At 40.2% G+C, this 288,358-nt stretch overlaps 1 protein-coding gene across 10 annotated transcripts; it reads right to left on the bottom strand.

Moving 5' to 3' along the window:
- Positions 1 to 95,937: 95,937 nt before the first annotated feature.
- On the bottom strand, positions 95,938 to 252,887 carry CCSER2 (coiled-coil serine rich protein 2). Of its 10 annotated transcripts, XM_070470955.1 has the most exons (12): positions 238,149 to 238,167; positions 213,960 to 215,415; positions 212,642 to 212,838; positions 188,892 to 188,982; positions 177,092 to 177,254; positions 163,142 to 163,337; positions 145,163 to 145,246; positions 139,146 to 139,232; positions 127,456 to 127,545; positions 108,947 to 109,031; positions 102,841 to 102,880; positions 97,851 to 98,007 (listed from the first exon to the last, which is right to left on the bottom strand). In XM_070470955.1, exons 2-12 carry the CDS (start codon positions 215,374 to 215,376, stop codon positions 97,944 to 97,946), a joined length of 2,514 nt encoding a protein of 837 aa, XP_070327056.1. In that variant the 5' UTR covers positions 215,377 to 215,415; positions 238,149 to 238,167; the 3' UTR covers positions 97,851 to 97,943. The 10 variants fall into 10 exon arrangements, with proteins under 10 accessions (XP_020749113.2, XP_070327055.1, XP_020749119.2 ...); XM_070470956.1 differs by lacking the exon at positions 102,841 to 102,880 and having other exon boundaries at positions 97,821 to 98,007; XM_020893454.2 differs by lacking the exons at positions 102,841 to 102,880; positions 108,947 to 109,031; positions 238,149 to 238,167 and adding an exon at positions 252,655 to 252,887 and having other exon boundaries at positions 95,938 to 98,007.
- Between the last annotated feature and the right edge of the window lie 35,471 nt (positions 252,888 to 288,358).

The following is a 288,358-nucleotide window of genomic DNA, read 5'->3' as shown; positions in this document are numbered from 1 at the left end:
CAAATATAAATCATCAAAACTGACCCAAGACAAAAGGAGAAATTGGAAAGTTTCACACACAGAGAAAAACTATATATCAATTGCAAATATAAATGCAATTATCTGTGAAATTGAATCCACTCAAATAAATATACAACATAACTCGTCCATGAATTCAAGGGTTGTTTAATACTTGCAAATCCATTAAAATACTATGGTACATCAATAAGTCATAAAAAGAAAAACTACACTATACCTGGACAGAAGCAGAAAAAAAATGTATGATTAAATAAAGATCTCATTTATATGGTGGGAAAATACACTGAGAAAAATTAAAAATTAAAGCTTATTTCTTTAATGTGACAAAAATTATATCTGCTAAGCTAAGAACAGATATATTTCTTCATGATTCAACTGAGAGGCATTCTCATCAAATTCAGGAGCAGGAAAAGAATTCCTGCCATGACCACCATTATTTTGTCACTGTCTGGGAATCTAATCTGTACGATAAGAGAAACCAAAAAATTAGAAAATGAAGTAGCACAGATAAAGATATATACATAATATATATATTGCATATAAGCATACATAGGAATATATAAAATTCATTCTTTTGAAAGATCAGCAAGAACCTATTAGAACCAGTAAGAGAGCTCATTAAGTAATTACAATATAAATATGCATAAACCATTAGGTTTTTACACAACCAGGAAAAGAACTGATCAATTAATGTGGAAAAAATCCCTCATAATAGTAACAACCAATGTAAAACACTTAATATTCAATTTACCAAATAGGAAGAAAATTACTATTTTCTGTAAAAATTTAAAAAGCTTAAATAACAAATATATCATAAATATACATTAAAAATTAAACAATTTTTTTCATTTTAATGGAATTCTAATCAAAATTATAATAAAGTTTACATGGCACTCACTAAAATAAATATATTTTGTCATAATAATAAAGAAAAGCATCTATTCTGTTAAAGAAGTGTACTATATATTTCCAGCCACATAAATGTGGCACTGATGAAGAATTAAAACACCTTAATGAGGGGAAAAATTTGACCAACTCACATAAAGTATTTATATGTACTGCTGATATGACAACAGAGGCATTTGAAACCAATGCATAACAGGAGTTTTATTTAATAAATAGTAACTCTAACACTGAAATCGTGTCCAAGCCCCTGTGACTCTGTCCTTTGAAGTCCAAGCCCCTGTGAGCCTGTCCTTTTGCTTTAGTCTCCTAGGCCTCCCATGTCTCAAAAGATTCACTCAAACAAAATAAAGATGTGTTACATATACACAATATGTTACTCAGCCACTGAAAAGAATGAAATAATGCCTTTGCAGCAACGTGGATGGACCTAGAGACTGTCATACTGAGTGAAGACAGTCGGACAGAGAAAGTGAAATATGCTATCACTTATATGTGCAATCTAAAAGAAAATGATTCCAAAGGACTTATTTACAAAACAGAAACAGACTCACAGTTTAGAGCACAAACATGGTTACTGGAGGGGATTGGGGGGAAGGAGGGGAAAGGGACGGTTAGGAAGTTTGGGGCGGACATGGACACACCGCTATATTTAAAATAGATAACCAACAAGGTCCTGCCGTAGAGCACAGGGAACTCTGCTCAGGATCAGTTTTATGCAACAACCTAAACGGGAACAGAATTTGAAAAAGAACTGATACATGTATAGGTACAACTGAATCACCTTGCTGTACACCTCAAACTAACAACACTGCCAACAAACTAGACTCCAAGATAAAATAAAAAGTTACTTCTTTTAAAAAAAAACAGTTAATGATTAGGGAATGTGAAGATATAAAGAATAACTATTGAGCCCAGAAACTACTAGCAATTTAGACTCTAAATTCGCCATCGAGCAGGATCACTGAACTCACAGTTCTCCAAAAGATATAAATAAAGGCCTGACACGCATTCCTAAGCTGCTTTTACAGGAAGCAGGCTCCCACCAGATGAAAACTGCTGGCCGCAAGGACACAGACCGTAGACTGGTTGAAACCAGAAGGTTGGTGACACCTAAGAGCTCACCTTGATGCCAACCAATCCAAGAACTGTGCACTAGCTGATTATGCACCCTGCAGCCCCCTCCCTCAAACTGTCTTTAACCACAGCCCCCCCAAAAGCCACTGGGGAGCTTGGGTCTTTTGAGCATGAACGGCCAATCTCCTTGCCTGGTGCCCTGCAATAAACGCTGTACTTTTCTTCACCACAAGCTGGTGTCAGTAGATTGGCTTTACTGCCCACAGCTGAGCAGATCCAAGTTCGGTTCAGTAACAAGACAATTGTTTAAGCATTTAAAAACAATAAATTAGATCCCTACTTCCTACCACACACAAAAATGATTTCTGACCAGTTAACAAGCTTAATCTAAGAAACTAAACCTGGACATGGAAGCAACCTAGATGCCCATCAGCAGACGAATGGATAAGAAAGCTGTAGTACATATACACAATGGAATATTACTCAGCCATTAAAAAGAATACATTTGAATCAATTCTAATGAGATGGATAAGACTGGAGCCCATTATAAAGAGTGAAGTAAGCCAGAAAGATAAACACCATTACAGTATACTAACACATATATATGGAATTTAGAAAGATGGTAATGATAACCCTATATGCAAGACAGAAAAAGAGACACAGATGTATAGAACAGACTTTTGGACTCTATGGGAAAAGGTGAGGGTGGGATGATCTGAGAGAACAGCATCAAAACATGTATATTATCAAGTATGAAACAGATCGCCAGTCCATGTTGGATGCATGAGACAAGTGCTCGGGGCTGGTACACTGGGATGACCCACAGGGATGGGATGGGTAGGGAGGTGGGAGGGGGGTTCGGGATGGGGAACACATGTAAATCCATGGCTGATTCATGTCAATGTATGGCAAAAACCACTACAATATTGTCAAGTAATTAGCCTCCAACTAATAAAAATAATTGGGAAGAAAAAAAAAAAGAAACTAAACTATTGAAGAAAATAGCTATCTAAACTCAGAAGTAGGAAGATCTTTGTAATCATATGAGCAAATGAAGTCTGACTGATTTTACTGCATTTTAATAAACTAAACAGATTTTTAAACTTCTGAACATTGAAAAAAAAAAAACCCATAAGCAAAATTAAAAGACTACTGACAAAATAGGAAAAATATGGATAACCTATACACCAGATCAAGGGTTAATACATTTCATATATAATAGAGACAGTGCTTCTACAGCTTAGCAAATACTGCAATAAACAAATGGGCAAAGGGCATAAATGAACCAATTTATAAAATAAGAAAATCAATAGAAAATAAACACTAGATAAAATAGTCAATCTCATGTGAAATCAGAGAAATGGAACATAACACAATAATGAGATGACATGATTCCCACAGCAAATAGGCAAATGTTGCTTTGTTTTTTGCTTTCCTTTGTGTTGTTTGGTACCTAAGCTGCTGCTGCTAAGCTGCTAAGTCACTTCAGTTGAGTCCGACTCTGTGCGACCCCACAGACGGCGGCCCACCAGGCTCCCCCGTCCCTGGGATTCTCCAGGCAAGAACACTGGACTGGGTTGCCATTTCCTTTTCCAGCGCATGAAAGTGAAAAGTGAAAGTGAAGTTGCTCAGTCGTGTCCGACTCTTAGCGACCCCATGGACTGCAGCCCACCAGGCTCCTTTATCCATGTGATTTTCCAGGCAAGAGCACTGGAGTGGGGTGCCATTGCCTCCTTCAGGTACCCAAGCTAGCAAGGTGCATTAAAACAGCCATCTGTCTCTGATGAGAATGTATACTGGTGCTGCAGTTCTGGAGGGCCATTTGGAATCACAGATCCAGAGCCTTAAATTAGCTCATGCTATTTAGGAACTAATTCTAAGGAAATAATTAGAGATGCACACAGAGATATTTATACGATGATGTTCCTCCCAGTGATATGTATCATTCACAATAATTAGCAGCAACCTAAATATCCAACAATAGGGGACTAGAGCAATAAGGAATAGGTAAATTATCTGGGATACATTTATATACTGAAAAAAGATATTAAAATCATGCATGAAAGATTATTTAATAAGGAATTTTTCATGATATAATTTTAACTAAGCAAAGCCAACCCATGCATGCAGTATGATTACCCTATTGATTTATGAAAGAGAGAGATTTAGAAAATAAGCCATAATTTTAATTGTGATAGTAATTCTTTTTTTCTGCATTTCTAGTTTTTACAATGAACATCTATTACATTTATAAATCAGAAAGAAAATAATAAATCTTCAAAATTTACTCATTCAACATTTTTTTTTTAAAGCACAGGGTTCTCCAAGGTTAGCATCTTAGCAATTCTCCTAAATAATCCATTGTCCCTTCAGATAGATTGAAGTCATTTGTCTGGAATTTTGAAAGCTGACAGCAGCCATTTCAGACCTTCCAGAACTCTTTCTCTCAGATATAATAGAAAGCGATCATCATGTAAAATAATGGCAGAAAGAAAGTATACTCTGGGAGTTTTGAATCACATTTTGAAAGAAAGTATGTAACAAATAGAGTCAAGTGACAGAAAGAAAAAAACACCAATAAGAAATTTCCCAACACCACACTGCCAATAGGCACATCATATTGTCTTTAAAACTGTCTGGCAGAATATAACACTGCAAAGAGAAACAGATAAACCAGCACAAGCATCCATTGGTTCCCAGATCCCAGAGCTGTGCTGCCCTCCTTCAGTCTGAGAAAGCTGCCAAGAGACAGGGCCATGTGGTATGGGGAGCTGCTCCATTTATCCAGCTTGATTTTTTTCAATTTATTTATTTATTTTAATTAGAGGAAAATTACAATATTTTGATGGCTTTTGCCATATATCAACATGAATTGGCCACAGGTGTACATGTGTCACCCCCATCCTGGACCACACCCCCCCCCCCACCTCCCTCCCCACCCTATCCCTCTGGGTTTTCTCAGAGCACTGGCTTAAGCAATTAGTGCTCGGAGCAACAGAGCCCCTCTTATCAAGAAACTGTTTATCCGAAATCCTCAAGGTTGAACAGCCTTGAGCCCAACATAGAGACTTGAAGGAGGAGGAGGTAAGGCTGAGTAAGGGGAAGGTGAAGAGGTGAGCAAGGCCAAGTCCATGACAGATGAAGGGAGGCTAAGCCAGGAAGAGAGTAAAAGGGCCAAAGGTCAGGCCCACCCAAGGGTTCTGGCTGTGAGGGGCAGGAGCTGTGCTGGCTGCATTTTCTCATTAAAGTCTCTCAATGAAAATAAATAAATAAAGTCTCTCAATGGTTCTGAGCAGTCAAGAGATGAGAGTTGAAGGAATTTACTCAAAGTCACAAAGCAGGGATTGGTGAGAGGACTTGAACACAAACTTGTTTGGCTGCAAAGCCCCTGATTATTTCACTGCACTCCTGCCGCTCAGCGGTGCACAGGGAGCCCAGCAGTGAGAAGGCATTCTGACATCCTCCCTTTCTAGGCTCACGGAACAGCAGTCTCACCTTCTCTCACCCTTTTTATCCTCCTTTGTTTTCTTTGCTTTACTTCAAGCTTATCATTCCTTCCATACCTGTTCCCCTCCTTGTCTGAATGGCTACTCCCTTAGCATTTTCTCTCCACAATCCATTCTTTTTCCAGGCTTGCATCCTCCTCCCACGCAGTTGAATCTGACCCTCCACGGTCTAAGTCCCTTTCCCTGACCTTTCCCTCTGCCTTCCACGTACCCCAACAACATTCTGAATTGTCAGTGTGTAGAAGCTCTCATAATGCAGAACACTTTCAAGAAAAAAGCAGAAAGACCAAAACTCACTCCATAGAATCAACTACATATGCATTTTACTATAATGAAGCAGATTGATACATGAATATAGCTATAGAGATGGAGACCATCCAAAAAAAGAAGAGGCACTAAGATCAAATAAATTTAGGAAACAGAACATACTCTATCTCCTCTTCACCACACATAAAAGCCTTAGGCTTGGAAAAGTCCTCCAGTTAAAGGACCGTTTTTTAACTCAAATTTCTTTGAACACAGATGCCTTTTATGTAGGACACTTCTAAATGTTTCATAAAATATGAGTAATATGGTAATAAACAAAAGAATACAATTTGAGAAAGGCTGATATTTACTGTACATAATGGTAAATATAAACAGTAGTATGCCAGGCAACAGGCCTCCTCTGATCAGGCACTCAGATTCCCTTTATTTGGTTGTCTGGTCTGCCTCTCACCTTCCCCACCCACCTCAGGGCTGCCCCGGCCCCCAGTTCATGAATGGGCAGGGCAGTTTGGACTCTGCAGACAAGGGCCCAAGTCTGAGAGGGACAAGCAGGCCAACTCCTCTGAGCATCAGATTGCAGGCTGTCAAATCAGCAGCATATTATCTGAATACCTGGCACGCCCTGCCTATCGAAATATCCTCTCCTATACACAAACACACTCGCCATCTCCTCTTTCTCCTAATGGATACTGAATTGGTCTCTCTTATCACATGGCATTAGTGGTAAAGAACCTGCCTGCCAGTGCAGGAGACATAAGAGATGTGGGTTCAATCCCTGGGTCAGGAAGATCCCCTGAAGGAGCAAATGGCAGCCTACTCCAATATTCTTGCCTGGAGAATCCCATGGACAGAGGAGCCTGGCGGGCTGTAGTTCAAAGGGCTGCAAAGAGTCGAGCAGGACTGAAGCGACTTAACACACATGTTCCCCATCCCCTCACTGATCTACACTGAACTGGTCTCTTGTCTCTATCAGGGTCGATAGATATACTCATTGAAGTCTTCAAAGTCTGTGTCTAAAATTGCTTCAAGTTCAGCCTTGCAAGCACTAACTTCAGCAAGTGTAAGTCTATTCCTTGAGCTATTTCCATTTTCCATTTGTTAGTGACAGATGCCTGCAATTACTGGAACTTCAGGAACAACACTTCCTTCCAAACCACCCTGCAAATATCAGCGGCAGAACACCTTCTCTTGGCTGCTACACTGGGATGGAGGATTAGGGTGGTTGACAGTCCTCTACCTTGGATGTTAGAACTGCTTCCAAGCTAAATTTTCCTGAAAATGTCTTCCTTTCATGGGATTTTTCCGCACTCAATGACTGTGTCCCCTCTCCCACTCTCAAGTCCTTCTCCCCTCCAATTTGTTTTAAAGCTGTGCCTCCTGCCTTACGGGTTTGCTGTGTCATCCTTTGAGGCCAGGTGTCCTGGCACACCTGCCCCAGCTCACAACAGGCTGAGGCAGCAGTCGGTTAGCTTGCAAAGTGCAGCAACCCAGATCCAAAGAGTCGCCCTTTGATCTTGGAGGATAGAACACCGTAAGTAATTACCCAGACAGTTGAGCACTTGGAAATACAATCACATTTTCTTGTTACTCATTAGAACAACCGAGAGCACATCGGACTCTGCGCTCCTCAAGTCCTGGCATTTTCATTCCTGCATAAATAGCATCCCTAAGCTCAACATATGCTAGTCTTGCTCAGAAATGGGAAAATACCATTTCCCAACAATAGACTGGTGCTTGAATACTGTGGTCAGAAAGAAAGCTCAAGGAGGCATTCCAGGAATCTACCCAAATGAGCCCCTGGGACTTTGCCCTCCAGCCTGGGCCTCCAGAGTCAGCAGTTTACTGAAAAACAGAATTGAAAACAACTCACCCTTGAGAGCTGGGTTGGAGTGATGGAGGAGCATGGGCCTGGGAGACAGAGACTTGGATGAAAATGTCTGCCCCACTATCTATTGACTGTGGGATCCTAAACAAGCCTGGCCCTGGGCAGGAATGGATTTGAAGATGTCTGGGCCTCTTTTCTCCTTCTGGAATCATTCACAGGTTAGCCAATACATTCAACTACCATTTTTGGAAGTGCCTCCAAGATCATTATGATGGGTGAAATTCTTATAAAAGTGTGGCTTAACCTCTGAGTGCCCCACTAAGACCCCAGGAGCAGCATGGAACAGCAGAAATGGTGTCCTCTTGTGGAATGCTAACTCAACCTCCCTTTGTATTCCTTCCGGGACAACTTCCATTCTTCAGGCTGGGAGAACCAGGTCTGGATGGGAGCTTGGCCCACCTCTAGCTGGGCTCTGCACAGAGAAATGAGGCTCCCTCTGACAACAAAGGAACCCTGAGGAGCAGCTTGTGAATTATTTTTTTCAAGCCTCAACATCATTCCAATCCATTCCTTTCTCCTCACACTATTGTCCAGTCTGGAGACTCATCACTTCTCCTCTGAACTCACAGATAATTCCTAACACCAGCCTCACTCCTTGCCAAGCACCAGCCCTCAGCTGCGAAGGTCAGTTTTCAAAAGTAGGAACTCACTCAAGCTAACACCGAGGTGCAACCTCATCAGCTTCCACAGATATGAATGCAATCTTCCTTTCCAAGACCCACCCACATTGGCCCCCTTATGTCTTTTCTTGCTGTAGACCATAATCCACATTCTACCAACAGCAAAAAGGGTAAATTAGAAAACAGAAATTTGGTCATGTCATTTCCCAGCTTAAACACCATCACACTCAGAATTCAGAGCAGGGGCTGTGAATACCCTCCAATCCTACTGCTCATGGCACTCAGGCCCCAACATGAGCAGTTCCATTGCGGGACTTGCCAACCTCATCCCAATCTCTGCCCTTGTCACCCTCCCAAGCCGGAAGCCACTTCTCCAGATCCTGTGCAGCTGATTTCCCTTCTCTGCACTGTTACTCCTCCAAAGGACTTCCTTCATCTTTCAGGTTGGAACACCCAGGAATCAACACATTTATTCTATTTCTCCTTCCAACGTCAGCTGCACAAGAACAGAAACTCGGCTGTCTTGTTGTGATCACCCCTCTGTTCCTGACTCTGAGACTAGTACTTGGCACTTTCAATAAAGTTTTACTGAGTAAGTGGATGGAAGGAGGTGGACTGTGTCACTTCCTTGATTAAAACCAGCCAGTAACTTGCACTAGGATGCAATCTTCACTCCTTCCATGGCAGGCAAAGCCCTGCATCAGCCCTGGCTGTGTCACCACCTCATCCCCAGCCTCTGCCTAGTTCCAGCCTTTGGGTACTTAGAAAAACCAATGTCAAGCTTGGAAATAAGACAAAAAGACTTCTCATACCTCTCAGTGTCACTCTGGCACACAGCCTAGCAAGCCCACCAAAGGATCTCCTGATGTTCTAAGGAAAAGTAATTTTGACTTATTATTTCCCATTGATTAAAACTCAGACTCTGTGAAAGTAGATGTTAATTTCAGAAAATTGATAAGTCACCAAAAAAATTAGTAGAAATCTAAACAAATTTTGTCCAACAGAAAACCATCAACAGTTATGGTTTTAACTGCCGTGTGGAATATTAACCAGTTAGGTAGCTAACCAAACAATTATATTTCAGCATTCTTTCTTTCATTGACAATATGCTTCAAGCTATCATACTATCCTTTAGACCAGTTTTACCGTTCTTATGGATCCCTCTTTAATGTGTTAAGTGAATCTCTGATGCATGACCATGGTATGTTTGGAGTATTGAGGGATATTGTGTTTTGACATTAGATTAGTGACATACAACTATTCCATGTCCTTAAAATTCTGCTGTAATTGCTCCTTTTGCTGTCACAAACATCCTTTCTCAGTCCTGCCCTCTAAACCCATTTTCCTCCAAGTTATCCCCTATGAATCCAGGTAATTCAAATATCAATTTCTTAAGCCTTTCCTGACACAACCAGCATACATACAAACACACAGCTCAGTTCAGTCGCTCAGTCCTGTCCAACTCTGCGACCCCAGGGACTGCAGCACACCAGGCTCGTCTGTCCATCACCAACTCCCAGAGCTTGCTCAAACTCATGTCCATTGAGTCAGTGATGCCATCCAACAATCTCATTCTCTGTCATCCCCTTCTCCTCCTGCCTTCAATCTTCCCAGCATCAGGGTCTTTTCCAATGAGTCAGTTCTTCACATCACATGGCCAAAGTATTGGAGCTTCAGCATTAGTCCTTCAATGACTATTCAGGACTGATTTCCTTTAGGATTGACTGGTTGGATCTCCTTGTAGTCCAAGGGACTCTCAAGAGTCTTCTCCAACACCACAGTTCAAAAGAATCAAATCTTTGGTGCTCAGCTTACCTTATGGTCCAACTCTCACATCCATATATGACTACTGGAAAAATCATAGCTTTGACTAGACAGAACTTTGTCGGTAAAGTAACGTCTCTGCTTTCTAATATGCTGTCTAGGTTGGTCATAGCTTTTCTTCCAAGAAACAAGAATCTTTTAATTTCATGGCTGCAGTCACCATCTGCAATGATTTTGGAGCCCAAGAATATAAAGTCTGTCACTGTTTCCCTTGTTTCCCCATCTATTTGTCATGAAGTGATGGGACCAGATGGCATGATCTTAGTTTTTTGAATGTTGAGTTTTAAGCCAACTTATTCACTCTCCTCTCTCACTTTCATCAAGAGGCTCTTTAGTTCCTCTTCCCTTTCTAGCATAGGATGGTGTCATCTGTATATCCAAGGCTATTGATATTTCTCCCAGCAATCTTGATTCCAGCTTGTGTTTCATCCAGTCTGGCATTTCATATAATGTATTCTCCATATAAGTTAAATAAGCAGGGTGACAATATATAGCCTTGATATACTCCTTTCCAATTTGGAACCAGTCTGTTGGTCCATGTCCAGTTCTAACTGTTGCTTCTTGACCTGCATACACATTTCTCAGGAGGAGGTCAGGTGGTCTGGTATTCCCACCTCTTGAAGAATTTTCCACAGTTTGTTGTGATCCACACAATCAAAAGTTTTAGTGTAGTCAATGAGGCAGGAGTAGATGTTTTCCTGGAACTCTCTTGCCTTTTCTAGGATCCAATGGATGCTGGCAATTTGAACTCTGGTTCCTCTACCTTTTCTAAATCCAGCTTGAATATCTGAAAGTTCATGGTTCACGTACTGTTGAAGCCTAGCTTGGAGAATTTTGAGCATTACTTTGCTAGCATGTGAGATGAGTGTAATTGTGTGGTAATTTAAACATTCTTTGGCATTGCCTTTCTTTGGGATTGGAATGAAAACTGACATTTTCCAGTCCTGTGGGCACTGCTGAGTTTTCCACATTTGCTGGCATACTGAGTGCAGCACTTTAACAGCATCATCTTTTAGGATTTGAAATAGTTCAGCTGGAATTCCATCACCTCCATTAGCTTTGTAGCGATGCTTCCTAAGGCCCACTTGACTTTGCACTCCAGGATGTTTGACTCTATGTGAGTGATTATACCATTAACATCTTTTTTGTATAGTTCTTCTGTATATTCTTGCCACCTCTTAATATCTTCTGCTAAGATTCATAACATTTTTGTCCTTTATTGTGTCCATCTTCTCATGAAATGTTCCCTTGGTATCTCTAATTTTCCTGAAGATATCTCTAGTCTTTCCCATTCTATTTTTTCCTTTTATTTCTTTGCATTTATCACTTAAGAAGGCTTTCTCTTCTCTCCTGGCTATTCTTTGGAACTCTGCATTCAAATAGATATATCTTTCCTTTTCTTCTTTGCCTTTCACTTCTCTTCTTTTCTCAGCTATTTGTAAGGCATCCTCAGACAATCATTTTGCCTTTTTGCATTTCTTCTTCTTGGGGATGATCTTAATCACCATTTCCTATACAATGTTTCAAGCCTCCATCCATAGTTCTTCAGGCACTCTATCAGATCTAATCCCTTGAATCTATTTGTCATGTCCACTGTATAATCATAAGGGATTTGATTTAGCTCATACCTGAATGGTCTAGTGGTTTTCCCTACTTTCTTCAATTTAAGTATGAATTTTGTAACAAGAGGTTCATGATCTGAGCACAGTCAGATCCTGGTCTTGCTTTTGCTGACTGTATAGAGCTTCTCCCGGAGAAGGTAATGGCACCCCACTCCAGTACTCCTGCCTGGAAAATCCCATGGGTGGAGAAGCCTGGTAGGCTGCAGTCCTTGGGGTCACTAAGAGTTGAACATGACTGAGTGACTTCACTTTCACTTTTCACTTTCATGCACTGGAGAAGGAAATGGCAACCCAGTCCAGTGTTCTTGTCTGGAGAATCCCAGGGACGGGGGAGCCTGGTGGGCTGCCATCTATGGGGTCACACAGAGTCGGACACAACTGAAGTGACTTAGCAGCATAACTTCTCCATCTTCAGCTGCAAAGAATATAATCAATCTGATTTCACCAATCTGGTGATGTCCACGTATAGGGTCATTTCTTACGCTGTTGGAAGAAGATGTTTGCTATGACCAGTGTGTTCTCTCGGCAAAACTCTGTTAATCTTTGCCCTGCTTCATTTTGTACTCCAAGGCCAAACACACACACACACACACACACACACACACACACACATCCTTTCCTGAAATTCATAGCTTTTTCTCAGAAAAAAAGAGAATAATGATGGAGTAAGGTAGGTCCACCAGGCTGTGCAAAAGCTTAGCATCAGTGTCTATCACCTGTGAGGGGAGTAACCCAGTTCCTCCTGGGCCATCTGCCAGAAACAGAAATACTTCTGAAAAATCTCCACTCCTCAGAGTCTGAGTATATACTCCAAGTGGTGGATCAGGTGGGGACTTCTCTTCCACAGAGGTGATCAGCTCATACTACTCAGTACAGTAATACAGCCTTAAGCTGGATTCCCCAGGTTCAAGACAGGTTCAAATCTTTCTAGCTCTGTGATCTCAAACAACTTACTACAGCTCCCTGAGTCACATTTTCCCCCTCTATGGAATGGAAGTCATAGTAATAGCATTCTTGTGTCCTCCTAGGCTACTATAAGAATCAAACAGTATACTGAAACTCCAGTGCTTGAAAAATAGGAATGAAAATAATAGTAAACCTACCTACCCTCATTCTGTTTTAAGAATCAAATGGGTAGGTATAGCTAGAGTTCTTAGCAGAGGGAGGTGGCATGTGAGGACACGTCAGTGCTTCTATGCTACTATGGTTCTTACTCTAGATGAGCTTCTTTGGCTCTTCCTCACCAAGTCGGTCTACACAGATGATACCTGAGGTACTGGGAATATAACTGAGTAGGTGAATAGGGGCTACCACAGCAGTAGTGGAGATAAGACCACCTGTTCCCATTTAAAATATATTGTATTCTTCCTTCTGACTTAACTTCACAAACTCTCGGTTCATCCACCTCACTACAGTTGACCCAAATTCATCCCTTTTATTGCTGAGTAATATTCCATTGTATATATGTACTACATCTTCCATACCCATTCTTCTGTTGATGGGCATCTAGGTTGCTTCCATGTCCTGCCTATTGCAAATAGTGCTACAGTGGGGTACATGTGCCTTTTTGAATTGTGGTTTTCTCAGGGTATATGCCCAGTAGTGGGACTGCTGGGTCATGTGGTAGTTTTAGCATACACTCTCATACATAAAACAGAGAGCTAGTGTGAAGCTGCTATATAACACAGGAGTCCAGCCCAGCACTCTATGATGACCTAGAGGGGTGGATGGGGTGGGGTGGGAGGTTCCAGAGGGAAGAGATATAAATATAATTATGGCTGATTAAGTGTTGTTGTAGGACAGAAACCAACATAATACTGTAAAGCAATTGTTCTCCAAATAAAAAATAAATTAAAAAAAGAAAAAATAGTAAAACACACTGTAAACAACTGGGAATCCTGAGCACCCCATGCAGGATCTGGTACAAAAGGTACCCAATAAACGTTGTGTCTTCCCTCAGCCATTCCTGCTCTACCTGTTCCTACTTTCAGCCTTCATCTTAAGGGCAAGGAAAACATGCTTTCAATGCTTGTGTAGGACACTGACTCAGGGGTCAAGGGCTGTTTCTGATCATTATTCATCTTTTCATTACTGTCATATATTTTATTGATCTTGCATTGAAATTTTTTTCCAACATTTTAAAATGAGACTCCTGCTTCAGCAGATTCCAGATCCTAACACCTAGTGAATGATAAACAACTGTGTGGGTTTCTTTTTCTTCTTAATTTTAATTTTAAAAATCAATAAGTAGTGTGTGATGCCTCTAGAAGATATTAAACAACACAATCAACTTGGATTTCATCCTAAGAAACATGTATGCAGGACAAGAAGCAACAGTTAGAACCAGATATGGAACAATGGACTGGTTCAAAATCGGGAAAGGAGTACATTAAGGCTGTACATTGTCACCCCGCTTATTTAACTTACATGCAGAATACATCATGCACAATGCCACGCAGGATGAATCACAGGCTGGAATCAAGACTGGAGAAATATCAATAAGCTCAGATATGCAGATGATACCACTCTAATGGCAGAAAGTAAAGAAGAACTAAAGAGCCTCTTGATGAAGGTGAGAGAGTGAAAAGCTGGCTTAAAGCTCAACATTCAAAAAAACAAAAATCATGGCATCTGATCCCATCACTTCATGGCAAATAGATGGGGGAAAAGTGGAAACAGTGACAGATCTTATTTTCTCAGCTCCAAAATTACTGCAGACAGTGACCATAACCATGAAATTAAAAGATGCTTTCTCCTTGGAAGAAAAACTATGATAAATCTAGATGGTGTATTAAGAAGAAGAGCCATCACTTTGCCAACAAAGCTCTGTACAGTCAAAACTATGTTTTTTTCAGTAGTCATGTATGGATATGAGAGTTGGACCAGAAAGAAGGCTGAGCGCTGAAGAATTGATGCTTTTGAACTGTGGTGCTGGCAAAGACTCTTGAGAGTCCCTTGGACAATAAGGAGATCGATTCAGTCATTCCTAAAGGAGATCAGATCTGAATATTCATTGGAAGGACAGATGCTGAAGCTGAGGTCCAATACTTTGGCCACCTGATGAGAAAAGATGACTCATTGGAAAAGACCCTAATGCTGGGAAAGACTGGGGACAGGAGGAGAAGGGGATGACAGAGGATAAGAAGGTTGGATGGCATTATCAAATCAATGGACACGAGTTTGAGCAAGCTCCCGGAGATAGTGAAGGACAGGGAAGCCTGGTGTGCTGCAGTCAATGGGGTTACAAAGAGTCAGACACAACTTAGCAACTGAACAACAATGAAGATAACAATATTTTCAACAGTGTCTGCACAAAATCACAGGATTTGTGAGATCTTGAGATGTTGGGCTTTCAGGAAACTTCTCTTTAGGATCCAGAACAGTAGTGGAAGTGCTCACGGACAGCACTCAGACCAGCAAAATTTTTACATGAAGCATAAATTCAATGTAAATGAACAGATTTACTGGAAATGACTTTTTTCCCCATTCAAAATAAAAATAGCTTTTGAATAAGCTTTGGAATAATCCTAACTTTACCCACAATTTAATGAATAGCAGAACATCGATTAGAACACAATGTTGCTTTGGATCACTGAAATATTTATATCTAGGCCATGTGAGAAGAAGCAAGGTGAGTCACTCACAGTGGAAATAGTAGAGGCCAAAGGCAGAAGCCACATCCTTGAAGAGCAGGTATCTGAAGGGGAAGGGGCAGAGGGGAGGGGGAAAGGAAATGAAAAGTTAGAAACTTGGAGGAGCATGCTTCTCACCCAAGCGTTCAAGCCATTAGGTCACAGCAACAGAATGGAGCCAGCCCTCCTTGCTTCCTGCCCAGCACCCTTCCCATTTTCCACTTCAGAGGCAAAACCTCAGAAGCTCCATCATCTGCTACCAGCAAGGATGCTATTCCAGGCAATCCCCTTGGGCTGACTGACTTGGTCTGCCACTGAAGGTCACGGCCGAGGACAGTGGTCCCCCGAGTTCCCTCTGAAAGATGAATTGTTTCTGTAGGTTCAGGAGATCTGTGACCACCAATGAATTCAGTGAGTGCCTAGTCTGCTGGTGTTGGATCTGAAGATGAAGAGTTTACACATGCACTCAGATATTGTTTAAACCCGCCTTTGCTCAACTCACTGAATGACTCTTTCTGATCCTCTAGCACTCTCAGCTGTATACATAGCAGGATAGTAAGTGGCTTTCCTCTACTATTCCAACCCTGCTAACCCATCTCCCACGTCGAAGGCAGCCTGAGACCACTTGCTAGCTTGCCCCATTCAGGCCTTCCCCGTGATGGAGTTCCACCCTCGTCCTGCAGCTCACTTTCCGTCAGATCAGGCCTGTGGCTCAGGGGGAGGATTTGTCTGACCCTGTCAGTTCCTGTGAGCTCCCAGCTCTGCCAGCACCAGGCAGGCATGGAAGTCACGGCCTGGCCATTCATTGGTTGCTGAGACAACACTGACATCTTGTGGTCTGGAATTCTGCCTCTCCCAAGAATCACACGACAAAGCTGCCCCCAGGCTTCACAAGAAGATTTTCCCAACAAGTAGAAGTGAGGGTGGGGACCCTGCATGCAGGGGGCTCCCAGTCCAACAGGACACCCACGTAACCAACAACGTATATACACTGGGTGATTGACCTGCCACACATCCAGGTTACAACACAGTCAGCAAATAATCAGTGTGCAACACCGTGGGCGGCTCCAGAACCAGGTGATAGTAACAAGCATGCAGGAAATGACAATCCAGTGAGCAAAGTACCAATTAAGGTAGGCATGCTGTCTGTGGGAGCCCAGAGGAGGGAGGGGCAGACAGTCTGAGGATGAGGCAAGACTTTGGGAGCAACACTGGTTCAAAATCTCCAAGAATATGTTGGAGCCGTTAAGGAAGCAAACTGAGGAATGAGCAAGTTAGGATGACTGATTTCTCAGAATAAACTCAATTTAGAGATGGGGTACTAAACTAGGAAGATACGTTAAAAGTGTGGAGGGGCAGGCACGTGGTTTATTTGGGGAAAGGCAAGTAGGGGACGGAGATAAGGAAAGGATGGAAGACAAGTCTGGAGAGAGAACATTTCAAATGCCAGAATGAAGAGCTCAAACTGTATTTGAGTGCTGAGAATCACATAACTAAGTTGTATTTAAGAAGAAATAATCCAGCATGGAAGGAATAGAAGACAATTCTGGATGAAGAAAGCCTCAAATGCCAGAATAAAGAATTTAAACTGTATTCAATCACTGAGAATCACATAACATAGCTGTATTTAAAAAGAAATAAGCCGGCAAAGATAAAGCACAAACTATAGGTATAGAAAACACCTGGAAAGATAATTCACCATAATGTCAGCAATGATTCTCTCTAGGCAGATGACATGTGCTACTTGTGCATTTTTCCTTTCTTTTTTACAGATCTAATTTTTCTGTTTTAATGAATTTTTACTACCTTTGTGATGAAAGAAAAAACAATGCAAGTTACTATATGAAGCATATGAATAACAGGATTTGGGAACTGCTAACTGGCTCACTCTGTGATGGGCGGTCTCATCCTGAGAAGGGGGTAGGAAAGGGGACCGTGTAAGATTCAGGATCAGAGACCAGCATCTGTCACACTGGAGGATCCTTGGGAACCTACCCACAGTTGCACTTCAGACAAGGGAGACGAGGTCTGCTGAAGGACAGGCTTGCACAAGGACACACAGTCCTCTCATAGTTCAGGATTCGAGCTCAGCTCCTGCTTTCCACTCAGGATCCCTTCCCCTTCCCCTGCTGCTTACCACCTCCCATAACCTGTGTGGCCAGAAGCTCACCACACGCAGTAAGGACTCCCAGCTCTACAAGGCTCCAAAAGTAGTGCCAAGTTCTATTGGTGGGTCTGCCTTTCCACAGGCCAAGGTCAAATTCCCTCCATCACAGTAAGACATACTGTAAAGTTCAACTGGAAAAAGGAAACCACAGAATATCAGGATTTTCATAGGATTGCACTCAACAGGTCTCAAAAATTCAGTGCCAGGACCCATGGAAGTCCCTTTCAGTGGGTTTGTGAAGTCAAAACTATTTTCACAGTACAGTAACTTTAAGGTAGAATTTGGCTTCCATATTCCTGTTCTTGCCTGAGCATACAGAGGACTATTCCAGAGTTAACCTGACATGTGATGTTACAGCAGACTGGATGGAGCTCCTAAAGTGGTTGTTGAATGATGAAAAGACAAATACCAACTTTATTCTACTGAATCTATTCAACTGGCTGCAAAGGCAGAGATGAGAACCCAGCTGTCTCCTGTCAAGGAGACATTAAGTTGCAAAATATAAAACAATGCCACTCTTTTCATTATTTATTCTAATTTTTGAATTAGAAAATAGAGTTATTTTTAATCGTTAGGTTTACAGTTTGTTGTGTTACTCTAATGAGCTCATAAATACATTTCAAATTTATCTTTTCTAATTTATAATATCACAAATATTGACTGATATAAGGCATGTAAATAAAAAGTCCTTAGAATCTCCACTAATTTTTAGGAGTGTAAAGAGGTCCTATGACAGAAAAAATTTCGGAACCTCTAACCGGACTTTCCAGCTTATCACCCTGTACTGCTCCCTGCCCTGACACCAGTCCTTGTCCCTGTCCCCTAGTTAGAACAGATGGTCCTCCTCTCTCATCCCGTATGTTCTCAGACAGACACCTAGCATATTCTACCAGATGCATTTCTCTCTCTCTCTCTTTTTCTCTTCTCTCTCCTCCTTCACCCCAGCTCTGCTCTTGGCCCCAGGCAGGGCTGAGTTGACACTGTTCTGGGCACAGAGTGGCTTTCTCCCTTCTCTCCTGCTTTCCTGCCACTTCCTGCAGCCCTGGAGCCTGTATCCTGAAAGCTATCATGTACCCTGTCTTCCTTCCTTCCAAGTCCTTCTAAAACAACCCGTGACTGATTCATATTGATGTATGGTGAAAACCACCACAATATTGCAAAGTAATTAGCCTCCAATTAAAATTAATTAATTAATTAAAAAAAAAGTAAAACAGCCATTCTCCCCAGAGACTGGCACTCAAACCTCTGTAAGGGGGTAACAGACTGAGGAACCTGATGAGTGAAGCCATCATTTGATGGCCTCTTCATCATTTGAAGCCTCTTCATCATTCAGCCATCATTTCAAGAGCCCCAGCTCCACATCAGACACTGATGTGTGATGTGTGTAGGATCCAAAGACGAGAAAGAAATGTCCCTCAGCCTGCCCACCGTTTCCAGGGAAATGAAGATGAGCTAGCAGTTCTGTCTAGGAAAACTGGGCAATGTTTCAGAGAAGATGTGACATTTGACATGAGTTATACACAGTGAAGGAGGTGCATATGGGGTGAAAAACTGAAGATGTTTTCCTGGTGAGAGAAGAGTCCTTTCGCCATCACACAAATGTGAAAATGCACAGCATGCTTAGGGAGTTAAACAGATCAATGTGGACAGACTACTATGTGCATATGTGTGTATGAGTGTATGTGTGTGAGTGTGTGTGCTGTGTGCATGTCTGTGAGCATGTGTGTATGGCTCTGTGTGCATGTGCACACATATGCCTGAGTGCTTGCATGCATGTGCTACTGTGAGTGTGTGCCTTGTATGCACGTGTCTGCACGTGTCCAGATGTCTGTTGTGTGTAAACATGGTGATGACGAGGCACGAGCGTCTCTTGGGAGAGAGAGGAAGAAGTAGTGGGAAAGGGAATTGGGCTAGATGCCTTACACACATTCTCTAATTTAGCCCTCACCACAATCTAGCAACATGGCTTTCATGGTACCCATTCTACAGAAAGGATTAGTGAACTGTTCAAGGGCAAATCAGTAACTGGTGATGAAACTGTAACTCAGGCCAAACCTCTAACCAGCTCCAATCACAAGGACCTGAAACTTGGGTACTGGAGTCTGGAAGCCCAGCTCTTCCACGTGCCCACCTCTCAAGTGGTATCTCACTGAACCCCTGAATGCCTGACATTCTGCTGATAAAACCTCAGGGGACCACACTTATCTCCCAGAGAGTTCCTCCAGCCTGCACAGGGCAACTCTGCACCTCAGCCACTGGGGCAGAAGCGAGTACTTTTTTACAAAGCTTTTCTTGCAATTTAGAGAGCCAACAGGACAACACAAACCAGAATTTCAGTCTTTTAGGACAGCCTGTCTGTAAATGAAGCAGGAGGTCAAGATTTGAGGAAGTTGGGAAGGAGTCCCATCACATGCTCTCTGCTGGACTGGGTCACCGAGCGCTCGGTTTAGCTACACACAGAACTGTCCTGGTGCCACCGGGCTCACTGACCTGGGCTCTCCTGGTCTGCCTCCTGTTAAACCACTTACTGAGCAGTGGTGACTTGGACTCAGTGCACCCCTGCATCTAATTCAGCAAAGTGAAAAAGGGGGTCTCCTCCTTCTATCAGATATTAGGGTGTTTCCTATGCTAGACACTACAATCTCTCACTTAAATATGCATGTTTTCTACAGGCTATACTATGTTTTCTGTATCATTTCATATAAAGTAAAACTGTACATCACATATTACATATTTCATCCACATTTACTATATATTTACACAGAAATATTTTATATATTTAATACATATTTAATATATTTAATAAATACATCTTTATTTATATACCTGGTAATATAAGTAATAAAATGAAATATTTTCTATGTTTAATACAAAAATATTACATGTTATTCATCCCATGTGGCTTATTACCTGTTTTATTTTTAGTACCATCACTTGAATCAGTTACTTACCACCCCATTTTCAGACAAGAAATCTGAAGCCCATCAGGCTTAGATAAATTGTCTAAAGTCCTGTTATTACGAAGTGACAAACAGAATGCAAACTTACATTTTCCTGAAACTAGAATCATGCCCTTTTTCTCTGTGTCAGCTCTTTGGATGGGTCTCGTGTTCAGTCACAACCAGGATGTGAGCAGAGGCAGGCTGGACCCCAAGGCCTCGCCTCCAGGCATCCTCTGCTCTGCTCTGCACCAAGCCTGACTCAGCTGGGCCCAGCCACTGCCACCCCTTCACAGCCCGAGGGTGGTAGCAGCCCTATGGACATACTTTTAAAATCCTGGCCTGAAATCGGTCCACAAAGCATGGCTCATCCAGAAATATGATATTACAGAGACCTTGAAAGCAAGTTTACAAAGTATTTTTATGGCTATGGAAATAAATGGTCATATGTAAAATTAAAAATAAAAAATAACAATAGATACATTGATATTCATAGGAAGAGATCAACAATGCAAAAAAAAACCAGTCATAGAGGAAAAGACAAACAGGGAAGTCACCTACTGCTGACAGTGGTTATTTCTGGATGATGGCCTTATGGGTGCCTGTTTCTTCTTCTTTTGACTTTTCTATATTTTGCAATCTTTCACAATAGACACACGTCGCTTTACAATGGGGTGAGGGGGCAACATTTAAAACCTGACTTGCCTTGATAACTGTGTGAGCCCCTTCCCCCTGTGCACTTCAAAGGGCCCAGGTCTGGGCCACGGTTCCCCATCTGCAGAGCCTGCCCTGCCGAGCCTCTCAGCAGGAGCTCCGCGCTTGGGAAAACACTGCAGCCCTGCGTGGGCCTCTGGTTTGATGTCTCTGCCCTCCCTCCTGTCCTCCCTTCTCGCTTCACCTGAATTTCCCTGGAGAAGGCACAGACTGCAGCCTGAATCCAATCTTCCCTCCCAGCCAGCTCAGTTCCTCAGCCGCCGCCGAACCAGACACCAAGCTTAACTGCCTGGCAAAACGAGCCTGCCCTGCGACAGACCTCATCCCTGGGGGGCTCAGAGAATGCCCTTCCTAGCCCCGTTATTGGCAAGGACCCAACCCTCTCAGAGAAGATGACCAGAAAGGCACTCAAGAACTCAGAGTGTAAAATGGACTGTGCCCGCCCCTCCCTCTTTGTGCATTGCTGTCACCCAGGATCACATATGGGACACTAGCAACTCACTTCTTCCCTCCACAAGTATTTAATCAGCGCTTCCCAGGTGGCTCTGTGATAAAGAATCCGACTGCTAATGCAGGAGATACAGGAGATGCGGGTTTGACCCCTGGATAGGGCAGATCCCGTAGAGAAGGAAACGGCAATCCACTCCAGTATTCCTGCCTGGAGAATTCCATGGACAGAAAAGCCTCGTGGGCTACAGTCCATGGGCTGCCAGAAAGTTGGACATGACTGAGCAACCATCACTTTCACTTTCCTATAGGCGAAGCTGAGCAGCCCCTGCCTGGAGGAGGTCAAGTTCCACTTGACCTGCCCCCCAGTGGACAGGCTTGTGACAACAAGCTGCATGAATGGAGGGATCCACACCACGTCCACGGAGCAGCAGTGGGAAGAGTAGACCCTGCATCTGGGAAAGGCTGGTCAGGAGCAGCTGCATCTGAGCCATATTCCTGAAAGATAAGGAGTGACTGGACAAAAGAGACATAGGTCAGCGTTGTGTGTGATGAAAACAGCATGAGCAAAAGAAGCAGACACAAAATCAGAGCATGTTTAAGATCACTGAAGGGAAATAAAATGGTTATGGGAGCCAAAAAGGCACCAACCCTGTCTGCAGGGCTCAGGAGGTAGACGTCCCTCCTTTTGGCCAGCAGAGCCAGCCGGGTCCGAGTAGAGGGGCTGGGACAGCAGCAGTGCAGGAGAGAAAAATGGAGGGCAGATCAGCCGCCGGGGGTTGCAGTCGATACTCGGCTTGCCCAGCTCCCTAGCACTGTAATGGAAATCTACCACAGAGCAAATGTTTGTTCTGCCCTGGTCCAGTAATAAGCAGTGACATAAACGGGGCACATTTTAGACCCTTTCACAGTCCCAGCCCTGTGGGAGAAATTGCCTGCAGCCGGCCAGGGAGGCCCACACCTGGTAACCAGAGAAGTGTGTTAGTCGCTCAATCGTCTTTGCAACCTCATGGACCGTAGCCCACCAAGCTCCTCTGTCGATGGAATTCTCCAGGCAAGAATACTGGAGTGAGTGGCCAGTCCCTTCTTCAGGGAATCTTCCCAACCCAGGGACTGAACCTGGGTCTCCTGCATTGCAGGTGGATTCTTTACCATCTGAGCCACCAGGGAAGCCCAGGGAACTGGAGAAGATTAATCCCATCTTCTTGGAGGCCCTGGTCTATGATTATGAACCTGAAAGAAGCTGGTGGTGGTCCCGTTTGTCATGGGATAGAGCATAGAGGGAGCTATTCTGCAAGAAAGGAGGCAAACAATACAGGAGAAACAGAGGAGAGAGGTCACAATGGAAAGCTGTCTGGGCCCTGCACTGCCTAATCTCCGGTCCCATTTCTGGACCCAACTTTAGCCCCAGCCTTCCTTTGCATTCCATGGAGTTGGAAGGAGAGTGATTTTTTTTTTTTTTGGTTAAGGTTGAAAGTTGAAACTCTATTACTTGTAACCCAGAAGTCCTAATAAAGCTTTATGCAAAAGCTTGAGCAGTGTAGTGGAGTTGAAGAGAACAAGAGTTATTTGGGAACTCCTTAGACAATGAAGTCAACCAGACAGGAAACTGGGTGCTTTGTCAATGAGCCAAGTTCAATTACTGACAGCTGGCCTCTTTTGCATACCCTCCAAAGGCATCCATGGGCTTCAAAAAGAGAAGGCATTGGCTCTTACTATCTAGGAACCACCCATCCACAAGCAGATGCCTGGACAGCTCAGGCAGGACAAGCAAGGCATCTTGGCATAAGAAGATGGAAGGTCCTGGTCATCCAGTGAGAACTCTGGGCCCTACAGCCACTTAGAGGATGGTTGAGTAACTAGCACGGTCAAACCTCTCCAGATTGAGTTTTCTGATAAATGGGATCACCACCTTTGTGGGGAAGCAAGTTGCCTGTAGCCAGTTAATGAGACTTCAGGCACCACTGCAGCCAGGAACAGAGAAAAGATGGTAGAAGTCCAGGGTACGATGGAGCTGTATGGCTGGTCTAGTTTTGTTTTGGTTTTTTCTAATATTTATTTACTTATTTGGCTGCACCAAGTCTTAGTAGTGGCATGAGGGATCTTTTAGTTGCAGTGGCATGCAAACTCTTAGTTGCAGCATGTGGGATCCAGTTCCCTGACCAGGGATCGAACCCAGGCCTCCTGCACTGGGAGCATGGACTCTTAGCCACTGGACCACCAGGGAAATCCCCCCTCCTATTTTTTTAAATGTCACTCAGAAGTCAATGATCCCTTCAATCAGGAACCTCTGTACTCACACTTCATCTGCCAAGTTTAGTAGCTTCATCTTGAAGCTTGGGAAGTTTTCCATCTGAAAAACAAAAAACAAAAAAAAACCTTACCCAAATTTTTCATCTGATACAGATTTCCAGATTTCAGTGCAGCAGCATATTGGTTGGCCTCATTTAAGAGAACAGGAAGAGGGCTCCGCCAAGCTTCAGCCTGGCACAATTTAGCACAGGCATCTTCTGGAAACAGGCTCCGTGCTAAATTAAAGGTGTAGCTTTCTCAGGTGGATGGAGTTCAGCCAACTCTGACCTAAACCAGGTATGATGGGTAAATAGGGAGAATTTGTGCAGCCTGGGGGGCACTGGGAAAAGCCCAATTCTTCTGTGAAAAGCTTGGCCATCACCCCAAGTCCCTCCATCCCCTGGGTTTCTGAAGAAGCAGTTTCCATTTCAGCCAAGACAAAGACCTACCTCCACTCACAGGATCAGACCATAGGGTTGTAGTAGAATTTCTCCTTTTATTAACTTCCCTAAGGTTCAGTAAATAGTTAAGCATAAATGTTCTTCTTCCCTAAGGTAAAAAGGTCTTGCTTCCACTCTTGCAGAACAGAAGAGAAAAAAACTTCATTTTTTTCCTCTCTCTGATTGCAGGTAGAATAAACTATGAGGCCAGTTATCCTGGTTTGTACAGAAATCCCTTCCCTGCCTGGGCCCCCAAACCCTTTTCTACTGAATGCCCTGAAGCTGTTTCACTGAAGCAGCCTCAAAGCTCAGAGCAGACATGACATGTGGACCCCACTGGAGGGGCCCACACAGCTGCCAAGACTGCAGGCAGGAAGGAGGTGCTGTTGGTTCGATGAAGGTGGCCTCCGCGACCCATCAAAGTGTCCATCTTGTCTCCTCCATGAGGTGTGCGAAGCCCCTCAGGGTGGCTGTCAGCTGCAAACACACAGGTTCTTTTTATCTCCTCTGATGAAGTTGCTCTCCTCTGTGCCTTCACTGAATGTTTACTGGACACTTAGTAAGTACCAGATGCCCTCATCATTCCAACATTTATGACACTGTTTCTTTCTCCACTCCAAAGCAGATGATACCACTGTAATGGCAGAAAGTGAAGAGGAACTAAAGATCCTCTTGATGAAGGTTAAAGAGGAGAGTGAAAAAGCTGGCTTAAAACTCAACATTCAAAAAACAAAAATCATGGCATCCGGTCCCATCATGTCATGGCAAATAGATGGGGGAAAAGTGGAAACAAGTGGCAGATTTTATTTTCTTGGCTCCAAAATCACTGCAGATGGTGACTGCAGCCATGAAATTAAAAGACGCTTGCTCCTTGGAAGAAAAGCTATGACAAACCTAGACAGTGTATTATAAAGCAGAGACATCACTTTGCCAACAAAGGTCTGTCTACTCAAAGCTATGGTTTTTCCAGTAATCATATACAGATTTGAGAGTTGGACCATAAAGCAAAGCTGAGCGCTGAAGAATTGATGCTTTTGAACTGTGGTGTTGGAGAAGACGCTTGAGAATCCCTTGAACTGCAAGGAGATCAAACCAGTCAATCCTAAAGGAAATCAACCTTGAATATTCATTGGAAGGACTGACACTGAAGCTTAAGCTCCATACTTTGGCCACCAGATGTGAAGAGCCAACTCATCGGAAAAGACCCTATGCTGGGAAAGATTGAGGGCAGGACGAGAAGGGGGCAAAAGAGGATGAAATGGTCAGATGGCATCACCGACTCAGTGGACATGAGTTTGAGCAAACGCATAGAGAAGATGAAGGTTAGGGAAGTCTGGCGGGCTGCAGCCCATGGGGTTACAAAGAGTCAGACATGACTCAGCAACTGAACAATGACAACCACTCCAAAGCAGCCAAGAGTTTTCAGGACTCCAGCCTCTTTGCCCCTCAAACACCTCCAGTGAAGAACGCCACACTAAGACCATGATGAATATCCTGTCCAGTTTGTCCAGGGGCAGCCAAATGGTCAGCTTTGTGGGGTCAGGCACAACCAGCCAAGAAAGAGACACTGGGGACTATAGCTGCACCTTGAGATGGACTCAGAGAAGGTGCCTGCTGGAAGCCCAGCTTCCTCACCAGCACCAGGGCTGGCCCTTCTAGAAGCTCAGGGGACCCCAAGAAGAAGTACTGCAGCCCCTCCCCTCTCCAGGTGCCACAGCCTCTCCCTGGCCTACTGCAGGCCCCGGCTCGACACCTGGGAGCCTACACCTGAAGGGCAGACCCAGCCTGCCAGGGACAGGGCGACCAACACACTTAGACTGCTTGTCACCTCCACGGGGTCCCCTCTATCTCCTTGTCTCCTCCGTGGGACACAGGTGGGCGACCAAGCCCTCTCAAGTGATGCGGGAGCAAACAACCCCACGGAGCAAGGAACTCACCACAAGAACACAAGGCCTGGGGCGGTCGGCCACTGCGAGTCAGGCTGAGGGAGAAGCTGAGCAGGTGATGATGAGGCTGGCTTCACCAGGGCCCCCGGGGATGCAGATTCTAGGTGGGCCGATTTCACGGAGCCTCTTCAAACCAATTTTTAAAACTTATTCAACATGGTAGAATAAGAAAGCAAAACAAATTTTCTGTTAAGACAAATCATATGCTTCGTTCTCTTCCGAAGAAAAGATTACTTGTATCTACAGAACATTGCATAACATTTTAACAAATTTGAGATTGTCTCTCTGGATTCTCAATTTTTCTGCACCTTTCTCAAAAGCATTAGTTACACTCGCAGGAGATGAAGATAACTCACAAGAAAACAGTTATAAAATCTGGTTGAAGATATATTTAAAGGTTGTTTTTCTCTGGCATTTACCTCAGCAAAATATTTTGTTGGCTGCCGTCCTCGTTCTTGACTTGGATGTTTATTTGTTTGTGGGGCTGTGCAATTTTCTGAAAAGACACCTTCTTGAATTTAAAAATTAGAGAAAAAATAACTGCCTTCTTCCTGGGAGTCATGCATCCTTAGGTCTCAGGATTTCAGGCAACACTGACTGCCAGCTTCAGGCAGCTGTTTGATCCTTGGTCTCAGGCTTAGGAGTGTTGGTCCATGGTTGCTACATTCGGTTTATTTATGTACATGTCACAAAATTTACACTAGAGACAGATCAGCTCTGGAAGGCCAAGGGATAAGGAGAGAGAAATATTCTGGTGTGTGTGTGTAAAGTCTAAACTGTGTGTAGTATATTGTGTTTGTGAGTTTGTGTGTGCTCACTCAGTCATGTCCAACTCTTTGCGACCCCATGGACTGTAGCATGCCAGGTTCCTCTGTCCATGGAATCTTCTCGGTAAGAATACTGTTAGGAAATTGTTATAATACAATGTTGAGAGGCTGGGGAGGGCATTTTCACCTGCAGAGGATGAGGAAGATAGGGTGACAGTACTTTATATGAAAGCCCCTGAGTCCTCAGCCCCTGCTCCATGGGCTCCACCACCAACCTCTCAGCTCCTGGTCCTCAGAGGCCCTCTCTGCAAGCTCAGCTGTCTAGCAGGTATAGTTTTCTCCCTTCCAGCCCTGTTATTCCACAGCCAACATGGTAACTGGACTCTGGCAAGATGATCCTATATTTTGAAATTGTGTCCGTGATCTTGGCATTAAAATGTTATTCTTTATGTTAAGTGATGAAGATTAACACCTAGGTTTTTTTTAATGCTAACATTTGCTAAGATAAATGGTTGGAATGGTATCTAAAATCCTTTTTGGAAATTGAACTGGCCCGTGAAAACCAGATCTGGGGATACCTAATACAAGGGAGTATGTGGACTCGAATTTCTACAGGTACAGCCGGGAACCCCAGGCTCACTGTCCACTGGCTGATAGCTTATTCACTTCCAGGGGAGACCTTAGTTTCCACATCCTTCAAAGCACAAAACTTAATGAGATCTTGATTAGAAAAAAAAAAAACACCAGACTCCCCCCCCCAAAAAAAATCTGGGTAACGATTGGAGACATTCTGTGCATAGACTGAGTTTTAAACGATGTTGGGATATTATTAACTTCCTCAGGTGTAAAAGTAGTATAGTGGTTCCATGGGAGAACTTACTTACTTTCAGGAGATACATGCTGAAGTATTTAGAGGTAAAGTTTTATGATGCCTGCAATCTTCTGTGAGATGGTTCAGAGGGGAGAAAAAAATGAAACAAGAAGCAAACTCTGCAAAACGTTAACAATTGTTGAATCCAGCTGAGATGTATAGGTGTTCACTATACTATTCTCTTAAATTCCCTATACTTTACAGGTTAGCATAATAAAAAGTTATGGGGAAAGGCTTTAAATAAACACCCCATTTGCTGATTTGGGGCAGATTAAATAAAACAATATATCAGAGAAATTCCTGTCTGAGAACAGGAAATAGAAGGGCAAACCTGGGACCCAGCCAGTCACTATTCTCAGGTGTCCCATCTTTCTTCCACGAAAACAAGAAGGCATCAGAAGAAGGCCTTGGTGAAATCTTGCCCAGGAGATTCATCTCCCTTTAGGATATTCTTAATTTTCAACCCCATCAGTAAGCTCACAAATATGCTTCTGGGATCCCAAGGTATTTAAACTTTATGTATGTTTGGGGCTGTTCACATAGCCAAAAAGTCCAAGAAATAACAAAGAGTTTCTAAATCAATTAGAGATAGAGAGCAAGAGAAGGGGGAAGAAGAGGAGGAAATGGGGAGGAAGGAGAGAAAAGCCCCTGAGCAGGTCCCTGGTCATGGGTCATTGGAAGATTTTCTGAAGCCCAGATAATCAGACCAGAAGCAGAATAAAAAATGTCCATTCCCTTAGCTTCACTACGAGCGTTGTTTATTGCTAATCCTTCTTGTTAATGATCTTAAGTCACAGCATATATTTCTACCTTTATGAAAGCCTATACATCCTCTTTCAGAATGACCTATTTATGGTCCTTGACCATTCGTGAGCTGAATGTATGCCCAGGTCTGGAATCAACACCTGACCTCCAGATGACCGCTGGTGGAGGTGAGGGTATACCCCGGGCCTGGGGGAGATCTGAGGGTTCAAGGAGGGGAACCAGGACGACTGCTCAGGCAGGAGGCAAAGACAGTACATTTCTTGCCATCTGATGCTCTGGTCCTTCCCCAAATAGGAATGTTCTGATCTTAAACCCAACTTGCAAATCTGAGTAGAGGATCAAGGGAAGATAGAGTCCTAGAGGACTTATGACACCTGCTACGGTCAGGAAGTCCCTGAAAGGGCTCCTCTGTACCTGAGAGGAGAGGGAAGGTAAGCCCAATGGTGGGCCCCTGCAGCAGTCTCTGACGAAAGACCAGGAAGCGAGCATGAGGACCAAACAGCCTTGGTCAGAGCCCCTGACAATAGTCCATGACTCCCCTCTAGACAGATGCTAAGTTTCTCATTCTTAGTCTAAGACCTCAGCCAAGAACCACTCCAAAGGGACCTGCCAGTGGAATTAGAGAGTAAAACTTTCCACTGAGATGGTGGAAATATGGTCCCTGGATCCTGACTCTTCCATGAACTCTGAGAGGGGTCTGAGAGCCCATCTCATTTCCTTTATATTCTTGGCTCTTCCCAAATGGAGCCATCAATGCCACTGCGGGCAGAGCCCACCCCCAGCGCTAACCTGAGGACTTTAGGAGCAGGGGTTGCCAAGTCAGAGCTGGCTCCTCCTAACTCCCCCTCCACCCCTTGTTGGTTTGGTCCAGGTTCTCCCTGCAGAGAAGCCTCCTTTTCCTTTTCACATTCTCCCGTTTCCCTGGTCCCGCCCGGCTTTCAGTTCCATGTTTAAGTCACTCCTAGCCCAGCACAGATTCCATGTTTAAGTCACTTCTAGCCCAGCACAGATTCCATGTTTAAGTCACTCCTAGCCCAGCACAGATTCCATGTTTAAGTCACTCCTAGCCCAGCACAGATTCCATGTTTAAGTCACTCCTAGCCCAGCACAGATTCCACGCTGAGAAGCAACAAAGGGCAGGGAGGGTCTCCGGCAGACAGTCAGAGGGTCTCTAAAGCCCCATCCCACAGGGAACTCAATTCCAGAGATTGTGGCTGTCACCCTTCACTTCTAATCTGTCCTTTCACTTCTCTGCAATGTCACATTCAATATTCTGTCTCCACTTGAATGGTCATCTTCATGACTCTGGGATTGGCTCTCTCTTCTGAACCATCACTATGGTTTGCCAGTCCTTTGCTCACATGTTCACTGAATAAGCAGGCATTGAGCTGAGACTGCAGGCCAGGCCCTGCACCAGGGACTAGGGAACATTGCTTCTCCTGCCACTGCAAACCAAGGAGCAAGTGATGCCAGGTGGATCGCCTCAAAAATCACCACAAACTTGTCACTGTCCTACTCAAGATCTCTAGACCATCCCCTTTATCTCATGAAATACCTAGTGTTAGTCACTCAGTCATGTCCAACTCATTGTGAACCCATGGACTGTAACCCACTAGGCTCCTCTGTCCAAGGAAATTTTCCAGGTTGGAGTGGGTTGCCATTTACTTCTCCAGTACCCAAGGTTACTAAGAAAGAAACTAACCAGTGTTAGTATATCCTTTCTTAGTCCCCCTCTCCAGGAACACAAGCCCAGCCATGTTCCTGAGACTCTGATCTGTCTTTACCTTCCCCTCTCTCTACTGTTGAGATAGCTTAAGAGTTTTGTGTGAGTGTAAGGGTGCATGTGTGTGCATGCGAGTTTATACGTGTACATGTTTGTGGGATGTGTAGGTATGTTTGGGTGTGTATGGTTTAGGTCCTTCAAAGAGAATTAATATTTAGTTGGTCCTATAAAAGAAGAGGATAAAAGTGAGAGTTTTTTAAGACAGAAACAGAAGCAGGCAACGAGGATACAGAAATAAGAATCCCAGAGCTGTCTTAAGGAGCTGGATAATCAGCAGGACCACCATGCAAAAGATGGAAGTGGGTCCTCTCTCAAATTTTTTCTAACACCAGATGTACCTGAGATTCCTTGATGAAACCCTGGAGGAGGGAATGAAGCCTCATTATAATTGCTACCAGGTCTCCTGCCAGCAGACAGGCAGGGGGTCTCTGAGCAAATTAAATCTGATTTAGAGAAATAAAGGAACATGGCATGTCACACCTTCTGTTGCTGTGGACTGACTGTCAGGATAGGTCAGAACTCCCTGGCTGAATACTTGCAGCTCTCCATGATCAGATCTCAACCTGCATTTCTAGTCTAACCCACCCCTCCACTGCCTAACATCTATCACATACCATCTTTAAACATACCTTGTGCTTTCTCCCACTTTTGCCTTTACAAATTCATTTCCTCGGCAAGGAATGCACTTCATCCCTCTGCCATCTGTTGAAATTCTTCCCAGTTTCAAACTCATGGGGTACCTATTTTAAGGCACACAACTGGATTTTATCTCCAGACTGACATGCTCTCTCCCTTGTTTGTACCCCCATCTATGCTTGTTGCTACCCCTGTGACATTTATCACAGTCTGTCTCAGTAAAGAGAACTGCACGCTTGCCCCCACTTCCCTACCAGGTTGAAAACTCCTTAATGAAAGTATTAGCATGAATTTTATTCTATATGAACTTTCAGCGCCTAGGGCAGTGTCCGGTACAGCACAGATTCAGAGTAAATCTTTGTTCAATGCATTAACAAATGATTCCGTGAGTGAACAGACAAGTAGAAGTTGGGTGACATGGATGGATGGGGTGGTCCAATAATCCTATATATAAAGCAAAATCAGAGCTTAGCTTTGCATGGCCCTAACTTAGTGTCCAAAAAGACCTCTCCATGCAAGTGTGAAGCTCAGGATTGGGAAGACCTTACCTATGATGATGGGGTGGGGACAGGAGAGTACTGAACAGATACTTCTGCTCTTTGAGTTTGAGAAGACATGGGTTTGACTTCATTTCTCAGTTCCTATGTAGATGGGTCTCTGACTTTTCACCCAGGAAGGCTGGGTGGAAATCAAACCTTCCTACAAGAGACACAAATAAGAGTTGGGGACCCAGGAAGCAACCCTGGCAGGCCTTTAGCCACTGTCCTGCGCCCAGAGGAAAGGGAGCCTGGAAAATAAGTCACAATCTAAGTGGCTTTGTGTGGAATGTGGTATTTCTGCACAGCCTGCACTGTGATACCAACAAATCCATTGAGTCTCTAGCAAGGAAAGGCAGCAGGGAAACTTACCAGATTTCACCTTGGAAATACCAGAAAACCCCTAGAACTCGGTATCCCCTGAGCTCATAGCACTATTGCTTTACTGAAAAAACATATCAAGAGCCATATTGTCATGTGTCATACGGTTCTAGTCACCTTCAGTAGGTGGGGGGAGAGGACGAAGGAAGATAACCGAGTCAGAAAGAGGAGGTTAAGAGAAGACATGGAAGAAGAAGTAACGGACAGAAGAAAGTATGGCCTCAGAGCAAGAAACAGAGAGTGAACTCAGACCCACCTGGCACGTTTAGGGATGGAAGGATGAGATCAATGATGCCTTCAACTGACTCTGCCAGAGCAAGGTGAGTATGCTTTGGGTGGGTCAGAGGTGGGAACTATTTTATTCAATGAATGTATTGTTTCTATTCAATAATTCAGGTGGTAATCGAGATCAGGAAGAAACTCACATCTGCTGAACGTGCACCTGTGCTGTGCCACTGACTTGCTGAATTCTCAGGGCCTTGTGAAGTACCAGCATTCCTATTTAAACACCAGGAAGTGGAACTTGATGAGGCCAGCTGATTGACCCAAGGTCACCCGCCAGTAAGCAGCAGTGTCAGAATCCATCTTCATTCTATTCCACCCCAAACACACACTGACAGACCAGTGCCACCTCCACAGCTCATGATGTCCTAACCCACAAAGTAGATCTGATGTGTACTACCTATCTCCTTTAAGACTCGAACCTTGTAGAGTTTTGTATTAAAAATAAGAATTCTATCTTGAGACTATTAAATGATACCACATTCAGGGAATAGAAGTACAGGTCCAAGGATCCTGCCGACCCAGATGATGACAGCAGAAAACAGGAAGCAGAATGTCACTTTGTTATTGGTGGTGCCAAGAGCCCACAGAGTAGAGATCTAACAAATCAAGTCCCAACATTTGGCTTAAGAATGAGCCCAAGACAGTCCTTCAAATCTCTTCTACGTCAGAAAACAAACCTTGTCCGCTTATTATCATCTGTTCACCACGTGCAGCTATGATCAGGATCCTCCAGCAGGAGTGAGTGATCTTACAGAAGGTAGCGTGAAAATGCCACAGGGGACTTCCCCGCTCCATGTATAATCGCACGGCCACCAGAGAATAGCAAGCCTGCCCCCTAGCAACCAGGAAAGGTCAGTGTCTTTCTTTTTCCTCCCTCAAAGAAAACCTAAGAAGACTGTAAGCAGAGAGAAAGGCTTGGCGCATGGGAAGGTGAACAGTGTGTTTTCAATCCTATTTTAATATTCAGCTATTTTAATAGCATGAAGGACTTCCCAGGTGGCGCTAGTGGTAAAGAACCTGCCTGCCAGTGCAGGAGACATAGAGATGTCGGTTCAATCCCTGGATCGGGAAGATCCTCTGAAGAAGGTCATGGCAACCCACTCCAGTATTCTTGCATGGAGAATCCCATGGACGGAGGAGCCTGGAGGGCCAGGTGCATGGGGTCACAAAGAGTTGGTCATGACTGAAGCGACTAAGTACACAATTGCATGAAAAGTGGACCCAAAGACTCGTGGCACATTTGCGAATGGTGATGATACCCAGAGAGTCAACAAAGGATGGTCTGTGTAGGAAAAAACTAGCAATGTGAAACAAACAGTGTGTCTGTTCAGGGACTGAAAGGGATTCATCCTATTCATCCTACCCCTGAGAGAGGAATAAGTTCACCTCCCTTTGCTGAAAACAGAGGGGAAAAGGTAAACCAACGCAGCTAACCTAGTACCATCATGAGGCATACTCACTAGCGTAACCAGAAGCATGAGCCTTCCTGCTCCCAGGACAGAGCTTCCTTGTATAGTTAGAGCCAGTAGGTAGGACAAGCAGGTTCAGAACACCCAGTAGGATAAACCACAGACAGGAAGTGCCCAAGAGTTTTCAATATCTCGGGTCCAGTGAACGCCTTCCCCCTTATCCTCGAATCAAACTTTTTACATATATATGGAGTCATTAGATTCTCCAAGTGTTCCTCTCAAACTGAAAACCATTTCCTCTCACTCATGTGATAGCCAGAAAATTAACCCAGCCTCTGCTGTTGTGGATATTGTGAGAAAAAGCAAAAGATTATGTCGGTATGATCACACGTTTAGAAAGACACCTGTAATGGGTGTTGGGAAGCAAGTTAAATCCCAGGTGAAAACTTGGGATATTCAGCATAAGAGGAGACATGGATGTCAAATTGATATGGTTAAGTAAAAATTCAACAATCCTCATTTAGAACTGGAAGTAGCAATATGATTTCATGATGTAATTTACTTAAAAATAAATATACGTTTCCTAGCTATGCTTAATGAGAAGGTCTAGAAACAATAACCAACCCAATAGCAATGAGCATCCTTAGCATTCAGATGGTAGTCTCCAAATCCAACGAAAGGGAAGCAGTGTTCCAAGGAGAAGTGTGCATTCTGGATCAGGACATGAACAAGATGAGACTGTTACACCTCATTAAACTAGAAAGTGAGAAAGTGATCAGTCACATCCACAGGACTCAGAGCCAGTTTGCACAGACTGGGGATCTTCCAACAAAGAAGGGACAATTTGGGCATCAGCAAGGCTAAGAGCTACAATGGATTGACACATGTTTGATATGTTTCAACCAATGAGTTCCATAATAATGCTCACAAAGAGAAAAATCTACACTGGACACATTTGGATAATGTTCTGAAATCAGCTCACTGTTTTGAAACCTTATAAGGGGAAGAATTAAGGCTATTTCTCTTTGCCATACACCTAGATTTCTGGGTATTCCAACAGCCAATGAAGTGAGGTTTTTCTTTGTAGATGATTTTCCAGTTTATAAATTTTAAAAAAAAGATTAAAAAATAGGATGACACTGTGTTGCTCCTTCTAATGAATTAATGGTCCTAAGGTACAATCATCACGGCTGCTAATCATGAAAATAAACAACCAGACACTCCATGACTCCTAACGGAAGTCATACCACCACCTAGGAAGCAGTCTTGCCGACAAACATCTCCTGAATCTGGGCACGCTTCTAGATCTATTTGTAGGCAATACAAGAGACAAGGAACAATGTCATCGCTTGTGAGGATGCTATCAACCAAACTGACTGTGGAAACTTTATAGGAAAGACAACAACAGAATTGAGAGGCTTAAAAGAAATTAGCTAATCTCAAGATGTGGACCTTATCTGGATCCTGATTCAAATAAACTAATTAAAAGTCACATTTGTTAATACAAGGGCATTTAAACATTGACTGGATATTGGTGTTGAAAGTATTATTATTAAATTATTAGACGTAATGGTTATGTTTGGGTTATTTTCTAACATCCATATTACTTGTCAGGGAGTTGCTTCAAAAGTATTCAGAAAGAGGGACTTCCCTGATTGTCCTGGGGATAAGACTCCATGCTCCCAATGCAAGGGGCCCAGGTTCAATCCCTGGTAGCAGAACTAGATTCCACATGCTGCAACTAAGGGTTTGCAAGCCACAACTAAGACCTGGTGCAGCCAAATAAATAAATACTTTTTTTTTTTAAAAAGAGTATTCAGAAAAAGAAACAAGGTTGACCATGGTTGATAACTGAAAAGCTAAGTGATGAATACACAGAGAATATGAATTTCTCTTATCCATTTTTGTGTAATTATTAAAGTGGTCAAACACAAAAGGTTTAAAAAATAAAAAGACAGTGTCTTCCACTTTTTCATGCCTGTCTTCCTTACTGTATTGTTGACCTAGATCTACTTTTCTGATTCAGCTGAATCAGTACATTCTAATTCTACTCCTAAGACACGGATCATACCCAAAATATTTCTAAACACAAACATCTGATAAGATCAATTCCCCAATCATATTACCTAACCTAAAAATGTCATACTTAATTTTCTTAAAGTTGTTTTTTGATTAGCATCTTTTATCATCCACTTCCCAACTCCTGTTGCAGGTGTCTTTTCAAACATATGATCATTTCATAAAAGGAACCAATTGCTGAATGGCTCCCTGACTCATTTCCTGTCAATATCCCCCAATCTAGAAGTACTACAACTGGAAGGTTACCAGTGCTTCACTAAATAACAGTGATGGACAATCACCAGTCAGGAACAGGAGGAGGAGCTGGTGGTGGTACTTTGCCTTCCAGTTGACCTACCTCTATACTCTGTTTTCTGGGCAGACTATTTCATCTCTTTTTCCCCCTCATAGGCTTTCCTGGTAGCTCAGGCTGTAAAGAATCTGCCTGCAATGCAGGAGTCCACAGTTCGATTCCTGGGTCAGGAAGATCCGCTGGAGAAGGGATAGGCTACCCACTCCAGTATTCTTGGGCTTCCTGGGTGGTTCAGCTGGTAAAAAAATCCGCCTGCAATGTGGGAGACCTGGGTTTGATCCCTGGGTTGGGAAGATCCCCTGGAGAAAGGAACAGCTACCCATTCCAGTATTCTGGCCTGGAGAATTCCACGGACTGTCCATGGGGTCACAAAGAGTCAGACACAACTAAGCAACTTTCACTTTTACCCCTTCATAGCATCTTCATGGAGAATAAGATAATGCATGTAAGTATTAAAAAGAGGTCCAGACATAGAAAAAAGTGCCCTAAATTGGCAAGATTTCTTCCCACCAGAAGCTGAAGCCCCAATACTTTGGCCACCTGATGCAAAGAACTGACTCACTGGAAAAAGACCCTGATGCTGGGAAAGATGGAAGGCAGGAGGAAAAGGGAATGACAGAGGATGAGATGGTTGGATGGAATCACCAGGAGTTGGTGATGGACAGGAAATCCTGGTGTGCTGCAGTCTGTGCGGTTGCAAAGAGTCAGACACGACTGAGTGACTGAACTGAACTTCCCACTGAAAACAAAGGCCAGCAAAGACCTCAGTGGGAACCCCAGTGGCAGTAAAGAGGAGGCACCCAAGAAGTCAAGGGAGCCCAGAGACAATGTTCAAAGCACAGGTACAATGACTAGGGTGATAAAAGAAGAAAACTACTTAGGATATGGTCAAGTTGGGACAATGAGAAATCTTCAGTTCAGTTCAGTTCAGTCGCTCAGTCGTGTCCGACTCTTTGCGACCCCATGAATCGCAGCACACCAAGCCTTCCTGTCCATCACAAACTCCCAGAGTTTACTCAAACTCATGTCCATCAAGTCGGTGATGCCATCCAGCCATCTCATCCTCTGTTGTCCCCTTCTCCTCCTGCCCCCAATCCCTCCCAGTATCAGGGTCTTTTCCAATGAGTCAACTCTTTGCATGAGGTGGCCAAAGTATTGGAGTTTTAGCTTCAGCATCAGTCCTTCCAATGAACACCCAGGACTGATCTCCTTCAGGATGGACTGGGTGGATCTCCTTGCAGTCCAAGAGACTCTCAAGAGTCTTCTCCAACACCACAGTTCAAAAGCATCAATTCTTTGGTGCTCAGCTTTCTTTATAGTCCAACTCTCACATCCATACATGACCAATGGAAAAACCAAAGCCTTGACTAGACGGACCTTTGTTGGCAAAGTAATCTCTGCTTTTTAATATGCTATCTAGGTTGGTCATAACTTTCCTTCCAAGGAGAAAGTGTCTTTTAATTTCATGGCTGCAATCACCATCTGCAGTGATTTTGGAGCCCAAAAAAATAAAGTCTGACACGTTTCCACTGTTTCCCCATCTACTTGCCATGAAATGATGGGATCCAATGCTATGATCTTAGTTTTCTGAATGTTGAGCTTTAAGCCAACTTTTTCACTCTCCTCTTTCACTTTCATCAAGAGGCTTTTTAGTTCCTCTTCACTTTCTGCCGTAAGGGTGGTGTCATCTGCATATCTGAGGTTATTGATATTTCTCCCGGCAATTTTGATTCCAGCTTGTGCTTCTTCCAGCCCAGCGTTTCTCATGATGTACTCTGCAAATAAGTTAAATAAGCAGGGTGACAATATACAGCCTTGATGTACTCCTTTTCCTATTTGGAACCAGTCTGAGAAATCTTAGTAACCCACAAAGTAGGTCACCACGTCCCAGGAGATGGGGAGACCACAGTGAGATGGTGACCCCATGGGGAATATAGGGCCGCTGTTCATTCCTGACCTGCTGTCTCCAGACACCTGCCCCGCACCTTGTACCTGGCCTCCTGGCACCCACCCCCTGCAGCTCAGCACCCAGACAGCTCAGCCTCCCTAGTGTGTGGCTCATCCTTTGAGCTTCCTCCCCGTGTCACTTGCAAACTCCAACTGACATTTTTTCCTGGCACAACCTCTTTGTACGTAATAACCTTATCCATTGGTTTCAGGCAAGACAAAAAAAAAAAAAGCTTAGATAAATTTCACAGATCCATGAAATCAGATTCTGAGGATCAAAAGCTATAGGCATGCCCCATCCGCACCAAGCAGGCATCCTTGCCACCCAGTCCAGATGGCTTCCTCCTCTGCAGGAGCCCCTACCCTGCCCTGGGACATATTTACATGCACTGGCACCTAAGTTTCTAGACAAGAGAGAAAAGTAGAGATGAAGAAATGAAGGCTGACTTGATTCCTCTCTAACTAACTCTGCAGGGACAAAGTGACGGCAAACAGGGAAGTATGAAGTCTTGCTGAGGTGACAATTGCTCCGAGCTTAAATTCAAGGAGCAGGGCTGGTGCAAGCAGGCAGACAGGTGCAAGCAGGCAGACAGGAGCAGCAAAGCCCCTGCGCTCTGAGGGTCTGTTCATGGACGGTCTACAGGGTGGGAAGTAAAGGCGGGAGCCAGACCCCAAGGGTCTTTGAGCCTTAATAAGGCAGAAAGTGTCAGAAATGCCATGGGATTTCTGGCTCTGGGGAAAAGAGAGAATGAATGCGGTTCATCAGTCAGAGGGAGGACCCAGAGTATCAGGACTGAGAGGGGTCATCTTGGAAGTCAGTCTGTCACCTTTCCCCAGGCTCCTTCCCCTCCCCCTTTGAGTAGGAGCCCTCCTGCTCCTCCCACTTCTCACCACAGATACAAAGACCCAGAGAATTGTGATTTGTAGGGTCCTGAAACTAGTTGCAAAAAAGAACCTGTCTGCCAATGCAAGAGACTTGGGTTCAGTTCCTGGGTTGGGAAGATCCCCCGGAGGAGGACATGGCAACCCACTCCAGTATTCTTGCCTGGAGAATTCCATGGACAGAGGAGCCTGGCGGGCTATAGTCCATGGGGTCACAAAGGTTCAGACATGACTGCCGTGACTGAGCAGGCACGCACACCACACAAATGCCGAAGCAGCCCTGCGATGAGGTCTCAGAGCCAACCCAGTATGTTCCAGGCAGCATCACACAAACAATGAACCCACTTAATAACCATTCACTCAGAACTGTATCCAAGAGTGCCAGGCTCCTCTTTTCTAGGTAGAAACCAAATCTAGCTGATTTATTTTAAGTGAGAGTTACACAAGTCATCACCAAGTATGGATTTCAGCTTTAAGAATTAATGAAAGGAAAAAATTGAGAATGTGCCCAAACCACAATCCAAATGAAGTTTTGTCCTTGAACAATCGTAATTTAGGATTGTCATCTGTGGGCCTGATAATGAAAAGGAGACTTTATCCAACCCTTTCTCCAAATAATAAAAATTGATTTTTGACCAAGGCCCATCTATTGTTCCAAATCATTAACTCCAGAGAATAAATCATTTTCTGATGCAGTAAAACTGGTTTCTAGGGGTTTGATGTTTCAGGCGGCTGGTAATGCAGAACTGAGAGCCTCTTTCAGCAGGAAGCCGCTCCAGGGAGGACAAAGCAGCCTCCCTTTTCTGATTCTATGGGCTTCCTTTCAGGCATTTGAATTCCAACTAGTCCTGGGTGCTTTCAAAAAACAATCCCATTTTAGCCTTCTCTTCCGGAAGTCTGAATTCCAGCCTTTTCTTCAGCAATGCCCTCTGTCCATCTGTAGTCTGGGCCGCATCAGCAGCCACTGACCCAGGGGGCCCTGGTGGAGCTAGTCTGACTTGGAGAGCAGAGCAGAAGAAAGTGGGGTGTCCCCCGTGGCTGAGGTCCATGGCGCTCATTCAGAATCTGAATGAGCCGTAAGCAAACTTCATTATTATCAGTAAGAAGTCAGAATTGTAAGACATTCCAGAAAAAATACATTCTTCTCCCTCAAGAGTGAGCACACGATGATATTCTTCTGATTTTTATTTTGGATGACAAAGGTGTCTCGTCCCAGCAGGGGGAGAGGAGACTAGCACATTTCAAAGGATCAGCAAGTGACAGTTGCAGTTCCAGAACTAGCTGTACATCTGGCTTCCCTCAGAAGCCCAAGCTCCTCCTCCTCTCTCAGCCCCCTCTCCTGCCCATTGCCCAACAAGTCAAGGAGTAAGGCGTGGGGGGCTGTGTTCCTCAGGCCCCAGGCAGGATTCTCCCCAAACCCTCCATCCTCATCACCACCAGGGAATGGAACACCCCTACATCTCATTCTCCTCTTACCCACCCAAAGAGCACCCTTCTCCCGGGAGCCCCCGTTTCCTACTCCCTAGACCTCTGAGTCTCATAGTGCAGCCTTAGTGTTAGATGTGACACAGAAAAAGTGTAGTATCATAAGGGAAGTCACCAGGGATTTAACAAGTATTACCCTCTTTTCATTTAAATGGTTTTGACTCATGCTCTTGTACTTATAATGATTCTTAAGCAGTACAGTTCAGTTCAGTTCAGTTGCTCAGTCATGTCTGACTCTTTGCAACTCCATGGACTGCAGCACGCCAGGCCTCCCTGTCCATCACCAACTCCCAGAGTTTACTCAACCTCATGTCCATTGAGTTGGTGATGCCATCCAACCATCTCATCCTCTGTTGTACCCTTCTCCTCCCGCCTTCAATCTTTCCCAGCATCAGGGTCTTTTCAAATGAGTCAGTTCTTCCCATCAGGTGGCCAAAGTATTGGAGTTTCAGCTTCAGCATCAGTCCTTCTAGTAATATTCAGGACTGATTTCCTTTAGGATGGACTGGTTGGATCTCCTTGCAGTCCAAGGGACTCTCAAGAGTCTTCAGCACCACAGTTCAAAAGCATCAGTTCTTCGGCACTCAGCTTTCTTTATAGTCCAACTCTTACATCCATACAGGACTACTGGAAAAACCATATCTTTGACTAGATGGACCTTTGTTGGCAAAGTAATGTCTCTGCTTTCTAATATGCTGTATAGGTTGGTCATAACTTTTCTTTCAAGGAGCAAGCATCTTTTAATTTCATGGCTGCAGTCACCATCTGCAGTGATTTTAGAGCCCCCAAAAGGAAAGTCTGCCACTGTTTTCACTGTTTCCCCATCTATTTGCCATGAAGTTATGGGACCGGATGCCATGATCTTAGTTTTCTGAATGTTGAGCTTTAAGCCATCTTTTTCACTCTCCTCTTTCACCTTCATCAATAGGCTCTTTAGTTCCTTTTTGCTTTCTGCCATAAGGGTGGTGTCATCTGCATATCTGAGGTTATTGATATTTCTCCTGGCAATCTTGATTCCAGCTTGTGCTTCACCCAGCCCAGCGTTTCTCATGATGTACTCTGCATATAAGTTAAATAAGCAGGATGACAATATACAGCCTTGACGTACTCCTTTCCTGATTTGGAACCAGTTTGTTGTTCCATGTCCAGTTCTAACTGTTGCTTCCTGACCTGCATACAGATTTCTCAAGAGGCAAGTCAAGTGGTCTGGTATTCCCATCTCTCGAAAAATTTTCCACAGTTTATTGTGATCCACACAGTCAAAGGCTTTGACATAGTCAATAAAGCAGAAGTAGATGTTTTTCCTGGAACTCTCTTGCTTTTTTGATGATCCAACAAAATGTTGGCAGTTTGATCTCTGGTTCCTCTGCCTTTTCTAAATCCAGCTTGAACATCTGAAAGTTCATGTCCAAGGGCAGAGAAGCCCCAGGAAGATGGTAGGCACTGGAGCGGCAGCTACACGGTGCTTGAGCGACTGTGAGGAAATACCCCACATCCAAGAACAAAGGAGAAGCCCCAGCAAGATGGTAGAAGGGTAGGAAATCACATTTAGAATCAAACCCCATACCCACCAGAAACGCTCAAAGGGCTCAAACAAACCTTGTGTGCACCAGGACCCAGCGACCCGACAGAGACTGAGACAGAAATGTGTTTGAGTGTAGCCTGGGGAGGTAAGTGTCAGCAGTGGCCTGCTGCAGGGGCAGGAGCTCTGGGTGCAGCATACCTGGGTGTGGCATAAGCCCTCTTGGAGGAGGTCGCCATTTCCCACCAGAACTTACATAGACCCGCCAGAACTTACACAGGACTGGAAAACAAACTCTTAGGCACAAACAGAACCTTGTGTGCACCAGGACACAGGAGAAAGGAGTAGTGACCCCACAAGGGACTGACCCAGACTTGCCCAGGAGTGTCCAGGAGTCTCCAGCAGAGGCATGGGTCGGCAGTGGCCTGCTACAGGGCTGGGGGCACTGAGTGTAGCAATGTGTGCATGGGACCTTTTGAAGGAGGTCGCCATTATCTTCATTACCTCCACCACAGTTTGGCCTCAGGTCAAACAACAGGGAGGGAACACAGCCCCACCCATCAACAGAAAATTGGATTAAAGATTTACTGAACATGGCCCCACCCATCAGAACAAGCTCCAATTTCCTGTCAGTCTCTCCCATCAGGAAGCTTCCATAAGTCTCTTACCCTTCTCCACCAGAGGGCAGATAGACTGAAAACCACAATCATAGGAAACTAACCAATCTGGTAACATGAACCACTTGTAGTTAGTTAGAATGACTTGAGTTAGCCTTGTCTAACTCAACAAAACTATGAGCCATGCCATGTAGGGTCACCCAAGATGGGTCATGGTGGAACGTTCTGACAAAACATGGTCCACTGGAGAAGGGAATGGCAAACCACCTGAGTATTTTTGCCTTGAGAACCCCATGAACAGTATGAAAAGGCAAAAAGATAGGACACTGAAATATGAACTCCCCAAGTCAGAAGGTGCCCAATATGCTATGGGAGATCAGTGGAGAAGTAACTCCAGAAAGAATGAAGAGACAGAGCCAAAGCAAAAACAACACCCAGTTGTGGATGTGACTGGCGATGGAAGAAAGTCCAATGCTCTAAAGAGCAATATTGCATAGGAATCTGGAATGTTACGTCCATGAATCAAGGCAAATTAGAAGTGGTCAAACAGGAGATGGCAAGAGTGAACTTTGACATTTTAGGAAGCAGTGAACTAAAATGGACCTTAATGGGTGAATTTAACTCAGATGACCATTATATCTACTACTGTGGGCAAGAATCCCTTAGAAGAAATGGAGTAGCCCTCATAGTCAAAAAAGAGTCCCAAATGCAGTACTTGGATGCAATCTCAAAAACGACAGAATGATCTCTGTTCATTTCCAAGGCAAACCACTCAATATCACGGTAATCCAAGTCTATGCCCTGACCAGTAATGCTGAAGAAGCTGAAGCTGAATGGTTCTATGAAAACTTACAAGACCTTCTAGAATTAACATCCAAAAAAGATGTCCTTTTCACTGTAGGGGACTGAAATGCAAAAGTAGGAAGTCAAGAAACATCTGGAGTAACAGGCAAATTTGGCCTTGGAGTACAGAATGAAGCAGGGCAAAGCCTAATAGAGTTTTGCCAAGAGAATGCACTGGTCATAGCAAACACCCTCTTCCAACAACACAAGAGAAGACTCTACACATGGACATCACCAGATGGTCAACACCAAAATCAAACTGATTACATTCTTTGCAGCCAAAGATGGAGAAGCTCTGTACAGTCAGTAAAAACAAAACCAAGAGCTGACTGTGGCATGGACCATGAACTCTTTATTGCCAAATTCAGACTGAAATTGAATAAAGTAGGGAAAACCACTAGACCATTCAGGTATGAACTAAATCAAATCCCTTACGATTATACAGTGGAAGTGACAAATAGATTCAAGAAAGAAGATCTGACAGACAGAGTGCCTGAAGAACTATGGACAGAGGTTCATGACATTGTACAGGAGACAGGGATCAAGACCATCCCCAAAGAAAAGAAATGCAAAAAGGCCAAATGGCTGTTCAAGGAGGCCTTACAAATAACTGTGAATAAAGAAGTGAAGCAAAAGGCAACAGAGAAAAGGAAAGATATACCCATTTGAATGCAGAGTTCCAAAGAATAACAAAGAGAGATAAGAAAGCCTTCCTCAGTGATCAGTGCAAAGAAATAGAGGAAAACAATAGAATGGGAAAGTCTAGAGATCTCTTCAAGAAAATGAGAGATACCAAGGAAACATTTCATACAAAGATGGGCACAATAAAGGATAGAAATGGTGTGGACCTAACAGAAGCAGAAGATATTAAGAAGAGGTGGCAAGAATACACAGAAGAACTATACAAAAAACATCTTCATGACCCAGATAATCACGATGGTGTGGTCACCAACCTAGAGCCAGACATCATGGAATGCGAAGGCAAGTGGGCCTTAGGAAGCATCACTACGAACAAAGCTAGTGGAGGTGATGGAATTCCAGTTGAGCTAGTTCAAATCCTAAAAGCTGATGCTGTGAAAGTGCTGCACTCATTTTGCCAGCAAATTTGGAAAACTCAACAGTGGTCACAGTACTGGAAAAGGTCAGTTTTCATTCCAGTCCCAGAGAAAGGCAATGCCAAAAAATGCTCAAACTATTGCACAATTGCACTCATTTCACACGCTAGTAAAGTAATGCTCAAAATTCTCCAAGTCAGGCTTCAACAGTATGTGAAGGAGTACAGGACTGGACAAGAAGTTCCTGCTTGGATATTTTTCAAGAACAGCTCTTGGGGCTCAGCCTTCTGAAAATACAAGGACTGTAGGAGAGGAGGTGTAGTAAGAGGAGTGGAAGGAGGGGCTTGACCTTTGATCCCATCTGTCCAGCGACCTCCAGGGCAGAAGGGTCCCTAAATGTGGAAAGGGGGGCCTCCGGGTGGGTCTGCTGCCTGTGACTCTTTGCAGGTGAGGAGAAAGTCAGAGGACTTGGCCCCCTGAGGATGACTGCACCTTGACATGTGTGCCTCTTTCCACTTCCTGCACCCTAACCCCTACAGGGCAGGAACTATCCTGGATGTCAGGTGCCAGATGGAGACTGACACCCTGCCCACCTGCCCAGTCCCTCTTGTCTAGCTTAGACCTTGTTCCTCATAAGCCAAGTCACTCTTTGTCAAAGACTTTGCAGAGATCACAGCCCCTTCCCTTTAGGGCTGGGAGGAAACCACATCCAAGTCAATTCAGGCTTGTACCACCCACAGCGAGAACCAGCTCTTCAGAGGCTGTCATTAGAAAGCTCACGCCTTCCATCTCCTGGATCAGGACTCTCTCCTGCTGCCAGCCTCAACTAACTGTCCAAGCCCCTCGCTCCACCCCCAGCTCTAGGACCTCCCATGGTCATGCCATCCCCAGTCACTGAGGTCCCAGCCAGCTCACATTATCAAGATGCAATGTTCCTGATTAATCCTGAGTGTGTGCTGAGTCACTTCAGTCACGTCCAACTCTCTGTGACCCTGTGGACTATAACCCGCCAGGCTCCTCTGTCCATGGGAATTCTCCAGGCAAGAATACTGGAGCGGGTTGCCATGCCCCTCTCCAGGGGATCTTCCCGACCCAGGGATCATACCCAGGTCTCTTGTGTCTCCTGCATTGACAGGAGGGTTCTTTACCACTGGCGCCACCCGGAAAGCCCATGCTGCTGCTGCTGCTAAGTCGCTTCAGTCGTGTCCGACTGCGCGATCCCATAGACGGCAGCCCACCAGGCTCTGCCATCCCGGGGATTCTCCAGGCAAGAACACTGGAGTGGGCTGCCATTTCCTTCAATGCATGAAAGTGAAAAGTGAAAGTGAGGTCACTCAGTCGTGTCCAATTCTTAGCGACCCCATGGACTGCAGCCTACCAGACTCCTCTGTCCATGGGATTTTCCAGGCAAGAGTACTGCAGTGGAGTGCCATTGCCTTCTCCACAAGAAGCCCATAGATCCATACAAATATCACTCCCCAACAGAACTAAAAGGACACCACCAAGAGAGTCTTGCCTCCACGCAGAGAGTCACTCTGGCCTCAGCTTTCTGTGGGTTGAGAACCCAAGAAGCAGGCCTAGAACTTTCTCCAGGATCCTGAGTTCCCTCAGCACTGCTGCCTACCCTCGGTCCTCAGTCTCCCCCTGCAGAGGCTCTGCTACTACTCTTGGTAGAGTAGGTAGAATCCACTTCTGCAAAACCCAGAGGCTTTCCCTGGGGGAGGGGAGAGGAGGGGTGCTGAGTGAGCAGGGCTGCCTGTCAAAAGCAGCAGCTGCTCCCTGGTTTGGGGTCTCAAGGAGGGAGCATCGACTGTGGAAACTCCGGGCTCCTGCACATTTGCTCCCTGGAGGCAAACAGAGTCTTCAGCTGACCTCTCTACAAACACATCTCCTCATCTCCATCTGGGATTGAGAGTCTTTGATAGAGTTTAATATCTGGACTCGAAAATGCGTTACCATTTATAAAGTCATCTTTAATAATTTCATACCATAATCTTCAAAATTTAATAAGCCCTCCAGAGATAATTAATAAAAGTGTGACCTAACTTAAAAAGTAAAATGTAGAGCTATAATATTTTCAATTATTAAAAGGCAGCTCCCAGGGGTCCTGTCCTGTGATCTTTTCCCACCTTTCAGGGAACCTTCACTTTTTCTCAGCAGTGCCTTCAGCAGGAGGGAAGTGGGACAAGAGATTCAGACCAGTCAAAGAGTTAAATTCTCACCTTTGAGCTCAATTCCAAGAGCTGGGTGCTTAAAAGAGAACTGATTTCCCTTTGAATTTCAAAGGATGCATTTGATTTGGAAGATGTGGAACCAGAGCTCTGTGAATGCAGCCTGGAGTTAAAGTCCCAGAGTGGAGGAGGTGAATGTGGAGAAGGAAACAGGATAGGATAAAGAACCATCTCCCTGCTGAGACAGGCCTGGAGGTCATCAAGAGGACTTGGAAGTGGTGACACCAAATATGGGACATTACCTGTGTGCCTTTGAAGGGACTGAGAGAGCTGAGTTACCTGGAGGGGAACCTGAAAGCAGAGGACAGAAGGCTTCCCTGCTTTGCGCTGAAATTCTGAAACAGTATCACCCAGGTGCTTTACAGCATCCTGGGACCCCTGGAAAATAGAGCTGGTGGCACAGCATGGTTAGTAACATATTTGTCAAGATTCTTGGTTTAAAACAAAGAAACCAATTCTGGCTAAATAATCAGAGGAGACATTTATCGGCAGGGTAACAGAGCATCCAAGAATGGACAGAAGGAACATGGGACATGAGGCCTCAGTTGGGCGGTCAGCTGGGCGATCTCTGGCCTTTGGCCTCTGCCCATGCAGATGCCATGGCCAAGTGTCTAAAGCTGGTCAACTCATGCTCTCCACTAGCTGCACAAAGCTGGCCCATGTCCTTCTACAGATGATTCCATCATTCTCACACGGCTAATTCTCTGAGACTCACCACCAGTCAGGCCCACCCTTGTTCCCAGCCTGCTCCTCACTCACTGGGAGGACCATGCCCCACCCCACAGTGACCTCTGGCCGGCACATTGTCTCAGAGTCCCTGCCCAATGTCTGCATCCCTCTCCAAAAGAAATGAAAGGTTAGTCACTCAGTCGTGTCCAACTCTTTGCGACCCCATGAACTGTAGCCCACCAGGCTCCTCTATCCATGGGATTCTCCAGGCAAGAATACTGGAGTGGGGTGCCATTCCCTCTTCTAGAGGATTTTCCCGACCCAGGGATTGCACCCAGGTCTCCCATATTGCAGACAGTTTCTTTACCACCTGAGTCACCAGGGAATCATTGTAGATTTTCTCCTGACTCTGCAAGAACTGAGAGAGACTAGGGGGAGGGAAGGGACACAGACAGATGCTCGCTCAGGTCCTCAATGGCTCCAGAAAATATTTCTCATTTTGGGTCCCCCAAAATATTTCCTATCTGGGGGAATCCCAAGATAAAAAGGAAATAGCTTTACCTCTAAAGCCATGCAGTAGAAGAGAAGGGAAGTGGGTCCTCCTTCTCCCCACCTGCCAGCCCACAGGGTGGACATGTGACCTGAGTATGGCCAATCAGGTGCTACCACCGGACCTTGGTTCCTGCATGATGCAGGACCTCACGATCAGGTAGCTGGTTTCCATGGTGGCAGAGGTGGGATAAAGTCCAGCAGTCTGGGAGCAACAATGCCCATGGCCAAGGTGAATAGGGCTCAGTTGTCAGCTGTCTGTCTCGTGGCACCCTGCCTTCCCTGAAGCTGAGACGGCACAGGAATGCCCACTGAGAACTTACTTCTCCCCAGAAGTGAGGACAGGGCGAAGAGAAAGGGTCAGTTCTGAATTTGGCTGAATATGTAACCAAATGTACAATGTCTTAAACCAGAAGAAACTGCATTACCAAGATTAAAGTTGGTTGGTTGATACATAGTGAGAGGGATGGTCCTGCCTGCAATGAAAATGAAGCCTCATAAGCATGTTCAGTTCAGTGATACAAACAATGAGATTGTTGTATGTCTGATGTAGATAGTGAGGTTAAAATTAAGCGTAAAGAGCCTCCAAGCAGGGATCTAGAAAGAAGTCATTGCGCATCTGCGCACAGTGCATGGCCATGAGTGGGTTCAAGAGGAAGGAACTCAGCGGTGGCCGGGGAGTGGCCCCCAGGCCTGAAGCCGTCCCTTACTGCTGATGGGAAACAGTCTCCCCTGAGGACTTGTGGCCTGGAGCTGGAAAACACCTTTCTCTTTTCTTGAGATTTCTTGTCTTTTACAACACCCCTGGAGTCTTCCCTTTTGCTCAGAATTCCACTGTCTTCCTTGCCATTTATGATGTTGCCTTTGGACCACTCTCCTTAGCACCACCCCATTGCTGTCCCCACCACCAACCCAGGGGCCAGGCATCTGCCCTGACATGTGGGCCCAGCCTGCTGGAGAGGTGGTCAGCAAGGGGACACCATCTCAGAGGAGTGATGGAGAAAAAAAAAACGGAGGTGATGAAGGAAAGATCACAGGATAATGACAGGAGCCCCCATATAGCTAGGATGGTCAGCTTTGACTCAGGAAAGAGTATGGGCACCTGGAAGTAGGGGAAAAGAGGACCAAATGGCCTCCTAAGACCCTTGCCAGACTCCCCATTCACCAGCAGACAGGAAATAAGGGAGGTGGGGCTGTGAATCAGATCCCCCTCTACCTAAGAGGTACATTTCTTAATGTTCAATAGAAGTGTGGCCCAAAAAGAAAGACAACTGGGCTATCTAGCTAGAACTCAGGGGTGGAGATGATTTCAGTAGCTCTTAAATGATGTTCCCAAACCCCCAGATGGACAGCACATGTCTGAGGACAAGGAGAGAGAGCAGGCCAACAGCTCTCCTCACTCACAACCACACCCGACAGCCAGTTCCTCACTCCAAGGCAGACACCAACAGCTGAAGATGACAAGTCCCTCTAACCAGCTCCCAAGAGCCCATCCCTGCCCTTCCATTATAAAGGAGCAAAACCACCTGTTGAGGGATAGCCTCCCCATTGCCTGAGAATTAGCAGTCAGGCTTCCCACTAAAAAATGTCCTAGGAACTTCCTTGGCAGTCCAGTGGTTAAGACTCCATGCTCCCAATGCAGGGGGTACAGGTTCAGTGCCCGCTGGTTGGGGAACTAAAATCCCGCATGCCAGAAGGCAAGGCAAAAAACAAAAACAAAAAAACCATGTCCAACATTCCAAGGAGGTGAGTTCAAATCAAGGTTGAGGTTGAAGGTGTAAATTGGGATTAAATTTAAATATCCAATAGAGACCTGAAAGTTACAGAATCTCATCAAGATGCTATCAAGGATGCAAAAGAGATTCAGCAGGGTGCGGATAAGAGAAACGGCTGGGAAAAAATAAAACTGCTCATGCTTACACTACTCTGGGCTGATCATCCTCAACCAGCCAATGATGGGGCAGCCTCATCTCAGTCACCCTAAAGCTCCAGAGAGGCTGGTAGAGACAACGTGCTCCCATGTCCTCATTTTCTTAAGGAACTGAAACCATATACCTCTGGCCTGTCTTTTCCCATCTTGTGTAATGAGCAGGAGCTGGCAAGAGGTGAGAAGAGGAAGAAAAGGCACATCGTGTTCAGCTTCGTGCTTCCCATACATTGTCTCCCCGAGCCAGGCAACCCAGTCAACAGAGAGCAAAACTGAGTCTCTTGGAAGTGAAGCAATGAGCCCAAGTGTTCTTAACTTTACACCAAGTGTGTATGACACAAGTCATACTCTTTCCTCTATGTGACAAAGGTATGAGATAACACGGCGTGCGTGCATGCTAAGTCACATCAGTCCTGTCCGACTCTTTGCGACCCTATGAACTGCAGCCCATCAGGCTCCTCTGTCCATTGGATTCTCCAGGCAAGAATACTGAAGTGAGTTGCCATGTCCTCCCCCAGGGGATCTTCCTGACCCAGGAACCGAAGCCATGTCCCTGCGTCTGCTGCATTGCAGGTGGATTCTTTACCACTGAGCCACCTGGGAAGCCCATGAAAAGACACTGTCCTTGTCTAAAAACAAATCATTCTCATCTTTCTCTTATTTCCCCAAATCCACACCACTCTGCACAGGTCTCTTCCCCCTTCCCCCTCCCCTAAGACCTGGCTTTGTCATCATCAGCAATGCATTTCCTGATATTTTCCTGGATGCTGAGAATCACCCCAAACATCCCTGAGTCTGAGCCCTCTTCCCCAGCCCTCATGAGAAAGTGGCCATGAAGATAGATCTTTTTATGAACTACAATCCTGACCTCACTGGATGGTGCCTTTCTCGCTTGAAAATATGCCAACTAAGAGGCTAAGTTTTTTCTCTATAAAATGCCACTCTGTTTTTACAGGTTCAAGTCCCCACACTTGGTCAAGCAGCCTAGAAACGGGATTCCAGACGGAATTTCTGCCAGAATTACTCGGCCAGACTTAGATCATTTCCCTCCCTAAGCTGCCTCCCGTCCAGCCTGCCAGGGCTCAGTTGACCAAGGAGTGGGGTTCCTTCACTCATTCATCCCCTTAGTCATCCATAGGACCGGTCTTGGCTGAGCACTGGAAGAGGTGGTGAGCTCCAGAGCTCAGGTAGGAGAGATGCTGACGAGAGTTAAGGGAACAGCCCAGGGGGGCCACGAGGAGGTCCTGGGGCACAGCAAGAGGAGTCCAAACTCAAATTAGGAGGCCAGGAAGGGCCTGAGGAGGAGACACATTGACTGAGATTTGCTGGACTGACGTCTGCTGGCTCAGAAGCAGTCTGTTCTGCCTGAGACTTGAGAGGTGGTGGGGGTGAAGCATGCACTGGGGTGGACTGGGTCCAAATTCAAACATGATTTCTCCTGCTTCTGGAAAAGATGGAGTAACAGGGACTGGATTTCCCCTCCTTTGAAACAGCAACAACAAACACATTAGATGTATAAGATAATGGTTTTCAAGACCCTGGATATCTGGCCATGAAGAATGGTGACCCAGGAGAGATGGGAAACAGACATAGTGAACTTCCTGCCTTGAGAGAGCTTCAAGGGAGGAAGCGGGGTGGGGTCCATGCAGGACCCTGGCTCTGTGAGGTGAGGAGACAGCAATAAGAGTCCAGAGGCACCAAGGTGATCAGAGTCCCCAGGACAGAGTGGGGAACAGGACAGAGGGGCACAGGGAGGAAATGTAGAGATGTGCAGCCCATCCCCACGAGTACTCAGCAAGGGGTGTGTGTGTGTGTGTGTGTGTGTGTGTGTGTGTGTGTAAACCACTGGAAGCTTGCATGGGAGGCACCTTCAATTTATTATAAGGATGAGCATTCAGCAGGGCCAGAAATAGCACCCATTCCCACAGGCCAGACTGAAAATCCAAAATCATGAAATGTGGGTCCCAGTCACAAGAGCCTCTGACTTCAGCCCCAGGTGTAAAACCCTCATGAGCCCCTCAGACAAGGACCTACCTGTCGGTGCCCTGGGGTGTTTCTGGGTGGGTGGGTGTCACACTCCCGTCTTCACTGTCCCTGTCCATGCTGCTTCTCCCGGGTGGCCGTGGGCTCATGGCCATGAAGCGGACCTCACGCATCATGGCTGAAGCTGAAGCTCCTGTTGCCACCCCAGTGCAGCCCTGTGATGCTTTCATTTCATTTCTAATCACTGCACTCAGTGTAGTGTCTGGACACGCCAGCTTTGGGTGTTCTCTTCCCCAGTCAGGGAGGACCAGTGTCTTTTCTTACAGCTCTTTCATTTAACTTGGTTTGAGATCATTGGATACCTCCTCTCCTTAGTAACTTGGAGAACTTTCTGGGGACTAGCCAGGAAGCAATAGATGCAATTCTGATTGGCCACACTCAAGACTGTTGATCCACACTGTCCCTATATCGAGTTCCTGAGCAGTGGAGACTGCTGTCAAGGTGACCCTCTTCCCCAGAGGGCACATTCCCCAAAAGGCCATCAGGAGGGGGAGAGGGTGAGGAGAAGGGAGAGGAGGACGAGGAGGAGACGTGTAGGATGATGTGTCAGGTCCCGCCCACTTCAGAAGGAGACTGCAGCAGTCCAGCCGCCTATGTGGGTGGCCTGGAAGACCATGGACAAGAGCAAGCCTTGCAACTGCCAAGGCTTTCAGAGGTACAACTATTTTGAGTTTGCCTGAAAGGAAACATGAAAATGCACAAAAGTCCAGTTCACCAAGTCTTCAGAAACCACCAGCCATTTCTACTCATCCTGCAGCTCTACCCTCAAATTTCCATTAATTTTTTTCCCCCAATTGAAGCCAAGGAGAGTGTTCTGGCCATTGTCACTGAAGAACAAGCTCACAGACAATGGCTTAAAGTACCTCCTGTTACATGGAACACTTAAAGGACATAAAACATTAACTGTAGGAAATGAAACGAGGAAAGTGTGCACAGAGGGGAGGGAGAGAAATAACTAACCATTACTGAATACTTTCTCTCCGGACCTCTCACTATCTAAATAGATGCATCGAGTGTAGCTTACACAGTCCTGCAGATCTCAGTGGTCATTCATAAGATGGTTCTGCAGGTACTGGTGTGTCTGGCTTTGGTCTCCGACGCCAAGCACTGCCAGTCCCCCAGTTACGCATGCATTCCCCTGGTTACCCTTCTCTGCTCCTCCAGCTTGCTAACTGCAGCCCCAGGAGTTTTGCTGGGCAGCTCCTAAGGGACTCCTCACACTTCTCTTCCCAAGGACACTTCTCTCTATTCAGTGTGCTCTGCCCAAAGTCATGGCTCGGGCACTTCATCTACGTGCCTGGGTTTACTTTATCACAGCTCTAATACTTCATTTTCATTTCTTCCAGAGTTTCTCAAAATTCTTACTAGCAAGAAAAGGAGTTTTTTTACCTTTTGAACTTATTAAGCCCCTGGATAAGCAAACATTCTCAAAATATCTATTATTATTTGATTAAACTCTTAGAAACATAGCATTGATACACTATTCAATTTTTTTAAGTAGAAGAAATTTCTTAGCAACTAATAACTTAGTTTCAATTACTGTTGACATAATCACAGGCTACCTCTACCTCATATCTTTAAGTGTGTGTGTGCACATACATATATTATGACATTTGCAGTTGTTCAGTCGCTCAATCCTGTCAGACTCTTTGCGACCACGTGGACTGCAGCACACCAGGCTTCCCTGTCCTTCACCATCTCTCAGAGCTTGCTCAAACTCATACACATTGAGTTGGTGATGTCATCCAACCAATTCATCCTCTGTCGCCCCCTTCTCCTCCTGCCTTCAATCTTTCCCAGCCTCGGGGTCTTTTCCAATAAGTCAGCTCTTCACATCAGGGGCCCAAAGTATTGGAGTTTCAGCTTCAGTCCTGCCAATTCAGGGTTGATTTCCTTTAGGATGGACTGGTTTGATATCCTTGCAGAAGACTCTCAAGAGTCTTCTCTAGCACCACAGTTCAAACGCATCAATTCTTTGGCTCTCAGCCTTCTTTCTGGTTCAGCTATCACATCCATACATGACTACTGGAAAAACCATAGCTTTGACTAGATGGACCTTTGTCGGCAAAGTAATGTCTCTGCTTTTAATATGCTATCTAGGTTTGTCATAGCTTTTCTTCCAAGGAAAGTGTCTTTTAATTTCATGGCTGCAATCACCATCTGCAGTGATTTTTGGAGCCCAAGAAAATAAAGTCTGTCATTGTTTCCATTGTTTCCCCATCTATTTGCCATGAAGTGATGGGACTAGATGCCATGATTTTATTTTTTCAAATGTTGAGTTTTAAGCCAGATATATTATGGCACATATCAGCTTAATTGAGATATAATCCACATTGCATAATATTAGTCCCTTTAAAGTATACTATTCACTGGGTTTTAGTATATACACAGAGCTGTGCAACCATTACTACTAATACTAGAATACTTTCATTACCCCCAAAAAGAAACCCAGCACTCATTAGCAGTCACTCCTCCTCAAGTTCAAGTAAACACTAACCTATGTTTCTCTCTCAATGGATTTGCCTATTCTGAATACTCATGCAAATGTAATCGTACAATATATGATCTTTGGTGGTGGTTTAGTCACTAAGTCTGACTCTTGTGACCCCACGGGCTGTAGCCCGCCAGGCTCCTCTGTCCATGGGATTTTCCAGGCAAGATACTGGAGTGGATTGCCATTTCCTTCTCCAGGGGATTTTCCCAACCCAGGAATTGAACCCAGGTCTCCTGCATTGCAGGCAGATTCTTTACCAAATGAGCTATGAGGGAAACCATATGATATTTAGTGACCATATTCTGTAGCTTAGAATAGTGTTTTCAAAGTCCATCTATCAATAGTTGTAGCATGTATCCATATTTCATTCTTTTTTATTGTGAATAATTATTCCATTTTAATGGCTATACTACATCTTGTTTACCCATTTACTAATTGATGAACATTAATTGTTTTTGGATATTATGCATAAGGCTGTTGTGAGCATTCATGCACACGGTTTTGTGCAGACACATTTTCATTTCTTTTAGTATATACAGTTGGCTCTCCATATCCATGGGTTCTTTATCTGTGAACCCATGGATCCAGAAAAAAAAAAAAACTGTTTAGCTCCAGAAAGTTTCTAAGAGCAAAACATGAATTTGCAGTGCACCAACACACAACAGAGCAACTTTCACTCTCAACAACTATTTAAATGACATTTATATCATATTAGGTATTACAAGTAATCCAGAGATGATGAAAAGTATACAGGAAGATGTGCATAGGTAATATGCAAATACTACACAGTTTTATAAAAACAACTTGAATGTCCAAGGAGTTTGGTATCAGCAGGGTTCTGGAACTGATCCCTCATGAACACAGAGGGACAACTGTACATAGGACAATTATATATAGGAACTTGTGGGATCATATGGTATCTTCATGTTTAATTTCTTGAGAAGCTTTCAGTGTTTTCCAAAGTGACTTACCATTTTACATTCTCACCAGCAGTATATGAGGGTTCCAAATTTCTCCATATCCTCACGAATATTTGTTATTACTGGTCCTCTTGATTACAGCCATCCCAATAAGCATGAAGCAGCATTTCGTTTTTGATATGTATTTTCACAACTATTAATGATACTGAGTATTTTTCATGTGCTTATTGATCATCTGTATATTTTCTTTGGAGAAATATCTATTAAAATATTTTGCCCATTTTTAATTGGGTAGTCTTTTAATTATTATTTTTTTGGCACATAAAAATTTATTACTATCACACTTTCACCATCAAAACTTATGATCTTGGAAAAAAAACTTATGGTCTTGGATTTTCCTTTCTGCCTTTGTACAAAGCTAAAAGACAGACCCTGGCTACTTTGACAATCTTAAAGCAGACTCCAGGAATGTCACCAACAGAATGATCTTTTACCAAATCTAGCAATTGAAACTTCACATTTTCCTCAATAAAATTCACACCACCATCACTGGGTACAAGCGCTGTGGTATTTTTGCCATTCTTGATTAGCTGAACCGTGACACACTACCTGATGGCAGAATTTGGTTGTTTGGCTCCAAACTCCACATTTTTGAGTGCAGTTCCTTTTACGTGAGAAGTGACTCCAAAAGGGTTGGCCTTCATGACTTTGCCCAGATGGGCTTTCTTGTACTGTTTATCATGTTTCTGGTCTTATCGGTGACTACAGGTGACCAAGACACCTGTCCAAACTGCTAGACTGTCTTTGAATTATTAAGTTGTACAAGAGCTTCCCACATGGCGCTGGTGGTAAAGAATAAGCATGCCAATGCAGGAGATGTAAGAGATGCCAGTTCTATCCTTGGGTGGGGAAGATCCACTGGAGGAGGGCATGGCAACCCACTCCAGTATTCTTGCCTGGAGAATCCCACGGACAGAGGAGCCTGGGGCTACAGTCCATAGGGTTGCAGAGTCGGACACAACTAAAGCAACTTAGCACACACACATACATGATTACTTTTATATTCTGAATACAAGTCCCTTGTCAGATATATGATTTGCATGTGCTTTCTCCTATTCTGTGAACTGCCATTTCACTTTCTCGATAATGTGCTCTGAAACCTAACAGTTTTTAATTTTGATGAAGTCCAATTTATCTGTTTTTCTTTTGTTGCTTGTGCCCTATATCTAATAAATCACTGCCTGACCCAAGTTCAGGTAGATTTACCCCTATGTTTTCATCTAAGAGTTGTGAAATTTCTTTTACATTTAGGTCTGTGATCTAATTTAATATGTATATGGTGTGAGGTAGGAGGTTCAACTTCATTCTTTTACATATGGATATCTAGTTCTCCCAGAAATATTTATTGAAAAGACTATTCTTGCCCCCATTGAATCATTAAAAAAAAATACCTCCCTTAGAGAGTTCTTAAATGGAATCAATGATATAATTTGTTTTGTCAGGTATAAAGCAGGCACTTGAAAAATGTTAGCTCACATTTTTAGTTGCCAGGCTCTGTGATGAAAATACATAAATAATAAACAAGATGACCTAGTAGAAAAGACAGAAATGGACACGGATAAATTGCAAAACATAACATGATCCATGACAGAGGTTTATAGGTGAAAGCTCCTATAGGAACATTGGAAACTAGATCTTGGGAAAGTCAAGGAAGATATCACAGAAAGACATTCCATCTGGAGAGGTCATGCTATGCAAAGTCACAGAGCCATGGAATAACAGCAGTGTTTTAGGAAAAGGAGAGATGTACAGTGTGGTTCCAGTTTTAGATTTAAAGAGAAGGACAGTGAAAGATGATGAAGGGGGAAGTAAAGGGCAGTATATGGAGGGTCTTGTGACAAATTAGAATGTAACTCTGTTTGCAATGAATAGCCTTCAAGAGAGAACCATGATCAGTGTTGTATTTGAGGAAGACAGCTTGGAACTCTGTCAGCCATGTGAAAGGTCTATGGAGGAGAACTTAGTATAGGGAAGGGGAAGGAAGAATGGAAGTGCTTCCATGTTTGGGTGAGTAGTCTACTAAGGTGGAAGAGAAATTCTGGGAAGTGGCATCTAAGTCCTCACTCTCTCTTCCTCCAGAATCCTCAGCCACTAGGGCTCCAAGTGAGATGCTATTCTTTTGCATAGATCCCTGTTATCCTTGGGGAGAAACGCAATAGCGAAAAATTATTTATTGAGCACCTTCTACATCTTAAGTACTCACTCTTGAAGGTTTCACTTGGCTTGTAAGGAGAAGAATCCAGCTGAGCTAACCCTGGCAAAATGGAGAATCAATGCAAAAATTCAGGTGAAGCTCACAGAATTAAAGAGGAGAAGATGCACCCTGGACAGAGTACCAATATTATAAACTTCGACAATTAAATTAATGAAAGGATAGAAAATCACCACTAGAACACCACAGTAACAACTACTTACAAGCAAGACCCACTGATGCATGCTAAGAATTAGTGGGCCAGTTTTTTAGGAGAAATAAAGATATTTTCCCAGCCTCAAAGAATCTCGACCAAACATTGCTTTGGTGATTTTAGCATATGTCCAGAAATTCTTTGGTACTCCTCTCTCTTGGGTGTGGGCTGGATATACTGAGTCAATTCAAAGAACAGACTACGAAGGAGGGGGGGGAGATAACTTTACAGTAGAAAAAACTGACAGACATCACCTTAATCAAGCAGTCAAGGTTAAACCACCAGTAATAAGTTGTGTTGATGTCATGTGTCCCTGACGTGATATGACAGAAAGGGCACTGCCTCCTTCATTCTCTTTTATTCATAACCCCAGACCATTCATGAGAAAATATCAGACAAACCCAAGTTCAGGAACATTCTATAAAATACTTGACCAGGGACTTCCCTGGTGGTCCAGTGGTTAAGAATCTGCCCTTCAATGCAAGGGAAGTGGATTCAAATGCTGGTCAGAGAACTAAGATCCCACAGGCCTCTGTGCAACTAAAGCCCATGCACCACAACTACTAAAACCTGCATGCCACAGCTAGAAAGAAGCCTGTGCACCCCAATGGAGAGCCCACATGCTGCAACTAAGACACGACACAGCCAGCTAATTTTTTTAAAGCTACCATTAAAGTACTTGACCACTACTGTTTAAAAGTGTCTCCAAAGAAGACATATATTTCTCCAAAGAAGACATACAGATGGCTAATAAACACATGAAAAGATGCTCAGCATCACTCATTATTGGCGAAATACAGACCAAAACCAAAATGAGGTATCATCTCACGCTGGTCGGAGTGGCCGTCATCAAAGGGTCTGCAAATGATAAATGCTGGGGAAGGTGTGAAGAGGGAGCCCTCTTGCACTATTGGAATAGCCACTATAGAGAACAGTGTGGAAATTCCTTAAAAAACTGGGAATAGAACTACCATGTGACCCAGCAATCCCCACTGCTGAGCATACACCCCAAGGGAACCAGAATTGAAAGAAACATTTGTACGCCAATGCTCACTGACGCACTGTTTACAATGGCTAGGACATGGGGGTAACCTGGATGTCCATTGGCAGATGAATGGTTAAGGAAGCTGTGGTACAATATGCACAATGGAATATTACTCGGCTATGAAAGGAATGCATCTGAGTCAGTTCTAATGAGGTGGATGAAACTGGAGCCTATTATATAGAGTGAAGTCAGAAAGAGAAACCCAAATACTGTATATTAATGCATACAGATGGAATTTAGAAAGACAATAACAACGATCCTACACACAGGGCAGCAAAAAGAGACACAGATGTAAAGAACAGGCTTTTGGACTCTGCGGGAGAAGGAGAGGGTGGGATGATATGAGTGAATAGCTTTGAAACACGTATATCACCATACGTAAAATAGATGACCGGTGCAAGTTCAATGCATGGAGCAAGGCACCCAAAGCCAGTGCTCATGACAACCCAGAGGGACAGGGCGGGGAGGGAGGTGGGAGGCGGGGTTCAGTATGAGGGGACACAGGTATACCCGTGGCTGATTCATGTTGAAGTATAGCAAAAACCATCACAATATTATAAAGTAATTATCTTCCAATTAAAATAAGTTAATCAATTTTTAAAAAGTGTCAAGGTCATGTAAATCAAGGAAAGACTGAAAATAGTCACAAATCAGAGGAGACTAAGGCGACAGGACAACCAAGTGCAAAGTGATCTCTTGTACTGGATCCCAGAATAGGAAAAGGACATCAGTGGAAAAACTGGGGAAATCCAAATGAAGTCTGGACATTAGGTAATAGAGTGCCCAACCATCCTGGTTTGTCAGGACTGAAGGAGTCTCTTAGGCTTTAAAATCAGGATAGCCCTAGTTTGTCTGGAACTGGAGGCTTTCTGGTGCAGGAGGCTTTCAGTGTTAAAACCAGGCAAGTCTCAGAAAAATCTGGATGATTGGGTTACCAAGTTCATTTCTTACTTTTGACTTAAGTGTATCCTGGAGATATAAATGGTGACATTAGTGGTAGCTGATGAAGGGGATACAAGAACACTCTGTACCACTCTTCCAGCTCTTTTGTAAATCTAAAATTATTTCCAAGTAAAAAGGTTAAAATAAAACAAAAAGAGTGGGGAGAAGGGGCTTCCCTGGCAGTCCAGCAGTTAAGACTCGGGCTTCCAATGCAGGAGGCACAGGTTTGACCCCTGATTGGGGAACTAATATCCCACTAGACAAGAGATGCAGCCAAAAAAAAAAGAAAAATTTTTTTAAATAGTGGAGAGGAGGCAGGCGGTAAAAGGAAGTATAAGTATCCTAATAGCCTGTGATGTCATGACAAAAAAAGTTGATGAATACAGTCAAGGCTCAGGAGGGAGTCAGAGATGGAAAAGTCTGGAACTAGATTTCCCCGTCCGTCCACGGATGAGTCCCCTTCCTCTCTCAGCCCTTCATCTCCTAGCAGCCCAACCTCAGCTTTCTCCCCACTACTCTTCCGTAGTGCTTCAGCACTACAGAAGCAGAGTCTCTGAGTTACCACTGCAAATTCCATGATGAACAAATCTGGGTCTTGTGTACACCACTGACGCACTCAGTTACAGGCAGGGGTAGAGGGGACACAGCCCACCACCCCTCTATCAACACATGTGAGAAGGTGGGCAACAGGCAAGCAAAGGGGTCCCCAGATCACTGGTGCTTCTGGTGGTGTGAAGTGAAAAAAATCCAAATAATACTGAAGAATAAATAATATCACTGAGCACCTTAGTGTTGCCTCTAGACAAATAAACAAAGTTGTTTTGTTTAAAAAAGAAATAATGTGCATATTCACTCTGGATCTAGCAAAGACCAAAGGCTGTCACGGTCCCTGCCGGGGTCACAGAGAGACAGGCTCACTGCTACCCTTCTCCTCGCCAGCCTGAGACACCCTTCTCTCTGCTCCCAGTTGGCATGAGAGGGGTAGCCTGCTCCTTCCTTTTTTTATTCTCCTTGCGACTTCTCTCCAAGTCTTTTCTTGTGATATAAATTCTGTCCCTTGTCTCACTTGGGTTTGCCCCTTTGAATCTTAAAAGCCCATTTGGGGAAACAAATAGTTGAAATTTGACTATTTCTTGCTCTTTTTATTCCTATTTATCTTATCCATCCTGAAGACCACATGTGGGTCTTACCTGACCAGAGGTGAGGATCAGGACATGTGTACAAAGAAATGCCAGGAAGAAGCAGTAAGAGCATAAGTTATTATTGTACACATCCAATGTGTACCTGCAAAACAGTGTAATTTTGAGAATAACCTGCAATAGTCCTATCAGTTTTAAGTGTGTTTAGAGGTGGCTCCATCTTGGAGAGAAAAAAATATATCATGTAACCCCAAATTACTTGTCTCAAAAGATATAAGACCTTTGCCTCTTTTCCTTAATTTTATTCTTTTCTTTCACAACCAAACTCACCATCAACTGTTTCAAGTCCAGTGAGTATCTGATTCAGGCAAGAGATTTATTATTTTCAGCACATCTAACGATTTCCATCTTGGATTCTATTGTTTTAAATTTATGAAACCTACACTTCTTATCTGCACTTTCATTTTTTCCCATCTTCCCCTCATTTTTATAAAAGAGGGACAAAACTGTGAAGTAGCTACATAAAGGTACACTGCTGTGTAGACACAAAGGTATGCTGTAGCCAAAACTGGACTGGTGGCCAGGAGGCAGTGCCCCCAGCACCAGCTGAAAGGGCCATTTGTCAGCTGATGGGCGATCGCGTAAGTTCAACAATGCAAGCCTTCATCCCTTTCTTAAATGCTGTATTAGAAATGTTTAAATGTTTAGTTAAAAGTTACATGTGCTCACTGTAAAAAGATGAACAATAGAGTTGTATGAAGAAAAAGTTAACTTACTCCCCCACCTCCAATGCCATTTCTGGAGATAATCAATGTTAACCGCTCTGTGTATATCTTTACACATATTTCTCTACACAAATAGAAATATATAAAAACATACGCAGGCAAACGTTACTTTATGCTTTGTTGTATTATTTTGCATCTCAATGGATTCACATTATGAGCATTATCTTGCAACCTATTTATTCAATAGTACACAAGAGACCACCTTATAGACTTCTGCATAGAGATCTAGTTAATATTACTTTATGCATAATAGTTCATATCATGAATTTATCAAAATTTATTTAACCACTACCCAAGATGAAACTTCAGATTAGTTCCAGCTTTTTGACACCAAATTTTCTTTTACATTACAGAAAAAAATTGGCCTATTATTTCTGTAAAAGAAAGATGGCTGAAATTGGATTTATTTACTAAATCAAGAAATTTGTGTGTTGGGGCTTTCCTGAGGGTCCAGTGGTTAAGAACCCACCTTGCAATGCAAGGGCTGGCGGTTCCATCCCTGGTCCTGGAAGATTTCACATGCCTAGGGGCAATTAAGCCCGTAGGCCATAACTACTAAGCCCAGCCTCTAGAGGCCATGCTCTGCAACAAGAAAAGCTACTGCAATGAGAGGACCATGCACCGCAACTGGAGAGAAGTCCCCACTCTTTGCAACTAGAGAAAGCTCTTGAGCAACAACAAAGATCCAACACAGTCAAAAATAATTTGAAAAATACATAAATATATATAAGAAAATCAGGAGGGACTATGGGTTACAGGTAAAGAGTGTGTGCTTGGCTGCTCAGTCATTTCTGACTCATTGTGACCCCATGGACTGTAGCCTGCCAGGCCCCTCTGTCCATGGGATTCTCCAGGCAAGAATACTGGAGTGGGTTGCCATGCCCTTCTCCAGGGGATCTTCCTGACCCAGGGATCGAACCCAGGTCTCCTGCATTACATGCTGATTCTTTACCATCTGAGCCACCAGGGAAGGCCATAGGTAAAGAGGGAAGATCTTTAAAAATAGAAAATGTGTATGTTATTTATATTATTAGATATCACCATATTACTTTCCCCAAAGTTACAGAAATTCAACTCCTACCAGCAATGTTTAAAAGTACTTATTTCTCACTATTAGGGTGTATTATCAATTGCTTTAACATTTGCCAATCTGATGAGTGAAGAATGGTATCTTGTTTCTGTTTGCATTTACCTGCTTCATTAGTAAGATTAAGCATCTCTCCAAATGTTAATTGGCTAATTCTGTGAATAATCTCTTCATATTCTCTGCCTATTTTCCTGTTGAGTTATTTGTCTTTTTCTTACTGTATTAGTTTTCTGTTGCTGCCATAACAAATTACCACAAACTTCGTAGCTTAAAAAACACAAACTTATCTTCCAGTTATAAAGGTCAGAAGTGAGAAACGGGTCTCACTGAGCTAAAATCAAGTTGTTGGCTAGATTATGTTCCTACCTAGAAGTTCTAGGGGAGAATTTGTTTCTTTTCTTCCTTCACCTTCTAGAGGCAACCCACATTTCTTGGCTTACGGCCACTTCACCCATCTTGGAAACCAACAGTAACTATCTAAGTCCTCATGCTGTCATCTTTCTGGTTCCCTGCAACCAGGACAGATTCTTTGCTTTTAATGATGCACTGGATTGAGCCCTCCTAGATGGTCCAGGCATAGCTTTCCACCTCAAGGTCCATTAAAGATGTCTGCAAAGTCCTTCTGTCACATAAAACAAACTTTTTTTATGTTTGAATAGGTTTGAGGGATTAGGTGTGGATATCTTTTTATGGGCCATGATTCTTCCTACTAAAAAGGTATGGAAGTAATTTTGTTGAAAAGGATTTTTGCCCATTGTCAGCACAAATGTTGCACACATTCTTTAATCCTACTATTTGTTTATGTTGTTTATGAGTCTGCTCTCTTCAGACTTGGAAATAACTTTATGCTTCATCCAACCTATGGTTTTGTAATTACTGTGAGGTAAGCAAGAGTCTCCTTCAGTGTTCTCAATCAAAGGATAAACAGCTTGAGAACAAGAATCACACTCTCACCAGATTTCTCATGATAAAGTTAAGATGACTGGGTTGGACCCTGAGAATGGGGTCATTTGGGTAGACTTGGATGAAACCAAAACCCTCAAATTCCCAGATCCTTCTGAGTCATCCTTTGCCGAGAGAAGTCTCCCCTCTCTCCTCAGTGATGACCACATAGTTCTGCCTTGACTAAAGGATCCTGACGACCTGGCATCAAGAGGATTAATTGCAAAAGGAGACTCAGTCTTCTTAAGATCCACACCCCTACCACCACTACTCCTTCTTGCCTGAAGACCCACTTCCAGGATAAGATCACAGCATAACTCAGGGGTATGAGCCCAAATATGGCACAAAAATGGAGCTCTGCGGGCTTCAAGCTCATAATTACTAAGGGAGAGATTATTCTACCAGAGACACTAGGAGTTGAGATTCCCACACGGCAACTTTGAGCTCCACATGCCATTAAACCAGTAAGCAACAAGGGGGCCTAACTACACAGACTGGGTTACATGATCCTGATTATTAAGAGGAAATAAAACTGCTGCTTCCCACTGGAGACAAGGAGGGGAATGCCTGAAATACTGGTATGATATATTCAAAGTGCTAACCGACAGCTAAGTGTTACACCAGCAAAAGAATTTTTTATGTCCTTAAAAATAAAGACAAAGTACAGACATTTTTTCACGAAAGATACCTGCATTACATGAAACACTACAGTTCTTTAAGCAGAAGAGAAATAATTCTAAATGGAAGCATGGTCTTCCAGGAAAAAACAAAAAGAATTAGAAAGGGCATACACACAGACAGACTGAAAGATAGATAGATCTAAATGACTATATGAAACTACAATAATAATGATATGCACGGTTTAAAATTTTACACAATTAAGATACAGGAGGTAAGCAATATAAAAGGCAAGAAATACATCAAGTTAAAGTATCTTAAACTCTTTGAATTACTGAGATGTGAAAGATAATTTATTAGAGCTTAAAAAAATCAAGGACACTTACTGTAACGTCTAAGGTAACCATTTAAAAAACAGTAAAGGAATATAAAAGCCATCAAACTAATAGAGAAGGGAATGAAAACTACTTGATGAATCTATAAGCAAGCAAGAAAACACAGGGAAAGAAACACAGAACTGCCAGAATCAATAGAAAAAAAAAATCAGGATGACAGATTTAAACCCAAACGTATCAAGAAATACATTAAAAATAAGTACGTTAAATATTCCAATTAAAAGGTAAAAGTTATCATGGGGATTAAAAATCAATTACTATGTGCTTCTTATAAGAGGCACACCCTAAATATATGGATATAGAAAGGATGAAAGTAAAAAACTAGAAAAGGTACCAAGTAAACAGTATCAGAAAGCTGACAGCTATAGTAATATCAGACAAAATAAACTTTAGGGACAACACATTACAAATGAGAATGTGGGATATTTCATAATGATAAAAGAGTGAACAATCAGTAAAATTGGAAAAAAATTTAAAATTATATGTACCTAATGGCATAGATTCAAAATTCATAACACAGGAATTGACAAATCTAAAAGGGAAAAAAGTAAATGAATCCACAATTTTAGCGTGAAAATTTTTCATATACATCTCTTTATATCTGAAAAGGTAAGTAGACAAAACTCCAGATAGAGTATTTAAACTTATTTAAGACATTTTAGCTAATTGACATAGATACAACACTCTATCTCAAACTGCAACATATACAATTATTTTCAAAGGGCACACAGAAAATTTACCAGTACCAACCATATATTGTCCATAAACCAAATATCAAAACATGTAAAGAGATTAAATTTTCACAGAGTATAACCTTTGACTATAATGGAAGTAAACTAGAAATGAGTAACAAAGTAACTAGAAATTTCTCAAATATTTAGAAATTAAGCCATATACTTCTAAATAGTACATAGTGAAAGAAAAAATTCCAATGGAAATTAGAAAATATTTGGAGCTGAATGGCAGTGATTCGTGGCATGTCAAAATGTATGGAATTCAGTTAAAACTATAAACAGAAGAAAATGTTTACCATTAAATGTACTCATGAGACAGGATGAAATGCCAAAAGACAAGGATCTAAACATCCATCTTAAGTCAGCAAAAGAGCAGCAAATCAAGCTTAAAGTCAAAGAAGATAATAAAGAACAGAAATTAATAAAAGGGAAAACAAACGGAGAACAGAGGAAAATCAAGAGAGCCAAAGTTCTAAAGTAAAGTTTGCTCCTTGAAAGATTTAATAAAATTTATAAATCCCTAGGAAGACTAAATCTGGGGTGGAGGGGTACAAGAATCAATATCAAGAATGAAAAGACTGATATGACTTCATATCTGCCAGGCATGAAAAAGAAATATGAAAATAATGAGCAACCTTTAGCCAATATATTTAAATATTTAGATGAAAAGGATAAATATCTAAGAAAATATTCCCAAAATAGGAAATATAAAGTGTTCTATGGCATTTTAAAGAAATTAAATCCATAATGAAAAATATTTCCTCAAACAAAACTTCAGGCCCAGACAGCTGCACTGGTGAATTCTTCAAAATATTTAAAGAAATAATGTCAGACACACCTAAACTCTTCCAGAAACACCAAAAAGAAAATGCTTCCCTATGTGTTCTATGTAGCAAGCACAGCTTTTGATTCCAAAATCTGACAGTGATTACAAGAAAAGAAAATCACAAGTTAATCTCTGTTATAAACACAGAATCAAAAATCATAGAAATTTAGTGACTTAAAAATAATAACACACCACAATGAAGATGTGTTTGTTCTGCTGACAGGAATTTTCTACTAGAGAATCAATGAATTTAATTTACTACATAAACAACAGCAGAAAACAAACTCACTTTAATAAAGACAAATCATTTGATAAATTCAACACTCACTCATGATTTTTTTTAAATCTTAGCAAATTGGGACTAAAATGAAATTTTCTTAATCTATTAATTTATAGGTACAAAAAAATCCACAAACAACATTACATGTAACCAGGAAATTCTAAACACTTTTCCCCTGAAGTTGGAAATGAGACAAGAATCCTTGTTGTCACAGCATGTATTCAACATTATGCTAGAGATACTACAGTACAATTAAGCCATAATCAAAAATGAAATATTTAAAATTTGGAAAAGAAAATATAAAGGACATAAATTAAAATATAGACTGCATTAAAGACAGTGTGAGAGAAAATACACAAAAATCTATAGACAAACTGCTAGGATTAATATATTTAGCAAAGTCACTGGTATAAAATCAACCCACAAAAAGTAATTGTAGCTTTACAGTCCAATGAACAAGTAGAAAACAAAACTTTAAAATACTCCAATTATAGTATGGTAAGAAAAATAAATAAACATCAGAATAAATTTAACAAAGAAGGTACAATAATTCTAGTTTCTGCACAAAACTACAAAATACTGTGAGAAATTGAAGATCACCTAAACAAAAGGAGGGATACACCCCATCATGAACTCCTATCAAAATTCCAGCATGCTTTTCTTATTCAGCTTGGAGTTGGCAAGACAATTTTAAAATTTATATAGAAATACGGAGGGCCGAGAAAAATGAAGAATCTCTTGAAGCCAGATGGAATAATAGGAGCTACTCATTATAAAGATTTAGAAAGCCAAAATAATTAAGGCAGTAATTAAACAATGAAACAGAATATGAGTCCAGAAACAGTCAATCCAATGACTCCCTGGTTTACAACAAAGGTAACTTTATATAGCAGAGGGAAAAACAATGGCCTTTTAATCATCCTGGCATTGGGTTAATTTGATAAACAGAGATGGAGGAAGAACAAGATGGCAGTAGGTTGATGTGGAGTACATCTCTCTCCATGGATACATCAGTAATTTGATAAACATTTGGAAAAAAAGTGGAATCTGGACCTCTATGTCATCAACAAAAATTAAACATGGATTGTACATATAAATAAAAACACAAAGCAATAAAACTTATAGAAGATAATATGGGAAAATTTCTTCATTATCTTGGAATAAAGAATCATGTTTAAACAGGACCCAAAAGACACCAACTTTAAACGAAGCAATTCCTAGGTTGAACCTGATTAAAATTGAGAATTCTTGGAATTGTCTGCTGATCCTGTATTTGGCACTCCCACTGCTGGGAGTGGAGGGTTGAGGGGGCCTAGGTTCAATCCCTCCTCAGGAACTAAGATCCCACAACCTACCTGTGGCTTAGCCAAAAAAGAAACACAAAAACAAAACAAACAAATGAAAACCCTCTTATTTCCAAAAGATACTATTCAAGGCTTCCCTGGTGGCTCAGAGGTTAAAGCATCTGTCCGCAATGTGGGAGACCTGGGTTCGATCCCTGGGTTGGGAAGATCCCCTGGAGAAGGAAATGGCAACCCACTCCAGTATTCTTGGCTGGAGAATCCCATGGATGGAGGAGCCTGGTGGGCTACAGTCCACGGGTTTCAAAGAGTCAGACACGACTGAGCAACTTCACTTTCACTTTCACTATTCAAAGAATCAAAAACAAGTCAGAGGCTGCAAGAACTTCTGCAATATACATACGTAAGTAACAAAAGACCTGAATCCAGAATATACAAAGATTTACTACAAGCAAACAAAAATAAGACACTGCAATAGAAAAATAGGAAACTCTTGAGCAGGCACAAAAAAGTGTAGAAAAATGCCCCACAGATATATGAAAATGTACTCAATTCCAATAGTCATCACAAAATTGTACACTAAAACCACAATGAGGACTTCCCTGGTGGTACAGTGGATAAGAATCCACCTGCCACTGCAGAGGATAAGGGTTCAATCCCTAGCCTGGGAAGATTCCACTTGCTGTGGAGCAGCTAAGCCCGTGCACCACAACAACAAACCCAAGCCCTAGAGCCCGCAAGCTGCAACTGCTGAGTCCACGTGCTGCAGCTACTGAAGCCCGTACGCCAAGAGTCTGTGTTCTGCAACAAGAGCAACCACCGCAATGGGAAGCCCAGGCACTGCAAGGAAGAGTAGCCCCCACTTGCCGCACCTAGAGAAAGTCCTCATACAACCACAGAGACTCAGCACAACCAAAAATAAATAAATGAAATTTAAAAATAAAACCACAATGAAACATGATTTCACACCCACCAGAATGGCTAAACTTAAAAGAATGAGTAATAACAAGAACTGTCAAATATAGCAATCGGAACCTCATACTTGTTTAAATAAATTATGATTCAACAGCTCTACACAATGGAATAACACTCAGTTTTTTAAAAAGAATGATGTATATATATATATATATATGTATATATAGAAAGAATTTCAATTCATGTACTTAAATGAAAAGAGTAAAAAGAATAGTACATTATCTTATACGTATTTTTAAAATAAAGGATATACCATGCATATATATTTACATATAATTACATAGGAGCCTTCCCCGGTGGCTCAGCAGTAAAGAGGCCACCTACAATGCAGGAGTCAAGGACACGCGGGTTCAGTCCTTGGGTTGGGAAGATCCCCTGGAGAAGGAAATGGCAACTCATTCTAGTATTCTTGCCTGGAGAATCCTATGGACAGAGGATTCTGGCAAGCTACAGTCCATAGGGTTGTAAAGAGTCATACACTAGTGAAGCAACTTACACTCTGATAATTATATAAACTTTTTTGAGTCAAGGGCATAGATCTGCACCCAGACAGAGCTAGTTGTAAAGACACTCCCTGACTCTTGTTAGCTCTGTGATCTTATGTACAAGTGCTTAGCATGGTTCTAGGACATAGTAAATGCTCAATATATTCAGGGGCTTCCCTGGTAGCTCAGACGGTAAAGAATCTGCCTGCAATGCAGGAGACTTGGGTTCAATCCCTGGGTCAGGAAGATCCCCTGGAGAAGGGAATGGCAACCCACTCCAGTATTCTTGCCTGGAAAATCCCATGGACAGAGGAGCCTGGTGGGTCACAATCCATAGGGTTGCAAAGAGTCAGGCATGACTGAGAACATATTCAGCTAATATTATTTCTTTTTACTGTTATGAGCACATGATAGTTTGTTTTGTTGTTTTTTTTTTTTTTTTAGTTGATAAGTTAGCCTACATTCAGGGAACCCAGGGACCCCACCTTAACCCGGTGGTCAGGGGTTGTCCCCAGGCCCCTGCCAATTCTGTTTTGCTCCTCATAGAAGGCCCGGGGCTGTGGAGGGCACCTCCCCAGAGCCCTGCCTATTGCCTTGGGCCCAGGTCAATTCTGAGCTTCTGCCTGTCCCATTCTTAGCAGTGTCTGGGTCTGGCATCCTTCTAAGCATGCCCCAGAACTAAGAACCACTACTGGCTTAATTATCAATCCTACTGCTCCAGAGGCACAGGTTGCTTGACCTGCTCCCTGTCCCAGTTCCCCTGTCCCATCCCCAGCTGAGATGCATATGTGGACCAGAGGCCACCATCAGCCTCTTGTTCTCTATGGATGGATGACTGGCCTCTCTCAGTTGGCCATTCTCACTGATTCACTGAAAATCAGTTTGCCAAAGCCAATCTGTAAGTGATTTAGTCATAAATATTTGAGAATGCATTTTTGTTACTATTTCATCATAGCTTGCTTGCAGCCATTGAACCACAGAGCAGCCTAAGTCAGCTATGTGTACGGTTTCAATACTCAAAGGCAGAGCACTTTTTAAATGGAAGGTATTTAACTGGAAGCAGAGGAGCTTTCCCTTTAATTCCAGTTCCTAGCTTCTTTATTTTTAAGGATCTTTGTCTAACCCTTGGCTTTGCCTCTGAGTCTTTTCCACATGTGCCTCTGGTTCTGACCACAAAACATCTACAGATACCACTCCTAAACGGGGTGGAAGGTTTGACAGTTTTCAGTGAACTGGTCATTCAGTGATTTAATGATTCAGCAAACTTATTTTCAGCAAATTAACTTCTAGTGAATTGGCTTTTGGCAAATTAGCCATTCAATAAATTAGCTTTCATCAAATTGACCTAGTTCCATCGGCAAGCTAAGTTCCCAAGTGATATTTTAGAATAAAATGCCAACTGGTAGCAAAGAATGATTCACATTTTTTTTTATTACAAGAGAACTAGGACTCACTAACACTTAATCAGTCTGCAGGCCCATGTGCAAGTACACACACACACACATGCACACGAAAATATGCTCTTTAGAAAAGCATGCCATGCAGTTGCCACATACAGCAGCCAGAGTTTATCTGAACCAATCCAGCAGTCCTCAAGAGACAGGAGGTAAAGAGGATGGAATAAGGCCATTTGGCATGCTGCCATCCATTTAAAAAAGGATTGTGGAAGCCTGAATACACTCAAGAGTTGGTTACTGAATAAGAGAATCAAGTTCAATGGCTTCACCCTAGACGACTGGGTCTGATGACTACAACAGCCAATGTACACTGAACACTTGAGAGCACAGGCTTCATCTTAAGTCATTCCATCAACTCTAGAAGATAAGCATTGTCAATTATTCCTGCAACACAGAGGAGAAAACCAAAGAACAGAGAGGGGGAGTAACTGGCTCAGTGTCACATAGCTAATGAGTGGCAGAACCAGCATTTAAACCAAGCCACTGTTTCTCTGGTGGTTGTCAACCTGGGTCTCAGCTAAGATGGAGCACTGGAATGATGGCTATCAGGCCACAGTGCAACCCAATGGAACAAAGCCACAGCCCAGGAGTAGGAACTAGAGACCAGAAGGGAAAGTGAGGAGAGAGAAAAAGAGGAACTAGATTGTATTGAGCTCCTTCTCTGTGCTAGAAATTTGGCTGACACTTTTCTGCCAGTGGTGTTGATACTGAGGCAATGTCCCCATGTCAGTGAGAAGGAAAATGAGGTCCAGATAAGTCAACTACACTTGCCCAGGGCTCATAGCTTTGAAGAGGTGGATGCAGGTTTAGCATTCAAATTGGTATGACTGTAAAGAAATTGGACTCACACTGGGGCGAACAGGCTGAGAAGGAAAGACAGAAAATGGGAAGATGATCTGCATGTGAGGCAGGCAAAGCCTGGTTCCATCAGGAGAACCATCTCTTTTCCCAGAGGCAACATTTGAAGAAAACTCAAGACTAGGATGCAATCACTTGACACTTGGAAGTGTTTCTGAATGAAGGGAAGGGCGCCCCAAAGGCAGCCTCTGCCTCCTGGAAGCCGCCAGGCACTTGCAACCCTTAGATAAGGCCCCTCCCAGCCGTCAAACAGAGCCATTTAATTTGGCAGAGCAAACACTGCTTATCAGTCAGAATGCTTATCAAATGTCAATTAGCACTCTGCCGTAATTGACATCTAATTAACATACCATCGCCTGTTGTTGGATGCCAATTAAGTGCCTAAACAATCCTTCCTATTTTATTCTACCAACAAGACAGTAATTGTACACTTTTCAGTTCAGTAACTTTGGAGTTAATTTTATTGTGAGCCTTTTAGAAGATGGAAACCCAGAGAGGACTCTTTGGCAGATATTTAATTGATATGCTGCTTTGATATGGCTAAAGTCTATCTGATGCTCACCACCTTCCCTGGAAAATCAAATCATTCCTTTCTGTAAAGGTCGAACTCCACTGGAGGACACGTGTGACAGGAAGGAGCTGGGGGCAGGCGAGGAGCGAAGAGGGACAGCTCAGGTGGGCTCGGCGCCCCTCCCTCCCTGCCCAGCCCACGCGTCCCAGGAAGAAGCTCGCAAACTGCCTGAGACCCCGCGGGACAGCGGCTCAGGAGCAGCCAGGAGAGCAGATGTGTGCAAGGCTGAGTCCCAGGCCCTGCGCACAGAGCACGGACTACGCCCTCTTCCCAGTTCAGTCTGGAGAGGGACCTTGGCCCTCCGCCATCCGCACCCCACAGAACAGTACACTGGCTACGTGAGAATCTGAGAACAGATTCTGAATCTGTGCAGCAGCGAGAGAGCTGAGGGGAGCCCACCTGGCCTGTGAGAGGAAGTGGGGCAGGGGCAGTCCTGAGCTCTGAGAGACAAGGCCTCAGTCGGGGCCACTGGAAGACGTGCCAGAAATTCCAGTGCCTTTCAGCTGGAAAGTCACCTTTCTAACTCAGCTCTACAGGCCAAGGGCGTGCTCTGTCAGACACCACAGGAGTGGGAGGGAAACGGACATGACCGCTACAGGTAATCCCAGGTCACTGCCAGTCAAGGAAAAACCCTGGCAAAGCCTGAGTGACATGAAGAAGAGACTTGGAGGGAGTGGATGGCCGGGTGGCCTGGTTTCCTGTCTGAAATGAGGCAAGGACACAGGAAATCATGCAAGTACCTGAGTGTGTGCTCAGTCGTGTCCGACTCTTCGCAACCCCATAGACTGTAGCCCACCAGGCTCCTCTGTCCATGGGATTTTCCAGGCAAGAATACTGGAAGGGGTTGCCATTTCCTACTCCAGGGGATCTCTCCAACCCAGGGATCAAACCTGCATCTCCTGAGTCTGTTGCACTGGCAGACAGATTCTTTTACCACTGAGCCACCTGGGAAGGCCCAGGCAGCCACTCACTGGACACTCCCACTCCCTGTCCACGTGGGCATTGGGGCCCTCCTGGTAGATGCTATCACCCTTCTCACCTTTACCCAAATAGTCTAATAGGCAGCTAGGTCTGAGGACCATGGACCTATGTTGGTGGTTTCCAGTTTTAACAGTAGAATCACCTGGGGAGCTTAAAGAAAAAAAAAATCCTGGCTTCTGGAGCCTACTCAGAGGATCTGCTCATACACAGCTTCTCTGGTAAGGGAGGGTGCCCCACCAGTCACTGCCAGTGAAGCTGCAGGTAGGGACTTGCTATATAAATGAGCCAAAGATGGCCTCTGTGTACTGGTCTCCATGGGGCTTTATTTCTTCACTGCAGACTGAGATCCTTGAGCTCAAAGGCTTGCCATTGCTAAATTCAAGTTCTTACACATTCACTTATTTTTAATATAGTCCAAACAAGCACCTTTTTAGCCATTTAGAGAATGCCTGCTTTGCAAACCACCACCTCACCCAGCAGCTGCTACCTATTGATAAGATGGGGCTTTGCAGTCATAAGCCCCCAAGCTGCTAAGGCCCACGCTGCTGAGAGACCTCAAATACATAAGCCAGCCCCCTCGATTCCCTTCTCTCCTGGAGATGTCCCTTGCCCTCCTTCCCTCTGAGCAGCAACCCTGAGCTGCCAGGCCTTCTATCCAGGCTCCTGCTACGACTCCTTTCCCCCACCTGCAACCCTGACCAAGTGTCACCCAACAAAGTCTGCTGTGTGTTGCTGCCTCTCATGGTCATATCTTTTACTGACATTAGCACCTCAAATCCTCACAGTCCTACAGGACGGCAACCTCCTGAGCAGAAAGGACAAGAGTGGACCCAAGGACCCACATCCAGCAAGAGCAGTGGCCTCTCATGACAGGACAAGGAAGTGGGGCTGGGCAAGACCCCTCTGTTGAGAGGGCTTAGAGGTAAGGCACAAGACAGCTTGGTCCAACGGAAACTGGAAATGCACTCTAGAAAACTTCCCCCAGCACCTGGATCTTAATTTTGTGCGTGGTGTGAAGCCAAGATCTAACTCTTCTGGTTTTTTAAATATTCTAGCAGAGGCTGCAACACCATCGATTAGACAATCATCTTTCCACTGTTTTGATATGCCAGTTTTATTATGACCAAAATTCCAATATTACTTGAATACATTTCTGCATTTTAATATTGTCCATTAATATATCCATTTCTGGGCCAGTACCATATCCTTTCAATTACTGTCCCTTTATGATAGGTTTTATTATAGCAAGGAAATTTAATTTGTGGAAATTTTTCATCTCAGGATTTTTCTTGGCTATTTTATGTTCATGATTTCAGATGAACTTTAAGAATAATTTGATTAAGTGTTTAAAAAATAAAATAAGATCCTGATGATATTTTAATTGAACTGGAATTCTGTGTATAGACAAACTCGGGGAGAGCTGCCATCTTTGAAGTGTTGGGTGTTCTGATCTTTTCATTCATTTATTGAAAAAACTCATTAGTGCAGCCTCCTATGTGCTAGGTGTATTGAAGGTGCTGGCATGCTGTCGGCCATGACCCCTGTCCTCTCAAAGATTATTCTGAACTTTATTTAAAGAATCACTTAGGCATAGATGAGAACTGAACTGTGGCCACAGAGTGGCTGCAAGTGGATTTGCGAATAAAGACATGGTGAGGACTCGAGACTCCAGTGCCCACTTCTCCCAGTGAGTGCTGGAGCCCAGGACCGTCCTCCACTGTCTCTGCAAAGCCCCCAGGGGCTGCCCTCCCTCGAGTGTGTGTCCAAGTGGAGACAGCCTGGGAGCCTGGTGAATGACTCAGTACAGGAGGAATTGGAAATAAAAAGTCTAGACACAAGTCCTGAAGGTCGTTGCTAACAGGCTCATCTTGAGAAGAGGACTGAGAGCTGTGGCTCACTTCTTACTGCCCCCAAGGAGCTTAGCGAGGCCTCAGAGGAACTGTTTTCAACAGAGTCAGGAAGACTCGGAGACCCTTTGCTCTGCAGAAGGTGGAGTTGAGAAGGGTCACCAGGCTCGGCAGTCCCCCTGACTCCTACCCCTGGCCTTCAGGCAGCTGTGATGTCCTCATTTCTCATGGGTGAGCCGATCACTCCTGCTAAGACCCTTCCCCAGCTTCTCCTCCCCACCTCACTCCTCAGGAGGCTTTCTTTAAAGCACAGCCTTGGACCCTTGGCTCACATCCTGTCTCAGGGCCTCAACATCCATCCTCCTGCACTGCCTGCCATCACCTCCTTTCTGTTCACTCTGATTCTAGCCCCCAGCACCTCGCTTCCCAGCAGACCCATCTCCTCCATCCTGTACAGTCATACAGTCAGGCCAGCTTCCCTGGTTCCCACAGTTCACCTCTTCCATTCTCTCTTTCCGGCAAACATTCACCAGGGGCAGCCAGGGGAGGGATGCAGGGACTCACTGATGGATAAGACACGATGTGTCCAGCAGAAAAAGGAGTCCACTCCAGGAGGCAGAGCGACAAGCAAGCCACTAGAAAAATCAACAACTCAAAACAATCATATGAAAAGATGTTCAGCCTCATCAGTCGTGGGGCAAGGCAAATGAAACAAATCTTTATTTTCTTCTGGTCCGAATAACATGTAAAAGCCTCGCAATAGTCAGTGTCGGGGAGGTCTGAGATCAGCCCAGGGCTGAAATCCCTCAGAGGCAGGTAAGCAGGTACACCTGGTGAGAACACCCTGGTGAGAACTCAGGCAAAGTTTATCAAAGGCAAGGATGCATGGACTCTACACGCGCATGAACCAACAATTCCACCACTGGGTTATCTGCTGATACCTTCCTGCGTGCGATCTCAGGAGACACGCACAAGAACCTTCCCTGTGGTACATTTAGAACATTGAAACAGCAAAAACAAGGCCACTCACTGGGAGGAGAAAAAGGATAAACAAACTACAGTTTATTCTTAAAATCAAAAGCCCTCCATTGTGGTACAAATGAGCCAAACATATTTACACAAATCAACATGAATGATTCTCAGGAGTGTAGTGTTGAATAGAGATTCATTCCAATTCCAGGAGCTTAGGAGCGAGGGGAAAGGGAATGGGAATTGGGGCTTTGGTGATATTTTTTAATATTTATTTCTTCAAAGAGAAATCTAAAACAAATGTGGCAAGCTGTTGTTATCTATGAAATCTGGGTTGTGAATACATATTTGTTGTTTTCTGTAGTTTTCCAATGTTTGAAATGTTTCATAATAAAAAATTTAAAAGAATAGTTCATAGCACAGTCCTAAAGGAACTTCCAGGCTTCTGGGGACATGAGACAAGGAGACAGCTGTTAAAACTGATAAAGAAAAAGCAGACACAGAGAGCCTGAGCACAGACAGACAAACGTCTGGGAGAACATGGGGAGACATCATAGAACAGACAATGTGACCTGGGTCCTGAGGGATACACAGGAGTTTTCTAGCTGCAGGCAGGGGGGGCTGGGCACCTCACGGAGATGCATCTGCAAAACACAAGCATGATGTTTTGGGGTCCTGGATTGGTCCGAGGAGGCTGGAAGGAAGGGGCAGAGGCCAAAGAAGGAAAGGCTTTATTGCCACACTAAGGACTCTGGCCTCATCCTGGCATGGATGTGGCATACTCAGGTTTTGTGTTCCACAAAAAGGTCTCAGACCATAACGATTTGGTAGGGAAAAAAGAAAAATGGGGACTCAAAATAAAGCAGCAGCAATGCAGGCAGAAAGAGGGGATGGGCCTAACAGTTACATGGAAGATGCTCCCACACATGTGAGACCCAGGCTGATTTGCCTTCCTAAAACGCCCTGGTGGGCTCCGGACTGGACCCTGCTTCACCCAACCTGTTCCCTTATCAGCACTGTTGGGGAGCATGAAATCCCCAGACACAGACAAGGACTCACAGAGGACCATCATTTGGGGACCATGGGATTCAGGTGGAGTCCATGGCCCAGGCCTGACCAGAGTACCGCATTTTAATTGGCACAGGGCAGGGGGGTGGGGGTGGGGCTTCAGGGATGGGCACAGGGGCCAATCAGAGTCAGAGGTAGGCAATGACATGCTCCTAGCTGCCCTAGAAAAGGGTTCTTCCTCTTTCCCCAGAGCCTGCCAGGATGTGACTGCACTGCTAGGGGTAGGGGCCTGACCACAATGGGAAGCCTGAGATAAGACCCACCATGGAAGAGACTGGAGCACAAAGCAGGAAAAAAGAAACAGCACTCTTATGGCTCCCTTTAAGCCCAAACCAAGCCACATCTGAACCCCTTCTGCTTAAGCCAGTTTGTATCTAGTTTCTCATTACCCACTTGAGTCAATCCCATGGCTTCATCCCCAGCCCAGCTTGGAGTCAGTTGCCCTGTCTTCAATGTCAGGTTTCTTCCTTGGCCCCTGAGACCATGGTCTGTCTCCTCCTAGGCCTGATGGTGCCCAGCTTGACCACCTGAGGTTTGTATCCCATAGAATCTACGGGGTCATCCCCCAACCCCCTGCACTAAAGGGTCAAATGTCTGGTGTGAGAAGACCAGAGTAATTGTTGGAAAGACAATCAGGAGGGGGCTCAAAGGGCCACAAACACCCTCTTCTCCAGGAAACACACAAGGCACACAGCACTTGCTCATCCTCCTCATTGAAATAGGGCCTTCCACCTCGGCCGCATTAGCAGACATATTTAACATCACCCCTTTCAATCTGTGACAGCCATTTCTGCATTCTCTTCCCATCGCCATTAACATAGAAATAGCTCTATAATGACACCAAGTCTTACCGAGCATCCTTTCCGTTTATCTCATTATAAATGAAACTATCTAGTTATTTGGGTAAACTAGAAACAGAAACGTTTTGTGTCAGATGTCACGGGGCAATTGCTTCTCATTATTTCATCATATTGAAAGGAGTTGGAGCGATTGCTAAAAATCTGCTTTGATTTTTGAGTTTTAGAAGCAACATTTCAGAAAAGAAGCTTGGATATCAAAGCCAGTGGGTCCTATGAGACCCCTGCATTTTCTGACAAGTCCCTGGTATTTTCTTTCTTTGCACAAAACAATGTCCAGAGAAGACGTGGTGGTGAAGGATGAAAAGGGGCTGGAGCTAGGGAAGGGGTCCAGAGCTGGCCAGAAACTCCCCCAGTAACCCACCACGTCCAAGTGGGTAGCAAGCGAGGAAGGGCAGCCCACAGTGATGGCTAAAGGCCAGCTGTTAATGCCTAGCGGGAAGCCCCCAGAGGTTTCTACCTACCCTATCAAACCAGAGGGTAAACCCTGGAGAACCTGCCTCAATGAGATGCAGCCTACAAGCTGGTGGCTGGCTACTATGGACACCTGTGCAGGGTGCTCAGGGCTCCATCTGCAGTGCTTTTGGGGTCTGGGGAAGGATTCCTCTTTTTGGTATGGAAACTCGAGGCAAATCAGGATCTTCAGACCATGATGCTGTACTTAAACTACAGGAGGACCAGGAAATCTGTAATGCTTGCAAACAACTGACTTCACTGGTGGCAGTACCTGTGGTGGCAGCGGAATGGAGATAGGACCCTGCCTCCACCCAACAGGAAAAAGGAAACAAAATTGGGATCTACCCACAAGCATCAACAGCTCCTTAAGAAGAAGGCTTACGGGACTGGGAGACGACTAACGCTGAGGCTGGGGGTCAAGCCGACTTGTTTATAGTCAAGGAGGCATTCCATCCAGGGTGACACTGGGTGGGAACCTGGCCCCTCACTTGGACAGGTGTGCAGGTCATTTGCCTGAGCTCCACAGGAGAGCATGTCCTCTTCCCCCGCCAAACACACACACATCACACACACCATACATACTCACACACACTACACAATGCAAAAAAGCAAAATGGCTGTCTGAGGAGGCCTTACAAATAGCTGTGAAAAGAAGAGAAGTGAAAAGCAAAGGAGAAAAGGAAAGATATTCCCATTTGAATGCAGAGCTCCAAAGAACAGCAAGGAGAGATAAGAAAGCCTTCCTCAGTGATCAGTGCAAAGAAATAGAGGAAAACATTAGAATGGGAAAGACTAGAGATCTCTTCAAGAAAATTAGAGATACCAAGGGAACATTTCATGCAAAGATGGGCACAATGAAGGACAAAAATGGTATGGACCTAAAAGAAGCAGAAGATATTAAGAAGAGGTGGCAAGAATACACAGAAGAACTGTATAAAAAAGAACTGTGCAACCCAGATAATCACGATGGTGTGATCACTCACCTAGAGTCAGACGTCCTGGAATGTGAAGTCAAGTGGGCCTCAGGAAGCATCACTATGAACAAAGTTAGTGGAGGTGATGGAATTCCAGTTGAGCTATTTCAAATCCTAAAAGATGATGCTGTGAAAGTGCTGCACTCAATATATCAGCAAATTTGGAAAGCTCAGTAGTGGCCACAGGACTGGAAAGGTCAGTTTTCATTCCAATCCCAAAGAAAGGCAATGCCAAAGAATGCTCAAACTATCTCACCATTGCACTCATCTCACACGCTAGTACAGTAATGCTCAAAATTCTCCAAGCCAGGCTTCAGTAATACCTGAACCGTGAACTTCCAGGTGTTCAAGCTGGTTTTAGAAAAGGCAGAGGAACTAGAGATCAAATTGCCAACATTTGCTGGATCATTGAAAAAGCAAGAGAGTTCCAGAAAAACATCTATTTCTGCTTTATTGACTATGCCAAAGCCTTTGACTGTGTGGATCACAACAAACTGTGGAAAATTCTTCAAGAGGTGGGAATACCAGACCACCTGACCTGCCTCTTGAGAAACCTGTATGCAGGTCAGGAAGCAACAGTTAGAACTGGACATGCAACAACAGACTGGTTCCAAATAGGAAAAGGAGTACATCAAGGCTATATATTGTCACCCTGCTTATTTAACTTATATGCAGAGTACATCATGAGAAACACTGGGCTGGATGAAGCACAAGCTGGAATCAAGATTGCCGGGGGAAATATCAATAACCTCAGATATGCAGATGACACCACCCTTATGGCAGAAAGTGAAAGAGCCTCTTGATGAAAGTAAAAGAGGAGAGTATAAAGTTGGCTTAAAGCTCAACATTCAGAAAACTAAGATCATGGCATCTGGTCCCATCACTTCATGGCAAATAGATGGGGAAACAGTGGAAACAGTGGCTGATTTTATTTTTCTGGACTCCAAAATCACTGCAGATGGTGACTGCAGCCATGAAATTAAAAGACGCTTACTCCTTGGAAGAAAAGTTATGGCCAACCTAGACAGCATATTAAAAAGCAGAGACATTACTTTGTCAACAAAGGTCCGTCTAGTCAAGGCCATGGTTTTTCCAGTGGTCATGTATGGATGTGAGAGTTAGACTATAAAGAAAGCTGAGCACTGAAGAATTGATGCTTTTGAACTGTGGTGTTGGAGAAGACTCTTGAGAGTCCCTTGGACTGCAAGGAGATCCAACCAGTTCATCCTAAAGGAGATCAGTCCTGGGTGTTCATTGGAAGGACTGATGCTGAAGTTGAAACTCCAATACTTTGGCCAACTGATGCGAAGAGCTGACTCACTGGAAAAGACCCTGATGCTGGGAAAGATTGAGGGCAGGAGGAGACGGGGATGACAGAGGATGAGATGGTTGGATGGCATCACCGACACAATGGACAAGGGTTTGGGTGGACTCTGGGAGTTGGTGATGGACAGGGATGCCTGGCATGCTGTGGTTCATGGGGTCGCAAATAGTCGGACATGACTGAGCGACTGAATTAAACTGAACTGAAACCATACACACCACACATACATACTATAGATACCTAACACACAGCACACACATCACATATACACCACTCATACACCTACCACACACACATTCTCACCGCACACACGTACCATACACATACACTATATATACCTCACACATATCACACACACACCACATATGCACACCATACACACTATATGTATACCACACATATACACACATCACATACACATACCACACACATACACATATTACACACATACTACATACATACCCCATGCAACACACACAAATCTGCCTCCCCCCCCAAGAAACCAACAGCAGTCTGGCTTGTACAGTCTTCAAAATCTTAGTGTCACCACGAAGTCACGGTGCAGTGATAAAGAATCCACCTGCCAATGCGGTGGATACAAGAGACTCAGGTTTGATCTCCTGGAGAAGGAAATGGCAACCCATTCCAGTATTCTTGCCTGGAAAGTACCACAGACAGAGGAGCATCACAGGCTACAGTCCACGGGGTCCCAAAGAGTCAGACACGACTGCACATGCAGGCACTACTGTGAAGTTGTTTATATCGTGGAATCGGGCTGTAACTCTGACCCCACAATAGCAGTAACTGTTCAGCTTTGCCGGACAGCCACCACAAACCCTCAGCGGTGTGTGACAGTCTGCAGTGCTTGTGCGTGTGGCCCATGAAGACACTGGTGGAGGCTGGGCTCACAGGACAGCTCTGCTTCAGCCGTGATCTCCCCACTGTGAGTTGGCACCTGTTCTACACGTGCTCATCCGAAGGCCAGCATGAAAGGGCAGCAGATACAAGAGGAACGATTCTCGTGTTTCATCTTCAGAGGGCAGGAGACAAACGTAATCTGCCAAGCACATGACGAAGCCTCTGCTAACCTCACGTCTGCTAACATTCCACTGGCCAAAGTTATATAGCCAAGGCCAAAGTCAGGGACCAGGAAGAACACTCCACACAGCATGAGGCCCGGTGAGGGTGGATGTAGGATCCTATTACCAATATTTCAATCTACCTCGAGAGCCTTCTCAGGGGTATTAGGGGTGAGATCCTCAGATTTCTAAGCAGTCAATTGGCAACTAGTTTCTTTCACAAGAACACAGGAGTTTAAAATTGAGGATAATGGAGAAAATCAAGTCTTTAACTGGGATACCTGTTGCAGGACTTGAACTCAAGAACTCAGAGTCAAGGGAATGTTATCACCATGGGTCATGGCCATGGGGTTGGAAGGTGGCATGGACAGTTCAGGTTGTAAATTAAGATGAGGGGGACAACAGACAACTCCATAACCAGCCCTGGGACCCTGTATACATACATACCCTCCTGGCTCAAACTAAAGGAAAAAAGGGGACTCAACTGGGTCTAGCTGCCCCAGAGGTGAGCTGTGGATTGTGTGGGTGTCTGTGTGCAGTGGAGGAGGGGAAGGGCAGAGCTGAGTCTAGACTTGGGAAGCATGGAAAAGCCTATTGAGTCAGGCAGAGGTAAGGGAAGGAATGTAAGGGGTTCATCTGGACCTGCCAGATCCACCTAAACTGACTGCAGACATTACTCAGGCTGCAACTTAAACCCCCAGGGATAAACCTAAGCCTGGAGCTGAGGAAAAGACCATCCCCAGGCAACCCCTCACAGATGGGCAAGGGATGGGTCCCAGATCTGTTGCTGTTTTAGACCATGTGAATTTTAACTGGCTGAATTGCTGGTGTCCCCTGAAAATTTAATGTTTGTACGTGTGCGTGTGCATGTGTGTATGCTTAATCATGCCCGACTCTTTTGCGAGCACATGGACTGCAGCCCGAGAGACTTCTCTGTCCACGGAATTTTCCAGGCTAGAAACAGGAGTGGGTTGCCATGCCCTGCTCCAGGGGATCTTCCCAAGCCAGGGAACCAACCCCTGTCTCCTGCATTGGAAGGTGCCTTCTTTACCACTAGCGCCATCTAGGAAGTCTCAAAATTTCATATACTGAATTCCTAATCCCCAATGTGATGGTATTCAGAATAGGGCCTCTGGGAGGTGACTAAGCCGTGCAGGTGGAACCCGTGTGAATGGGATTAATGCCCTTAAAGCAGAGACCCCGGAGAGCTCCCCCACCCCTTCTGCCAAGTGAGGTTATAGTGAAAAGACAGAATTCAAATTAGGAAGTCAAAGAACTCGACTATGCTGGCACCTTCATCCCAGACTTTCAGCCTCCAAAACCGTGAGAAATCAACTTCCGTTGTTTACACGCGTGTTCTGTTGTAGCAGCCCAAATAGACAAAGACAATCACCCTGTGTTAACCCCCCTCCTCCAAAAAGAAAAACATGACTGAACCGCCCTCAGAGGGAGGAAGGATGATCATCCTTGGGCTCTTCTATTTCTTCCCCCATGTTTTGCTCACTTTCTCTCTTCTATACCACCCTGCTCTCCCCCAGAGTCTGTGATGGCCAGGGACTGTGGCCGAGAGGGCACCCGCGGGGGCTCCCTCTGCGCTCAGCCTGCTTGTGACACTGGTAGTTTCTTGCTCGAGTTCTCTCTAATCTGCTCCCCTCCATGCAGCCCTGTAGGGATGGGAAAAACCTGGACCTGGAGCCAGGCGAGTCTGGGTTTGACCATAATCTGCTCGCTCCGCTTGGCAGGTGACACAGGCAACAACAATCACAGTACTGACCTCACTGGGCCGCTGAGAATTAGGTGCATGTGGCGGAGCACCAGGAAGGCGTAATTTAATGTTGCTGGTGTCCTGAGTTTGGGTTTGTTACATGAGAGACGATGGCTAGCAGTTTGGGTTTTCACTAGTTGAAACATCAGACAGTGGAGGAGAAGGTCTTTGTTTCAGACCCAGTCCAAAGCCTTGGGGACACCCCTCCAGAATACCTGTGTACCCCTCCTCAGGACCCAGGCAGTGGGAGAGGCCCCATGGTTGGGATGAAGGGACGGCAAAGTGGAGACGGTGGTGGGACCAGTGACAGCAGGGGGCACAGGGCCCGCCTGACCCTGGTTGGACTCCCTGGACCCCTCAGGTGAGGTGGAGGAGGACAGAAGGTGCCCTGAGACCCCAATGCCCCTCTATCCAGCTTTCCCCAACAAAGTCACCCCCAGACCCTGGAGGGAAAAAAAAGAGGGGACAAGCTTTCCCAGCCAACCTACAGCGGCGTCCACCCAAAGTGACTGCGTTTAAGTGAAAAGTCACAGACTTACCTCAGGTTGTCAACGCGTGGCTCTCTGATGGAAACCGTCGGCTCTGAGCAGGCAGAACTACTTCCTTAAGAAACAACACGACTATTTCGGTACACCCACGTCCAGGACGGTCAAATTCCTGACTGCCGCGTGCCGGGAAGGAACTCAAGCGGCAGTCTCGATGGGCGTGCCGGGACGGCACAGAGGGTGGTCTTGGACCCCGCTGATGGGGCCTGCTGGCAGAGACCCGAATGTCCAGGGCTCCTCCGGCCCCCGTGGGCAGGCGCAGCGGGGTCAGCAGGGGAGAGCTGAACGGTCTGCAGAGGACCCAGAGCCCCAGCGTGACGATAAGTGGGGACCTGCTCATCATTGGAGCGGCCCCATCAGAGGCCGGCCAGAGTGCCTGAAGGATCCACCCGAGCCAGGTGGGACGCGCAAAGGCCTGTGGGAGCGGGGGCGGGGGTTGGCCTCTCGACTCCGAGGAGGGTCTGGGGGGGCCCACGGGGAAATCATGGCCCCACCCACTCCTCCCACCCTCCCCGCCGCCCAGATGCGCAGCCTGCCGGGGTGCGGACAGCGTTTAGGACCTCAGGGGCCTGTGGGAGTGAGACCCAGATCCTGTACTTGGCGGGGTCCGGCACAGTTTGTTGGCTGGGTGGCCAATTAGGGGAAACCGCGTTCAGACTGGACGTTGGAGGCGGGCGACACCTAGAGGCCCAGACAGGAATGACACCTGGAAAGCCAGGACTTGACGCCAAGGGCACAAAAGGGAGGGCCCAGCCTCCTTTGTCGGAGAAGGAAATGGCAGCCCATTCCAATATTCTTGCCTGGAGGATCCCAGCGATCGAGGAGCCTGGTGGGCTGCTGTCTATGGGGTCGCATCGCACAGAGTCGGACATGACTGAAGCGACTTAGCAGCAGCAGCCTCCTTTGTCCTAAGGTGTCAGTCAAGAGCCCAGGGACTCTCCCACGTGGCTCCCCACAAAACAAGCCTGGAATACGGAGGGGCAAGCTCTTAGCAGTCATTTGGACTTGAGTTCAAATCTCAGCTCATTGCTTCCAGCCATGTGATGCGGATTAAGTATTATTTCCTCCCTGAGCCTCAATTTCCTCCTCTGTAAAATGGGGATACCATTTTGTAGATACGGTCTCTACCATAGAAGTCGCTCTGTGACAGTCCCTTGCACCCCTTCTCCCAGAAGCAGCCCTCTCCTGGCTGGTCACACTCCACAGATCTAGATGGCCCAATCGGAGCCCTCCCTTGGGAGTCCCACACTGAGGCTAGGAAGCCACCGTGCCCAAAGGCCAGGGAAAAAGCCTGGAAGTAGCTGTGTGAAATTGAGCTGTCCAAGTGCCTGGCTGCATCTGTCCAATTTCAGGGCCCTAGCAGGAACATAGCATTAATCAGCAGGTCCTCACAGATCATCTATAGGCTACAGAAGGGGGAAGGGGCAGGCAGAGACCCAGGGAGGGTGCCTGGCCCTCCAACAGATGACCAGCCTTCCAGGTTTTCCTGGGACTGAAGGGACCTCTCTCGTGGTGAGACTTTCAGTCCAAGAGCCAGACCGAATCACAAGATGGCCAACCTCTGGGCAGTCAGCGCAGGATTGTGCTGAGACATGGGCTCTGGAATCTCATCACACAGAGACGGACACTTGTACCCATGGGGCTGAGGCTTCCACGGGCCAAGCAGATAATGAGCACTGTGCTGGCCAGGCCCAACTTCCAGGGCTGCAGCCTGACCCCTAGCAGGCCCACCCATAGGAGACCTAATGAGTTCCCGAAGCAGGGCCCTGGGGACACGCACGCATTTGGAAGCCTTTTTGCTGCCTCCTCAGCACATTAACTGGCAGAACATCTAATGATATTAAATAAAACACTTTATGAAGGTCAAATTCAGCATTTCTGCCTGCTGCTACCCAAAGGTTTAAATTCCATGTTATCATATATTCAAATGTACAAACTGTAACCAGTTACTCATCTAGAGGACATTCACCTTTTTGTCGATTATCTTGTCTCCATGTCCCTGGCCTTGTTTTAACAGGAATTGCTATCCCTGGAGCCTTTGAGAATATGACTGGTCATTTTCCTACAGATGTCAGTGCTGATGACTCTGGGGGGCCCTCCATATGTACCCCATCTGCTCCAGGTCTTGTTAGCTTGTTTCTCTAGTCCCTGCAGCTTCAGGTCAGATGGTGGGGTCACCTGGTTTCCTCAGGGAGCAAGTGAAATGGCATCTTCTCAGGAAGTCCTACCCTGACCTCCCAATTAAAAACAAAATTACACACTCACACTGATGTGTGCTTTTTTTCCCTCCAGCACACATCACCATTTAAAGGTCTATTTATCTTCTATTCTGTCTTTCCCACCAGAATGTAAGTTTCATGAAGGTAGGGATTTGTGTCTTTTTTTCTCCACACTGGTACACCCCTAACACCTTGAACTGGGGCAGACAGAGGGCAAACACTTTAAAAATATTTGTTGAAAAAAGCATGCCAGACTTTCACAAAAACACAGAAGAATCCCCCAGGAGTTATGAGACACTTTCCTGGCCCTTCACAATGGGAATTCTGTGCACTGGGTCAGCCACCTGTGGGCTCCCTGGGAAAGGTACTTCCTGAACCTTTACTCTGGGCCTGGACCTGCCCCAGATGTCTTACAAGAAACTCATTTCACCCCAGCAGTGTGCTGGAAGACCTAGATGTGTTAGACAAGGATGCTCAGCCCAGATGAGAGGACGTACCAGCTAAGTCGCTTCAGTCATGTCCGGCTCTTTACAGAGTGGTGCCTGTCACACTCCTCTATGGGATTCTCCAGGGAAGAATGCTGGAGTGGGTTGTGATGCCCTCCTCCAGGGGAATCTTCCTAATCCAGGGATCGAACCTGTGTCTTTTATGTCTCCTGCATTGGCAGGAGGGTTCTTTACCACTAATGCCATGTGGGAAGCCCTGACAGGAAAACGGAAAAGCTGCCAGGAGAGCACATTGAACCCTCAGGTGAGGCTAGGTCCTGGGACCGTGGGATTGCAGGGGTTTAGATCAGCCTCACAGCCCTGTAACCCTCTACAGTTGGGTATAGCTGTGGGCCAGTTCCTTAAGCTGACTGGGCTTCCTTTTTCTCATCTGTCCAACCAGGACCATGAGCACCTCTGTCCCCGAGTGGCAGTGCGGTCAAGTGAGGTCCCGTCTGAGGCATGGACGGCCCGACCTGGAGTGAGCACCAGATGCTGAAACTGCTGCTACACGGGCCCAGCCCCTCTCTCCCAGGTCTCTATCTGGGCCGGGCTGGTCACCCCAGGCTCTCCTGTCAGAGTCTGGAGGCTGCTTGCCTTTATGACTCAGGACTGGACTGAAGGTCAGGAACCCCTTCTTCAGTGGTCAAGTTTGTGGCCAGCCCATTTCTCTCACAGTGGAGGCTCCCAGCTGGGGGCAAACGCTGCGGCCCTGCAAACCACGGACAGACAGACAGACCCATGCTCAGAGACGGGAGGAGGAGACAGGCGAGGACCGCAGAGTGGGGGTTCCTGAGGGAGCCCCCAGCCTGCCTGGGCTTCCCAGGCCTCCGCGGCACCGTCTCCGCCTCTGCTACAGCCCTCTCACCCCCGCCGCAGGCAGAGGAGACCTGCATCCATCTCCCCTGCACCTGAAAAGGACTAATTGGGCCCTGTTAACGTTTTCCACCTCTCAACAACCCTGCAGGAAAAAAACTGCTGTCACTGTTCCCAGACGACAGGCGGGAACCCAGGCTGCACCAGCGGTCCCCGCGGGAGCGTCCTTGGAAACGAAGTCGGAGGACACCTCCAGGCTCAGCGGCGTCGCCTCTTAGAAGTTCAAAGGAAATCCTGCCCTAAGACAGGCGGACGAGGAGGGGGCCCAGGGGGCCCAGGGCTCCTGAGACCCTAAGAAGTAGTCGTCCTCGGCCCCACGCCCGTCTGCCTTTCTCCTTACCAGACGCAGAAGCTGCTTCGGAACGGGAGCCGCGCGCCCCCGTGTGGCCATTTCTGGGAACGCAGGTCCTGGAATCTGGCCACCCCAGGCTCAGAACCAGCCGGGAAAGGCCCTGGGGAGAAAGCACCTCCCGTGGGCAGGAGGGGAAAGAAGAGGGGAGGTGCCTGGAGCCCTTCGACAGGCCTTCCTCAAACCGGAAGACACCTGATAGAACCGGACCTCCTATGATAGTCACTCCCCCTGGGGAGCATCCTCTCCCCTTCCTTTGGTGACTCAGGAGGCAGCTACTGGCCCAGGGGCTTCGGCCTCCCATGAGAGTTTCAGCTGGGCTGGGTGCAGGGTCCCTCCAGGGCTGCCCTGAAGGGTTGGGGCAGCACAAAAGTGGTCCAGAGTAACAGGCAGCAAGACCAGCACGGCTCACGCCACTTCACTCCTGCAGTCATTCAGCGGAGCTGATGGGAGTCCCGCCAAGAGCCAGTCACCTTCCTGGCTTCTATGCTGTGTCCTCAATGGATAGCTTTCAGATCTCTCCCCCAAATTCAGACTTACCAAGGAGCAAGCCCCCATAATGAATCCTGTGCACCTCAGCAGGAGGTTTCTCACTGATCCCTCCCCAACTTCGAGCCCCAGGAAAAGGCTTCATGCACCTCTGTCTTCCTTATACAGAGACTCACACTTGAGGACTTACTGTGTGGGAGGCACAGACACCCATCCAATAACTCAGGTGGGCATTCATCCTACCTAATCCTACCTAAGAGTTGGAGGGTACCCTTAGATGCTTTAGGAGTAGACTGGACAATCTGAAGAAACCCATCCAGCCATCCAGGCCATCATGTTTGGTCCAGGCTGCCCAGGGCACATGGAAGAGCTTGATGTCATCTCTTAGATTTTGCCAAAAATTCCTGTTGTCTCCAACAACACTCTATAAAGAAATTTGGCTTCATGTATTCATTATGTAGCACATAGCACACTGGGATCTGTTGACATTCACTTGATGTGACTGTGAGGGCTCGTTATTGGTATAATTGGCACAGTCAGAGAAAAACTGCTGAAACTTCTGGGAAATTGACTCAATATTGTAACACACCACATTAGGAAAAAATGGAGTCACAGTGATGATGAGCTGTTATCTAACTAGAGACTTGTGGTTCCTGCGAAAATGTGGGCACTTCATCAGCAGACGAATGGATAAGGAAGCTGTGGTACATATACACCATGGAATATTACTCAGCCATTAAAAAGAATTCATTTGAATCAGTTCTAATGAGATGGATGAAACTGGAGCCCATTATACAGAGTGAAGTAAGCCAGAAAGATAAAGACCATTACAGTATACTAACACATATATATGGAATTTAGAAAAATGGTAACGATAACCCTATATGCAAAACAGAAAAAGAGACACAGATGTACAGAACAGACTTTTGGACTCTGTGGGAGAAGGTGAGGGTGGGATGTTTCGAGAGAACAGCATCGAAACATGTATATTATCTAGGGTGAAACAGATCACCAGCCCAGGTTGGATGCATGAGACAAGTGCTCGGACCTGGTGCACTGGGAAGACCCAGAGGGATCGGGTAGAGAGGGAGGTGGGAGGGGGGATCGGGATGGGGAATACATGTAAATCCATGGCTGATTCATGTCAATGTATGACAAAAACCACTACAATATTGTAAAGTAATTAGCCTCCAACTAATAAAAATAAATGAAATAAATAAATAAATAAAAAGAAAATGTGGGCACTTGTTTATTCTTGGGATTTTGATAATGGACAAAAACGTCATGCTGCCTCCATAGGAAATCTGCAGAGATTGGCCTCTGAAAGCTATGACCAATGCAAAAGCAAATCAGAGTGCGCCTTAGTGAGTGGAGTCCAAACCCTGGCCCTAGACCCAGAAGAGGACTGAGAAATATACACCTGGAGACTGCAGAACATTTTACAAAAGAGAGACCTCCTTTAGGTACAGAGGGTTGTTCACTCTGGGCTCCAAAAAAAAGACCTGCTTTCTGCTTCCTCCTCTCCCACTGCTGGCAATACCTGCCTCCCACCCCACCTGACCCCCTACCCCCGTCCTTGAATTGTTTCTAGAGAACAAGATGTCCCAACCAGCAAAGCAAAGTTATTTGGGACTATTGAACATTTTAGTCAAATTCTCCATCGCTAACTCAGCTTTGGTATAGTTAGTATTAGGGTCTTGAAAATCCCCTCTGGAGTCAGCCTGTATTTGGGAGATGGGAACAAGGTTTCTCCTCCTGATGACACAGAAGAATCTGAAGGGTCCTGGGCATCACAGGGCAACCACAATGCCAAGTCCACCTGCTCCCTGGTAGGAGCCAAGAAGAGGATGGCAAATGGTCTGGACCAGCTCTAAGAGAAATACAACATTAGCCTCATATGTTATTTAAAATTTTTTTGCACTGGGAAGACCCAGAGGGATCGGGTGGAGAGGGAGGTGGGAGGGGGGCTGGGATGGGGAATACATGTAAATCCATGGCTAATTCATATCAATGTATAACAAAAACTACTGTAATGATGTAAAGTAATTAGCCTCCAACTAATAAAAATTAAAAAAAAAAAAAAAAAGAAAGAAAAAAAAATTTTTTAAAAGACACATTTAAAGATTGTAGAATAAATAAATGAACTTAATTTTAATGACATTTTATTTAACCCAATATGAAATACTTTCTCTCAAAAAGTAATGAGGATAATTATTATTAATGAGATTTTTCCCTTTTTATATGGAATCCGGATTCTATACTTACAGGACATCTCAATTCAGAGTAGCCACATTTCAAATTCTCAGCAGCCACGAGTGGCTCACAGCTACTTTACTGGACTGTCAGGTCTAGAGTTCACCTCTGTGGGCTCCGACACAACTGAGGATGTCAGGTTCTTAGTGCTGCTTTTGAAATATAACTGGGCCAAAAGTACCATACACATGGGTACCTGGGCCTGAAAGATCTAGTGGGTAGTTTGCTGAAGACTTCACAAGGCAGTCCCATCCCAGGAGAGACTGCCTGGGGAGAGGAGGAGGCTGAGCCAGGGCTCCCACATAAACAGGCACACCTGTTCTATTGAGACTCTAGGTTGGCCTTTCCAGTAAATGAATGTCCACACGGAAGGCACCTCCAGTGTTTTCAGCACTGTTGTTGAATTACTAATAAAACCCAAGACCGGGAAAACTCTGGTGGTGTATTACTTTTTTCCTTTTTTGGCAATGAGAAAAATGGACGCTTCTCCGTGGTCTCTCGGGTGGTAAAGAAATCTGCCTGCAATGTGGGAGACCCAGGTTCAATCCCTGGGTCAGGAAGATCCTCTGGCATAGGAAATGGCAACCCACTCCAGTATCCTTGCCTGAAGAATTACGTGGACAGAGGAACCTGGTGGGCTACAGTCTGTGGGATTGCAGAGTTGGCCATGAATGAGCGAGTAACATTTTCACTAAAATGTTCTCTTTGCCTTGGCTACCAGGAAACTCACAACCATGTCGGCTCTATTTAAAGATACTGTCTCCTTCATACCCCCATTATTGCCTAGTTGTTGTCCCTTCACTCTTAATTTAATGCTTGAGGGATTTTGCAGGGTTTCTCTCCTGAAGTCTTTTGGAAACGGGCAAAGTAACATATGTAAAAGGACGTTCTCAAAATTTACCACTAGACAGCAGCACAGCTCAATAAACTATATTAGCTTCAACTTCCCCACACCCACCAGAACCAATTCTATTTAGTAACTGTGACGGGCAAGTGACTTTTAACACCCTGAGTCTGTTCTATCATGTGAGAAAGAAACAGGTGAAATATATCATAGGAAATGATAGTGGCCTTGTGATTAATTGCATGGACTCTGAAACAGATGGGTCTGGTTTCAAGTTCTGTTGTGCCATTTCAATAGCTGTTGAGATTTTAGGCAGCTTATTTAACTTCTCTGAGCTTTACCTTCCTCTGTAAAATGGAGATATTAGTGCTTGCTTCATAGGATTGTTACTAGAATTAAAAAGTAGTGTACAAAGTGCTTAGAATGATGACTGGTATTTTAATAACACATACAGCACCCATCAGCATAGCTGGCATGGTAAAGTACTAAGGTTTATACTACCAAGGTTTGTACTACTATGCCTGTGAGTATCCAAGATGTTTTAAATGGGACCTCCATTTGGCCCACAGGCTCTTCTGTGTATGAGGCTGCAGGATTGACTCCTGGACCTGCTGCTATAACAGCATACTGTGAATTAAGGCTACTAACTCAGTGTCTGTCCCCCTGTAAGCAAGAGATGTTATGGGCTAAGGTCAGAAAAGAAAGGCATCTTAAGACAGCTGAAAAACCTCAATATTAAATCTTGATTAATCATCTATGGAAATAAATGCAGAATATTTAAGACTATCCAAGACTGTTGAAAAAGGAGTTCTTAAATAAAAATCAGATTATAAAAGGCTGGGTTTTCAAAAGGAAATAAAGGACTGTAACCAGGAAGGTAACACAGAAGCAAAGCTAAGGATAGCACAAGGGAATTAAAGCCCAGAATGAAACGAAAGAAACAGGAAAGGAGTTTACTCTTATGTTCAGAACAAGATGATGAACTAGATGAGATGGTGTTAAAAACCACCCGTGGGTCCTTAAGCTCCAGGAGACAGAGAACATGTGGTCTTCATGTCTGTGCCCCCAGCAGCCAGCACAGGGATGGCGCAAATAACACAGGCCACCAAAACTACTTAAACCTAATCAACTTCTACTTTCTTTGCTTTGGGGGAAGAAAAACATTTTCAGAATGAAAAATGTGGAAAAAAACAACATAACAGGAAACAAAAATGACTGCACTCGATAAAGATTAAAAGGGAAATTTTTGAGTTAACCTAAGAGAATACTTGCTCACAGCACCGAGGGCCTTAAAGCTGATACAGGTGTCTTACCATGTGGTAAATGCCACCGTCCCATTTATTACTAATAAAATTTCGTTCACTCCTTTTCTGGCATTTATGTAACCATTTTAGGTTAACAATGTGACATATCACTGCAGCAACTTCTAATATCCTATATATAATGTCTATCACATAAAGCTAAATTGGAAAATAAAATAAATTGTTATTTATTTATTACTTTTACTCAGTGAGGGCTGGGAGTATGTTGTATATGTCAAAGGGAGTGTGTGAAATAATAGAGTTTGAAAAAAAAAATCAACCACACGAACATTTTAGATCTTTGTGGAAAAAAGGTATGAGAAAAAGTACACTGCGGATGTCAATGTTGAGAAAGACAAGAACATTTTTATAATTATGAACTTTATTTTTATTTACTATGCCAACATTTTCAGGAAAGAGACTTTACATCCAGTTTTTATAATTCATTTTACAAGCAAATTCTAATATACAGTATTTACTCTGAACTGGTTTTTGAAGTCAATGGGAAAAACAATACTGCAGATAGTAAAGACTGTGGTGTTCTGTTTTTAGTCAGCAGTGATTAAGAGATTTTAAATTCTTAGGGTCAGTTTTACTTTGTTGTGGTGATACTTTACCAAGGAGAAAGTGGGTAGCTTTCCCCCAATAAGGTTAAAACATACGATGTATCTTTACTTAACAGCATAGTTGTAGATTGGTGCTCACCATCATAATCATTTATCCAAACATACTCTTTCAAATTGCTGCAGCAGAAAAATCGAAGGGAGGTGTGAAAAGAAAGTTTTAAAATATAATTCAGGCATCAGAATTAAATAAAACAGCAAGGCCATCATCCCCAAGGAAAAACATCAGGTATTTGTATTTCAGCTGTAATTATTAATGTTCAAATGTATGGATAAGCATGCAAACATAACTACCCCAACTAATTAAAAAACATGAAAACTTAAGATTGAGAGTAAACGGAACTATGCTGCAGTCTTATTGCTCCATTGCAAGCGTGTTCAGTGACTCCAAATTACATCCTCAGTGCCCCAGAGACCAGGAAACCATCATGACAACTCCGCTCAGAAAGGAAGAGTGCAGCTCTGTCTGTTGTACCACCTATGCTACAGGAAGATTTAGAAGTGACAGCTATAGGGGGACTGTGTTCTCCTTGATGCATCTGAGTAAAATACTTAATGGGACAATGAGACATTCAAGGAACTTAGTGCTTCAATGGAAAAAGTGACATGCTTAGAATACAATTTTGAAAAGCTGTACTTTGAACAGCAACAATTATAGAGAAATTCATTTCAACAAAGAAAGCCACACCCAATAGGAGGCATTTCGATACTTCAGGCACAACTCCAAGCAATTAAGCTCATTTAAAGTGCAAATCTGATAGTTTCTCTCATATTCAGATTTTTACTTGTTAAAATACTTAGTAAGGTTCTCTAATATCTATATAAATACAATGAACAGTAGTTGTATGCCTGAAAATATTGCACAAATTAAAATGAGACTCCTAAAGAAAAAAGCTAGAGGGTCTCAGTTATTAGAAACATTCTAAATGATATTAACTATATAATTCTTTAGTGCCTTTAAAATCATCTGCAGCTGTACTGATTAACTCCTTAGGCCAAGCTGTCTTTAAGGAATTTGATATGCATCCCATTAACAGCCAAATATATAGTTCCACATACTCTTATTTTCTCTTTCACAAATGTGAAACTTAACACCCATAAAAACTTCTTCCTCGGGATTATAAATTCATACACTGCAACCATCTTCACCAAAATCACAAGGAAAAAAGTGATTTGAGTTCCTATGAAGAAGTATTTGGCACAGAGCTGACTTACAGAAGCACTTAGAGAGATCAAGCCAAATCTGAGACAGTGATTTCTGATTATTCAGGTGAGCTACTGCCCCACCTCATTTTTGACTTAACATTTACTAAGGAGCAGACTAGCATAATATTCTTGCAGCTTTTAAAGAAAACTGCAGGCAAATACTGTGTTGTTTCGTGCAAGCATCCTAGATTTTTTTCTCTTAAATATAATAGTATGCTTCAAAATTATATTGATGAGCCTTTTGCCAAGATTAAGGCTCAACAAATGTACACAGAAATTGAACCAATGGATTAATTTTTCCTCAATTTCATCAGGAATAAAAAACAGACCAGGAAAAGGATTAGAATAAACATACTGCAGGAGTAAACATTTTAATACACAAAGACATTACCCTCAGACTAGGGGGTTAAAGTAAATATGTAAAATTTTTTTCCCTAAAGATAAAGGTAACATTTCTCAAGAGTTTGGTTCAATTTCCAAATAAACCATAACCGATTAATCAGTTCTATGTTCTACTTTAGGGAAACACCTCATTTGCACTATCTGAGAACAGTATTCTTTCTTCCTCAAAATGAAAGACCACACGTACCCACTTACAGCTTCAGCTATGACTGCTTGCTCTCTGAAGTAAAAAAGAGCCTTCCTGATATACCTCATCACTTAGCATAGTAACAATACCTGTATTATGTGAAAACTTTCTAAACTCTAGTGCTTCTCTGGCAGAAGTGCTGTCAGATGAGAGCCTGATTCGAGATTTGGGTTGCTCATCTATTACCGAGTCCAAGAAGGGCTGATATCTGGTGAAGTGGCAAACCCACTAAAATGGTTCCCTGACAGGAAAGGGATGACTGCGTCAAATGGCAGTAAACACCTCTTTTCAAATTTCCACTAGAGCTCTTGCTGTGTTGTTTCTCTAAAATGGGGCAAAGTACATTTTATAAAGGGATCCCTAGAAATTTGAGTAACTGACTTTTTGGCCATGATCCCTTTTGATAAATTTTCGGTCAGCTGATCACAACAAAAATTGACTTTGTAAATACTGTCTGTCTGAAAGACATTAATCCTAACAAAAGCAGCAGCAGATGAACGGCCTAGAGACACCATGATTTGGGAGAACAGGAGGGTGCATTGACTGAACCACCTGACAAGCGGTCAGCAACATGATTAGGTTAACGCGTATGGTCCCTCGGCAGTTCCACAGCTGCCTTCCTAGTTCATTAAAATAAATAAGCATATTCCCATTGAAATATCTTTTAATATGTTTTAATAAAACACAATTTCCCCTTTCCAATTTTAGTTTTCTTCCCAAATCTACTTTTCAAGAAACTGTCAAATACACACCCACATAAAAGGAAAACCTGGAAAACTCAGAAGAACACAACTATTATGAATTCTAGTTTTCTCAAGATAGTCTTACTTAAATTTATAATTATACTCAAAATATTTTAACTTGTTTTGCTATAGAAAATAGTTTTAAATCCCCATGTATGAGACATTTATATCCCATCAAAGTTCTGTGCAAACATTTCAAGTCCATTATTCCAGTCTTCGGATATTAGCAGAAAGTCAATAAATATAAATATTACAATAAAGACTTAATTTAAAATATATACTGTGGAACCTCAAAACAGCTAGCATGGATCCATAAGCCTATAGGATTCAAAATGGAATTACCAGCAAAACTCTAGCACCAACATATGTTACAAATGAATATATCTTTAGGTCAGGTTTCAAGATGTATCTCTTCACTCAAGCCTCCCAAAATTTATCCAGTAATAAAAACAAATACAAATAATATGTGAATCTGTGTGTGTGTGTTTAACAAGATGTTAAAGCAACATATAATTGGTTTATATACATAATATGAAGCACTTTACCCAGGGGAATTTGTCTGGTAAATAAATACTGAGACTATAACAAGGAAAAATAAAACTTACATTAACTTTCCATTAAAAGCCTTATCTCCTTTATTCATCACAGAGCTTTTGCATAGACCTTTAAAATATACAAATCACTTGCCAGAACTCTGCTTACAGATTATCATCTTTCATTATCACCAAATCTTTAGTTAAAATAATAACCATATTCACGGAGGGACAAATGGAAAAGGGTGAGGCTCTGAGAACCACAATTAATACAGACCTTAAAAGGACTACATCAGCAAGCACATTTGTTGCCTGCTAAGTAGAATATTATGAATTTTCTGATGTGCAGAGGAATGGATGACATGATTAGAGCCTTCTGTAGACCTCTGAATGAGTAAGCAAACTTTCGTGTTTACCTGAGACAAATATGCTCAAATGGTATGTACTTCAACCAGGATATAAAACAGAAGAGCCAAATCAGTAGAAGCTTCCATGTTCTAATTTTAAGATTTGCAAGCTTTCAATGGAACCTCCATCATGGTAGCAAACTGCACACATAAAGCTATTACAGAACAGACTGTTTCTTTAAAAAAAACAAATTGGCAGGTGATGGCCATGCACTTAATGTATCTTTGGTTTAGGAAGACGAGAGTATTGATTAGAAGCCAAACAATCCCCAGAATTCAAATTGTCATTAGGATTCTGCATGATTTCTTTTCTTCTTATTAGTGGCCTTGGGATGCTTGTCTTGGCCTGGAAGTTTTGAGGCTCTAGTCGGGGGATGCTTATGTGTTTTTGTTTGAAAGAGCCAGAAGGGGGGCGGAGCTTAGACGCTTTTGGATTTGGATTACTTGCAAGATTTGTTTGACTAGATGTTGGCTGGAGTTTTGCGGAATTACATTGTGTGATTATTGGTGATTTCTTATAAGTGGGAGTCCTATTTGGAGATGTTTCAGGAACTGGAGGAGATACCAAAGAATTCAAGATGGGTGGCTTAAAAAGCTGCGAGGACTTGAGCTGAGATGTGTAGCCCTCTGGAGAAGACTGATTTCTTCTAACTCTCTTAGCCTGGTCATCTGTACTTGACTGGGGAAGTGTCTGAAGAGAAGTGGGCACAAACTGCATGTCACTGATTTGATTATTTGCCAGATGATAAGGCTCTTGAGCATTCAAGGTCGTGTTCAAGTTTACTTCAGAAGGCGTACTCTTCACCACATCCTTAGTGAATTCCGGGCTTGAAGAAAAAGGCTGGTCTTCCAGACCATTGCTGCTTTCTTGTTGCGAGCCATGTGTAAAGCTTTCATCTGGAGGTACAACACTCTGATGTGTGCCCTGGACTGTGCACTCACTGTGGGCCTCGGTATGTTGCGGCTTTGCTAGTTTTCCCTGGGTGCGGTCTGTGGGTCTGGGAAGGCTGCTGGAAGGCTGTAGTACTTGAGGCTATTAAAATTAAAAACAACATTAGCAACAATTCATTTTAGAAACACCACCCAGAATTAATATGTTCCAATTAGGCTGTGCTGGTACTTATTATGTTTTAATATGAGAAGCATGTAGGGTTTTTTTAATTAAAAATAAGCTGTAATATTCAAGTAATTTATGAGACACATATGAGTGATGATGTAAACAAAAAATGGTATAAGCAGTAAACACTAAACAAGATCCAAAATCAAACAGGATAAAAGAAAAATATTAAAGTACTGGTTTATTGAAGAAAAAAGATTCCTATCTTGATTCAATAATTATTTAAAACTATATATAAAGAGAGCTTGACAGAATGATTTCTATATAGTCACTTGGTTTAATCTCTATAAAACATTCAGATAGTAACTAAGAATTTCAGAATATTACCCATTTAAAAATTTTTTTTTAAAAAGGAAAGCTGTATTCCACTTCAAATCACTTTATTAGAAGAAGTATTAATTTAGAAGTGTCAGGTGCTGTAGCTCTAAACTTTGAGAATTAAAATTACCAGCAGATAAACACAATTTAGAATGAAGATTATATTCTAAGTTGATATGAGATCACTTACACAAAAATAGGTCAATGTCTTAAGCTAATGTTAAGTTACTTTTAACACTCCTACTGAAGTTTCCCAATTTAAGACTTTCACAGCTCATTCGTTGTCTCACTGCCATTTGAGAGATCAACTAAGTCTCTGTTATGGCTGATAAGTGAAAAATGGATTTACCCTCCCCAGGAATACATGTCCATTAATAAATTAAAAATAGTCAGCTTTTTTGGATGATGTCTGAGAGTAAAACAGATTTCAAGTTGCCTGTAACCTGAACTAAAGCTCAGAAGCCTACAAAAGAAAAGTTCTTAAGGCTGACATGCCTTGCACACACTTCTCTGGAGCCCACTGCGAGATTATATCCTATACAAATCAAGGGAATCTTACAATTTCTATTACTTTTGGGCAGTCAGTAAAGAAAATATGACTTTTAAAGTTATCTTTCTATGGCCCAAATAGTTAAAGTATATGGGGCAAAGCCTATTGGTCCTATCATGATACAGGGATGGTTGCTATAGATGTTTTAAATGCACACACATACATACACACTCCCACACATTCTTTTTTTAAAATGTCTGACATGTCACGCACTGTAGTAGGTACAGGAAAGTATGAACCTGAACACAATGCTGTTCCTGTGGTTGAGAGGCCTCATGAGAAAGAGTCAGGTAAACAAAAGATGAGACTGCGTCTCAAGCATAACAACATGTAGAAGCAAAACATACGCCTGATTAGAGAGGTCACAAAAAGCATCCAAGAAATACCAACATCTGAACTGAGTTTTAAGAAGAGCAGGAGTGTGCCAGTCAGGGTACAGGGCCAGAACACGTGAAATACAAAGGCAAAAAAAGAACATGATATGTTCTAGCAACTTCAAATTGTTAGACTGAATTGGCAAGCACAGTGCTGGTGAGAAGGTGTGGGCAAGGGCCTGCTCATAAAGGAACTCACATCAGGCTGAGTAGTTTTGACTCTGTACAGTAGGTGATGGGAGACACTGAGGAATTTCAAGCAAAGGAATTGTAAGACCCAATGTCATTACAATGTCATTCTGGTGGAATCAATGAGGAAGGTAACAGAAGGGGATGAGAATATCAAGCAGAATACCCAGACAGTATGCCACTGCTAACACCCAGGTGAATTATTAATATATGGGTTTTAAATTAGGATATTAATGTAAAAAAAAAAGGGGAAAGGAATGAAAAAGATTTTGAAGGTGAAACAGAGAAGTTTAAGGTGAGTTCTAGGTTTCTGGCTTTGAAGATGAATGACAGGATACTGCCCTGTATCCAGAAACAAAAGACCTCTGGGTAAGCTGCCCACCAGCTCTTTCATTGCATAGCCTCAGCAGCCCACGAGACTCAGAGGACAGGAGGAATTCCCCCTACTCCTGGGGGATCTCAGGAAACTCCCTGTAGTCACAAATAAGTAGAGCTTTAGTACTCCATCCTTATAATTTATAGAAAAGCGGGTTACTAAAGTTTAAAAATGGAGACCCATTCCTAGACTGAAAGAGCTCAGTGCTTCTCACTGGACTCAGTAACTTTAAGTCTTACTCTAGTAGTTGAATACATACACTTCAACGCACTACGCTGAGAATTCTCAAATGCAATGGCTACAGACGTTAAGGTCAACAGTGCCAGCAATACACAGTACCAAGTAATTATGCAAGGGGCTGACAGGCATCTTCAATGATAATCTTAAAAGTCTGTTCTGTGTTGCTTACAAAGATAACCAAAGACTATGAGCTCCTTAATGCATGTACCATGCTTTATTCATTTTTTTTTTTGTTGCTGTAGTTGGCATCCTCAGTATTTCGCACATGTGCATGCGCAAGTCACTTCAGTCACATCCAACTTTTTGTGACTCTATGGAATGCAGCCTGCCAGGCTCCTCCGTCCATGGGAATTCTCCAGGCAAGAGTACTGGAGTGGGTTGCCATTTCCTCCTCCAAGGGATCTACCTGACCCAGGGATCGAACCCACGTCTATTGTGTCTCCGGCACTGGCAGGCAGTTCTTTACAAGCACCACCTGGGAAGCCCACATAATGGAGATTAAATATATATTTATAGGATAAATGAAGAAATAACTATTAATAAGTAATACATTCCAAAATTGCCTCTTTGGTGATAAATTACCATAGGTCAATGATACAGCACTAATTTAAACAAATTTTTTAAAAATCACTGATGGACAAGAAATTTTATAATTTAAAAAATGTGTCCTCTAAGTTTGGGGTCAGCTTAATGCTTCAAGTGTAGAAGCACAGCACGGAGGAGTCATTCCATGTCAGTTTGAACACAGCGCCTCCCATGTGACCTGCACCCACCACAGTGACTTACCCGCTATGCCAGAGGTGCTTTTTAGTTGGAAACTAGACATTTCTGGGTGAAATGTGTTAGGGAAACTATCTTAACAAGCATTCAACTATTTTCCATTTCTAATTCTATTAATTAAAATGACTATAACATGTAAAACACTTAGGATAGAACCTCCCAGAGCACATCAAAATGGCTCAATAAATGTCACTTATGATTGTTAAAAGGTATGAAAATGATTAATTCAAGCTATGACACTTCAGTAGCTAGGTCTGGAGGGGGGAAAAGCAAATTCTGTAATAGTATTATAATACACTAGTTGTTACAGATTACAAGGTTTCTAGAATCCAAATACATATTTCAATAATGTTGGTCATATTTAACTATTATAAATTCACAGGAGGCATATCCGATACAACACAGATCCTCAAGTGCCCTCCTGGAGATAAACCAAAGCTAGGAAATGCAAGGCAATTTAACATTTAGAGAGAATTTACATGTGGCTATAGGAAGGAGACAGGACAACACAGTACTGAACCACTTAGTTTTTGAAGACAGACTGATTTGGGTTTAAGTTCTGGCTTCTCAATCTATCAATGAGATACTGGGTAAATTATCTTACTCCGCTGAGATGGAATTTCGTAACTTGTAAAATGAGGATAATATCAGTACCTACACCTCAGTGAATTGCTGTTAATCACAATGATAACATGCATACAAAGTACTCAGTATCAGTATAAAGAATGACACATTCCAAATACTTGAGAAATATACTTCAGACTGTAACAGAAGGGTTTCCCTTCTTCCCAGTGCTAGACAGCTAAACTATACATAGCATGCATTACCTGATTATCATAAGACCCTAGGTGGAAGGTATAATCTTTTTGTAAATGAGTAAACTGAGGTTCAATGAAATTAAGTAGTTGTTCAAATTCATACACTTTAGCAAACAGCAAAGCCAGAATCTGAGCTGACAGAGAATTTAAAATGCAGCACTAAACCTTGACTATTCTGTGTGTGCACGCTCAGTCATGTCAGACTCGGCGACCCCCTGAACTGTAGCCAGCCAGGCTCCTCTGTCCATGGGATTTTCTAAGCAAGAACACTGGAATGGGTGCCATTTCCTCCTCCAGGGGATCTTCCCAACCCAGACACTGAACCCACGTCTCCTGCTGGACTCTGTACCAATGTGCCACCTGGGAAGCTCCACTATTCTATGTACACTGAGTTAAGTCCAATGAGCTCACAGACTCTCAGAATATGCAATATAGCCAGCTGATTATTTTTAAAACTCAAAAGGCAGATTCAATACCAACATTCAGGTATTAACTCTTTTAGATGATGCCCTATTGCCTTCTTAGCTGATCTGTCCTACACAGGAAAATGCTCAGATACCAAACTCAAGCCACACTGTGAAGCAGTATTTTCAGGAAAAGGTGGTTCCAAGTGATCCACTGGAGGAAATACACTGAACACAAGAAAATGCAAATCAGCACACATCACTAAGAAAAACTGTTCACCTCTGTTTCATACCACTTCAAAGATTTCGAGCATTTTAACATAAGGAAAAAGTAATATCAGTTTCTGTAAAAACATTCATGTTCTAAAGTCGCCAATAGTAAGAGGGCAGCTAGAAATATCAAGTCCTGATGGAATAAAAGTATGTCAAACTATGTAAGGTAGAAAGAAGAAAATGTCCTAAAGCATAATAATGCTACTGCATAACAGACACAGGAATTACCTAATATTATTTTTCCTTGGTATATATAACTTTATTATCATTATTAAATACATTTTAAAGGTTAAAAGGAAGATGGTAATGGAGCCACTTGTAACATGCCTGTAATTTCATGCAGGCTCTGACATGCATCATGCAAACTGGGGGAGAAAAAAGTGACAATGAGGAAGGTGGTAGGAAAAAATCTGAAATTGTACTGTACCACGCTTTGTCAGAGAAGTAATGGACTAACTTCTCAACTCCTTGCCAATAGCATAATGGGAGAGCAGAGACAAGAAAAAGACAGGACAATGGTGTCAGAGACCACATACAACACCAAGGAACTGCCATGACTGGGTAGCAGCCAACAGTATTTGCTTTTGTTGTATTTTTTCAGGCATTATTTTAATATATTTGTATAAAATGAAAACATATTCTTAATAGATTTATACTTTTAGAAGTGGTTTATAAGTTAATACAAATATTCCTATCCACAGCACAGTGTATATAAACTTCTTACCCTTAAAAAGGAATCACGTGAAGAATCTTACACAAATAAAATACTGAAAAGAATTTTGACACAATTAATATTCATACTCCAAAGATCTAAAAAGGTTTAACTGCATGTAATCCCTTATAAAGGAAATACAAATTATTTTTAATAACTTCAGAGTCTTGCATATTCCTAACACAACTCAGTTTATGCTGCTGCATTAAAGAACAATAAAAGACTAATCTGATCTTCATGTATGTTTTAAATATGATGTTCCACATTATTAGCAAGGTTCCACACATCACTAGAGAGATGGAAGACAGGACTGGATCCCTAGCATAACTGGGTCCAGTGAATTCTGCTCTATAATTCACATGAACCCAATCAAAGTTTTCAGGGACTTGGGGAGACCAGGAATGTCTTATTCCCTAGATGTCAGAGTAATGTCCCCAAATCTCAAGAGAACTTAAGGAAGATATCTGACTTAAAAATACAAATTAAAAATAAGCAATTTCTGAAATAAGCAGTTCAATGGCTTTTCTAAGTTAATCAGTTAACAACTTTTAAAAACTAACGAAGTGAATAATAGTGACTTAAGCCATTTACCACACAGGCATAATCAGTATGAGATGCTTAAATTTCATGAGTTTACATCTCTGAGATGTAAAACCCATCAGAATCTACCTCTGGGATGCAGAATACTTCAGGAAAAAAAGAAAAAACTAAATATCATAACAGAACAATTCCACTGGTGACCAATATGCATAGTATACTTATCCAGAGCAGGGGGCTGCAGGCACCATGACAGCGCAACAAACACAGCTAGCAAAACCACCCCAGAACCTGCGGAGTGTCATAAAGGGCTTATGCAGACAACAGCAACTGCTTTGTTTCTCATAATCGCAAGCTGTTGAGAAAGAAACTAACCCGTGCCGACGTTTACAGGGCAGCTTCCAGGACCATGTTTGATGCACATTTCTAGTCAGTTAACCAATAACTAATATGCACTTGAACTAGCTGCAAAAATGGACACAGTGGACACATATTCTATATTAACTACACTTTTTAAAAAAATAGCCTACTGTAAAATCAAACTGTTCTGTTTTTACTGAGTTACTACCCTTTTCTACTTCACTGAAAAATATTTTATTTTTATGAAAAGTCACTCTCCGAGCTAATTTCTCATTAAAGCACTGACATGCTATCTTTACATATAAAATTGATTACAGTCACATGGTGAAGCCAATCAGATTTAGCCACGTTAAGATATACCTTATGAACATGTTTGTCAGTTCAGCAATACACATCAAGCATTCTAAAAAGCACATGCCCTTTAACGACCATCCTTCTAGTGCTAACACTAATCTATACACAAGAATAAACTGTACTACAATAATATCTCTAGTATCTCTATTTAATAGGGGGAAATGGAAACAGTATCAATGTCAAACAACAGGAAAACAGTAAGGCATATCATAGTCACATGATAACATATTACCACGCAGTCATTAAAATTATGTTTTCAAGAAATATTTACTGTATGAAAAATGCTCAAATAATACTATTTGGAAAAAAGCAAAACAAAAACTGAAAATATGAGCATATCAAATGTCCTAAGAGAAAGTAATACTCTATGAATCTTTTATCTGAATTTTAAATATTCACAGATGCATATATTGGGTTGTATAGTTTCATTCAGTAAATACATACTGGGTTATGATATAAAACGTCAGTTGTCAAAAAAGGTTTGTAAAACAACCACTGAAGGTTATAAGAGGAGGAGGAAAATATAAGACAATATAATTGTTATTCATAACATAATTCTGGTGAGTATAACTAATTATAATTATTATATAAATTTACAAGCCAGGCAAAACTATATCAAGAAAGTACTGGTCTGAATTGGGCATTTGGAATTAGCAGATGCAAACTATTATGTATAAGATGGATAAACAACAAGGTCCTACTGTATAGCTCAGGGAACTATATTTAATATCCTGTGATAAGTCATAATCAAAGAAAACATGAAAGAATATGTATGTATAACTGAGTCACTGCTCTACAGCAGAAGCTAAACACACACTATAAACCAACTGTACTTCAATAAAATGTTTTTAAAAAGAAACTTTGGGCTTAACAGGGCTTTTAATATGTAAACATTATTAATGACTTCTGTTGCTTAAAAGTACCTTTTCTCTTCCAATTTAAGTTACTGCACATGGAAGCTAAAGGAAGTAAGATTTCTAAGTTCTTTCAAGGAAGGTGTTAAAGAGCAAATTTTAAAAGTCTCTTTAGGCATGATAAGAAATAGGCAGTATTCAATACACTTTTTAAAAAGTCAAGTATTTCTAGAAGCAGTATGCTCTGGCAAGAACTGTTATTTAAGATTACCACTAAGACTTTCACTTGCCAAAAGTTATTATTTTTATTAAATTTTCATACTGTGAAGTAGGTTTTACATATATGTATATATAAAATTTTATACATATACATATAAAACTATCATTCCTACTTTTACACAGTTGGAAATTAGAAATACTAAACTAATGCCAGCTGATAAGTCAATTTGGATAAAAGTTGAAGTGCCTACTGACAACAGGAAGACCTTCGAATGTCTACATGTAGATATTTTCTAAACCTAGAGAAAATTTAATTTGAAACTGGAAGACAAGCATCATCAAGTTAAGATTAGTAATATACCTGAGAAAAGAAAGTCAAAATTTCCTAGGAGGGGGGAAAAAAAAAGACACTTAAACAAAAGAGCAAGACTTTCCTTTTATCTCCTTTATCTTCCTTTTATCTCCTTTATCTTTTTTAGAGATATTCTTACATTAACCAAGAACATCCTTAGTCACTGCAGCTTTCTAGAGTTATCAGAACTCAGTTATTTCATGCTCTGCAATATCTACAAACTACCTCTTTGTGCCTGTGTTAGGTTCACTGCTCTTACACACTTTAAAATGCAAAACCAAACACAGACTATCTTACTGAAAACTAATAAGCCAAGCTTACCTGGCTTCTGCATTTACCAAAAAAAGCAGTTCGCTTAAGTTGATGTTCAGGAGGGCATCAGAAAGAACTTACTACTGAAATACAATAATATAGGAAAACTCTCTCAACTACATGCCATCACTTACAGAATTAACCTCTCCAAAAATCAGCACTAGAAGTTACATACTGACTAAAGGTGGAGACAAATACTGTATTGCTGACTACATAAGCAGTTCAGTGTAGGAAAAGGGGAGACCTATTCCCAAACTCTCTGGAAAACCACTGGATTTATCCATTGTCTCATAACCTTCTCCTTATTATTTTGTCATTACATAATAATAATGTTATTATTTTATACTTATTATTTTTATGTTCCCGTCAGCTGTTCTCAGGGTAAATTCAAATAATGTAGTAGTTAATACATATTTCCTTTAAAGGAACCTTCAAAGCTCAAGAAGACCTGTCAAAAAGCTGTGAATAAGTCTTCTGTCACTTTCCACAAACAGAGTCCTAAAGGTCTCAATGATCAAGAAAAAGACTCAATCAATGCATATTGAGGCCAACACATTCAAATGCTGGAGAACCAAACTTACTTTCCTTTTGCTAACTTGGAGATGCAGAGAAAGGAGGTTTGATCTACAGAAAAGCTAGAAAGACAGATCTTGATGGTAGTATGGAAGAACAGACAGTGTTACTTCACAATTAGAAATTTTAAAAGTAGCTCTAAATCCAAAGGAAAAAGAAGCATTTGGAAATGAAGGGCCAATGACTCAGGTGAGGGACAAGAAATTTCTAAAGGTATGCAAATAAGAAACTAGTGAAATGGGTGCTTCTGGGAAACATGTTTTAAAAAATTAATCTAAAACTATCTGTAATACTGAATAGTTAACTGTAAACTCCAATTACATACTGCATCTAGACAAGAGGAAGGAGAATAGAAGGGAAAAACAGTGGGGAAAAAGAACAGGGACTAAAAGGAGGCTTCAGAAAATTCAAGGTAGGTGCGTCCTTCTGAGGTAAATCTGTCAACCATGCAGTATAGTGGCTACAGCCTAAGAATAATTATCAAAACTGCCCTTTGTAATTCAGATTAGTTCACTAGCAATTTAGTATAATTCTTTGAGTGCTAGCAATCTTTAGAGGAGAAAAGAAAGCAACTTAATTGAAGCAAGGGAAGTAAAAAGGAGGATTTACAAAGGTGGTGGGAGGTGGGAAAGAAGGAGAAGGGATCATCTCAGCCTACAATAGCTCCCTTTAAACAGAGAGATAATTTATGTTGCTTTTATACCTGTGTACTTCTCTCTGTCCCCTAACGTGTCTTCAGGGATGGGAGTTCAGGCTAAAATACGTGATTAGGTTAGAGGAGAAACTAATTTCAAAGTTTCTCTCTGTGTTTTGTGCTGTGGATGCACCAAGGAGTTGTCCTTGTTTAACAGACCTTCGGAACTCAATTTGGGTACGGGATAGAAATTCAAACTGATCTTTATGAGAAATATTGGAAATCTGAAGGTTATTGAAGACTAAGGTGCTGATGGAGAAAGAAAGAAAGTTTGAAGAAGGTAACCTAGAGATGGGAGAAATTCCCAATGACAGAGAAACGCTGTGGATTTTAGGACAGTACTGCTTAGTATTTAATTTTAAGTTATTGCCCAAGCCATACTATTAATATTACAGGCAGGAACTTCCTTCCCCCCCCCAAAAAAGGAGAAGGGAGGAATGCTTTGAGCAAATTAACTTGCTACTAAATAACTTGATATAAAAGCCTATGCAAACTCTATCTATTCTTTAAAAAATACAAAATGGAAGGAAAGGCATAATGACCAAAACATACATTTCAAACCTTGTCTCAAATTCATGTTGATACTTCCTATTGACTAATTCAAGAAATAAATTTTTATTTGAATAAATCACACTTAAAATTTTTAATTGCTTAAAATTTCCCCCTTTTAGATCTTTGATACTTCACATTATTTAGGTAAGGATAATTTATGAAAAAATTGATATGAATTACAAATTAGGGCAAATCCATGGAGAAGGCATAAAAGTGACTGTGACTGACAGTATTTAAATATTTTTTTCATTAATATTAGCTTTTCTGGTGACTTTTCAAAAAAGATAAAATATAACCAACTTACCAGGTAAGAATATAACACAAATAAACACTGTTTTGGAAAGCAGATTCAATGTAAACAAAGATTTTTTTTGAAGTCAAACAATTACTAAATCATTAGAAATGTTAGTAAACCATGCATATTCAAAAGTAATTTCTTCTGTACTGTAAAAGCAGCTGATAAATTATAAAGACATATTAGTTACTTAAAAACACCCTTTAAATGACTTAAAAGATTTCTGTATTAGAAAACAGTGAAACGCAATCAAAGCCTTTTGATTAGGAAATATTTAAAGAAATGTGCAATGGTCTAGTAAGCCTGCTCCCTAAACAATATGCATCTGTCCATTATACCACTGCATTTAGAGTGTACATTTTTAACATAACTATATTTAAAAAACAAGCTTTATTCATATTATCTCAAGGTCATGAAAATAGAAAATATATTAAAGACAGATGCATGTCGGTAGGTATAGGGTCACTGGCAACAGGTTTAAATGGCATTAGAATGACATTAACCTCAGACAGCTTTCCTGAGGCTCTACATGGAAAAGTCTGTTCACATGCAGATGTAGGAAATATTAATTAAGAGAGCAGAGCCCAGGGAGTGCTGGTTTAGCATGTGCCTGCAGATCACTCTGGACGGAGAGGAGGTGCTGGGGAGGGATGATCATGCAGAAAGGGGATACGTGAACGGGAAGCAGAGCAGGATAGGAGTGAGAGACACAGACTCACTCTGTCTGCGGTGCGGCGGAACAGTCCGTGGGATCCCTTGGAAGGAGCCCTGCCAAGGAGAGAAGGAGGGAGCAGAATACCCACCCTGTGCAGAGAGAGACGGGGGTGGGAGGCACAATAAAAAAGGGAACCAAAACAAAGAGATACCACAGTCATACTTTAAAAAAAAATAACAATAGTGTTAATGAAAAGACAGATCCCATTTCTTAAAATACAGGTAGCCCAAATTACTAAAAATATATCTTAATCCAAACCTAGTTATTTTTCATATATGAAGAAAAAATTATTTCCTCTAATATTTCTGGTTAATGCATATGAAGTAACATTTTTTTTGGTAAACATTTATCAGCTTATCTCTCTTTTTAAAGTAGTACACAGTTTTTCGCAAAAATGAAAGCACTTAAAAGGGAAGACAGACTTTAGGTGTTAAACACATAGAAATTGCATCAATAAATCAGGCAATTAAAAATTACCATTCAAAAATTTATTTCTTTTGTAAATCCTAGGTTTTCAAAGGATTAGCAAGAAAAATAAAGAACATTAGTGAAGATAGTAGAACCACCAGAGCACTCAAAAGACTCAGAAAGTTGCAAGAGTGAGTACCATGTCAAGAATGTGACATACAGGCCATGGGTTACATGTGCAAACCTTTTAATTTTAAAAACTTGTGGCTTCTTAGCTTTACTTATTTTTATCAGCTTATAAGAACTGGAATACAACTGAAATGTCATTTACTTCAATTTCCTCACATTCCAGGTAAAACTGGGTCTTCTAGAGGGAATTTCTTCACACAAATAGAACCAGATTGGGTCTCATGTCTCTCTGTTCCTTGCCTCCTTGCTGATGAGACCCATTAAACTACAGAAACACTCATGATAGCATCAAGAAAAATGAGCCCGTAAAATACCACCATACTAGCTCAATTTGCAAAAAGAAAGTATGCATAATTTCTCACACCAATTAATCTGATATGAAAATGAAGTACTAAAGGATTGCAAGTGTATTTTACTGATATTGAGAGATTTCAGGAACATTCAGGTCCAAATAGATAACTTATTTCCAACCCCGTACCAGCATTCCTTGGCTATGGCTCAGTATAACCAAACACTTACTTAAATTTATGAGTAATTCTACGCTGCTCACCATAAAGCAAAAACCAAAAGAGAAGATTCATTTTCTATGTTGATTAAGGTAATAAATAGCCATAAGAAACTAAATACAATTAACAATCTTTAGAGTATCCTAGTAAATAGAGATCCTGTCTTTTGAAGTTATTGTAACTTCTCCACTAATTTAGCAACAGATATTTTTGGAAATAGATTAGAAAATATTTAATAGGGTGATGACCTCAGGCGCTCTCCATAGATGTTACTGGAGAACTCCATTTTGCTGCCTAAGAGATGTTCTGACCCAAAACATTTACACAAAGCAAGTCCACAGCCAAGGAGCATGCCCTTCCCTCCCTATGGGTTTCAGCAGGGTTAGCTTCTACTCACTGCACTGGCTAAAGAAACTTTCAGATAAGGATTTTGTATACAAGCTAAACCAGCAGTCAAGCGATTCCCCCTCAAAGTTCTCTCTGGAGGCTTATGGAAATAGTATCCACTGGGAATCAGGGAACTGTGTTTTTCCCCGTATCTTCTAAGAGTCCTGTAACCTTGAGAAAGCCATTGATCTCTAAATCTCAGTCTTCACTTGTAAGATGCAGGGTTGGAATTTGTGTCCCTACCCCGAAGTTTCACATGTTGAAACCTATTGCCCCAGTGTGATGGTTTGGAGGTGGGCCTTTAGGTGGTGATTAGGTCATGAGGGTGTGAACCCTCATGAACCAGATACTAACCCTGTAAAAGAAATCACAGAAAACTCACTCGTCCCTTCTCCACGTGAGGACACAGGGAAAAGACAGCTGTCTACGATCTGAAAGCAGGCAGGTACCTTGATCTTGGAACTACCAGCGTCCAAAACTATAAGAAATAAATTTCTATTGTTTATAATAAGCCAGTCAGTCTATGGTATTCTGTTATAAGTGCCTAAAGGAACTTCTCACTTTTAGTTGTTATAATTCAGTTGCTCCATATCCCCTCTCCACAGTCATTGTGATTCTTTAACCTTCTAACTCTATTTATATGGCACTTAAAACAATCAACTTTATATTAAATTGTCTCTCTTAATAAATCATTAGCTCTTTACAATAACTTAAGTGAAAATATCTGGGAGAATACCTAGAACCTGGCAGGAGTTTAAAAGATGTTAAATGTTCCACATTCTCTGCCTAACCATCCTAAACACACAGCAGACTCTCTTTACTAATTCAAACTGAAATAAATTAAGTTATTGTGTTTAACTGGAGATGAAGATATAACAATCTGCCAGGCATGGACACACATTGCAACTACCTAAGAATCAAAAAAACAAACACAATGCTACCCATTCTTAATTCCCCCAAGACCAACAAGTCATGATCTCTGGGATGGACCTGAGCATGAGAAGGAGAAAGAATCTTGTGAATAAAACATAAAAACAGTTCTGCCAGTGACTGCCAAGGGGCACTCCTCTATTAAGTTGACTGAACAGCTGTCGAACATTTGAGATTCTACCTAAAAAGGCAAAGAACATTACTTGTTCTATTTTTGCCACTTAAAAATGCTTCCTTTCACTTCCAAAACCCTAGCTGTCATAATCCTATCCAGTCTTCCCAATCATTTCAAACCATTTTTTAAAAGCTTTTCCTGATCCTACCTAAATAAATTACAATCATTTTGTTTATAAGCATCCATATCTCTTGGTGGATACCTCACAGAATTTTTCTTCTTCTTTTCATTACGTTTATTTGAGTATTTTCCTTATTCTTCTACTAAAGATAACCACCTGATAATACTTACTTTTCTTGGTGCCAAGTATATCTTCTTGACTTTCACAGAATCTAAGTAATATGCTATGATTAAAATTTAATAGAAGAGAGAATTCTACTTACACACAAGATGCAACAGATACACTCTCTTTTCTTCTGCAAAGTACAGTTAAAAACTCTAGACATTAAATCTAAAACAAAGAACTCTGAAAGGTATAGTCGAGAAGACGGACCAGCTAGGGTCCTGGAAATTCAACCTCCCAAAAAAACATCGTAGAAAATTCCCTGTTTTTTTTTTTTTTTTTTATTTCCCCCCAAATGTATCCCAGACTAGGTGATGAAGAAGCGAACAGCTTGGAAAAGCCAATGGGCAGACACATAAACAAAATCACAAAGTCTCAAGGAAAAGCTGCACCCTACCAAAGGACCAGGAAAGAGGTGGCCTGGCAACACACAAAACTTGTGCACAATAAACTGCTAAGCGCCATGGGACAAACAGTGGCTCTAGCACTCCCATTCCCATTGGGAAAGACCAACTGGGGAACCTAGGCTTCCACTCTCACAGGCTCTACTACTAATGTCTTACGGAGTTTGTGAAATGAACTAAGTCAGGTTTGATGGTGATGTGACCTGAGGACCTATAATCTATGTTTCCTGCACATGCTGGATTCCTGTTGCAGATCCTAAATTAAAACTGCTGAATAGTTGCTAAAAGAGAAGAATAACGCTGAGAACTGGACATCTTCTGAACTAAAGAAAACATACTTTTCCCTCATAGTGAATGAGATGTATTCCATAACCCTACTGTATGTATAGAATAATTTTACCTTCCAGTACAAACTCTTGGTAAATAACTTGTGCATTAACTTCCATCTTTTTCCTATAAAAACCTCTGCCCATTTTTCTCCAGTGGGATAATATTCTCGTTTCCTCTAGAAATCTGTGACCACCAAATTGCAACTCTGAAGACTGCCCCCCTCCCCAATAAACTGGCTTTTTGCCTCTGTACAGTTTGTGATCCTTTCAGTTGGCAAGTTCTTAAGTACAGGAAATATTTAAGACATTTATATTATAAATGGCGAGAAGAAGAGACCTAATGAAAGTAAGATTTCTATGCTTAGTAAATAAACCACATAAAGTTATATACATATAACATAATACCAAGAGCAACCATAATATTTCTCTATAAGCAGATACACTCAAAACACTACATATAAATCCAAATGACTTCTAAAAGAACTAAAAATAACATAGAGAAAGGCAAGAAAATGGAAAATAAAAGAGAAAAAAAAATGAAACCAAAGAAATGGTAGACTTAAGCCCTAACGTTATCAATAATTCCATTAATATAAAGGGTGCTCAGACACAAATGAAAAGACAGATTGGCAGAATGGATAAAAAAAAAATCATGACCCAACTATACGCTGCATATAGGAAATCCACCTTAGATATAAAAGTGTAAGTATTTTTAAGTAAAATAGTAAAAGTATATACCAGGCAAAAAAAAAAAAAAAAAAAAGCAAGAGTGGCTATATTAATATCAGATAAAGGAGGATTCAGAGCAAATTCCCAAATAGAGATAAAATGTAAAATGAATCTTATAAAATGATAAAAGAATCAATTCACCAAGAAGACAAAACAAGCCTAAATATATACACACCAACTGTACATGAAACAAAACTAACACAACTGAAATGAGAATAACCAAATTCAAAATTACAGTTGGAAAGTCCAACACTTCTCTCTCAACAACTGATAAAACAACTAGACAATAAAATCAGCAACGATATGAAGAACTCAAGGACACCATCGACAAACAGGATCTAGTCAACATTTATAGAACGCTCCATCTAACAACAACAAAACACATATTATTTTCAAGAGTCCCCAGGACATTTACCAAAACAGCATAGCCTAGGCCATGAAATAAACCACAACAAACCTAAAAGAACTAAAATTACACAGAATGTGTTCTCTGAGCATAAAGGAATCAAAGGAGTAATCAGTAACAGAAAGAGACAGGAAAATTTCCAAACACTCAGATACTAAACAATGTAATTCATGGGTCAAAGAAGTCCTCTCAAGGGAAATTAAAACACACACACATATGAATACAAAACTAAATACATATTATCAAAAGATGTAGGACACAGCTAAAGCAGTGACAAAATATCAGAAGTTGCAGGACACAGAGTTACGGAAAGTAAGTAAATAGTCCTGTTTAGGCTTCAGAGACAAAGCAGAGCAGGCCTCAGACCTTGCTTCTAACCTGCCTGGACTCTGCCCTGACTGGGAGTGACTGGGAGTGACCGCCTGCTGTGAGTGCAAGACTTGCAGCACCACAGTTAAGATGGGGGAGAAACCTTGAGATTGTTGAGCCCCTGGAGGGGGCCTGGCCAACCAAGCCCCAGGCTTAACTACATTGCAAGTTTTACACAACAAAACAGCATTAATATGAAATGAGAGCTCCCATTTGGTCACAGATAGATGATGATATCAGTTTGCATCCTGGGATTATAAACAGGAACCCTGAACTGCAATCTCAAATCTCACCCACAGGGCAGATGTATTGCCTGGGACCTTTTCCCAAATGGGACTCCAAATGTGCTGTGACACGGGACTTCACAGCACTGTTTCAGTATGGATGTTGGTCAAAACCCAATTTGGTGATGTATCCTCTGCTGTTTCTATTTCTCTTTTCTTTTAATGTTAGTATATTGAAAGTAAGCTAGATAACTCTCTAAAAAATATTTATATTATATAACTGTATATAAGGAGTGACTTATTTTGTTAACAAATCCTTTGAGAAGGAAGTGAAAACCTTTGGCAAAACACACAGCTAACACAGTGACAAAATTTCAAAAATTGCAGAAAGAACAGAAAAAATAAATGTCAAATCAACAAGCTAAAACGTCATACCTGAAGAAACTTGGGAGGGGGTGAAGATCAAAATAAACCAAAAGCTGGTAGAAAGAAGAATACAACAAAGAATAGAAACTACTGAAATGGAGCAAAGAAAATTAAGAGAACAAGAAAGTCAATAAAATCAACACACCAAAGACTGACAAAGAAAAATAGAGAATACACAAATTAAAAAAATCAGGTGAGATATCAATACAGGTCTCCCAGCCATTAAAAAGACAAGGGAATATTATGAACAACTTTTTAGTCATAAATTTGAGAAGAAATGGACTAATTCCTCAAAATCACCAACTATCAAAACTCATCAGAGATGAAAGATCATTTGAATAGGTCTATAAAAATTTAAAAACTGCCAAAAAAGAAATTGTCAGGCCCAGATGGTTTCACTGACGAATGCTAGTGAATATTTCAAAGAACTAACAACAATTCTACACAATCTCTTCCAGAAAGTAGAAGAATGCTTTCCAACTCATTTATGAGGACAGAATTACCTAATAACACAAAACCAGACAAAAATAGCATCAAAAAAAGAAAAATATACAGACCATTACCCGTTATAAATATAGATGTAAACTATCTTTCACAAAACACTAGTGTATATAATTAAGAAACAGTGTATATAAAAGAATTTTACACCATGACCAGGTAGGATTTAGCTTAACCGGACTGATTCACTATTCAAAAATCAATCAATGCAATCAACAGGCTAAAGTGCAAAAATCACATGCTCATACTATATTAGTAGAGTAAAAGCATTTAATAAAATTCAGCACATTTCATGATTAAACCTCTCAGCAAACCAGGAATAGAGGAAAATTTCCTCAGCCTTCCCTCCATGATACACCTACAGCTAAAATTTACTTAATAGTGAAAGAACTTTACTTAATAGTGAAAGACGGAGTGCTCTCCCCCTTAGATCAAGAACAGGGCAAGAATGCTCACTCTCACCATTTTTATTCAACATAGTATTGGAAGTTCTAGCCAGTGGCATAATGCAAGAAAAGGAAATAAAGACATGTAGATCAAAAAGAAAGAAAAGCATTCCTATTTGCAGATGGCATGATGTCTACAAAGAAAATCCCAATCTAAAGAAAAACCCCCAGAAATAATAAGTGAGTTCAGTAGGTTCAAAGAATATAAGATAAATACACAAAAATAAATTGTGCTTCTAAATAACAACAGTGAACACATGGAAACTGGAATTTAAAATATAATAACATCATCTATGATCACTCAAAAGATCAAATAATAAATCTAAGAACATATACAGGAACTTGTATTCTGAAAACTAAAATGGTGATGAAAGAAATCAAAAGAAGTCTTAAACTAATGGAGAGATCTATCTTTGTTATGGATTGGAAGACTCAACATATTAAAGATGTTACTTCTCCCCAAAATGATATTTAGGTATTAACACATTTCCTTCAAAATCCTGGCCAAGATTTGTTTTTTCATATACAGACAATCTTATTCTAAAATTACATCAAAAGGCAACATTTTTTAAAAATAATAATAATAAAGTAGGATGAATCACTGTTTTCAATTTAAGACTTATTATATAGTGTGAGAGTGAAAGTTGCTCAGTCATGTCTGACTCTTTACGACCCCATGGACTATACAATCCATGGAATTCTCCAGGCCAGAATACTGGAATGAGTAGCCTTTCCCTTTTCCAAGGGATATTCCCAAACCAGGGATCAAACCCAGGTCTCCTGCATTGTAGGCGGATTCTTTACCAGCTGAGCCACCAGGGAAGCCGAGAGTGTGAAAGTTGGGCTGTAAAAAAGGGTGAATGTTGAAGAATTGATGCTTTTGAACTGTGGTGTTGAAGAAGACTCTTGAGAGTCCCTTAGAGAGCAAGAAGATCCAACCAGTCCATCCATATCAGTCCTTCATTGGAAAGACTGAGACTAAAGCTTAAACTCCAATACTTCGGCCACCTGATGGGAAAAACTGACTCATCTGAATAGACCCTGATGCTGGGAAAGATTGAAGGCAGGAGGAGAGGGGATAACAGAGGACAAGATGGTTGGACAGCATCACCAATTCAATGGATGTGAGTTTGAGCAAGCTCTGGGATATGGTGAAGGACAGGGAAGCTTGATTGCTGCAGTCCTTGGGGTTGCAAAGAGTCGGACACAACTGAGAGACTGAACAACAAATATAGCTATAGCAATCAAGAAAATATGGTATTGGTGAAGGAGTAAGCACATAGATCAGTGGAACAGAGAACCCAGAAGCAGATCCACACAAGTACAGTGAACTGATTTTTGACAATGGCACAAAAGCAGTTCAACAAGGAGAATCTTTAAACATATGGTGCAAAGCAACTAGATATTCACAGAAAAATAATGCACCTTGATCTAAGCCTCATATTCTACCAAAAAATTAGTTCAAACAGATCATAGATTTAAACATAAAATACTAAACTATAAATGTTTTAGGAGAAAAAAATTTTAGTGTCTTGGGCTTCAAAAAGAGTTTATACATAACATAAACAGCACAATCTGTAAAAGAAAAACACATCAATAAATTGTACATCATCAAAATTAAAATTTTATGCTCTGTGAAAGATTGTCAATAAGATGAAAAAACAAGCTGTTGAGGGTAAAAACTTGCAAGCCACATACCTGAAAAAGGACTCATATCAAGAATATAAAAAGTATATATGTTTAATAGTAGAAAAATCCAATCCAATTAGAAATCCAATTTAAAAAACTATATAAAAGATCTGAAGAGACATTTCAGTGATGATAGCTAATAACCACATGAAAAGACAAACACTATTAGCCATTAGGAAAATATAAATTAAAATCACAATGAGATATCAACTACATACCCACTAGAATGGCTAAAATTAAAAGAATACCAACACTAAGTGCTAATGAGGATATAGAGAAACCAGATCACTCATACAGTACTGATGAGAATCTAAAACAGCACAGATGCTCTGATAAACAGTTAGCCACTTTCTTTGAAAACTAAATATACAGATACAACATTACCCAGAAATCACACTACTGGGCATTTACCCTAGAGAAATGAAAAATTTTACATCAACATAAATATTCACTTTATTTGTAACAGCGAAAAACTGGGAACTACCAAAATGTCTATCAATAGATGAATGGTTAAACAAACTGGAACATCCCTACTATGGAATACTACTTGGCAATAAAACGAACAAATGATTGAAAGACACAACTACTTGGATGGGTCTCCAGGGTATTATGCTAGATGAAATAAGCCAGTCTCAAAAGCTCACACACTATATAACACCATTTATATAAAATTCCTGAAATGACAAGATTAGATATGGAAAACACTGTAGTTTTCAGGGGTTAAGAACAGCAGGGAAGAAGTGGCTATGACTATTAAAAGGCAGCACACAAGGGAGAACGTTGTGGTGGTGCAATAATTCCATGCCTTAAATATGGTAGTCATTGTAGGAATCTACACAAGTGACAAAATGCAATAGTACATGCTCTAAATGTCAATTTCCTGGTTTTGATACTCTACTATAGTTATATAAAATGTAACTACTGTGAGATACTGGGTGAAAGAAATAAGAGATCTATTTTTGCAACTTCCTATGAATTTATAAGAATTTAAAATAAAAAGTAAAAGCATAAATAGAGAAGTAAAAAAATGCACTGTAGAGTAACATTGCAGAAAATTATTTGAAATGCTAATTATATTGATATTTTCTTGGGGAGAGAAGGGAAATATGTTTAAGGACCTTCTCAACTCTATAAACTAATTTCCACGATAATAAGAAAATTATATATTCCTTTCAGTAGTTAAAAACAACTGAAATAGCTATAAAATACGACTAACTAAACAATAAATGAGACCAGGCAAGTTCAGAGACAGCAGACATGTGACCAACTCCAAGCCCATGATTCCATGTCTACTGGAAGTGTTTCTAGAACTTGTAGAGAAGAGTTTAACTTAGAAACTTAGAGGATGTATGATTTAATAAGCAAAGGGTGGGAAACTTAATTTTGAGCAAAAAGACAGCATTACCAAAGAAAGAAAAAGTTCCCAGATGACTGGTCTGTTCTAGCAGTGAGTGCTGGAATACCCTGTACTCCTGAACTGAAAACTGCAGAAGTCATGGCAGCATGAAGGCAGGTTTGAGGATCGGAAGGTCTAGTCCCCGTATCTGGACGACATGTCTACCATCCTCTGGTCCAGAAACAAAGCCTGTCATCAGATTTACATCTTGCTGTCTGTCCAGGAGTATCACAAGCTAAAAATCAGGCAACGCCTTTTATTTAGTATCCAAAGACCTTAGTGCTGGGATTGAAATAGAGGAAAAACTAGTCAAAGTTCACTGAATAAATGAACAAATGGATCTATGGTTTAAGAGTTGAAGAAATTTTCTATTTTGGTTTTTTGGCCAATTCTGTTACTTAGTTCAGGTTTAAAGCCAAACCCAGTGACCTCCATACAGAGCTGGCCCTGTCCAATATGGTTGCTAGCAACTACATGGGGCCAAGCAAACACATTTCTGAATTGAAATGTGTTATAAATTTAAAATACACACAAGATGTCACAGAGTTAGTACAAAAACAAAAATTGGAATGCAATCTATCTCAATATCTTTATTTTGATTACATGTTCAAATGGTACTACCGGGTTAAACAGTATTTTATTAAAATTAATTTTGCATGTTTCTCCTTTAATTTGGATACAAAAGCATTTATATATGCAGTTCACATCATATTTATATTGGAGCACTAACTAGAGGGCAGGAAAGCACATAATTCTTTCTTAGTTGGTGCTTTCTTAGTTAAGCTCTGCCCAGGAAAGAGCCTTTTGCTCATCTGAGTCTACCTTAAATCTTCTGGTGACTTTTAAGATGAAATGGTTGATATCAGATGCTTTCTGCTAGAGAATCACAGTAAATGTGTATAAAAACAAAAAGCAGTAGGAATGCATATGAATATATTACATCCAAGGGAAAAAATAAAGTACTGTAGGAAAACATAGGGTGTCTGACATATAGCTTAACATACGCATAACACTCAAGTTACACTTTAAACTGGTGGGACAACAAACACATACACACACAAACAAGAACAAAGGGAAAAAAAAAAAGAACAAAGGAATATGAAAACAAAAAACAAAGAGTATCTGGACTCAGGATTTGAGAGAAAATTTCATTTCTCTCAAAATAAAGCCTACAGAGACCAAGTAAAAACATTCTTCCGTCTCTAACCCTGTGGAACAAGATAAGGAACTGTGGGCCAAATGCTTCAGAACACCTGCCACGCGTTCCTCAGCAGCTGCTTTTTCTTGAAGCAGAGATGAGGACAGATGAGTCACCATGAGCTTAGAGGATGGGGGACTTTTAATTTTAACACTGAAGAGATAAAACTCTGATTCATGAAGAATAGTTTGCTTGTGTCTCCCTCTTCTGGGAGAGCCTAGGAAGTCTCCTGGAATGGTCGTCTTACTTGCTTCAAAAGGAGTCTGGGCACTTGGCACTAAAGCACTGAGCTTTCTTGTGGATGAAACTGTCTTCCATACACTCATGCACACACCCCCTCCAACATGCCCCATTTTGAATCTATATCTGTACCTAATTTCTCTGGCATCTTTCAAGTTCCATTCCTACATATTCAAATTCCTCTACCCTTCGGTCCTGCCAGAATCACAAGTTCAAGTGATTAAAATATAAATAAAACCTTTAGCAGTCTTCCTTTCCTAATAAAATTTTTTCTCTCAGTTCTCCCATTTTCTTAACTGACATGCCATCTACCCTGTCACCCACATTTGATAACTTATACTCATCTTCTTTCCATTCTTCACACCTTTTTCATCTCATCACCTATCAAGACAACAGATTCTGCCTCAGTGATCTTCTCTCCATTCCATGAGATCAAAAATCATAAGTTAGCCTTCATCTCCTCATGCCTGGGCTGTTATAATAATCGTGTACTAAGTTTTCCTTACCTTCATTATGTTCTCACTGAGACTGATTCAGTCCTACTGGGCCGTGCGCTAAGACACTGAGCACACAGGAAGGAATGAGACACAGCCCCTGCCTCAAGATGTTCAGTTTCTCCTCTCATATTACTCTTCCTATAGCAAAAATTAAGTCTGGTCCCTGCTAGAAACTTCCGGTAACAGAATTAAGTTGAAAGTTCTCAGTCTAAGTCTCTCCATAATGCCATCCAAGTGTAATTCTCCAAACTTCCTCTCTTCCTCATTATATTCTCATATTATATTATTCTCATATTATAATATTCCTCATAATATTCTCAATGTAATCATTACTACTACCATCACCAATAACTACACTAAAACATGGCAAAGTACAGTAACTGATTTTTAAAAACAGAGAGGTAACAATCCAAAAGTTACAGAGTTTTAACAGTAGAAAAAATTTCATCTGCTTGGTAAATTTTTATTTAATCCATGCCCAGGTATTCCTTCTGAGAAAGAGAACAAGCAGCCTGTGGTGCTCAGTGATCTCATGAACAATCTCACAGAGTACCACAGTTATTCCAGGACCATGGTAACATGAAACAACATAAGGTCACTTTATAATCGTACCTAAGTACAGGTAAAAGCAAGGTTATTCTGTGGCCTACGGGAAATACTCTAGACTTTTCTACCTCCTGTTATTATTTAATCTGAGCAAACTCCTGCTTCCATAGATCTCTCCTCAAACCATCCAAGAAAAGCTGAAATATTATAAAAGATTCTTTCTGGCACATGCTTGAGATCATTCTTCATGACGTGTGTTCTTCCTGGCCACAAGAAGTAATCCACCCACCCTGTTTCACAGGTATGTAACAGATGGGCTTTGGCTGAAGGTCACTGGCACTTTACTGCTCTGAATCATCAGGGTAGCTACATTTGTTGAGAAATTTTAGGACTAAGTATTATTTTCTGCTATGTCAGGAATGTCAACGTTATTTTCCAAAAGAAGCTTCCAAACATAATACTAAAGAGACATTCTCTAGGAAAAAAATTTTAGTTACATATGACATTTTTTTAAAAAGGAATTTTCTAAAACATCTGGAAAAATGTTTTTGTAATTACCTAAGAAAATGAAAAGCTAGAATGCTCCAACAAATGAAACCCTAATAAATTAGCGCTCTGCTAACACAAACTAAAAGAGCAGCTTTTATCATCTCTCTTATTATCTCTTATGGAAGCTGATTAATTTTTTCTAAAAGACAGATTTAATCATGCTGCTTCTTAGAAAGTTAGCAGGATCATGCATTTCTCACTACCTCACATTAAATTCTTAAAAAAAAAGAAAAAAAAGAACACCTTTATTTATTTGGCCACATAGTTGTGGTCTTAGCTGTGGCACATGGGATCTTTCATTGCAGCACACAGACTTTTTAACTGTATCACTTGGCCAGCCTCTAGACCATGCAGGTTTAGTTGCTCCTCTGCATGTGGGATCTTAGTTCCCCTACCAGGGATTAACCCCCATCTTCTGCATTGCAAGGTAGATTTTTAACCACTGGACCACTCAGGAAGTTCCTAACGTTAAATTCTAAGAATAAAATCTATATCCTGCCCTCACTGTATGAAATATTTCCCAGCAATGGAAAACATTGGTGTTGTCTTTTGTTTTCTAACTGCTGTGCACACAAACTTTTCTTCTTTCAGTGGCTATTTCTAAACAAAGCTCCTATTTTAGTTCTGGACTTCGGTATTAGAGAACATGAATTTACATATCCTTAAATTTATGAACAAGTAAGTCACTCAACTGCTATGATATTTAAATTTTATTGGTCCCTAGCCTTGAAATAATTACATTTTTTCTATTATTATTATTATTTCAATTATTATTATTCAGGTGCTATTGCTTATAAAACCCAGTGTAAAAGGCATATATAATAGAATTCTTGGTGTGTTGTCATGCACAAATGCATGCCAGAATGCTGTCTTGGTACAAAGATGGTTCCTATCAACATTTAGCTTACTGAAACATAGGTCATATTTCATGTTCAATGTCTAGTACTGACTAAACATTATTGCATGACCACATCATAAATATCACATGTTTATACACCAAAGCATGTATGTGTATATACATATAATGCAATATATTTTTTCATGTAAAATACTTTTTCCAGTGGCATATTTTAGATACAAGCAATAGTGAATATAAATAAAGAATTTGGTAAAGAAATAAATCCCTTAATTCCCTTTGCAAATATATATTAACACTAATGGAACATCTCACCAACTGGGAGAAAATGGCACATCTACACTTAAAATCAGGACATTAACCTTACAAAAAAATAATGCTGCCCACTTCCAAATCAGAAAGGCATTTTTCCGATAAAAAGGACTTAGGAAAAAAAAAAGGACTTAGGAAAATGTACTCGAGACAAATCTTTCGGCTACATTAATCCTCACATTTAACATTTCACCTTATATCCTGGGCAAGAAAAAAAAAGGATCAGAGTTCTTCACTAGCCCATACATCATGACTCTAAGAACTAGGTAAATTCTGTCTCCTTTTGGAATTATGAACAGTCGATAGGGTTTTTTTGTGGTATGTCTCTTATAAACTTTCCTGACTATTTTCTACTTTATAAACAGCTAAACTAGGAACTTAGTTGACAATGACATTTTGAAATATATGAATGATCCAATAAATCTGAGGCATAAGCACAAAGGACTGTGGATGATGTTGACCATATTCCAATATTAAATTTATGTAAATTTTATTCATATCTATTAAATATGCTATAAAGTAGATTAATTCAGTACTAGAAACTAAGTCCAACAGAGCATTTAAAATTTATATTAAAAGCATCTTTTTTCATTCCTTTGCTACATGTAATTGTTGTTCAGTCGCTCAGTCGTGTCTAAATCTTTGCGACCCCTTGGACTGCATGCAGTGTGCCTGGCTTCCCTATCTTTCACCATCTTGTGGAGCCTGCTCTAAACCATGTCCCTTGAGTCAGCGATGCCATCCAACCTTCTCATTCTCTGTCATCTTCTTCTCTCCTGCCTTCAATCTTTCCCTGCATCAGGGTCTTTTTCAATGAGTCAGCTCTTCGCCTCAGGTAGCCAAAATTCTGGAGTTTTAGCTTCAGCATCAGTCCTTCCAATGAATATTCAGGATTGATTTCATTTAAGATGGACTGGTTGGATCTCCTTGCTGTCCAAGGGACTATCAAGAGTATTCTTCAACACCACAGTTCAAAAGCATCAATTCTTCGGCACTCAGCCTTCATTATGGTTCAACTCTCACATCCATACATGACCACTGGAAAAACCATGGCTTTGACTAGACAGACCTTTAATGGCAAAGTAATGTCTCTGCTTTTTAATACGTTGTCTGGGTTGGTCATAGCTTTTCTTCCAAGAAGCAAGCGTCTTTTAATTTCATGGCTGCAGTCACCATCTGCAGTGATTTTGGAGCCCAAAAAAATAAAGTCTGACACTGTGTCCATTGTTTCCCCATCTATTTGCCATGAAGTGATGGGACCAGACGCCATGATCTCAGTTTTTTGAATGTTAAGCTTTAAGCCAACTTTTTCACTCTCCTCTTTCACCTTCATCAAGAGGTCCTTTAGTTCCTCTTCGTTCTCTGCAATAAGGGTGGTGTCATCTGCGTATCTGAGGTTATTGATATTTCCCCCGGCAGTCTTGCATCCAGCCTGTGCTTCATCCAACCCAGCATTTCACATGATATACTCTGCATATTAAGTTGAATAAGCAGGGTGACGATACACAGCCTTGACGTACTCCTTTTCCAATTCTGAACCAGTCTGTTGCTCCATGTCTGGTTCAAACTATTGCTTCTTAACCTACATACAGGTTTCTTAGAAGGAAGGTAAGGCAGCCCAGTATTCCATGTCTTGAAGAATGTTACAGTTTGTTGTGATCCACACAAAGGCTTAAGTGTAATCAACGAAGCAGAAGTAGGTATCTTTCTGTAATTCTCTTGCTTTTTCTATGATCCAATGGATGTTGCCAATTTGATCTCTGATTCCTCTGCCTTTTCTAAATCCAGCTTGTACATCTGGAAGTTCTTGGTTCATGTACTGTTTAAGCCTAACTTTTTTTTAATAAGAATTCTTAAAATATGAGAGAAAACTAGTATCAGGTCAAACCATGCACAATCTAAGTTTTAACTGATAGGCAGCTTTACCACTGATACTGATAAAACACTACACTCAATTTTCAGAGTAATCCAGGTTGGGTCATTATGTGAATCCTTTGGGTCCCATCTTGCAATCCCTTCTTTGAGATTAAAGGGCAAAACATTAGTTCTGATGTGTAAGTCTAGAAATGCATTCTGGTATTGTGGCTTCTATAGTTAAGATGTTTGAACAAATACTTTATAAAAGTATATATCATGAAAATTTAGAATTTACTTAATGTGCAAACTAACTTAGAATCTTCAAATACTGATGCTACATGCTTTTAAGATGATACTGTAGGACTTCCCTGTTGGTCCAGTGGTTAAGAATCCGCCTGCCAATGCAGGTGGTATGGGTTCAATTCCTAGTCTGGGAATATTTCACATGCCTCAGGGCAACTAAGCCCATGGGCCACAACTACTGAGACCAAGCTTCAGAACCCATACTCCGCAACAGGAGAAGCTACCACAATGAGAAGGCCACATACTGCAACCAGAGAGCAGCCCTCACTCACCACAACTAAAGAAAGCTTGCCTGCAGCAACAAAGACCCAGTGCAGTCATAAATAAATAGAGTAGCATTTACAAAATGACATTGAAAATACATTTTAAAAAACTTATAATTCAGTCCAAGAGAATGCTATTTATAAAAACATGCTTGCACTCGGACAGTAATATTTAAAAGTAAGTTTCATTAAGTTTTTATGTCTAAAGTGAATCCTTCTTTCTCACAAAATCACCATTTTCCTGCATATGCCTAGTCTTCCAAGTATTTTTGTGTGAATGATTAGGTACCTTTCATGTTTTTATTCTTCTCACCACATTATCCATTTCACCACTTTATCTGAGTATTCCATCCTTCAGATGAGAACATTTGATCAGAAACTGACTTATCCATTCTTCTTCTGAAGGTACCATCTTCTCCTACAACTCATTCTTAGCTCTTTCTCTCTTTTTTTCCACTACCTAAACTCCATTTTTTAAAAATTGTCCTTCATTTCTTAACCAAAATTGCCTTCACTAACTTCCCTGTTACTTATTGCTCCAGGCAACCCACTCCAGTATTCTTGCCTGGAGAATCCCCACGGACAGAGGAGCCTAGAAGGCTACAGTCCATGGTGTCGCAACGAGTGGGACACAACTGATCAACGACACACAGCACAGGTTTCCCATATACATCTAGGTCTACTTCATCATTAACTCTAGAGATGTTCTGTCCAATATCTACTAGCCATATGTGGCTATTTAAATTAGTTACAACTGAGTATTTCTTAAAATCCTCTTCTGCAGTCACACTAGCCACATTTTCAAGTTTTCAACAGTCACATTCAGCTAGAGGCAACTGCACTAGACAGCAAGGAAACTCTATGGAAGAGTGCTAGTGGAGAAGAGCCTCTCATTCTCAACTCCAGAACTCACCTCGATCCACTGACAGCTTTGCTTTCTATGGTTCAACCACCACATTTACTCTTTTCACTACGTTCAATTCTTTTTTCTAGACTTTCCCAATCCTTTGAACCTAACAGCACTTTCTACAGTTTAATTATATCATCTTGCCAGTTCCTTTAATAAGTACTTTAATGGAAGAATCTCTATTTGTCTGTGTGTCTTCTTCCCCAATTCCACACTTCAAGAGGCTAATAACTGAGACAGGAAGGGCTCAGCAAACCTTTGCTGAAGTTATTAGCATCCCACTTTATCCAGAGCACACAAAAGTAACGACTTATTAAATGAAAAGAAATAAGTATTTTATAAACTTTAAAGGCCGATAACTAAGTTTAAAAAAATCAGACTGTTGATTAATTAAACATTATAATTCCCTGTTCATTTGTGTTACTAGGATTCCACAGATTAATATTAAGGCAAAAGTAGGGTCAAGGCTGGCTTATCAGGCATTCTCTTACCAAGAAGTACTTATTACTTGGCACCATACCATAGGATAATAATGACTGATAGCCATGGTGGCTCTCTGGCTCAGGCATAACCTGAACTGACTTCAGAAAGTGTATTTTAGCACTTAATATGTTTTGAAATGTAATATTTTTGAAAAGCAATGAAGAAGCACAGAATGCATGGTTATTTTCTACCATTTAGAAGAAACTATTCCTTACTCGATGTCTAAAACATAACCTTTACTGTCTATATCTTAATGCATTTATGCTTCCTAACAGCCTCAACATTTGGGTGATCATAATAAGAGAACGTATTTGAAAAATCTCAACAAATAAAAAGAATATGCTGCATAATGTATTTTCAGAGTCATATGCCATTGAAGAGGGAAGACTATATTTTGGACTTCTTTTTCTTGTAGGCATGGGGAAACACCACTCTCATGAATACATGCAATGAGAGGGAGACTAGACACTCAAATAAAATGACCTACAGTATGCAGAATGGAAAAGCTATTAAAGCACATTCATTCATATAAGACACAGAATAGAAACTTTAGAAAGCACAGAAACAACTGGGAGACAAAAGTCCACTTACCTTAAAAAAAAAAATTTGACAGTCATGGCAGATGCAAAATTATTAGAGTATAAAAGCAGAACAAAACATCAAAATAGAAAATGACAAGAAAAGAGGATAAGAGCATGTGTTACTTACAGGAATTCTTCTCCAGGGTGTTTGGGTATATTTATCAGCATATGTACATTTTTCCTCTTTAGATTTTTGATGGCAGTTACACTGAGTTGCCTAAACAAAAATACAAATTTTTACATTAAAAATTTGTATATGTAAAATTAGTATAATTTTACATATACACTTATACATACAAACAAAGCAATTAGGGTCTCTCTTAGGAGGTTAAAATAAAAGAAAAAACCAAAATCTACTCAGTAGTCTCCCATCTTATCCATAGACTAGGTTTTAGATTCACCCACCAAGGCAAAATTTTAAACAGTCAAAACTACCCTAGGCAATCTCATACCATGAAACATACTACCTATGGTTTTATGTATATAAATATACCTGTATACAGATATAGAATATATATAGCAATATATAAGCATATAAAGAATATAACTGCAAAACTAAATATTTCCCTAAAATGATACTACAATCACTGCACCCAGTCTCTTAAACTCATTTTTGATGGGACTCAGATATTAAATATCACCAGTCCTCCAGAAAAGTTGTCTCTTCACTCGTGCAATGCATTTAAAAGCCTCTTTATAGATATGTTAACTTTATTGGACTGTATTATTTTATAGGATTTCTGTCCTTTGACAAAATCCATCTGACCATCTCAGTTCGTAAATAAATTCTCTTCTTATAACTTCACTCAGAACATACTCATTCAATTATTTACACAACACAAAGCAACATGCCTATTATGTAAACTATGGTCCCTCAAATAAACATCAAGCTTTTTTAAAAAATGAAAAAACTGATAATGAGAATTTCTCCTCAGTGTGAAGCTGGAATACAGCTGTATGATTCATCAAACAACCTCACTGGAGGTAAATATACTCTTTTATAGGAAAACCTCTATAACAAATTCTTGATTATTTCATCAAGCTAAAATGACATTTCTACTTTTAAAATACTTACCAATATTCAAATTTTTTCTTAATTGCAATCAAATCACTACAATTTCCACAATCAAAATCTAGTCAAAAGAAAAATCTCTGTAGTACAGACATGTCTCCTATTCTTTGTAGTATGTACATATTTTCCATTCCAAAACATGGGACAGTCATTGAAATGAAATTTAATATATAAGCAGGTCAACTTAGATCTCTTGGAATTCAATAGAACTTAACTTTTAACATATATGGGAGGTATGGGAGGTATGGGAGGTATGAAAGCAGAGAAAAGATAAAACATCACTTATTTTATCTTGACTACTGCAATTCCAGAAACAATTTCCTTTCTGCAGGCTATGTGCTAACTAACATACGTAGGACAATAACTGGCAAATATTTGAATTTTCCATAATTCGGAAAATGTAGCTTTTAGGGACATTTCAATAGACAGACAACAGCTAATCATATCATTCCCTCTCCATCTGTGTTCTTTATTGCTGACAGATTCTTTCAGAGGCTCACCTTCTATGTGGTCCTGTATTTCAGGAAGTATGTATCCTCTCTTGACTCAATGATAGATTTTGATTAGTCTGAACCAATCCGATTAATTCTACTCCTCAATGCTTAAGGGAGAAAGAACCCAAATCTAGCCAATAAAACAAGAGGCACTTCTGGGTTATTTCTAAGAAAGTGTTCTTAATTTTTAAAATGGATATGCTAAAGAAAAACAGGTGCTTTTCCTATCTTTGGGGACCACACGTGAGTATGTGACACAGAGTTACCACAAACATCTTGTGACCATGAAAGGACACGCAAGAATCCAAGAGGATTTCAGAAAAGTCATGCGAGAACTTTACCATTACCCATATGACCAATTAAGAAACCATGAAAATAGATGGGCCAATACACTTTCTTGTTATTTAAATTTATAAAAATTCTTACTTTCAAGTCACTTTAGTCAGACTTTTACTTAAAAACTTAAAACATCACTAGACAGGCACTGATTCACTAGATGGCTGATTTGGAGCAAATCATCAAGTAAGAGTTATTATTTATCATGTACCCATGGGCCAATTAGAGCATTAAGGAGTTTACTTACATAGTTGGTTTATAATACAACACTATACAGTCGGCATTATTTTATGATCCCCACACACAGAAGAGGCTTAAAAGAAATTAACTTCCCTAAAAGAGTATGACTACTAAAGTTTCAGAGCCAGAATTTGAACCTAGGTCTATGCAGCTTCAGTCTGGTTATGGCTTCTCAAATACTCAAATACACAGCTGGCCTACTTAAGCTGAATTCTACTTTCTATGTCTCCACAAAGAAAATTCTACACCAGTACTTTCATAGGATTACTCTGAGGACTCAATATATCTAAATCAATTATTATTTAACTACAGTATACTGAGGTGAAAATATACAGACATTCTAAGCATTTGGAATAAGGTTTAGTCAAGCCTCTATACTTTTTGGCTTAATTTTTGGAGCACTGCAATCTGATTTTGTATCTGCATATTTCTCATAAAATAAGAATTTAACACATTATATTGTCAATATATTTTTTTAAGTTTACATATAAACAGAGGTTAGAGCTGAGTGTCTATTTCTGAAAAAAGATTAAAAGTATAGCAAGCTAGAAATGGAAAAGGACTTTGAAATCACCTAGAAAAACCTCCACATTTTTGATAAAGAAAGCACTAGAGTGATAGAAACTGCCAATGTCATTCAGCTAATTAATACGGACAACAAGAAAGTTCTCTAATTCCTATTCCATGGCTCCTCTGATGACATTTTGCTATTTTTAAGAAAACTAATTAAGGGATATAAAGAAAGAAAAAGACTATAAAAAGAAGTGCAATTTTGGTAACCTGAAAAATACAGTTGTGTATCTCTGCTTTCAAATGGTTTATATCCTTTTAAATTCTTGATTTGAACAAGAGACTTTCTAGACCATAACTAAAGATAGGTGATGGGCTCTTCTGAAATAAATAATTTCTAAATTTAATATATCAAATATGGACAATTTCACATATCAATAAAGAGTAATGTTTTTGCTTGTGTTTTTCTTTTTTTTTTTTATTGTACTCACAGCATGTTTTTAACACAAACACTGACCATTCAAGTTAGGAGTGCCTCTGCTAACCACTCTGAAAAACAGAAATCCTACTATTTTGCCAACTATGAGTTTCGGAGAAATATAAGCAAGGGGAAGCAAGCCTGGGCCACGTCAAAATCAGTCTGGAGTCAGCAAACACAAGCCAAAGAAAGCTTTCGGATTTTACAGTACCTTGATGCCAGTGTTGGACCCTGATGGGCCCCTTGCCCCCAGCAGATTCTGCAGGTCCCTTCAGGCTCCCACTGAGCTGACTTCCCAATGGAAACCAGGCAGGACTATGCTCCCGCTCTTCATTTCCACTCAGACACAGCTTTCCGGACACTCTCCCAGCTCTAACAATGCAACCAGCAGCCTTGACTGGAGGCCACACATTGTAATCACCTGGGGACTTTGCAACTGTCCCACCGGCCACAGGGGCTGGTTTAATTGGTCTGGGGTATAACCTGGGCATCCTCAGGCTGAGAAATCTTGGTTTCCTACCTGCCTGAAATAACTCATACAAGTCCCACCCTATAACCTGGCTCAGGTGGAACAGTTTACAGCGAACTGTAAAGCATTTTAATTAGGATAATAGCAGAACTGAAATTGAGTTCCAGATGCACTGATTCTCACAAGTGCCATTTTGCCTCATGGCCACATTTAAAGTTTTCACACAGCCAAAGTATGAAGGGAAAATGGGAAAGCTTCCAACAATACCCATGAGGATTCCTTTGTAACTGTCATTATTCCAGGGGTCTTGCCCTTACAGCATTCACGGTGGTTTTCAAGGTACTTTCACTTAGCTCTCAGTGGTGGGCAATGAATGACTCCTTTGAAAGTGAAAGTGAAGTCGTTCAGTCATGTCTGACTCTTTGCGACCCCATGGACTGTAGACTACCAGGATCCTCCGTCCATGTGATTTTCCAGGCAAGAATAGTGGAGTGGGTTGCCATTTCCTTCTCCATGCTTGTGTTTTTCTTTCTTTCTTTAGGATTCTCTTTCCATAGTGACGTCGCTCAGTCATGTCCAACTCTTTGCGACCCCATGGACTGTAGCCTACCATGCTCCTCCGTCCATGGGATTTTCCAGGCAAGAGTACTGGAGTGGGTTGCCATTTCCTTCTCCAGAGGATCTTCCCAACCCAAGGATTGAACCCGGGTCTCCCGCACTGTAGGCAGACGCTTTACCATCTGAGCTACCAGGGAAGTCCATGTAGGATTCTCTTAGATATTTCTAAAACCTGTCTAAATGTTATTTGTAAGGTGAGATATTCTTAAGGATAACTGACCCAGTCTCTTTAATAAGGGAGTACAATGGAAAAAAAAAGAATGATTCTAAAGTAAAAGAGACTTAAGAGATATAACTTGATGTACTGTATAAATGTATGAGATATTTTCAGAACTGGAGAAATCAGAATATGGACTGAATGTTAGAAAATATTTAAAAATTATTGTTAACTGGTTAAAGGTAATATTATAAATGAGAAAAGTATTTCTTTAAAGGGCATACTGAAGTTAAAAGAATTATTAAAACTTCTCAGCATAAAAAGTTGTATCTTTCATTACTTATTAATCATGTATCAATATAAAGCGACTTTTTTTTCATAATTATTCAGTCTTAGATTTAGTTTTTTAATTTTAATATTGAAACTCCCAACCTTTTATATTCAATATTACTATGCCATTTTACTTTACCTAAATTTCCTTTATATAAAGAAATTAATGGATTTTGCTTTAAATCCTTAACAAAGCTCTCTACATGAGTTAATGCCATTTCCATTTATTATTATATTAATATTTATTACATTTAGTCAAATTTCTGTCACCTTAGTTTTGCTATTTTTAGATATCCTTAGTATTTCTCTATGTCCTCTTTTACTTTTATCTTTTGCAAGATACATTATTCTAATCTACTAATAGTTACGTTAGAGCAGTTCACAAACATTTTATCTAAGTACGTAATTTAAAGATACTTATTTGTAGATAAATAATTCAGTACTTCTTCTGTATACCCTTTATCTCTTTCCTGAAAGAGAGAAGAAGGTGTGTTCTTCTACATTTGGATGGAATGTCCTGAAGATATATCAGTGAGATCCATCTCATCTAATGTGTCATTGAAGACGTGTTTTCTTATTAATTTTGTTTTGATGATCTGCCCATTTGTGTCTGGGGTGTTAAAAGTTTCCTACTATTATTATGTTATTGTCAATTTCACCTTTTATGTCTGTTAGTGTTTGTCTTATGTATGGAGGTGCTCCTATGATGGGTGCACAGATATTTACAATTGTTCTGTCTTCCTCTTAAGATTAGTCCCATGATCATTATGTAGTGTCCTTCCTTATCTCTTGTAATATTCTTTATTTTAAGGTCTATTATGTCTGATATGAGGACTGCTACTTATTTTCTTTTGCTTCCCATTGGCATGGAATATATTTTTCCATCCTCTCACTTTCAGTCTATTATGTGTCTTTAGGTCTGAAGTGAGTTTCTTGTAGACAGCATATATATGGGTCTTGTTTTTGTGTCCAATCAGCCAGTCTGTGTCTTTTCGTTGGAGCATTTACTCCATTTACATTTAAAGTAATTATCAATATATACATTCCTATTGCCGTTTTCTTAATTGTTTGGGGTTGATTTTATAGATAATTTCTCTTCTCTTGTATTTCTTGACTATGTATGTCCCTTTAATATTTGTTGTAAAGCTGGTTTGGTGGTACTGAATTCTCTTAACTTTTGCTTGTCTGAAAAGCTTTATATTTCTCCATCAATTTTGAATGAGGTTCTTGCCAGGCACAGTAATCTTCGCTACAGATTTTTCCCTTTCAGTACTTTAAATATATCCTGCCATTCTCTTCTAACCTGCAGAATTTCTGCTGAAAGATCAGTTGTTAAGTACATGGGGTTTCCCTGGTATGTTACTTATTACTTCGCCCATGTGGCTTTTAATATTCTTTCTTTGTGTTTATTCCTTGTTAGCTTGATTAGTATGTGTCTTGGCATGTTTCTCCTTCAGTTTATCCTGTGTGGGACTCTGTGCCTCTTGGACTTGGATGACTATTTCCTTTTCCATGTTGGGATAATTTTCAACTATAATCTCTTCATAAATTTTCTCATACACTTCTTTTTCCTCTTCTTCTTCTGGGATCCCTATAATTCAAATGTTGGTGCATTTGATACTGTTCCAGAGGTCTCTGAGACGATCCTCAGTTCTTTTCATTCTTTTAACATTATTTTGCTATTCAGAAGTTATTTCCACCATTGTATCTTCCAGCTCACTGAGTCGTTCTTCTGCTTCAGATATTCTGCTATTGATTCCTTCTAGAGTATTTTTAATTTCATTAATTGTGTTGTTGTATCTGTATGTTTATTCTTTAATTCTTCTAGGTCTTTGTTAATTGATTCCTGCATTTTCTCCATTTTGCTTTCAAGGTTTTTGATCATCTTTACTATCATTATTCTGAATTCTTTTTCAGGTAGTTTGCCTACTTCCTCTTCATTTATTTGGACTTCTCTGTTTCTAGTTTGTTACTTCACTTGTGTAGTATTTCTCTGCCTTTTCATTATTTTGCTTTTAACTTATTGGGTTTGAGGACTCTTTTTCCGAGGCTTCAATGCTGAATTCTTTCTTCCTTTTGGATTCTGCCCTCCTAAGTTTGGTCCAGTGGTTTGTGTAAGCTTCATATAGGGTGAGATCGGTGCTCAGTTTCTGTTTGCTTTTCCTCTGACAGGCAAGGTTGAGTGAGGTGGTAATCCTATCTGCTGATGACTGGGTTTGTATTTTTGTTTTGTTTGTAGTTTAGATGAGGCATCCTGTACAAGGTGCTACTGATGGTTGGGTGATGTTGGGTCTTGTATTCAAGTGGTTTCCTTTCTGTGAGTTCTCACTATTTGATACTCCCTATGGTTAGTTCTCCAGAGAAGGCAATGGCACCCCACTCCAGTACTCTTGCAGAAAATCCCATGGACGGAGGAGCCTGGTAGGCTGCAGTCCATGGGGTCGCTAAGAGTCAGATACAGCTAAGCAACTTCACTTTCATTTTTCACTTTCATGCACTGGAGAAGGAAATGGCAACCCATTCCAGTATTCTTGCCTGGAGAATCCCAGGGACGGGGGAGCCTGGTGAGCTGCCGTCTATGGGGTCACACAGAGTCTGACATGACTGAAGTGACTTAGCAGCAGGGTTAGTTCTCTGGTAGTCTAGGGTCTTGGGAGTCAGTACTCCCACTACAAAGGCTCAAGGCTTGATCTTTGGTCAGGAATGAAGATTCCAGAGTGGTCTGTTATGGTATTAAGTGAGATTAGAACAAATGTCCAAAAATGAGAAACCAAAGATGAACTCCAGACAAATGGCAGTTACAAAATCAGAGAAATAATAATTAAAATAATGGAATATACACATATACATATACACCCATGTGCAAAGTCAAAACAGTCCAACAAAAATACAGTAAAATGACCCGGCAAACAAAGGAAATCAAAAATTATATTAACCAGTTAAGAACAAAACTAAAGCACGAACTGGAAAGCAAAACTAAAGCAAGGTGCCAAGCTGGGAATAAAGCAATGAAAACAAAACTAACAAATATATTGAGAGGAAAGAAAAGAAAGAATAGATATGCAAACTTAAGTAGGAGTAGATGAAGAAGATTTACATACATTAAAGATTAATTGTAAGTGGAAAAGAACAGTAGGAAAGGCAAATAAAGCAATAAATGTAGAAAAAATATAGTAGGTTCAAAAAAATTAAAATTATTTAAAAAAAAAGAAAAATGTAGAAGAAAGAAAAAAGGAAAACTCCACAGAACTTCAAAAGCCCAACACAGAGGCAGAGGTTTATAACAACAATAAAATGTGTGACTGAATATATACATATATAATCATAAGCAAAATCGAAACAGTCCAACAAAAATAAAGTAGAATAGATTGGCCTGGCAAACAAAGGAAACCAAAAATTACATTAACCAGTTAAGAACAAAACTACCAGGGAGGTGGGAGGGGGGATCGGGATGGGGAATACATGTAACTCCATGGCTGATTCATGTCAATGTATGACAAAACCCACTACAATACTGTAACGTAATTAGCCTCCAACTAATAAAAATAAACGGAAAAAAAAAAAAAAAAAAAAGAACAAAACTACCTAAAGCACAAACTGAAAAACAAAACTAAAGCAAGGTGCCAACTGGGGAATAAAACAATGAAAATAAAACTAACAAATATGTTGAGAGGAAAGGAAAGAAAGAATAGATATGCAAAGTTAAATACAGGTAGATGAAGATTTATATATGTTTTAAAGATTGACTGCAAGGGGAAAAGAACAATAGGAAAAGCAAACAAAGGAATAAATGTAAAAAAATAATCGGTTTAAAAAATTAAAATTAAAAAAAGAGAAAATTTAAAAAAAAAGGAAAACGCCACAAAACTGCAAAAGCCCACCAACAAAAAAGCAGAGGTTTATAACAACAATAAAAATGTGACTGGGAAGAAAAAAAAGATCAAAAGCTTAAATGGATTTCATAGTGCCAATAAAATCAATAACTACAATGGAGGGGGAAAGAGAGGAACAAAAAAGAAAAAACAATCCAAAAGAATCTACAGGACAAGTCAAAACATAAGAATAATAAACCTTTTTCTTGACTCACTGCTGTCAACGTCCTTTCCCTCGCTGGGAGTCATAGTCTACCTCACCTCCCTAGGATGCCTTCCAACACCGTGCTGATCTCTGGACCTGCTGTAGGGGCAGCTCAGATTCTAATCTGGTCCTACTCCTGTGTGTTATTGCTTCCAAAGTCCACAGCTATCAGAACTACTGCGTTTTCTTTTGTGGGAGCTCTCAATGATCGTTTATATATTCCATAGGCAGAGAGTCTGCCTAGTTGATCGTGTGGATTTAATCTGCAGCTTGTATAGCTGGTGGAAACGTCTTGGATCTCCACACTGCCCCTGGGTTTCAATTGTTTTATTTCCACCTCCGCATGTGGGTTGTCCACTGTAGTTTGCTCCTAAGGCTGCCCTGGAGGACTTGGGTTTGCCCCTGCGAGGACCAGGTGTGGAGGCAGTCCAGCTGCTTGCGTCGCAGAGGTTCTGGCAACACCAGGCATTCAGGGGAGTTGGCAGCTAGGGCAGCAGGAAATACACTGCTGTAGAAGGGTATGGCAACCAATATTGGCCAATATGCTCCAGTATTCTTGCCTGGAGAAACCCTTTCCCTGACAAAGAAGCCTGGAAGGCCAAGGTCTACAGGGTTGCAAAGAGTCAGACACTACCAAAATGACCCTGCATGCATAGATGCAAGACTTTTTTTGCCTGTGGCAGTTCTGCCCCAGTGACAGTTGAGCATGAAGGTGGCGCAGCTGTTTGGCTTCTGGGGACTCTGGTGGTACCATGTGTGCAGGGACACAGACTGCCTCCACTGCAGGAGTTATGGCCCTATCAGAGTCTTTTTTCAAACCTCTTGTAGCTGGCAATCAGAAGGCCTCCGTAGCTCCACCTATTCAGGCACTCCGAGAGCTCCCTTGCCTGAGGTCCTTCTCTGTTGTTCCATGGGTCAGGGACACAGAGGGGTCCCCCTGGCTGGGGTCCGAGTCTGTAGATTGGCGCATCAGGTACTTAAAGGGGCACCCTGGGTGGGGTCTTGCCCTGTAGTTCAGTGCATCAGGCGTTTGATGGGCCAGCCTCTCTACTGTTCAGCTGCCAATGCTGGCTTGTAGGGAGAAAGAGGCTATGGTGATGGCTCCATATCCTATGCATGACTCAGCACAATCGCCTTGCTTCCATGGCTGCTTGGCTTTCCTCCACAGGTATTTCCCACCACAATCTCCTCCCTCACATCCCCTCGATTCAACTCTCCAGAGTCATCAGCAGCCCTCGCCCTGGGATTGCTTCACAATCCCTAAACTCCAGCTCCCAGCCACCACACCTTCCAGGGGACCTGAGTACCTGTCCAGGGTATGTGCAGCTCTGGCAAGGACTATCTGATTCTCATTCCATTGAGGCTGCCAGAGATCAGCTGTTTCACTCGCAGTCTTAAATGTTTCTCCTCCAACTCAGACAACTGCCCCGATGTGGGGATCAGATTTCTGTTTTAGTTCCCCTACCTGCTGAGGGCAGGTCCAGTCCTAACACTTCTGCATTTTCCCCTAGTTCCTTTGTCCTACCAAGTTTTGCATGGTTCTATATGTTCTTTTCCTCTTGTCAGCTACTCCTGTTCACTCTCAGTTGGTGTTCTGCATGCACTTCTGTGTCTAAATGTGTATTCCTGATATATCCGTGGAGAGAGATGTACTCCACGTCCACCTACTGCTCCACCATCTTGTTCTCTGTCTTTAGTTTTGAAATACAAAAACCAGTCTTACTCTTGTCCTTTTAAATTTTATCCTTGGTAGGCCTTCAATTTGCAGTATTGGGTTATTCTTTTTTTTCAGGTTCATTACATTCCTCTGATACCCTTAATCATAACATCTGATCCATCTATGAAAGTGAAAAGTGAAAGTGAAGTCGCTCAGTCGTGTCTGACTCTTTGCAACCCCATGGACTGTAGCCTGCCAGGCTCCTCCGTCCATGGGATTTTCCAGGCAAGAATACTGGAGTGGGTTGCCACTTCCTTCTCCAGGGGATCTTCCCCACCCAAGGACTGAAACCAGGTCTTCCGCATTGCAGGCAGACGTTTTACTGTCCGAGCCACCAGGGAAGTCAAGGCACTGTCAAAAGATGGAGGACTGGGTGGTTCCCCAAAGGTTGGGATGATCCTCCCCCTCATCAGCATATGAATTTCCGGAGCCCTTGCATACGGCAATGGCCTACACCCTGAAGAGTGTAGCTTCTCCCTGAATCCTAACAAATCCACCTCTGACTTATTGCTTTGTCTCTCACTGAATTTTTGCAATGAGACATCAGAGCCTGAGCTTTATTAGGTCCTGAGGCCAGGCATCCTGGGTTTTGGCCAGGCTGGAGTACCAGGAGAGAGCTGCATCTATCCTTACTATTTATTCATAAGCTGGATCTCTGATTTGACCCCAATGGCTCAAAGTTCAGTATGTTTGATAAATTTTATATTCTGAGTGAAATTACTATTTCATATTGCCAAATTACTTTGCTTTGCCAATGTAAGTTTTTAACTTCCCAGAAAGCTTTGGCCTACTGTGGTTGTTATGCCATTATGTTCTTATTACCCTGGCCTTTTATTATTACAAACTAAATTATAATTAAATTCAACACACAGCACATACAGTTTTCATATGCAACTAATATCTGACATTGTAACGATTATAAAATTATAAAGAATCATATGGCTTTGAGAAATCACAGAACATCATCCATGGGGAAACATTTCTCTAGAATAACCTTCTTCTAACAAGACAGCCATTCAGATTTCTAAGACTGAATACCCAGTTTCATTCCTCAGTAACGTGAAGGCAACTTGGTGAATTTCAAATCTCCAAAACAGACACAACTGAAAATGGATTGAGTTTTTCACTTTGAAAAATTATTTAGACTGAAAGTTAAACCACATACTTTTATAGAATGCATATAACCTAACATCAATACAATAGTACAATTAAAAGCCAAAAAATAAAGTCCAATTTCAATTCTGGCTAGTTTTATAGAAAATGTATATATTGCCCAGTTTGAAAAGGCATCACTTTACATACCACACTATAATACTTACAAGCTGATGTTCTAATAGCTGGATTTTTTCATCTTTTTTCTTTAGTTCCTCTTTAAGTTGTTTTATTTCATTTAGTAAATCTTCATTCTGAAATATTTTAAAAGATTCAATGTGAAGTATTTAACTATATTTTAAAACGCTAATGAAAAACATTAAATTAATGATGCAGACTAAGCAATAAACTGTTTGTTTATTTAACATGAAGATTCTTCTTAAATATCCCAGCTATCTATCCATTAAAAAAAACCCAGTTTGGTCTTCTAGGAACTCATAGTTTAATGGAGTCTGACACAAAAACAACAATAAGGGCAGCAACAGCTAACATTCACTGAGTAGTAATCAGGTGCCAAGAGCTAAGTACTTTTGGGCATCTAAGTAATTGATTCCAACTGCAACTCTGAGGTAGCTACTATTATCCCCATTTCAAAGATAAGAGGAACTAAATCATGTAAATAAAATAAATTATACACAAAATAATAATTCAGCTGGATTTCAAGGAATATATGAGCTACCTGTCAGAGGAAACGAAGGACACAAGTAGAGGAAATTGCATCATTAAAGGCACAGAGTCATTTTCATGGTTGGTGCAGAAAGCAGTAGAAAGGTAAATGTGCCTGAAAGGGTATCAAGGAAGACTCTTTTTCTTTGAGCTACTTTCATGAGAACTGCCTGAATCAAAGAATAAATACCCTGTCAACTTAGTTTATAGGAAATTTCTATTAAGGCCAATCCCTTTCCCAAAATTAAAAAAAAAAAGAAAGAAATTCCTGAAAGTATTAACAGGTATTAACAAACCTCGTCTAGTCAAGGCTATGGTTTTTCCAGTGGTCATGTATGGATGTGAGAGCTGGACTATAAAGAAAGCTGGGCGCCAAAGAATTGATGCTTTTGAACTGTGGTGTTGGAGAGGACTCTTGAGAGTCCCTTGGACTGCAAGGAGATCCAACCAGTCCATTCTAAAGGAGATCAGTCCTGGGTGTTCATTGGAAGGACTGATGTTGAAGCTGAAACTCCAATACTTTGGCCACCTGATGCAAAGAGCTGACTCATTTGAAAAGACCCTGATGCCCGGGAAACATTGAAGGCAGGAGGAGAAGGGGACAACAGAGGATGAGATGGCTGGATGGCATCACCAACTCAATGGACATGAGTTTGGGTGAACTCCAGGAGTTGGTGATGGACAGGAAGGCCTGGCATGCTGCAGTTCATAGGGTCGCAAAGAGTCGGACACGACTGAGCAACTGAACTGAACTGAACACGAACCTATTGTCAAGGTAAGCAGGAATTCAGTTATATTGTCACATGTAAGGTATCATTATCTTATAGTTAGACCATTTTGTTTACTGCTATTTAATTATCCAGAAATATATACTGATGAAATAGTACTGCCAAGGGAAATTAAAGTTAACCCTTGAACAACACAGGGGTTACTTTCCACCCTATGCAAAGTAAATGATCTGGGTATAACTTTTAGTCGGTGCTCCACATCCACAGTGCTCCACATCCTCCATAACCAGAAGGTTCACATCCTTGTTTTCAACCAACTGCAGATCAATGTAGTACTAGAGTATTTTTTTAAAAATCCAAGTATAAGTGGACCCATGCAGTTCAAAACTTGTTCAAGGGTCATCTGTAGAATATACACATAGATGATACATCTTTCCAGAGAGAATAATAAATAAGCAAATATAATGTGTTGGTAATGAGCAAAATATACCATCTTCTTCAGATAGGTTGGGAACAAAAAATATTGCAATTTCATTAACAAGAGATCAAAAGCAAACATTTTCTGAAGGCTCTGATGTATCAAATAAGCATCAGAATGGGGAAGAAACAATAGAAAAGAAAAATTTTTTTAATTTTACAGTTGTTATGCACACAGCAATGGTGAAGAACAATTTATTATGTATGAAAAAATGACTTTCAGTTGAATTTTAAAAATGTTCAGGGACTTAAAAAAAATCATAAATCAAGACCAAAAAAAATGGATTGCAAATCATGAGTTAAATTAGTGGGAGAAGTACTTAATGTGATTAATAAGACTGCAGAAAAAAGGTACATTATCAGACATAAAGATTTATCTTTTTGTTCAAATATACACCTGTATATAAAACAGTCACAAAAATTACTTGCACTCCGGTTTCAGTTATGCAACTCTTATGCCAAAGAAATGATCCCAAGTACAAGAAAACCTAAAACAAGATATTTTCAAGTTCACAAACTTAGAACTGCCTTATAAGAGGACAACTGAAATATAATGTACCAACTTGATGGAATACTATACAGCCATCATTCAGTCACTGCTAGGTTCTACTGATGTTAGAGAAAACGAACTCAAAAGTGAAATCAAAATATGAGTATGGTAAAACATTTAGAGCCAACATGCTTATAGCATTATTTATATCATAAGCACTGCTCTAAAGATTTTACATATAAAGATAGGAAAAGGAAAACATATCAGGAAATGGTTAACACCAATGGAGTTTTAAAGGGTAAGTAAGAAGTTCTAATGACACAGTGTGGCAAACTTTTGACTTTAGGTTTAGGGTTTCTTTAAGAAAATACAGAGATGGGGACAAGCAGAGCATATTTGGAGAATTATAAGCAGTAATACTGTCACACGAAGGCTGTGGTGAACAGTGGGGAGCAATGTGATTAGTAAACTAGGCAAGGGACAGGTCACAGAGGGCCTGAACATCAAGCATGTTTCAGCCAGGGAGCAACAGATAGATCTGCATTGGAGATGGCTTTGACAGCTGTTTGGAAGATATATTTGACAAGGATAACAACAAAACTAGGCTAAGAAACTGGTTATCAAGATGTTGCAGTACTCCAGGTGAGAACAGGAGCTTGACCCAAGAGAGTGATAATAGGGAGGAGAAGAGGAAAAGAGATTTTGGCAGTTCACTGCATGTGAGAGAAGAGCACAGAAGAGCAGTCAAGAGTGACATCTCCATTTCTAGCTTGGATGACCCAGTAAACAGAAAGAAACAGAATGAAGGAGGAGAAATATGTCCAAAGAAGAATATTTTTCAGTTTTAAAAATATTGTTAGAAGTACACACATCTGTGAGAGATGTGTTTGAAGTGTCCCACTGGGACACTGGAAATGTCCAGTGGAGAACCAGATTACCAAGTATGAGAGATAGTGATTATATTGATACATATAAAAATCACTGTCTCTCATATCTGGTAATCTCATTGTCCACTGGACATTTCCAATGTGTCCCACTCACAATGGGAAACCCGTGTTGGGGCTTCCCTGGTGGATCAGATGGTAAAGAGTCTGCCTGCAATGAAGACCTGGGTTCAATCCCTGGGTTGGGAAGATCCTCTGGAGAAGGGAATGGGTACCCACTGCAGTATTCTTGCCTGGAGAATTCCATGGACAGAGGAGCCTGGCAGGCTACAGTCCATGGCGCTGCAAAGAGTTGGGACACGACTGAGCGACTAACAACACAACATGTTACATGTGAAATCATGAGAGTAGAAAGTTCAATGAACACTGGACTATAAAGATACAAACCTACATTCTAAAAAAGAAAAGAATCCAAGAAAGGTGGTCAGGCAGGTGGTATGGAGGAGGAGAGGGGATATTAAGGGGTAAGGGAATTCAAAAGAAACTGACACAAAAACCAAGGGATAAAGCTTTTATGACAAAGGCCGGGCCAAACGTGTATTTTTCTAGGTTTTCACAACAACTGGAGAGTCAAGGAAAGGTTTATCTGATTTACTGAATTTAGGATAGGTAACATACAGAAATTTATAAAGTGAGGATGAAGAGGAAGTAAAGAAAGCACACTAATGAGACATGAGAGGGGAGGCAGACACAGTATGGTCTTTCACTGCAGAAGGAGATAAGAGCTGAGAACAAGAAAGGGAAGTCTTCCACAGCACAGTGGTCACTTTTCCCTGTAAATGAAATAAAGTAAATCAGAGTGACACAGACACAGAGAGTTTGGAGGCAGAAAGGCAAAGATGAACACAAGGCAAATGCAGCAGCTGAGAAGAGGGGCTGAGAAAGGGATTGAGACAAGTGGTCAATGTCTGAAACAGCTCATCAGGACATGGGAGAGGGAGCTGTCCTGGGATAAGGGAGAGACTGGTGACATGGCAGGTCTAGTGGAGATTTTAGGCCCTAAAATTGTAATGGTATGAGTCACAATATTTGTTTCATTTGAAATTGAACTGCAAAACCATCTTCAATGAGAAGATCTGAGATTTGCTGATGAAAGTGAAGGACTGTCTAGTGCACTAGAAAGAGTAAGTATGAGCTATTGCATGCATGCATGCTCAGTTGTGTCTGACTGTTTGTGATCCAGTGGCCAGGCTCCTCTGTCTTTGGAATTTTCCAAGCAAGAATTCTGTAATGGATTGCCATTTCCTACACATAGGAGATCTTCCTGATCCAGGGATTGAACCCTGTCTCTTATATCTCCTACACTGGAAGGCAGATTCTTGACTATTGGCACCACCTGGGAAGCCCAATGAGAAACTGCATCTAACCTCAAAAAGAAGGAAGACTAGGAAAGATCTGCCTGAAAGGAAAGGCACTGAGGCCAAGAAATAAATCCATGGTATGTCTATCTTATAGTATTAAGCATACAGACAAACTTTAAAGGAAGATGGAAAAAAAAGACACTAGTTCTGCAAAAAAGGTTGGAATTCAATTTTTTCTTTAAAAAGAATTTATTTATATGTAACAAACTTCTCACAAAAAAATTTAGAAAAAAGTCAAATTTTACTTTTAAAGCAGCAATCACAAAACAAACAAACAAACAAAAACAACTGAGAGACAACCAGAAATCATCTAAATCAATGGCTCTCAAGGGAGTACGCAAGTAAGTTCTTCAAAAAGAGATGTCCTCCTGCAAACCTATTATTATACTCACAACAGGATGGAAACCTGGAGATGGGAAGAAATTTATATAAGAACAGGTAGGTAATACACTGAAAAGCCAAGATCAGATAACCAGATGTGACTATTATCCGATATTTTTTGATTTTGTGTTTTATACATAAATTTGTTCCCCAAAAGTCATTCCATATCCTATGAGAAAACTGTGCTTCCCTGATGCTTAATATCAAGCCTGGTCATTTGACCTGTTTTGGAAGCAACATATGTTACATGCAACCAATATATTCTGCCAACACTACTTTCCCTCAGGTACAAAAAGCATGTCCTTCATCCAGAATCCCAGAAAGAAGAAAAAACATGAAGACTCACTAATCTACAACCAAAATGCAACATAAAGAGAAATAATAAGAAATAAACTTTTGTTAAAAACAAACAAACAAAAAGAAATAAACTTTTGTTATTGTAAGCCACCAATATCTTGAAGCTGTTACTACAGAGACAGGTAGAACATACTGACTACAATACTTTGAAAACTGAATGTGAAAGGAAACAATAATTTTACCTGCAACTAGGAAAGACAAGAATACTTGTATGTCCTTAAGAAATAAATATGTGATTCAGGAAGACACAAAAAGAACTTCCTTCAACTAAAACAAGACTAAAGATGAGAACTATAAAAAACATACCTTCAAGTACAAAATGCATCTGCATTCTATATATCTTTAAACATTAAAAAAAAAATGTCATTTTCCGCTAATGGTTCTTCAATATTGTGATTTTATATATATACACACACATATATATATGAGAAGTACCTATTAACAGTTTTAGTTTTTATTGATAGTCATATTTTAAATTGTTATTCATAATTCTGGGGGAAAAAAGTTATTTAATTAATTTTTTAAAAAGAATCCTATACCAATATTAATACAGGGACAGATGACTATCCAACTGATAAAACAAACTCAAATTAAAGTACCACAGGGATATAAATTTAACTTAAAAAGTGAGTAAAAATGAAAAGCAAATCTGACCAAAACCCAAGATAACAAAATTGCAGGTTTAAATATATTTATTATTAGAAGTTTTATTACTGCCTTACAATTTTAGTAATAAAAAAACTTTTTTTAAAATTCAGCATGACTACCTAGTCATCGTACCTTGCATATTTGATCACCATCTTCTGGTTCCGGACTAGATGGCAATGAGAGTTGAACATCATGCAATGAACCACTTCCATCATGCTGTCAGAAAGAAAAGGAAAACGCAAGAGTAATACAATTAACTGCAGACATTCTGCTCAACCTGAATTCACCCCAGACCAAATGCTAGAATGGTAATAAATTAAGATTTTAGAAATCTCCTTTTTACCTCCATGCACTGGTAGAAACAAACATAGAAGAGGAAACAGAGTTCAAGAAAGAATATTTTGTGGAACATTCACTATGTAAGTTGACAGTGAGAAAGCCACTGAAAGTTTTAGAATGGGAAAAGAAATATGGCACAATTCCTTAAAAATGTTAAGATTACTTCACCGAGGAAAAATGTAAAATAAAAGTCAAATTAAATCTGATCTGAATCAGATCTGATGCTTTGAGTACAAAGGAGTCAGAAACAATAATATTAAATGACTCAAAAAGATCTGACCACAGAAAACATTTGATTAAAAACAGACACATAAGTATACATACTGCATGACTCTATCAAGTTTGAGAAGAGGTAAAATTAATTTATGGTGCTAAAAATCACAACAGTGGCTGACTTAGGAAAAAGCAGTTATTGACAGTAAAGTGCATTATAATCCATAAAGATACTGGAAATGTTTTATGTTCTCTCTGTATGGCAGTTACATGGGTACATACAAGTGATAAGTACAAGCTTTACGCTTAAGACTGGTACACCTCAAGCACTTCACCGGATATACACAATATATATACAATTTTAAAAATTGAAAAAATTAAAAGTTTTTGTCCTTAAACCCAATTTTAAAAAAAAATAACAGGGTATCATTAAGTCCTACCCCTTACTGAAATAGTTTGGGAATAATCAGATAAAACATGGCATGTTCAATGATTCACAGACAACCTTAAAAAAGATGAACTAGAAAAGAATATGCCTGGGATGATGGTGAGGGACCTAGACCTGGACCAATGCAGTACAACTACAGCTCAATACTTTATTTGTTCAGATGGTACCTGGCTGCCCTGTGATACCCACTGAATCAACAGCCTTCAAGGAGCACTACGATAGCACCTATCTGTCCTGAAGGAAATCTCCCAGACACGGCAATCTCCTACACTGGAACAGAAGTGCTAAAAGGCACAAGTATACAGATCATTTTCTTCTTTATTTATGGTACTGTATATACCTACTGAATCAGAAACTCTAGTGATGGGGTCTAGGAATGAGTATTTAGAAAAACTCAACAAGTGAGAGTGACTGACAGTGAAGTATTAGCATCTGTCAAATTTTCAGCAGAGATAAATTACATTTTTATTGGTGATGCCATAGACATTAAGGATTCAACCTGAGAAAGAATGCATCATCCTAATGAATAACAAGTGTTCACAGAACACATTTTAAATGTTTTTTTAAAAAAATAAGGAATATACAAGACTCATTTTAGTAAAGTTTATCTCTGCCTTGAACTGTAAAGACAGAGCCAGTCCTAAAAACCAGACGGCTACAGACAAAAAAAAGAAGAAAGAAAGAAATTAGATCATTCTTTAACACCACACACAAAAATAAGCTCAAAGTGGATTATAGACCTAAATGTGAGACCAGATACTACTAAACTCCTAGAGGAAAACACAGGCAGAACACTCTGACATAAATCACAGCAATATCCTTTTCGAGCCAACTCCCAGAATAATGGAAATAAAGACAAAAATAAACAAATGGAACCTAATTAAACTCTAAAGCTTTTGCACAGCAAAGGAAACAAAAAACCAAACGAGAAGACAACCCACAGATTAGGAGAAAATATTTGCAAATGATGTGACCAACAAGGGATTAGTCTCCAAAATTTACAAACAGCTCACGAGACTTAACAATATCAAAACAAACAACTCAACTCACAAATGGGCAGAAGAACAAAACAGAAATTTCTCCAAAGACATACAGATGACCAAGAGGCACATGAAAAGATGTTCAACATAGCTAATTATTAGAGAACTGCAAGTCAGATCTACAATGATATATCACCTCACACCAGTCAGAATGACTATCATCAAAAAATCCACTAATAATAAATGTTGGAGAGGATGTGGAGAAAAGGAAACCCTCCTACACTGTTGGTGGGACTGTAAATTGGTACAACCACTAAAGAGAATAGTATAGAGGTTCCTTGAAAAACTACAAGCAGATCTACCATATGACCCTGCAATCCCACTCCTGGGCGTATATCTGGAGAAAAACATGATCTGAAAAGAACATGCACCCCAATGTTCACTGTAGCACTGTTTACAAAAGCGAAGACATGTAATCAACCTAAATGTCCTTTGACAGAGAAATGGATAAAGATGTGGTACACATACACAGCGGAGTATTAGCCATTAAAAAGAATGAAATAACGCTATTTGCAGCAATATGGATGGACCTAAAGACTGTCATAATGAGTGATGTAAGTCAGACAGAGAAGGAAAAATGTCATTCGACAATGACTTGTATGTGGGATTTAAAAAAAAAATATATATACAAATGAACTTACCTACAAAAAAGAAAGAGATTCAGAGACTTAGAGAATGAACTTATGGTTGCCTGTACACACTGCTATATTTAAAACGGATAACCAACTATATACTTCGGATGACCTACTGCATAGCACATGGAACTCTGGTTATGTGGCAGCCTGGATGGGAGAGGAATCTGGGGGAGAATGGATACATGTATATGGATGGCTGAGTCCCTCCACTGTTCATCTGAAACTAATGCAACAATATTAATCAGCTATACCCCAATACAAAATCTTTTAAAAGTTAAAAAAAAAATAACAAGGCCAGTCCTATATATAAGTATATATTTGATAAAAGAGGAACTATAAAACTTGACTTATTTTCCAACATCTACAATACCTTCCTGCCCACTGCAAAGCAGGAACCCCAAGGAATAGGAGACAACACAAGTTCACACTGCTTTGCCTTGGACATGGATTTAGTTGTGGGAAGTGTGCACTAGAACAGGAACTTTCACTGTAGAGGAAAAAAGGCAAGCCCATAGAAATAGAAAATACCAGGATGTCATGAAGAAAGTAACTCTAGAAAATTGTATATAAATATCTAGGTTCACCACTCCTGAGCATAACACTTGCTTGGATCTGATCCTAAGAAGCATTTCAAAGAGTTTGAGAAATAAACCAAGACCACACTGCCTAAGTCCCAAGCAGGCCACTGGAAGGTGCACACTCAAGACAGACCTGGAAGGAACGACAAAGGCTTTGGAAACAACTGACATTACAACCACAACCCAAAGGTGGCTAATGAGAACTTGCATGTGATCCCAACCAAATAATCTATCTGCTTAAAAGAAAAGAAAAAAAAAAATCAACATTTTCCATAAACAATATTAAGAGTCTCATAATACCACATTCAAGCATCTAAGATATAATCCAACACTACTCAATGTACAAAGAAAGAAAATCTCAAGACACACAGAAAAAGACAATTAACATCAATGACAAAATTAAAAAGTTAAAATTAAATGACAAAAAAAAATTAAAACTAACTACAAGAGATTTTAATAGTGCCATTATAAAAATTCTCCAAAAGGGTGAACTCTTAAAGGGAACAGAAAGTCTCAGCAAAGACAACACACAAAGCGGAAAATGACAATGTTAGAACTGCAAAGATTCAATAACCAAAAAATTGTAATGCACTAGATGCATTAGATACTAGATGCACTAAATACTATGGTACTTAGACAGACTAAATACAGTATCAGCATTTGAGTTACAGATTGAACATAAAGACAGATCAACAGAAATCCAATCTGAACAATAAAGAGAAAAAAAAGTTGGGGGAGGGGTAAAAAACAGAGCTTGGTGCAGGAGCTACAGGACAATAACAAGAGATCTAATACTTATATCACTGAAGTCATAGAAGATAGGGCTCAGGGCAAAAATTTTTGAAGAAATAATGGATAAATACACTACATATCTGGCGAAAGACATGAACCTACATATTTGAATAGTTCAATTTAAAAGAATAGAAAATAGAATGTGCTCTCTGAACATAACAGAAAGTTAACTAGAGAATCAAAACCAGAAAAAAAAATCTTCAAACACAAGAAACTTCTTTGATCCATGAGTCAAAAGAAGTACCAAGGTAAATAAGAAAATATTTTGAAGTGAAGTGAAGTCGCTTGGTCGTGTCCGACTCTTTGCAACCCCATGGACTGTAGCCTACAGGGCTCCTCTGTCCATGGGATTTTCCAGGCAAGAGTACTGGAGTGGGTTGCCATCTGAGTTGAAAGGAAAATGAAACCACATATCAAAATCTGTGGAACACAAAGAAAGCAGTGCTTAGAAGGAAAAATTATTGTACCAGATACTTATATTAAAGCAAAGTTGTCAAATCCATAACTGGAGCAAAATAAAGCTAGCACAAACAGAAAGATGAAAATAAGAGTATGGAAATTAATGAAATTGAAAATCAAGAAACAGAAATCAGTGAAGCATTTAAAACATGCAGGGAAAAAAAAGAAATCAATGAAGCCAAGCAGGTTTTTTGATAACTGCAAACCATCATCAAAACAGGCAAAAGGCATTTATAAAGTGACTACTTTTAACAAGATCAACAACAAAAATAATGATAATGTGAAAACCTAGGGTTTTAACTGACTTCATTAACTCAATTTTTTTTTCATTTATTTTTATTAGTTGGAGGCTAATTACTTTACAGTATTGTAGTGGGTTTTGTCATACATTGACATGAATCAGCCATGGATTTACATGTATTCCCCATCCCGGTCCCCCCTCCCACCTCCCTCTCTACCCGATCCCTCTGGGTCTTCCCAGTGCATCAGACCTGAGCACTTGTCTCATGCATCCAACCTGGGCTGGTGATCTGTTTCACCCTAGATAATATACATGTTTCGATGCTGTTCTCTCGAAACATCCCACCCTCACCTTCTCCCACAGAGTCCAAAAGTCTGTTCTGTACATCTGTGTCTTTTTCTGTTTTGCATATAGGGTTATCATTACCATCTTTCTAAATTCCATATATATGTGTTAGTATGCTGTAATGTTCTTTGTCTTTCTGGCTTACTTCACTCTGTATAATGGGCTCCAGTTTCATCCATCTCATTAGAACTGATTCAAATGAATTCTTTTTAATGGCTGAGTAATATTCCATGGTGTATATGTACCACAGCTTCCTTATCCATTCGTCTGCTGATGGGCATCTAGGTTGCTTCCATGTCCTGGCTATTATAAACAGTGCTGCGATGAACACTGGGGTGCACGTGTCTCTTTCAGATCTGGTTTCCTCAGTGTGTATGCCCAGAAGTGGAATTGCTGGGTCATATGGCAGTTCTATTTCCAGTTTTTTAAAGAATCTCCACACTGTTCTCCATAGCAGCTGTACTAGTTTGCATACCAACAGTGTAAGAGGGTTCCCTTTTCTCCACACCCTCTCCAGCATTTATTGCTTGTAGACTTTTGGATAGCAGCCATACTGACTGGCACGTAATGGTACCTCATTGTGGTTTTGATTTGCATTTCTCTGATGATGAGTGATGTTGAGCATCTTTTCATGTGTTTGTTAGCCATCTGTATGTTTTCTTTGGAGAAATGTCTGTTTAGTTCTTTGGCCCATTTTTTGATTGGGTCATTTATTTTTCTGGAATTGAGCTGCAGGAATTGCTGGTATATTTTTGAGATTAATCCTTTGTCTGTTGCTTCATTTGCTATTATTTTCTCCCAATCTGAGGGCTGTCTTTTCACCTTGCTTATAGTTTCCTTTGTTGTGCAAAAGCTTTTAAGTTTCATTAGGTCCCATTTGTTTATTTTTGCTTTTATTTCCAATATTCTGGGAGGTGGGTCATAGAGGATTCTGCTGTGATTTATGTCGGAGAGTGTTTTGCCTATGTCCTCCTCTAGGAGTTTTATAGTTTCTGGTCTTACATTTAGGTCTTTAATCCATTTTGAGTTTATTTTTGTGTATGGTGTTAGAAAGTGTTCTAGTTTCATTCTTTTACAAGTGGTTGACTAGTTTTCCCCAAACCACTTGTTAAAGAGGTTGTCTTTTTTTCCATTGTATATCCTTGCCTCCTTTGTTGAAGATAAGGTGTCCATAGGTTCGTGGATTTATCTCTGGGCTTTCTATTCTGTTCCATTGATCTATAGTTCTGTCTTTGTGCCAGTACCATACTGTCTTGATGACTGTGGTTTTGTAGTAGAGCCTGAAGTCAGGCAGGTTGACTCCTCCAGTTCCATTCTTCTTTCTCAAGATTACTTTGGCTATTCAAGGTTTTTTGTATTTCCATACAAATTGTGAAATTATTTGTTCTAGTTCTGTGAAAAATACCGTTGGTAGCTTAACAGGGACTGCATTGAAATCTATAGATTGCTTTGGGTAGAAGAGTCATTTTGACAATATTGTTACCCAAAAAGTACATTCAACTTTTCTAATATCCATTTGTCTCATTATTTACATAACTGATAAAAAACATATATATAAAGAACTATCAATAATCAAAAATAAAACAAACAAAAATTTTGTTAGCAAAAAAATAGACACTTCATGAAAGAAGATATACAATTGGAAAATAAGCATAAGAAAAGATGCTAAATGTCATTAGTCATTAGGCAAATGCAAATTAAAACCAGAGTGAGATACCAATGCATACCTATGGGAAGGGCTTTTGAAAAATATTGACAATATCAGTGTGGACCAGGATGCAGAATACTTGGAACTCTCATTAATCATGGTAGAAATACAAAATCAAATAGCCACTTTGGAAAACAGCCTGGTGACTTCCCAAGAAGTTAGATATATACTTACCACCCAGCATTCCCATGCCCAGGTGAGAAATTAAAACATCCTCACATGAAAATCTGTGCACAAATGTTTATAGTGGCTTTATTCATAATTGCGAAAAACTGGAAAAAGACACAAATATCCTTTAATTGCTAAACAGTTAAACAGGCTATGACATATGTATACAGTATAATACTACTAAGAAGGGCAATGCCAAAGATTCTGCAAACTACCATACAACTCACAGGCTTACTTCACACACTAGCAGATAATGTCCAAACCTAGAACTTCCAGATGTACAAGCTGGATTGAGAAAAGGCAGAGGAACCAGACATCAAATTGCCAACATTTGCTGGATAACAGAAAAAGCAAGAGAATTCCAGAAAAAAATCTACTTCTGCTTCATTGACTACACTCAAGCCTTTGACTGTGTGGATCACAATAAACCACGGAAAATTCTTAAAGATATGGAACTAGCAGATGACCTTACTTGCTTGCTGAGAAACCTGTATGCAGGTCAAGAAGCAATAGTTACAACCAGACATTGAACAATGGACTGGTAAATTGGGAAAGGAGTATGCCAAGGCAGTATATTGTCCCTATGTTTATTTAACTTATATGCAGAGTACATCATGTGAAACATTGGGCTGGATGAATCACAAGCTGGAATCAAGACTGCCGGGAGAAATATCAATAACCTCAGATATGCAGATGACACCACCCTTATGGCACAAAGTGAAGAGGAACTAAAGAGCCTCTTGATGAAGGTTGAAAGAGGAGAGTGAAAAAGCTGGCTTAAAACTCAACATTCCAGAAACTAAGATCATGGCATCTGGTCCCATCACTTCATGGCAAATAGATGGGGAAGAAAATGGAAACAGTGATAGACTTTATTTTCTTGAGCTCTAACATCACTGCAGACGGTGACTGCAGCCATGAAGTTAGAAGGTGCTTGCTCCTTGGAATAAAAGTTATGACAAGCCGAGACAGTGTATTAAGAGGCAGAGGCATCACTTTATCAACAAAGGCCCATACAATCAGAGCTATGATTTTTCCAGTGGTCATGTAAGGATGTGAGAGTTGGACCATAAAGAAGATTGACTGCCAAAGAATTGATGCTTTCCAACTGTGCTGTTTGAAAAAGAAGACTCTTGAGGGTCCCTTGGACTGCAAGGAGATCAAACCAGTCAATCTTAAAGAAAATCAACCCTCAATATTCACTGAATGGTGTTGAAGCTGAAGCTCCAATACTTCGGCCACTTGATACAAACAGCTGAGTCAGTGAATAAGACCCTGATGCTGGGAAAGATTAAAGGCATGAAGAGTAGGAGGCGACAGAAGCTGGAGATAGTGGATAGGGAAGCTTGGCAAGCTGCAACCCACTGGGTCAGAAAGAGGCGGACACGACTGAGTGACTGAACAACAAATACAACATCAATTTTGCCTCTTATCTAAAAGGGCTAAAATATATTTACTATATGGCCAAAAGAAAACTTTTCAAAAGTTTCGCTTTAGGACACAAAGGAAATATCAATACATTCCAAAGAATTTATATCCTATAGACATTATTCTTTACTTAAAGTTTTAAGATTTGTTGTTATTTAGTTGCTAAGTCATGTCTGACTCTTTGCAACCCCATAGACTGTAGCCCGCCAAGCTCCTCTGTCCGTGTGATTTCCCAGGCAAGAATACTAAAATGGGTTGCCATTTCCTTCTCCAAGGGATATTCCCAGCCCAGGGATCGATCCCATTAGCTCCTGCACTGCAGGGGTTTTTTTTTTACTGCTGAGCCACCCGATTAGAAATTAATTAAAAAAGAAGTCTTGTATACCAAACCTGCATTTTTGAAAATTAGAAAAATTCTTCTAAATAAAATAAATTTATAGCATGGCCCAAGACAACCGGGATTCATCAATGTTTAAGTTATTGGTATATCGCTAAGAGTTGGACACAACTGAACGACTGAACAATCACATGTCTCAAAGGCATGTCTCAGAGCCTTCCAATTTTTAACAGGCTAACAGTATAGATTCAAGAGATCAAAGAAAGAAAAGGCTATTATTTCCATCAAAGCACAAGAATTTAAAGATCATGAATATAATCTCCAATTCTATCTATAATAAAACCACATACCCTCCAAATAACTTTGACACTAAATAATAGTAGTACTCTCTATAAAACCTTGACTTAGATGAAAAGTATTCAGGCCAAAATTAGGAAACATTTTGAGAGCAGTCCTTTTAAGCTTTGGGGGTGGTGGGAGAGAATCATAAAATGTACAGAAAGCATTCCCTTTTTAAGAATCACTGAATAACAACCATGCTTCACACTACACACACTAGCACCATGCTCAGTCCCTTCAGTCATGTCTGACTCTGTGACCCCATTGACTAGAGCCCACCAGGCTCCCCTGTCGATAGGATTTCAGGCACGAATACTGGAGTCGGTTGCCATTTCCTCTTCCAGGGGATCTTCCTGACCCAGGGATCAAATCCATGTCTCTTATGTCTCCTGAACTGGCAGGCAGGTTCTTTACCACTAGCATCACCTAAGGAGCTAACATTTATTGACCAGTGTTGGGCACTGTTCTAAGCATTTTGCATAAACATATTTTATAAATGTATAGATGCAAAAACATAAAAACTGTAACACACCACTGCACAAAGTAAACAATTCATAGGTAACTGATTATCCAAGTATTCTAGCTGCTTTACTAAGAGAAGTATTTCAGCAGTTTCTGTGGGTTCTAGTTGAACTTGTAACAATATTGCTTACACTTTATATTTTGGGTTTTTGGCCATTAGGCATGTGAGATTTTAGTTCCCTGACCAAGAATGGAACCCATGACCCCTTTGCATTGTAAGGCAAAGTCTTTACCACTAGACCACCAAGGAAGTCCTAGTTAGGATTTCTGAGCTCTGAATACAATTAACCTTAAGTTGATTACCTCTTATGTCATTAGCATTTTATTAAAGATTCAAAAAGACAGGTAAACATTCCTCTGTTCTAAGAGGAAGACTTCCACCATCTACCATTTTTCTTTTTCAACAAAGCATTAAAGTAAACTTTTGTTTCAATATTTAAACTCTTCACATATTAACATGTAGGACACCCTATAACAAATTCCATCTTACCCAGGTGGGTCTTCCGTTAGTTTGCAAAAACTGGGATCTTCCTATCAGTTCCAAAGCAGCTGCAATGGACATGGACACTTGAAATGAACTAACCAAAAGCCTGGCAGCACTGACCAATCTCTGCTGACAAGCGGCATTAGTGATGTCAACAAAGCTCTCTTGTGTTTCTGATATGCGACAACACAATCACAAGACGCATTCTAGGAAAGGGAGTGGAGGGAGAGGAGAGATTTTTTTCATTTTCTTTCCATAAGTCACTTTTTCAAAAAGCAGAAGTAAATGGACAAATATCCTATCACATCACACAAACTGTAGAATGTGCGCTAAAATAAATTTTTGAGTAATGCTGTAATTCACCTATGGGATTTAAAATCTAAAGATTCAAACTATATTTGGAAAGATTATAAAAATATAATCATAAAGTCTGATTTTCAATAAGTTTAAGAAATGAGTTGATCCTCACAGATGCTTAGGACAAAGACATTCTCAAAATAGAAAAATTTTACTGACATTCAAATTAACTAGAACATTGTTATATATGGCTAAAATCTGTAATATTCTAAGCAAACCTTATTTATAAATTTCATCAGTTTAAACTTTTTTATTAAACCTAAGTGTTCAACTTGTACATATAGATATCTTTTTCTATAGGTTTATTTTTGCATTTAAAAATACTAGTTGTAGATTTCTTCTAATTTTTCTACATTTAAAAAAAATATTTAACTCTTCAAACCATCTGAGTTTACTGGCTTCCCTGGTAGTTCACCTGGTAAAGAATCTGCCTGCAAAGCAAGAGACCCCGGCTCAATTCATGGGTCAGGATGATCCCCTGGAGAAGGGATAGGTTATCCACTCCAGTATTCTTGGGCTTCCCTGGGGGCTCAGATTATAAAGAATATGCGTACAATGTGGGCGACCTGGATTCGATACCTGGGTTAGGAAAGATCCCATGGAGGAGGGCACGGCAATTCACTCCAGTATTCTTGCCTGGAAGAATGGTGGGCTGGTGGGCTCCAGTCCATGGGGTCGCAAAGATTTGGACATGACTGAGTGACTAAGCACAGCATAGTTTCTATACTATTCTACTTTATTAGGAAAAATAGTTACGATGGACAAAATTTATTTCAAAATCTACTAACCAGCTGTAACACATAGTTTTAAGAACAATGCACTAGACACAGGAGAAGAATTACATTTTCCTTCTTTTTATCTTCATTACCAGCACAATCCTTAAAACTCAACAAGTGCTTAATAAAGTATATTGAATGATGAAATAACAATCCATGGATTCTAAAGTAAAAAGAATTAGCTTTTTAGGCAGCTACATAAAATTATAAGCACTGCAAGTAATTAAAAATTCTTGACCACATTTTTATCATTATTGATGTTGCTACTGTCAGTAATAATAACAGCTAACATTATTAAATGCTTTCTATGCATCAGACACTATGCTTAGCACTTGATCTAAATTTCCTCATGTTTTCTTTACAACAGTCCTGAAACAGGAGCTACTATAATTTCTACTTCTTTTATAAGGAAATCTAGGCATAAGAAGTTTAAGTAATTTAACTTATCCAACCAAGATCACACAACAGACAAGTGGAAAAAATGTCCTGAATTCAAATTCTAATTTTTGAATACATCTATTATCATTAACTTTCATCATTATTCTGGAAACTTAACATTGTCTCAATTAACCCACAACTAAAAATAACTCAAATGTCTATCAACAAGTAAGTGGATGAAAATAAAACTGTGGTATACACACACACACATAATGGAATGTTCTCCAACAACAAAAAGTAATATACTGAAACTCACAAAACACAGATGAGTATCAAAATCATTATGATGAGTGAAAAACCAGCAACAAAAAAGCACACATTGTATAGTTTAGAGGAAGACAAAACTTTCAGATGAAATTCTAGAAAAGACAAAACCTTAGTAACAGAAAGCAGAGCAATGGCTGCCTGGGCCAGGTTTGAGAGAAGACTGATTACAAAGGGACATGAGAGAATTTTAGCAGTGACAGAAATATCCTATATTTTGATTGTTGTGGTAGTGGTTACACAGCTGTATATATTCATCAAAGCTCAAATTATATACTTAAAATAAGGCACACTTCATTTGAAGGCAAATTCTACTTTGATGAAGTCAATCATTTTTTTAAAATTTGCTTCTTTTTCCTCCTCACTTTGCTTTATCTTCCTGAATGAGGCAAAAATAAATAAATAAATACGTCTCCAACCAAAAAGGACAGCCCAGCACAGGGTTTCAGAATCTAAGGAGGTTGAAAAACAGGTCCCTGCTGGTGGCCAGCTTACCAAGGCACATCAGAGCTTAGAAGACTGAAAAGGACATACACAGAGGGGATGGGAGAACAATTTGATACCAGAGTCAAATCTGAATAGAATGAGGAGGATATATGTGCAGCCTGGTGTGGGCTGTAAGTCTAAGCAGAGTGGCGTGGAGTGGGCACACTCCCACAGGAGGGCCTTTAGAGAGCTACCAGAGCTCAAGCAGCAAGAAGAGGGTATCTGTGCAGGAAAAGGCCCGGTGTCAGACCCAAGTAGGGTTAAGAAGGCACCCACGTGCAGGCATCAACTGACATCTGTAGTGTCAAGGCCAAGCAGAGTGAAGTGGCATCCACAGGAAGAGGAGACTGGCGTGGAGTGCCAGAATCCACGAGGCTGACAAGGAGTCAGAGCCCACGTAGGGTGAGGAAGGTGTGCACGGCAGAGGAGCCAGGTACGGAGATTTAGAATCCTGGAGGGGTGAGGAGGTCAAGTGTACGGGAGAGGCAGTGAGAAGCTGACTATAGTCAGGAGAAGTGGTTAAAAGAGTAAATATATTATGGTCAACAAAGTGAAAAGAAAACTGAGCAAATACCACAGTTTGAAGAAATCTACAAAAACATGACAACTTTTAAAAGCAACATGTGATGGTAAACCAGATCTTTTTGTTATAAAAAAAAATACTACACCAGGACAAAGGGCAAAATCTGAATGGGCTCTGAGGATTAAGTGGTAGTAATATGTCAATGTTTCAGAATTTCCTGATTTTGAAATGCAGAATAAAGCCACAACTAAATACTACTAGAGTCCCATCACATGACAAAAATTAAGAAGTCTGATAATACCAAGTGTTGCTCAGATGCAGAACAATGCAAAAAAGCATTTACTACTTGAAGAGAGTGAAACAGATTGAACAATTTTGGGAAATAGTTTTATATTTCTGGAATATTTCCATGCCCCATGACACAGAAATTCCACTCCTAGTTAGTTATTCCAGAAGAATTTTCACACATGTATACCAGGAATACTTCATATCAATAATATCTGTCATAGCAAAAAAAACCCTGGAAAGAACCAAAATGGATATCAATAGTAAAATGGAGAAAGAAACTGCTCAGAATTGGACACTACAAAAATGAAAATTAATGAAGCAGAACTAAACATAAATATTAAAGAACCTTAAGAAAATGCTGAATGGAAGAAGCAATTCACAGAGAAATACTTACAGGATAATTTCATTTATATAACATTCTAAGAGACAAAATAGTATATTTATAGGGACACAGACGGTGAAAGTGTTAGTCACTCAGTCGTGTCCAACTCTGTGACCCCGTGAACTGTAGCCTGCCAGGTTCCTCTGTCCATAATATTCTCCAGGTCAAGAATACTGGAGTGGGTTGCCATTCCCTTCTCCAGGGGATCTTTCCAATCCAGGAAAAGAACCTGGGTCCCCTGCATTGCAGGCAGATACCTTACCATGTGAGCCAACAGAGATGGCCAAAAATTAACAGAAAAAAGAAATGCGGGGAATACGAGATTCTGGAAAGGGAACATACTGCAATGAAGAATGAAAATGAACACTTCTTAATGTCTCATTCCTTAACCTGGGTGGTGAGTATAAAACTGGGTCATGTTATTCATTAAAAGGTACCCTTAAGCTGCATACACTCTTTTTATGCATATTTCACACACTTATTTTTCCTGTTATGATGAAAGAAGCCTGGGGATAGAGAACCTTGAGTTCCCTGACTTTCTGTGGTTCTCTGCCACCAGGTGGCAACCACTCAGCAGCTCCTCAGCTTTCAGTGCACTCACCCAGGATGCTACTGCTGTAAACGGCCCATCCACCCGGCACTGCACCCACGCATCCATTCCCCCCACACACAGAGACAGAGAGAGAGAGGAACAAAGAGAAAGAGACAGAGACCGACAGACAAGAGAATTATGTGAGAGACACACTACTGGTTTTATTCTCAACACTGGAGCTGAGAGGAAACAACAAAACAAAACATTTGTAATGCATAACTGATAGTTCATAAAACACTCATGCTCATGAGAGGGAGACAGGGTATGAATCATCAGGATCAAATAGCTAGACAGGTATGAATCATCAGGATCAAATATTTTGTAATCCCAAAGAAAAATATCAAAGACATACCATCATGTACTTCTCAGTACTCCACATTAGATTTTTCATTTCTCACTCCAAGGTTAAAACAGATGCTGAATGTGATAATATGATAAAAGCAAACAGGGAAAATAATGAACTAAGAGTGAAGAAAATGGATGACCAAAACCACTCATGCTCATGTGAGTAAGAAACATGGGAATAAACTGGAAATCTGCATAAGGCAAGAATAGATTCTCCGTCTTCTAACTCTATTGCAAGAAGAAAAAAAATCAGAAGTTTCTTCTCTGGAGAAACAGTAACAACCTGAGAAGGAAAAACACTCTACTTAGTTAAGTACTGAGGGTCCATGAACATTCATGTGTCACTGTAAAGTGAGAAGACCAACCCATGTGTAAAGAGTCCTGAATCAACTTTTTTACCCTTTAACCTTAAATATTAATAAACAACAAAGACTCCTTATATATCTGAAGAAATATTCCAAAAGAAAGAGAAACTAAAACACAAAAAACAAAATGACCATTTAGAAAGAGATAATAATGTAGGGAACTTAAGAGAAATCTTAACAAAACAGAACAGAAACAAGCTACTTAATATAATTACTAACAAAATAAGACAAAATAAGAACTGAATGATATGAAAAAGGAAAGGCATACAATAAAGAACTCTTAGAAACTGAAAATACAACTGCCAAGGTAAATAATTCAACAGAAACAGGGAGCTAGAATATGAAGGTGAGGAAATACACCAGAAAACGTAATCAAACTCAAAGAAAAGGAAAATATGAAAGAAAGAAAGACTGAAAACTTAACTCATAAGTTCTAGTTTGGATTACCAAGAATTCCAGAAAGATACACTCAGACACCCAGAGAAAACAGGATAAATAAAATAATCATAGAAATGACTTAAGGAAATTTCACACTACATGAATCTTCATGAATCTCAGTGATTACCCATACATTAAGTGGAAAATGAACAAGTACAACAAAATTTAAATCCCAGGACATCACTGAAACTGCAGAATGCCAGAAATAAGACTAAAAATCTCCCAGAGAGACTAAAAGCATACAAAACACAAGGTAAAATGGATTAGAATGTAGAAGACTTTTCTCAGTGGCTAAACTGGATCCTAGAAAAGTAATGACTTCAAATTTCTAAGGAAAAATTCATTTCTATACCAGCCAAAGTATTCCACCCCTGCCAAACTATTAATATAAACTAAATATGAAAGTAGTAAGAGATTTCAATGACATATCAGCTAGGAAAAAAAGTACCAACCATTTGCCCTCTCTTAGGAAGTAAATTAACGATATATTTCTGCTAAATATGAGAGCAAACTAAGGAAAAAGAAAATAAAGTTATCCAAGAAATAACAGTCCCAATCCCAGAAGATGATGAAAAAAATCTCTGTATGATAATTCTAAAGACATTTAGTAACCTGTTCAGATTAGAAAAGACTGGCTAAAGTGGAGAAGGAGAGAAATATTGCTTTTTTCATTAAGCTTCTGGATACTATGTGATTTTTTTAAAACCATGTACACATACCACACTGAAGTTTTTATAATTACTAAAAGAGAAAAATTAAGAGGCAGTTATACTGCCTAGTACTGGACTAATTCAGCTTTTAACTTTCATCAGCATTTTGGGAAATGTTAAAGATGTCCTAAACAGATTCTGCAGTTTTCTTCTCATAACTTGTTTTCACTGCATAAACAAAGGATAAAGTCAATTTGATCAACGTGTACTATCTAAAATTTCATTATGACAGAAAAAAGCCACTAAAATATTCAGTTTTTTCATAAAGTATCCAAAAAATAGTTTTCCGCATTTATGGTACTAATCATTGGTTACCAATCCACCTAGACTCTCCTGTATTATGCTACTTCTCTCATTACTAGTGGTGGCTCAGCCTTAATTAGATGATTTCAATCATGCTTCATGTTTCAGGGCAAAACACCCAGACATAAAACAGGGTAAAGCTAGTACTAACTCCAAATACATATTTAACACATTTCAGCTACTTCTCACCTCTTCTACCTTTTCTTTCCAATGTCGCTGAAGCTCCTGATCAAAAAATCTTCTCCCCAGACCAGCAAACAGAGAAATGCTATGAACTGAATCTCTCTCCTAGTTACAGTTAAACTAAGGTGTAAACTCTGTCTGGGTATTTGATTGAATCTCTTTCTGCCTTAAGAGAAATCTAAGAATCTCAGATCCAAAAAGGATTCTACACTTTCTTCCACCTGGCCTTACACAGATAGGTGTCTTTTAAGAAGGCGGTCAACTATCAGGGCTTCCCTAGTGGGCCAGTGGTTAAGAATCCTCCTGCCAAAGCAGGGGACATGGTTTTGATCCCTGGTGCAGGAAGATCTCACATGCTGTGGAGCAACTAAGCCTGCGCACCACAACTACTGGGCCAGTGCTCTTGGCCCTGTGCGCTAGAGCCTGTGCTCCACGGCAAGAGAAGCCACCACAATGAGAAGCCCCCGCGCTGCAATGGAGGGGAGCACCCCCTTTGCCACAACTACAGAAAGTCCATGCATAGCAACAGAAAGTCAAAAATATATGAATAAATCTTTTTTAAAAGGGGGACTACTCAAACTACTCAAATATCTACAAGAATAGAGAAAAGCAGTCCAGCAAAGCCATAATTGAGTAATATAAAATGATTTACATGACTAAGAAGATATTCACAGTAATTGTAGTTACTAACAGAGGAGCCACATTTCATTTCAAATAGCCTTTACTGAGCATTTATCTCAACGACCTCCAAATGGTTTGGATGGCCACCAGAAACTCTAAGACGTGGTCCCTGCTCATACAAGCTAGAACATACAATCCTGAGGAAGGTAACTCAAAAAGTAAGTTGTGCAGAGAATCCAGACAGTTCTTTCTCAACCATAATTTTAAGTTAAACTTGCCCAGTCTACAAAACACAAATATAGATTTAAAACTAAAGATATTCCTGACTTATAGTATTTTATCCCTTAGTTTTTTGATTTACATTGGACCCTTTCTGTCTGTGTTAACTGTTCAAACCAAGAAAATACTACTGAATCAGAAGTCAGCTTCTACTATCAGCTCACCATGTGGACAACCACATCACTGCTCTGAGTCTATGTTTTCTCCAAAAAAATGAGAAGACTGGGAAGTTTAAACTTGAAGATTTTAAACTAAAGTGGGATTATGTGACTATGATTATATAAAATGCTGTTTCTTATTTCTCACTTAGCTGAACTTATAGTAGCAGCCACTGATGACTGAACACCTACTATGTTTCAGATATTTAAGTCACTCGATTTGTAACCATGACCTCTAGCTCTCTTAACAACCTTACAACATAGGTACTATAAAAATGAGGAAACAGAAGCAGAGAGCTCACCAAATATTATACAGTTCATAAATGCTGATGACTTTACAGAGACCATCATGCAAAACCCCAAGTGTTTTTCCTCAGAAAAGTTTCTGTTAGGTACTATTTATGACCATTATTTCTCCACAAATCTAAATAGTCATTAGAAACTCAACTTTACTTTAAAAAAAAAAGTAAAGTCAATCCATTTGCAATTCAAAATATCAGAGTTGAAAATGTTCCCTATGTACTAACCTGATGCAGCAGCCGTTTCAGCTTGAGTAATTGAGTTTTTACAGCAGTGCAATCCTGAACCATATGCCGAAGGGTCATCTCATCCAGTATCACCGTATTTTCTGGTACATCTACAAACATCTTCTGAGCCTGGAAAAAGGGGGTCCCTCCAAAGCTTTCAAAATGACCCAAGGGAGATTCTCTATAGGGAGAGCCTCTGGAAGGGCAGGGGAAGAAGTTGGAGGGAAAAGATATACAATATAATTTCAGAAAGAAATAAAGATTATGAAATTATTACAGTGATTATTACAAATCATTTATTATCACAAAGCCTTTTGACTTTGACTCATCTCAGACAGTGAATTTGTCTTCACTGAAAATTTCAATCAATTCTAGTTGTCATTAACACAGTTATCATCTGCACTCCCTCCTTTCGGGTATTTTACACGTTGGTTAAGTAAATCTTACTCCTCAGGAACTAAAGTAGAAACAGAAACCTCTGGGAAAAGGCCTTGCCTAGAAAAAATTATATTTATTTTACTTTTCTGCACTGATTGATCTTTAGCTTTTAATTTTAGTTACTCTCTTAAACTTCACATCTTTTTTTAGCTGTTACCCTCATTAATTCCCAGTTTGGATATACCTCTGGACTCCTATTTCTGGGAAGTTCCAGCAGATAGTTAAGATAAATACAGTGTTATTCTTCTTTTGTTTTAACATTGCTGATAAACCATCTTTTCCAGTAAAGATTAAACAAGGTTTCAACAAAGTTATACACACCACATATTTCCTAATCTTAAACTACCTTTAAAATATCTACTCTTTTTAAAAATTTTTTTTAAAAATTTTAAAAGTTTCCTTTGTTCCACATAATAACACACATGTTGAATAAGAGGAAATAAAAACTAGGGGCAATGTGTTTCGTGGACATGAAAAACACAGTTTTTTAACCAGCAGTCATAGCTATAGCAATCTAAAAATTACTGCATTCATATTATACATAAGCCCAGGTACTTTTTAATATAAGAACTTGTGATATATGTGAAATTTCAATATTTAAAATAATACACTAAAAAAGTATTCTCTCCAATATAACATCTACATTAACATATCAGGATTAAAGTTAAAATAATGGATACATTAAATTTCAGAAGTAGAAATACATTTTCTAATAAATTTTCTAGGTTTTAACAAATATTCCCAAATCTCTAAATTCTCAAATATTCAATATGAGCGTGGTTTTCATAAGGTTATTATTCTTCTCTGAAGCTACTTCTCATACTTGATTTCAGGCCTGATTTTTCTTTCAACCCAAGAAAGAGATTTTTAAGAACATTTAAATTGCTGATCCACAGATAAGACCCTGATTTGTTCACATTTAACTATTTTATTTTTATTGATTCAAAATATAGTTGAATTATTAAATTTTAAATACTGATAATTATTACTATGAGTTTACCATCTGTAACTGAATAGACAAGATGAAAAATTTTTCAAGTAGTAAGACAAAAAGAATCATTTGGCAAATGAATAGTAGAGACAAGAGTTATGTTTTTGGAGAAACAGTTGACATACTTTGGGAAATTGTTTTGAATAGGAAAGAACTTGGGATGAACTATAAAGTATGAGGTTTGAGTTGGGCAGAAATGAAAGGTGAAAGCTTTCTAAAAAAACAAAATGAAAAGAAATGGCACAAAAGTGCATGTTTTTCAGGGACAAGGAGATTCATTTATGGCTTGCTGCTGCTACTGCTGCTAAGTCACTTCAGTCGTGTCCAACTCTGTGCAACCCTATGGACAGCAGCCAGCCAGGCTCCTTTGTCCACAGGATTCTTCAGGCAAGAATACTGGAGTGGGTTGCCATTTCCTTTTCCACATATATGACTTAGGGGACCACAAACAGCCTGAATCCAATTCATTCTTCTACTTCATCCCTCAATATACCTGCCTCCCTCAGACCGACATTTTAATCCATAGCCAATTACCAGAGACTGCCAAAGCATGAATGAGGAATGGAATAATGGCTTATATTAGATTTAGGCATAAATGTGAACCACATGTAAGGAAGTGATGAATTAAAAACATTTCAAAGGAAGGGTCAAAAGGTCTCGATCACTAACTGAATATAGGGACAAAGAACTGGCACCTAGAGAAGCCAAAATAGTATAAAAGACACTGCTACAGCCTAGAACTTTAGATTTTATGTTGACTGATAGTAACTAGCTATTGAAAATACTCAGTATCTTTGGGCCATAGATTCTCAGTGCTGTCCAGTGCCTACCAAATAAAGTTCATATGCCTTAAGTTGCATTTCTAATACTTCCACCATGAGACCCAAAACTAAACTCATATCTCGTCCAAGTCTTAATGCCCCTCAACTAGATAAAACTGTTTTATGATCCATAACTTATTTTATAGCATAAATGAAAGAAACCTGCATACATGTCATCTCTAATTGATCATAAGCCCTTTGAAAACAAGGACTTATTCATTTCTACATTATCCAATTAATGCAGATTATCTGAGTTCAAATCTCAGCTCTGTCACTCACTAGGTATATAACACAAAGGGCAAGTTCCTTTATCTATGCTTCATTTTCCTGACTTAAGAAATGAGAATACGAGTATCTCACTAGGCTGGTAAAAGGATTAAATGAGGTAATAATATATGTTAAAGTGCTTGGAATGGTGCTTGATATATAATACTTGTTAGGCAAAAACCAATTACTGATGTATTACTATTATTATTACTATCAATAATTTCTAACTTCTTTATTCTGAAAATTTTTTCTAACACAAATGTCAAAACAACACTATAATGCCACATACCCTTCTCCTAGATTACCCAATTGATAAATGTTGCCACAATGCTCTATTAATATGTGTGTAAATTGTTACTAAACCATATGACAGTAAACTGGAAATAACATAACATCTCAATGAAGGCCATTTGAAGGTTGCTGGGAAAAAAATGGATATAATTATATATAATTGAGAAAGTACAGAGATAGAAGAAGGCAAAACTGAAAGAGAAAGCAATTTTATGAGAGGCTATTTTCAGAAAATAAAAAGAGACTGTTTAAAACAGAAGGAAAAAACGAGATAATGAAGATTTTGAGAGTTCACATTCTGAAAAGATGATGCAGTTCACAAAGGAAAATCTGAATCTTTGAAAAAGAATGAGAGGTAAAAACATGAGACAGAGAACTGGACAAAATACCTTATGTTAGCTTGACAATCATAAATTTGGACTTTTGTACAAATTTTAACAATCATTGACTTCTAGAAGAGAAATTAGGTCATGAGAGCAGCAGAAGACTTCAAGCTGCTTTGGAGAAAACACTGGAAGGTGAGCAGTGTGTTTGCAAAGGCAGAACCTATGTGGTCAACCACAGGCCAAACAGGCTGGCGGATATGAAGAACTGAACCAATACAGGTATGGATGAAGGTAAAAATTATCTCAACAGTTAAGAAGCATAAGAATGAAATGCTCACTATCATTAGTATAATTTAACATTGTTCTCTAAGTACACCCAATAAAATCAACAACAACAACAAAAAAAGGATCAGAATAACTACAGAAAGGAATCTATAAGAAATAAGCTTTTTCAAAACCAATTTAAATTTAAACCATATACAGGAGCAGCACCTGATAATCCACACATCAAATAATCACTTGGATGCATAATCACTTATTGCAATTTCAAAGTAATCTCCCCAAATTATATATGGCTCTATCCATACATTTACATTCTTCTCCACTTCTATCAGAGTTTCTTTATGACTAAGATATGTGACTTTTGTGTGAAACTGAAGATTTGTGATTCATAGGTTAGAATGGTGAGTGGAGATACTCTGTGTGTGTGAGAGAGAGAGGGAAAAAGAAAGAGATTTGGGGATTTTTCTTTCTCATTTATCTCCTAATCTCAATCAGTTTGACTTCACAAAACCTTTAGCTTTTTTCTCACTATTAATAAACATGGTATATTGAAAGTTAAACGCAAGTGTTTTTAACATCATGGTTATCTATTCTTTAATGCTAGATCCAACATAATCTCAATTAAAATCCCAACAAGATATTCTGTGGATATTAACAGAGTGATTCTCAAGTTTGAACAGGCAAAAGACCCAGAATAACCAACACAATACTGAAGAAGAAGAAAGTTAGAACACTGATACTATCTTACAGACTTTCCGTATCAACTGACAGTAATCAGTGGTAGAGGCAAAAAGATTAATGGAACAGAATAGAGGGTCCAAAAATTCACCCATACCTACAGTCAATTGATCCTTGGTAAGCAAGAGAGTTCCAGAAAAACACCTACTTCTGTTTTATTGACTACACCAAAGCCTTTGACTGTGTGGATCACAATAAACTGTGTTCTTCAAGAGATGGGAATACCAGACCACCTGACCTGCCTCCTGAGAAATCTGTTATGTTGGTCAAGAAGCAACAGTTAGACTGGACATGGAACAACAGACTGGTTCCAAATTGGGAAAAGAGTACATCAAGGCTGTATTTTGTCACCCTCCTTATTTAACTTATATGCAGAGTATATCACCCAAAATGCCGGACTGGATGAAGCACAAGCTGGAATCAAGATCGCCGGGAAAAATATCAATAACCTCAGATATGCAGATGACACCACCCTTACGGCAGAAAGCGAAGAGCCTTTCTTCAACTAAAGAGCCTCTTGATAAAAGTGAAAGAGGAGAGTGAAAAAGTTGGCTTAAGATGCAACATTCAAAAAACTAAGGTCATGGCATCCAGTCCCATCACTTCATGGCAAATAGATGGGAAAACAATGGAAACAGTAAGAGACTTTATTTTGGGGGGCTCCAAAATCACTGCAGATGGTGACTGCAGCCATGAAATCAAAAGATGTTTGCTCCTTGGAAGAAAAGCTATGACCAACCTAAACAGCATATTAAAAAGCAGAGACATTACGTTGAAAAAGCAGAGACATTACATTGCTGACAAAGGTTCATCTAGTGAAAGTTATGGTTTTTCCAGTAGTCATGTATGGATATGAGAGTTGGACTATAAAGAAAGCTGAGCACTGAAGAATTAATACTTTTGATCTGTGGTGTTGGAGAAGACTCTTGAGAGCCCCGTGGACTGCAAGGAGATCAAACCATCTTCCTAAAGGAAATCAGTCCTGAATAATCATTGGAAGAACTGAAGATGAAGCTGAAGCTCCAATACTTTGGCCACCTGATGCAAAGAACTGACTCATTGGAAAAGACCCTGATGCTGGGAAAAACTGAAAGCAGGAGAAGAAGGGGACGACAGAGGATGAGATGGCTGGATGGCATCACCGACATGATGGACATGAGTTTGAGCAGGCTCCGGGAGTTGGTGATGGACAAGGAAGCCTAGCATGCTGCAGTCCATAGGGTCACAAAGAGTCAGATGTGACTGAGCAACTGAACTGAACTGAACTGATCCTTGGTAAAGGAGCAATGGCAATTCAAAGGAGAAAGGACAATCTTTTCAACAAATAGTACTGAAACAATTAGACATTTATACACTAAAAAAAAAAAAAAAACCCTGCACACCTTTCACAAAAATTAACTGAACACTGACTGGTCAAAGATCTAAATGTAAAATGCAAAACTACAAAATAACAATGAAAATTTAGGTGACTTTGGCAATATGTTTTTGGATATGACACAAAAAGTACAACCCATGAAAGAAAAGACTGACAAGTTGTCCTGCATAAAATTAAAAATATATGCTCTGTGAAAAATATCACTATGAGAATGAAGATGCAAAACACAGACTGGAGAAAATATTTGTAATAAACGTATCTGACAGAGGATTGGTATCTAAAATACATAAAGAACTCCTAAAGTTCAACAAGAAAACAGATAACCCAATTTTAAGAATGAGCAAAAGATCTAAACGGACATCTCACTAAGACAAAACACAGATATAGCCAATAAGTATATGAAAAAATGCCCAAAATCATACCATCAGAGAACTGCAAATTTAAACAACAATGAAATGCCACTGAACACCTATCAGAATGACCAAAATCCACAACACCAAATGCTGACAAGGGTATGTATCAATAGGAGCTCCTACTCATTGCTGGAAGAAAAGCAAATGTACAACCATGGCAATTTCTTACCAAACTAAACATGTATGCATATGTGTATTCATGCCAAGTCGCGTCAGTTGAGTCCGACTCTGTGCGACCCTATGGACTACAGCCTGCCAGGCTCCTCTGTCCATGGGATTCTCCAGACCAGAATACTGAGTGGACTGCCATGCCTTCCCCTCCAGGGGATCTTCCGGATCCAGGGATCAAACCCTGGTCTCTTCTATCTCCTGTATTGGCAGGCGGGTTCTTTACCACAAGCACCATCTGGGAACCCCAAACTAAATATACTCTTACAATATAATGCCACAATCATGCTTTTTAATATATACCAAAATGAGCTGAATAATTACCCACATAAATGTTTAGAGTAGCTTTATTCATAATTACCAAATTCGGAAGCAATCAAGGCATCCTTCAGTAGGTAAACGTATAAACAAATTGTAGTTCATCCATATGTGCGTGTGCGAGTGTGCTAAGTCACTTCAGTTGTGTCCAACTCTTCACAACCCTATGGACTGCAGACTGCCAGGCTCCTCTATCCATGAGATTCTCCAAACAAGAATACCAAAGTGGGTTGTCTGGCCCTGCTCCAGGGGATTTTAGCGACCCAGGGATCGAATCCACATCTCTTATGTCTACCTTCACTGGTAGGTGGGTTCTTCATCATTACATAAGAGTCCATTTTAGTTCATCCAAACAATGGACTCTTACTTAGTGATAAAGAGAAATGACTGCTCTTAAGTGAGATAAAGCCACAGGAAGACATGGAGGAACCTCCAGTAAGTACTGCTAAAAGCAGCTGATCTGAAAAGGCTACATCCTGTTTCCAACTGGACGGCATTCTGTTTAAAAGGCAAAGCTATGGAGCCAGTAAAAAGATCACTGTTTCACTGTTTGTCAAGAATGTTTCCGGGGAGGGGGGCAGGGGTAGAGAGGAGAAGAAAAGGATGAATAGATGGAGGATGTAGGATTTCAAGGACAGTGAAATTATTCCGTATGATACAGTAACAGTAGATACACACCATTATGCATTTGTCAGTCCATAGAATGTACACACAACTTACTGGTTCAAAGCATTTTAAGTGAATCCTTTGGCCACCTCATGCGAGGAGTTAACTCATTGGAAAAGACCCTGATGCTGGGAGGGATTGGGGGCAGGAGGAGAAGGGGACAACAGAGGATGAGATGGCTGGATGGCATCACTGACTCGATGGACATGAGTTTGGGTAAGCTCCGGGAGTTGGTGATGCACAGAGAGGCCTGGCACGCTGCGATTCATGGGGTTGCAAAGAGTCGGCACGACTGAGCGACTGAACTGAACTGAACTGAATGTAAACTATAAATTTTAGTTAATAATAATGTGTCAATATTAACTCATTAATTGCAACAAATATTCCCCATTAATCCAAGATGTTAATAATAGAGAAACTGTATAAGAGTTAAGGGAATATATAAGAAATCTGTACCTTCTGCATAAAATTTCTAAACCTACACCTGCTCTAAAAAATAAAGGTCATTAATTTTTTTGTGAACAGTCAGGAAAAGGAAACAGACAAAAGGAAAAGAAGGAAGTACTTACAGAATGGCATAATGAAAGATCTCCAAAAATCCACTGCTACATAAAAACTCTAAGAGTCTGTGTGTATTAATCGCTCAGTCATGTACAACTCTTTGCAAGTCCAAGGACTGCAGCCCTCCAGGCTCCTCTGTCCATGGAATTCTCCAGGCAAGAATACTGGAGTGAGTCAACATGCCCTTCTCCAGGGGATCTTCCCAACCCAAGGACTGAACACAGGTCTCCCACATTAAGGACAGATTCTTTACCATTTGAGCTATCCAGAACACTGGCAAATTTGGCAAAATCAACTTTTTCAGAACTCTAGAAACAACCAAATCAACTCTGGAATTAACAACTAAAAAGCACTTACTGAAGAAAACCAACTGACTTTCCTGAGAACAAACTCTGTGACATTTAATTTATTCTATTTCCTTGTCTATCTTCCTAGCTCTGTGGCAGCTTGAAAAGCAACAGCTTTATAAGTGCTGTAGCTGTGACATTCAGCAATCTCTAAGGGTGAGATGGGAGGGAAACTGGGCTTGGAACTCTTCAAGCCGCACCATTTCCAGAGAAGTGTTACTATTTGACCTAAATGGCACCTCCCTAGAAAAGGTCCACTCTGGCAGTTGTTTTATTTGACCTGATTCAGAGCTCCCTCAGTGGGAACAGCCTTAAATCTGTTTTAAAAGAGAAAAGAAAACTAGTGACAATGGTTTAAAAACCTCAGCTGCCTGAGATGGCAATACCAGTTGGGACAAAGAAGAAAGTGAAAAATTTTAAAGGAAAAACCTGTGGAATCACATGTCCACAAGAAACTTTGGAAAGCTCTAACATACTCCTGGGTACAGAGAGGGCCATACATGTGTGGAAGTCAATAAATACCTAAGAAGGTCTTAATCCCTCACCTTTGGCTGATGTTGAGCCTCTGAGCAAAAAGGAAATAAAGGCTAAGGCAGTACTGCAAACTGCTTATCAGGTTGTTGAAGGCATCCCTGAATACACACACACACACGGCCCCTTGGAAAAGGCTGGGAAACTTATTGGTGCAAGGCATTTAAGGAAACTGCTTTCTAATCATTAGTTCCCGAATGTGATAAACTAAAAGAGACACACATCATATTCAAACCAACAAAAGCCAAATAAAAAGAATCCTGAACAAAACAAGAAAAAAAAGTTATTTTATTGTGTTAGAAGACATGCTCAATAAGATTAACAGCTGATTTTTCAATAGAAAGCATAGGAGTTATAAAAGAAAAGACTGTTAACCAAGAATCCTATATGCAGAGCAAAACTATCCTTTAAAATTAAAGACAAACTAAAACATCCCCAGATAACAACCAAAGTGAATTTGTTGCCATCAAACCTTCCCTACAAGATATACTTAAGTTGGAGACTTTAATGTTTCCTCCTCATTAACAGATAATGTTTCCTCCTCATTAACAGATAAAACAACTAAGAAGGTCAACAAAGAAACAGAAGACGTGAACAACACTACAAACTAAGAAAACCTAACAGACATCCACAGAACATCTAAGAGGTTAAATTAGTAATCAAAACACTCACTGCAAAAAAAAGTCCCAGGCCCAAATAACCTCAACAGCTAATTCTACAAAACATTAAATGAAGAGTTAACAAAACTCCTTCACAAACTCTTCCAAAAATAGAAATGAAACACTTCCCAATTCAATTTGTGTGATAATATGAAAAACACAAAAAAATCTCAAGAAAACTACAAATATTTGTTATGAATGTATATAGAAAATCCTCAACAAAATACTTAACAAGCTGAATCTAGCAACATCTAAAAGGATATCATGACCAAGTGGGATATATTTGAGAAATGTAAGATTAGTACAACATCTAAAAATCAATCAAAGGCATACATCACATTAACAGCATGAAAGGAGAAATAATTATATCAAAAGACACAGCAGCAGCATTTGACAAAATCGAATACCCTTTCATGACTAAAAAACACTCAACAAAATATGAACAGATGGGAACTTCCTCAATCTGATAAGGACCATCTACGAAAACCCAGTGAACATCATATTTAACAGTAAAAGATTAAATGCTTTGATCCTACAATCAGAAACAAGACACAGATGACTGCTCTTATCACTCAACTTGTACTAGAGGTTCCAGCCACAGCAATCATGTGGAGCTGGGGGATGGAGGGGGAGGGAGTATCCAGACTGGAAAGAAAAAGGTAAAACTATCTGTATTCTCAGATGACAGATTTTACCTATTAATTTAAGAGGAACTAGGGAGCCAGAAGCTTAAAGGAATCGTGTACAGGAACACTGGAGGCTACATTTAGAGTTGTAGCAAAACTTACAATGTAGAGGGAAAGTGAGCCCAGGGCCAAGATTTTTGTGAGCTAGGGAATGGGACCATTAAGGAGAAGCTGATAAAGACACATGCCCTAAGTGTCAAAGGAAAGAGGTTTAAGAACACTTTATTCAGAAGTGAAGATGAGGAATGGAGACAAAACCTCACCCCTAAACAGAACAGTTCTAGAGTGACTAGAAAATAAGAATCCTTCATCTAAGAATGCTACTGAGGAATTAGTACACTCGGGAAAAAGTTACAATCAGGTAAATGTAGGGGAAGAGGTCAAGGATGTGGGTTTATTAAGATGTAAGAGCATTTCATTTGGCTAGTAAAACTGCAGGGAAAAGGGGAGATCTGGAGAGAGAAAAAGGAATAACAGGTTAGGTAAGGTGAAAAGAGAAAGCAGTACTGACAAAAATACAGAGAAAGTAGATGAGTGGCTCTGAACCACCAGTCCCCTGAGTTACAGATACGACATAATCCTATAATTAACTATGACAATGATGAGAATTGAAAGACAGACAAGAAAGGGAACCAGCAACAGTTAAGAAGTCAAAGAATGGGAAGAGGAACTTTTACACATGTTATATATTAAAAGGCCCTGGGGTTAGCACATCCAAATCTTTTAAATTAAGGTATAGAAAGAAAATAATAGTTCTAAGGTTTGCTCAAGTAAGGCTTATCTTGGATGAGGTTTTTCTCTCTACTACCCACCTCATAACTGGCCCTAAGAAATCTAAGAGTCCTAAACCTCACACAGCTACCCAAAAGCCTGAGGGGATCAATCAATAAGCTAGTTAACTTATAACTAGTCCAACAAACCAGTGTGTGTCAATTCACTTGTTGGGAAGTTCTGCCCTGAGTCAAATCAGCAACCATCAACAGTATTATGCATTTCTCTCTTCTCATTCAGACTCAAAAGAGTGTGGATGACCCACAAATCACTATTAGCTCAAAGTACACTTCGTAGAAGGGATTTGTTGTCAAGTGTTTGGGGAAATGGCTATATATTTTTCTTTATCACTTTTTGCAACATCACAGTGCTATCATTATATATTAAAGGCACTGGAGTCTACTATTAAAAAAAAATCATCATTTAACTTGTCCTTCCTATAGTCATCTGATCAAACGTTCTCTTTTCTACACCTATTGACATCCAGGAATACAGTTTTTGAAAAATGTTTAACTTTTCTGACAGATAAATAATCAGTCACAGCTTGATCATTCCCAAGGACAGAGATTGCTATCTCCAGGTAATTCATCCCATTTTGGACATTCTTATTAACAGTCTCACAAAGTTGAAACTTGTCACCCTTTATCTTAAAATACATGGATTGTTTTTGCTATCTATAGTTGGAGATCACATTTATTCACTCCTCCAAATGACCTACCAATTCAGCTATGAACCTAAGAGTACTTCTCTGAAAATGCCATGGTGTTTCATGCATGGCTTTGTACACATTATTTTTTCCATCTGAATACTCATCCTTATATAGAAACTGCATGTGTGCATGTTAAAGTCACTTCAGTTGTGTCTGACTCTTTGCAATCCTATGGACTGTAGCCTGCCAGGATCCTGTGTCCAAGAGATTCTCCAGGCAAGAATACTGGAGTAGGTTGCCATGCCCTCCTCCAGGTGATCTTCCCAACCCAGGGACCAAAGTCATGGTCTCTTATGTCTCCTGCATTGGCAGGCAGGGTCTTCACCACTAGCACCACCTACTGCTGCTGCCAAGTCACTTTAGTCATGTCCGACTCTGTGTGACCCCATAGAGGGCAGCCCACCAGGCTCCCCTGTCCCTGGGATTCTCCAGGCAAGAACACTGGAGTGGATTGCCATTTCCTTCTCCACTGCATGAAAATGAAAAGTGAAAGTGAAGTCACTCAGTCATGTCCAACTCTGAGCAACCGCATAGAGTGCAGCCTACCAGGCTCCTCCGTCCATAGGATTTTCCAGGCAAGAGTACTGGAGTGGGGTGCCATTGCCTTCTCCGAGCACCACCTGGGAAGCCCCTATATAGATACCGATCCTCTGCAATTGCTACAGTCAAGTTATCAGTTCAACAGTAACTTTCTTGATATACCACTATCCTAAGCAAAAAATTGCACGCTCCTAGAGTCCTGTATACATCTCTTCAAGGCATTTATCACCATTACACTGTACTACCGCACTATAACTATCTATATACCTCTCTCTCCCATACTCTAAACACCCTGGCAGCAGGAAATATTTACTATTCATCTTTTTATGAGATGGAAAAGGCACAAAAGTCTTCTATCAACCTGATAACTGCAATGATCCCAACTAAGCTCACACACTGCGTAATTTGTTTTATCCTTCTCAAAACAATGCTCAAGAAGCCATTACCAATCTACAGCTTTCACCTCTCACACCATCTCCAAATTCATTCCAGCTTAACAGTTTAGCACAGAACTCAACATACAGGTTCTCAATAAATACCTGTTAAATGGTTGAATAAATCTTATCTTGTAAGCAAGGTTCACATTTTAGGTAGGCTTCTAAATTTTTGTAACTTAGCCTTAAATTTACCTTCTTACAAACCAACCATCAAAGATGAAGGAAGCATCATCATCATTAGCAATGAAGACTATCTTTACATCAGATTTTTGTCTGATGAGTACCAACTCTCTGATGTCCATTACTTATCAAAAGCCCAGATGTAAGGAACAGAACAGCCAAAATAATGTCTGGGAGAATATGTACTACATGTATTCTTCCAGGTACTCTATAAATTTCATCGTGGCATCAGACTTTACCAACAGAAGGAACTTTAGTTGGAGTCCATTGCAGAACTCCAATGATTCACTTGTAGAACTACTTTTTCTCAGTCTAGAGTTCTTTGTAGCATGGACTGAAGAACACAAATAAAAAAGGATTTTTCATTTATGGAATTTATCATTAATTTAAGGAATTAAAGATTTAATGAATTTATCATTAATTCTACTTTGGGATTCTGTCTGAGACCTTTCCACTACATCACAAGGTATTCTTTTAAGAACTCATGCAAAGCAATCCCTTATAGGTTTCTGTCTCATAAAAGCAGATCAACTGAGAAACATATCCTTTATCCATGTACATTATAAATCTTATAATGGATCAAGTTTTGTTCTTTGCTTTTTGCTCTTTTCTTTTGCTACAAGGAATCTTAGAGACAAATTTCTTTCTTTCTTTCTTCAAGAACTCTACAGTACCTCACATTTCCCCCTTTCCACTATTTCTTTATCCCAATTTTACTATTTGTATTAATAATGTGCTCCAAAAGGACTTTAAGTCCCTAGGGGAATGAGATGAAAGAATAAAAAGGAAAAGAATTAATAACTGCCATTGGGAGCCTACAGTAAGTCAGACACCGCTCCAGGCACATTTATCCCTGATCCTTCAGCCTGAGAGAAAGGTATTATTAAGTATGCTTTACAGATGGGAAACTGAAGTAGAGAGAGGTTAAAAAATTATCTAAGCTAACAAAGCAACACTGTACCAGGCCAGAGTGTGATACCAGCTTTGAATGACTACATAGTCACATTATACATTAGGTCTGGCCAAATTAAAGACTACATTACACTTCAAAAGAAAAAGAATTCTAGCATCATATTTGAGGAATTTTTAAATTTCAATTTATTATATGAACAAAAGAAGGCAAATCACTTGGCACTAATTTCACACATTAATATCTGAAACATAATAAACTTTAACAAAGTAAACACCTGATCATTTCCAAATGAGAACCAGACAATAACACCAAACATAGATACTTATATTCATGACAAAGCTAAGAAAAAAAGGTTTAGGACAAAACAAAAGAATTAGACATATTATTCCAATTAATATGTCTAAACTTGAAGTGTTTTTCGGTGCCTCTAAAAATAAAGGTAAAAAACAGTTTTGAGAGGTTAGGGGGGAAATACAATTCAAAACTATTTAAAAGAGAAAACATATTTTAAATTAGACTCACCTGCTCAAGTCACTTTTTCCATGGTGATGATAGTGGTCAGGATGGCTAAGGTGGTAATGTTCCTGTCCACTCCACCTCTGGGGTGGCCTTTTCCAAAATCCTTCTTGAGACTGTCGAACATTTCTGTCTGATCGGTCAAAGCGATTCATATTGTCACACTCCACTAGACAAATCCAAAAGCAAAACACTAGAAACATGCACGTACACTCTATAAACATTAACTACTTACAGCTTGATAATTAAAGGCTGCTGAAAATATAAAAGCGGTATTCTAAAAATAACAGCCATTTATGTTAGCTGACCACAAAAAAATCAGGATTTCCATAAGAAAAATGACTAGTTCTTTTGTTAAAAACTGAACTTTATATTATTCAAACTGAAGTAAATTTTAAAAGCTTTTTTATCACAGTCACTGAAGTAACAACAGCCCCACTGTTTTAAAACAAGCAAATTATCCTGGAAATCAACATTATACATTTTAAACACCAGTAATCAGCTCTAAGTGGTTTTCATCATTATCAGTAGTTGGCTCAGACTTCAGAATGAAAATGACAATAAAAAGTAGAAGATTTTAAGTCTGGGAAAGAACTCATTCCTAAAAATGAATGCCACAGTTAATTTTTTACTGATTTCAAGAAGTACAAATTAACTTTTCATCACAAACAAACCGTATTTTTTAAATTAAGCTCACAGTTTTAGAAAGTAAAACGTTCCAAACTGCCGATAGTAGAGCTTGTTCAAAAATTCTAAAATGCCACAGAAAACAAAGCCAGTACTTTGCTGCAACAAATAGTACACTCCCTGAAATCCAAATGCCACAAAAACATGAAAAGAATCTCTTTGAAATACCCCAAGCTTCTCCTTCACTTACCCAAACACTTTTTCCTCACATATCTGAGCACTCACTAAGAGAGTTACTTTGTACAAGGAAGACATTGTGTATCCTGCTGCCTACTCAGACATAGTCGCACTGACAAACAGGCCTTCCTTCCTGCCCAGCTCCCAGCCCTCCCTGTGGGAAGCCAGCCCAGTTTACCCTGTGACTCCATCCTCGCTCAGTGCTTACATAGCCTCTGAGTTAGGACTGTTACTAAAAATACAGCTAAACACTAACCCAAGCCAGGAACAGGAAAGGGTTTCCTAGTAGAACAATTATTACAGGAGAAAGTTCAAATCCTGCATGTTCAAAATTCCTTGTGATAAGAAAGCTTCAGAAATAAAAAATCCTCCCCAATGGAAGAAAAAAAAAAAAAACCTCATTATTTAAATGATTTGTTTTCACACAATTCAAACCTGAATTTGATATGCGGAAACATAGTATACCAAATAAATACAAACTTCCCCACTCCAAAATAGAAAGGCTGATGCAGTTAAAGTGCATATGTTCAATTCTTATATACACTGAACTCACTGTGAACATATTACTTGTAGATGAGTAACAATTTAAATAAAGTTTCAAAAGATACTGATATTTTGTTTATTAGAAAATTTCCATTAGCGGAACCAATTTTGAGAAAAAATTATAGGTTTTATAGTTTTAAAATTTTTTTAAAGAAGTCTTACATTTTAAATGATTTCTTATCATCTTATTGGGATAAATTAAGATATATATATATATATATTTTATTTTTTATTTTTATTTATTTATTTATTTATTTTTTATTTGTTGGAGGCTAATTACTTTACAACATTGCAGTGGTTTTTGTCATACATTGAAATGAATTAGCCATGGATTTACATGTATTCCCCATCCCGGTCCCCCCTCCCACCTCCCTCTCCACCCCATCCCTTTGGGTCTTCCCAGTGCACCAGGCCTGAGCACTTGTCTCATGCATCCAACCTGGGCTGGTGATCTGTTTCACCCTAGAAATACATGTTTCGATGCTGTTCTCTTGAAACATCCCGCCCTCGCCTTCTCCCACAGAGTCCACAAGTCTGTTCTATACATCTGAGTCTCTTTTTTCTTTTTTTGCATATAAGGTTATCGTTACCATCTTTCTAGATTCCATATATATGTGTTAGTATACTGTAATGGTCTTTATCTTTCTGGCTTACTTCGCTCTGTATAATGGGTTCCAGTTTCACCCATCTCATTAGAACTGATTCAAATGAATTCTTTTTGATGGCTGAGTAATATTCCATGGTGTATATGTACCACAGCTTCCTCATCCATTCGTCTGCTGATGGGCATCTAGGTTGCTTCCATGACCTGGCTATTATAAACAGTGCTGCAATGAACATTGGGGTGCACGTGTCTCTTTCGGATCTGGTTTCCTCAGTGTGTATGCCTAGAAGTGGTATTGCTGGGTCATATGGCAGATCTATTTCCAGCTTTTGAGATATATATATATATAAATTTTAAAGTTCAATAATGAAAACCTGACTGTTAGGTAAATAAAGGTATGGTGACCATTATGCCAAAAAAAAATTAGGAATAGAAAATAAGACTGCAAAAAACAAAAATAAATTGAAAAATAACCCATACAGAGGCTTAAAAATGTTCTCAGTTCACATTTGCATTATACTCATAGACCCAGTTAAGTTCCTTAAGTATTTCTACATGGCATTAAAATGTTATTTTAGTTTAAGCAACTCTATATAGCTGAGGGATAATCTATATCTACTTTAAATTCTTAATGCATGCAGGTAAAGCCTTCAGGTTTTTTGGCTGCTCCATGCAGCATCTTACTTCCCCAACCAGGGAACAAACCTGCACCCCCTGCAGTAGAAACATGGAGTCTTAACCACTGGACCACTACGAAAGTTCCTATTCACTTAGGTAAAATTCCACTCCCCAAAGAAGAAATTTTGTAATAAGAATCTGAAATATGATGCCATCAACACAGAGTACACAGAGTATTAAAAAGCAAAACAACAAGGCCAGGAGATGGGGCTAAATACTGTGGGAAATCATAATGCAGAAATCAGTGTGCTGCTCTTACTAATTGATGTGCTGTATTTACTAAGGATTGCTAGTACTACACACAGGCTCCAAATACAGCACTTTTACTGAAACATGAATTCAACCATCAGCATAATGGCAAATAAGAACTGGAAACAAATATTTTCCAGGACCACAGAGGACTATTGTTAAAACTGGATAGAGGAGGCTTAAACTCTCAGAAAAATGACTGCTCTGAGACTCTGAATGAAGAAAAAGTCCTGCTTATACTACTTACCTACAGCATCCATCAATCATGTTTTGATATATTTTAAAATGTTACTGAGACAAAAGTACTAAATAACATTAGTTGTGGCTTCTTAGAAAAAGCTAAGGGTTCTGTGACAGAGGGAAAGAAATAACATAGAAATAAAATGCAGAACCAATAAAATTACGAGATGGAGTTAATTTAAAGCAAGTTTCCAGAGTCAATGAAGGAACAGGACAAACAAGACGAAGAAAGGGAATAAACCCTTCTGAATGTGTAATATCACAGGGAAGGATGGGGCAGCCCTAAAGGTATTCCAGTTAAAAAATTTTTAACCAATATGCTGATCAAAACTATCTATACACCAGATTTGACCCTGTGAGTTTAGGGATGGAGAATAAATAAAGGCCTTCTGAAGGGGCTTTCTAGCTACAAAAGTAAAAGGCAACAGATTTTAGTAGTTCTTTTACTATGAGTAAGAGACAAATAATACTAGGATGTGTACCCTCTGAAGAGGGAAAGAGAATCTAATATAGCTAATTGAAAGGTACAGGATATGAAGATCTAACATTCATCATATCCATTTCTTCTAATTTGATAAGGGATAAAATGTGATGCCAAAAGTAACCTAGATTCTTTCTCTGATAACTTAAACTTCTAAGAAAATAATGACTAATAACACATAGTATTCCTATTTACGACTAACAACTGGCTATGAAGATAGCAGGAAGAAATTATATACATCACGAAGTCTGGAAAAAATGTATTGCACAGGAGATTTTACAATCTGAACAGGAAAGCTTTTAGATGAAATTTGGCTTGAAAGAAGAAAAGCTCATGTTAAAAAAAAAATCATGAACTTGTTATTACTAAACACCATCAGTACTGAAAAAGAAAATTTCCAGAAGAAAATACAGTAATTAAAAAGTGATCAAAAACAGTATTACTGACCTCCTACGATTATTACCCCAATAAAATGTTTAACAAAAATGTGGCCTTAGGAAACAACATGAAATATGTATAATTTAATAGGCACCATAACTTAGTGGGATAAGATCCAGGAAGCAATGAAAGACGTCTTTTTCAACAGAGAAAAGTTTAAAACAGAACGTGTAAAGAGTACATCTAAGAAAACATACACTATGAAAATTTCATAAACCTTAAAATGACACTATGAATGTGCCAAATGTTAGGCACTGATCTGTAGGCACTGAGTGACCATTAGAAGTGCCTGAGCAAGAAAATAAAGCAATCCACATATATAACACAACTGTTCATTCGAGAGACACTTTAGAACAAAAAGGAAGCAAATCTCAAATACCTACTGGTTTGCTAAAAGAAATTCAGATTCCAAAACTATTTCCTTAAAAGATTCCTTGACCAAGGTAAAAGAAAAATGCAGAAGAAAACAATCTCTCTCTTTCGGTCCTCCCAAATCACAACTCAAATACAAAGTCCTTTTGCCTTTTACTCCTTCTTCCCTCATTCGTGTTCAATTTCCTTCTGCACCACCTCTCCCTCTGTCCCCCTTTCCCGACCCCCTCAAGCTGGCCAGAAGCCTCAGAAGCTCTATACCTCTTAAAGTTAATCTTCCTGCAGAAGAGGGGAAAACTCCTTAAGGTGAATTTTTAGATCTGGTCTCATTCTGGGCTGAGAGCCATGGCTATATACTTTCTAAAGTCTAAACAAGTTTTGGAGATATATGCAGAGGAATTTAAAATAGTTTTAGGAATTGATAATCCAGGGCCCCTATGTCTATACCAATTAATTCCTACATAAGAGGGAAATTTAGGAGCAAAAAAAAAGAAATAGAATGGAAAAGTCACAGTGTGAAAAACCTAAAGTGGACTTACGAACCTATGATTGTGTAGAGGAGGGAAGTTTTTCTCAACTCTCTTTGGGTCTGAAAATAAAACAGACAAGATATATTAACGGGAAAAAAAAGCATACAGACTTATCTAATACGTGACATGTGAGCCTTCTTGAGGAAATGAAGACAAGACCCAAAGAAACAGTTAGACCTGTGTATTTTTATGCTAGGCTCAAAGAAGAGTGGAGAAGTAATATGGCAGGAAGTATGAGTAAGTGTGGTAGAATGGGGAAACTTAGCAAAGATTTGTTTGTTAGGATCTTAATCTAGCTGTCTTCAGAGATAAGGATGGTCTTTTCCTATAGGTATGGGGAGGGCACCTCTCACATGAGGATTTTATGACCCGTTTCAGGGAAGATGGACAATAGGAGGAGAAAATCAGAATCACTTTCCTGTTTCTGCCCCTTTCTCAAACTCCTTCAGCTTAAAATATTCAGTATGCCAAGGTGCCATATTTGGGGGTCATGTGTCATAAACTACATCAACTGCAGCTGAAATCAGACGAAGTTAGAAAAGGACTTTCAGAAGCTGCCAACAAAGAATTTTCTGTGAACACAGAATGGGTTCTGATTCAGTTCTATAAGCAAAGAAAGATTAAAATCCACCACAGATTTCAAAATCCACTACAAATTTAGACTGACCACTCTTACAGAACATTCAGGAGTCGATTCTGAAAGTGATATGATCATGTCTCACTCCTCACTTTCTGTAAAAGATTTTAAGGCAGAAATTGGGTAAACAGCCTCACTGACAGACTTCCAATGCTTAGAAAGAGCCTTAGGAAAAAGCAGAATAAGGCTCAGAAAAAATTATGTCTTTCACATGTAACAACTATGTTAAATAAATAACTCCAATAAATTAAACAGTGGAGAAAGTAGTCTCTTAATATACTTATAGATACTATTAATATAATATAAATAGCAGGGCACTAAAAAATAAATAAATAAAGTATCTTGCATTGCCTAGGAAATAAAAGAGAAAAAGTAAGTGAGTGACTAACCAGAGTATTCTGAGGGGGAAATCAAGCCCCCAATTTCTGGCTTTACCCTTAAATTCAAAGATAAATTTTTCTAAACAGTAAAGGACAATCTTGCAAATATATCATTGATATAGGCACTATAATACCAACTTTTAACCCCATGACTGTTATATAACCTCCCCTTCAGTGTCACGAAACCACCCAGTGTAGCTATCTCCAATAACTCAGACAGATCTCAAATCCTAGCCCAAAACTGTCCAAGTAACATCTGACCACAAATCTTCCTTCCTTGTCTGTGCTACCATATATGCTGCCTTAATGTACAGAAATGTAACTGCCAGAGAAATATTCTCATGGCCTCCTCCTTGAAACCCCAGAAGACTCCTCTTTTCATAATGAAGTCACAGCAAACCTGTGTCCAAATCAAACCCAAACTGAAGATCCCAACAAGGTGCCAGTCTTCTTATTGACAAAAACACCACTGATACTGGCAGAATTAGTGGGGCTGAACCCATCAAATCCAGAGTGATCCATCCCAAACTCTACTCAAATTTGCACAAGAGCTTCAAAAACCAGAAGCTCAAAGAACTAAAACCAACAGTCAAAACATATTAGAAGACTCCTTAACTTTTGTACTAATCCTTTTAACATTCCTATCCTCCCAACAGAAAGCCTCAGAGGCATGGGTATAGTCCTCCAGGACTTCAGAGCTCTAAAGAGAAAAGCCATTCCCTCCTTCCCAGTAACACCAAACCTAAATGCTGTTTTATCTTTGATGCCTCTTAAGGCTACCTATTTTACACCCAGGTTGTTTCCCTTAGTGTTCAATTAGCTCAAAATAGTCAATACTTGTCTGCCTTCTCAGAAAATCTGTAATATGAGAGATGTTTTATCTCAGGATTTCCCTCCAATTTTTCATAGGTCCCCAAACAAAACCTATGAAAGACTTCCCTGGTGGCTCAGGCGGTAAAAGCGTCGGCCTGCAATGTGGGAGACCAGGGTTCGATCCCTGGGTCGGGAAGATCCCTTGGAGAAGGGAATGGCAACCCACTCTGGTACTCTTTCCTAGAAAATCCCATGGACAGAGGAGCCTACAGTCCACGGGATCGCAAATAGTTGGACATAACTGAGCGGCTTCACAAACAAAACCTCAAAAACTTTAAACTTCCTTCTGATTCTACTTTAAAGGGATACCTTTTTGCTATGCTCTAAAGATGAGGCAATGGAATGAAAAAGTAGGAAGTCAAGAAACACTTGGAGTAACAGGCAAATTTGGCCTTAGGGTACAAAACGAAAGCAGGGCAAAGGCTAACAGTTTTGCTAAGAGAACACACTGGTCATAGCAAACAACACAAGAGAAGACTCTACACATGGACATCACTAGATGGTCAACACTGAAATCAGACTGATTATATTCTTTGCAGCCAAAGGTGGAGAAGCTCTATACAGTCAGCAAAAACAAGACCAGGAGCTGACTGTGGCTCAGATCATGAATTCCTTATTGCCAAATTCAGACTTAAATTGAAGTAGGGGAAACCACTAGACCATTCAGGTATGACCTAAATCAAATCCCTTACGATTATACAGTGGAAGTGAGAAACAGATTTAAGGTACTAGATCTGATAGAGTGCCTGATAAACTACGGACAGAGGTTCATGACACTGTACAGGAGACAGGGATCAAGAACACCCCCAAGAAAAAGAAATCCAAAAAAGCAGGATGGCTGTCTGGGAAGGCCTTACAAAACTGTGAACAGAAGAGAAGCTAAAAGCAAAGAAGAAAAAGAAAGATATTCCCATTTGAATGCAGAGTTCCAAAGAAGAGCAAGGAGAGATAAGAAAGTCTTCCTCAGTGATCATTGCAAAGAAATAGAGAAAAACAATAGAATGGGAAAGACTAGAGATCTCTTCAAGAAAATCTGACATACCAAGGGAACATTTCATGCAAAGACAGGCTCAATAAAGGACAGAAATGGTATGGACCTAACAGAAGCAGAAGATATTAAGAAGAGGTGGCAAGAATACACAGAAGAACTATACAAAAAAGATCTTCATGACCCAGATAATCATGACTGTGTGATCACTCACGTAGAGCCAGACAACATGGAATGTCAAGTCAAGTGGGCCTTAAGAAGCATCACTACGAACAAAGCTAATGGAGATGATGGAATTCCAGTTGAGCTATTTCAAATCCTAAAAGATGATGCTGTGAAGATGCTGTACTCAATATGCCAGCAAATTTGGAAAACGCAGCAGTGGCCACAGGACTGAAAAAGGTCAGTTTTCAATCCCAAGAAAGGCAATGCCAAAGAATTCTCTAACGACTGCACAACTGCACTCATCTTACATGCTAGCAGAGTAACACTCAAAATTCTCCAAGCCAGGCTTCAACAACACAAGAACCATGAACTTCCAGATATTCAACCTGGATTTAGAAAAGACAGAAGAACCAGAGATCAAATTACCAACATTTGCTGGATCATTGAAAAAGCAAAAGAGTTCCAGAAAAACATCTACTTCTGCTTTATTGACTATGCCAAAGCCGTTGATTGTGTGGATCACAACAAACTGTGGAAAATTCTTAAAAGAGATGGGAATATATTCCAGACCACCTGACCCACCTCTTGAGAAATCTGTATGCAAGTCAGGAAGCAACAGTTCGAACTGGACGTAAAAAAACAGACTGGTTCCAAATAGGAAAAGGAGTACATCAAGGCTGTATACTGTCACCCCACTTATTTAACTTATATGAAGAGTACATCATCAGAAATGCTGGGCTGGATGAAGCACAAGCTGGAATCAAGGTTGCTGGGAGAAATATCAATAACCTCAGATATGCAGACGACACCACCCTTATGGCAGAAAGTGAAGAACTAAAGAGCCTCTTGATGAAAGTGAGAGAGAAGAGTGAAAAAGTTGGCTTAACGCTCAACATTCAGAAAACTATGATCATGGCATCTGGTCCCATCACTTCACGTCAAATAGATGGGGAAACAGTGAAAACAGTGGCAGACTTTATTTTGGGGGGCTCCAAAATCACTGCAGATGGTGACTTCAGCCATGAAATTAAAAGATGCTTGCTCTTTGGAAAAAAAGTTATGACCAACCTAGACAGCATATTAAAAAGCAGAGATGTTACTTTGCCAACAAAGGCCCATCTAGCCAAGGCTATGGTTTTCCCAGTAGTCATGTATGGATGTGAGAGTTGGACTATAAACAAAGCTGAGTGCCAAAGAATTGATGCTTTTGATCTGTGGTGTTGGAGAAGACTCTTGAGAGTCCCTTGGACTCCAAGGAGATCCAACCAGTCCGTCCTAAAGAAGATCAGTCCTGAGTATTCATTGGAAGGACTGATGTTGAAGCTGAAGCTCCAATACTTTGGCCACCTGATGTGAAGAACTGACTCATCTGAAAAGACCCTGATGCTGGTAAAGACTGAAGGTGGAAGGAGAAGGGACGACAGAGGATGAGATGGTTGGATGCCATCACTGACTCAATGGACATGAGCCTGAGTAGTCTCCAGGAGTCAGTGACAGACAGGGAGGCCTGGCGTGCTGCAGTCCCTGGGGTCGCAAAGAGTCAGACATGACTGAGTGACTGAACTGAACTGAAAGATGAGGCAGGCTCTAAGACCAACATCATCTCTCTGCTTCCTGGTTTAGCTCAGGCTTCCAGAGAGAAGTTGTTATAGCTCTATCAAAGTAAAATCCATTATCAAGGATAGTTTTTATTTCATGGAGGTAAATCCTTCATTTCTCACTGTGTCTGTTTGTGTGCCTAGTTGCTGAGTCATGTCCAAATCTTTGTGACCCCATGGACTGAAGCCCACCAGGCTCCTCTGTCCATGAGGATTCTCCAGGAGAGTATACTAGAGTGGGTTGTCATGCCCTCCCCTCCAGGAGATCTTTGCAACCCAGGGATTGAGCCCTGGTCTCCCACACTACAGGCATATTCTTTACCATGTGAACCACCAAGAAAGCCCAAGAATACTGGGGTGGTTAACTTATCCCTTTTCCAGGAGATCTTCCAACCCAGGAATCGAACTGGGGTCTCCCGCATTGCAGGAGGATTCTTTACCAGCTGAGCCACCCTCAATACCAGCCCTAAAATCTTCACATTAAATCTTCTAGATCACAATGTCTCATTATCTTTTCTCCTGTAATTGTTAATGGTTTATGCTTTTCGTCTGTATTCTATAATATTTTTTCCACTTGATCTTCCAGGACACTAATTTAGATTTCAAACATGGCTATGCTTTCTGTCATCTATTGTTCTGTTGGGAAATCTTTTATAAGCTCCAGAAAGCACTGTGCTGCAGTGGAATCTAAATACCCTTGTTATTATCTCTTTGGGCCACTCTAATCCCATTCTCCTGTTTTCCCTGTTGCTCTTCCTGGGTATTGGCTGTGACCTTTCTTTCTCAGTTGACTAGAACTGAGCACTGACTGCTGGAGTATCCCAAGTGACAGCAGAACCATAAGAAGATGCAACAGTCTCTGTCCCTGTGGAAGAACAGATACTGTTCTCAGCTCCACACTATCCTTCAACAGACTCACAGATCCAATGTCCTCCACCACAGAGATTCACACAGTGAGCAGAGTACACTTCCCAGTCCCACTGGTGTTAGGCTTGGCCATGTAACTTGCTTTAGCCAACAGAATGTGGGTAGAAGTAACAGTGTACTGGTTCTAAGTGATTAGTTTTAAGAGATATTATATGCATATTTCTGCTCTCCCTGTTGTCCTTCTGCTTGCTATTTGCATTGAGCACGACCTGCTCCAAGGAGTCCTGGTTTCAAAATGAAGAAGCAATGAGTAGACCTAAACTCAGTCCCACAGCCTGAATTGTCCCAGCTAATCCAAAAATTCAAGAAAACAAAAAAATTAGTTTATTTTGAAAGCCAGAGATTCTGAGAGTGATTATTATGCAGCATCCTGGCAGTAAGGGAGAAAAATAAGCCTGACTAATATGACAAAAGTGGCCTCAGTGAAGCACTAGAACAACCAAACAGCCTCTCTGAAAAATACCCTTGTATTCTTCTAGCATTGGGTATAAAAAGGACTTTACTACCCTTTTTAGTTCACCCCTGCCCCAGAAAGTCAAAGAAACCTGGCAAGTGCTGACTGACAAGGAAGACACAGCTCTCTGAGATTCTTCTTACCAGGAGGATTTCATTTCAATCTTTGCCCCAGGGGCTTCCTAGGCTAGTCTCTGGTTCTTAACCAGTCTTCAAGACAGAAAATCCTACAAATGCTACATCAGTGGAGGCAAGAGCCTCCAGGCCCGTCTTTTACACGGATTATCTAAAGCCCCACTTCAGAAGTTACTGGATCCAGAGACAAAGACGGACTGAACCGGGGAGTAAAAAGAATAGAGTGATTCATTCAGGTCACCATCTTGATTTTTTTTAAATATTTATTAACTTAATGGTCTTTACTACTGTTTCATAAGACAAAAAGATATCTCTTTTTCTCTAAATGTATTTCTCCTTAAAATCCAAATGAGACAAAGGGATGAAAAAGTGAGCAGGCACAAAGGGAACAAAAGGACAAACAGTATCTACCAGTTACTTTATAATACAGGTACACAACTTTATTGGGTCACATAGAGTATATACCTAAGACCTACAAAGTCAGGTCTTAAACATTTAAACAAGTGTGCAAATGAACCTATTTAATGTCACTTAAGACGGACTCTCAGTCTGAAAAGGCTACTTCCATAGAGATTAGGAAGTCTGTAGATAACAAATACCAAACTGGGTATTGTCAAGTAGCTCTGGAGGTTCAATATTATCCCCACTCACCATTTTCAAGAGGTGTATCCTCAGGCAGATCCACATCAAGCATAAGGTCATCATCCTCAAGGTCACATGATTCAAGATTATTCAGAATATCCTGGCAACAAAGGCAAAAAAAAATAATGCTATAACCTAGCTCAGTATAAGCATTATTTCTGAACATCGATATATGAGAATTTCGTTTTACTCAATGTTTGTGTGGTAAAGAAAAGATTTTAAAGATACAATCTTTAAATGAAAAAACATAAATAAATTCAACTGGTTTGCTTGGTTAAGCTATTTTAACATCCTTTCCCTAGTCTTCTTCCCCACCAGTTGGTTTTCATTTGCATTTTAAAAACTTCCACAGTGTTAATTACCTGTAGGATATTGTTCTAAGCACTTTACAGGTATCAATTAATTTTAGTCTTTACTTTGATTTTGTGACTAATATAATCTCCATATTAGAGATGAGGAAACTAATGCACAGAAAATCACATTAACACTCATCAATAATAAATCATTATATATGATGTTTCAGAAATTTATCTAAAGACATGGAAAGACGTTCTGTAAAATGGTGGGGGGGAAGCAATTACATCTGTACAATGTGACCTCATCTTTAATGCTGAAAAACATATTTAAATGTACAAATGGTGATATACCAAAGAATTGTTATTATTTTCCACTACATAAGACAACATGTGCTTATGCTCTTTGTATTCTTTTTGATTGTGACTTTTTACACTTTTTTTATTTCATAATAAGAGCATACTGCTTTTATAATAAGCAAAATTGACAATGAAAAAAGTCAACCTCTTATAGCAAGAGTAGAAGTTCAAATCACATATATCTAGCCTCCACATGGGAATCCTCAGTTCAGCCCATCCACTAACCACAATAATAACCACAACCACCTGCCTCTTCCTCTTCACTCAAGCCAATCTGGACTAGTTTGGGTGCCTGCCCTGGTGTTCCCAGAAAGTCTCACTGTGTGACTAAGTCTTTCCACATTCTCTTGCTACATGTGTAGCACCATCTTTCCTCACACCAAAACTAACTTGGGTGGAGGGGAGTTGATCCCGCCTCCATGAAGCAACCACAAGACACACCTTCAAAAATTCAACACGTATAAAAACCAATATACACAAGGCACAACCCTGGGTAAAAGACAATCCCTATCTTAGTTGAGTTTAGCTAAACTACTCCATGATATTGCTGCCGTGGCATCCATTTTTGTGTGGCCAAGCAGCCTGCAGGGGTCTTGGACTGAAAGTGGCCCCTTCCCCAAGCTCATCCCCAGATAACAGCCAGAGTCACAAGCAAATTAAGTTCCTAACAGGGCTTCTCCAGCAGCCCTTCTGAGCAACAGTCTCCCCTGTCTCCCAGGTACTGCCCCTTACGCAACCTTAGACAAGACTACCACAGAGCTTATGAAAACCCTGCACTTTCTGGTTTGAACTGACCAATCCAGCCACAGCACTGGAATCTTCAACGCACTCTAGCCATGGACCCTAATGATAAAAGCACATGCCCCAGGTTCGTGTCACTGTCTGCCCTTGTATGGCTCCTCAACGCATGCCATGTCCTTCCTCCAGAACCTGTGAGCAATAAACTTTTCTACTTCAATTTCCCATGTGATTTTTTGTTGAATTGGGGTTCACCAGCCAACACCTTGGGGCTCTAGTTAACAAATGTTAATTTAACAAAGTCACAACAACCTTCCAAGGTTACTTTTCTTCAAACAGACAGTTCTTCATAGAATGGTACGTCCAAGTGTCACAAGGGTTCATCAGATGGATATAAGTTTTAGCAAATTAGAGTCAACATAAAACAAAATCAAGTCGAGACAACCTAAGGAACAACAAATTTGGCCTCTAGAACATGGAAGAAGAAAGTACCTTCTGCAATAACACTACAGTAAGGGCAAGGAAGCAAAACACATAATTACTCTGAACGTTGGCAAAAACTTTTTTTAAAAGATGAAAAGTAAGTATTACAGATTTTACAAGCTTACAAACAGAATCAAGTATATTATGTAGGTATTTATAAAACCATTTAAAGTGTAACCTCTGAAGGTGTAAAACACATTCTGAGTTTTCAGGCTGTGAAAAACCAGGTGACTGGTCAAATTTGGCATACAGGACAGTCTGCTAACCTGTTTTATTCAAATAACTTCAAGTAGACCCTTAAAACTAGTTACAGACTGGATGTTTGTGTGTACATTCCCCAAAATTCATAAGTTGAAGTTCTAACCCCCAATATGAGGATATTTGAAAATAAGGCTTTTGAGAGATAATTATTAATAGGTTTAGACAAAGTCATGATGGTCAGGGCCCAATAATGGGATTAGTTGTCCTTCAGTTCAGTTGCTCAGTCATGTCCAATGCTTTGCAACCCCATGGACTGCAGCACGCCAGGCTTCCCTGTCCATTACCAACTCCCGGAGCTTTCTCAAACTCATGTCCATTGCATCGGTGATGCCATCCAACCACCTCATCCTCTGTCGTCCTGTTCTCCTTCCACCTTCAATCTTTCCCAGCATCAGGGTCTTTTCCAAAGAGTTGGTTCTTTGCATCAGGTGGTCAAAGTATTGGAGTTTCAGCTTCAGCAGCAGTCCTTCCAATTAACACTCAGAACTGATTTCCTTCAGGATTGACTGGTTGGATTTCCTTGCAGTCCAAGGGACTCTCAACAATCTTCTCCAACACCACAGATCAAAGGCATCAATACTTCAGCACTCAGCTTTCTTTATAGTCCAACTCTCATATCCATACATGACTACTGGAAAAATCAGCTTTGACTAGACAGACCTTTGTGGGCAACACAATATGCTTTTTAATATGCTGTCTAGGTTGGTAATAGCTTTTCTTCTAAGGAGCAAGCATCTTTTAATTTCATGGCTGCAGTCACCATCTGCAGTGATTTTGAAGCCCAAAAAAATAAAGTCTCTAACTGTTTCCATTGTTTCTCCAAATATTTGCCATGAAGTGATGGGACCAGATGCCATGATCTTAGTTTTCTGAATGTTGAGCGTTAAGCCAACTTTGTCACTCTCCTCTTTCACTTTCATCAAGAGGCTCTTTAGTTCTTCTTCACTTTCTGCCATAAGGGTGGTGTCATCTGCATATCTGAGGTTATTGATATTTCTCCCAGCAATCTTGATTTCAGCTTATGATTCATCCAGCCCCATGTTTCACATGATATACTCTGCATATAAGTTAAATAAGCAGGGTGACAATATGCAGTCTTAACATACTCCTTTCCCAATTTAGAACCAGTCTGTTGTTCCATGTCCAGTTTTAACTGTTGCTTCTTGACCTGCATACAGATTTCTCAGGAGGCAGGTCAGGTGGTCTGGTATTTCCATCTCTTGAAGAATTTCCCAGTTTGTTGTGTTCCACAAAGTCAAAGGCTTTGGCGTAGTCAATAAAGCAAAAGTAGATGTTTTGCTGGAACTCTCTTGCTTTTTCAATGATCCAACGGATGTTGGCAATTTTGTCTTTTCTAAATCCAGCTTGAACATATGAAAGTTCACACTTCACGTACTGTTGAAGTCTGGCTTGGAGAATTTTGAGCATTACTTTGCTAGCATGAGATGAGTGCAACTGCGTGGTAGTTTGAACATTCTTTGGCATTGCCTTTCTTTGGGACTGGAATGAAAACTGACCTTTTCCAGTCCTATGGCCACTGCTGAGTTTTGCAGATTTGCTGACATATTGAGTGCAGCACTTAGATGAAGTAAGAGAGACAGGAGCACACACATGTGAGGATTCTGTTAAAAGGTGAAGAGACCTTCACTAGGAACTGAATCTGCCAATACCTTCATCTAGAATTTCCAAGTTCCAATACCATACAAAATAATTGTCTGTTGATTGAGCCACCCAGTCTATGGTATTTTGTTTTAGTAACTGGAACTAAGACAACATTCAAACACAAAGTGTAAGTGGAAGGGCCAAAAGTATATCTACATCATGAGCCACTATTTAAGCCATCTTAAGGAATTTGGACTGTATTTCAATGACAGGTTATGACTGTTGAGCTTTATTTTAAGAAGTGACAAATTGAGATCTGCATTAAAAGAAACATTATTCTGTTTGCAGTATAGACAATGGATTTAAATGGGAGGAAAACAGTTTAGCAGTTATTGCAGAAGCCATGTAACATATGACACAGCCTGATGATAAACAATGTCAATGACAATGAAAGAATAAACAATTACAAGACATACAGAAAAGTCAGAATCTAAAGGACCAAAATTCACTAAGAAGTAAAAAAAGAGCCATGAATGACTCCTTGGTTCCTAGATTTAGAAAGATGAGTGATTTCCATTCGCTGAAATAAAGCATTAGAAAAGGATAACCAGATCTGATAAGAGATAAAAAATTAATATACACTATTAGAACCTGACAAGTCTGACAAACCTGCTACATCTTCAAGAAGAGATGTCCACCAGACAACTAAATATACAGGGGAGTGGAGTTGAGCAAAAAAATTGGAGGTGTGGGAGTCACTCACATAAATGACAACTGAAAGCTATTAAATAATGAGTCTGACAAGAGAGACAAGGCTGACTGAGAAGACAGGATTCTAAGATCTGTCTTAGACAGTCTTTCCCATATTCATTTTTATAGAAGGTCTCTGCTTCTCCAATATCAGATTTTGAGAAGAGCTGTATCAGAGATATTATTAGACCTTTCAGAAAGGATTCAAGAAAAGAGATAGGGGAAAAAAATCTATTGTAACTTTTCTTCACTTGTTTGGGAATCTGTCATCTGTACTTCCCAGGAAATGCATTATTATAGGAAGAAAGGAAGCCATATTAGCATGGAGCCTGCTTAACATCTGAAAGAGTTTCTGTCCCATGTTTGTGATGGCAGGCTCTTTCTCTCACTGGCAAGCTTGCATTTGTTGGGAGCCAACATCCACATACACCTGTTTTAGTTGGGAGACCATCTAGCACAACCATCGGCTGAGAATATGATAATGAAAAGCTAAATTTGTATACTCTCTGGCTTCCAGAGGCTTCCCCCAAGCCCCACTGGAATTCAAACCCTGACTGAACACATATTAGCAGAAGTGCACAGAACTTCCTTGGTCTCTGAGAATGCTTCTCCATTCAAGAAGAGTGAACCAAGAGATGGTGGGCCATCTATGAAATCTTTCTATGAATTTCTCCTTCATTAATAAATTGGACAAAGCCTAAATGATTTTGACAAACGAAGGATACCATCACCAGTTTCTATTAATCACCATGTGGTAAAATTAATTTTTTCTTTTGTTATATAGTTAATGAATTTTAAAACACATGTAAGTTTGTGTAAACACCGATGTAATCAAGACACATAATCTCTTCACCCAAAGAAACTTCCTTGTACTATCCAGCTATAATTACATTCTCTTCCACTCATCACCCCTAGCAAACAGTGATCTGTTCTCCATCACTACAATTTTGTCTTTTAAGGATATCACATAAATGGAATCATACAGTATGTAACCTTTTGGAGTTGGCTTATTTCACTCAGCAGAATGCCTCTATGATTAATCTAAATTGACTGAATATATCAATAACTCGTTACTTTTTAACTGATGAGTAGGGCTTCCCTGGTGGTTCAGTGTAAAGAATCTGCCTGCCAATGTTGGAGACGCAGGAGACATGGGTTCAATCCTTGGGTCAGGAAGATCCCTTGGAGGAGGAAATGGCAACCCACTCCAGTATTCTTGCCTGGGAAATTCCAAAGACCGAGGAGCCTGGCAGGCTAGTCCATAAGGTCGCAAAGAGTTGGACATAACTTAGCAACTAAACAAAACTAAGTATTCCACTGCATGAACATATCAGTTTGTATATCCATTTACTTACTGAAGGATGTTTTGGTTTTTCAAGTTTTCAGTTATTATAAATAAAGCTACTATGAACATTCATGTACAGGTTTCTGTGTGAACATAAGCTTTCATTTCTCTAGCGTAAATACCCAGGTGAGTAGGATTGTTGGGTGATATAGTGAGTCTATGTTTAACTTCATAAGGAGCTGCCAAACCATTTCCCAGAACTGCTGTAATGATTTGCATTCAAATCACTATTGAGATTGGCCTTTCCCATATGCTCCTCCCTGGCTTGACTGCAGACTTAAAGCAGACCTTGTTTCTAGTGTGGGATTCTGCTACTGGTTCCAAACAGCACGGTGGCAACTTTTTCATGAAATATTGTATCTGTCTGCTCTAACCTGTCTGAGGTTACCTGAATGACTAATACAAAGTGCTTATCATTGCTTTGCCCAACTTGGAATTCACTCAGGCAGAAAAGCTGCGAGCACTAGTCAAAAACATTTTAAGTCAAATAAATAATCTGTATCACCCTGGGACAAAAGATTATAGTTGAAACATAGAATACTAAAAGACTGAGAAAAAAAGGCTGGGGAGAGAATTTCTTTGGGAAATTAGGTAATTCAAAAGTGCCATGTATGCTGTGAATTTCAGAAGCCACAAAAACTGCCCAGGGCAGAATGTATTCTCAGTAAAGACCTAAGTAAGAAAACCCAAAACTTTCACCTCTGGCTGATCTCTAGCCCAGGAAAAAATGAGCAAATGAAGGTGAAGGTAGAATTGTAAATGGTCAGGCTAGTATTGAAGGACTGTCCCAACACTGAGCCAATGTGCAGACAGCCACTTGGGAGGATTTTTTTTTTTTTCAATTTGACTGTAAGGTCTTTTAATTCATTTTCCTTTTAATTCTTTTTCTTTCCCTGCCTCCTTTTCTTCTTCTTTCCCTTAATCCCTTTCTCTTACTCTCACTCGCCCTCTTTTTTTCTTTCTTTTTATTTGCCATTTGGTATTCAAGGAAATCTCTGCATAAAACACTCAATAAACATAAACTAAAGTACCACACACTTCATAGACCACACATGACAAGAAGAGAGGAAATTCACACTCTCTTCTCTATTTTAGAAGTCACTAAAGTGAACGCTATACTATAAGCCTACAAAAACATAACAAAAACAAACCCTAAGGGAGACAAAGGCTATGATTTCCAGTGTTGCTAAATTAATATATTTAAAATGGTTAGTTTTCAACAAAAACCTTTTTAGAGACACTCAAATAAAGCAGCATCTATCACAGAAAGGAAAAAGAAAAACTTAACAAAACTGATCCCTGAGGAAGCACAAGCACTGGACTTAATAGACAAAGGCTTTAAATCAACTATCTTAAATACACTCAAATCTCAGTACGGGATATCAGGGAAGATACAGAACATAAGGGAATGAAAAATAAAAATTCTGGAGGCGAAAATATAACAATTTAAGTGAAAAACTCCTAAATACTGGAAATAATTATTAACAAACACAAAAGGAGAAACTGACAGTAATACAGTAATAGTAGAGGACTATAAAACCCCATGTGCATCAATAGACAGATCATCCAGATAGAAAATTAGTAAGGAAACACTAGCTTTAAAGAATGCATTAGTCTCTGAACTTAATAATTATCTACAGGACATGCCGTTCAAAAGAGCAAGATACACATCCCTTTCCAGTGCACATACAACATTCTCCAGGTTAGATCATATCTTAGGCCACAAAACTAGTATCAACAAATTTAAGAAAACTGAAATCACAAAAAGTATTTTTTCCTATCATAATGCTATGACACTAGATATCAACTACAAGAAAGAAAAAAAAAACAACTACAACACATGAAGTTAAAGAATATGCTACTGAACAAACACTGGGTCACAGAAGAAATCAAAGTTAAAAAAAAAACAAAGACCTGGAGACAATAAAAATGGAAACATAATGTTCCAACCTATGAGATGCAGCAAAAGCAGCTCTAGAAAGGAAATTTATAGCAATACAAGAAAAAAATCCTCAACAAAACACTAGCAAACCAAATTCAACAACACATTAAAAGGATCATACACTTTGATCAAGTGGGATTTATCCCAGAGATGCAAAGATGGCTTAATATATGCAAATCAATGAATGTGATATAATAACTAACAAACTGATGAATAAAAACCATATGGCCATTTCAACAGACGCAGAAAAAGGTTTTAACAAAATTCAATATCTATTTACAATTAAAAACTCTCCAGAAAGTGGGTATAGAGAGAACATACCTCAACATAATAAAAACTACATATGATAGGCCTAAAGCTTATATCATACTCAGTAGTGAAAAGTTTAAAGCATTTTCTCTAAGATCAGGAACAAGACAAAGATGCCCACTCTTGCCACTTTTATTTAACATAGTATTAGAAGTCCAAGACACAGCAATCAGACAAGGAAAAGAAATAATAAATGGAAATCAAATTGGAAAGTAAAAAGTAAAACTGTCACTGTTTATAGATGACATGATACTATATTTAGAAAATTCTAAGGACACCACCAAAAAACTGAGAATAAATGAAGTGTTAGGATATAAAATTAATATACAGAAATCTGTTGCATTTCTGTACACTAACAGCAAACTATCAAAAAGAGAAATTAAGAAAATAATTCCATTTACAATTGAATCAAAAAGAATAAAGTATACAAGAATATGACTTTTACTCTGAAAACTATAAGACAGTGAAGAAACTGAAGATGACACAGACAAATGGAGAAATATATGAGTTCATGGACTGGAAGAATTAACATTGTTAAAATAATCATACTACCCAAGGCAATCTACAGATTGAATGCAATCACTATCAAAATACTAACACCATTTTTCATAGAACTAGAACAAATAATTATAAAATGTGTGTGGTAGCATGAAAGAACCAGAATCTTCATGACTTTGCATTGGGCAATAAATTCTTAGGTACAATATCAAAAGTGGAAGCAATAAAACAAAAAATAAATTGGGTTCATCAAAATTACAAACTTTTGTGGAAAAAAAAAAAACACTTTTGTGCATCAAAGGACATTATCAATAAAGTGAAAAGACAACCTATAAGATGAAAGAAAATACTTGCAAATTGTATCAAATAAGAGTCTAGTATCCAGGATATATAAAACCACAAATAACCCAGTTTTTTAAGTGAGCAAAGGACTGAAACAGACTTTAACTGGAAAGGATATACAAATATCCATTAAGCACACAAAAAGATGTTCAACATTACTATTTATTTAGGAAATGTAAATAAATCAAAACCACAATGGAATGCCACTTAATATCCTGTAGGTTGACTATAATAAAAAAGCAAGAATAAAAAATAGTAAGCAAGTGCCGTCAAGTATGCAGAACAACTAGAAGACTTATACTTTGCTGGTGGGAATGTAAAATGATTCAGCTATAGTTAAAAAAAATAAAAACACACAGTTTAGCAGCTCCTCAGAAAGTTAAACACAGAATTACTACATAGTCTAGCAATCTCACTCAAAGATATATATACCTTAAAAATCTGAAGCAGATACTTAAGCTAATACATGTACATACATGTTCACAGCAGTATTATTCACAACGAAATGGCAGAAACAGCCCAAACGTATTATGTCCATCAATGGATGAACGGCATATACATATGATGGAATATTATTTAACTTTAAAAAGGAATGGACTCAATACATGCTACAAAAATATACAAGAAACTCAAAAACATCATACTAAGTAAAAGATCTAGGCACAAAAGGTCACATGTTGTATGATTCCATATATGAAATATCCAAAGTAGATAAATTCATACAAAAAGCAGATTGATGGTTTTCAGAGGCTGGGAAGGGGTGAATGGGGAGTAACTACTTAATAAATGAGTACAAAGTTTACTGAGGGCTGATAAAGTGTTTTGGAATAAAGAGAGGTAGTGGTTACACAATATTGCAAACACACTAACTGCCACTGAAATATTCACTTTCAGTTTAGTTCACTCACTCAGTTGTGTCAACAATTTGCAATCTCATGGACTGCAGCACGCCAGGCCTCCCTGTCCATCACCAACTCCTGGAGCTTTCTCAAACTCAAATCCATTGAGTCAGTGATGCCATCCAACCATCTCATCCTCTGTCATCCCCTTCTCCTCCTGCCTTCAATCTCTCCCAGCATCAGGGTCTTTTCAGATGAGTCAGTTCTTCACATCAGGTGGCCAAAGTATTGGAGTTTCAGTTTCAGCATCAGTCCTTCCAATGAACACCCAGGACTGATCTCCTCTAAGATGGACTGGTTGGATCTCCTTGCAGTCCAAGGGACTCTCAAGAGTCTTCTCCAACACCACAGTTCAAAAGCATGAATGCTTCGGCACTCAGCTTTATAGTCCAACTCTCACATCCATACATGACTACTGAAAAAACCATAGCTTTGACTAGATGGGCCTTTGTTGACAAAGTAAATCTTTGCTTTCTAATATGCTATCTAGGTTGGTCATAGCTTTTCTTCCAAGGAGCAGCCATCTTTTGATTTCATGGCTGCAGTCACCATCTGCAGTGATTTTGGAGCCCAAAAAAATAAAGTCTCTCACTGTCTCCATTGTTTCCCAATATATTTGCCATGAAGTGATGGGACTGGATACCATGATCTTAGTATTCTGAATGCTGAGTTTTAAGCCAACTTTTTCACTCTCCTCTTTCACTTTCATCAAGAGGCTCTTTAGTTCTTCACTTTCTGCCATAAGGGTGGTGTCATCTGCATATCTGAGGTTATTTCTCCTGGCAATCTTGATTCCAGCTTATGCTTCATCCAGCCCAGCATTTCACATGATGTACTCTGCATTTAAGTTAAATAAGCAGGGTGACAACATGCAGTCTTGACGTACTCCTTTCCTGATTTGGAACCAGTCTGTTGTTCCATGTCTAGTTCTAACTGTTGCTTCTTGACCAGCATACAGATTTCTCAGAAGGTAGGTCAGATGGTCTGGTATTCCCATCCCTTGAAGAATTTTACACTGTTTGTTGTGATCCACCGAGTCAAAGCCTTTGGTGTAGTCAATAAAGCAGAAACAGATGTTTTCTGAAAACTCTCCTGCTTTTTTTGATGATCCAGCGGATGTTGGCAATTTGATCTCTGGTTCCTCTGTCTTTTCTAAATCCATTTCTAATGAAATTTCATTCAACATAAAATTAACCATAAATGTTGAAAGAAATTTCATTCAAGAATAAAAAAGAACTTTTGAAAATTTAAAAATATTACTCAAATATCTAAGAAAATTGCTTGTAAATCTAACCTTTAATACAGTATCACAATTCTATATATCTATCCCTAAAATACAAAAAGCCAAGGCTATTTATTAAGGAACTAATTGTAATAGCAAAAGCATAATGTATATGCTTAGAAGTTGAAGTGTGGTAAATATATTCATATCTGCTTACTTTTTCTAAAAATTAAATAATAAATTATTAATTTGAAATAAATCACTGATGATAAAATAATTAAATTATTCATAATTGTTAAGATTGATTTAAAATAAAGTATTAATTTAACTAAAATTAATGTAAAATTAAATAAGTAATTAATAAATTACTGATTTAAAATTACTTATTTAATTTTTAATTTATTTTAAAAATAAATTTAACAAATAAATTACAATTAAATTATTTTATAAATACATTTTTAGTTTTTAATTTATATAAAAAATAAAATTTTGAAACTTTTAAACAAATATCTATATTTTCATACTCTTTTCCACTACTTAGCCTGTATAAATGCTATTCTTATGTATTTATGAATGTTATTTGGGGGGTTATGCTGTTTTCAATATTCTACTATTGCAAATAATACTTAAACAAATCCCTAAAAATCAAAAGTAAAATAATATTCACAAATCTAACTTGTGTATCAAGCTCATGGAATAACCATTCAGAGAGAAACTATTTCAAATAGATAAAGATAAAAATCCTCAAGCTGTTTTTAAGAATTGTATTTTTGGTGGTGGAATTATTACTCTCAGACCTCCACAGGACCATGAACTATGCATTCCTAACAGTAGCCTCTATTAAGATTTTATCAAACTTTTGGCTTCACACTACTACCGAGGGCATAATATCCTTTTCCATTCAGCTAAGAGGACCAATTACTTTACATAAAACCTGATTAAACTTTCACTTGAAACTTTTGCCTTGATCCATCAACCCAAGCATTACTATTTTCTCTCAATCTAAAAGGGGCACCAGTTTAGGACTTGTTCATCAACACGTTTTGATACCAAAGTACATGGATGTCTGTGTCAAGGGGCACAGAAAGGTCTCTTCCACAGCTGGTGACTCTTTCACCCACTCACTCTTCCCCAGAGGGTAAGAGCCAGGGGACCCTGTCCCTTTTGTCCATCTATCTTCACTTTGACTAATCTACCAGATTATTGTCCCAGGTGATTCCAGGTCAGAGTCCTCATTTTCATCTTTGTCAGCTTTTAAAATTCTTTCAAACTGAGATAAATAGAATGGTGTTGCTGAGGTCCCTCTGGAGCTGTAGAACCAGCATTGGCTCCTATTGGGACACTCAATGTTTAGCAGTGCTGCATTCACATCTTTGTCTTAACCTCATCAGTGTCCCATATATTCACCCCACTTCTCATAAACATCAACCCCTACTGGGACAATCCCTTGGCTCTCCCCTTCTGTTTTCCTCCTTTTTCTTGTTAATGACTTTTTTTTTTTACCTTTAATATTGATAAGGGAAACTGAGACAGCAAATCTAATAAGGTTTCTCAAACAGCTGCTTGATTTTACAACAGTATGGTTTCATGAGGTGCCCATGTAAAAGGAGTCCTCTTAATCAAAAGAGTTGATATGACCTGACTATGGGGCATATTCAGTAGAAAAATAATATAATCATCATAAAGTCAATCTAGCATGGCTTGCTATAGAGGGCACAGCCCCGTCATCTGTGACGTTCCACCTGGCATTTATAGAATAAACAGTCTCTCTTCTCAGGTACACAGACTACAGTAGGTTTTATCCAGTCCACCAGGCTACCCACTCCCCCAGGTAACCTACTATGAACAGCCACCTGTGATGGTTCTATAGTGAGTTGTGGGTCCTACCTATATCAACCCAATACTCTCTTCCTCTCTGAAGCACTTTAAACCAAAGATACTACTCCTAAATTAGTCACTCTCACAATCCATTTAATAAAAGTTCTTCAGGAAGTTGATGACACAGACCACAATATAAGACTACTCCCTGGCACTATAACCCTGGTTTCAGTAGTTTTATGGTCTCATCCTCTCCCTAACTTTACTACCTTCCTGGTAACCTGTATTCATAAGAGTACTGCCTTTTGTCCTAGAATAATCGTTCCCATTAGGGTTGGCTTTAAAGCTACTGGTAGTAGATCAGACTGAAATCTAAGCTTGGTCCAGCATCACGATCAGCCCCAGCACTCTGTATTACTTTCATTTTAGCTATTACATGTAACAATAGCCAACGGATAATATATTCAGTTTGTTTCTTATTCTGCATTTTCTTCTGTATCCAGTGAGTCATCTCATTGGGTGTTGTGGCTACCACCATTTCTAAATAATATGCCAAAACTTTTGCCTTTAGTAATAGATCACAGCACAGCTGCAGTTTCATATGATCACTGACTACACAGCCATCCAAGAATCAAAATTTCTTCATTCCCAGTCCTTTAATCGTTTTATTTCCCACATGTTTCAGTCAATCAAATTAGATGTAGCATATTTCATTTTTTTCTGACACCAGCTACAATGACTTTCGACATTAGCTATCCAGAGTTAGCACAAACTTCACAGGTTAATGGCACAGTCTTACACAAGACTAACATTTAATTCAGACACCACTAGCCAAAAAATCTCAGAGGTTCCCAGGCCATGTACTTCCTGCTGACTGACTACAAACTCGGAGGTTCCCAATACTCCCTCAAGGCTTCCCTGGTGGCTCAGCGGTAAAGAATCCACCTACAAAAACACAGGAGACGCTGGTTTGATCCCTGGGTCAGGAAGATCCCCTGGAGGAGGAAATGGCAACCCATTCCAGTGTTCTTACCTGGGAAATCCCACGGGCAAAGGAGACTGGTGGGCTACAGTCCATGGGGTCGCAAAAGAGTCAGGCATGACTTAGCAACTAAACGACAAACTACTCCATCAGGTGGTTCACCAGAACAACTTACGACACTCAGCAAAGGATTATACTTTATGATTACACTTGTATTATAGCCCACATGGTATAAATCATGACCAGCTAAAAGAAGAGACACAAGGGCCAAGTCTAGGGTGGTCCCAAACGTGAAGCTTCCATGTTCCCTCTCCATGGAGTCAGAACAGGTCACCTCCTTGGCAAACTGATGAATAACAATAGGCAGAAAGTATGGTTAACCAGGGACATTCAGCTGGGATTCAGTATCCCGAGTTTTCATTGGAGTTTCGTTACAAAGGCATGCAAGGTTGAATCACGAGCCACATGACTACACACAATCTCCAGCCCAATTCCCTTGCTCCCTAGAGGTCAAACTATCAGAGGGTTCAACACCCCAACATTCTAACTGCATGTTTGCTTCTTCTTGCATGCCCTACCCCCGGCCTGAGTCGCCCTACCCCCAGCCTGAGTCACCTTGTTAGCACAAACTATCAGGACCCACCATGAACAACAACACCCCTATCACTTGGGAAATTCCAAAGATGTAGAAGCTCCCACACAAAAACTGAAACAAAAGTCAGCTGAATTCTTTATTATACAACACAAGACTTAGTATAAGACATAACAAGGCAATAATTAAGACAGTATGTTACTGGCAAAAGAATAGACACACAGATCAACAAAACAAAACAATGAGCTCAAAAGGAGGCCCACACACATACACGCAACTGATTCTGACAAAAGAGCAATGGCAATTCAATGCAGAAAGTATAGTCTTTTCAACAAACAGTGCTCGAACTCTGAGACAAAACTTCATGCAAAAAAATTAACACAAACATGAGTGTTACACAAAAGCTAACTCAACTGGACCACAGACGAAAATGCAAAGTATAAGGCTATAAAACTTACTGAAGTAAACAAAGTAGAAAAACTATATGACCTTGAGTTTGGTGATGATTTTTAACAATACAACCTACAGCATGATCTGTGAAAGAAAAAAAATTAAGTTGGAATTTATTAAAAGTTTGCTCTGTGAAAGACACTTTAAAGAGGATGAAAGACAAGGCTGGAGAGACACACGCAAATCACATATCTAACAAAAGACATCTGAAGTATACAAAGAACTCTTAAAATTCAGTAAGAAATCAATTTAAAAATGGACAAAAGATACTAAACTGATACTTAAAGATATACAGATGACAAACACATGATAAACGTTCTATTGTTAGGGAATTTCCAAATTTAAAACAATAACAATACTACTGTATACCTATTAGAATGCCTAAAAACAAAACACTGACAATACCAACTGCTGGTGAGAGCAGAGAACTAGAAAGGGATGCAATCTGGTACACCCACTTTGCAAAACAGATTGGTAATTTCTTATAAGGCTAAACAGTCTTACCACACGATTGAGCAATTGCACTCTGGTATTTTCCCAAATGAAATGAAAACACCTGTCCACATAAATACCTGCAGGTCAATTATAGCAGCTTTATTCATAATGGCCAAAAATGAAGCAACCAAAATGTCTTTGATAGCTGTGGTAATCCATACAGTGTAATATTACTCATCAATAAAAAGAAATGAAGTAGCAAGCCATAAAAAGATATGGATCAGTCTTAAACACATATTGCTAAATGAAAGAAGCCAATATGAAAAAGCTATATGGTATATGATTTTAATTATATGGCATTCTTTAAAAGGCAAAATTATAGAGATGTTCTATATACATTAGTGTTTGCAAGGGGTTCGTTGCAGGGAGGGATGAACACTTGAAATATAGGGACATTTTAGGATGGTGAAATTATTCTTTATGAAATAAGACATTAAGCATTTGTCAAAATTCAGTGATCTTTATAGCACAGAGTAAATCTTAATGCACATGATTTTTTTTTAAGTTTATGAAACCACCTCACTGAAGGAGGTGAGGGGAATAAAACACTATCCTAAGTAACTGTGGAAATGAATGGAGTCCAAAAGGCTAAAGGCAAAGTAATTCTACGTAAGCACCACACTCTAATTGATAAAGGTATGTCCTGTGGGGGTACAAATTAACAATTCTGAAGTGACTACTCATTTAGGTTAGAACAGCAACTTCAATAACTCCTGTGTTAGTTGCTCAGTCATATCCAACTCTTTTCTGACTCCATGGACTGTAGACCAACAAGCTCCTCTGTCCATGGGGTTCTCCAGGCAAGAATACTGGAGCGGGTAGCCATTCCCTTCTCCAGGGGATCTTCCGGACCCAGGGATTGAACCTGGGTCTCCTGCACTGCAGGCAGACTCTTAACTATTTGAGCCACCAAGGAAGCCCAAATTCATTTAATTAGTAAACGCATTTAACTACTCAGCCTCAGCATCCTCATTAACTATAACTAGTTCATAAGGTCTATCTGATCCAACTCACGGAATTCAGTATTTTATTCATAAATATTACTAATTATGCATCTACTCTATGCCAGGTTTTCTGCTAGGCAAAAAGAACCTCATAGTGAACTATTTTTTCTTTTTCTTTTTCGTTAACAAACTACTTTTAAATTCACTCACTTTTTCTCTGAAATGGGGGCTTTGACCCAGAAGTTTTAGATAATCCAATAATTCCATGTTTATGAAAAATGAAAAAATGTGCAGAAAAAACACTCTACTCATGGTCTTAATATACAGACTGGAAGTGTATATAAAGATCTGAAATACAGATATTGATATAAAATTTAAATTATATCTGCCTTATTCTAAAATCTGATTTGCAAACATCTGTCTTTCTGATTTGAGATGCAAGATTTTTCTTCCTTTCCACTTTCTTAATTTCATAGCTTCATCTCTAACCACTCTCTACTTCACACATCATATTCTTAGCAATGCAGATATTCCTCTCATACATCATGATTTTGTGGTCCCTCCACATACATGCTATTCTTTATGCCCAAAACACTCACCTTCCCTCTTCTTTGACCAACTGGTCAACTTTGTATCCATTCTTCAAAACTCAACCCAGCTGTCACTTCCTCATAGTATATCATAAATATGCTAACACAGCGTGCATTATATCACTTGAAAACTACACTATGACTATATATTTATAATCATTTATCACACTAGATTTCAAATCCATAAAGAATAAAGACAGCCTTACATATATTCAGTAACTTTAGCACTGAACAGTATGCCTGAGACATACCAGAAGCTCAATAAATCATTACTGAAATGAACTTCATATTAAAGAGATTTAATCTACAAGAAATAATAATACAAAATGAAGAAAAATATTATGTTTAAAGGATCACAACAACTATATAAAATAAATTTAAACTTTGTTTTTAAACCTGAAAGCTACATTAACAGGCCAAGAAGTTATGTTAGTAATTAAATGGGCATGGTAGATTCACTAGTCTAGCCAATAAAAAGGAAATTAAAAAAATGTAGTTTCCTCAACTCATTCTGTCCCCTTATTTGTAATAGATCCCTTCCATGAGTTCAAGTTCTGCATTCTGTATCAGAGCATACTGAAAGTATCACTGTCAGTTTGACATGTTCATTTACCTATATTAGGTCGGTCTCAACTTTCTGTAAGCTGTCCCTCCACTATCAGTCTATGCTAATGTCACATTTTTGGCTACTTGCAACTTGCTATTATGACACGTGGTACCTTAGAAACTTACTCTGTAAATAGGTTATGTCACAATGTGTATGGAAAAACTACTGAATAATATTAAACATTATATTTAATTTTAAGTGTTTCTATTTATTTTGAATTAAATGGCACATCATCATGGCACTGTTTCAACAAGTATATAATGAGTCCTTATTTAGTGCCAGAAACCTAGAAGAGTGACAAGAGAGAGATGTTATCACTATATTCAAGACATGTAGTAGGATCTGGAGATTAAAAGCAACTAGATAGACCTGTATAAAGTAGAACAGGCCATGGAAAGCCAGTCAAGTAGTTTAGGTTTGACATTATAAGGAATGGGAAAACCATCAGGAAAATAAGTCAAATTGGCAATTTAGGATGATTCTGGCAGAATGAATGAGAGCAGCAGTACTAACCCTAACTTTCAAAGTGAGGAGGTAACACTTTTCTCCCTTACAGTCAATGAGCAATGGAATTTAATCCCTTGTACCCTCTAAACCCATTTTCAAAACTGCAGATTCCTCTAAGCTCCCCTCTGCCACCACTTTAGTCCAAGCCACTACCACCCCTCACATGAATGACAGCTTCCAGCACACTGTTGGCTTCTCTTCTAGTTCAATCTTTATACAAAGTTATTTTGAAAATGTAAATCAAGTTATGCCCCTTTCCAGCTTAAAACCAACATTCTTCCAATCACATATATCCTTTTAACCAACTTACTGTATTCCCTGGGCCAACTAAGCCTAACCATCATTTTCTTAAAAAGCCTTATTTAACACCCACACCAGACCAGGAGTTCCAGCAATATACTTTCACTTGGTAATTTTCCTTTGCAGCACTTTCCTCACTTATCAATTGAAGATAATTAATGAATTAGCTAAATCCTTTAACTACATGTGCCTCAACAGAATGTAAGCACTAAAACAGAACCTGCAACTGTCTGGATCATTGTACCCGCAGTGCTCTGCCCATGACAGTCAAGTCAAATATGTTAAATGTATCAATGGATGCCTCCCACTGGGAGCCAGAGGATGATGGCTTAGCAAGGATAACACAGAGAAAACTGAATGCCTAGGAGGTTTCCATAGACTTTTATTTGGTTTAAAAAGTTAATCTCTGAATCTTTAAAATTTATTTGCAGTATTCTAACATAAGGGTCAGCAAACTTCTTCTTAAAGCTCAGAGAGTAAATACTTTAGGTTTGTGTGCAATACAGTCTCTGTTGTAACTACTCAGCACTGCCAGAGTAGCACAAAAGCAGCCAGACTATATGTAAATTTATTACAAAAGTTTATCTACATATATAATATACATAAATTTATTTACAAAAATATTCACTGGAAGGGCTGATGCTGAAGCTGAAACTCCAATACTTTGGCCACCTGATGCGAAGAACTGACTCACTGGAAAAGACCTCGATGCTGGGAAAGACTGAAAGCAGGAGGAGGAGGAGACGACAGAGGATGTGATGGTTGGATGGCATCACCGACTCGATGGGAATTGGTGATGGACAAGGAAGCCTGGCATGCTTCAGTCCATGGGGTCGCAAAGAGTCAGACACAACTGAGAACTGAACTGAACTGATTTACAAAAATGAGTGGACAGCCTCAAGGCTGTAGCCTGCTGACTCCTGTTAATACACCCCAAAGAAACAGTACACAGAAATTAAATATGACAAATACAAACCAAATTGATATTCTGGTATTCCTCTGCTACATTTCTAGACCACAGGTAATTTCAAAATTCAAAGCAAAAAAAACCTAGGGGAGTCCCATTCCCACATAAGTTACTGCAAGGAATATTATGACATTTAGCATACATTTAAGTTTCAATAAAGTCTAGCAACATCAGTCACCAAGGTAGCAACCCAAACCTAGCCAGTTGTTCCTTTACAAATGCACAGGTAAAGAAACATGCAATAAAGGGTGTTGGCATCATGAGTCGAACTACTTACTGATTGTCAAAAGCTTTCAAGCTAGAGTTTGAATCTACATTTTAAAATGAAAAAGGTTCTATCTAAATGATAAGGATGCTAAACCTGCCTACTATGTGAAGATAAGTCAAGGCTGATAGAACAGAAAAAGAAAGCCAGGAACATCTGGTTCAACCACTTCTTTAGTCTTCCATAAAAATCCTTCCAAAAATAAAAGCAGTCCATGTGATGATTTAAAATTATCAATCCCTAAATATTTAAGGGTCAGGAAATCAGTCATTGTGACATTTTAATTCAATTCCCCTGCAATGGGAGCTCTTACATTGGTCACAGCACCACAGCAAAGATGATCTGAGTATGGTTCGCTGTACTCACAACAGCAGAAAATGCTTCCGCTCAAACCTGTGCACATACAGTATGATTCTGACAACATTTACTAGCCAAAAAAAAAAAAAAAGCCGTATTTCCTGTTCAAAAAAGTTAAATATCAACTAAAAGTTTATTGAGTTTTAAAATGCTCAGTTATCCTGAATAGATATAAGGCTGAAAATCAAGAATACCAGACTGAGAGTACAATAGTCAGTAAGCTAGTTCCCAATCTATCAGTATCAATTTACTCAACCCACCTAAATTCACCCAAATCTGAAGAAAGAGTTACTAACTCGTCCATAGCTACTTCAAAGGATTATTATAGAAATATGAAAAGATGATAAATAAAAAGGATACTGCAGTGAACAAAGATAACTTAGAATCAGTACCTATGTCAGAGTCCTCAAGACCATCCCCAAAGTTAGATGGTTCACAAGAAGGACTCACAGGACTCAGCAGTCATATATATTCACAGCTAAGATGTGTTCCAGCACAAGGACATGAAACAAAATGAAAAAAGGAAAAGTCAGACGGGGCAAAATTGAAGAAATGAAGCATCAGCTTTGGTCCTCTCCCAGTAGAATCAATGTACATGCTCAATTCCTCCAAGTTGCAGCAACACATGAAAAGTGTTGTCTGTTACACATGTTCCTAAGAAATTCAGTTGTTTTTAATTGAGGGCTGGTGACCTGGGCACCCTCTGCCTAGGATATACGAAAATTTCAGAACCCCAGAAAGAAAGCAGGTACACAGCATAAACCACATAGTACAGCTGAGACACAGAGAACCACTCTTACCACTTAGGAGAAGTTTTGTATCACAGTAAGGGAACTGTTTACCAGCAAAGGGTCAGCCTTTCTAAGGATAGGCAATCTCAGCTGCTATGTTAATTAAGTCTTTTTTTTTCTGCACAGCACCCCAAGTATATTATGAAAGAATATTAATGAGGGTAAATTATTATGCCTCATACCAACTTCAGATGGAAGTCTTAAACATTAAAAAAAAAAAGAAAACAACAGGATAAAAATAAACAACATTTACTGAGCTCTTACTATTTCCCTGGCATTAATTATTTTATATGTATGACCTTATTTAAGGTTCATAGCAATCCCATGGGGTAGTCTGAGATGCTACTCAAAAATACTCAACAACCACTATCATATGGCTGTTAAAACATTCAGGCATGTACTTCCCAATATTAGCCCTAGAGATACGTGCTGTTATTATCCCCATTCTATTACAAAAAAAAGGAACAGAGAATCCAAAGGTATACAATTAGTACAAGACAGTAATGGGATTTTTAATCTAATTTGCTTCATAGTCCTGGTTCTTAATTATTTGCTATATTGCCTCTCAACATACTTGGAGAAGGCAATGGCACCCCACTCCAGTACCCTTGCCTGGAAAATCCCATGGACAGAGGGGACTGGTAAGCTGCAGTCCATGGGGTCGCTAAGAGTCGGACACAACTGAGCGACTTCACTTTCACTTTCATGCACTGGAGAAGGAAAAATGGCAACCCACTCCAGTGTCCTTGCCTGGAGAATCCCAGGGACGGGGGAGCCTGGTGGGCTGCCGTCTATGGGGTCGCACAGAGTCGGACACGACTGAAGTGACTTAGCAGCAGCAGCAGCAGCTGCTCTCAACATACTAAATACTTTGTGTGGCCCCAGGACCAGAAAACGATGTCTTACACACACACACAACAAAAACTGTAAAGAAAAACATTACTAAACTTATTTACACGAAAATCTAAAACCATACATGATAAAGGCAACAAAAATATAATTAAAACTGGTAAAATATACTAATTCTGAAAAAAAGAGGCCTTAAGACAAAAGGCATAATGAGGGTTAGAAAAGAGCACTACGCAATGACTGAAAGTCCAATTTACCAAGGAAACAACCCTAAACAAGTATACACCTAATAAAATTCATTTAAAGTAGAAAAAGCAAAAAGTTGGTAGAATTTTAGAGGAAAATGATAAACCTACTATCACAGCCTTTTCAACTTAATCAATTCTCCATTCTTTCTCAAACTGTCTTCCTCTTAGATCCAAAGAGAATGACACATAGACACCATTCTACTCCAAAGCACAGAATGAATATTTTTGTTGTTTACCATCTCATATACACAGGCCAAATAACCAAGGAAATTAGTGAATTGTAGAGACTGATGGTCAATTCAGATATGTACTGAACTCTTCCAGAGGCTATCTCATCATTTAAGTAATAAGAACAATGAACTGTCTGAAAAATGTCCAGTACCAGGTGGCTGACTGCTGCCATCTGCTGGACTCAATGCTCATTTCAACTCCAATCATACTCACTTAAAAAGTTCTATCTAGTAAGACAGCACATAACGCTCTTAAACTGTAACCTTTTCTGGACTTCCTTTATCTAAAGAAATAAGAGATGATGCCTCTAAATTAAGTATGTGTACGTCTCATGTCTGTGCAATTTAACAAGCTTTTGGTAATGACCTTTATTTTTTTTCCAAGTCACAGGTTTACATGGAGATAGAAAATTCCATCACCTAAAATTTTCCTGGAATTTAATACATCCACAAGGACTACCAGTTTTCCTTACAACTACTGGAAAATTGTATTTTATATACTAAGTAATCATAGAGAATAGTTTTAATCACACCAATTATACTTTATTCACATTGCATATAATCCACATTACTAGCAAATTTTCTTAAAATATGCATGTATAAATATATGGTAGGTCTTCCAGTGCCCATTCATGTCTGGTTCCCTTGCCTACCAGGCACACAGGAAAATTACACTTCCTGCCCACTCAATACTTAGTTAATACTAAGATTAACTCAGTTTATAAAACTGTGAGTAAAAGTGCCGTATGCCATCTGCAGGCCAAAGCAGTAACTGCATGTGTAAATCCTCTCAGTAAACTGCTTGTGTGACATCCTCATTACCAGGGGGACAAAGGGTCTCAGAAGGCCACGATGAAGCCCCAAGATCAAAGTGGCTCAGAACACTGAAGACAGCTGCCCTACAGAGTTGTCCAGAGCTACAATAGACTTTGTAAGAGTAAAAAATAAACTTTCATTTTGTTCAGTTCAGTTTCAGTTCATTTTGTTAGGTCACTGCAAACTGGCATTGAGAATGCTACTACAGCACAGCCTAGCCCAGGGTTTCTCAACAGCAGCACTACTGACATCTTGGGCTGGATAATTCTTTGTTGTGGGTGTTATCCTGTGTATCACAGGATGTTAAACAGTATCCCAGTGTCTACCCATTAGTTACCAGCAGTATTCCTCAATGTGACAAAAACATCTCTAGACACTGCCTTCCCCTACCTTGAGAAACTGAAAAATACAACATGCCTGTGTGAATATATGCATGTACATTTATTTATGTAGAGCTGACCTCTGAACAACACAAGCAGAGGTGCTGACCCTCTGCACAGCTAAAAATCCGTGGCCAGCTTACAGCCGGCAGCCCACACATGCTCTTCACATCCACAGTTCCGTATCCACAAATCTGACCAACCAGGCTGTGTAGTACTGCAGTGTTTCTACTACTGAAATAAATTCACAGATAAGTAGACCCTCATAATTTAAACCCATGTTGTTCAAAGGTCAACTACATTATGAATGTATATGAGACCATAATTAACTCAATCTTTATATGACACAAATATATGCTTTATTATGTATTTAAGATCAGATATTTTGTAGATCCTTAAGAAATATCAATTCCCATTTCTCAGACTAGAAGAGTTAATTCACAAACTTACAAAAATCCAAACATCCCAAGTCTCTCTACAGCAAAGTAAACAAACTGTTTCCAAATGGTACATAAATCCATACATACTATGCTGTTCATTTCAGAGGACTCATAGCTCCCAACTGGGTGGACATTTCCAATGGGCTCCAAGCCCTCTTCATCCCACATGTATGTTCCATCAGAGCTATCAGATGGAGAGAGTTCAAATGAAGAACCAGCTCTGTAATCTGTGTCTGGTGAAATCAAGTTATTTCCAGAGGCATGTTTTGAACATTCACTCCTGTCTTCAATTGAATTTTTTAAAGAGAAGGGGAAAAAAAAGTTATTAGTTCACAAAATGTAATTATTTGTTTCAAAACTATAAACTATAATAAATTGATATAGCAAAAGAGTTGGCAAAAAAAGTATTCATAATTAGTATATTATAAATCTAAACAATAAAAAAACAAGATGTAAAAATCTTAAAAATAACCTATTGAAATATTTCCCAATAAATTTCACTGAGCCATCTTTCACTTCTGCGCTATTTCTGGAAATGTAAATAAAGCCTAATATTCTTTGAATATTTCCTAGGGTATTTATTTTTAAGCACTGCCTAGGAAACTCCTTACTCTGTGTTTATCACTTAATCTTGCAGTTGCTTCCTAATAAGGAAATAAATTACTCCAGCAGTCATTCCTAACTAAAAGACCCTCAAGACAGTCAAGAGTTTACACATATCTTCAGGGATGGCCTACTCCCTTGATCAGACTACATGCCTCTACCCAAACCCTCAGTTTGTTCTTTTTTCAGTCCAGATGGGCAAAGAGATATATCTTCTCCAGTATTCAGCACCAGGATGACCAAGTATAAGAAATGTCAAACAGGTGCTACCTCTCTTCTCTCATTTAAAAAAAAAAGTTCTTGCAAAAGTATAACCATTAGATTTGCTAAGCAAGAAAATCTAAGTCTTCCTTTAAAAAAATGAAAACTGTCTAGGATAAAAAAATTCATTAGATTGGACATAACATCTATTAGTCCATTTACCCTTTGGTACAGCTTTACTCAACACACAGCAGTGATCTAGTTCCTAAGGGGAGAGATGGTTTAAAATAGGATGTCACTGATTGGAGGAAGCAGGGGAAAAAAAATAATTTTGAAACAAGCAGGAAAAAGCGTGTGTATGACAAAGAACAAAGGTAAGATACTACAGGGGAATGGATGTTTTATGGATGTTGTTTTAGCATGAAAAATAGGACAAGGAACAAAAGTCACAAGGAAAGTAAATGTTGCTCCATTCCAATTCTGTCTAGATCCATCCTTCCATGAAATTGTTAGTATTTTGAAATCAATCAGAAGATAATCCGTATAAATTCAGCTATATTATCTAGAAGAAAATAAGAAAATTAAGGACATTAATATTTACCAGAGACACTTATATCTATCCATTCATCAGTTTTACTGAAGGATTTTTCATTTTCCTTGGGGGAATCAAATATATCTTTCGGTGGCACATTTTCACACTTTTCTTCTTTGAGAGAAATTTCCTCTGGAGTTATTCTAGTTCTGTTGGAGTCTTCTATATCTATAAAATCATCACTAAAGTCTTCACTTAAATCATTCTTATCAGAAGATGACAAAGAAGACAAGGAAATGTCATCCACATCATCACTCAGATATCTAATTTTAGCATCACGCTTCATGGTCTGGTCCTTTTCGGTTCTATAACTATCATTTTCAATTAGTTCTTGGTCCTTATCCACAGCTCTGTCTTTAGCCCCAAGTGCAACGTCTTCCTCTATACATGTGTCAGCAGGTGAATTTTTATTACCATCAACTGTGAGAGTCCCAGAAAACGGAGGTCGGCTAGATTTCAGAAGAGAGGGATGAACCATCCTATAACCAAAAGTGGTAGTTACACCCTGGCCATTTGGTAAAGCCAACTTCTTTCCACCAGCAGCATAAGGCCTATTAAATCCATACCCTAAATGTTCATTCCCATTGAGGACTTCTGACTGCCGGGAATTTCTTGTTAGCATACTTGACCTCAGAGGCACTCTAATGGGTAGCTGTTGGTTCTGATAAGGCTTTGTAAGATCTGCAGCTCTATTGAAGGAATGTGATCTGGTTATAGATGAAGGTGGAAGGAATGAATTCTGAATGGAATGTGAAAAACTCTGTGACCGTACCATTTTTTCACAAGCAAGCGATTTGATATTATCTAGAGATTGTGCTAAGCTTTCTCCAGAACTGCCTCTGGTGGCACAGGAGTTTGCTCTAGGCCTTTGTATGCTACCAGCTGATCGGTTTCCATAAAACCCATTCAACTGAGATTTTGGAGCACTGACTGAAGCATATGAAGTCCTTCCTAACAAGGTACCTTTGGTGAATTTACCCAAATTAGATGGTCCGGACAAAGACTTTTGGTTTAACTCCTCTGTAGATGACACAAACATAGTAGATGGCTTTGCTAACTTTGATGTGAGTAGAGAAATATTTTTCAAACCTCCCTTCATCCCATTTTTATCAAACACTCCTTGAGTAGGTGCAATTTTTTCAGGATCAATTACTTTAGCATGTGAACTGTGAGTATTACTAGGCTCTTCAGGACTTTGTGCACTGAACTCATATTTATTTGCTGTTCTCCAGTTAAATGAATGGGACGATGAACAATCAGAGCCATTATTTTTGATGTAACTTTTGACGCTGCTACTCTTGGAAGTTCCCAACAAATTAACAGGTTTCCCATTTGGCATTGGCTGCAGTGTACTTCTTACAGATTTTGTTCCATACTTTGGCAATTTGGAACCCAAAAAAGTCTTGATTTGTGTTTTCTCTTCCATGAGCTTTACGGTGCATCTGTTCTTAAAATTTGACAGAATCTGAGGAGACAAAAGAATAGATTAAACATTCCTAAATAAAGATAATAACATGGATTATCACATAATATGAATGCATATTCTTAAATAATTATATGCAGGAAAGCCCAAATGCTACTCATGATTCCTATAGAACTCTTAATAACTACTGAATGCACTAATTAATAACAATATTATAAGAAAATAAAGAACATCTTTATAAGCACTTGTATAAACCTGGGCTATGGATGATGATAGCAAATCCAGAAATAATAAAATTAGACTACAAATCTGTATAGAAAATAACACTTCTATAGCACAACTTCCAGTTTCTAATCCAAAGTATTTTTCTGTTTAGGAAGACGTTATTTTCTTGGGCTCCAAATCACTACGGACAGTGGCTGCAAGCCATGAAATGAAAAGATGCTTGCTCCTTGTAAGAAAAGCTATGATAAATCTAGACAGCACATTAAAGGAGAAACATCACTTTGCCAAAAAGGTCCATAGCATCAAAGCTATGGTTTTTCCAGTAGTCATGTACAGATGTGAGAGTTGGACCATAAAGAAGGCTGAGCACTGAAGAATTGATGCTTTTAAACTGTGGTGCTGGAGAAGACTCTTGAGAGTCCCTTGGACAGCAAGATCAAACCAGTCAATCCTGAAGGAAATCAACACTAAATACTCATTGGAAGGACTGATGCTGAAGCTGAAGCTACAATATTTTGGCCACCTGATGCAAAGAGCCAACTCACTGGAAAAGACCCTGATGCTGGCAAAGACAGAGGACAGGAGGAGAAGGAGGCGACAGAGGATGAGATGATTGGATGGCATCATCAACTCAATGGACATGAGTTCGAGCAAACTCCAGGAGATGGTGAAGGACGGGGAAACCTGCAGTCCATGGGGTCATAAAGAGTGACTAAACAACGACATCTCCTTTAAAAATAAAAATGTGTGATTTTGTTGTTGTTTTTAAGCACACATGCTCTTACAAAAACTTTCGACTTTCATTATTAAAGTTTATGGGAAGGATGCAGATAAAGAATCCAATAACAACAAAAAAATTATTCTGGCATTAAGGAATAAAATGTCAGCTGTCATTGTAAAAGTATCTCAAAAGTATATCTATCCAGGAATATACATATACTACAGTTAGTGCCAGAGTGAGAAGTAAAATGATTTAGTAACATTGACTAATCCATTAATCTCAACCTCTTAAGATTTATTTTAAAGGTAATTAAAAAAACAATAAAAAGGTTCAAAGTACACACAAGAGCATAAAATCAGAAACAGAGTCCTCTATTTGAGTAATTATTTACTATATTACAATATGTCATATGATGACATTACAATTGAGATTAATATTAAATATTAAAAATATTAAGATGTCCCAACAGTAACAAAATTGTAATATGGCCACTATATGATCTCTGTGGTTATACAGAAATGTTATAAGACCACATACAAGAGCAAAATTCAAATAAAAGCAAAACGCATGCCTTAGGGTCACTGATTTTTTTTTAACTATGTATCTCAAAACATTGTCTTTAATTTGTTGGTTTTATTTTTTCAATGAAAAAAACTGATTCTAATTTCTGACCTTAAGAATGAGAGAGTTTCTAAAGTATGTACGTGTTAGTTATTAGTCATGTCAAATGTACATAGTTAGAAAATCATACAAACATTTAAGTAAAAATAAATAAGTAAATAAATAAAAGATAGTGGGGTGAAACAGAATTACAGAACTTCCTATCCTCAATAATAAATAAAAGGGACAGAGTGTACAAAATGTATGTTTGTGTGTGTGTAATTTTTGAGCCAAAAACCCACCAGCTACAATCAAACAAGAAAATGCTTAAACAAAAAATCTCTAAACTTTAGAAAGTAGTGGCCAGAAAAAGATTCCGTACAGTGTGGTTGCTCCTAGCCTGATTACACTGCCTAGAAGGAATAATGAGAGAAAACTGGTTGAGTTAATAAAACTTGGAAACTAATAAATATCCTCTAGTTTGGATGGAAAGACCTGATTAGGCATGCCCTAGAAAAGTCCAGGAAAACATCATCAGCACAGCTTTGAAACCTAAGCTGAAGCAGGCAGAGTGACTATTACGTTAGAATAACTTTCTAAAATGTATATAGGCTTACTGATTAAATAAGTCAATATTACTCATACACAATGTTTGAGATTATGAAAATGCAAAACTGTTTAAACTGAATGACTATTCCAACAAACATTTTATTTCAACAATAATTATGTTTATAGAAAATACATACTTAAACATCAGCTTACAGATAATTTCCAAGAAACTTAAGGTAACAAAAGCTTAGACAAACTAAATTAATTAATGGGTAATCATTGGCTTGCTACACCATTTCTAAGTAAGAATACTAAAACTTTGATTACTAAGAATAATTTCAAGTTTGCATATTTTGCTTCTTGTTATTGTATGCTACAGAAAGACTATCTTTGGGCATGTAAATGAACATGTTCATTTCTATTACAGAATCTATACAGTGATTCCCATTTTTATAAAAGTAGCATGATAAACAGATAAAGAAATCACATAGAGATATGTGTACACCTGTATATTTAAACACAAAAAAATTGTTAATAGTGATTACCATAAGGGAAGTGAGAATTTGGTGGAAAGAAGGCTTCTTTTACTTTTAATCATTATTGCTTATGTACTTTAAATATGCCCATATATTTGCCACTTAATTTAGCCAAAAAACCACATTAAAATTTTTAAAAAATGTATTCAGTATCAAACAAGTTCTTAAAAATTATTTAAAATTAAGTTTAATAGTACATGAATATACTTAAAAAGACATAAAACATACTTAAAAAGACATAAAAAGAAGTCTGAATTAAAAAGTAGAAAAGGTTCTTTTAGTCAACAGATACCATTTCAATCTCTCCAAACTTCAACCTCAATTTAATGTTTCACATCGATTTTATCTTTAAAATTTTATACTAAATTCAGCATTTCCATTTCACAATTCTAGTTCTTACCCTCACCTCTTTCTGCATGACTACAAAGGCTTCCTCTGTTAAAATTTCTACTTCACTTCTATACAGACTGTCAACAGTTATTCTCTCAAAGCACAGATCTGATCATATCATTCTAAATTAAAAACCACATGTGGCCCAGGAACAATAAAATAAAACCCAAACCCACTGTACAGAGATCAAGCTTCTCTGTTAGGTTCTACCCTATCGCTGCAGTACTGTACATTCAAGCCAAGATACATTTCTATCATTCCTCAACATCTATCCTCTACTTTCTACCTCCTATGCCCTTGCTAAAGTTGTGAAAACCACTTGGAAGACCCCACCCTCCAAGTAAAACAGCACTACACTCACAAACCTTTCCAGTTAAAACTAATCTTGCATCCTTCTCTATTCCCTTCACACCACTAATAGAGCTGAGTCTGTCTTCTAACTGCATGCATGTCTGTCTGACCCATAAGAAGGTATGAGGGCATACCTGGTGCCTACTATAGGAGCACAAATATGACAGATCTTCAACTTTTAAGTAAACTCATAATCTTAGTGAAAATTAATAAATAGTAAGTCAAGACTGAAAAGTAATAATTTCATTTTGTGGTAATGGCCCTGAGCAATCCATTCAGAAGGATTCTGAGGTGAAATCTAGACTCTGCAGTAAAGAACTGTGATCAAACAGCAATATCTGCCATGAGCAGGAAAAGAGACAGCATACCTATGCCAGATGACTACCATCCCCATTTTCTTATAATAACCTTTACCACAAAACACACTCCACACATACAAATCCTTTCAGGATGGCCATAAGAACACTGGTAACGATAGCAGATATCAGGGCCATCCTGCAAATCATTAGAGAACCCACATTAATGACTCTGTCCTCTGGCGAGTCATCTGTGAGTCAGAAAGGCTTTAATATTCTCCTGCCAGTCAAGAGTAGACAGGAACGGAATATTCTTTCACTTCTCTATACTTCTACTTGGCAGTCAGAAATAAGGGTAATATATGTTATCTCCCAAGAACATCTTAAGTATTAATAATTGACAGGCACAAGTCCACAAGAAAGACACTATTAGTACAGAATACTTAGGGTGCTACCATTTGGGGGAAAAAAAAGGATTAGAACCTGAATGTACTACTTCCTACCAAGAATATTTATTGATTTCTAAATGCACAAGTAATTGCAACATAAATGATATCAATCATCTTGGACCGTGGTCTTTCTGAAGACAAAGCTAATTTGCTGCTAAGCTGCTATGTCACTTCAGTCATGTCCAACTCTGTGCGACCCCATAGACGGCAGCCCACCAGGCTCCCCCATCCCTGGGATTCTCCAGGCAAGAACACTGGAGTGGGTTGCCATTTCCTTCTCCAACGCATGAAAGTGAAAAGTGAAAATGAAGTCGCTCAGCGGGTCCGACTCTTAGCAACCCCATGGACTGTAGCCTAACAGGCTCCTCCGTCCATGGGATTTTACAGGCAAGAGTACTGGAGTGGGGTGCCATTGCCTTCTCCAAAGCTAATCTGACAGCTCAGCTATAAAGTTTCCTTATTTGCCTGCATTATGAATGCCATCACTTCACTTGTTGATAAGCTAACTTCTGGTCTTCAAATACTCATGAAACTTTCTCCTATATTTGTTTATAACTTTGAAGCAGACATTGTGAGTCGGCTTCACTTTAGGAGCTGTGTCTTTGATACACTTTACCTGATACGCAGTCCCCGTTAAGCAATTTAAAAAGGTAGTCATAACGATTTGAAAAAGTACATGTTGACTACACAATCTAATGATATAATCTTCTCTGAAATACTTTACAGTTGTCTTTGAGTTTTAATTTAATGTTGAACTAAAAATAATTCATGGTACAGGATTTGGAAATGTCTGAGATTTTCTGAGTTACTTTCCATAAGAGTAATCTTTTCTTAAGCATAATACATTTAAAGTATGGGAATTCTGTATGGTAAAAACCTGTATGTGGGTCAAGAAGCAACAGTAATCCTGTACGGAACAACTGATTGGTTCAAGACTGAGACAGCAGTACAACAGGGTTGTCTGCTGTCACCCTGTTTGTTTAACCTATGTTGAGCACATCATGAGAAATGCCGAGCTGGATGAGTTACAAGCTGGAATCAAGGTAAGTGGGATTCATGTTGATATCTGGCAGAAAACAACAAAATTCTATAAAGCAATTATCCTTCAATTATAAAATAAATAAATGAAAAATAAAATGCATTAAAAAAAAAAAAAGATAAGCGGGAGAAATAACAACCTCAGATACATGGCTGATACCACTCTAATGGCAGAAAGCAAAGAGGAACTAGAGTCGCTTAATGATGGTGAAGGAGGGGAGTGAAAAAGCTGGCTTAAAATCAAACATTAAAAAAAACCAAGATTGTGGCATCTGGACCTATTACTTCAAGGCAATTAGAGGGGGGAAAGGTGGACGTAGTAACAGATTTCCTCTTCTTGGGCTCTAAAATCACTGTGGATGGTGACTACAGCCATGAAATCAGACATTTGCTTCTTGACAGGAAAGCTATGACAAACCCGAACTGTGTGTTGAAAAGCAGAGACATTACTCTGCCGGCAAAGGTCCATATAGTCAAGGCTATGGTCTTCCCAGTGGTCACATATGGTTGTGAGAACTGGACTATAAAGAAGGCGGAGCACCAAAGAATTGATGCCTTCAAACTTTGGTGCTGTAGAAGACTCCTGAGAGTCCCCTGGACAGCAAGGAGATCAAACCAGTCAGTCTTAAGAGAAATCAACCCTGAATACTCGTTGGAAGGACTGATACTGAAGTTGAAACTGCAGTATTTTGGTCATCTGATGCAAACAGCGACTCAATGGAAAAGTCCCTGATGCTGGGCAACACTGAGGGCAGAAAGAGAAGAGGGCATCAAAGAATGAGACGGCTGGATGGCATCACCAATGAAATGGACATGAACTTGGGCAAACTTTGAGAGATGGTGAGAAACAGGACTACCATGTTGTCGCAAACAGTCAGCCACAACTGGGCAACTGAACAACAAATCATATTTAAAAGAATTTCCAAAACTACTTATAAATCCCTAATTTAAAAAATCGTAAATCAAAGTTTTTTGCTTTCACAAGGAATCCACAATTGGATAAGAGGGGAAAAGAAGGAGCTAATATTACTGAGCATTTATATGACAGGTACCATCCTTATCACTTTGTCCCTGTTAATTGCTTAATCTTCCTAATATTATAAGGTGGTAGATTTCATCCTATTTTAAATAGATAAACCAAGATTCAAAAAAGCTAAAACACTTGTCCAAAGTCGCAAGTTCATAAATTACTGAAGAGAATTCAGGTTCAACTCCACTTGACTTCAGGATCCATGCAGACTGCCTTCCAGACAAAGGAATGAAATATTCTGAGTTTACTGATAGCTTGGGACAAGAGTGAAGGAACTGGACAGCAGAGGTTAGAGGAGAAGCATGAAGACCGCAAAGAATGCAGGTAATGATCAAAGAAGTTTTCGCAGAGAGAGAAACAAGTAAGAGCTTTCACTTTTTCAAATTCCTTTCATATCCATTACCCTATCATCTGAGGAACCACCTACTCAAATTCTTTTTTTAGTTTTTCAAGTAGCTTTTTAGAAGGTATGAATTTGAATGCATTTCAGGGCTTTTACATAGGCATAAATTCATTCCAGAGTCCAAGAGCAATTAACGGAACAACAATGTTGATGACTACATGCCCCTACCAGTCAATTCTGGAAACTTGCTTTCACATTCAGATAACTACATCTTTAATTTTTAAAAAGAATTTTTTTTTTTTTTTTTACCTTGTGTCACTCAACCAAATCCTCTTCTCCCTTGTTTTTTTCTGGCTGTCATCTATGTCAAGTTGATTCAAAGAGTTGATTACAGCAATTAAATAAGCAAAAATGGCATCCTCAAAAATAAAGGTTTAAAACAATACAACTTCATTCCAGCTTCTTCATGGCTTTAAAGAGTGCACACCAAGCTCAACACAAAACTCCACAGTTTTTTTAAGTCAAGCGGAACCTTTTGTCCTCAAGCTACAACTTTTTCTCAGGCAGATGGGGATCAAAGCAACTTGGGATTCAAAGTCTCAAAATGAATTTGTGGTTTTAAGAACATTAAGTGATGTTATTAAATGTAGATACTAAGTATATTACTTCCTGAAACTTAAATTTAAGGAACAAAGAGAATACTAGTAGGTAAAGAAGAACTAACTGCAAGCTCCTTTGGCCAAACCACAAAAGTTCTCTCTCCAAATTTTACTATTTACTTCAGATAAAACTCAGTAACTGCATAGGGTATCCAAATGAAGGTGGATTCCTACTTTTTATCAACAAGCAAAGAAGCATTACTCAGACCACTCCAGGTTTATGTTCCCTTCACTGGAGACCAAATTCTTTGAGAACACAAACTATGCCCATTTCACTCATTTGTTTCCTCACTGTGGTCTTAGTGAGGAAATTAAGTGGCTGGCACATAACTGGCATTTTATAAATGCAGGTTGAAAGCAAGAAAAGCATATTCCTTAACAGTGACTTTCTGAGAACTGTGTTAGTTTTACCTCAAATCAACAATATAAACATCTATGTGTATAAAACATAACACAACGTGGCACAAATGTAAGCTTCTATTTATAAACTCCTACTTTCTTAGGTAGAACAGGTACCCAAATTCATGACACTAGCTTTTTTCTCCACCCCTCCTCAAATCACACTTCGTTATTAAACCCAGTAAAGAAGCCAATGTCTTCCTTGATAGATTTCTTCTTAAGAATTTATTCCAGTTTGGAATCTCATTCCCTATCCATACCCATGTACACCTAACTCTTTGGTTTTTTCCAAGGAACTTATAACTTTTGGCCTAAAACTTCATTTTTTAAAAATTACCAAAAAAAAATAAATAAATAAATTACAAAAGAAATGGGATGACACAATCAGTCTTAGTCTGACTGTGCTCTTTAAATGCTGACTCTTTTTGTGACTTAATTACAAAGTATTTGAGATAATTACTCTAAAACTTTTAACAGAACTAGGATAGTCATATTTTAACTTTTTTTTTTTTTTTTTTTTGGCCACACAGCTTATTGGAGCTTAGTTCTCCAACCAGGGATCAAGCCCACATTCCCTGCAGTGGAAGTGCGGAGTCCTGACCACTGGACTAGCAGGGAACTCCTTTAACATTTTTAAAAAGTAAAAATCCTCAAGCTAGTTAACAGCATTTAATCAATCCCCCAAGGTATTGGCACTCCAAATTTTCTTGATTTGGCAAAAATCAGAATGATTAAGGTTAGGTACAGTATTTGCATCAATAAGTTGATTATGAGGTATGGCGTAAGGACCAGTGAATATAAGAGCAATCTTATTGTGCTTAGGACTAACACAATTCAACTTCTTCCTCTGCAGGGAAGCCCCACTTATATCACTGCATACCTCCACCTCAGATTACTGTAACACATTTTTATTAAGCATCAATGAGACAAGATAAGGCATATAGGATAAGATATAAGATATAATCCAGGAGGAGCTTATGCTCTGTCAAAGGAAGGGAAGTTTTCATCATGGCAACAACTTAGAACAAATTAATTCAGTCATCAAACATGTATTGAAAGCCTTTTTATAGACTTCCCTGGTGGCTCAGATGGTAAAGCGTCTGCCTGCAATGTGGGAGACCCACGTTCAATCCCTGGGTCGGGAAGATCCCCAGTGGCAACCCACTCCAGTATTCTTGCCTGGAAAATTCCATGTACAGAGGAGCCTGGTGGGCTACAGTCCATGGGGTCACAAAGAGTAGGACATAACTGAGCGACTTCACTTTCACTTTCACTGAAACAGACTACAAATCAGGCTGTGCTAGAGGCTGTACAGACACTCCAATACAGAGAAAAGACATACAGACAAGAAAAAGGCAACAAAGCACTATAATTGCTATAGGAGAGCATACCATGGGGGCACAAAAAGAAAAGCACTTAATTGGCAGAAGGGCTTTTCACAAATGGTATCACAGAGGAAGTCAATGCTTGAAGTGAATCTCGAATGATACATAGAAAATAATAATAAAGACACTTAATATGAGAACCAATACAGCCTAAGAGCATAAACAAAAGCAAAGAACCAGCATGGCACATTCAGGAAACTTATTAAACAAGGGTAGTGAGCAGGGTTCAAAGATGCCACAGGAAAAAAGAGAAGGCGAATGGGGAAAATACAATCTGTGAAAGGCTTTAAATGCCATATTAAGAATCTGAACTGGAAAATCCCATGGACGGAGGAGCCTGATAGGCTGCAGTCCATGGGGTTGCTAAGAGTTTGGACACGACTGAGTGACTTCACTTTCACTTTCACTTTATGAGCAGTTAGGAAGTCAAAGGGTTTTAAGCCAGAAAACAACAATGATCTGATCTGAATTTTGAAAACTGTGATTTCAGTATGAAGTTTGGATCAAAGAAGGGAGACAGAATAAGAGGTTTTAACGTAAGAAAGATGGCAACAATTCTAGCAAAAAGGTTAGGGGAAAGGTACAAATTAAAAAGGTATTAGCAATATTGAGCACCTCACTCCAGTACTCTTGCCTGGAAAATCCCATGGACGGAGGAGCCTGGCAGGCTACAGTCCATGGGGTCACTAAGAGTCAGACATGACTGAGCGACTTCACTTTCACTTTTCACTTTCATGCATTGGAGAAGGAAATGGCAACCCACTCCAGTGTTCTTGCCTGGAGAATCCCAGGGATGGGGGAGCCTGGTGGGCTGCTGTCTATGGAGTCACACAGAGTCGGACACGACTGAAGTGACTTAGCAGCAGCAATACTGAATTTTGAGAACTTTATCACAATTGTAGACACAAAATGAGAGCACAATATTTAATGAATAAATGACTGACTGATTAGGTATAGGAGATGGAAATGGATGAGTGACTGACTGACTGATTAGATGTAGAGAGGAAAGGATTCAGTATTCCAGGTTTGTCTGGCTGAACAGAGGGTGGTACCTTTAATTGAAGGCAAATATTATATATACATGGGGAAACAGACCATGAACTTAGCATGCCAAGCTGACCTTGAGGGACCTACAGAGGATGCTAGTAGGGGTGTTTACTAGCCATGGAAAGGAGTATGAAAAGGAAGGGCAAGGACCAAATGAGAGATGAAGATTTGGGATTTGTGACTGTAGAGATAACTGTCAAATGTTCCACCAGCAACAGGTGAGGTCGCCTGGGGAAAATGTAGAAAAAGGGGAAAACACTGAGAGCACTGTCCAGGGTATCACCAGCACTTAAGAAACGAAGATGAAAACAACGGCAAGAACAAACAGGCAGCTGAGGACGCATAATCCAGAGCAAAGAAAAGAACTGGAAGAGAATCTGAAAATGATAACAGGCAGTAGTATCAAATTTCACGCATAAGCAAAGAAAAACTAAATACTGAAATGAATAATCACCCCTTGGCAGTTTGCAAATTTGGTCACCTTTGCCAGAGGAGGTTCAGGGGATACGATGAGGCACAGAAAACTAACTATAGAAATCTCAAGAATAAATAAAAAATAAAGAAATGGAGTCAGGAAATGTAACCCATTCTTTCAAAGACTAGAAAGAAAAAGGCAATAACTTGAGAGGATATAAAGGTGATAGTTTTGGTTTTTTCTAGTTTTGGACAAAGGGTCATCTAGTCAAAGCTGTGGTTTTTCCAGTAGTCATGTATGGATGTGAGAGTTGGACTATAAAGAAAGCTGAGCACCAAAGAATTGATGCTTTTGAACTGCGGTGTTAGAGAAGACTCTTGAGAGTTCTTCAGACTGCAAGGAGATCAAACCAGTCCATCCTAAAAAGAAATCAGTCCTGAATATTCATTGGAAGGACTGAAGATGAAGCTCCAATAATCTGGCCCCCTGATGAGAAGAACTGATTCATTACAAAAGCTCCCGATGCTGGGAAAGATTGAAAGCAGGAGAAGGGGACGACAGAGGACGAGATGATTGGATGGCATCACCAATTCGATAAGACATGAGTTTGAGCAAGCTCTGGGAGTTGGTGATGGACAGGGAAGCCTGGCGTGCTGCAGTCCATGGGGTCACAAAGAGTCAGACATGACTGAGAGGCTGAACTCAACACTTGTACTTAAGTCTAAGAAATACTTCTCACCACCTAAAGGTATCAGAGCTGGCTAAGAAACCAAGAGAGGAAAATGAAAAGCAATTCTCTATACAGGAACATGCCATAAGAACACCGGAAGTCGAACTGTCTGATTCAAATGATGCAGAAAGAAATTCTAAAAGCAGTTTGGGGAAGAAATCTTAAGTAAAAGGAGAGATAATGAACTGGAAGACAGTCAGCTTGATCATTAAAAGGAAATTAAGGAACAAACAAAGAAAAATGAAGTTATAAAATGACAACTGGGAAATTTTAAGTGAGACAAGACAGATGAAAGAAGACGTGTTTTTGCCAAGTAGTAGTAGGTGAACTTCAGGGAAATCTAAAACTTATTAAAGAATAAATAAAAGGCAAAGAGATGTTGGAAGAAAATACAAATACATGTAGGCAATGATTACTAAAGGAGAAAAACAGCAAATAGAAATTCACACTGATATAATTGAGAAATAAAAATCAAAACTGTCTGAAGATGAAAAACAATTGTTATATGGGATGAATTACAAAATCCATGGGGTTTCAAAGAGCCTGACACGACTTAGCAACTGAACAACAGCAAAATAACACTGGAATGGACCGCCGTGAGGGAAAATGCCAGCAAAGGAAGACAGAAGTTGCAGATAACCTCAAAAGGATTTATCTGAATTCTATAATCAAGCTGCTGATGAAAGACTAAGGCAGAAAAAGATTGTAAAATGGTGACAGACTCTTCCTATGGAGTGATACCATTTGTGGGTAGTAATAGTCTTACTTGTCAGGTCAAAGAAATGAAGGCATGTCACATTCAGCAGACTTAGACCAAGAAACATGCCTGCAATGTTTTTAACACCTGAAATAGTACTATAAAATGTAATTATTTTATGTAAACATTTTTGTTTTGTAAGTGTCTCATATAAGGAAAATCAATGTAGAACCTAAGATAGTTACAGCTTCAGCAGTTTTTATAAAGCTCAGCTGGATTTTTTAAATTTTGCAACATTTCTGAGTCATCTTTATATTAAATTTTAGAAATTATAGATTTATTATAGTCCTAAAGCAGTTTTTTTCTACTTAGTCGATGCCCTCGCTACAGACTCAACAATAAGAATAGAAGAGAAAAGAGCAGAAGGCATCATGCATCATGGAAGTATTTCATGACACTATAGTTTCAGTTATGTGTGTCTGTGTGTATATGCAGCATGTAAAATGTTCTAAACATTATATGTTAAAATACACAAGGATAAAACATTCCACTGCAACGTCTTAGAAACTTTTAAAATGTAAAGACCCTACCAACAAACTTTTGCATATACATAAAACTTCACATACTGGCTGTCAGTCATCCAAAGAATTTGCTCCCCTCATACTTCCCCTCTCCCCAGACCTGAGTAGACACTGTCACATGGCCAATGTAAAGAACTATACTGGGTTGGTCAAAAAGTCTACCCATTCATCTGTGGATGGACACTGGGTTACTTCCATTTCCTAGCTATTGTAAGTAGTGCTGCAATGAACACTGAGGTACATGTGTCTTTTTCAGTTTTGTTTTCCTCAAGAGTGTATGCCTAGAGGGGTACTGCTGGGCCACCTGGTAGTTCTGTCCCCAGCTCTTTAAGCAGTCCCCACACTGTCTCCCACAGTGGCTGTATCAATTTACATTCCTACCAGCAGTGCAGGAGGGTTCCCTTTTCTAAACACCCTCTCCAGCATTTGTTGTTTGTGGATTGTTTGATGACAGCCATTCTGATCAGTGTGAGGTGATATCTCACTGTAGTTTTTGATTAGCATTTCTCTAATAATGAGCAGTGTTGGACATCTTTTCATGTGTTTATTAGCCATCTGTATGTCTTCTTTGGAGAAATGTCTGTTTAGGTCTTTTGCCCACTTTTTGACTGAGTTGTTTGTTTTTCTGGTATTGGATTGTATGAGCTGCTTGTGTATTTTGGAAATTAATCCTTTGTCAGTTCCCTCATTCTCTTTAAATGTCCTTAATGTTCATCTAATAAAACTTGACTCTTTTCACATATTAATTCAAAAGAATAATTTCAATCAATTTTACTTTCTGAATTTAACTACCAATAGCCAATGGTGTTACTGTCTATTACTTTGGATTGCACAAACATAAAATAATGTTTTATAAGAAAACAGCTTTCTAAGTATTCAAATAAACATCTTGAAGTTTGGACACTACTATAATTCAATTCTAAAGACATGTCTCTGTAAAAACAAAGTATGCATTTATTTTTAAGTCTACTTTTAAATATGTTAGTTACATAAGATTTTTCTCAGAAAAAAAGGCTTTCTAAACTTTAGTTATAATTACCACCTAATTATTAGTTTTAACTGAAAGTAATATCAAAATAGTATCCTATTTCAGGAAAGTAGGAATTAAGTATTGATAGGAAAAAGTCATATAATGTACTAGCAGTCTATCTTGGTACCTTCAAGAAACAATCTAGACAGGAAAGAATACCCACCAATCTCAGTCATTCAAACTATCTCAGGTCTCTAAGCCAATTTAATACATTACTGTAGAAAAATTAAAATGTGTTTAAATCTCAAGGAAATGAAAGTTGGGCCTTAGTTTAACTTTAGCAATTTCAGTTGATGTGCTCAAAAGGTTAACAATGTGATAAAGCCATACAACACGTAATCTTAGACTGCACTAAAAGAAAGTGAAGACGCTCAGTCCAGTCCAACTCTTTGCAACCCCGTGGACTGTAGACTACGAGGCTCCTCCGTCCATGGGATTCTCCAGGCACGAATACTAGAGTGGGTTGCCATTTCCTTCTCCAGGGGATCTTCCCAACCCAGGGATCGAACCCAGGTCTCCCGCACTGGAGGCACACAATTTAACCTCTGAGCCACCAGGGAAGACCAACTCTTTGCAACCCCGTGGACTGTAGACTACGAGGCTCCTCCGTCCATGGGATTCTCCAGGCACGAATACTAGAGTGGGTTGCCATTTCTTTCTCCAGGGGATCTTCCCAACCCAGGGATCGAACCCAGGTCTCCCGCACTGGAGGCACACACTTTAACCTCTGAGCCACCAGGGAAGACCACTAAAAGAAATGCACTACATAAATCATTAGAGTTAATGCAAACTATTAACTCTAATTAGCAAGCTGGCTTCCTGGGCTGCTTTTTGTAGATGGCAGAGTAGAAGGATGTGTCATCTTTTCCTGCACGAACTAAAAAATTACAACTCACTGTTGAACAACCATTGACAAGAGAATGCTGGATCCCACCAAAAAAAGATAACCCATGTCCAAGGGCAAAAGCAAAGCCCCAGCAAGATGGTAAGAGGGGTGAAATCACATTTAGAATCAAACCCCATACGCGCCAGAGATCCTCAGATGGCTCAAACAACCTTGTGTGCACCAGGACCCAGAGACCCCACAGAGACTGAGACAGAACTGTGTCTGAGTGTAGCCTGGGGAGGTACAGGGTCAGCAGTGGACTGCTGCAGGGGCAGGGACTCTGGGTGCAGCAGACCTGGGTATGGCACAAGCCCTCTTGGAGGAGGTAGCCATTAACCCCAACATATACCCACCAGAGCTTACACAGGACTGGGGAAACAGACTCTTGGAGGGCACAAACAAAACCTTGTGTGCATCAGGACCCAGGAAAAAGGAGCAGTGACCCCACAAGAGACTACTCCAGACTTGCCCATGAGTGTCCAGGAGTCTCTGGTAGAGGTGGGGTTCAGCAGTGGCCTGCTCCAGGGTTGGGGCACTGAGAGCAGCAGTGCCTGCAAGGGACCTTTTCAAGGAGGTCATCATTATCTTCATTACCTCCACCACAGTTTGGCTTCAGGTCAAATAACAGGGATGGAACACAGCCCTGCCCTTCAACAGAAAATTGGATTAAAGATTTACTGAGCCCCACCCATCAGAACAACAGAGTTTCCCCCTCAGTCAGTCTCTCCCATCAGTAAACTTCCATAAGCCTCTTACCCTTCTCCATCAGAGGGCAGACAGAATGGAACCCACAATCACAGAAAACTGACCAAACTGATTACATGGACCACAGCCTCCTGCAATTCAACAAAATTACAAGCCATGCAGTGTAGGGCCACCCAAGACGGACAGGCCATGGTGAAAAGTTCTGACAAAATGTGGTCCACTGGAGAAGGGAATGGCAAAGCACTTCAGTATTCTTACCTTGAGAACCCCGTGAACAGCATGAAATGGCAAAAAGATGGGACACAGGAAGATAAATTCCCCAGACTGGTTAGGTGCCCAATATGCTACTGGAGATCAGTGGAGAAGTAACTCCAGAAAGAATGGAAGAGAAGTAGCCAAAGAAAAAAAACACCCAGTTGTGGATGTGACTGGTGATGGAAGTAAAGTCTGATGCTGTAAAGTGCAATACTGCATAGGAACCTGGAATGTTAGGTCCATAAATCAAGGCAAATTGGAAGTGGTCAAACAGGAGATGGTAAGAGTGAACGTTGACATTTTAGGAAGCAGTGAACTAAAATGGACTGGAATGGGTGAATTTAACTCATGACCATTATATCTACTACTGTGGGCAAGAATCCCTTAGAAGAAACGGAGTAGCCATTGTAGTCAACAAGACTTCAAAATGCAGTACTTGAATGCAATCTCAAAAATGACAGAATGATCTCTGTTCGTTCCCAAAGCAAACCATTCAATATCATGGTAATCCACATCTATGCCCTGACCAGTAATGCGGAGGAAGCTGAAGTTGAAGAGTTCTATGAAGACCTACAAGACCTTCTAGAACTAACACCCAAAAAAGATGTCCTTTTCATTATAGAGGACTGGAATGCAAAAGTAGGAAGTCAAGAAACACTTGGAATAACAGGCAAATTTGGCCTTGGAGTACAGAATGAAGCAGGGAAAAGGCTAATAGAGTTTTGCCAAGAGAACACACTGGTCATAACAAACACCCTCTTCCAACAACACAAGAGAAGACTCTACACATGGACATCACAAGATGGTCAATACCAAAATCAGATTGACTATATTCCTTGCAGCCAAAGGTAGAGAAGCTCTATACAGTCAGCAAATACAAGACCAGGAACTGACTGTGGCTCAGGCCATGAACTCCTTATTGACAAATTCAGACTTAAATTGAAGAAAGTACAGAAAAGCACTAGATTATTCAGGTATGACCTAAATCAAATCCGTCACAATAATACAGTGGAAGTGACAAATAGATTCAAGGGATCTGATCTGATACAGCATCTGAAGAACTATGGACAGAGGTTCGTGACACTGTATAGGAGGCAGGGATCAAGATGATCCCCAAGAAAAAGAAATGCAAAAAGGCAAAATGGTTGTCTGAGGAGGTCTTACAAATAGATGAGAAAAGAAGAGAAGCTAAAGAAAAAGGAGAAAAGCAAAGATTGAGTCCATCCATTTGAATGCAGAGTTCCAAAGAATAGCACAGAAAAGACAAGAAAGGTTTCCTCAGTGATCACTGCAAAGAAATAGAGGAAAACAATAGAATGAGAAAGACTAGAGATCTCTTCAAGAAAATTAGAGATACCAAGGGAACATTTCATGCAAAGATGGGCACAACAAAGGACAGAAATGGTATGGACCTAACAGAAGCAGAAGATATTAAGAAGAGGTGGCAAGAATACACAGAAGAACTATACAAAAAAGATCTTCAGGACCCAGATAATCACGATGGTGTGATCACTCACCTAGAGCCAGACAACCTGGAATGAGAAGTCAAGTGGGCCTTAGGAAGCACCACTACAAACAAAGCTAGTGGAGGTGACAGAATTCCAGTTGAACTAGTTCAAATCCTAAAAGATGATACTGTGAAAGTGCTGCACTCAATACTCCAGCAAAGTTGGAAAACTCAACAGTGGCCACAGGACTAGAAAAGGTCAGTTTTCATTCCAATCCCAAAGAAAGGCAATACCAAAGAATATTCAAACTATCACACAATTGCACTCATCTCACACACTAGCAAAGTAATGCTCAAAATTTTCCAAGCCAGGCTTCAACAGTATGTGTACCGTGAACTTCCAGATGTTCAAGCTGGAGTAAGAACAGGCAGAGAAACCAGAGATCAAATTGCCAACATCTGCTAGATCATCAAAAAAGCAAGAGAGTTCCAGGAAAATATCTACTTCTGCTTTACTGACTATGCCAAAGTGTTTGACTGTGAAAATCACAACAAACTGTGGAAAATTCTTCAAGAGATGGAAATACCAGACCATCTGACCTGCCTCCTGAGAAATCTGTAAGCTGGTCAAGAAGCAACAGTTAGAACTGGACATGGGACAACAGACTGCTTCCAAATCAGGAAAGGAGTATGTCAAGGCTGCATATTCTCACCCTGCTTACTTAACTTAAATGCAGAGTATACATCATGTGAAATTCCAGGCTGGATGAAGCACAAGTTGGAATCAAGACTGCTGGGAGAAATATCAATAACCTCAGATATGCAGATGACACCACCCTGATGGCAGAAAGCGAAGAGCTAAAAGCCTCTTAAAGAAGAGAGTGAATAAGTTGACTTAACACTCAACATTCAATAAACTAAGATTATGCCATCCGGTCCCATCACTTCATGGAAAATTGATGGGGAAACAATGGAAATAGTGAGAGACTACATTTTGGGAGTCTCCAAAATCACTGCAGATGGTGACTGCAGCTATGAAATTAAAAGACGCTTGCTCCTTGGAAGAAAAGCTATGACGAACCTAGACAGCATAAGAAAAAGCCGAGACATTACTTTGCTGACAAAGATCCGTCTAGTCAAAGCTATGGTTTTTCCAGTAATCATGTATGGATATAAAGAAAGCTGAGCACCGAAGAACTGATGCTTTTGAACTGCGGTGTTAGAGAAGACTCTTGAGAGCCTCTTAGACTGCAAGGAGATCCAACCAGTCAATCCTAAAGAAAATCAGTCCTGAATATTCATTGGAAGAACTGATGCTGAAGCTGAAACGCCAATACTTTGGCCACCTGATGCGACAAACTGACTCACTAGAAAAGACCCTGATGCTGGGAAAGATTGAAGGCAGGAGGAGAAGGGGATGACAGAGGATGAGGTGGTTGGATGGCATCACTGCCTCGATGGACATGAGTTTGAGTAAGCTCCACAAGCTGGTAACAGGGAAGCCTGGCGTGCTGCAGTCATTGGGGTTACAAAAAGTTGACACGACTGAGCAACTGAACTGAATTAACTCTAGTTGGAATGACATTATGAGCAGCACATTCTATCCTTTTTTATTAAACTATTACTATTAACTCTTTCTTAAAAATGTCTTCCTGTAATTCTACTACCCTAACAAAACTGTTCTCATTACTTTATTTCTCTTTTCAAGTACATCTGTATGCCAAAGTCAGCTATGATAAATATCTAGAAACAATTTAATATTCTATTCTTTTTTCTACTCTTTAAATATCATTATTTTATAAATAATCCCCATATATAATACGGTTATAGTTATTATTTTAATGGCTACAATATACTATACCAAATTTATATGCTATAAATTATTTTACCACAAATTACTGTACCAATTATGAGTATATTTATCTTTCAATAAATCACTTTTATTTAGAGCCACCCTTGTGTAAGGGTGAAGAATCATGTCAAGATGAAAAACGAAGCATTTACAAATGTTTAAGCCTAGCAAAACCAAGAGAATGTATTATTACTGTTGTCAAGTATTTTAAGCCAAAAAGAGGCAGAACTAGGATCAGTGGATAGAAATAACAAAAAGGTAGTTATCAGTCCAAAACAATGAAAACTTTTCAAACTGTCAGAAGTTACTCAGCAAGTTAATGCATTCAAAAACAAGATAGATAATCACTTGCCAGAGACAGTGCAGACTCTTACACTGAGTGGGCAGTAGAACTAGAAAACCTTCCAGGTTTCCTTTTACTAGAGTATTCAAATATTTAGTAATGACTTGCTAAGATCCTAGCAATATACTAAGTGCTAGGTATACAAAAGTTGACAGAACAGACATGACTGTTACGGTTTTTGCAATTAGTCTGGTGTGGGAAACAGAGAAAAAGAAAAAAACCCCACAAGTAAACAATTATGAGTCATAAATCATATGAAGGAAAACAGAAAACATCTTAGAGGGCTAACATTTAAGTTGTTACCTAAAAGGAGCTAGCAGTCTGATGCAATGAAAAGCCAATCAAGGTTATCAGCAAGAGAGTGACACGATCCAATTTTCATTTCTAAAAGATTATTCCGGCTGTTATGTGGAGAATGAATTGTAAGAGAGAAAAGATGGAAGCAGGAAATCAGTTTAGAAGCTAGGCAGGAGGATTCAGATGAGAAATATGGAGTGGCAGGGTGAAGCAGATGGACAGAAGGGAGTTGAAGGTGACTGGGGAGATAAGAGCCATAGCATTTGGTGATAGATTAAATGGAACAACTTATGGTTGTTCTAATGGTGCTGCCATCTTCTGAGACAGAAAGACAAGATGGGGGAATCCAACTGGAGTCTCCATGATTTCCTTTAGACCTTTAATAGAAAACTGCTACCAAAAATCTCCCAAGATTCATTCTCTGCTCTTTAAAAGGCAGTCTGTGGAAGGGGGTTAAAGCTATAAAAGAGACTCAGTCAATTTTTTTTAAACTGGAATACAAATGGTAGATTATTGTATCAATGTAAAATTTAGTGAAGTAGTTTGTATTCAGTATTCTTGCCTGGAGAAGCCCATGGACAGAGGACCCTGCTGGGTTACAGTCCACAGTATCACACAGAGTGACACAACTGAAGCGACTCAGCACATACACATGACATATGCAACTTACTCCCAAATACTTAGGCACATGTGGGCACGTGCAAGAACACATACACATATACAGACATATGTGTACATATATGTATTTATGTCCATATGTGAGAGCAAATGATAAGCAAATGGCATAGAATATTAACAACATAAACACTAGTAGATAAAGACTACTCAGTCTCTGTATTACTCTTATTCTTGTACCTTTTCTGAGTATGAAATTACCAAATTTAAAAAAAAAGTTTTAAGCAGTCAGTCCTAAATTTCTTATTCATGCTAAATAATCAACCCATCTCACATGTTATTTTCCCTCAACAAGCCAACTTGTCTCTTCTACTACCCAGAGCAGTGTCCCCATCAGGGAGACAAGAAGCATACACAACAGACCTACAAAGAGATGGCATGAGAAGAGGTGAAGGACTAGAACAGGGTTTTTGCAATTTGTAACCTCACATGAAGTACAATATACTTCTGCTCTCTGGAATGTTCTATGCCTTATGTTCTGATCTATATCAGGCTACTAGATGACAGCTCTGTGCTTCTGTATTTTCTCTTTTCATGTAACATAAATAATAAACCTCGTTGTAGAATTAGCATGTTCATGTGATCTCTACCCAGATTAATTGTTCCTCCTAAATACTCCCATACCTCTCTAAGTATATAGCAAGTATCACACTATTTTATCTTTAAAATCATGTCTACATGTGTTCTACTTTCTCTACTAGACTGGAAGCTCCTTGAAAACAAGGACCACAACATATTTGAGTAATTTTCATTCTTAAAGATGCTTTTCTTAAAGATAATTTTCATTCTTAAAGATTCTTAAAAATTTTCATTCTTAAAGATTCTTAAAGGAAAAACAGTAAAAGCTACTGAGTGAAGAAATGAAAGTTACTGAAGAAAATAAATATGTTATGACTACAATTCTAATAAAAGGGTGTTTGAGTTTTTTGGTTTTTTTTTTTTACCTTGGACATAGCAATACATAGGAGTCTGATTCTAATTCCATAGCAAAAGAAACATAACAACTAGGAGTTGCTGATAAAGAAATGAAAAATACTAATATCACTATGAACAACCCCAAAATCATGTTTACCTTAAAGACACAATCAGTAGATAATTTCATAAACTATGACTGAAAAAAGTTAAAGGCTGAAGTCTGAGTATTAAAACCACAGAAGTCTGAAGTCTTAAAACCACACCTTAAAATCAAAGTACATTTATAGTTAACCTATACTGGCAACTGGTCAATACAACGCATAGAACACTTCAGTAACAAGAAAATACATGTCATAAGATTCTAGATAGAACTTTGTTCTCTGTCACGAAAAGAACGTTTAAGTAAAATTATGTCAGGTAAGAATAGTCAGCTTAGTAAACAAATTAAAAACTAATCATTTTACTGTGAAAGGTAGTTTTTCAAATGCTACAATTAAACTTGCCAGACACAACACAATTAAACGAAAATACACAAATGTAAAGAGCATAAAGTATTTCCAAAAAAACACAACTAAAAAATAGAAATACATCTTTACCCAAAATGACTATAAAGTAATACTTCAAAAGGTCTCACTATCAAATGTTAAAATACCAAATGCCTGAAGGATACTTCTGGGCTTGTAAAATTAAACCACCTTAGGTGAGCCTCCAGTAGGGTGTGATCCTCTTTTAGTACTTAGAAAATCCAAATAATAATACAGCACAACACTGTCAGTTAGTCATTCCAACTCCTCAGGGATTAGCTCTTTTCCTATTTCATGCCTGGCACTGCTTAGGGCTATGTACACTAAGTTGCTTCAGTTGTGTCTGACTCTGCGATCCTACGGACTTAGCCTGCCAGGCTTCTCTGTCCACAGGTTTCTCCAGGCAAGACTACTGGAGTGGGTTGTCATTTCCTCCTCCAAGGGATCTTCCCCACCCAGGAATCAAACTCATGCCTCTTATGTCTCTGCACTGGTAGGCAGGTTCTTCACCGCTAGCATCACCTGGGAAGCCCCACTACTTAGGTCTACTTGTAGTCTATGTCATTCTTCTCCACTCATGAGAGGTTCCTGACAGTAGGCACATTATCCCAGTGAGCTGCCCAGAGTCACTGCTCTGGACTCATCCAGACTTGCCCAAATGCTCCAGCCCCACTGAGGAAAAGTAGGCAACCCAGCTCAGTCATTAGCTCCTTGGCAATGACAAGTACTGGCTTCTAACCACCCTCTCTGCACTCTCTTATGAGTAGGAGAATACAGTGCTTCCTACTCAGCCGGGTACTCTATGATGGCTGTCTGTTCTCCTAGTTTCCTTTAGGTCTCTCCAACTCACAGAATACAATGTGCATGTCAATTTGTAATAATTCTCAACTCCATCCTGTCTTCTCCAACACTACCTCATATCCTAATCTAGAATCTTACCATCTCTAGCCAGTATTCTAGCATAATTTTTCTCAATTCCCTACCTTCAATTTCTTCCCCTTCATTTCATCCCTATAGCTTTCCCAGAGTTGATATTTAAAATCACAAATCTGATCATTTCCCTCTTCAACTCAAACTCTTTCAATGGCCCTCCAAAGAACAAATGCTTTAAAAAGTGACATCTACTGAGGACTTGTATCCCAGGTACCTACAATACCTCATTTAAACCTCACAACTATCCCACAATATAGATATTTTCATTATTCTCATTTTGTAAATTTAAGTGAAATGAAACTGGAGAAATCACACTACCTATCCATAGACACACAGACACTAAGAAAATGCAACTAAACATAACACAGGGAGCTCAGCATGGTGCTCTGAGAGGACCCAGGGGGTGAGGTGGGAGGGAGAGAGGCTCCCTCACTGGGAGGGAGGCTCAGGAAGGAGGGGGATATGTGTATACCTCTGGCTGATTCACGCTGTTGTACAACAGAATCCAACACAACATTGTAGAGCAATTATCCTCCAACTAAAAATAAAAATTAAAAGAAAATGCAGTTAAGACAAAAAAACCCTTCAAAATCTGGTTTTCATTCTCCTGCAGCAGCTCTGTCTCATCACTGCACAATAAACCCTGTCTTCCACTTATACCAAACCACCCAAGGATCTGTGACCATACTATGATCTTTCAGGACTTCTTACCAGTCTTGAAGTCATACTACCCCCCTTGGCTCAAAATGCCCACTCACTCACCTTGGTCCACCTTAGGGACTCTCTCTTAAGACTTCTTACCTTTCTTTTTTACTTCCTCCACAAGGGTGCCCTCTAGGCAGAACAATATAAGCCAAAATGATACACACACCCCACTCTAAATGTCAAAATGCTACATTACAGATGATCAAAGACTTTCCAACATAATTTTCAAGTGAGAATCTACTGCCAGCCTCACAAACCCTAAATTTATCCAAAAAGTAAATAAAGATCAACAATGTAGCAACAGCAAAGGCTAATAAAAATACACTTAATATTTTTGCAAAATAGTCACCAACATGCAAAATTCAATTATCTTGAAATATGTGCTAAAGCATCCAGAATATAAAGGATTCAAATTTTAAAATACTTTCTTCTGCAAATGTGGAATTCTTTAAATGTTGCAAGCAAGACAAATACCATAAAACTTTACAAAATCTGTTAGCAAATCAAGAAAAAGTTCAGGAAACTAAAGAGCTCTTCTATGGCTATCTCTGGGTTCAGAAAATGATGATTCAATACTAAACAACTTGTGCTTGTGAATCATATTAAAGGATGTAGAGGTATACTGGTTATGTTATCCTATCTGCAGCATCAGCACATTAGGCCAGCATCTTCCAGGAACATGCAACAATGATATCAGCAGTCTCTTCTGGGTATTAACTGACAGTTAAACAGCATCTCTTCAAAGTACTACTCAAATATATTAGCTTACAATTCTCCACACTAAAGCTCCTATTTTCATTTATTCACAGCCTCAAGATCTTCCTAAACTCAATTGTTCTTTCACTGGCATTTGGACACAAAGCAGCAAGTATTACTTTCAAACTTTTAATCTCTTTTCCTACCTCATTAAGAAAATGTCCTGTAAGGTTATATCTGGCACTTATCCATGTATCTTTTCTTGCTTTTTCCCATTAATCCTTACAGATTATATTATTAACCCTTAAGCAAATTTCTTGTAAAAAGCATATAACAATGTCACCTAACAGAGATATTTAGGAAAAAGACCGTTAATGTCTACACAACGTTTAGTCCTTGGTTCAAGTGCTATTCTAGGATGGCAGATTCAAAATTATTTTGCCTTTGACATTCCTGCTGGATACAACCAACATGCATTTCCTGTAGAATATCCAGGACACAAGGAGAAGAATCACTTTCAAAAGGGCTTTTTACAATGGTCTACTCAGAATATTAGAACCTGGCCCAAGGAAACAGGGGAACGGAGAAGGAAAAGCTCCATGAGCAGAACTTGACAGCTACAGGAAAACAAACAGAAGTCAAGATGATTCTCAGGTTTATAACTTGGGTAACTGAGTGACTGGCAACTTCACTAGCCAAGTCAGGAAATGAAGTAAATACATGAGTCCGGAGAAGACCATGTACAAATTTTTGATGTTTTAAGTTTCAGATTTTCTGCTGAACAATCAGGTGGACATTCTAAACAGCAAACTTAAGGACTGGAGTGCTCAAGAGGGAAACTAGGGTGAATAAATGAACACATATGAGATAACAAAAAATAATGTGTGTTCAAGAAAGCATAACAATGAAGAAAAAAAGAGGTCAGGCTGAAACCTTAGAAAACATGAACATTGAGGGACAGCAGTTAGTAAAGACAGCTGAGAAAGAGGACGTAAGAAAAACAGGAGAGAGTGATATCACGGAAGCCAAGAAAAAGAGTGTCAAGAATATGAGCATGATCATCTAAACAGTTCACACAGGATTTAACAATTAGTAATTATGTCCAAGGATAGATAGAATCTCAATAAGTAGAAGGAGAAAGAGGAAAAAAAAAAACCATTGTTGGGAGGAGGAAACAAAAAAGGAAGAGTGCAAAGTGTATTTGGAACAGAATGTGGGAGAGTTTTGCTGGAAAGAAAGGTTCATGTGGCAGAAGACAAGAAAGGAAGTCTGGGCCAAAGACTTTGCATTCCAGATTTGATTCTATTTTAGATTTTATTCTGTGAGAAAAAAGAAAGACAAGTAGCTTTTTTTCTTTTTGAAACAACTAGCCTGGTGACAAATTTCATGATGAACTGAAATGACAAGAGAGTTACAAGCTATTAAGCAGTCTTAAAATTATCTAAATGTTAATAATAAGGGCCTGAAAGATGCTAGCAATAGACAAAATAAAAATTAAAGAGATACATGAAAGAGAGATATTCTCTAATCCCAATGTGCCCTAGATATTCCACTATTACTAAATTATTATACCCATCACATCGCATCGTAATCATTTGTGGACTGGGACCCTCTCTTATTAGGCCTCTCAAGATTAGAACAAAACAGGAACACAGGAAGTGGCCAAAAAAATTTTGTTGCATTACAAAAGAACTCAGTAATGACAAGATATAGAAGGATGACTCAAAGTTAGCACAGAGAAACCTAACTGACTACAAGATGGTAATATAGAAAACACTAATGGAGAAGTCAAGATAAAGTTTAGGGAATGAGTTTAAGATATGGTTCGGATGAGAGGTGTCTAAGGACAATATCCAAACAGAAACATCAAAGAGAAAAAAATGAAACCACAGGGGCTAAGCATGCCAACCTCCATGCAGCTGAAAATCAAGTACAACTTACAGTCAACCTTCCCTATAGTTGGTCCCTCTGAATCTGCAGATGTCACCAACCAAGATGGTACAGTACTATAGTATCTACTTTTGAAAAAATTCCATACATAAGCGGACATGCAGTTCAAACCTGTATTCTGCAAGTCAGCTACATTCTGATATTCAGACAAGAAGAGAAATTTGAGCTACATAATGAAATCATCAACAAATTTTATTATTTTCTCATAAGAACAAATATTTAACAAAATGTCAATTTCCTAAGACACTATGAGGGTGAGTCTTTGGCTTTAACAATGCTGTCTGAATTGTTTATTTGCATAGCCTGTAAAAATTAAACTGATGTCCAATCCCAAAGAAAGGCAATGCCAAAGAGCGCTCAAACTACCACACAATTGCACTCACCTCACACGCTAGTCAAATAATGCTCAAAATTCTCCAAGCCAGGCTTCAGCAATACGTGAAACGTGAAATTCCAGAAGTTCAAGCTGGATTTAGAAAAGGCAGAGGAACCAGAGATCAAATTGCCAACATTTTCTGGATCATCAAAAGAGCAAGAGAGTTCCAGAAAAACATCTATTTCTGCTTTATTGACTATGCCAAAGCTTTTGACTGTGTGGATCACAATAAACTGTGGAAAATTCTTCAAGACATGGGAATACCAGACCACCTGATCTGCCTCTTGAGAAACCTGTATACTGGTCAGGAAGCAAGTGTTAGAACCGGACATGGAACAACAGACTGGTTCCAAATAGGAAAAGGAGTACATCAAGGCTGTATATTGTCACCCTGCTTATTTAACTTACATGCAGAGTACATCATGAGAAAAGCACAAGTTGGAATCAAGAATGCCAGGAGAAATATCAGTAACCGCAGATATACAGATGACACCACCCTTATGGCAAAAAGTGAAGAAGAACTAAAGAGCCACTTGATGAAAGTGAAAGAGGAGTGAGAAAGCTGGCTTAAAGCTCAACATTCAGAAAACTAAGATCATGGCATCCAGCCCCATCCATGGCAAATAGATGGGGAAACAGTGGAAACAGTGGCTGACTTTATTTTTTTGGGCTCCAAAGTCACTGCAGATGGTGACTGCAGCCATGAAATTAAAAGATGCTTGCTCCTTGGAAGGAAAGTTATGACCAACCTAGACAGCATATTAAAAAGCAGAGACATTACTTTGCCAACAAAGGTCAGTCCAGTCAAGGCTACAGTTTTTCCAGTAGTCATGGATGGACCTAAGAGTTGAACTATAAAGAAAGCTGAGCACCGAAGAATTGATGCTTTTGAACTGTGGTGTTGGAGAGGACTCTTGAGAGTCCCTTGGACTGCAAGGAGATCCAACCAGTCCATTCTAAAGGAGATCAGTCCTGGGTGTTCATTGGAAGGACTGATGTTGAAGCTGAAACTCCAATACTTTGGCCACCTGATGCAAAGAGCTGACTCATTTGAAAAGACCCTGATGCTGGGAAAGATTGAGGGCAGGAGGAGAAAGGGACGGCAGAGGATGAGATGGTTGGATGGCATCACCGACTCAATGGACATGAGTTTGGGTGAACTCCAGGAGTTGGTGATGGACAGGGAGGCCTGGCATGCTGTGGTTCATGGGGTCACAAAGAGTCAGACAAGATTGAGTGACTGAACTGAACTGAAAAGCCCAACCAAATAGGTCAATCTAAACTGGGTCAATACTGAATAATTACTTGCTTTATTCAATCATTCATTCAACAAAAATTTATTGAGGGACTATCAGTTTGCACTGGAACAAAGAAGACCAGACAAAAAGAAAAGTAACATACAGCAAATACTACAACAAAATAACTGCAAAATGTAAAGGAACACAGGTAACAGAACAGAGAAGATAATGGAGGATGGGAAGAGAAGATGTGATAAAAATAGACCTAGAAGCCATCCTGGAAAAGGAGATGTCTATGCTGAGCTTTTCAAAAGATGAAGTCACTTAACAAGACAGAGCTAAGAAGTTGAATAGTATTCTGGAAAAATAAGAAATAGTATGTGCAAAAGCATGGAGATGTCAAAGAGTTTCTCTTCTTCATGGAACCATGACAGAGGTGAGGGCCACAGCTCATGAAGGGCTTTCTGTACGTTGATAAGGAATCTGACCCTTACCCTGTCCGTCCAGTGGTAAGAAACCTCGAATGTGCATTAGAATTCCCTAAGGAGCACTCTCTATCCCTAAAGCAGAGTGCAAGTGCAGGTAGGAGAAGGAAAAAAAGAAAAACACAGGGCGGAGACACAGAAGATTTTTAAGCAATAACAAGAAAAACTTATTTCAGAAATCCAAGTCAGTAGCATGGATCAGTGGCTAAGGAAAGAAAATCTGGAAGAAAACTAAAGATTAAGAAACGACTGCATTAATGCTCCAGCACTAAATATTGACAACGACTTACTCAAACATAAGTGAACCACAGAAAGAGGCACATAAAGTGCTATAACTGTAAAATGGGCTTTCAACATGAGTTTCAGAACTCATCTCAGATAACTCAAGAAACAGAAACAATTACAGTACAAGTGCAACCAAAGACGTTAGAAAAAAAGGAAAAGAGTGGCCACTGGTTTTTCCCTTAGAAGTATTTTGCTTATACTTTAAAAGGCTTTTATTACTTAAAAAAAAAAAAAATTAAGATACTTCATAATAAAACTACAAGAGCAGACAGAGAAAACCAAATCAAAATTCAGAACCTATCACATGGCTAAGGGCTTCCTTGGTGGCTCAGGCAATAAAGAATCTACCTGCAATGCAGGAGACTTTGGTTCAACTCCTGGATTGGGAAGATCCCCCTGGGGAAGGGAATGGCAACCCACTCCAGTATTCTTGCCTGGAAAATCCCACAGACAGAAGAGCCTGCTGAGTTACAGTCTATGGAGTTGCAAAGAGTCAGACATGACTAAGCAACTAACACACAAACCACATGGCTAGCACTGTGCAAAACTACTGAGAATGATAATTAGTAAAAATTACCAAAGAAAAACTGGTGAAAATAACCACAAAAAAAAAAAAAAAAAAAAACTTAACAGATTCCTAATAACTCATTAAAAATGTTGCTACCTACATATAAAAATTATAGTTTTGAACTGAAGAAAACTCACCAAACTGGAGGGAAGAGACACTCTTTTACCTCTCTCTCCAGGAGTCACTGTCTTCATTTGGGAAAAAATAGGTCAATACATAAAGACACATACATGATAATGACAGACCTTAGGGTCACAGATTAGGATAAAATTGGTGTGTGTGTGTGTGTGTGTGTGTGCGCGTGTCCGCGCGCATGCACACACACCTCCTCAGTCTTCAGCCATATCTGACTCCTTGTGAGCCACTCTCCTTTTTTAACCCTAGCACTAACTCTCCCTCTCTAGGTCCCTCTCTCTCCAACAGCGTTACAGGACCCCAAGGCAAAGTCTCTTGACTTCTCCAATGGAGAAGTCTCTCACTCCATAGATTATCTCAATCAGTTTTAATAGTATTAAATACTACCTCTATGCCAATGACAGGAAACTTCTATCTCCAGCCACTTCTTTGACCTGAACTGCAGACTCATGTATACCTAGCTGTCTACACAGTATCTCCACTTGGACTGCTAACAAATCCAAAACTGAACTCATTATTACTTACCCCTAAAACCTGCTTCTCCTGCAGTTTTCCCCATGCCAGTAAACGGCAATGCCATTCTTTCAGGTTTTCAGGTCAAAACCTACAACCCACATCCAATCCACCACCAAATTCTGTTGGCTCCACCTTCAAAATGTACTGTATACAGAACATGCGCACTTCTCCCAATCCTGCCTAAAATCACCATCATCTCCCACTGGGGGTTATTGCAGGAGACTGCTGAATTATCTGATTATGCCTCGCCTTTGACATTCTCTACACAGCACTTGAAGTGGTCTATTTAAAACAAGTCAAAATCAACCAATAGCTTCCCACTTCCAGGGTAAAAACTGATAAGTTCTATTGGCCTACAACATCATATATGATCTATTTCGCACACCCACTGCCATCCCTTCAGCCCCTCCCCCACCTCTCTGACCTCATCTTCCACCTTCATGTCCTTTACCTCAATGCCTCCAATGATCTACTTGTGGTTGTTGTTCAGTCGCTAAGTCGTGTCTGACTCTTTGCAGGTCGACCCCATAAACTGCAGCACACCAGGCATCCCTGTCCCTCACCACAGTACAAAAAAAAAAAAAAGGATCTACTTACAACTCCTCAAATAGGACAAGCATGCTTCAGACAAAAGACTGCGTTCTTATTTCATCTTCCTCAAATTCTCTCCCCTAATATAAGCACAAATTAATTACAACCTCACTTCTTCCACATCTCTATTCACCACTGATCACTGCAGCCTCCTCTAGCCACCTTATATAAAACAGAAGCATCCCCCCCTGCATGTTCTTTCCACTTTATTTTGCTTTGCTTTTTTTCCACAGCAATATAGTAGCTGATTGGCTTCCCTGGTAGCTCAGTGGTAAAGAATCCACCTGCCAATGCAGGAGACTCAGGTTCAACCCCTCGGTCAGGAAGATCCCCTGGAGAAGGAAAAGGCAATCCACTCCAGTATTCTTGTCTAGAAAATCCCATGCATGGAGGAGCCTGGCAGGCTACAGTTCATGGGGTCACAAAAAGAGTCAAATATGACTTAGCAACTAAACGACAACAACAAAAGTAACTGACATATTACATATATACTTCCTGTATTTTGTTACTAAAATGTAAGTTCCTACAAGATCAGAAAATATGTTTTCTTCACTGTAACATTACTAGCAAGTGCCCAGCTGGTATTTGTTGAATGGCTAAATGGCATGAATGAAGAAAATCCAGATTCAGGAACTGGTCTCAAACTCTGGGCTGAGGAACCTTACCATGAAGAAATCCTCAAGTCATTAAAAAAAAAAAAAGTCAACTGCAAAACTAGCCACAAAACCAACCAAATCTACATCTCCAGCTGATGCCAATTATAAATAAGGGCTGACAAGTCCACACTATCTTAAAATAAGCTTGAGATTAAAATTTTTAAATAAACGAAGAAGAAATGGCCATCCCTGCTTCCCTGTAAGGAAACACCACCTGGATGTGTTTCCTGTAGGCTGGCCTATCAATTCAGATCAAAATATCACCAGATCCATTCTATACACTTCAACAGCTCTTATGAATAGTCCCAGCTTTTCTGAGCTATGGTCTTCTGAGAAAATTGTAACTCCCAACCCTAACACTGGCTGCCAAGACATAATGGTCAGAGAAAGCTCTCAAATTTCCCCAAAGCACTCAGGCTGCAACCAAGTCTCATTAATATAATGACAACAACAATTCAAAGTAGCTTCTGGTGACTGCCTATGTTCATTCTCTCTACTGTATCCACTAGGGGCTCCATCATCAAAAGACTGTGGCATCTTGATATGGGAAGAAGGGTGTCTGTGTTGGGGGTGGGGGGAGGGGGGAGGGAGGTGGGAGGGATTCAAAGAAACAGGACTTGCATTTATTTTTTTCCATTTTAAAAAGAAGTAGATTGCTGGGGAATTGAAACATCTGTTAAGATGTAAGATGTCACCTAGGCTCTTCAATATAACACCAAAACAGAGATCACAGAAGAACCAAAACCCTAAGAAATCCAGCATTCCTCAATTAAAGAGCTGTCTTGCATCTCCCATTACCACACACAGAGTTGAAGAGATGGGGCAGGAGATCATGCCAAAATGGACAGCTGGGAGCAGTAATGGGGGAGGGAAAAGAGTAACAACTGGAAAGGCGGGAGGGAGGAATAAATAATTACCCATATTTTTTCTCTTTTCCACTTCCTATTCTACTTACCAAGTACAGAAACTGGGGAGAAGGGTAAGAGAAAGGACAGTGCAGACAGTGAAGGAAAGGATGCTCTGAAGCAAATGGCAGCAGATGACATCATGCACAAATTCCTTTTCTAAGTGACTCTTCAAAAAACAGACAAAGTTAGGAGCTGATCACAGAAATTTAAAACAAGTTCCCACACCTTAGATAATGACAGAACTATACCAAGAGAACACAGATTCTTAATTATTTGGAATGATGGTCAACAATCCTCAAAAATGATCTAAATATTTTCTAATTAACTTTCTGATTGATGTGGAAAATGTGAAAATCTTCCATGGATGCAGGCTTTAAGAATCCTCTGGCTTCCAAATGACTCCAATTCTCAACCAACCAGAGGTAGTAACCAAGTCAGAGAGGTAATTCTGGAAGCATTCAAGGCAACCAACCCAGGAGAAAAGAACTGAAAACTCAAGATACTACACCTATCATACTCCTGCTTGGTCAATTCACTTAAAAAGAAAGGGCCATTCTGATTGGTTGCTCTCTATAGGCTGAGTCAGGCCCTAGCATCAGCACCTGCAGCAAGCAGATGGCTGAAGCTATAAAGAGGACGCAGCATACTCTGAAAAAGGTACTGAGGAGGGGAAAAGGTCAGAAACAAAGGAAAGACTATTTAATTCCACAAAGCCACTGGCCAGCAGCAAATCATGCGAGGGCACACTTCTAGCTGGAGGTGGCATTCTGCACTAGCCTCAGGACTAACACTCCCCTCTCCTTACCACACCTAATCCTGCACTGACGGCTTTCCCCTCCTCCCTCACGGCTTTCTCTCTCTAGAGCTTCTCTTTCTCCAGCCACTTTTTGACTTTGGTGATTTCATGTTTCCTACCCCCAGTTCAGTTTCTTGTCATCTTCCCTTATGAGCTCATGCCTTCTACCCAGTTCCTGTCTTTGACAAGTACATAACCCAATAGGGGAGGTAGATGTGTCACTAAGTTAGGTACAATAAATCACAGTCAGTGCTATGAACAAAACAGAACAAAGTGCTGTGAGCACACAGTCATCTGTCATTACCCCACTCGATAACGTCCAAATCAACACTCCAGCTTCCCACTCTCTTATCAGTTACTAAGCTCCATATATTTCCATAATATCCCTTGATCTCTACTTCCAACTTACAGTTTAGGCTTCATTTCTCATTAGACCTATTTCAACTACTTCCTATCAGAAACACAATTCAATATATATCCATGATATGTCAACATACGTATGTCAACATGTATCCAATGACACAGCAGACATCTCCCTAAAAGTTTTAACATCCTGTATCATCCCCTTGCTTTGAAACATCTAATAATATGCTTCCAGGACCTGAAAGATAAAGTTCAAATCCTTAGCAGGGAAAATAATATATTTTTCAAATAAAGAACTTCAAAAGCAGGCAGACTGTTTGAGTTCTAGTTCCAATGCTTACTAGCTGTGTTACCTTTGGCAGGTCACCTTACCTCTCTTTCTCATTTGCAAAATGAAAATATGAAAAGAACCCACATCTTAGGATCATTATGAAGATTAAGTAAGAAGTTCTATTCAAGTGCCAGCAAAGTACAATCAATGTTAACTGTTATGCTAAGATTGTCTCATCTATCTATCTATCTATCTATCTATCTATCTATCTATCTATCTAGACTGTCTTACTCCCAAAAGAAGATAACCAAAATTTTATTGTCATATATTTTAGAATGATTAACAATAAAAGTTAAATCAGAAATGATCTTCTAGTTAATCCTGAACCAACAAAAATTTCAATTAACCAAAATATTGCTTTCATGAAATTTATCTAAATTTATTTTTTTAATCCATTAAAAAAAATAACTATATTAGCTTCATTTTGTTTCCTATCCAAGTTCAAGAAGAAAAAAGACAGTAGTTTAGCAATGGAAATTCAGATATTCATAAGAATGTGATGATTCTCTTTAGTATAAAATCCACATAACTTAAATGCAATTACAACTGCATATATTACTGTTAAAGATATATACATAACAAAACAAACTCTACAAGCTTAAGAAAATAAAAATATGCATCACATGGTGGAATGACATTTTTCTCAGACCTCACAATCAAAAGATGAAATCTCACACAAAAAAATTTAAGTCAATGATTTTAATAATTTTAAAACTGAAAGTCAAAAAAAAAAAACAACTCAAAGTCTACAGCAATAAAAATAACAAAAATAAAACACATCACAAACATAGTTCAAGAGAATAATATATTTACGAGGCTAAGTGCTAATGAAAATTAGTAAGAAGATTCCAGTAAACTTATAGGCAAAAGACAATCAATCCTACAAAGAAGAAAATACAATGAGAAAAATACTGCACTTCCTTTTCTATTGTGAACAGTGATCTTAGACACCAGATACTCTTATTGGGGGAAAAAGTTAAAAACAAAAGCCTGTAAAATCTAAAAATAAAACTAGTCAACCAAGCTGCTGGAAGCAGTGTAGATAAATACTACCTTCAGAAATAAATCTGGCAATATTTTTCAAAGATGACAAAAAACTTCACACCTTTTGACCTTATAATCCTCTTCCTGGAACTTTAGTCTAAAGGTAAGAAGCAAAACAAAGGACCTCTACAAGTTAATGAACTGCATCCTGTGAAAAATGGGAAGCAGCTTAGATATCCAATTATTACAAATAAATAAATTCACTGTAACACTGTATAATAATTTAAATGCATAAAAACCATAACAATAAGAAAACATTAAATACAAAAGCAAATATTGAACACTATATCTATGCTTTGATTAGAGTACAAAATCATGTATATATAACAAATGAGAAAAAACTTTATTTTAATTTTTTTTTTTAATTTCTTGACCATTAAGTAGCCTGCTGATATTTATCAGGCCTATTATACTATGTACACATTTCGAAACTAAGTTTTCAAAGGCATAAAACCAATTTTTCTTTCCCAAAAAACCTATCATGTAGGTGTAATCAGATAGCTCTTCTCACGTACAGCTAGCCACACATGTAATTTTAACCATGCTATTAGCCAGCTGCAACCTTATTTTATTATTTTACCATCAAAATATAACTTTATGTGGGGTCTCCATATGGTGAGCAGAAGCCACTTATTATAGGGCACTCTGTCAAGCAATGAAATCCAAAACTCTCTAGACAAATGGAATAGTGAGATTAGGTTTCTCCTATATTCCCAAATGAATCATCGTGTTTCTTAGCCTCAAGGGTTCTAAGACCCTAAGAGTGGCAGGCAGCTAAGCGGTCAAGGAGGTTGAAGCTGATTTGCTCTCCCTCTGAAAACTGTTAACTTCCTCATTTTCCCCTAGAGCACCATGGAATAATGAAAAATACACAAGCATGATGTCAGGAGATATGGGATACAAGTAACTCTAAGTAACCTCCAGTAAGGTTCTTGCCCTTTGGGGCTTTAGTTATTTAATGAGTGAAAATTTTAAAGTTGAACCAAATAATCTATTAATTCTTTCAAGTACGATATTACACGAATAGACTCCCTTAACTAAAAACGTCCAAACCTCTCAAAATCTCCTACTCCGATTGTAACAAGAGTTAGAAAGAAGAAACTGGGGGCCAGGACACAGATGGTCAAAAGACCTGGATTGTATCCCAGTTCTGTCCCTTTCTACCTGCATGACCTTGGCCAAATTTGTCTTAAAATAAAGGCCTTAATTTAAAAAGCAGCAATCCTTACTGGTCATACTCTTTGTCATTCTTGTATCATAAAACATATTGGCTTTTTTTATAAAGGGTTTCATAATAGGGTTTATGAATAGGATTTTCATAAATAGGGTTTCATTCCTAACTAGCAATGGTAAGTTTCACTTATATTCTTAGAAATTTTAAAGTACCTTGTACAGTCATCTCTTCTAAGTTTCTAACATGGAAAGAGGTAGCTAACATGCTTTGCCTAGAAACTATATTCAAGATTAGGAGCATTCCTCAAAAATTCATTCAATGAACAGTTTGTGAGCACCTGTGCCATAAAACAGCATGTGTTAGGAGTTGCAAATGTCTCTTCCCTTAAGCCCAAAAGTCTAGTGGACACAGACATATTAAGAAATCATTAACTACCAACTGACAGTACAATGTACTAATGGATCAGTGGAGACAAGTGGGTTAAGATGTCTGGACAAGATTCAGAGGTGATCATTTGGTCACATCTTGAAGGGCAAGTTGTTTACTAGAGAAAAATCCTCAATAGAGGCAACAGGTAAATTCTCAATAGAGGTAAAACCACAAAGGAAGAGGACATCTTCAGAAAACTCTAAGCAGTCTTTGTACAGAGAGGGCAGGCAAAATGGTAGAAGATGAAATCAGAAATATAGACAAGCACCAGAAACTGTGAAGGACTCTGACTTTTATCAAATACAAATTATGAAGAGTCACATGATGGATTTCTAAACATGAAATTAATGTCTCCCCTTCTTCCCCCATTCAAAGTTGAGTCAAACAGAAAATATAGGTCTGAGTGAGGAAAGGTAGAATAAATAGTCTTATGTTTTTGTTAAATGGAGAGCTCCTGCTGCTCAGGATGGCTTCCAGCAGTTTGTTACTATGGCATATTAGTAACACTGAAGTAAAAGAGTATGAATTACAGCTAATAGGTTCAATAAAGTGTGTGTGTTACCTAAAGATTATTTGACGTCACTGTTGATGAACCACCAAACAAGCAAGAAACTACTAAATATACTAAGTAGTAAATGAAGAGGTGAACAATAATAACGTCTGACTTCAGGCAAAACGGGGAGGAACGCTTAAATTCTTGTAATATATAAATCAATTACAGATAAAACATGCTTTTGTGACTATCTTCTGCAGAAAGCAAGTATCTTAAATACCTTTAGGTTAAAGAAGAAGTGCCACAACCAAACTCTCTTTAAACTAGTCTAAAAGATTACACTTAAGAAAAATTTTTAAATGGCAAAATTAATAGGTTCGATTAATATTTCAACGCTGGGGGGGGGGGGTGAAAAGGAATGTCTTTCAAAACAATATTTTGAAAAAGCTACCTTCCAGTTATTTTACCAGTGAAACATACACACTTCAATCTGGGACTGCAAAGAGTCCCTGCATCAGTAATTTCCACACTGCTCAGGCCTAGCCTAGGAACAGCAAGCCTAATTGGCTGGATAGCCTACAAAGATGAATTTGCAATTATTGAAATTCAAACTCAAGCTTGGCTATCAAACGCTGCCCCAAAGGATTCATTTTCCCTTTGCCTGACAAAAAAAGTAAGGTGCATTAAAAATATATATATAGAAAAACAGCAGATGTGTAAAAAGAAGAGAAGAATCTGAACCTATGCAACGGTGTGGGCCACCAAAGTTTTTCCCCAAGATGTGTTTTTAGGGTGTGTCTTTGTTTGGGTCCAGTAATTTTAAAAAGGAAAAAAAAAAAAAACCCACAGTCATTCGGGGCACCCCGGTACTTTCCCTTATCAACCCTCACAAGCATCCTGACTCTGAAATCACTGGGTATCTCAGCTTCCCCCTGATTTCTCCCGAGAGAAGGGCCGCAACCCCAGCGGCCCAAGGCCCCCGATGCGCCTGTCACAGCCCCAGGGGCGAGGGGCGTCTGGCCTCCCCTCTCCACAGCTGCCCGGCCTCAGGCGGCTCGCGGGGGCTCCAGAGGGTCCTCCGGAAGGCAGGAGGCCGGAAGACGCCACAGCCCTATCCCAAGAGCCCAGGTCTGGGCCCAGGGCCGCGCCCCCTGCTCAGGGTTGCCGTGGGGGCTCGCCGCCCCTCGTCTCCCGCCCCCGACTTCGCTCCCCGGCTCTCGCCCCGACCCCGGCTCTCACCGTGCGGAGGTCGCGCTGCCTCCTCAGCCGCGGCCCGGCTATGGGTCGCCCAGCGACTTACAGGCCCAAGGACGGCAGGTGAAGCAAGGGGCCACCCATCACATCCACGACAGTCCCGCCGCCTGCCCCGCAGCAGCCACCATCGCGTCCACGGCCTGAGGGAGCGCAGGACTCCAAAGCCACCGCGCCCCCTCCCTCGGCCGGCGCCTGCCTGGACTCCGCCCTCCGGAGCCCGCGCACCGCGCGCGCGCAGCCCCGCCCCCTCGGTACGCCCACGCGCATGCGCGAACCTTCTGGGGCTAGGCCCCGCCTCTGGGCCCGCCCCCGCCGTCTGACTCCTACCTCGGCCCACCTCTGGCACCGCCCCCGCCCTCACGCCAGCCTTTCCCAGGCTACGCCCCCACTCGGGACCCGCCCCCTTCCAGTGACCTTGCCTCTTTGCCCCCTGACTCAGGCCTTTGCTCGATCCAAACCTGTGATGCCTCTAACAGGGTGACCCACCTATAGCCGGCCTCCTGAACCAACATTTGTTGCCTGACCGCGGTCAAACCCGGCAATTCAACCTCCTGATCCTGAGAAGTTAGGAGTAGTCTGAGCTTTGTGTCAGACATGGGCTCCTCTCCCACCTTTCGATAGAGAAGACACCTCTAACAGTGTGTATTTCTAAGTCCATCCGTGTTTTCTGCCCTCCCTCCCGTGCGTGCTCTGGGTAGTGTCAGAACCACACATTCTGCCAGATCTTGCTGAGATTGAGGGGAAGGAAGAGGCACACCAGAGTGCTGAGAATGGAAACAAATTCAGCACACTGTCAATCTGAGTTTCCTTTGCCTGGGACCAGGTCCTCCTTCCCTTTGGGACTTAAATCACGCATAGGCCTTCTCTTCTTTCTTTCTTGATGGCTGGGCCTGTTAGTGTCCTTGCGCCTGGAAACCTCCGCCCTGGATTTGACTGGATGTAAAAGCCCTGGAGCTGCCCTTATGTGGCAATAAGCTAGCTTCTACCTGAAATTCTTGGGGGCCAGCCTTATCAACATCTCCACTGTAAATAATATTTAAGGAGAATTTCTTGAAAAATACTTATTTCTTCCATCCTCCAGATCAGTGATACTCCAAGGGGAAAGGGAATGAAAATTGCCAGACTGATACCAGGGAGCATGCCTGACTTGTAGAACCACATTTCTCTTAATATGATCTAACACTTTTATATTTGGAAAATAAAGTGTCATTTTTAACATCAACCCCTAAAGTTAAAGATTGAATTTCTTGGATGATAAGATGTATGTTTAAAATGTTTGGAAAGACTAGATTTAAACACTCTATAATTTATCTTTGGATTAAGTCAGGTAACAAGACAAACACCAGACTGAACCCTTGAACACAACCCTCAAGAACATTCTCAAGAGATACACTTACTAACATGTGCTTTGGGAGTTATGCCATCAGCTAAACTGAGAGGTGGTACAAAAAATGGCTCCTCATGGCTTGTATACATAGGAACTGGGGAAAATTCTACATACTCGATAGTATGCATTCGAGGGCCGGGGAAAGGAACATCTCTCAGTTTTAAAAACCAGAAAGAGCTATGCTTCTCAGAACTGCTAGGTTGCTCTCTTGTGATTCTCTAATGAGTTGATCATGTTTTTTCCTTTATTTGGAAGCTCTTAAGTACTGTCCCCTTTCCCTTCCTCCTCTACAAAGGTTATTGAGTGCTTGCTATGTATGGATAGTTCCCAGTTTCATCTAATTTTCCTTTTTGGGAAAAGTGCTGTTTACTCTTAATCCCTATTTCATTTACTTGGTTGTTATCATTAGTTCTATCAGGCACATAAGCTATATATAGAAAAGCTTTCAATATTAAATACAAATATATTGTATATACTTATTATGTATATCCATGGAAGTCTAACCTCTGAGACTCTAAAGCCAGTTTATGACAGAGGTTAAAGGTGAGAGGGCAGATCAAGATGAGCAGTGGTTCACAAATTTTAGCATGCACCAGAATCACTTGGGGAGCTTAGTAAACCATAGATGGCTGGTCACCACCCCCAGAGTTTCTGATTCAGAAGGCTTGGGTGGTACCCAAGAATTTGTGTTTCTAATAAGTTTCTGGAAGGAATAACGTCCACACCTTTAGGACCATTGTTACTAACAACAATCTATGCAACTGTCATCCTACTCAGGTAGGAGATGACCACCTCCCAGGAACCCATGAATCACTGATGAGAGACAAAGGTTTAAGCATCATGTGTTATCATGTGGATAAATATCATAACTGTGACAGCCTTCAACACAAGCTAGGCAGCAGAGAACAGATGAGAAGTCCAGGGTATGAGCCCAGCCCCAGGAGCAGGAGGAATAGAACAGGAGATGAAGAGTCAGGGGTGGGTGTATAAAATGCTGAGGTGGGAATGTTGGTGTTGTGACAAAGCTTCCTTGTTTTGTGGGATGGACCCAATGCTATCAGGGCACAGAAACAGGGAATTGGATGATCCTTCCATTTGCAGTCTGGACTTGCTTATTAAGAAAAATGGTATGACAACACAGGATGTCTGGGAGGTGAGGTGTCTGACTTATGGATGTCTGTATGGGAATGAATCTAGAGAAGAGTCAGCAAGCATATTTATACATTTTTACCATGCATGTTTATTAGATTAAAAAGTATCTATAGTAGAATCATAATAGATAAAGCAAAGACTTTTCTCACAATTCTCAAACACACTTAATACAATAATATTATACAATAATGAACACACTTAATACAATCATAATATTTCAGTGTCTTTTCTTAATTTTATAGACATCTTAATATGTTTTATTTGTTTGGAGTTGGTATTCCTAGGGACTTTCTGTATTAATTTATTGCTCAAGGACTATAATACACACTATTATCTTTGAAAGCATACTCAACATCACTAATCATCAGTGAAATGCACTTCAAAACCGCAATAAGATATCACCTCATACCTCTTAAAATGGCTATTATCAAAAAAAGAAAAAATCAGATTAAAAAATTGCAGACAAGGATTTAGAGAAAAGAAAATACTTGTGTAGTATTGGTGGGAATGTAACTTAGTACAGCCAGTATGGAAAAAACTACAGTGTTTCCTCAAAAAATTAAAAATAGAACTATCATGTGACCCAGAAATCCCACTTCTGTGTATATACTTGAAGGACACTGAAGCACTATCATGAAGCTCTGTCTGTACCTCAGTGTTAGTCACAACATAATTCACAATAACCAAGACATGGATGAATAGATAAGGAAATTCTTAAGTGAAAATGGTCTATGGTTTCCTTTTATCGGACTAAAAATCTTTGGAATTTATTCCAAATAAATTGAAATGTACTGAAATAAAAGTCTGGAAGTCTTCTTCAGGCTTGGAGATTAAGATTATATGTGCTTCCTAAAAAGAAACGCTTTGAAGTAATTTAAGTAACAATGAAATTATTTGGCCTTTAAAGATAACGTGGAATCTCTTCATGAAACCATTTGACTTAGTGATTCTTTGTGTGTTAGTTTTTATGCAATAACTCTGTGGCCTTTCCATTTCTTGTATAGTAATTCGCTTGTTTAGACTTTCTGTCTCTATTAGGATCAATTTGGGAAGCTTCTCTTTGCCTGAAAACATACCCATTTCTTCTAAGTTTTCTTGTTTACCTGCATAGAGTTGCACAAAGTGCTTTATTCTTAAAAATTGTTTTCTCTGTTTTCTGTGATTTTCCTCTTACTTTTGTGACTTCTCTTTTTAAATCGTAGCTTAGCTAACGGTTTATCCCCTTTAATGCAATTTCTCTCTTGTATTGGTGTGTCCTTGCATGCTTGGCCTCTTCGGTTGTATCTGACTCTTTGCAACTCTGTGGACCATAACCTGCCAGGCTCCTCTGTCCATGGGATTCTCCAGGCAAGAATACTAGAGTGCATAGTCATGCCCTCCTCCAGGGGATCTTCCCAACCTAGTGATCAAACCCTGGTCTCCCCCATTGCAGGCAGATTCTTTACCGTCTGAGCCTCCAAGGAAGCCCTTGGATCTATCAGTTCTACTCTTCACTGTTTTCCAAATCATTATTTTATAATTTTATCTTTATTAATTTCTTTCTCCTTTCTTTTAGCTTACTTTCCTAGTTTCCTATTTTGGATGTTAAATTCATTGTATTGATGTTTTTATTTCTATTGCAATCAGGGTGTTTTAAAGCTCCAAGTTTTCCTGTAATAACTGCCTTAGTGGTATCACAGAGATTCTATGTCATATTTTCATTATTATTTTCAAGAAATTTTGCAATTTTATGTATTATTTTCTCTTCAATCCAATAACTGATTAATGGATTAAAGGAAATTTTTTATTTTTCAGAAATTGTCATTAATTTCTCAAAGTTTTACAGCATTATGATCAGAGAATGTTATTTGTATAGTTCTATTCTTTGGGATTGCTTGAGATTTTCTTGGTGATCCTAATATTTGGATAATTTTCTTGAATTTTCCATTGTGCACTTCAAAAAAAGTTATATTTTCTATAGGTACAGAATTCAGTATCGTTTTATAGGATTCCTTAGTTGTCCCTTCCTGCTTAACAATGAACAGGAAACCAAAATTTCAGGACACTGGAAGATAACCTCTAACACAGAAAACAGACTCAAACAAATAGACCTGAAAGGAACCAGAAACTCTAGAGAAAAAGAAAAAACTATCCCCCATTCACTTGCCTCATTTTTAAAAAGTATAAATAATATATTTAAGGAATTAGGAGAGAGATAAGAAATATCCTTGCATCCATGAAACAAGAATACATGTCATAAAGAAAGAAATGTCCTGAAAAAACTGTTCTAGAGTCATTGGAAATGGAAAAGATATAGCAGCAAGGAAAAAAACACAATAAAAGGGATAGAAAATAACGTTGAGGAAATCACTCAGAAATTGATGAAAGAAGAAAAAGATTGAAGATAAGAGATTAAATAAGTCAATGAAATCTCCTGAAGCCATGCGAGATTCCTAGAGTGTGAAGAGGAAGCCCTCACTGGCAAATGATTCACTGGGGAATGTGGGTTTCACAGGCTCTCCCAGGAGGCTGGACAGGCAGCATCTTAGCACCCAGACAGGACAAACACCCTCTTCGCACTGTGTGGCCCACCCTGGCTTTTTGCCTCTGTTGCAGAATAGCACATCTCTAGTCTGACATCCACCCTGGCTATTCCAGCAGAACCTCCTTCAGTCCTCTGACCCCATTCACATTAAACCTGACTCTCTCCAGTCTATATGCCACAGATAGGACCATGCAAGTATGGGCCTGAAGACCTTTCAAAGGACTTCTTCCTTTCCCCTGCTCCCAGGCATTTCTCAGGGTGCCAGACAAACCCATCTAGGACTTCTCCTGCAAATCTTTAGTTTGCTTCTTTATTGTCATAATATGGTTTAAATCCCTTTCAAGCAAAGCTTCTCAAAAAGGAGCCCTGCAAAGGGAAGGTGCGTACGTGTTCCATCACTTCAGTCGTGTCCAAGTCTTTGCCATCCCGTGGACTGTAGCCTGCCAGGCTCCTCTGTCCATGGCATTCTCCAGGCAAGAATACTGGAGTGGGTTGCCAAGCTCTTCTCCAGGTGATCTTCCCAACCTAGGGATCATCCGGGACTCCTGAACTGCTGGTGGATTCTTTACTGCTGAGGCAGCGGGGAAGCCAGGGTCCACCAATTTTTAGCAGCACAAAAGCCACCCTGCTCCTTCAGGGTGAGAGAAAATACCTTAATTCTTTCTGGATGAATCACTATTCCTGAAACTTGACAAAAGGCTACTTGTTAAAGCAGCAAAAACACTAATGCACGTTTAATTTCCCTATCCTAGAATAAGACTATAATTTCATGTGTCTCTTTAAATAAACACAATAGGTATGCATGTACTGACATGGGAAACTACCAGGAAGCATTATGTTTCAGTGAAAAACCAAGTTTCCCCATGCTGATGGAGCATGTAGTTCTGGAGCCTAACTATCTAGCTTGGAATCCTGGCTCTGTCACATGCCACAGATACTTTGTGGGGCTTTAGAAGCTACATTTTTGGTCCTTCAGTGTTCCCATCTGTAAACAGAGATCAAATGGGGTTATTCTTATAAGAATAAAATGAACCTTTTGCTCTGTGACAACCTAGAGGGAAGAGATGAGTTGAGGGTGGGAGGGGTGTTAAGAGGGAGGGAACATGCGTATACTTATGACTGATTCACATTGTTATGTGGGCAGAAACCAACACAACATTGTAAAGCAATTATCCTCCAATTACAAACAAATTTTAAAAAAGAATAAAATGAATATATGTAAGTCCTTAGAACAAAGCCTGACACAGAGGAAGTGTTAAATAATTAGATATTATTATAACACACTTCAATTTACATAAAAATTAAGGTTGTTATGGGAATATAAATTTATTTACACTGTTATTCAGATGTGTAGATATGTTAGTTTTCTACGGCTGCATAACAAAGTACTAAAGACTGTGTGGCTTAAACAATAAAGTTTTTTTCTCATCTTCTGGAGGCTGGAAGTCCAAAATCAAGGTGTCTGCAGTGTTGGTTTCTTCTAAGGCCCCGCTGCTTGGCTTGTAGATCATCTTCTTCCTGTGTCCCTCTGTGTCTACGTCCTATTCTCCTCTTCTTAAAAACACACCAGCATGTTGAATTAGGGCCCACAACTAATGATTTCATTTTACCTTAACTGAAATCATTTTATTGGAAATACACTACCACTTTAAATACAGATTAATACTTACTTACCAATCCATATACACTCAGCACTGTGGTTAGGACTTTAGCATATGAATTTTAGGGGGACATAATTTAACCCATAATAGCAGAGAAAGTTCAACTCTTTTATTTGATTATAACTAATCTGACTCTTCCTCTGACTCCTTATCTGCTTGTTTTGGGGGAAAAAAAATTATCAATCTGCTTAAAACTTGAACATAGCTGGTCTTTTAAATACCTTGATTATCTCTCAGTTAAAAGGCCCAATATCTCAATGGAAGCATCCATTCCCTGCTTCTCTCTGTAAGAAAATATCTGAATTTATGGGGGGTGGTGGCGGGGGGCTATAGCTTTTAAGACCTTATGGTCATGGGGAAGAATCGGGGTCTTCAAAGATGCTGTCTCCTGCCTTCTCTAGTCACTGGAACTGTGTCCCTTGTTTAACCTTCTGGGTGGAAGACTCCAGATTAGGTAGCAGAAGATATGGTCCTCTTGGCTTTTTCAGGCTCAGTAGCTCTTTCTGGATGACTTGGCTTCACCTCAGTTCCTGCAAACACCACAGAGCTTCTAAAATCTGTCTGTGATCCTGGGCAATTGGCTCAACAATGCATCAGGAAGGAAAGGGATGATGAGTAATCCCAAGGCTCAGGTCACTGAGGACATTGTAGAGAGGACTTCCAATAGCAGGGAGCAGTGATTCCGAATCAGCGCACACAGTAAATAGCAAATATGAGTTACATTCTGAGCTAGCATCCATTCCAGTCTGGTATAGTGATGGAGCCCAAAAGCAGCTTCTCTAAACAACATGGACACTCTAAGCCAGTTGGCAGCATCTGAGCACTTCCAAGTGACCCATCTGGTTTAGAGCTGGGCAGAGTGCAGGGACCAGGCACCAACAACCCATAGAGGCTTCTGTCAGAAACTATACAAATTATCGTGGACTTTTCAGCTGGGTAAATGGGCCCATGAACCTCCAGCCAATAATGTGCCACTGATAGGAAACCATCTGCTTAGTGACCCATGGGCTGCCTTCTTGCTTTCTCCCCAACTGGCTCCTGTGTCAATTCTGTTTCCAATTGCCCTGGTACTCAGCACCAGTCATGGAGAGGATTCCCATCCGAGGGCACTGACTGGCAGCTAGTTCTTACAACAGACGTGGAAGAGGAAGTGCACCCTTGAGGAGTAAGTGACTTGCTCATGATGGAAAAGCAAAACACCAAGGGTCAGGCAGGCGCTGGGCTGAGAACATGGTGTCCAGAGTATCACCTGAGTAACCTGGGCAAATTGGAATCCAGGCTCCTGAAAGAGACAATTCCAAACTCCTCTGTACTCCCTGCCCTGCTCCACAGGTACGCTCCATACGCCCCTCTCAGGCTCACCCACACTGGGTAAGACTGAGGTTAGGACTGAGGTTTCAAGTTGGAGAATTTACTGAATAGGCTGGAAAGGCAGGGGATGAGAATTGCTGATAGCTTTTATTATTTTTTTATTTATTTGATTATTTATTTGGCTGTGTTGGGTCTTAGTTTCAGCACACAGGATTTTTTTTTTTCCATTTATTTTTATTAGTTGGAGGCTAATTACTTTACATCATTGCAGTGGTTTTTGTCATACATTGAAATGAATTTGCCATGGATTTACATGTATTCCCCATCCCGGTCCCCACTCCCACACAGGATCTTTAGTTGTAGAATGTGAGATCTATTTCCCTGACCAGGGCCCCCTGCATTGGGAGTGTGGAGTCTTAGCCACTGAACCACCAGGGAAGTCCCAAGCTGATAGCTTTTAAATCAACATTTATAAATCAACCCTTGCCATTAGTAATAGCAGAGATTTAAAAATAAACCTGAAAATATATTTCTTGAGAATTTTGAGTGGATGGCAGTTTATGATGTAGAATACAGTAGGGACAGGAGAAAAATCAGCAAAATTCAACCTGACAGAGGTTACAACTACACCAAAATTTCTTTCTTCTTCAAGGAAAAGTCAAGGTGTATATAGCCCAGTATCAGCTGGTATAGGGGCTTGGCACCATCAGTTTCTCTTGAAGTTTCCCTACCATCCCTAGGATGTGGCTCCCATCTTCAAGATCTAAGTCAACAACTGTGTTCTAAACAGTTAGATGGAGAAAGAAATGAAGACAGGGCAAATCCCTGCTCCAGCAGTCTCTTAAGGAAGATTCTGGAAAGTGGACAGGACACTTCCTCTTATATTTCCTCAGCCAAACTTTAGATCCTGACCACACCTAGTTGTAGGGAGGCTGGCAAATGCATTCATTCCTCTCTATGGTTCTGTGCTCAGATGAAAATAATCTATGCCTACAAAGAAAAGGAGAATGTGTATTAGAGGCAATCTCTGCCATAGGCAACTTCAGTGGAGTGTCTGATCCCTTCTCCCTTCAGCTTCCTCCTTTGCATCATCCAGAGCACCAAGGCACTAAGCCAAGAAAGCCAGGAGATTTTTCTTGAAAAACCTGATCCAAGGACATGCCTGGAAGAAGGCATAGGAACTAAAAGCAAGCAGGAAATTGAACAAAGTTTTTTAATCCTTCCCACAAAATTACTTTCCAATAAACATATTATGATAGCTCAGATGATAAAGAATCTGCCTGCAATGCAGAAGGCCTGGGTTTGATCCTTGGGTCTGATCCCTAGGTCAGGATGATCCCCTGGAGAAGGGAATGTCAACCCACTCCAGTATTCTTGCCTGGAGAATTCTACGGATATGGACATACAATGGGGTTGCAAAGAGTGGGACACGACTGAGCAACTAACACTTCATTTCACTTCGTGAACTTATCATACAAGAAGTGGCCAACAGGTTTTAAAGCATGTAAGAGAGAAGTCTGAAGAATTAAAAAATAGGGAAACTAGGCTGAAAGCAAAGATCTTCTTGTATGGGTATATTCTTGGTGCCTAGAATACGATAGTGAATACTCAAAAATACTTGTTGAATTAGGGAGAAAAAGGCTGATTTTTAGGAAGTGAGAACACAATAACCTGTATGATCAAGGAGTCAGAAAATTGAGATATTCTGCAGCTCTGGGCCCTGAGAAGGATACTGACAGGTCCTTGTGGAAAGTGACCCTTTGTTTTTCTTACAGGATAAACACGCAGATAAAGCAGAAAGGATTGCTGATTTTATATTACTGAGGCTTGCCCTCCCCATATAAACACTATTTGCCTGCTATGACTGGGGAGGATTTGTGACTCTGGGCTCCTTGCCAGGCGTCAGCATGTCATTGTTGAAGGTCCACAAACTCCCTTCCAGAAAAAGCCATTTCCCTTTTCAGCTGATCTGTTCTGTTGGAGAAATAGAGCGCTTGTGGCTAGAACTGGCTCGTTCCTCTCCACCAGTGGCAGGAAAGCCAGGGTGAGCCAGGTCCTGAGGGCATGGGGACTGCACAGGATATCTCTTACTGGAAGCGACAGTGTGGGGAGCAGAAGGCGGCTTTGGGGGTTTCTAAGAATGACCCAAGATGTTTTTCCAAAAGTTAAGGTGACAGAAATGTAATGGTGTTAATAGCAATGAGCAAGTCTCCATGTGTTGGAATGGGGCTTCCTTTAAGTCACAATGTCAAAGGGAAAAAGCCAGGTGCAAAGTGTAAGAATTCTAGCTGCCCCCTATTTGAGAAGGAAGAAGAGGGCTCAGAGGAGGGGAGGAGCAAAGCACTGTCTCAATAGATCTAAATTTGCATTATGTTCAAATTCACATTATTTATGTGGCAACCTACAGCCAGAGTTTAATGCTTATAGAAATTAAAGACAGTGAGAATGCTATATAGTGAACTAATAGGATACAACCAAAACTATTTAAAGGGATAAACTTCTAGCCTCAGATGCTCTATAAGAAGAAAAAGGCAAAGGGATGCAGGCTGATGCAAAGGCATGATGTAACTGAGGGGAACAGAGAAGGTGTCCATGTGACATGATCCCATCTATACAAAATTGCCTATTGTACCATATGTGACTGTGAAATATATTTTCAAAGTTCAAGATGGTGAAATCTAATTAACTAAGCTTTCTGTTCAAGATGTTAGAAAAAAATAAGCAAAAATATAAAATGGAAGGATGTCATAAAGGTAAAAATATTGGGAATTTCCTGTGGTCCTTTGGTTAGGACACCAAGACTCAACTACAGGGGGCACAGTTTCCATCCTTGGTCAGAGAACTAAGATCCCACAAACTGGGCAGAGCAACCAAAAAAAAAAAAAGTAACAGTATTATTGAATTTGAAAATAGAAAAAAAAAGTAGAAGTAATAAATCAAACCAAATAAAGAAGCATAAACAAATAGACAAATGTCTAGCAAATGTAATAAAAAAAAAGATAACACAATTATGCTTGTATCAGAGACAATCTTTTGAAAACATTAAACTGTATATATTTTAATATTCTCTAATTCATGTTTCCCAGAAGCCACTCTGCCATTATGGCCCCAGGGAAGGCAGTCAAATGTCCACCATAGGAAGAAGGAGGCATTAAAAATGGGAAAGTGATTTTCAGACAAAGGGAGAAATGAAAAAAAGGCCTTTTTGGTTCTTTCAAAAGGACAAGGATGAAAGGAGAGGACGAGGAGGGATACAAACAATGCCAGGGTCCTTGTGTTACCCCTCCCTACATTTGATCTTAATGTTAAAATGGGGGAAAATTCATCGAGATAAACTGCCTCTTCTGTTCAAAAGCCTAAAGCACAGGGAGCTTGTGTTTCTCTTCCCAACTAGTACATTGTAAGGATGCTTCTCAGAGGGAATTCCCCCCTCATTTTAGGGAGAAGAGGCAGCACGGAATGCTCATCCAAGGGGGAGCTAGAGGAAGCATGTCCCCAGCCCCAACTCCTGCTTCTCTTGTAGAATGCAAGGAATCCAGGAAGCTCCCAGTAACACATGGGGTGGGCTTCCCCAGGGCACAGTGGTAAAGAATCCTCCTGCCAATGCAGGAGACATGGGTTTGATCCCCAGATTAGGAAGATCCCCTGGAGGAGGAAATGGTAGCCTGCTGCAGTATTCTTAGCTGGAGAATCCCATGGACAGAGGAGCCTGGCAGGCTACAGTCCATAGGGTTGCAAAGCATTGGACAAGGCTGAAGCAACTGAGCATGCATGCATGCATGGTAGCTCTATTTTTAGTTTTTTAAGGAACCTCCATACTGTTCTCTGGGCTCAGATGATAAAGAATCTACCTGCAATTCAGGAGACCTGGGTGTGATCCCTGGGTCAGGAGGATCCCGTGGGGGAGAAAATGGCAACCCGTTCCAGTATTCTTGTCTGGAAAATTCCACTGGACAGAGAAGCCTGGTGGGCTACGGTCCATGGGGTTGCAAAGACTAGGACATGATTGAGCGGGCATGCATTGACACATGGAGTAGGCAGCTGAGCTGGAAATCAATGAGCCAGCCATAGGACCACCTCGTGAGAGCAAAGTGACCCCAAAGCAGAGGTTGTGATGGAGACGTGGACCAGGGCTATGCAAAATATGGGCTTTGGACCTGCCTTACCTGGGAGCTTGTTACGAATGCACACTCTCGGCCCTAGCTCAGACCTATAATCAGAACCTCTGGGTGTGATACCAGGAATCTGTTTTGACAAGCTCTCCAGTTAATTGCTCTATGTACTGAAGATTGATGAGTACTGGTGAAGACAGACTGTCCAGGAGACTAATGGAGACAGTGGCTAGGCTCAGAGGGTTTGCAGGACTCAGGGGTCAAGGGCTCAGGTGGTAGAGAGGGACCCCCAGAGGCTTCATGCTAGACAGAGCTCCAAGGTCTGCCTCAGAACTAGACCCCTCCTCCCGACACACACCACGCTCCCATCAACCCAGATCCCCATTTCAGAAGAAGACTAAATATTGACAGGCAATGTATTAACATCTCTAATAAGAGATACAGACCAGAAGAGATGGCAGAACTTTTTAAATGGCAGGTCTAAACTCTTGTCATTGCTCCACTTGATAGAGACTACTTTGTGATAATTAAAGAGAAAATTTAAAACTGTATTCTTCTGCACCTGAGGAGACTGTGCTTATCTTTTTATCCCACCATATATACACAATTTGAATAATAAATGTTGTTTGCAATTGAAACAGTGAGTGCTAATAAAGAATGATATAAATATACAAGGAAATACTAGGCAGCTAATAAGAACTAGGTGGTTGCCTTTTTTTCCTGACAAGTGTTCATGATTATTCTTAACTGGTAGAAAGAAAATCATAAAACAGTATCACAAGATTCATTTTGTAAAGAGTTTGTGTGTGTGTGTGTGTACACATATATAGGAAAAACACATGACATTTATATACCAAATATATTTTGGTTGTCTTGAGGCGTAATGTTACAAGCAGCTTTTCTTCTTTTCTTTTTCCTTTTTTTGTTCATCTGCATTGTTGATTTTTTCTATAATATATATAAATTAATTGTGTTGTTTCACAAAAAAAAAAAATTGTACAAGGATGTTTATCAAAGTGAGCTTTAGGGGAAAAAAACTAAATTTAAAAATGAGGATGGTTAAATATTTTTTAAGTGATAGCTACAATTTATTGAGTGCTTATTATGGAACAGATGCTATTTTAAGCACTTGGCATGTATCCGTTTATTTAAATCTCACAACTGCCCTGTGAAGTAGGTCATCTTACAGAGGTGGGAACTGAAGCAGTGTGTCCCCAAAGCCACACGTCTAGAAAGTGGCAGAGCCAGGACTGCAGCCCAGAAGATGGGACTGGTACTCCCGCACTCTTACCCAGTGGAGCTGCTTTGGGCTCTGCCATGAACATGGAATAGTCACAACAGGAGACCAGGTATCACTTCAATCAAATGTCCAAAGGGAAATTTGAAAATATAAGTGGACACACACACACACACACACATATATATATATGATGAAAAAATGCCTGTAAGATAAGTGAAAAAAGCAAGTCATAGAGTTATGTGAAACATCAGGGTCAGCCTCAACCTCCCCATCCAAGACCAGCTTCCTCTCACTTACACAAGTCAGGAGAATGTCTGACCTGGGTATCTCAGGAGGGGTCCTTGCTGGACGTCCTCAGCATTCGAGCTGTTCCTAGATTCTATCGACTAGGTGGCTGCTTGTTGCTCATCCTCCAAGACAGCTCACACATGGGGGCTGGCAGGTGGGGAGTCATGCAGAAAGTCCCCTCTTCTACCTCCTTCCTGTAGTCCCCAAGACTTTCTCTCCATGTACCAGCCATATAAACAAGCACATTTCCATTTCTCAAATAATTTCCTAGATTGTAATTGTTTGGTAAAAGTTATGCACAAACATGGCTAAGAGAATTAAGAGAAGGAGAAGGAAGGGGAGGATGATAAAGCAGTATCTTGCACTGCCACTGACCACAGCCCAGCTCTCCCTGGACGAGCACTTTTAATCATCATTTATTAATTTTAGACATTCTCTCTTTACTTCCTTCGGATCATGATTTAGCTTTCTTGCGTCATCGTTCCCTCCTTCCATTCTCCCAATATAGTTCCATTACTATTTTGGTTAAATCAATAAACAGAGGCTACCTGATTATGTCCACATTGACAATGTTCTCCTTAGAGGGGGAGTATGTTATCAGTAGATTTCCTTTCTTTGTGTCTTTCTTTCCTGAAGTCCTCACATTCTTTCTTTTCTTCTTTTAAACTGTAACCACAAAAGCAAGGCTTCTGTGGTACAGGTATGCAGTTATCTCCTTTTCTTTCCAGAAGGCAGAGCCTTCTCCTTGCAGTGGCCTCTGGCTGCTCTGACCTGGGCCTCCTGACCCCTGATGTCATCCAGAGCCTTTGATTAGGGCATAAAAGAAGAGGATTTGTCTCATGGAAGGTGGCAATTAGCATTTCTCCCCAGAATCCAAAGAAACAGTACCAAAGGGAGGGGCTGCTCACAGAGGGGCCCCTCAGAGCCTGACCCAGGTCCTGATTTAGCTCTAGGTCCCCTTCTTGCACCAGCTCCGCTGTGGTGATGCCTCCTTCTTTAAACCCCCACTCAACTTTTGAGCAACACAGCCCCCATCTGAGGAACAGTATATCATTGCCCACGTGTGCATGCACATGTGCATGCAGTCATGTTTAACTCTTTGTGACCCTATGAACTGTAGCCCGCTAGGATCCTCTGTCCATAGGATTCTCCAGGCAAGAATAGTGGAGTGGGTTGCCACGCCCTTCTCCAGGGGAGTCTTCCCCACCCAAGGATTGAACCCGTGTCTCCTGCATCTCCAGCATTGCAGGCAGATTCTTTACTGCTGAGCCACTGAGGAAGCCCTCTCACTCCCCACACCCATGCCTTTTCCCCAGACCCAAGTCTGTCATCCGCTGGGCTTTGCAAGGATGATGGGGAGCTCCTACCCCATAATCTGGTCCCCTGCACATCCTGGGCCGGGAGGGACTTTGGTCCTCAGATGTCAAGGGTCGAGGTGGATGCCGTCATTGGTTCAGCTTTCCTTTGCCACATCCCTACCAGGGATGCACCTGTTACATCCAGCTTCCTCAAATGATGCAGCTGTTAAACCCAGCGTCAACACCCATATGTCCCAAGGACAAACAGCAATGCTAGTAGTCAGAGACAGTGTCCAAACCCACAATGAGCAGGGACTTCTTCCCTGAGCAGCTCCCTAATTAGAAGTGCACCTCCTATTTCCTGGGAGTCTGTACGCCACATTGTCAGGCTGTGTCATGCCTAGTTTATTTCCTGCCTCTCCTTGGGCCTGGCCTGAAAACTAAAGGAGCCACATTATGCCCCAGAGGAAGCTCCCTTGGTTACTCCGAGAGGAGCTGTGAAATGATGCTTCTAACAATGCCTTCGCTTCATCCTCAGCCAAGGGCTTTTGATCCTCCAAGTCCTTCTGGAGGAAATGGAGATAATAGCCAATTCTTCCCACTACAAAGATGGGTAGTATGTTTTCAATTTTATACATACTGGGGAAAAAATTGGAAGGAAATATACCGATAGACTAATGTTAATAGTTGTTATCTCTGGGTATGGATGTATCAATGAAAAGGATTACTTTTCTTTTTTATACTATTCTGCATTTTCCTATTTTAAAGATCTCTATATACCATGAAGTGCTATTTGACAAATCTTTCAAAATATTATTTAAAATATGCAAGGAATTCCCTGACGCTCCAGTGATTAAGACCCCAAGCTTCCACTGCAGGGGATGCAGATTCCATTCCTGGTGGGGAAGTTTTCTCATGCTTTGCTTCATGGCTCAAACATAGCTAGGGTGAGAAAGACCATCCTGAGTCTGAACTGAAAACAGGCTGAAAACAGGCCAATGTGGACACATCTGACCACTGAGGTCATGAGAGCAGAGGTTCTACAAGAAGGTCAGTTCAGGATGGTAGAGGCTGTGTGGTCTCTGCTGATGGCCTAGCACCCAGAGTGGTGCCTGGTGCGTAATAAGCGTTCAAAATACATTTTAAAAGTGCCTTTGTGAGTGAATGAGAGGGGAGGAATTCCCACAGGTTTAGCCTGATCCAATCAGGCTTGGTTATCAAGAAGGAGCCAGACCTGGCATCTCTCAGCTTTGTCCCTCAGCCCAACTGTTAATGTCTAAGTTCCGGGAGAACAGGATGTAGTAAGTAAAGGCAAAGGAGCTGTGTTTCTAAAGACAAACATCCTGCTTTATAATAACAGCAAGGAATCCATCACAGAACTGAGGAAAACTATATTCACTCCCTTGCTTATTTGAAGACCATCTCAGTCCTTTGACTAGAGGGACTCACCGCGAAATAAAGTCACGCTCGTCCTGCTGGAGTTGAAGTGCCTGGTGAAGCAGCAGCAGCAGCCAGCCAGCCACGGGAACTTGGTCCTGAGCAGCTTAGCTTTCACTCTGTGGATTATTGTTGTGAAGATTCAGCAGAGCAGTAAGATGCTCCAAGCCAATTTCCTATTTGGGGGAGGACGGTGGCCATTTCTATCTGTGTGTTTTCCCACCTGCCAAGTCTAGAAGCTCATTTTTGAGTCAGGAGACAGTAGCATATATGAGAAGTGAGATTTTTCATTTCAATCATCCCTGATCATTGGCCTAATCCTTCCTTGCTCTTACTTCTAAATAATATTGTTGTGCCTATATCAGTGTTCTTAGCATTTCTGCCAAACCTCAATGTCTCAGGGACGAGGCCTTGCTTTTAGGTTCAAGTGACTATTTTTTCCCTTTCCTTGGCAGTGCATCTGTATGAAACAGCTCCAAACACCTTTGCTGAGGGAGGCAGATGTTCCCAGAACAGTGGGTGCCTGAACAAAAGATGTCCACTTGTATAAAGGCACAAGTATTCTCTACCTCACTTTAATCTCTGGGCTATAAAGAGGACCATTGTAGAGAGGGGTCCTCTGTATCATCTTCTCTAAAACCGGGACCAGGAGGATGGTGAGCACCCCTCAGAAGTCAAAGGGGACTGGACATGCCCACTGGCCTTCCTCATACTGTACTTTCTTTGAACCTTGTGATTTTATGTCAAGGTGGTTCAAAGAGGGTGCCAGTCTTCCAGTTAAATACTAGTCTAGATATTGCTGCTAATGTGACTTACAGATAATGATTGACAGTTACAATGAATTGACTTGGGGAAAAAAAAGGCAGATCACAAAAATAAAGCAGGGATGAAGCGGGGACTTCCCTAGACGTCCACTGGTTAAGACTATGCACTTCCAAAGTAGGGTGTGCAGATTTGATCCCTGTTCTGGGAACTAAGATCCCACATGCTGAGTGGTACAGTCAAAAAAAATCATAAATAAACAAATAGATTACCCTGTATAATGTGGGTGGTTTTCAACCTATCCATGAAAGGCCTTAAGAGCAAATAACTGAGGTTTCCCAGAGAAGACATTCTGCCTCAAGACTGTAACATAGACATTCAGCCTGGGTTTTCCAGCCGGCTGGCCTGCTTTATGGATTTCAAACTGGCCAGTCTCCATAATTACATGAGTCAATGCCTTAAAATAAATCTCTTTCTCTTTTTTTTCCTTCCTGCTCTCCCTCCTTCTCATCCCACATCCCCTCTCCATATACATATATCCTGTTGCTTCTGTTTCTCTAGGGATTCTGACTGATACTGACAAAGACTCCCTCTTTGATCTTCTTGACTAAAGTGCATCCTTGGCCTGCTAAGTCTAGTTTCACCAAATAATCCTTCTAAGCCAGTTTATGAAGAATTTTCCCCAATTACCCTTTGACTTCCAATCAAACTCCTTATGCTCCACTTTTATCAAGAGCCAATCAAATTCCTCTTCTTCCCAACTCTTGATACTTCATCAAGTTCCTCAAGTGTCTCCTTCATCCTGCCCTGGTTATAAATCCCCTCCTATTTCCATTTATATTCAAAGTTGAGTTTAGTCTCTCTTCTAGTGCAATAGTCTTGAATAAACTCTGTCTTGCTGTTTTTTAACAAATATCCACGAATCATTTCCCTTTAATAATACAGACCCAAGCCCAAGACCATTTATTATAAATTTGGATTCTATAATATTCCAGAGTCAAGTCAGTTTCTCAGTTCAGTTCAGTTCAGTCAGTTCAGTTGCTCAGTCGTGTCTGACTCTTTGCTACCCCAGGAATTGCAGCACGCCTGGCCTCCCTGTCCATCACCAACTCCCGGAGTTTACTCAAACTCATGTCCATTGAGTTGGTGATGCCATCCAACCATCTCATCCTCTGTTATCCCCTTCTCCTCCCACCTTCAATCTTTCCCAGCATCAGGGTCTTTTCAAATGTGTCAGTTCTTCCCATCAGGTGGCCAAAGTGGTGGAGTTTCAGCTTCAGCATCAGTCCTTCCAATGAATATTCAGGACTGATTTGCTTTAGGATGGACTGGTTGGATCTCCTTGCAGTCCAGGGGACTCTCAAGAGTCTTCTCCAACATCTCAATTCAAAAGCATCAATTCTTCAATGCTCAGCTTTCTTTATAGTCCAGCTCTCACATCCATACATGACTACTGGAAATATCATAGCTATGTTGTCTAGGTTAGCCATAACTTTTCTTCCAAGGAGCAAGCATCGTTTAATCTCGTGGCTGCAGTCACCATCTACAGTGATTTTGGAGCCCCAAAAAATAAAGTCTCTCTCTGTTTCCACTGTTTCCCCATCTGTTTGCCATGAAGTGATAGGACCAGATGCCATGATCTTAGTTTTCTGAATGCTGAGTTTTAAGCCAATTTTTTCACTCTCCTCTTTCACTTTCATCAAGAGACTCTTTAGTTCTTTTTTGCTTTCTGCCATAAGGGTGGTGTCATCTGCATATCTGAGGTTATTGATATTTCTCCCAGCAATCTTGATTCCAGCTTGTGCTTCACCCAGTCCAGTGTTTCTCATTATGTACTCTGCATATAAGTTAAATAAGCAGGGTGACAAGATAAGCCTTGACGTACTCCTTTCCCTATCTGGAACCACTCTGTTATTCCATGTCCAGTTCTAACTGTTGCTTCCTGACCTGCATACAGATTTCCCAGGAGGCAAGTCAGGTGGTCTTGTATTCCCATCTCTTGAAGAATTTTCCAATTTGTTGTGGTCCACACAGTCAAAGTCTTTGGCATAGTCAATAAAGCAGAAGTAGATGTTTTTCTGGAACTCTCTTGCTTTTTTGATATCTAATGGATGTTGGCAATTTGATCTCTGGTTACTCTCCGCCTTTTCTAAATTCAGCTTGACCATCTGGAAGTTCATGGTTCATGTACTGTTGAAGCCTGGCTTGGAGAATTTTGAGCATTACTTTACTAGCATGTGATAAGACTGCAATTGTGCGATAGTTTGAGCATTCTCAGTTTCTCATGTGGTTACTAGTTCCCATGTTCCTATAGCAATCAGTAATAGGAACTGAAATCAAGAAGAGCCTATGGGCTTGCCTGGGGTACACCAAACAGGTGGAGCAGAGAGATTGTGTTTTAGTAGATCCACTAAAGGGTGTTGTCTAGAATGGAAGGCGGTAGCTCTAATGAGTGGGAAAGCTTCTGAATCCCTTTGGTCTATGCGGCTAAGCCAGATGGCTGGCTGCCATCTGTCGTGAAGTAGGGCCCAGGAACTGAAAAGCAAGTCTGTTTAATTATAAGCAACTTGTCTTGTGTATAGAATGTCATTTGTCAGTATATCTGCAAGACCCACAGGGACCTCGGCGGTATCATATTTTGGGGACGATAAGGAAGCCAGATTAGGTCATCACAGGACTGGAGAACCTTTCTACAAAGCAGCTGGTGATCCACAGGGGCAGGGCATGTGCTCATCGGGTGAGGGAGTCAGAGTGGCAGCTGCTCCTTTAAACAGAGAGCCGTCATTCTTCTGACAGTCGGCCCTCACAAGGGACTGAGCTCAGCTGTCATCTTAGAGTATCAGAGCCTCTTCCCCCAGCCTCTGGGCAGGGGACCATGAGATCCATGCCGGGGACACAGTCCCAGACAAGTGTTCAGCAAGGAAAACCAGTCAGAAGCCAGGTCAGATGGACAAGGATAGGAGAAGCGGTGGCCTGGGATTCACTGGAAATCTGGCAAGAGGTTCAGCTGTGATACAGCTGCAGGGTTGAGGCCATGAGAGCCTCCTGTCCTGGTTGGGAATGTTCAGCAGATGGGTGGGGCTGCTTCTGCAGAAGAATGACAATCCAACAGGGAGGGCCTAGGGCAGCAGGGAGGCCAAGTCCAGCCTGTCTTTCCAGCTCTGCTTCAAGGAATATGGAGACATGGTAAGGACTGTCTCCCTTTTATTGTTGAAACTCTGCCTCTTCCTTCAGTGACCTGCATCACTGCACAGTAATGATTATAAAGATACGTAAAGATGAGGGAATACTTTCCGTAAGTCAAGTATATGACATACATAATTGCATACAAGCAACCCAATTATCCCCATTTTACAGATGGGAAAGCTGAGGCCTACAGGCTAAACAAATGCACCCCAGATTATGCAGCTAGTGGAAACAATGTGCATGCAAACACCCTGAATTGGCGCTTAACCACCAGGCTATTATCTTACTATAAAAGGTTTATACCAAAAAAAAAAAAGGTTTATACCAAAGTGCGCTATTTGCTGAACTGACCACATCTCAGGAATGGTTTCAAGATGGGCTTCAAGTCCTAGTGTGTGAAGCCCCTTCTGCTCACTGGCACATAACCACACACCAGGAAACCCCTAGGTTGCAGTCAAGCACTGGTGCTCTCTGGCTTAAGTCACTTTCCAGGGCATTGCCAGTCCAAGTTTTCAGGAATGGTCTCATTTTTTTCCCAAAAAAGCTTTTTTGTTTCCCAAAAAAGGCTTTTTTTTTTTTGCACCTAGAGGTGCTTCCTTGAAGGCTGAAGATGTGGGTATGGAAAGAACAGTATCTCCTGACTTCAAGCAGAGTAGTGTATGAGTAAAGAATCCACAGCATTTATGATCTAATCCAAATGCTCTTTAGTTCTTTTTAGATTAGTCAAGGGTCCACTGTGTTTGTTTACTTTTTTGGAAATAGCAACATCCAGAGTGTAAGGAGCTGGAGCTCTGGACTGAGAGAGACCTGGAATGAATTTCTTTCCCCACTGCCGATTAGCTCATTGGTGACCTCCAGCAAGTTACTTAAATTCTCTGTGCCTTGGGTCCTTCATCAGGAGGAAAATGCCGACATATCTGCTCACACATAGTGTGGTGAGAATCAACTAAAATAATTTTAATAAAGCACTTAGTCCAGTGACAACACAGAGTATATACATTGTAAGAGTATCCACTCTTTTCTTCCCCCTGGCTAAAAAAGTTATGTGGCTCCAAAGTCAGCTCTCATCAGACCAGAGGGCCTCGGCTGATTCAGGTTTTGTTTCAAGAGAAGTTTTATTCCTAGGGGTCCTCAGCTCTGCCAGCCAGTGTTCCCTGCCATTTCCACAATAGCCTGTTGTTCACACATCAGCCTTGTTCAGTGCAGGAGATGATTACACAAGGGCAAGATGACCAGGAGGTGACAATCACCTGAGGATCTCGAAGCTGCCTCCCAACATTTGTATAGAGAAATTCTCATTTGTTCATCTGTCAAGGCCGGTAGCAAATCATTCTTTCCTAAATCCCAGGGCCACCTGCCTGATACCTGGAGCAAGTAGTTCTTTTCTAGTCAATAAAGAAGGCAGGTGGGGAGTGGCTATTGGGTAGGTAAACAATTAACAGTATCTGCCATGACATTAGACACCCGCCAACAAGACACCCTTCTGTGCCCACCATACAGTTCACCTCTAAATGTCTTTTCCCAGCTTATTAACCAGAATAAATTGCTCTTGTGTCTTTTATGCCTGGTTTGCACAAGCCAACTATGTGTGTCTCTCTGACTGAATAAACAGCCTTTTAAGGGGTGGGGCTGGATCTCTGAGCAGAGAGCAAGGAAAAAAAAATGAGGCTGATGTGCAACGCAGAGTTTGTTTGTTTGTTTGTTTGTCTCTGAGGAGACAGGGGTAAATAATGTTCCTACCACATTTGGCCTGATCACAGGTGCATAATTCCGAAGCTGTTGCTTGCTGGGTTAATAAGCAGGTTGAAGGAGAATGTTCTATGACTACTCCCCAGGCAGTTGTCTTTGGAAGAATTTGAAACATTTTCAGAGCAGTGTGTAATGAAGCCAAGAGGGGTGAAAGTGGTTTCTATCACAAAGTGTTTATGATTATTAACACATGATTCCTTGATAATATAAAGGGCACACAGGAGTTCTGAGGCAGGAAGATGCTGTCACCTTGACACCCCAGACTGCTTTCCACTCAAAAGTTTAATATGAAGAGCACCAAACAATAGGTTGGTAGCAAATCTTTACCTTGTATAAAGATTTGGATGAATTTGTTGCTACAGAGTCCGTTCTTTATACTCTCCAACCTCCAAATGGAAGACTTAAATCCAAGGTTTCTCAAACAGAACATGTATTTTCCTTCTAATGGGGGTTACCGAGTCTTGGACAAAATGCTTTGATTGTAGCTTTCTTTATTAATGAGATCATTTGTCTTATCCACCCATAATGAGTGTACTGTGTAGAAAATCACACCAAGCACGGGGCGTGCCAGGCTCAATTGAGCCATTTGTGATGGGATCACTAGAAATGCAGATTAAAGAACTACTTTAGACAGTGGTAACTGGACTTCCATAAGGCACAGGATGAATACATTCTAATTACCCAGAGATGGAAGTGAGGGGTGGGGCTGGATGCAATATCGTGGAGAGAGTCATAATTGGTTGTTTTGATAGGGATACTGTGAAGGGACAAAGGAGGTAATTATATAGTTAATCTCACTAGGGGGCTGTAAGTAGAAAAAATATGGGATACCCCTGTAAATTAATGATCATTCAAGAAGTCAGGTTTGCTTAACCACAAAACCAAGCTGGCTTGCTTAGCAACAAAACCATACCAACAGAAGTGTGAGACACGCCCCCAAACAACAAAACAGTGGTGGCATAAGAACCACATCCTGCCCAGGGAGCTCAGTAAGTTAGCAATCCCTAGGACATGCTCTCTGAACTATGTACATAAAATAATAATAATAATAATAATAATTTGTGGACCTAGCTTGACCATGCAGGGACAAAAAAACTCTCCTGCCCAACCTGCAGGAGGCACTGATGATGATGGAAGCATGAAGTCTACTTGAGAAAGACAAAGAAGGTCTTCTCCCCCTCCCCACTTCTTTGACTGTAAAACTGTAGAGACATTGGTTCGATCCCTGGTTTGGGAAGATCCCTTGGAAGAGGGCCTGGCAACCCACTCCAGTATTCTTGCCTAGGAGCCTGGTGGGCTATAGTCCATAGGGTCACAAAAGAGTCGAACACAGCAACTAAACAACAAATACATAGAAAGACATTAAATTCCTTAACTTAGGATATCTGGTTTCCTTTAACAGTAATCTTTGATGTTCCAGACTACCTTCCCTTTGTTGCAAAATTCCTGTATATGCTAGCTTCTCCCTTTAAACCTCCTCAGAGCAGTTTCTCGGAGCTATTTGAACTGCTGTTTCTGCTGCAGTCCTTATTTTGCTCCAAATAAAACTTAACTCTCCTGTGCATTTTTAAAAACTCAACAGGTTCATTTTATTTTGCTCCAAATAAAACTTAACTCTCCTGTACATTTTTAAAAACTCAACAGGTTCTATGTATGTCTTGTTAGATTCACCACTAAGTATTCCATTGTCTTTGAATAATTATAAATGGTATTGCATTTTAATTTCAGTTCCACATGTTAGTGGCTAGTATATAGAACTATAATTGATTTTATGTTTTTCTTTTATTTTGTGAACTTGTTGAACTCACTTATTAGTTCCAGGTGTTTATTTATATATTTGTTGGTATTTTCTACATTGACAATCCTTTCCTCTGCAAATAGAGGTAGTTTTATTTCTTCTTTTTCAATCTTTACGCCAACTATTTCCTTTCCTTGTGTTGACTTTAAGGGCTAGAAGTTTTAGCGTCATATTGAATAGGACGTGTGAAAATGGACATCCTTGCTTTGCTCCTGATCTTAGGGCGAAAGCATTCAGTTTTTCACCTTACAGTAGAACGTTAGTTGTAAGTTTTTGTATATATCTTACCAAATTAAGAAACCGTATTTGTCTGGCCTAAAGAACTTTATTCTATTTTTCTGAGAATTTTTATTATGAATGGGTGTTGAACTTCATCAAATGCTTTTTCTGCATCTATTGGTATGATCATGTGATTTTTATTCTTTAGTCTGCTAATATGGTGGATTATTTCAACTGAAGAAAAATGCTCAACCTAAAACTTCTTAGTCATGTTTCATTCAGGGACCCTACTGAGGACCAAAGCCTGAGAGACGGCCTTTCAGACAGCTCTGAGGAACTGCTCCTAAGAGGTAAGAGAGAAGCCAGGATCGATAGGAGTTTGTCATGAAAAACAACATCAGTATGTAGTTGAAGGTCATAAAATTACCCTTATGGCAGAAAGTGAAGAACTAAAGAGCCTCTTGATGAAAGTGAAAGAGGAGAGTGAAAAAGCTGGCTTAAAGCTCAACATTCAGAAAACTAAGATCATGGCATCCGGTCCCATCACTTCATGGAAAATAGATGGGAAAACAGTGGAAACAATGGCTGACTTAATTTTTCTGGGCTCCAAAATCACTGCAGATGGTGACTGCAGCCACGAAATTAAAAGACGCTTACTCCTTGAAAGGAAAGTTATGACCAATCTAAACAGCATATTAAAAAACAGAGACATTACTTTGACAACAAAGGTCCATCTAGTCAAGGCTATGGTTTTTCCAGTGGTCATGTATGGATGTAAGAGTTGGACTATAAAGAAAGCTGAGTGCTGAAGAATTGGTGCTTTTGAACTGTGGTGTTGGAGAGACACTCTTGAGAGTCCCTTGGACTGCAAGGAGATCCAATCAGTCCATTCTAAAGGAGATCAGTCCTGGGTGTTCATTGGAAGGACTGATGTTGAAGCTGAAACTCCAATACTTTGGCCACCTGATGAGAAGAGCTGACTCATTGGAAAAGACCCTGATGTTGGAAAGATTGAGGGCAGGAGGAGAAAGGGACGGCAGAGGATGAGATGGTTGGATGGCATCACCGACTCGATGGACATGGGTTTAGGTAGACTCCAGGAGTTGGTGACGGACAGGGAGGCCTGGTGTGCAGCAGTTCATGGGCTTGCAAAGAGTTGGACATGACTGAGCGACTGAACTGATCTGAATTGAATCACAAAAAAAAAAACTCAGACATCTCAAGTTGATGATTTTAGTGCTTTTTTCTATGTATGGGAAGATACAAGAGTTTGAGCCACACTGAAATTATTCCTTAGATATGCAACTTAGCTATTTAGGGCCAGTATCTTGTTTTTCTCCATTCTGAATTCCCCTCAGGGTGCACTGTAGGGAGGCAGCAGCTGCAGCGGCTGATGGCTTGATGGTGGGCAGCATTTGCTGTTTATTGGAATAGCAGTCAGCATTCTTTGTTTACTGAAATGGCAGATGACATTCTTGGTCCACAGTAAATTGATAGATCTTTCCCATACTGAACCAGCCTTATGTCCCTGGGAATAAACTCTTCTTGATCATGTTTTTAGGTATAATTGTTTTTAAGTGTTGTTGATTTCTATTTGCTGATATTCTGTTAAGCGTTTTTGTGTCTTATACTCATGAAGGATATTAGTCTGTATTGACCGTCTGGCAATGTCCCAGTGTAGAGTCTTCTCCTGTGTTACTTGTAGAGGGAGTTTGCTATGACCAGTGCATTCTCTTGGCAAAACTCTATTAGCCTTTGCCCTGTTTCATTCTGTACTCCAAGGCCAAATTTGCCTGTTACTCCAGGTATCTCTTGACTTTCTACTTTTGCATTCCAGTTCCCTATAACCAAAAGGACATCTTTTTTAGATGTTAGTTCTAGAAGGTCTTGTAAGTCTTCATAAAACCGTTCAACTTCTTCAGCATTACTGGTGAGGGCATAGACTTGGATTACTGTGATATAGAATGGTTTGCCTTGGAAACAAACAGAGATTATTCTATCATTTTTGAGACTGCATCCAAGTACTTCATTTCGTACTCTTGTTGACTACAATGGCTACCCAATTTCTTCTAAGGGATTTTTGCCCACAGTAGTAGATATAATGGTCATCTGAGTTAAAGTCACCCATTCCAGTCCATTTTAGTTCACTGATTCCTAAAATGTTGGCATTCACTCTAGCCATCTCCTGTTTGACCACTTCCAACTTGCATTCATTCATGGACCTAACATTCCAGGTTTCTATGCAATATTGCTCTTTACAGCATCAGACTTTGCTTCTATCACCAGTCACATCCACAACTGGCTGTTGTTTTGCTTTGGCTCTGCCTCTTTAATCTTCCTGGGGTTATTTCTCCATTGATCTCCAATCATATTGATTATATTCTTTGCAGCCAAAGATGGAGAAGCTCTATATGCTCAGCAAAAACAAGACTGGGAGCTGACTGTGGCTCAGATCATGAACTCTTTATTGACAAATTCAGACTTAAATTGAAGAAAGTAGGGAAAACCACTAAACCATTCAGGTATGACCTAAATCAATCCCTCACAATTATACAGTGGGAGTGAGAAATAGATTCAAGGGATTAGATCTGATAGACAGAGTGTCTGAAGAACTATGGACAGAGGTTTGTGACATTGTACAGGAGGCAGGGAGCAAGACCATCCACAAGAAAAAGAAATGCAAAAAAGCAAAATGGCTGTCTGAGCAGGCCTTACAAATAGCTGTGAAAAGAAGAGAAGTGAAAAGCAAAGGAGAAAAGGAAAGATATACCCATTTCAATGCAGAGGTCCAAAGAAGAGCAAGGAGAGATAAGAAAGGCTTCCTCAGTGAACAGTGCAAAGAAATAGAGGAAAACAACTTGTTGGGAAAGACTAGAGATCTATTCAAGAAAATTAGAAATACCAAGGGAACATTTCATCCAAAGATGGGCACAATAAAGGACAGAAATGGAATGGACCTAATAGAAGCATAAGACATTAAGCAGAGGTGGCAAGAATACACAGAAGAACTATACAAAAAAAGATCTTCAGGACCTAGATAATCATGATGGTGTGATCACTCACCTACAGCCAGATATCCTGGAATGTGAAGTCAAGTGGGCCTTAGGAAGCATCACTACGAACAAAGCTAGTGGAGGCAATGAAATTCCAGTTGAGCTATCTCAAATCCTAAAAGATAATGCTGTACAAGTGCTGCAGTCAATATGGCAGCAAATTTGGAAAACTCAGCAGTGGCCACAGGACTGGAAAAGGTCAGTTTTCATTTCAAATCCCAAAAAGAGGCAATGCCAAAGAATGTTCAAACTACTGTACAATTGCACTCATCTCACATGCTAGTAAAGTAATGCTCAAAATTCTCCAAGCCAGGCTTCAACAGTATGTGAACCAGGAACTTCCAGATGTTCAAGCTGGATTTAGAAAAGGCAGAGGAACCAGAGATCAAATTGCCAACATCTGGTGGATCATCGAAAAAGCAAGTGAATTCCCGAAAAACATCTATCTCTGCTTTATTGGCTATACCAAAGCCTTTGACTGTGTGGATCACAACCAACTGTGGAAAATTCTTTAAGACATAAGAATACCAGACCACCTGACCCACCTCCTGAAAAATCTGTGTGCAGGTCAGGAAGCAACAGTTAGAACTGGACATGGAACAACAGACTAGTTCCAAATTGGGAAAGGAGTACTTCGAGACTGTATATTGTCACCCTGCTTATTTAACTTATATGCAGAGTACATCATCAGAAATGCTGGGCTGGATGAAGCACAAGTTGGAATCAAGATTTCCGGGAGACATATCAATAACCTCAGATATGCAGATGGCACCACCCTTATGGCAGAAAGCAAAGGACTAAAGAACCTCTTGATGACAGTGAAAGAGGAGAGTGAAAAAGTTGACTTAAAACTCAGCATTCAGAAAACTAAGATCATGGCATCCGGTCCCATCACTTCATGGAAAATAGATGGGGAAACAGTGGAAACAGTGAGAGACTATTTTTGGGGGCTCCAAAATCACTGCAGATGGTGACTGCAGCCATGAAATTAAAAGATATTTGCTCCTTGGAAGAAAAGTTATGACCAACCTAGACAGCATATTACAAAGCAGAGACATTACTTTGCTAACAAAGGTCCATCTAGTCAAAGCTATGGTTTTTCCAGTAGTCATGCATGGATGTGAGAGTTGGACTATAAAGAAAGCTGAGTGCTGAAGAATTGGTGCTTTTGAACTGTGGTGTTGGAGAAGACTCTTGAGAGTCCCTTGGACTGTAAGGAGGTCCAATCAGTCAATCCTAAAGGAAATCAGTCATGAATATTCACTGGAAGGACTGATGCTGAAGCTGAAACTCCACTACTTTGGCCACCCGCTGGGAAGAACTGACTCATTTGAATAGACCCTGATGCTGGGAAAGATTGAAGGTGGGAGGAGAAGGGGATGACAGAGGATGAGATGATTGGATGGCATCACCAACTCAATGGACAGGAGTTTAAGTCAACTCCAGGAGGGAGTTGGTGATAGCCAGGGAGACCTGGCATGCTGCAGTCCATGGGGTTGCAAAGAGTTGGACATGACTGAGCAACTGAACTGAACTGATTAGTCTGTAGTTTCCTTGTGCTATCTTTGTCTGGTTTTGATATCAGGGTAATGACAGCTTCATAAAATGAATTGAGAAGGCTTCCCTTTTATTATATAAAAGGGATTGCATACAATTGGTGTTAATTCTTCTTTAAACATTTGGTAGAATTCTCTAGGTCTGGAGATTTTTTTTTTTTCATTTATTTTTATTAGCTGTAGGCTAATTACTTTACAATATTGTAGTGGTTTTTAACATACATTGACATGAATCAGCCATGGATTTACATGTGTTTCCCATCCCGATCCCCCCTCCCACGTCCCTCCCCATCCCATTCCTCTGGGTCTTCCCAGTGCACCAGCCCTGAGCACTTGTCTCATGCATCCAACCTGGGCTGGCGATCTGTTTCACACTTGATAATATACATGTTTCATTGCTATTCTCTGGGTCTGGAGATTTCTTTAATAGGAATTTTTAAGCTATGAACTCAGTTTCCTTCAAAGTTACAGGGTTATTTAAATGATCTGTTTCATACCAAATATGTTGTGGTAGTTTGCACTTTTTAAAGAATTGGTAAAATTTAAGTTGTGAAATTTATGTGTTTAAATATAATTTTCCATGGTATTAATTAAATTGGGGTGGTTATTTTCTAAATGTTTTCTGTCTTGCCAGCTTTCACCTTTCCTGTTGACTTGGCTAAAGAGAGCAGGGTTACACTGGGGCTCTATTTTTTCTTCACTAATTGTCATAAGTAGGTTGCTAGCTTCTTCAGCTTCAGATCTGTGATACAGGAGGCAAAAAGAAAACCCAGGGAGGGCTTCCCTGGTGGTTCAGTGGTGAAGAATTCGCCTGCCAATCAATGCAGGAGACACGAGTTTGATCCCTGCTCTAGGAAGACCCCACATGCCGTAGAGGAACTAAGCCCACGCACCACAACTATTGAGGCTGTGCCCTAAAGCCCGCGAACTGCAAATACTGAAGCCTGCATGCCCTACAGTCCATGCTCTGCAACAAGAGAAGCCAGCGGAATGAGAAGCCTGTGTACTGTAACTAGAGGCTAGCCCCTGCTCACAGCAACTAGAGAAAAGCCCGGGCAGCAACAGACCCAGAGCAGTCACACACACACACACACACACACACACACACACACACACACACGACCCAATCGTGTACTCTCATTTCCTCCATATTTAAAAAAAAAAGAAAGAAAACCCAGGGAACTTATGGCTGTGTCATTTCTTGGTCTTGAGGTCTCTAAGCAGTCTTCCTTCTCTCCATCTTTTTGCTGATTTCTTTTGTTTGTTTTATACATAATGTCTGGGGTTTTTAGTTATACTTGGCAAGAAGAACAAGGAATCGTATGTCTATTCCAATTTCCTGGAAACAAGAATTCTCTCATGGGTTTTGGGGTGGTTTTTTTTGTCACTTCTCATGGTTTTAATTTGCATTTCCCTAATGCCTGATGATGTTAAACATCTTTTCATGTGCTCATTTGTAATCCTCTTTGGTAAATTCAACATTTATTTTAAATCTTCTTCATTCTTATCATTTTTCCCCAGTCTTTTGACCTTCTTACTTCCTCCCTTGCTAATAGCAAATTTCCTCCTTCACAAAGAAAATTGAAGTCATCCAATGGGAGCTTCCTTATAAATGTTGCCAGTATACCCACAAACACATCCAAGTCTCCCTTCATATTTAAGCTTGCTCAAGTCTCATCCCTGTTTTAAAAAAATATTTATTTTATTTATTTGGCTGCTTCAGATCTCCATTGCATCATGCAGGATCTTTCAAGGGGTACACAGGCTCAGTGCTTGCAGAGTGCAGGCTTAGTTGCTCTACAACAAGTGGGATCTTAATTCCCCTACCAAGATCCAACCCGTGTCTTCTACATTGAATGGCAAATTCTTAACCATTGGACCACCGGAGAATTCCCAAATCTCAATCTTCTTAAACAAGAGTTCACAGAGCTCCCTCTCTCCTCCACATTACCTTATTTCTCTTTTTCTACCTCACAGTCAAAATTCTTGAAATAATCTCCTATATTTCCAGTCTGGCTTCCATTTTCCCTTCATTGGGACAATTCTTAATCAGATCTTGATCACTACCATGTCACGAAATCCAATGTACATTTTTCCATCCTTACTTGACTTCACACATTCCTTCTTGACACGCTCACTTCCCTCTACTTCTGGACACTCCCATTCCAGGTTCTGTTTTCCCTGTTACTCTGGATATTCATTCTGTCTCCTTTCAAGACTTCTCCTCCTCCATCAGGCCATTAAATATCTTGGAGTTCCTGAAGGCTCAGCTGAGGCTCTTTCCTCTTCTCCACGTATAATCGTTTCCTGGGAAATCTCATCAGGACTACAGATCAAGTTATCAACTCTGCAGGCAAAAGTGTACACATCTGCGTCCCTATCCTGACATCTCTGAGTTCCAAATCCTTATATTTAATCGCCCTCTCTTCATCTCGGCTTGGCCTCACATAGACATTTCACTACAACAATCTCAGGCCAAGCGTATAATCTTCCCCTGGAAACCTATCCACCCTCCAGTTCTTTTCTCCACTTGCACTGCCCTCATTACAGTCCAAGTTTCCACCATTTTTCCCCTGGATGTCTATAAATAGCCTTTAACTGATCCCCTGCATCCACTCTTCCTAACAAAAACTCTTCTTTGTGGCAGAATGTCAAACCATAAATTGTATCATATTGACCTATGTTTAACCCCCTTCTATTCTTTCCAATTAGTGTGAAGTCCAAAATCTGTAAACAGACCTGTGTGGTCTGATCAGTGCATCCTGCCTCAGCTTACAGGATTTCTTTCTTTCCATTTGTTATTTCAACCCTAACGGCATGAGAGCAATGGCTCCTTTCACATCTCAAAAACACCCCAGTTAAAATAGTATGACTTTCTCAAAGCTCAATGATAATTAAGATCCAGAGAGTGGTGTGGGGCGGGGAGGGGCAAGGCGAGAGGGCAATTCCTGTTCTAAAGATGAATGCTCCTTCCTTCAGGACCTAGATTTAGGACTTTGCTCCTCCCAGCCCATCTCCAAACCTATGCTCCTTCCGTGGTACCCTTTGGATGCTTCCACCACTATTTGTAGTTCTGAACCCATTCTGATCAATAACACATCCCAATGGATCCTGGCATTAGGCCGTGGTTTCCTTATCAGCATTGTTTTTATAACATGTGACTCTGGTGCAAGCATAGTGTGTTGCAAAACCATGCTACAAGCCACAGGATAATGGCCCTTGCGCCCTGGCACTAAGTCCCTAGCACACCTCTTGTTTTACATGGACAGACTCTCCCCCACTCTGGCCCAGCCTTAAACATGGGGAAGATGTGAAAATTCTCATGCAAGATGTCTATTAAAGGACTTCCCTGGCAGCCCAGTGGTTAACACTGTACTTCCACTGTAGGGGGCCCAGGTTGCATCCCTGGTAGGGAAGATCCTTCATGCCATGTGGTGTGGCCAAAAAAAAAAAAAAAGATGTCTATTAAACAGTGATTTTTAAAAGGTTACAAAAAATATATTCAGATGTAGAAGAAATTCCCACTGAAGAAAGGATAAACAGTTAGAGCTTGAAGAATTCTGTCAATGTGATGGAAAGCCTGTACAGAGGAAAGGAAGGCACTAGGAAGGACCATCAGCATGAATCGGGACCTCGGTGCTCTAGTGAGGCGTTGCTTTGAACATGATTGCAAGCCAACTGCATTTCAGAGACTTGAGAGGGAATAGAAAGGGAACTTATCTCACCTCCTCAGGGAAGCCTTCCCGGATCACCCTGTACCTGTTAACTTTCCTCTGAGCTCCCACAGCTCTTTTAATTCACATACTCTAAAACTGAGACATACGGTGCGATACAATGTTCCATCCTTCCTGCTGACACCGGGTAGCATTTTTAATCAACTTCACCTAAAGCACTTGTAACAAATAATAATGTATGACTTGATTTTCCTGCTAGACTGTGAACTCCTAGAAGGAAAGGATTATGTCTTATTCATCTCCTTATCTCCACCTCCAGAAAGAATCCAGGAGCTTGGTAAATAGCAAGCTGTTATTGAAGAAATGAGTGACTGAATTCCAAAGAAGATAACCTTTTTTTTTTTTTTTTTTGGCTGTTCCACGTGACATGCAGGATGTTAGTTTCCCCATCGGGGAAGGAACCAGCACTCTCTGCATTGGAAGAGCTGAGTCTTAACCATTGGATCACCAGGGAAGTCCCAAGAAGGAAACCATTGAGGATAAGTTTGTGTGTTTTCTTGTGATTCTCTGACTTTATTCCTTAATTCCAGAGAATCTTAGAAAAAGTATTTATATCTAGATAGTTCTGGCAGTTTCTCTCCCAATTGTGTCACTTATTAACAGTGTCCTAAGGCAGTTTTTATAATCATTTAGAGCCTCAGTTTTCTCATATATACGATGTGGATAGTAGTACCTGAGATCATAATATTATGATCATAGTATGGTTCAGAGGATTACATGGGATGACACAGAGGACGGTGTCAGGCAATGCTGCTCATAATTATGAGTGTTTATTCTTCTTGCCTTTTCTAACTCCAGGGAGCTCTTTAATCATTTCCTGTTTAACTTAAGCAAGGATTGGGCAAATGTACCTGCCAACAGCAACTGATGAATTATAGTGTCTTTAGCTCTCTGATGCCTGAGCTTCTATAAAGGCTTTCTTTGAAACCCAGGCAGGCAGAACAACCAAGGTGCTCCATCTGTGGGGCTCATGTCTTGACAGAGCTATGAACAGAGAGCACCTGCTGCCTCATGGGGCTGCCAGGTGAGAAGACAGGGACTGTGAGGCCCTATTCCTGGGCATAGGAGGCTTTAAAGCCGGGGGCAGGTTCGCAGCCCCAAGACTTACCTAGAAAGGGAAGCAACACACAGGCTCCTAGAATGGAAAAAGAGGGTCAACAGACCTTCCAGGATGACGGTTCTCGAGAAGAGGACTAGGACAAGTTATGCCGGGATCTCTCTGATTTATTTACATCCTGGTATGGCTTTTCTCCCAAAACAGACAAACAGATACTTTCATTTTTTTAAACTTTGAAAACAAGTTATAAAATCCAAATCCCTTATTAGATGAAAATATAGACCAGAAAAATTCAGTGACCCGCCCAAGGTCAGACAGAAAGGGAGCAGCAAAGCTGGAATTCCAGGGTTGCTGTTGTTTTGACTGGGAGCCCAGGGTTCTTTCCACCTTACCTGTTGCCACCCTGTTAAGTCACCACTGAAAAAAACATCTGACAACGTGCTGTCTTGAGTCATGGACATATTCTCCAAGAATAGTTTATCTGGTACTTGGATCTGCAGGGTTTGGAGGCTTAATTTAGAATCAAGAGGATGGGATTCATGCAGGCTCTGGTGTCATCAGTTAACCTGTGTGAATCTCAGTTTTTCACAAAAAAGGGGGTTCTAAATCCCCTCCTTGCTTTCCTCTTTTGTTTGTTCTAAGAATCACAGAAAGAAAAGACTTGAAAAGGAGATTTGGGTTTGTTCGTCTGTTTTTGTATGTTTGTGATTTTTCTGGCCACATCATGCAGTATGTGGGATCTTAGTTCCCTGACCAGGGATTGAAGCTGCATCCCCCTGTAGTGGAAGGACAGAGTCTTAACCACTGAACCACCAGGGCAGTCCCGAAAGAGGTTTGTAATTCTAAATGTTCCCAATCCACATATTCACTAAGATCCTCCATTTATTCCCATAGTAGCAGAATACTAATACTGATGACTTTAGTTGGTCTGGAGAATCACTGGCCCTAAATCTCTCATCGGAATCCTAGGGCACTCCTACCCTCGTGCTAATTCCCGGGCTGTCAGAGAATTGGCACAGAGAGAGTGTGCCAAAACTGGGAGTTGGTCCCTCTGTCCCACACCTAGAGGATGTCATGTGATGTGGGTGACTCCACCCAGGACAACTCCCTTTAGCTCCTACTCATGTTTTCCAAATGCTCACTGGACTCAGATACCCGAGCCTCCAAGAGGCATCTGTATTTATTCCCCTCCAAACCTGTGTATCTTCTCCCATTTTAGATATCACACCTCCAAAATACCTAGGAGTCATCTTTACATTTTCCCATACCTTCAAATATCATGTAGTTCCCACAATGGAAATTGTAATCTTCTCCTCAATATTCACGCTGTTCTCCCCTACTATGTAGCACTTATGTCATTTGAGTAGGACAGACGACACCTATACCATCATTGATCCAAGCCAACTAAGGTAACTTAATTCCATTTCACATGGTGATTCTTTCCAGTAACTTCATCAAAGTGAATCAGTCCACTGGCAATGGAGGTACAGAAAGAGTATTAAGCCAACTCTCTGATCTATGCTCTTGGCAATAAGGATTGGTTTAAATATGGGTCAGTCAATCACAAGATCAAGATTTTTGTTTCACAGTTGTCACAAATTATGCTTGTTCCTCCTCCATGCAAATGGAGCCATCTTGCAAGCATGCATGTATCTTGCTCTTGAAGTCCTCTTGCAACTATGTATGAAGTCAGCCTAAGAATAAACCAACACATACAGAGCTGCGGAGAGACTGAAAATTATAGAAAAATAAGGTTAGCACTGGGAAGACCCAGGGGAATCAGGTGGAGAGGGAGGTGGGAGGGGGGATCGGGATGGGGAATACATGTAACTCCATGGCTGATTCATGTCCATGTATGACAAAACCCTTGCAATGTTGTGAAGTAATTAGCCTCCAACTAATAAAAATAAATGAAAAAAAATAATAATAAAAAAAAGGAAAAATAAGGTTGGAGTCTTGATCAACGTTGCCTGAAGCCTATCTTCATCACACTTTCTATTTGTGTGAGTCTCTAAATTGACCTTATATTCTGAAGACAGTTGACTAACATTGTGTTTTCTGTATCTTGAAACAAAAAGCATCCAAACTGATAAACTTATTCAAACCACTAGCAAGTCCTGTCCCATCTGCTTCCAAAACTATGTGCTATATTTGTTTACTTCTCA

The sequence above is a fragment of the Odocoileus virginianus genome, chromosome 7, assembly GCF_023699985.2.
Source record: "Odocoileus virginianus isolate 20LAN1187 ecotype Illinois chromosome 7, Ovbor_1.2, whole genome shotgun sequence".
NCBI lineage: Eukaryota > Metazoa > Chordata > Mammalia > Artiodactyla > Cervidae > Odocoileus > Odocoileus virginianus.
The sequence above is the reverse complement of the archived record's forward strand: the minus strand, read 5'-3'. Positions and strand labels throughout refer to the sequence as shown.

Bases quoted from the DNA above. Each gene is read 5' to 3' on its own strand.
- CCSER2 (XM_020893454.2), bottom strand. From the start codon at position 215,376: ATGGAAGAGAAAACACAAATCAAGACTTTTTTGGGTTCCAAATTGCCA. The intron at 212,839-213,959 runs GTAAATATTAAT...ATTCAATTGAAG, and splicing joins GATAGATATAAGTGTCTCTG to ACAGGAGTGAATGTTCAAAA. The intron at 163,338-177,091 runs GTGAGTCTAATT...CTGCCCTTCCAG, and splicing joins GGAAAAAGTGACTTGAGCAG to AGGCTCTCCCTATAGAGAAT.